At 44.5% G+C, this 258,346-nt stretch overlaps 18 protein-coding genes and 3 long non-coding RNA genes across 34 annotated transcripts; 14 read left to right on the top strand and 7 right to left on the bottom strand.

The window, feature by feature from the left end:
* The first annotated feature begins 4,182 nt into the window (after positions 1 to 4,182).
* Positions 4,183 to 25,353, top strand: ccbe1 (collagen and calcium binding EGF domains 1). Its single transcript, XM_086135033.1, has 11 exons — positions 4,183 to 4,313; positions 4,398 to 4,481; positions 15,217 to 15,269; positions 15,759 to 15,893; positions 16,591 to 16,728; positions 17,849 to 17,961; positions 18,955 to 19,051; positions 19,237 to 19,376; positions 20,718 to 20,753; positions 21,984 to 22,019; positions 22,710 to 25,353. Exons 1-11 carry the CDS (start codon positions 4,210 to 4,212, stop codon positions 22,962 to 22,964), a joined length of 1,191 nt encoding a protein of 396 aa, XP_085991159.1. The 5' UTR covers positions 4,183 to 4,209; the 3' UTR covers positions 22,965 to 25,353.
* A 5,928-nt stretch (positions 25,354 to 31,281) lies between these two features.
* On the top strand, positions 31,282 to 41,905 carry lman1 (lectin, mannose-binding, 1). Its single transcript, XM_086135519.1, has 13 exons — positions 31,282 to 31,604; positions 32,867 to 33,021; positions 34,516 to 34,623; positions 34,964 to 35,025; positions 36,093 to 36,192; positions 36,295 to 36,418; positions 37,117 to 37,175; positions 37,312 to 37,444; positions 37,868 to 38,055; positions 38,328 to 38,404; positions 41,096 to 41,261; positions 41,327 to 41,451; positions 41,538 to 41,905. The coding sequence occupies exons 1-13, from the start codon at positions 31,328 to 31,330 to the stop codon at positions 41,572 to 41,574; spliced, it is 1,611 nt and encodes a 536-aa protein (XP_085991645.1). The 5' UTR covers positions 31,282 to 31,327; the 3' UTR covers positions 41,575 to 41,905.
* Positions 41,906 to 46,169: 4,264 nt separating this feature from the next.
* On the top strand, positions 46,170 to 50,259 carry cplx4a (complexin 4a). Its single transcript, XM_086135800.1, has 3 exons — positions 46,170 to 46,524; positions 47,872 to 47,959; positions 49,331 to 50,259. Exons 1-3 carry the CDS (start codon positions 46,361 to 46,363, stop codon positions 49,556 to 49,558), a joined length of 480 nt encoding a protein of 159 aa, XP_085991926.1. The 5' UTR covers positions 46,170 to 46,360; the 3' UTR covers positions 49,559 to 50,259.
* Positions 50,260 to 51,422: 1,163 nt separating this feature from the next.
* Positions 51,423 to 59,118, bottom strand: LOC147191538 (uncharacterized). Its single transcript, XR_015103473.1, has 3 exons — positions 55,923 to 59,118; positions 55,679 to 55,819; positions 51,423 to 51,573 (listed from the first exon to the last, which is right to left on the bottom strand). It is a non-coding gene; the product is annotated as an uncharacterized LOC147191538 (long non-coding RNA).
* On the top strand, positions 52,399 to 56,957 carry rax (retina and anterior neural fold homeobox). Its single transcript, XM_086134702.1, has 3 exons — positions 52,399 to 52,750; positions 53,438 to 53,679; positions 54,443 to 56,957. The coding sequence occupies exons 1-3, from the start codon at positions 52,417 to 52,419 to the stop codon at positions 54,857 to 54,859; spliced, it is 993 nt and encodes a 330-aa protein (XP_085990828.1). The 5' UTR covers positions 52,399 to 52,416; the 3' UTR covers positions 54,860 to 56,957.
* Positions 59,119 to 59,424: 306 nt separating the features above from the next.
* Positions 59,425 to 68,412, top strand: znf532 (zinc finger protein 532). Of its 3 annotated transcripts, none has more exons than XM_086135395.1 (9): positions 59,425 to 59,559; positions 62,481 to 64,746; positions 65,000 to 65,181; positions 65,375 to 65,551; positions 65,811 to 65,973; positions 66,057 to 66,365; positions 66,467 to 66,579; positions 66,892 to 67,024; positions 67,100 to 68,412. In XM_086135395.1, exons 2-9 carry the CDS (start codon positions 62,512 to 62,514, stop codon positions 67,589 to 67,591), a joined length of 3,804 nt encoding a protein of 1,267 aa, XP_085991521.1. In that variant the 5' UTR covers positions 59,425 to 59,559; positions 62,481 to 62,511; the 3' UTR covers positions 67,592 to 68,412. The 3 variants fall into 3 exon arrangements, with proteins under 3 accessions (XP_085991521.1, XP_085991520.1, XP_085991522.1); XM_086135394.1 differs by having other exon boundaries at positions 59,483 to 60,939; XM_086135396.1 differs by lacking the exon at positions 59,425 to 59,559 and having other exon boundaries at positions 62,531 to 62,673; positions 62,822 to 64,746.
* Positions 68,413 to 69,178: 766 nt separating this feature from the next.
* Positions 69,179 to 73,440, top strand: oacyl (O-acyltransferase like). Its single transcript, XM_086134703.1, has 15 exons — positions 69,179 to 69,335; positions 69,499 to 69,632; positions 69,710 to 69,788; positions 69,859 to 69,994; positions 70,061 to 70,257; positions 70,330 to 70,542; positions 70,625 to 70,727; positions 70,990 to 71,091; positions 71,169 to 71,334; positions 71,414 to 71,493; positions 71,570 to 71,680; positions 72,270 to 72,408; positions 72,499 to 72,685; positions 72,988 to 73,130; positions 73,225 to 73,440. Exons 1-15 carry the CDS (start codon positions 69,179 to 69,181, stop codon positions 73,345 to 73,347), a joined length of 2,070 nt encoding a protein of 689 aa, XP_085990829.1. The 3' UTR covers positions 73,348 to 73,440.
* Positions 69,898 to 85,372, bottom strand: LOC147191534 (uncharacterized). 3 transcript variants are annotated; one of them, XR_015103470.1, is made up of 6 exons: positions 84,528 to 85,372; positions 82,121 to 84,391; positions 80,916 to 81,168; positions 72,473 to 72,677; positions 71,386 to 71,678; positions 69,898 to 71,313 (listed from the first exon to the last, which is right to left on the bottom strand). It is a non-coding gene; the product is annotated as an uncharacterized LOC147191534 (long non-coding RNA). The 3 variants fall into 3 exon arrangements; XR_015103472.1 differs by lacking the exons at positions 69,898 to 71,313; positions 71,386 to 71,678; positions 72,473 to 72,677 and adding an exon at positions 80,052 to 80,199; XR_015103471.1 differs by lacking the exons at positions 69,898 to 71,313; positions 71,386 to 71,678; positions 72,473 to 72,677 and adding an exon at positions 80,096 to 80,204.
* alpk2 (alpha-kinase 2) lies at positions 76,191 to 83,063 on the top strand. 2 transcript variants are annotated; one of them, XM_086134701.1, is made up of 10 exons: positions 76,191 to 77,465; positions 78,682 to 79,876; positions 80,077 to 80,224; positions 80,384 to 80,511; positions 80,827 to 80,868; positions 80,934 to 81,226; positions 81,577 to 81,665; positions 82,105 to 82,322; positions 82,589 to 82,637; positions 82,718 to 83,063. In XM_086134701.1, exons 1-10 carry the CDS (start codon positions 76,191 to 76,193, stop codon positions 82,926 to 82,928), a joined length of 3,648 nt encoding a protein of 1,215 aa, XP_085990827.1. In that variant the 3' UTR covers positions 82,929 to 83,063. The 2 variants fall into 2 exon arrangements, with proteins under 2 accessions (XP_085990827.1, XP_085990826.1); XM_086134700.1 differs by lacking the exon at positions 76,191 to 77,465 and adding an exon at positions 78,063 to 78,187.
* A 986-nt stretch (positions 85,373 to 86,358) lies between the features above and the next one.
* On the bottom strand, positions 86,359 to 108,701 carry LOC147191533 (E3 ubiquitin-protein ligase NEDD4-like). 5 transcript variants are annotated; one of them, XM_086134317.1, is made up of 28 exons: positions 105,578 to 108,701; positions 102,724 to 102,759; positions 102,127 to 102,177; positions 100,782 to 100,843; positions 100,504 to 100,606; positions 100,053 to 100,207; positions 99,826 to 99,964; positions 99,277 to 99,465; positions 98,779 to 98,856; positions 97,630 to 97,689; positions 96,757 to 96,894; positions 96,172 to 96,363; positions 94,519 to 94,716; positions 94,291 to 94,368; positions 92,170 to 92,224; positions 92,002 to 92,060; positions 91,628 to 91,693; positions 90,815 to 91,044; positions 89,743 to 89,864; positions 89,595 to 89,665; positions 89,430 to 89,525; positions 89,189 to 89,262; positions 89,047 to 89,107; positions 88,887 to 88,946; positions 88,699 to 88,806; positions 88,459 to 88,555; positions 88,261 to 88,333; positions 86,359 to 87,963 (listed from the first exon to the last, which is right to left on the bottom strand). In XM_086134317.1, exons 1-28 carry the CDS (start codon positions 106,646 to 106,648, stop codon positions 87,861 to 87,863), a joined length of 3,825 nt encoding a protein of 1,274 aa, XP_085990443.1. In that variant the 5' UTR covers positions 106,649 to 108,701; the 3' UTR covers positions 86,359 to 87,860. The 5 variants fall into 5 exon arrangements, with proteins under 5 accessions (XP_085990443.1, XP_085990439.1, XP_085990440.1 ...); XM_086134313.1 differs by lacking the exon at positions 102,724 to 102,759; XM_086134314.1 differs by lacking the exon at positions 102,724 to 102,759 and having other exon boundaries at positions 97,630 to 97,686.
* A 126-nt stretch (positions 108,702 to 108,827) lies between these two features.
* Positions 108,828 to 117,096, bottom strand: LOC147191532 (E3 ubiquitin-protein ligase NEDD4-like). Its single transcript, XM_086134318.1, has 6 exons — positions 116,792 to 117,096; positions 114,277 to 114,350; positions 111,488 to 111,569; positions 109,539 to 109,577; positions 109,067 to 109,120; positions 108,828 to 108,893 (listed from the first exon to the last, which is right to left on the bottom strand). The coding sequence occupies exons 1-6, from the start codon at positions 116,834 to 116,836 to the stop codon at positions 108,888 to 108,890; spliced, it is 300 nt and encodes a 99-aa protein (XP_085990444.1). The 5' UTR covers positions 116,837 to 117,096; the 3' UTR covers positions 108,828 to 108,887.
* A 1,620-nt stretch (positions 117,097 to 118,716) lies between these two features.
* prlra (prolactin receptor a) lies at positions 118,717 to 127,455 on the top strand. Of its 2 annotated transcripts, XM_086135510.1 has the most exons (10): positions 119,124 to 119,242; positions 121,066 to 121,262; positions 123,050 to 123,132; positions 123,242 to 123,377; positions 123,807 to 123,976; positions 124,159 to 124,325; positions 124,677 to 124,818; positions 124,975 to 125,071; positions 125,144 to 125,213; positions 125,840 to 127,455. In XM_086135510.1, the coding sequence occupies exons 3-10, from the start codon at positions 123,072 to 123,074 to the stop codon at positions 126,650 to 126,652; spliced, it is 1,656 nt and encodes a 551-aa protein (XP_085991636.1). In that variant the 5' UTR covers positions 119,124 to 119,242; positions 121,066 to 121,262; positions 123,050 to 123,071; the 3' UTR covers positions 126,653 to 127,455. The 2 variants fall into 2 exon arrangements, with proteins under 2 accessions (XP_085991634.1, XP_085991636.1); XM_086135508.1 differs by lacking the exon at positions 121,066 to 121,262 and having other exon boundaries at positions 118,717 to 119,242.
* A 323-nt stretch (positions 127,456 to 127,778) lies between these two features.
* Positions 127,779 to 134,591, top strand: agxt2 (alanine--glyoxylate aminotransferase 2). Of its 2 annotated transcripts, XM_086135755.1 has the most exons (14): positions 127,779 to 128,012; positions 129,045 to 129,133; positions 129,258 to 129,448; positions 129,536 to 129,659; positions 129,869 to 129,963; positions 130,222 to 130,315; positions 130,548 to 130,641; positions 131,587 to 131,687; positions 131,966 to 132,058; positions 132,310 to 132,442; positions 132,653 to 132,741; positions 132,947 to 133,096; positions 133,491 to 133,589; positions 134,222 to 134,591. In XM_086135755.1, exons 1-14 carry the CDS (start codon positions 127,949 to 127,951, stop codon positions 134,321 to 134,323), a joined length of 1,518 nt encoding a protein of 505 aa, XP_085991881.1. In that variant the 5' UTR covers positions 127,779 to 127,948; the 3' UTR covers positions 134,324 to 134,591. The 2 variants fall into 2 exon arrangements, with proteins under 2 accessions (XP_085991881.1, XP_085991882.1); XM_086135756.1 differs by lacking the exon at positions 127,779 to 128,012 and having other exon boundaries at positions 129,044 to 129,182.
* Positions 134,592 to 135,620: 1,029 nt separating this feature from the next.
* On the bottom strand, positions 135,621 to 139,627 carry dnajc21 (DnaJ heat shock protein family (Hsp40) member C21). The gene is made up of 12 exons (XM_086134985.1): positions 139,220 to 139,627; positions 139,052 to 139,145; positions 138,594 to 138,717; positions 138,363 to 138,497; positions 137,538 to 137,842; positions 137,291 to 137,448; positions 136,988 to 137,078; positions 136,705 to 136,866; positions 136,565 to 136,610; positions 136,284 to 136,447; positions 136,123 to 136,210; positions 135,621 to 135,999 (listed from the first exon to the last, which is right to left on the bottom strand). The coding sequence occupies exons 1-12, from the start codon at positions 139,314 to 139,316 to the stop codon at positions 135,835 to 135,837; spliced, it is 1,629 nt and encodes a 542-aa protein (XP_085991111.1). The 5' UTR covers positions 139,317 to 139,627; the 3' UTR covers positions 135,621 to 135,834.
* Positions 139,628 to 139,902: 275 nt separating this feature from the next.
* Positions 139,903 to 142,494, top strand: brix1 (biogenesis of ribosomes BRX1). The gene is made up of 10 exons (XM_086134988.1): positions 139,903 to 140,068; positions 140,235 to 140,346; positions 140,594 to 140,637; positions 140,776 to 140,846; positions 140,936 to 140,985; positions 141,063 to 141,136; positions 141,210 to 141,260; positions 141,578 to 141,679; positions 141,765 to 141,893; positions 142,187 to 142,494. The coding sequence occupies exons 1-10, from the start codon at positions 139,919 to 139,921 to the stop codon at positions 142,436 to 142,438; spliced, it is 1,035 nt and encodes a 344-aa protein (XP_085991114.1). The 5' UTR covers positions 139,903 to 139,918; the 3' UTR covers positions 142,439 to 142,494.
* A 796-nt stretch (positions 142,495 to 143,290) lies between these two features.
* On the bottom strand, positions 143,291 to 145,721 carry rad1 (RAD1 homolog (S. pombe)). Its single transcript, XM_086135675.1, has 7 exons — positions 145,627 to 145,721; positions 144,955 to 145,156; positions 144,779 to 144,887; positions 144,509 to 144,666; positions 144,124 to 144,224; positions 143,954 to 144,052; positions 143,291 to 143,849 (listed from the first exon to the last, which is right to left on the bottom strand). The coding sequence occupies exons 2-7, from the start codon at positions 145,147 to 145,149 to the stop codon at positions 143,672 to 143,674; spliced, it is 840 nt and encodes a 279-aa protein (XP_085991801.1). The 5' UTR covers positions 145,150 to 145,156; positions 145,627 to 145,721; the 3' UTR covers positions 143,291 to 143,671.
* Positions 145,722 to 145,738: 17 nt separating this feature from the next.
* Positions 145,739 to 146,688, top strand: c21h18orf32 (chromosome 21 C18orf32 homolog). Its single transcript, XM_086135676.1, has 3 exons — positions 145,739 to 145,829; positions 146,138 to 146,341; positions 146,430 to 146,688. Exons 2-3 carry the CDS (start codon positions 146,159 to 146,161, stop codon positions 146,493 to 146,495), a joined length of 249 nt encoding a protein of 82 aa, XP_085991802.1. The 5' UTR covers positions 145,739 to 145,829; positions 146,138 to 146,158; the 3' UTR covers positions 146,496 to 146,688.
* Positions 146,689 to 147,463: 775 nt separating this feature from the next.
* On the top strand, positions 147,464 to 181,986 carry dym (dymeclin). Its single transcript, XM_086134266.1, has 17 exons — positions 147,464 to 147,657; positions 148,467 to 148,657; positions 149,034 to 149,086; positions 149,197 to 149,290; positions 149,802 to 149,938; positions 151,106 to 151,178; positions 152,156 to 152,281; positions 152,971 to 153,110; positions 156,688 to 156,873; positions 157,314 to 157,489; positions 157,708 to 157,833; positions 157,918 to 158,031; positions 158,116 to 158,210; positions 160,469 to 160,568; positions 169,463 to 169,645; positions 172,769 to 172,882; positions 180,796 to 181,986. Exons 2-17 carry the CDS (start codon positions 148,518 to 148,520, stop codon positions 180,943 to 180,945), a joined length of 2,007 nt encoding a protein of 668 aa, XP_085990392.1. The 5' UTR covers positions 147,464 to 147,657; positions 148,467 to 148,517; the 3' UTR covers positions 180,946 to 181,986.
* A 119-nt stretch (positions 181,987 to 182,105) lies between these two features.
* Positions 182,106 to 205,407, top strand: smad7 (SMAD family member 7). 2 transcript variants are annotated; one of them, XM_086134268.1, is made up of 5 exons: positions 182,106 to 183,419; positions 186,433 to 186,562; positions 187,494 to 187,547; positions 192,673 to 192,744; positions 204,447 to 205,407. In XM_086134268.1, the coding sequence occupies exons 2-5, from the start codon at positions 186,541 to 186,543 to the stop codon at positions 204,983 to 204,985; spliced, it is 687 nt and encodes a 228-aa protein (XP_085990394.1). In that variant the 5' UTR covers positions 182,106 to 183,419; positions 186,433 to 186,540; the 3' UTR covers positions 204,986 to 205,407. The 2 variants fall into 2 exon arrangements, with proteins under 2 accessions (XP_085990394.1, XP_085990393.1); XM_086134267.1 differs by lacking the exon at positions 182,106 to 183,419 and having other exon boundaries at positions 184,284 to 186,562.
* A 16,171-nt stretch (positions 205,408 to 221,578) lies between these two features.
* On the bottom strand, positions 221,579 to 257,459 carry ctif (CBP80/20-dependent translation initiation factor). 2 transcript variants are annotated; one of them, XM_086134937.1, is made up of 14 exons: positions 257,260 to 257,459; positions 253,096 to 254,676; positions 252,772 to 253,006; positions 252,051 to 252,122; positions 251,783 to 251,905; positions 251,606 to 251,679; positions 251,406 to 251,510; positions 251,220 to 251,298; positions 244,792 to 244,868; positions 239,790 to 240,279; positions 239,014 to 239,307; positions 237,234 to 237,389; positions 224,659 to 224,712; positions 221,579 to 224,479 (listed from the first exon to the last, which is right to left on the bottom strand). In XM_086134937.1, exons 2-14 carry the CDS (start codon positions 253,155 to 253,157, stop codon positions 224,243 to 224,245), a joined length of 2,058 nt encoding a protein of 685 aa, XP_085991063.1. In that variant the 5' UTR covers positions 253,158 to 254,676; positions 257,260 to 257,459; the 3' UTR covers positions 221,579 to 224,242. The 2 variants fall into 2 exon arrangements, with proteins under 2 accessions (XP_085991063.1, XP_085991064.1); XM_086134938.1 differs by lacking the exon at positions 253,096 to 254,676.
* Positions 224,362 to 236,327, top strand: LOC147191523 (uncharacterized). Its single transcript, XR_015103495.1, has 3 exons — positions 224,362 to 224,510; positions 224,665 to 224,878; positions 235,098 to 236,327. It is a non-coding gene; the product is annotated as an uncharacterized LOC147191523 (long non-coding RNA).
* Positions 257,460 to 258,346: the final 887 nt, after the last annotated feature.

Here is a 258,346-nt window from a genome sequence, read left to right as displayed (position 1 = left end):
ATGTTAAATTGTCATCGGAAATTAAGTCGTAGGATTACGTTTTGCTTTTTTTCTGAGAAAAAGGTTTCAATATTATGTTCAAAGTCAGTGAATCCTATTTTTCGCCTTCATAACACAGCAACATCATTCTTATATTCTGACTTGATTTTCATAAAATTTTGAAATATTCACCCTTTTTTTTTTTTTTCTAGGACATTCCAAAACCAACCCTGGGGTTTCTGTTCTGTACGTGGTCACAAAAGCCTCAAAGGAATTCTTTCCTGTTCTCCGCATCTGATATGATACTGGAAGAGGAAGGATGATTTCAAAGGGTACGTTCGTACAAGTGTGTGGCCCAAAAAAAAAAAAAAAAGGGCGGGACGCAGTGATCCCAAGGACAGCGGGACGTTATTGATATTGATCAGAAGGCGTGTAGTTATGTGGAGGTGGTTTCCAATCTGCCGCTTGATGTCGCCTGCTGATAAACGGTTAAATCGGCTTAGGGATTTTCTTTTTTGTTCTTGTCGTCTGAACAATTGTGCTTCCATGTTCAACTTTAATGACGATCAAAGTACAATGTTAGCATCATAAAAGCTTTTTTTTTTTAACAGTCAAGGAAATGTCTTAAGTTACATCTGTTATAAAAAATATCTCTGTAGTATGTCATGAAATTGACATGCTACCGTTTGATCACGAGTGGTATGTGGTAGCAGTCTTGGTTTTTCTTTTTTTTTGGGGCATACAAGGATTTTTTGGGTTCACGTTGGGGGGAAAAAAAAGATATTTTGCAATTTATTGGTCATCACAAAACTTGAGTGTTAATAAAAAAACTTAAAATCTTCTAGTCCAACTAAAAAGAAAAAAGCATAATATTATGACAGTAAAGTTCAAATATTACAAAGATGAAATCATAAGTGTCTCTTTGGGCAGCAGATGAGTCGCCGGCTGCGCAGCTGATGCCAGTGAATTGAGAGACGGTATCTGCGTACGTGCTGCAGGGAAACCACTGAAGCGTTGAAATGACAGATTTTCTTGACTTAACCGCTGTCGAAGAACGAAGAAGCAAGAGTTTGTTGTCACAAAATGACACCTTCTGTCTTCTGTTAAGTTTGACTGCAACCTGATTTAAACGGCGGGCCGACCGTATTTCCACTCTGTTTGGAGTGCGTCGGCGAATTAAAACCATGCATATGCATGTGTTTGTTTTCACGCACCGCTAGTGGTTTTAATCTAAAAATCCATACTGATGGAAAGACTGAGCTAGCGTAGCACGCTGCGATTTTAAACTGCAGTAAGAGGATCATCAACAACGAGCGAGGACCGACGAGTGCACAGTTAGTCGAAGGTAATGAAAAAAGAATTAGTGGCTTTATTTGAGCAAAAAAAAAAAAAGAGAGAGAGACACACTAAACACGAGTTACAATGCTCCCGGCTGTGTCCTTTCTGCACTGAGCAGCTTGCTTTCAAAAAAAAAAAAAAACACACACACAAACCTAAGTGACCTCGATGCCGTAATGGTATCAAGATGAATAAATAATACAGAATGTCCCACACTTTTCACGTCCTCTCAGCTTGATGGCGATCTTAACGTGTTCGTGAGCGTGTGTGACGCCGAGACAAGTTAGATGAGTGTGGCAAGGTGACGCATGCTGTTTGCCGTCAGTCAGCTAGCAAACGGCCATACCGCTCTTGTCTGGGCACGTGCAGGTCGACGTTGCTGCAGCGCTGCAGACTGGCGTGCGGACGACAAAACTGCACAGAGCCCACGAGTCGTCACGAAAATCTACGAGACGCTTTACGTAGTATCCGCTCCAATTTTGCCATGCATGAACACAACGCCGTCACTCAAGAGTCTCGCTCATTGGTCAGTGTATTTGAAAAATCCGTCGTTTCATCCGGACTAAAATGTTTGTATTGCATTATTATTATCTTGATGTTTTGTATTTTGTAGAGGTGCACCGATTCATCGGCAGTTGCTTATCACATGAATTGATCATTTTTGAGAATCGGATAATCGTTTAGAGCCCTTGGTTAATTGATAAGTGTCACAATCCTTGTCATTTATCAGTCTTCAATAAATCGATTTATCGAAATAATCGTTGGTCGCAGCCCTAATCCCTTCAATAAATATATTTTTGCACCACTTACGTTATGACATCTACAGTAAGTAGAAGGATGCACTGGAGATTTCCTCATCCCAAAGTTAACAACAATGGTGGGTACACCACAACAAAAAATGTCAATGTCTCAGTTACTCGTCCTGTGCCCAAAAGACGTCTCATGCTTTATACAAGTCGACTTATTATCTGGTGTGAGACCCACTCTTCCCTGAAGGGCAGCCCCCCCCCCCCCCCAGGTCACTGAGGCTCTAGGGTGCAGAGTTTCAAGCCTCTACATGGCGACTCAACTGATCCCACAGGTTTTCAATAGGATTCAGGTTTGGCCATTCCATTTGAGGTACGCAAATTGGAATGGCCAGTTAAATAAACCCCAGACTGTATATCGCATAACATATACGGTACGTGCACAAGCGCGGTGATGATGTACATTTTAGAGTGGAAATGCTTGCTCCGTTGTCATCCGGGGGTTTTGCTAAGCAAGGCCACGGCGACCAATTGTGCCCCTTTACTCCGCTCTATTATATTTCAGCCTGTGAGGCTTCGCAGCGTCCCTCGTTATCGGCCAGCTCAGGTTGCTGAGGCATGGAAACAGGTGGAAGGTAAATGGCATTGCGTCGCCACTGCGGCCCGCCGGCATCGTGACGCACGCTGCTCGCACTAAAAGCTGTCATCCATTTTGTGGCCGCTGATGACGAGGTGCTGAAACAAGAAAGAGGGATGAAGGAGAGAGGAGGGATGCTGATCTCTTAGCTGAAAGTGCTATCTAGTGGAGGGAGGCGGTACTGCAGCTACATGCTCAAAACTTGCTTCTGCTGGCATTGATAGAGGCAGTTTGAGTGAGCGTTTATCAAATGTTCGTGATATACAGCTAATGGTCCAAATGCTAGTACACTGAAAGAATGTACTTGTTTTTTTAAAATGTTTTAATAGTGACGAAAAGGACCACAGTAGTACATGAGCCGTATCAACAATATCAAATCAGTGGTCAAACAGCTTCTCATAAACATTAGCTGCAAAATGACTCATTTAAAGTCAACAACAGCCCATCTTAGTTTTAATGATGAGTCACCTAATGAGCAACTCGGCTAAGCAACAAAGAAATGACTCAGAGGCTCCCTGGTGGCATCTGTAAAGCGATACTGCGCACCTCTGGTTTCACGCAGATATCCTTACAGGCCGCCGTGGAAGGCCACGCGTGGGTCAGCCTGGCCGGTGCCAGCGCTCGTGTTCGGAACCGCACTTGTGTCACCCAGAGGGCAAGGTTTTGTGTTTACTCAGTTGTGTCTGAGCTAGAAAATAAAAGCCAAGTCAGTCCTGCGGAGTCATTTACATGATTATAAAGGGAAGAACATTTAGCGGGCATTTATAGATGACATTTTGTGGACCATATCCTCTTACATCATGTTTACAAAACAACAGCGTAGTAAAATCAAAATTTTACACGCAAACAGCAATGCTGTCACAATCTGCAGATTCCGCAAACCTTTTTTTTTTTTGCATTGGCCTAGTTCGCTGTACAAATTTTGTCTACCCACAAATGCTGTGTGTAGAATTTTGAGCCCAGTATTTAGCTAAAAATGTCAACTATATCATTTTTTAATTTGAATCTGCAGGAAAATGGGAATATCCAGATGAAAATTAAGTTGAAATGAGACTAAAAAGGACTGGAAAAGTAACCCCCCCCCCCCCCCTCATTGACCTATTCCACAAATTCTGCCTGAAAATTAGTGCCGTGAAATACTATTTTCCCTTTTCTGGAATAGTGGCTCTCTTCTCGTCACAAAGGTGTCCTAATGAAGTAACCGATCGGGTTGTTCTGTTGTTGACCTTCCAACGATAACCGCTAGGTAGCAGCAGAGCTCAATTCCTGGAGGTCGCTGCACTTCCACCTGAAGCTAAAAAAAAAATGCGGTATTAAAGTCAAATAATGAACAATAATCACCATCAATCGCCACCGTAGAGCCTCGACCTCGGTTGACCGCAGCGTGTGCTTGTCGAGTGGGAGGGTCCGCGGCTGGCTGCGTGACAGGTTTTGTCCTACGCACGGCCCCGGCGCCGCCACCGCCGCCGCGCTCATTCCGCGAGCGGGTGGCTCGGTGACAGGAGCGTCATGATGCCCGGACACGCTCGCAACCTGCTCGCCGCCGTCACATGGCTGCTGCTCCTCTCCAGAGCCTCGCCGCGGTCACACCGGCAGGAGGACGCCCGCTTCGGGTAACGTTCGGCGGACGCTTTGACGCGACCGGTGTGTTACTTTCTAGGTGTGTTATAGTTAAACCACTTCAAATATTTTGACAGGGACAGTGAAGATTGCTCGGATAACATCTCCACCACCAGGTACTCCTGCGTCAAGTCCAGTGGGGAAATTGCAACATGTTACAGGTGAGTCCATTCTTGACTACACTAGTTTACAGCAAATTATCAGAGGAGGCTTTATCTGCCCCTAAACGTACTTTTGATGCTGAATAAAATTTTTTTTTTTTAAAGTCAAGTTATTTTTTGACAGCACATCAGATTTTCGAGAGAAATTTTGACCAACAGAACCTTCTACAGTATGGATGTTACTCTACATTATAATTTAAAGCTTTGACATTTCAGGGGGAAAAAATCCACCAGTTGTCTATTTCATAAAAATAACGAAATGTGTTATCATTATTATCAAAACAGGATGTGCTAAAATGTAATAATGGATATTTAATTGATTAAAATATTAATCTCAGCATTTCTACTTAATCGTTCAGTATTTTTCTTCAGTTCATGTTTCAAGTACAAAAAAAATCTCTTGCATGTTTCTGGGGAAACGCGGTTGCCACGGTTACAGTGTTTAACAGAACCAAACCATCAATGAACATGCTAATAGTGCAAATAATTTTACGTAATCCTGCCGTGATGAAACCTGTTATGTAATTTTCATTGACAATGTCAAAATATTAGCATTTTTAGATTTTTGTTTTTTAAACTTAAGTCGCCACAAAAATTGCTCTCGTAGGATTGCGAAACAACATGCTCGCCATGGCTGCAGTCATCGCTCACAACTGAAAAGTCTGCAAACTGAAAATACAATACATGCTGATTTATATAGCGCTTTCACAACAGCGGCAGCTGCAACAAAGCAGTTAACATAAAGTAAAATAATAAACACAACACATAACATAAAACTCGGACAGTCGTGCAGTCCTAACCACTTTTCCGTCACACGCTTTGTTGTTTGAAGAAAAGTTACAACAATCGAATCGAAACCAAATCAACCTCATGACTGCAAGTGAACAGCCGTCGCAATCACTCATGTCAGTCGCATACTGTTGCGCTTTTTTACTTTGTGCATTGTTGATATAAAGTGAATGGTGATGGATGCCATGCCATTTTGAGAAACACAACTTTGTACGCAATGCCTGCAAGTAGCACAAAAATAAATAAAATAAATGAGCAAACTTGTCAGACGTTTCACCTTTTACCCAAAAGTGTTCTTGACTTACAGTATGTCTGTCTATCTTACGCAAACTGCAAACAACTGACAGTGATTAAAAACACAGCTAGCTGCTCTTTTATGTAACAATGAACGTTTTTCAAAGACGCTGGAAATCCAAGTGGGAGTGAGCCTATGAATTCATGTCAGATTTGTCGTCTCGGCTGCTGAGTTTCGGCAATGTTACGGAACATCGTTCATCAAAGGTCCTCAGACGACCTCCCATCGATTGTTGACAGAAGTGAGCGTTACTATTTTGGTATTTTCTCTGGCTCCCGGGTTGATTAGAGGCTGTGAAGGGCCAGGGCAAGGCTTTTGCTCCATAACTGCTTCTAATTGCGGCATAAACGCTTTATTAGCGCAAATGGTGTGAACATTGTGTGCCAGTTTGGGCCTTGGTGTTGTTACTTTGCCACACATTGAGAAAATGAAGTCTTGGCCTCACGTTCTGCTTGTGATTATGATAAATTTTTTTGCTTGTTGATACAGTGGTTTTTATGGCAGTTGTAAAAGTTTTATTATTACTCGCGTACGTAGTTTTCTGTTTTCAGACCACAGTAGATATTAACTGTAGATAATCAACAGCCAATTTCTCGTCCTTCAGGAGGTAGTTAGTTAACTTTGGAGCCTGACAATATGCATAGCAAAGCAAATGCTGAAGAATGTTAACATGTTGCTCAATTATTGCCGGTAAAGGGTTCAAGATGGCCACAGTTTGACCTTGCGACTCTAATTCAATTATTTTTGAAATTGGTTGGAATCAAAGTCCGAACACATCTAAGGCATGTTAGGGGGTGTCCGTATTTTATTATAAAAATGCAACTTAATTCTTAGAAAGATTAGCACTATGTCTATTCTTACCGCTTCTGGCCATTTTTGTCATGTAACTACAACTATACTGGTCAATGGCAAATTCTGTATCCCCAAATGTATTTTTGATGCTGATTTTCTCTTGCCGTCGTGTCACGACATTTTCTATTCTGAAGCTAAACGTAATGCTCGAGCGTTAGCGTAGCATTGCAAAGGGCCGTGTACTCGCTGTTATAATCATCGGATTTCATCAGCCGCACTCACATTGTTGAAACCGTTTCAGCGTCACCGCGCTGGCCACGCCAAGAGACGAAGGCCAGATCCCGCCCGCGCTAAGCAACAATGGCGGGAACAAAACGAACACATTTATAATCTTTGTCTATAACTCCTCTTCAGTGGGGTCGCGCGTAAAGGATGATTGAGCTGATTTATTGCGTGCGCAATGTTGGCTTAGCCCGGCCTGTAAAAAGACTTCCCCATTAAAGACTCTTTCCACTCTACAACTGCAACATAATTGATGTGCGGCATGTGCAGTGGTTACAGTGTTATTTTTAAATATAAAGCTGCTGTTACGGAGATTTTTTTTTCAAGTTTTTTTCCGTGCGTGCACCCCCCTCCTCTTCAGCTGTAGTGAATGTATGCTAGCCATTGTCTCATGAACATTTCTGAACCTTGTGTGATGTAAAATCCATTTATTAAACTTCTTGTTAGCTGGTTATCCTTGCAAGTTAGCTGCAGCTGAAATTTTGAATCGTGCTTTTACAGCTGCATGGGAAAAGAAAAAAAATGGTGGATTAAATTGTCCAAAAAAAGCCACATCTGGAAGTATTACTCAGATATGTTTAACAACAGCATAATGAATTGTTAAAATATGGGTTTTTTTGGTGCTACTATTGTATCTAAGAAAGGATGATGGAGGGAGTCCAGGTTGTTTCTCAACAGCAGATGTAGACACAACAATCGTGCCAATCTGAGATGCCTGAAAATCATTTACGTACATCGGTTGGCAGCCTTCCTCGCCACCGTAATATTGAAGCGTAGCCTTGCCGAAGAAAACAACCACACATGAGAATTCAGTTGCAGTAAATCCCCACGATCTATTATGATCAAACATTGTAAAACTAACGTGCCTGCATTGTGTCAAAGCATATGAGGACTTTATTGTCTTAAAAGTGCAGCGATATTCCTGGAAAAAGTCTTGACTTTTCCCATCAATAATGTGGTTGTTATAAAATGTGACTATTTTCAACTTGTTACATTTTCACATACAGAGTTTTTTTCCTTGTAAAATTACTACTCAAAGTTTAACTTAGGTTAAAAAAAAAAGACAAATAGGAGAAAATTGTCACACTGACTTTCTCGTACGATCAAGTTTTTCCACGTAAAAGTGACTTTTTCTCTTGTAACCTTCAGTCTTTTTAAAAATATTTTTAAAATCATATTATTCCAGTACGGTACTCTTAAAAAATTACATTTTGTCCTCTTTTTTTTTTTTTCACAACGAATGCCCATGACATGTGGGGTCCCTCAAGGTTGAGTCCTTGGACCCCTTTTGTTCAGCCGGTGTACGCCAAATTTAGGTCAAATTTTTAAGAATGTCAAAGTTGGCTATCATGACTACCAAGGTTGCCTCTATAAATAAAGCTCGAAGTGGAATAAGTCTGCACCACTGTTGAAATACAATAAATCCTTCCGATCTGTAAACTAAAACGTGCCCCTACGTGTCTTAAGCAAGGAGGTAAACGTGTTTTCCATCGTGGCAAGCGCATGGGAAGCCTGTCAGGTGAACTCACGCAAAGTGTCGGGAAAATGACGGCTCCTGCAGAGCTGAAAGCTGAAAAGATCTGAACGGCTAACCACAAGGAAGAAGGATGAGAAAGCGGGTCGGGCTAGCTAACGATCCCCACTCCCCTTTCAAACACACACGTAATGATTAATTGGAATCATCACAATTAATCAGCAATAACAACACAGTAAATTGTCGGTGGTAGTTTTTGCGGTGTGATTAATTACAAGATGAGCAAAACACAACCTGAGAAATTAGATTTATGCTCGCACTCTGCGGCCTTTAATTGCGACGATCAATATTTCTTTTCTGGAACCCGAAGACATTGCTTGCAAAATTACAACTTCTTTCTCGGGGTGGTTGTGGGAGGGGGGAATCCAACTGTAGTCATTTCAAATTTGGGACTTTTCTTAAAATGACTTTCGACGTACGACACAACGTTATGCCAAAAAGCATTTCGATGTTTGACTCGAAAAGAAAAGTTTGACGGCTTTCGTGTAAAAATCCAACCATGACTCGACACAGTCATCACACGCCACTACGCCATTCACTTTTAGTGGTCTGACTGTATTGCAGCTTTTTAAATTGTACACATCAAATTTGATATTACAGGTGTTTCGATATGATTTGCAGTCATCGTTTTTCCACACAGACGGTGACCGCAGACGTGCGTAGTAATCATGGCAAGCCAGGAGGAAAGAGTGAGTAAAACACAAAAGAATGTTGAAAGTTTGGGATCATTTCAAAAATTTGAAAAAAAAAAAGAAGATAAAGTGCATCGTGTCTTCTGCTGAGCAGAACTGGCTTCCACAACGGTGCGTCTGCAGTCGAGAAAACATCATTAGGACTATTTCTCGTAATGCTACTACAAATACTACCCTGACATTTCTGTGACACCTTTTCCTCGCGAAAACCGGACTATAAAAAGCATTACTCTTTACTGTGACGGAAGTATTCTGGCAGCGTGATGATTTCTACTTTTTCCGATCACATTTTCCTGTCACAAGACGACGATAATTCTTGTCAAAGCGAAACTTATTCTCATCAAATGGCAACTCATTTTCGATACACTTCGCCTTGTTCCCTGAGAACTATGACTACTTATCATAGCTTATAAAAAAAAAAATTAAACATGAGTTTTAAAAAAAAGCCAAGTTTTAATCTTGTAAAAACGTTTTCTTGTAGATTTACGGTGTGTTATAAATTCTTCCCATAATTCTTCGTCTAGTCTCACAAGATTCACTTTTTTTTCTTTTTTCTTTCTGTATGTTTCATCACAGCACTGCGGCATCTATGCTGATGCATAACGATCTCTCTGATTTCTTGAATAATATTGTAATTCAGCCGCGAGTGGGAGATGCAGGCATGCCTCATTTGCATCCGTTGCTGCTCCCGCTGGGGATGGGTGGCAATCCAAATCCAGACTTGTATTTGCGAAAGTGAGGAAGATGCCGTAGGAGTGCAAGCCGTCACCATAGCGCAAAGGAGGACATGTTAGTGTTAAGCAGCATTCCTCAGTGACAGATGCGGACATCATGCAACGCCAAACATGCGGTTTGTTGCTTCATTGCCCCGCTTGAACACGAGTGACCGCCACGCAACATTCCTAACTGTGTTTTCCTTCGACGCACATAATCTGGACAATTCCGAGCGTGGCAGTGGAATTACCCTGCCTGCTTAAAAAAAAAGAAAAAAGAAAAGGACAAATGGCAACAATTGTAAGTTGTTAGACAGATTTAATGTTTTACAATGAACTCCAGTGCCTGATTAAAGTGCATTGGTTCGGAATTGCAAGCAGATCTCCACAATCAGATGTAAAGTTAGCCAGGGGAGGTCACAGATCTGTGAAGTGGGCACTTGCGGACTGCCTGGTGCCCCGATCGTAAGTCGTGTATGTTTTTGACACCGCAACTATCGTTAGAGCTTTGGGAATTGATCCTGCAGCACAAGACTGAGATCGCGGCCATTTGTCTCATTAATGGCAAAAGGCGGACTACACCCCGGATTGGTCACCAATCGCAGGCTGAGGCTGAGTGGACAGTTAACTGTGACGAAATCCAATTCCTTGACAGCTATTTAAACAACTCTCCTAATGGCCCTCGGGAGGTTTGGCTTCCAGTTTGACATATTCTTTGTCCTTGGTACTCCTCCGGATTTGTCTTCCCCAAACTTAAAGTTGGGAGCCAAAACAGATCCTGGGTCAGTTTTTATTTGCATGTCAGTCGACATCAGACAAAAAGCAGACGAATCTCGAGATTAATGGCCAGTAAGTGGGCCACTGAGTGTGAACCAATCCAACCGCAGCGCTCGCTGGATAACTTGTAGTTTGAGGTTCAATCCCTCAAACTTCCCGACTGGTCCGCTCCCAAGCTGACAGATTCTGCATCGGGTTTTATTTCAGTCACCAGCTGACTGATGACCTGCGACCTTTGGGATGCGTTTGTCTCACTGAAGCCAAACCGCACGGCGGGTTGCTTGCCATTCAAGTTTGCAGGGGGGGGGGGGGGGGGGTGAATGTGAATAGCTGCACTACCAGTGGTCTCCAAGAGGGGGATTGGCTCATGAAAGGCTAACCCATGCTGTGTCAACCACTTCCTAGCTCGAGTGGTGACAGTCAAAACTTTTAGCGAGGATGCCACCACTATTTTGGTCTCGAAATAATGTCGGGGGTTTTTTTTCAACCTAACTTCATTTCATTAGATTAAAAAAAGCAGAACAAATCGGAATCAGAGGGAAGAATACAGCTGATGTTTTCTCCCCCCCACTCCGTTTTTTTTTTTTGAATTTCAATTTAAAATTGATCACAAATACCGTTTGCTCATCGTCTACCTGCCAGTGACGTTGACAGCGACAGGCAGAGCAAGTTAAGTACTGATCCACAAGATGGAAATTCACTCATTTTTGTTTGGTCAACAGTGAGCTATCTTCCCCCCCACCCCCACCCCCCACCCATGCAGAAAATATGTGCAATGGCTCGAAAAAGACTGGGAGACTGCGGTTTTGGACAAAATCAGGAGCCCAAGTGATTTGGGATGTCTAACGCCAGACAGTTGCAGGACTAAAGTTAAATTTAAAGGTCATCTTTTTGGGTGCAAGTAGTCCACCGGAAGCAGCGTTTCGACAGCTCTTCAAACTGTCGAGCGTTATTCCTCCCAAGGCAAAGCGAGGAGCTGTCGTGACTTTGATTGATAGCTGAGATCAAAGGTCGATTAGGTTGCAGAGAGTTTTGCCGCTTGCAAAACTGCAGATATTTTGTGGCGTCATCAGGTTTGCGAAACGCGCCTTTAGCCTTTAGTCATCTAAAGTTCTCCAGCTGCCTTCTTCTCAGCAGAAAGATATCATCTGCTGGAAAAACACCATCCTTCAACATTGTTTTACCTTTTTTTTTTTTGGCATCTCAAAGGTAGCCTGCAATCTAATAATTCCAGGCAATAATGAGGACACGGCTGAAGGCACGTCAGAGGAATTTTACAGTAAGAGCAGGGGAAATCGCTTCTGTGGTATTTTTTAGCTGAACCGCTGACCTCTGTCTTTTCTTTTTTTTTTTCTTTCTTTTTTTTAATTCTGTACTGGGCATTCTTACCATGGACTCAGATTACTTTTGTATTCCCCCCCCCCCCCCCCATCAACCCTTTGTTCTAAGGTGTGCTTTGTGTATCAGGTCAAAACTTGCTGATCCTGATCTTCTTTAGCATCCAGGTAGGAGGACGTGAGTACATGTGGGGTTTTTTTTTTTGTTTTTTTTTACGAGAGCGCACCGCTCACAATACGGAGACGGTTTATGGTGAAAGTCTCGAATTTAATCTCCCATCACATCATCTTCCTTACCAGTCGTGTAGGAGGAAAACCCGTGACATGATGTAAACCCCCTTTAAGTGCAAACCAGGCAACGTGCACTTCATTTCACGTGTTTACGTTTTTACTCGACCGTGCTAAGATCTACTCGGACAATTTGGAGTGTCGACTTGATTTAATAACCCATCGCATCGTCTTCTTAACCAGGTTTAAATGTATAGACGTGCGCCCACTCCGATGCACAGTGAAAGGAGTGAGCTGCGCGTAAGTTAGCGAGAGAGTATTGTCTTGATTTAATGTTTCCTTGGAACATCTTCTCCTGTCACATCGGAGATTTACATGTGACACGATGGCGAAACTGCTCCAGTACAAACTCAACCGAGCGGGCTGCACTATCGTTCACGGGGTTGACGCTCAAGTCTTTGTTTCACAAGCAGGCCATGGAATTTCAAATCAAGGTCATGTCAACATATTAAAAATCAAATTTATCGCGATTTTTTTTTTCTGTCGAAAGAAAACAAAAAACCTTTGCACGTTTCCACACACCCGGAATTTATTCTCGCCGTTTTTGTGTCGTCGCGTCAACGCACGACGTGAGCACGTTAGGCACCTTTTTTTGTGGTTGATGGCGATGTGGCGGCTCATCGTTTGTTCGTCCGCGTTCCCCTCGAAGATCGACCTTTTTTCTTTTTTATTATTATTATTTTTCTAATGCGAGGTATAAAAAAGATTCATTCGTAGCAACGGACAGTTTTACGGTGCAGATGAAAAGGGGAGTGTTGATGGAGTGCGGACAGTACCATAGAGGTTTTAAATACTGTAGACGGAATACCTGCAGGATCCATAAAAAAAAAAAAAAAAAAAAAGATGAGTTGGATGAATTCGGCTTTATAGGTTTTGGCATGAATACGGACTTCTCGACAAGGCGAGCGAACATGAGGAAACGCAGCATAGCCAACGTCTAAAAAGTGAGGAATGGACACAGATCGCTTTCTTACAGTGTCAATCAAAGGCGAGTTTGTTTTATATTTTAAAAGGCCCGTTCTTTTTAATACTGTAATGGATCCCATTCGCAGAATAACAAACAACGCTGATGTTTGGAAAGAAAATGGAAGCCGTCATATTTGTGGAAATGATTTCATTATGGGTTGATTGGTTGTCTAACGTGTGTCACTTAGACCCACATTTTAAAGGGAGCTGGAGTCTTTTTTTTTTAAATTAAATATTGTGCGTCGCCAGTAGATTTTGAGTGCAAATAATCTGAAAATATGAGCGTTGCTCTCTTGCGTTTGTGAGATTTCAAAAATATCGCCATCCGCAAAGCACTTCACAGGACAAGTCTAGCATTTGGGCCATTTCCACGTGGCCTTAGGCCAACTCCAACTTGGGAATTCGCTAAATTGCTACCAAATTTCAACCGGGTATCCTTGACGGGTGACGTTGCTTTTGTGAAAATTGTGATTTTTAAATCTCAACACGATTTTGACCAACATTGGTGGACCTTTCACTTGAAATAATTGGATATATACTTTATATAAAATGTGTGTGTGGGTGTGGGTGTGTGTGTGGGTGTGTGTGTGTGTGTGTGTGTATACACACCGGCAACTCAAGGCTGCAACGACAAACTACCACATCGAGCATTTCTCTATGATGTGATGCGGCGTTCCGTCGCCACACCCTTGTAGCACATGCACATGCATAATGAATGGGTCAATGACGCCGCGCTGTGCCCTGGTAAATGCAATCTGCAAAATTTACACACACACACACTGACCTGCTTCTCCTTTCAACACTTTTGTTGTTTTAAACCTTCACGCGGGTCGAAACGTTCACAGCATGTGTCAAAAGCGGTCCACAAGAAATCATTTCAAACAGAATCATTCATGAAGGTGGAAAAGATCATCTTGTCGAGTTGTTTTGGATGTTTCCCAATCCCGCTTGGATTTTCCACAAGGGGCAACATGGAACGGTGTTGCAATCTGTGAACATTTTCCCTTAATGCTAATTCAATAAAAGATGCGCAGTCAAGGGAAAGTGAACACTGATATGGATCTGGTTTCTCTTGTGATGGCGGGGCGGGGGATGTTTGTTTTTACCGCCATCGTCCCACCGACTGTTTGCTTATTCTCCTTCGGGTCACACAGGAAGTCGTCCTCGCGTCAACTCTCTCAGGGTGTCCGCTTGTGATGTTCCCCTTCCCAGACTCTTTACAATACTTCATGCTATGAAAATATCATCCGAGCACACGTGAAGATTAGTCGCCAGGGGTTATGTGTACCGCACTAGTCCGATATGCTATTTGAGATCAGCAACGTGGCCTCGTGAGCGCCCCTATGTGGCGCGTCACTCGTCTGCGGTGAAGGTCAGGACAAATGTCATCAAATGCGATGGTCACGCTTTAACATTCATCCGCCCCCAGTGTGCCGAGAGAAGTCGTCGCGGTATCTGGCGAATATTCCTTACGATTGAGCCTATCTCGCGATGCACATCCGAAAGAAAACATACGTTAGAAGTACATTGTTGGAGCAAAATCATGTTTGCAACGTTGTGGTTTCCCCCTCACGTGGTCGACTTGACTTGTCAGTTTTTCTTCTAATGGCTTCCTGAAAAGAAATCCGTTTTTGCCAGAACCACTCCCATTCATAACGAAATGTCATTAAAAGCCTTCTCTTAACTGCAGCTATATTACCTTTGCGAAACTTCAGTTTTATTTGGTACTATTTGAATAATTTACCTTTTGCTAGCTTCAACAAATTGAGCCAGGATCCCGCTGTGCCGCCGTTTCTCGTCCTTTTGCCCACGTCACGACTCGCGAGTCGCTCTTGATGTGAAAACAAATTAATGACATCAGTGTGCCAAGCACAAAAGGGAGGCGGTGCCCCCAATGGCAGATGAATCGCTGCAAGAATTACGGGGTCATCTTCTCTGAGTGAGCACATTGTATCGCCGCGCTCACTTCATCGGGTAATTCAAATTATTATTTTTATTTTTTTGGTGTGTATCATTTCCTGTTAAAACAACAGCCACACCTGGAAGCACTTTTTACTTTTTGAGTGTGAGCCTGTGATGAATAATAATCGTAATGCTTTGGATCGGAACAGAGCGGTGTGAGGGAAGCGGTCCAAGACAGCGGGAAACTCGTGGGTCTGAGCTGCGGACAGCTGCGCTCGTTTACCTTTTATTAATACATGTCAGATGTAATGCGGCTTTAACAGACGTATTATACCCAACGTTATTTGCTTCCGTTTGGTATTTTTCAGAAAGCAGTGCTGCCGGGGCTTCAAGTTCGTGTTGGGCCAGTGCATTCCTGAAGGTAGGCAAGAGTTTAAGGTCTGATCACTCGTCCGTTATGCATTACACAGCTTTTCGCCTGCCAACACGGCGATGTACAGTCGTCCGCAGCAACATCCAGAAGCCATGTCAGCATATTTCGCGTAATTTTGCCCCGACAGAAAAAAGTCACATATTACGATTAGTCGGGGACCTCGTGTGTCTCTTGTTCTTGCTGGCGTGCTGCAACTCTTCCAATAGCACTCAGAGATTTCCAGCATGTCGCAGCCCAACGTGGCACTACGCTGAAGGCGCACGACTCTACGGTATTCTGTAATGGAAAAACAAGGGAGGCGGAAAGGAGTACTGGATATAGCTGTGCTACACGATATTTACAATTTAATGACATTTTTTCTAATTCCATTCATTCCGCACGATGGCAGCCACCAATCTTATGCGCGATTCCTTTTTTTCCCTTTTGTTGCCTCCGGATGAACGTAGTGACATTGCAAATTCCCTTTGTATTTTCAAGACTACGACGTGTGCGCCGGCGCTCCCTGCGAGCAGCAGTGTAGCGATCACTTTGGCCGCGTGGTGTGCACCTGTTACCCCGGCTACCGTTACCACCGCGAGAGACACCGGAACCGCCAGAAGCCCTACTGCCTGGGTGAGTCTTTCCAATTCGCAACAGCGTATGATTTCGTCTTTGGCCAATCGCGTGACGGGACGTGAACATATGTTTATTCTTAAGCAGCATCATTTATTGTGCCACAAAGTTAAATGTTTGATTGCGACTGGTCCTGGAGGTGGAACAAGTGGCTGGGGAGAGGGCAGTCTGGGCTTCCCTGCTAAAATTGTTGCCCCCGCGACGTGACCCCGGATAAGCGATAGAAAATGGATGGATGGGGGAATTCCTGTATTGTTGTTGTGTGTGGGGGGGGGGGTTGTTTTTTTTTGGGGGGGGGGTGTCATGTTATTCAATTCCTCTTGTTGGTTTTTAGTGTTAAAGTATAGCCTGTCCATCACAGGGTTTTAGATTATATTTTAACTCATTCTCTCCCAAAGACGTTTTTAAACGTCTTTTCAGACTTGTTCTAGAATTGGCTGGTACTGAATGAGTTTAAATGCCCCGCATATAACAAAAGCTGAGCTGGACATTTGCAACTTAATTGTTTTCATTTAGTATTTTTCTTTTGTTTTTTCAGAAATCCTTTTTCTCTCTCGCCATTGTTTCTTCAGAGTGTTATATTTTAGTATGGGGCGACAATTTAGGCAGTGCTTTGTAAATAAACCTTGACCCCCAACCATGTCTCCAGCACATGAAGCATACAATTATTCAGCCTAATTTTGTGTGCTTCTGACAGACATCAATGAATGCGGTGACACCAATACGACGGCGTGCTCCCAACTCTGCATCAACACGGTTGGGAGCTTCCGTTGCGAGTGCTATCCAGGCTTCTTCCTGGAGGAAGATGGGCGAACGTGCAGCAAAGAAAAGAGAGGTCAGTGGCTTGTTTGTGGGGCGCAACCCGAGGGCACCGCCCTACCGCCCAGCTGAGGCACATTGAAAGAGACAACATTTAAATGATGAAAAATGAAAAAAAAATGATCACCAGCCCCACTGCTGCGCAGAGTTTCAAAAGCAACTTTCTGGTGTGCCCAAACTGTATAAAATGCTCACAAACTGAGTTTAGCCTCTTTTGACATACGACTGCTCTGCATTACATAGAATACAAGTAGCGTTAGAAAGGAGATGTATTACTGATGGAGTGTGTTACCACAAACGGGAATGTGTGAATGTTGGGGTTATGTTGGGGCACTGTATGTCTTCGTCAGTGGGGGGGAGCGCGTGTGAGTCTGCACGCACCTGGTAGTCATTACATATGGCGCGTCAGAACAGTTTTTCCTCCCGAGCGTAAACTTTGAACCTTTCGACTCCGGGGCCCTTCCCTGCTTTGCCTTGATGCTCTTGAGGAAAACATCATAAAGGACTCGGAAGATGAAAAAAAAAATAAAAATAAAAAATTAGGATGTTCACACCCATTCCGTCGCCAATGAGGCGGTGTTTCCTCCCGGGGGGTGTCTCCTCGGTTTAGCAAAAGCAACGTGGTGCCCGACACTGTCAATCTGCCATTTAATGTATGCGCGTGGAAACAAAAGCGAGCTCTGTGCGCCGACCTTTTTTCATGATTGTTCCTCTGATTACCCAACCAGGGGAGTAAATGGGAACGACGGTGGAAAAATCCCGGCACACGGGTCCCCCTCAAAGGGCCGACCCATGATTGGCGGCCGGCTCGCGAGGTGTGATGTCACACGTCCAAACGTCGGCCGCACGGCACTGTGCGACTGCCTGCTTCTATCCTTGTCAATCAAACTCTAATCATACTCGTTTGTGTCGGAATGTTCGTCACCAATACAGCGGCGTGCGTTTCGATTATATCGTTCGATAGGGGAAACGAAAGTTTTTTTTTTTTTGTAGCCATGTTGTTTTTATTGAGCAAATATATGACCCATGGAAGTATGTGTCATAAACCAGTTGATCTGTTCTCTCATTTATAAAACGTGTCCTCTGAACATTCTAAAAAAAACAAATACAAATGATGGCAACGGTCTCGCTAACAGCGCTGCATCATGTCGTGGAGAAATCTGACAATGTGATGAACACGGGGACCTGCTCGGCCACGTGCGACGACTTCCAGCAGATCAAGGCCACCGTTTTGCAGCTGAAACAGAAGGTGAGCGAGCGCTCAAAGTGGAACTTGCAATCACTAACGCTCATCAATGTTATTCGTACTGCAGTTCATCGTTCACACATCCTACTACATCACAATGATGAATTTGGAATATATTACACATTGAAAGTAACTTGCCCAACACTGCAAAAAAAATATTTTAAAAAAGCGATGTAAGCACTCGCTTAAGTCTTCATTGTGGAGATCTGCAGAAACCATCTCCCGCCTTTATTTTTCCACACAGTTCTATCATAGCGGGAGTTGCACGTGAACAGCCCCCTGGAGGTGTAATACACTACTTTATTTATTTCATCCTTTATTCCCCCCCCCAAAAAAAAAAAAAAGCGCCTGGACACATTTCACTTCACTTGATGTCTTTCTCCAAGTGAGAATTAAACAGCATTAAGCCAACGGTGGACTTGCATTTCCCTCCAGGAATCCATCTGCCACTTGTGGCGCTCTGGGTCACATGATTAATTGCTTCCCGTCATGTGGTGGTACTTCAGCTCTATACACGCCTAATATTAGATACACCACACAAGACGATAATCCCCAGTTACCATCGACTTTTTGAAAGACGTCGTAATTCATCATATTGTGTGCTTGTTTTCTCTTACCTACCTTACCTTCTACCGAGCGTCAAATTTATGAAGCACGCCCGCGACCCTCGTGAGGAGAAGCGCTTTAGATCATGGATGGATGGATGGAAATTTGGGTACATTTTGAACTTTTGTGATGTGTGTGGAAGTTCTTATTTCACATAGGCTGCGAAAATGTTCGCAAGGTGTTGGATAAGCTCCGCCTGTGGGAGGGGCTAAAGGGGTCAGGTGCATCAAGAGCTGCCCAGGAAGGGTGCACGGTGATCATCTGCATTTGTGCATTTCTCATTCTTTTTGCCTCATCGCTTCATCTCAAAATGCCCACTTCATAAATAAATACAAGACCATTGTTGTTATTTACCCCCCCGCCCCCGCCCCACCCCTTTCTTGACACAAGATGCTGTCAAGCAGTCCTGATGTTGCAGAGCAGAGGACCGACGAGAAAATCCCAGCTGCCTTTTTAACGGGACCACCGGGTCTGCCTGGTCCACCAGGTAAACACGCATCTTATTAAACCATTCAAGCCTCATTAATTGGAAAAAGCGACAAACTTGACAGAACCACGCAGCCCGAGCGATTACTGAGTCTGATGGAATATTAAGATCGTTTTTTTCCCCCACAATTGATCTCCAGTGGTTTCAACAACGCGGCTGTGTTTATTTATTTACTTTTTGTTTAGGAGATCCAGGACCAGCAGGAGAGCCAGGACTTGTCGGACAGTCGGGGCCCCCGGGCCCTCCCGGACCAAGGGGCCTGATGGGTCCCCTGGGGCCCACACCAGACTTGTCCCACATCAAACGAGGCCCTCGCGGACCTGTGGTCAGTTGATACTGTGCAACACTTTATTCTTGGAAATGGACAACCGTGTTCTGGTGAACACTTTTTTATCGTAACTTGACCTCCTAATGTACATTTCATTTTCGTTGTCATCAGACAATTTTGATGTCATTTTTTTTCCCTTCCGCTCATGATTCCACAACTTCATTTCTCCCTTAAATCGATGATCGTTACACTGCAACGTTATATGACTCATTTGCAGTATGAGATCACATGCAAATATGCGGAGTTGATTTACGGTTATTAACACAACCTATTAAGGCCCGATACATTTCAGATAAGCCTGAAACGGCGCACGGTTGACCTTTTTGAGGGAAGAACGATGAAGGGTTAATCCGCTGACAAGCGGTTTTCTTTGGCCGGGTTACGTTCTTTGCCCGCGAGCGTCATCCTTTCATGTTGATTAGTGAAACCGGGACGCCGACCAAAAATGCGCAGGATGCGGTTTGTGCGTCGCCACGTTGATGAACGACACTATCAACACGCGTAATCAGACGAGCGAGCGGCGTTCACCGGGCCAAAACCTCACAAAGGCCTGCGGCGAGCGTTCGGAGGGTTTTAATTACATAGGTTCGTCTCCGAAAACCTCTTCGTCCTCATTAGCGCCGTGTCGATGTCGTTTGGGATACTGACAACAGTCCATGCGCACTGACAACGGTTAGCTTAAAAAGCTTGTCTCAGTTCAGAAGGCTTCAGGACTTTTTAACCATTAGGACTTTTTTTTTTTGTTATCACGTTGTCACGTCATATAACTTTCCCTGGTGATTCTCTGGCTTTACCAATCTCGTCATAATTGATTGTGACACGATATTTACTGTCGTACGACTAACTCCTGTTCTCTCAATGGTTTCTTTCTCACTTAAACAGGCACGTCGGGACTCTTTTTTTTCTTATATTCATTCTACACATGCTTTTACTTGATGCGAGGTTGTTCCTTTTTTTTTTTTTTTTTTTTTTTAGTTGTCTTGTCTATATATTTTTTAGTTGTCTATATTCATGCTTTATTTTACTCTCTAAAACTATAACTTGGTTTTTTTTTTGTTGTTTTGTTTTTAACTCATGATTTCAAAGTCATATAAACGTATTAACTCATTCAGTACCAGCCAATTCTGGACCAAGTCTGAAAAGACGTTTAGAAACGTCTTTGGGAGTGAATGAGTTAATTTGAGCTGACCTGAAATCAAATCAAATTCCACAACGCCAACCATAACAAGGACCAAACATAGTCAGTCAGTCAGTCATTAACCGAGCTCATCATCTTTACTGAACACAATTAAAATGCACAAGCTTGAACCAATATGAGGCACTGTCTTTCTCCAACAGGGGCCGCTGGGAGCGCCGGGAAAAGACGGACACCAGGTGAGATGACGTTTGGGAACAACTGCGGTTAATAGAGGTTCGGTGTCAGCTACACGGCGATGATTGCTAACAGTCGAAGTTGCCGAATCGGATTTAAGACGTACGGCTGATTGTTCGTGACGTCTGTGATCCACTCAAGTGCAAACATGTTTGGGATTTGTTTGCGTCGGGAAAATCAAAAGTGAGCCCGCGCGGGGGCTAACAATTTGGAGTTGTTCAAGTGGCCATTAAGTTTTTTTTCTCGATCGGTGTTAAGAAAATCCCGCGGGACCACTCGGCACGTCTGGGATATTTCAGGCTTTTTCTCTTGAAGGCTTCGTCAGAGAACTGGAATGGTTTGCTCTGCTCTGCTTCACCTCGACGGGAAACCAAAAGGCTTCAAGATGCGCCAAACTTCATATCGAGACGTCTGTTAACGTTTTGTCTTTTCTGCCTCGTTTCGGATTTTTTCTCAGACACGTGAAGGCTGGATTTGCGTTCCGTTCCAATTTAGGCGTAAGATACATACTGTAAAAATATTCATCAGATATATTAAGGTATTGCATTTTGTAAAAGAGTGCACGCATCACAGGGAACGTATCGGAACCTGATCGGTTAAATACACAATTATTTCCCAACCTTGATCAGGCCAAGGTACACATTTTACATTATGAAAAAAAAATCTCACGGTTCCCCCCCTCACCCAAAAGTATCATCCCGATTTTTTTTTTCACATCATATAAATCACAATTCAAATTGTTTCAAATGGTTTGTAACAATACTTCAGATCACAACGTAGCCAGAGACGACCCCTCTTGATTGAATTTTAATGAAGTTATGACATCTTTTGGAACTGTGCCACTTACCTTAGTACAGTTTTTTTACTCGGCTTTAGCGGCTCGCTGGTGCGGTCCAATTCAGGTGCCTTAGCCACAGGATACACAGAATCCTTCAATTTTCCCGCAACGGGGATGTTTGTGTGGATAGATTGGAGGGTGATGCTAATCTGTCTCTCCGAGTAACAAATCCAAACCATCTGCCAAAACACTCGCAGCCCCGACGTGACCCCCGCCGAACTACCTCAGCGGTCGGGCAAAAGAGCGCTACCGTAGATCAACAGTCATTCCTCACAGTTGCGCTTACACTCGTTAAAGGAGAGAAGAAAAAAAAAAGTACAATATTATGAATTCCTCTCATGTTCCCCTTTACTCAAATTCATCTAAACTAAATATTTGTTTCTTTACTCTCCAGGGTGAGCGAGGAGCACCCGGGCCTGTTGGACCTCCAGTAAGACAATTGCCACCTAAAAATCTGTTGCTTAAAAAAAAACTAGCGCTGTCGTTTCGGTGTCGCACGCAGACAAACGCAAAAATAAATGGCACTCTTGAGGAGGAGTAACAGTGGAACATATCAACTTGGACTAGATGATTGACTTTGGACTTATAAAAATTACAATCATATGTGGGTAAAAAAAAAAAATTAAAAAAGTATTATGCTTGTAACATTAAAATTAAAATGGTGCGCAAATCAGAATTTTTATTCATATTCATGAAATGATAACTTTATTCCAGTATGAAATGACATTTAACTCTTGTAAAGTTATATTTGTGGGGAAAAAAATGGTAGTCTTCAAGGAACTCAAAGTTCAATTCTATTCATGTAAACTAAAAATGTTACTCTGATTTTTTTTTAAAAATGGCAGTTTAATTCTCATAAAATCGCACTTGTATGATTGTATCTTGCCATGTTTGTCGAGCTAAAAATTTTAGGACCCAGAAAATATAATTTTTTTCTTTCCTAGTAAAATAACAACTTGTTCTCATAAAACGACATTTCTAGTCTCGTCAAATCATTTTATTCTCTTATAAATTAAGAACATATTCTTTATCTTAGCGCCATAGAAAACGGTTGACTGCATGTTCTAATCCGTTTTTATCACTGTTAGTTCCTTACGTCTTTGTTGTCGTCAACGTGTAGGGCCCTCCAGGCTCTTTTGACTTCCTGCTGCTGCTCATGGCCGACATCCGCAATGACATCGCCGACCTGCAGATCAAGGTGTACGGCCGAGCGCCCCTCTACCCGGGGGAGGAGCTCCCCGCGACGCCCGGCGCCTGGCGAGACGGCCAGGATGCGGGATCGGGTGAGGACTTTCGAGAGACTCTGCCGCCGCCGCCGCACTCCAAGAGGAAGAGGAAGCCACCGCGAGGCACAACCAACAGCAATGGATTCTAAATACTCAGTGTGAGGTGTACATTTTTTAATATTATTTAAATATTAACAGAACGTATCGTATGCCTTTTGGGTCACAGATATTTATTTTTCTATGACATATATATGCAAGATGATGGTTATTTTTGACGTCCTTCCCAGCACATTGAAATGAAAGAACTTTACTATACGTCATCTCGTTCGGGTTATTATTAGCAGTAACATTCTTTGCACTTGATTTATTTATCATTCTCTTATTATAGCATTGTTTGTTGAAGTCTCTTAACTCATTCAGTACCAGCCAATTCTAGACCAAGTCTTTAAAAGACGTTTAAAAACGTCTTTGGGAGTGAATGAGTTAATTTCTATTTCTTTTCCGCTTGTGAATGAACATTTTTAGTCTTTTTATCATAAAGTACATATCTCATAGAACCGCACTTTTTGTTTTGGGGGGTTTTGTTGGGTCAGCGTTTGTTCAACGTTGCAAAGACGTTCGGCAGACATTCCCAAACAGTTTTTCTTGTCACCATTGAATTTTGAACATTTCTTTGCGACGAGAAAAACAGTTTGGGACCATTGAAATTGTCGGCGAACGTCTTTGCGACAATTTGTGACATTGAATGACCCCTGACGAAAAAGCAACATTCCGTGGGTGCACACAAACCTGCAAACTTTCGCCGCTCAATGACATACAGCTTTCAATTATCGTACAAGAGTGCTCGCCTGCTGTGCGGGTGGATGGAGACCAAGCCCCGCCGTAAATAGCCAAAATCTGTGAATAATTGATTATTCTTGACCAAAACCAACATTTTTTTAGCTCTGCGAAGGCATCCCCGCGAATCAACTATTGATTTTATTTGTACTTTTGAACATGTATGAGAAAGCAGTCAAACAATTACGTCAAATCGTCTTCGAGATTGATGCCAGGTGTAAGATGAGTCCACTGTGATGCTTTGTCACCGTAGTAACAGCAAAACAACTGGCGGATGATAATGTAAATGTTTTTTGTTTTTTTTAAGGGTCGTTGACATGCTTCCCAGTGCTGCGGTAAATCTCCACTTCACACCGCTGATGTAATATCACACGTGTGAATCGTTTATGCACTTAAGACTCTTCGCGGTACAAATGATAACAACGTGACTAATGTCATATACACACAGAGGCGCGCACACACATTTCAGCTTGATAGCGTGACATGTAACAATTCAAAGTATTGTTATTCTTTGCTTTTGCTGCCTTTGTGTCTGTTTTTTTTCCTCCCCTTGTAAATGCACGACTTTATTCCCATGAACTGAAGATTTGATTGCATTATACTTTCTCAACCAAAAAAGGCGGTGTATGTTTCTAAAATCATCATTTTCAGAGGGGAAAAAAATTCTGGCAGGATTACATTTTTAGTTTTGTAATACAGTACATTCTTGTTGCATTGTTTTCCCTTCGAGGAAGACACTCACAAGGTCAAAGTGTTGAATTGGTCTGTTGATGGACCAATTCAACAAAAGTTAGGAAATCTAGTGGTACTTTGACTTATTGGTGTTCTCAATAGTACTAATACAGCGGTACTAGTACAGGGGTCTGCAACCTGCGGCTCTAGATCCACAGGTGGCTCGTTCATCGGTCCGCTGTGGGTTCCCCCCGAGACTTTGGAAAAAAAATATTTAATTTTATACTGTTGACTATTTTGTTTGGAAGGAAGCTTTAACCATGTGTCTTTTGTTTCGGGGTTCAAAATGTTTTTGTTACATGCAGGGATGTAATGTTTTTGCTCGTTCTAGCTTTTTTGATTTGACAGATACAACACATTGAAGTTTATCATACATGTTGAGATATATATATATATATATATATATATATACATAGAGAGAGAGAGAGAGAGAGAGAGAAAGAGAGGGAGAGATCCTTTTGCCATCTAAAATGAGGATAGCACTGTCTTTCTTTAGATGGCAAAAGGGTTTTGTGGCTCCTGGTGTTTTATTTTCTGTGGCCGACGGCCGCAATGTCTCTGACTGAGTTGCTGATTTTTTTTTTTCCTTTGGTTTGGTTTATAGCCAACCCCCATTTTGGTGAAAATCGCATATTGGAGGTTTACCGGGGGTGTTTTTGTCAATTATCGTCAATTTTGTCGATTACACACAAATTTTCGCTATTTACAGGCTGGAATGACCCCTGTCGCCCGAATAACGGGGGATCCACTGTATGTCAAATCAGTTGTTTTTCCATTCAAATAAACTGAAATTACATTTATCCCAGCACCCCCCCCATTCCCCCCCCCCCCCCAAAAAAAATTATGTGTTTGTAATAAAGAGAAAATGCACTGTAATTTGTCAGAAGTAATAAAACATTTTGAAGCAAGAGAATGTAAAGAAATGAAATGGTTTTCTAAAATAAATGCAATCGCTTTACGGTGGGACAAAAGTCACACCAAGTGTAGTGTTGAATTGGAATCGCTCTTGCAAGTGTTCTTATTTTCAATTTTTATTGTTTATGTTTATGGTGTAAACATTTGTTGCACTCGTAGCTATGTCGGTGCACTAGTAAATCAAAGTAATTTATATTCAAATATGATCACATTCACGAATTATATTTACTGCGACCAAAGTTCAAGAGGCTGCGCTGGGCCTCTTTTGGGCTTCCAGCTGCGTTTAAGTCATAAAATTTTGTTATTTGAACTCCCCCCCCCCCCCCTTGACCTAATCCACTTTTGGATGAAGAAAAATTCTAATCTTAGGTGCAACATGTCATTGTTGTTTTCTTGAAAAACAACCACAGACGTGGTAAGAAAACTGTGAAGTGCCCCGTTGGTATCGTTCATCATTTGTGCTTCTCTGCGTGTTTCCAAAATGGAGACTTTAGAAAATATTGGAAATAATCTGTGCAAGGGCCAAAATGTCGCCACCATAAAATTTTAAACTGTGACATCAAATGTAGTGCTTTGCTGCCATGTTATGACATCTTGGTCCAAAGGAGTTGTGTTGATGTGAGTTGGGGAGCTTCGATGAGACAAATGGGAGCATTTCACCAAATATTATAAACGTTTTTTTTTGTTTTTTTTTTGCAGTTCATATACACGAACTCACAACATAAGGCAGGAACTGGAACATTTTTTATTTTTAATTAAAACCCCACAATTCATTGGCTTCTTACGTAAACAATAATATGGCACCATGTCCATTCCTACACGCCAGTTCAAAATTATGACCTACTTGTGCTTTATTTTTCCAAATGCATATTTCTACTTTATGGCATGTTTCTGCAGGTTCTTATCGTCTCGGATGTTTCGCTGCATGAGCACGCTGATTTAAGAAGCGTAAACTTCATCCTTTGAGGTGACGTCCAACCTCTCTGTAGTTGTTCAGTTTACTGCCGCTTTGGCAACTAAATACACCACGTTCTGCTTTGGTTTCTTGCCGTGACGTCATGATATCGCAGCCCGGACGCCCCACTTGTATGGAGAGCCGCAGTACCACTGCTAACCACTAGGTCGCAGTCATGGTTCACAACAAACTGGACGCCGGCTTCTCGGCACCACTCAAAGCAATTTAAAGCACTTCCAAACTGGGGTCCAGAGACCCACAGGCGTCTGTCCTGGAGAGTCTTCAAAATAACTTGCAATAAATGATTGTCTTGTAGCTTTTTTAGTGCATACCTACAACGCCAATAAAAGAGAAAATGTACACATTTAAAAAAAAAAAAAGCCAATTAGTCCGCCCTACTTTAACTTTGGGCCAATTGGCCATTCTAATAGTTGGCTATGTGTGCAAAAAATAACCTTTTGTTTGTTGTTATAAGTTTTGGTCAGCTTCTCATCAGTAACCAGCTGTCATTAACGTGGCAATGGCATCAACATAATACTTAGCGCCATCTATAAAATTCCAACATTACTCAGGTAATAAGAAATCAGACGTTGTTCTCGAAATATTTGACAAGAATTTTCCTTGCGATATGACATTGCACAATGCATTATCTTTTTTCGTTGTTGAAATGAAGATTTTTCTCAAAAGATAACAATTAAATTTGTTTCACGACCTCGTTATCATTCCAATCATTTTTTTAAGTAGTCTTGAGTTGTTTTATTTCAACATAGTTTTTATGCAGTTGCACAACTCGGCAGCCCGCTCTCGGCTGTCAGCTGGCATTCTCGCCACAATGGCGTCAGCGTAATGATCAACAACACTATCCGCCTTTTCCAAGTTGTCTTTATTTGTGTGAACAAGCGACAAAACATGACCTCACTGTTTGCGCGTCGTGCCTTTGTGTCCGTAACGAGCCCATGTTCCGAGCATGCGTTTGATTAAAATGGCGGTCCACCCCAATTGAAGAACCCCCCCCCCCCCCCCCCCAACAAGCTTATCTTGTTAGAGGAAAGTTGGCACTTCATTTCCCTCTACCAAAATCTCTTGTGGAAGTAATTAATCGAGGGTAAGCCTTAAAAGATTCCAAATATTTACTGAAGTGGACCCTTGTCTCCTAATTATATCTTCCCCATCACCACCACCTCCCCCCTCGTTATTTAGCTCCAAAAGATGCACCCCTTGAATAGGAGAAAATTAGTGTTACCCAATTCATTAATGAATGCGTTTAGCGTGGGCGGCAAATTAATCGCCCCAAAAATCCTCCATTCAGCGAAGATTATGATGTAAAAGAAAAAAAGAAAAATACAATGTTGCGGCTAGGGGGACAGTGCAAATGCGCTTCTAATGAGGTGAAAGGCACCCCCTTAACATCCATCCAGCCCCCTCCTCTTGTTGAAGGAAGTATGGAGAGAGTGGACGCGGACAATAATAAGAGATTGCAAACAGGTAAAAGAGGATTGAATGGCTCTCTTTCTGGGACTCCTGGGGGGCCCTGGGGCCCTGCCAGCACAACAACACTTGGTCCCGGAGAGAAGCCACCCCCACCTCATGTTGTGAATGGCGAAGTTTTGGAACACGGGACTGACACACACACACTCACGCACGCTCTCTCTCTCTCTCTCTCTCTCTCTCTCTCTCATTGAGTTATCTTTACTCTGGCTTTGTCTCGGCTAATTGGAGCTGATGAGGCCCCTAATTGGTCGCTTTTTCACAAGGCCCGCCCACTTCAAGCCATTGCAAGCATGTGCGGAGTTAATGAGAGGCCTGAAGACTAAGAAAGAAATCCGTTGCAGCAAATGGAAGAAAGGAAACGTTGAGGGTATTTTTTTTTTTAAGACCAGGCGGGGCACCACTCCCACTACACTTGTGCGCATAAAAGGGTGCGGGGGCTGGTGGTTGTATGCTATTGTCGCCATTGCTTAAATAATGAGGAAGAAGGTCGCTTCTGAAATGAATGTGCCAAAGTCCGATGAGTGGCCTAACCCACTCCAGGCTGGACCACACTGGACCTCGTTGGAGCGAAGCCCCCCCGCCCCCCCCCCCCACAAAGGTGGGACCCTTGGGCATTGTGAGGACGGAGCATGTGCGGCACTCAGCCACTTTCAGGGGGCTAATCATTTTTGTGTTTTCTCTTTAGAAACACCGTAAAAATGAGAATTTCCTACTTACTGTACTGTATGTACTTGGTTCAACATTACGATACACAAAAAGCTGCATTGAGTTTGAAAGAAGGGAATAGCGGCGGAAATCGAAGAGTAACGCAACCATAAAATATGTCTTGGAAGATGTCGATAGTATCGTGATACGGCGCCTTCGATCTATTTGTATTGATTATGCAGGACATCATCTGCTGTCCACTGGTTTCAACTTTGGTCATGTGACATTTGCAAGGTGAGCCGTGATTGGTCGACACATCACCCGAACCTTAAAAAAAAACAATCAAGGGTGTTTTTATATATATATATTTGGTTCAAGTGTTTTTATATATATTGGTTCACACATGACACGTTGACAACAACGGCATATAATTGACTGGGCAAATATTTGCGCCGGTGACCGAGATGAGGTTTTCACAGGCAGCGCTGACCCGTTAACATCCAGCAGGTTGTCATTGTGCATGGCTAAATTGAGCTATTAGCATGGCTTTTGTCATTTTAAATCACATTTGCCCTCAAAGGAGTGCAGCTTTAACTCCCTAATGAGGACTTTGGTCACAAAGGCACAGAGGGCTCTTGTTTATTTTATTCTCTATATCCACTGAGCTTTTAAACTGTGCTTCCAAAAAACACGCGGCCTCCACAAAGTGTGTTGTGGTTGTAGTTTGCGGTGGTGTACAATTCCTTTTTGAACTACCTGACAGGGTCAAAACACAACCCTCCCCCCAAAAAAAGCTCTTATTTATTCTCTTTATTTTGAGTGGAATTTTTTTTTGCCAATAATACATCATAAAAAAGAATACATGTGAATTATGGTATATGTGGTAGCTAACAGTAAAAAAGAAATGCTTATTTTACATATTTAGTGATTCAGAATAATACTGAAAAATACATAATTAATACATAGAGGTATGTTATCTTCAATGGTGATTTTGCTTTCATTTTCAGAGTACACGTAAAAACTCAGAAAGAAATTTGTATTTTGAAACAAAAGTGTATTTTACCAAATATTCTACAATTTATGTCAATCTTAACTTATTTTATCTTAAATACGTAGCACACAAAGGATACAACCTACACTTTTAGTTTTCTTATTTTCAAAGACAAAGCTGAAGACAAGAAATGTTATTTAATGATTTAAAATAAATAAATAAATCAATCACATCTGCCATGCATGTTGATGGATTTCATGGATAAACAAAATCTTGCCGTTCAACATGAAATGACACCGGCAGAGTACATGAAACCTGATCAGTCTAAAGCCTTACAGATCACTTCTTGCCATTTGCTGATCAGCGCCAGCGCCACAAGAGTCAAAATCCCCAGATTAGCGTTGCCACAATAGCTCTGTTTTGTGCCGGGGCACGACAGGAGCTGGCCGGGCCGAGACCAAGGCCACTGGGGCCCCCTCTGTACACGGGGGCGGAACCAGTCAACGTCAACAGAAAGTCAATGGTGTCTCATTCGTGTCACCTTGCATCTCCCGCCGAGGCTTTCACAACCCAGTGCAGAGCCAAAGCTTACGACACAATCATTTTGACACAGAAATGAATTAGTTACTCATCTGTTTAAGTGATGCTAGATTTTGGCTGATCAATCTCATTGTCTTTCTAGGTTTTTGGGGGGAAACAATGCATCCACATGCCGGTCACCAGCGACAGAGGGTGGCCCTGGTAGAAATCTCGGGCTACTCAGTGCATTTGAAGTGCCGACAATCAATGTGTCCTTCTATTCATATTGTTCCATTGGTTAATATATGCTGTCTTGTCTTTTTACATACATCACAGAGGTTGTGTATTGTGGGCTTGACAGCCAATCATCTGTGTATTTCTTGAGAAGTGGTCACAATTGTCACCTCTATTAGGAAGCCACTCAGGTGCCTGAATTAAGTTGTCTGTATAGGGAATAATCCCAAAACATGAAAGTGGAGCACTTCCAAGCAACATGCCAAACAAACTTCAAAATACTACGCTGAATGGCTCTGAAAGACCATGACGACATGGAGGCACGTTTCATTCTGTGAATAAGATAAGATATCCTTTATTTGTCCCACACTGGGGAAATTTACAGCCTCCAGCAGCAAGAATGTAGGCAGAAAGAAGAAGAAAAAACAAACAAACACCGTTCAATTAAGTGCAATATAAATACAAAATGGATAAATCGCAGTGCTATTTACAGTTGTTTACAGTCATTTAATTATTATTTATATTATTGTTGCTATTTTTTATTCAGCAGCCTGACAGCAGTTGGTATGGAATTTTAGTGACATCTCTAATAATCCTTTTTTTCCCTCCATCAACGTCATCTGGTAGGCCAGATATATTTGGCCTTGGGCCAATTTTGGCCTGCGGGGCGCATGCTGCCCACCACTGCCCTATAGTAAGGATAATGATGGGAAAATGGATGGATGGAATATGTAAGAAACTTTTTTTTTCCTATTTCTGCAACAAGCACAATGTTTATATTCAAAATATTCCATTATGGTGGTACATAGAGCGCTGAAAAAAAGATGGAGAACCACTGTTGTAAAACATTAATGTCAAGTGCTATATGTTTGGCAACTAAATTAGATTTTTTTTTTCCTTTAGCTGGGGCTCTTCTGATTTTTTTTTTTTCTTCTTCTTTCGACTGCGGGCTATGGACATCTAAACTTGTCCTCCGTCCCACGATGTACTGACGTCGCGTTGGACCTGCACCCGCCGTGTTGGCTTTACTCAAATCGACGCGTGACGTGTCACATCCGGGGAGGCTCCCCGCAGCATGTTTGTGTGAGCAAGAGGTGTTGACCAATCAGAAGGCGCCCTGTTGGCTTCCCGGGCAATCCCGTCATGCTCCTGTGCTGCCGCATTGAACGCTACGTCAGCACTGACACGGAAACATGGCGGTGCCCGGAGGAGCAACACAGCGGCGGCGACGGCGGCACGCTTCGACCTCGGCGGCGGGGAGGATGTTCGTCGCCATTCTCGCAGGGCTGCTGTGTTACGGCGGCGTTGTGCAAGTGACGGCCGCCGACGACACCGCGACGGACGCCGTCGTCAAGACGCCGGATCCGGCGGACGCGGCTCCCCACCGCCGCTTCGAGTACAAGTATAGCTTTAAGTGGCCCCATCTGGTCCAGGCGAACGGCACGATCCCCTTCTGGATACACTTGGGCAGTAAGTGCAGATGTCAACGTCTTCCCGGGCGTGCAAAAGCCACAATAGCCGGACTAGCGGCGCTAACCGCCACGTTGAACCCAATCAAACCTTGCCAGTGAACGCGCATCTTTGACAGCTGTCAATGAATGAGATAAAAGTAGTAAGACATTCAACTTTAAAGTTGGATGTTGCGTCACGAGTTTAACGTGAGCATCTGGATTGGTGCTCAGTCAGCTGATAGTGGACTCGACTGTGCGGCCTCGATTCATCAAGTACCGCTAAGGTACAGTTAGATCTAGATACACGAAAGGCCAACAGTATTATAATAAGAGGCTCTGTTTTTATTGCTTTACTCATGTATTGATCCAATTGAAAACAGATTCCCATTTGCGATGCCGACCTGGCTGCAGACAATCGAGCAAAACATGTCAAAAGTAAATACAAATAAAGACATCGGACAAATTGTACAATATGATGTCCACAAAATAAAGCATAAAACATAAAAGCCCTCAAAATGAGACTGCTACTATCAGTCACAGTAAAACAGTCTTAAATGATGAGACAAACAGTCAAAATAACACTTATCGCTCCATTCACACGCATTCATAAACTGTTAATAGGCGAGAAAGAGCGTTCCAACGTAAGCTACCGTAGTGTTGTTTCCATTTTTGGAAATGACCATGTCAGGATATAAAGTATATGACCTGACACGAGAGACCGCGTTCAACCTTTGAAGGCTGCAGTCAAGTCCACCTTTATCAAATTTGAGTCGCAAAGGTCCAAGTCAAGTCAGAGTCCACAAGGTCCAAGTCCAGCAAAGGTCAAGAGTACACCAAATCTTAAAACCGAAAAAAAAAAAAAATCAAATTTCACAGCCAGAACATTTGAGAAATTTCACTATGCTAAACAGTCTTCCTGGATGGCACGGAACCTTTTGCTTTATTAACTGTGTGCAGATAAACAACCAAACAGTGTTGCTTTATCAACGTTGGTCAACCACTATTTCTTTCTGCTCGAACTGGAGTCATCCAGGTCTGTTAAATTGAGTGTCCACTGTGCCTTCCAGCAGAGACATTGAGGAGTCGATGAGTCAGGAGTCTCAAATGTTGGGGAACCGGGACGAGGGCTGCATTGATTACTCGGCTGCCTTTTTTTAATGAACTCGCCGAACAGCGATCGGATCCAAAATCCGAACCGTGTAAAGATCTTAGTAAATCCGTCCCTTTTCTGTATGTGCCAATCCCACGGTCTTAAGGTGTATCTCTCATTTCTGTGGTTAGATGCCATCCCCAGTGAGGAGCAGGTGCGCCTCGCGCCGTCCCTCAAGAGTCAGCGGGGGTCCGCGTGGTGCAAGAACAAGGCGTCCTTCAACAATTGGGAGGTCGAGATGATGTTCCGGGTGTCCGGAAGAGGCCGCATGGGAGCGGACGGCTTGGTAAGAAAAAGCTGACAGGAGCGCTTCCGAGTAATTTGATCTCATGTTGTCTGAGTGAGGAACGTTAACTTTATTCTAATGTCCTCCTTGGCTGTGTTTGCTTGTTTGTGTTTTACCCCGCCGGCTTCTATGCTGCCCTTTTGTTTCACTCACTTCGCTTTTTTTTTTTTTTGTTTTGTTAATGCAATGAAAGTTCCTAAGGGTGGGGATTTTTTTTTCCTTTTGTGTCATATCCAATTTCAACTCTCTAAATTGATCAATAACGTAATTGAACATCCTCGTTTCATCAAACCTTTTGGGTCTGCCTCTATATTTAGTTCATTGTTAGCTTATTCTAAAGGTTGAAAGCATCGTTAGTTATTTTGAAAAGCGCTCTACAAATTTAAATGCATTATTATTATTATTATTGTTATTATTATTATTATTCTCGTTATTGTAATCACTATCATTATCATATCAGGTTTAACGAGCCATTGGCAGTTTGTCTATTCAGGTCTGTGTGTATTTCATGGCTTTATCGATGAGAGACTCGACTCAACTGTATTGCTAGAGCATAAAAAAAAAAGCATACCACAGTTGCTGTACCTAAAGGTGAAAGTTCATTCTATCCATCCTCTGCACGACATATTCTCACGAGGATTGCAGGCAAACTGGAGCCTCTCCCAAAGGCGGGGGTGTGCCCCGAACTGGTGCCAGCCAATCACAGGGCACATTGAAACAAACCAACATTCATACATAGGGACAATTTAGAGCTTTCCATTAGCCTGCCACGCACGTTTTTGGAATGCTTGAGAGGAAACCGGAGCACCTGCAAATTTCACACACAGCCCAGATTTGAACCCACGACCTCAGAATTGCCAACTTTTTGTTCACTGCCAAGCCTCGCATTTCAATGCAAAAGGAAATTTGCTATTTTGCATCCGTTCTCCCTAGGCAGGGAGACAAAAAAAACAACAACCAACCACAGAAGCCAAAAAAAGACAAAACAAGTCTAATTAGAAAGCAAAGTCTTGTTGTAATTGTACGGTGCGGGTGCAAGGTTGGAATGGCGTTCAGCCGGCGGCGCGCCACGACGGCAGAACATCGAGCGCAATCCAACGCAGGAGTGGCGAGTTCAAATAGCCCAAAGGCAGCGGCTGCTTTTTTTTTCCCCGCCGGTTGCCTTACAGGTTGTGTGAGAAAACATCATTTGTCCTGACTGGTTGTCAACAAACAACAAGTCGAGCGTGTTTGCGCCTGCGATAATTGAGTCTTTGTGGTCGAGAGTTGATTGTGAATCGTCAATTTCGTGTCTTGGGCGTTTGTTATCCATTCCCGACTTGCTCTCCTAAAAATGATGGATACTGTGTTGAACGTGAGACCTCCACACGGGCCAAAAGCGTATTTGTTTTTCACTCGGGGGGGGGGGGCAAAATGATGGCATTTTGGTTTGGTACTGTTGTTTCAATCACAAGAAGCATTTCAATGTACTCTTGTCTGGTTTTGTAACGACAGGCCATCTGGTTCACTGACGCTCAAGGCTACCTGGGACCCGTGTACGGCTCCTCGGACAAGTGGAACGGGGTCGGAATTTTCTTCGACTCCTTCGACAACGATGGAAAGGTCGGTGTCCAGTCCGCCGATTCATTTCTGAGACGTGTCTTTGGAGTCGCCGAATAAAGAACGGCCAAGGCTAGGAGAGGCAAATTATTAGCATTGCAAGGTGGCCAATTTGAATTATTAGTCACTTGTACAACAAAAATGCTTAAAAGAAAATTCCTATTGCCAGTATTTTGATTTGATTGACAAAGATGGCGATGATTGACTTCTTTTTTTTTTTTTGCTTATTCCGCCATCGTGACAAGCAAATGGTCAAAAGGTCGCGCTTGATCACGTTTCGGTTAGCGATTTGTGCGTGAGTGCATATTTGTTCAGGATGAGCATGTTTTGTGTCCCCCTCCAGAAAAATAACCCGGCCGTCATCGTCGTGGGAAACAACGGCAAAAATATTTATGACCACAAGCAGTAAGTAAACACTTCCGTTGCTCTGACGTCGCCACCTCACATTTGAGCAATTTTAAAAGAAGATTAGGAAATATGATTATATTTGCTTGAAAGGAAATAATCCCCTATCTTTCCCTAATCTCCCGCAGACCAAGTGAAAGCTTAAAATGACTTTTCTTTTTTTCCCCCCACAGTGCCACAGTTTGTCTCGCAATCCGCACTGTTTACGCGAGCAGATACTTGTCGATGTTTTTCACATACAGTATTCAATCAACACAGGCTCAAAAAAATGTCATCTATTGTGCTATCGAGTTTCATTCTTCCGGTGGCGACGATTTGCTCGATTATGATCATGTATTGTGTTGTTGACAAAAAAAAGTGTGGATCAGATGGGGTATTTTTCCATTTGACTTTTTCAATCCTAATTTATTGTCTATGCTTTGTGGGCAAAACCATTTCGACAAGATTTCCCCAAAGCTGTGGTAGGAATCGCAGATGAACTCACAATCTAACGATATTTGTGGTAGGTGCATGATGACTTCCCGTCTTCATTTACATCGTAGCTATCCGAATCCAACCATGAAATCGGGAACAATCGCGTGATTTTTTTCTTCTTCAGCTGATCAGTATCATCTGAAAAAGATCGAATTCTTGAAATTTTTTTTTTGTTTCTCAAGTCAAGATTAAAATATTTGTTGACTTGATTTCAACCACTGCTGACTTAGAGCCGAATAAAAAGTTAGCATGCACATCTCGAATTTGTACGATATTTTACTTGCCGTCATCTCATAATTCAGTGGTTACATACAAATTGATCGAGTAGATTATTGATTGAAGAAAAAAAAAACAATACAGCAAACCTGTTACTGTTTATTAAAGTAAAAAAAAATATTGGGAATAAAATTAAAAGGCGAAAAATAAACGTGACGGTCTGCTGTAGACGCAGAAGAAAACCCCTTTGGCGGCAGGGCGCCATCCCTTTCGGTACACTGCAATGTTATTGTAAGTTTGTCAAAGGATCCGATAAAAAATAACGCTTCCCACACCGGCGGAGACCACCACAGTGATGCGGCAAATTGTGTTGGCAGAGACGGCAGCACACAAGCCTTGGGCACGTGTTTGCGAGACTTCCGCAACAAACCGTATCCCATCAGAGCCAAAGTGACCTACTACAAAAAGACGCTGACGGTACGTGGCGGCTATGCACTTTTTTTTGGGGGGGGGGGGGCATGCTTGGCCCATTTTCCGTCAATGTTTGGCTGTCGTGCCAATCCTCTGGTGCTTCCGCAGGTGATGATCAGCAACGGATTCACTGCCGACAAAGACGACTATGAGTTCTGCACCAAGGTGGACAACATGATCATTCCCGCTGAGGGCTTCTTCGGCCTCTCGGCTGCGACTGGCACAGTAGCAGGTAATCCCTGGGGGGCGCTGCTAGATTCAACTGATGGCTTCAAGATAGGGTTTTATTTTAGCACTTCGGATTTCAAGTCGGGTTTTCAAATTTTGATTTCAAAATGAGGGGCTCCGTCAGGGAAATGAACCGAGGCTAGACCTCACCTCATGAGTTTTCAAATAACACCCACGCGGGTGTTTTCAAGCAAGCGTTAGCTTTTCCAAACTTGGTCAAGGTTTTGCACGGGGGTTTCAAAAATGAGGGATTCTCATCGGGGTGAAGTGTCTTCAACTCGGGTTTGGGTTCTCAAACAAGGATTTCAAGTCAAATCGGAGTTTGGAATAAGATTTGAGTGTTTCAAATTCAGATTAGAAAGCAGGCTAATTGTTTCAAGATGAAGTGTAAAGTTTGGCTGAATGCAAAATTCCCCAAATAAATGTTATCTTATTTTGTCCAATGTAGCACCTTTTCCTCATCGAATGAAAGAACAGTTTTGTTTTGTTTGTTTACATCCATCCATTTCGAGTTGTGACATTGAGTTTAGCCGATTAATATTGTTTCATTGAGAACTCCAGGAAATTGGCCCTCGTTTGAGTTATTCCACATACCATTGGTGTTATTGTTTCCAATATCTTCCTATCCCAATACATGACCGTCATTTTAATGAACATCTCCCCCCCCCCCCCCCACACCCTCGTTACTCTTCTTCGTGCCAGATGACCACGACGTTTTTTCCTTCTTGTTATACCAACTCATGGAACCGAGCCAGGCACCGGTAAGTTGCATTTGCTAGAACCCCTCCTCCAAATGACTCGGCTTGTGTGCAAATGAATCGGTCCAAGCCTCTTGAATTCACTCAAGCTTTTCTATTTCTTCTTTTTTTTTTTTTGTCTGCGGCGGCCCTCTTGAAGCATCTACCAGAAGGAGAGATTCCTAAAGAAGACAAGGACAAGTACCAGGAGGAATTCCACAATTTCCAGCAAGAGATTGACAGGAAAAAAGAGGAGTTCCAGAAAGAGCACCCCGATGTCCAAGGAGAGCCAAGTTAGTGCACTTTTGGATCTTGTTCTATGTAACATTTTGAACAGATTTGCGATATCTCATTCGATTTTTCTTGTAATCGGACATTATTCTTACGTGACGATCTTGTAAAATATTCTCTCGTGACAATTTGGCGTGGTTCTTGTCATATGATTTGGATTAAAATTCCAACACTTTTGCTAATGGCGCAACGCTACAAAAACAACTTTTTGTAATATTATGATTTTCGGTTTTCTTTATTTTTTGCATCACATTCCAATTATTTTCTTGTGAATTTTGTTTTTGAAAATGTCCAATATCCTTTTTGTTCTTCTTTTTTTCCCCCCTGTCTGCGATGGGGGGTGTTTGAGTCTAAAAACGCAACAAATGAGATCATGAACGCTTTTGTTTATTTTCAGATTTTATTTTTTTTTTCCCCCTCCGCAGTCGACAATTTGTACGAGAGCGTGAACGATCGAGAGATCCGTCAGGTGTTTGAGGGTCAGAACCAAATCCACTTGGAGATCAAGCAGCTCAACCGGCAGCTGGCCATGATCCTGGACGAGCAGCGCCGTTACGTGACCGTCGTCACCGACGAGATCTCCAAGAGCGGAGCCAACGCCGGCTCGGCCCAGGTGGGTTTCAAATTGGAAAAAGTAGGCCTTTATTTTCGGAATTTTTGGGGGTTTTATGTAAATTACAGCTTTTTTTTTTTTTTTTGCCGGGGTTATAATTTGTTTTTAAGACTCATTTACCTCGTAATCTTGCAACTTGTTTTTGGTAAAATTAAGTGTTTTGTTTTTTTTTTATAATGAGATGACATTTTTTCAACAGTTGCAACAAAGTTGTTCATGGAATGTTATTTTCCCAATGTTAGCCCCTCCTACCATGCTGTTGTTTATTTTAGCTGGACGTGGCGACCCAGCAGCTGGGCACTATTGTTTCCTCCCAACACGATCTGCTCAGAAACCTCAATGAGTTGAGGTGAGTCTCTCTTGTTTTTTTTTCCCAACGTCCGCCAAAAACCAAAACAAAGGGAAAATCCCGGCATTTAAACCCCAGAAATCATATTTAATCTCGGGCTGCGCACATCTCAGGTGTCTGACTGGCTGCCCTCGGTAATCCCGTGATCATGCTTTCATGACATACATGAGAAAGTAAGTCTGTTTTTTAAAGGTACATGGACAAGGCATGATACGCGCCGTAATACTCGCCCGCTCATAATCTTCTTAAATTGAAGGGCTCTTATACTATGAAGAGAGGGAGAAAAAAAAACAACCCCCAAAAAGTGATTTTATTGCATTAGAGTGAAAGCCTATTCTCTCTCTCATCTACATTTTTTTTTTTATCCTCAAAAGATGGACTTTTATTTTGATATACTTGTTATGATTTTATCACCTTTTTGCATCTTTATTCTCGTCAAATTGCACATTTCTCATAACGTTATGCCTTTAATCTTGTTACACTTTTCTCTGTTAGCTCAAAAAGAACACAATTATGGGTCCACAAAAGGCACTGAACACGACTTGAGTCGGTTTGAAACAACCCCCACAAAACAAGCCCAAATATTGCATTGTTTTGTCCTCAGCCAGCCCACAAAAAAAGGGGGTCAAATTGACCCTAGTCACAGTTGGTCCCCTTTTTGACCCTTAAGTGCGTTATCTTTGACCCAACTCTTTCCAGAGTCCATTCTTCTTCTCAGTATTTCTCAGAAAACCGTATTCCAGCAACGTTTTTTTATTTTTTTTTTGCAATTTTATATTCTCGTAACCTTGGGATCATTTTTTTTCCCGCCTTGCTTTCAATTGATCCGACCCTTTCTTCCCCCTTCGGCGTGGCCCTAATACTTGGTGGGGGCCGTGCTGTTTTAACGATTAAAATAATGTCTCTCTTTTTTGTGTCCGTCACCATTTGATTGTGTCTTAATTTTCAGCGTGCCATCTGCATGACGAATTAATCACATCGATATTAAAGATTTCACATGATGTCACATTAATCTTTGTCATCATGTATCATAAAAAGAAGCAAGCTGTCCACGTGGCCTAAATCCCACATGCGGACATGATTTATTATTATTTATTTTTTTCATATTATTATTTTTTTTAATTCTTATAACGTTGACCCCCCCCAAGTCTCAGGTTGGAGGTGTCGCGCCGATCATCTGATTGACGGCAGTAAAAGGCCAACCCGGCCCGAAAGGTTCCAAATTGATTCACCGCTAGTGACTGGATTAGGAAATATCCCTAAATGGGTCACTAGATGAAGATTAGACGCCGGCTTTATTATCAAACGCTCACTTACTTACTCAAGGGAGATTTATTATTCTTATTATTATTATTGTATATGAAAACAAATTAGATTTTGTTGATGCGCCAAGAAAAGGCCACGTCTTAACGGCGTATCAGATTAGGCGTCTTCAAACACATCTGCCATACACGGACGGCCTCAACACAGTTTGCTCTACAAACGCCCCGCAGAACTTCCTTTCATTTGTGCTTTTTTTTTTTCCTCCCCCCCTCCTCATCTTTCATCCTAATCGTCTTAGACGTGTTTTAAGATGATAAGAGAAAGTTACTGCTTACTGCCTGCCTCTAATCAACTGGAAGAAATGTCATTTTCTTCTGATTTATTGTATGACCAAGGCGACCCGCTGAAAATGCAGGATTAAACCCTTTTCTTTCTTTTTAAAATTTTTTTTTATTAAAGTGCAGGGAAACAGCAAAGTCAATGAAATAACATTGTATGTGTGTGTGTAATATTTTGTCCATTTTTCTTCGACAGAAACAAATGCTCTTATTTTCATCGCTACTTTCTTTTCATAGTCTGACCGCATTTTTCTTGTAGCGTCAAAACGTTTGTGGAAAGGTTGCAAAGATATTTTTTGCAGCTTTGTGACTTTTCTTATAATTTTTCTTTTAATATTATAATTGGATTTTAATGTTGCGTTTAATATTATTGCAGCTACTTTTAATTTAGTCACTTTGTTTTTTATTGTAACATAACATTTCGCCCAACATAAAGGCAAACCTAGTAGAATGCCAACTTTTTTGCATCCGCTTTTTTTTCTTGTAGGGTAACACGTTTTTTTAATTGTCATTCACACGAACAAATGTCGCCGACATTTGCGTTCCAACATGCTAATTCTGTCTGTTAGGATCGCGGCTAGTCCTTTCCTTAACCCATGCGACCCTTGTAATCTGATGTTGGAACATGTTTTTAGAAGGGATTAATTTGGCAATCATGACCTGTTTTATCAGATGGTAATTTTGGGGTGTCCCAACTTTGGCTATCCAGATCCTCTGGTGAATAGGGATTAAAAAGATTACACAGGGGACAATTTGTACCACTGGTTAAAAAAATAAATAAAAAAAGTGTGATACGTACTGGGGGTAAAATCGTGTTTGCCAACATGAAAATCGGACTCCTCTGACTAATAATCAGATGAGTCCATCGGTTAGAGTAGAGTAGAATAGTTCAGAACTAAGGAATCCTTTCTTGCGTTGCAACTTTTCCTTCCAATGTTACGACTTTTCTTTAAATATCCCCCACCCACCCCCTCAACTTTCTCATAACATCACAATTTCTTTCCCTCACGATAATTAGATTTGACCTACTGATCGCTGTACCGGAAACCGTCCCCCAATTTGTTTCATATTACGGTCTTTATCTCGGCAGGAATACCTTCTACGAATCTCTGAAGCACATCGGCTCGGCCCAGCAGCTGCAGCAGGGTGGCGGCGGGGTGGCCACGTACGAGAGCATTCAGCATTTCAACGACATCAAAGAGCATCTACACTCAGTCAGACGCGACCTGGAACACCTGGTCCAGCGTGGCGCTCAGGTCAGAATGCAGAGTTTGCGTTCCCATAGTCCCATTGTGCGCACTAACATGAGAACCCCTTGCAGAATCCCGGTGAGAAGGTCCAAAAGTGCCCCGAGGCTCCCCCCTTCCCTTCCTGCTTGTCTACTGTCCATTTTGTCATCTTCATTGTGGTCCAGTCGGTTCTGTTCTTCTGTTATATCATGTACAAGTAAGTTCTTTTTTATTTTGTATTTCTTGAATGAATGCAAATTCAATGAACTGCTAATTTGTCTTTTTTTTTTTTCTCTCCCGTAGAAGCCAACAGGAAGCAGCAGCAAAGAAGTTCTTCTGATGCCCCACCATTGTCATCCAGTGTCAGGATATATTTTGGGTGATTTCCACCCCAGCCCTAACTCTGCACAAATTTAAGTTATTGTACCTGGAAGTAAAAGAATTAAACAGTTTTGAGATTCTTAATTTGATGCCGTTGACAAGTGACATGCAAAACTTTTTTTCTGACAGTATTTTTGCCTGGTCACACCTATTTGGGGATTTTTGTTGAAAAATAAGGGAAAAAAACCCTCTGCCTTCATTGTTCCCGGACTTTGCTGACAGCAAACCTGTGTCATTTTTTAAAATGTGTAATTTTGTATCAATAAAGATGAAAACATCTCTCACACAAACACCTCGACTGACATGTTTGGAGAACACAAACAGTTGACACCATCCATCCATTTTCTGATCCGGGGGCGTACGAGAGCCCAACCCGTCTGTCTTCCATCTGCGCTCGCACCGAGGGACAAGTGGGTGTTCCGTTAACCTGCCACGCATGTTTTTCGGAGGGGAGAACATGCAAACTCCACACAGGAAAGCCGGAACTGGGATCGAACCCTGCACCTCCACACTGGGAGTCCAACGCACTCACCAGCCGACCACGGGGCCGCTCCACCATAGTGAGGTTTAATGAAGAATAAATACACACAAACAGAAATGTGAAAATTCTTGACACTGAGATATTTAGCAGGTTATTATTAAAGTTGTGATGAAGTGGCACTGTGAAATGCAAATCTGACCGTGCCTATATTTTGTTTTGCTTTTTTGAGTGGCTCTCCACTGGAACAATATGTTCAAAAGGTGTTTTGTATAGTAAGGCGCTTTTAGTCGGAAAAAAAACGACCACGTATAAGGCGTTTTTAGCCCCAAAAAAACGACCATGTATAGTAAGGCGTTTTTAGCCGAAAAAAACGACCATTTTAGCCCCAAAAAAACGACCATGTATAGTAAGGCGTTTTTAGCCGAAAAAAACGACATAGTATAGTAAGGCGTTTTTGGTCCGAAAAAAACGACATAGTATAGTAAGGCGTTTTTAGCTGAAAAAAACGACATAGTATAGTAAGGCGTTTTTGGCCCGAAAAAAACGACATAGTATAGTAAGGCGTTTTTGGTCCGAAAAAAATGACATAGTATAGTAAGGCGTTTTTAGCCCCAAAAAAATGACTATGTATAGTAAGGCATTTTTAGCCGAAAAAAACGACCATGTATAATAAGGCGTTTCTAGCTGAAAAAAAACGACCATGTATAGTAAGGCATTTTTAGCCGAAAAAAACGACCATGTATAGTAAGGCGTTTTTAGCCGAAGAAAACGACCATGTATAGTAAGTCGTTTTTAGCCCCAAAAAAACGACCATGTATAGTAAAGCGTTTTTAGCCGAAAAAACCGACATAGTATAGTAAGGCGTTTTTAGCCCAAAAAAACGACATAGTATAGTAAGGCGTTTTTGGCCCGAAAAAAACGACCATGTATAGTAAGGCGTTTTTAGCCGAAAAAAACGACCATGTATAGTAAGGCGTTTTTAGCCCCAAAAAAATGACTATGTATAGTAAGGCATTTCTAGCCGAAAAAAACGACTATGTATGGTAAGGCGTTTTTGGCCCGAAAAAAAACGACATAGTATAGTAATGCGTTTTTGGCCCGAAAAAAAAAGGACCATGTATAGTAAGGCTTTTTTAGCCGAAAAAAACGACATAGTATAGTAAGGCGTTTTTGGCACGAAAAAAACGACATAGTATAGTAAGGCGTTTTTGGTCCGAAAAAAAACACATAGTATAGTAAGGCGTTTTTGCACGAAAAAAAACGACATAGTATAGTAAGGCGTTTTTGGAACGAAAAAGACGACATAGTATAGTAAGGCGTTTTTAGGCCGAAAAAAACGACATAGTATAGTAGGGCGTTTTTAGCCCGAAAAAAAAGACATAGTATAGTAAGGCGTTTTTGCACGAAAAAAAACGACATAGTATAGTAAGGCGTTTTTGGAACGAAAAAAACGACATAGTATAGTAAGGCGTTTTTAGCCCGAAAAAAACGACATAGTATAGTAAGGCGTTTTTGCACGAAAAAAAACGACCATGTATAGTAAGGCGTTTTTGGCATGAAAAAAACGACATAGTATAGTAAGGCGTTTTCGGCACGAAAAAAACGACATAGTATAGTAAGGCGTTTTTGGTCCGAAAAAAAACACATAGTATAGTAAGGCGTTTTTGGTCCGAAAAAAAGCGACATAGTATAGTAAGGCGTTTTTGGTCCGAAAAAAACGACATAGTATAGTAAGGCGTTTTTAGCCCAAAAAAAACGACATAGTATAGTAAGGCGTTTTTGGCACGAAAAAAACGACATAATATAGTAAGGCGTTTTTGGCACGAAAAAAACGACATAGTATATAGTAAGGCGTTTTTGGCACGAAAAAAAAGACATAGTATAGTAAGGCGTTTTTTGGTCCGAAAAAAACGACATAGTATAGTAAGGCGTTTTTGGCACAAAAAAACGACATAGTATAGTAAGGCGTTTTTGGTCCGAAAAAAACGACAGAGTATAGTAAGGCGTTTTTAGCCCGAAAAAAACGACATAGTAAGGCGTTTTTAGCCTGAAAAAAAACGACATAGTATAGTAAGGCGTTTTTGGCATGAAAAAAACAACATAGTATAGTAAGGCGTTTTCGGCACGAAAAAAAATGACCATGTATAGTAAGGCATTTTTAGCCGAAAAAAAAGACATAGTATAGTAAGGCGTTTTTGGCCCGAAAAAACCGACATAGTATAGTAAGGCGTTTTTGGCACGAAAAAAACGACCATGTATAGTAAGGCGTTTTTAGCCCAAAAAAAACGACATAGTATAGTAAGGCATTTTTGGCCCGAAAAAAACGACATTGTATAGTAAGGCGTTTTTAGCCCGAAAAAAACGACATAGTATAGTAAGGCGTTTTTGGCCCGAAAAAAACGACATAGTAAGGTGTTTTTGGTCCGAAAAAAAAGACATTGCATAGTAAGGCGTTTTTAGCCCGAAAAAAACGACATAGTATAGTAAGGCGTTTTTGGCACGAAAAAAACGACCATGTATAGTAAGGCGTTTTTAGCCCAAAAAAAACGACATAGTATAGTAAGGCGTTTTTGGCACGAAAAAACGACATAGTATAGTAAGGCCTTTTTGGTCCAAAAAAAACGACAGAGTATAATAAGGCGTTTTTTTTAGCCCGAAAAAAACGACATAGTATAGTAAGGCGTTTTTGGCCCGAAAAAAACGACATTGTATATAGTAAGGCGTTTTTAGCCCGAAAAAAAAGACAAAGTATAGTAAGGCGTTTTTAGCCGAAAAAAACGACATAGTATAGTAAGGTGTTTTTGGCCCGAAAAAAACGACATAGTATATAGTAAGGCGTTTTTGGCACGAAAAAAACGACATAGTATAGTAAGGCGGTTTTAGCCCGAAAAAAACGACAGTATAGTAAGGCGTTTTTGGCCCGAAAAAAACGACATAGTATAGTAAGGCGTTTTTGGTCCCAAAAAAACGACATAGTATAGTAAGGCGTTTTTGGCACGAAAAAAACGACATAGTATAGTAAGGCGTTTTTGGTCCGAAAAAAACGACATATTATAGTAAGGCGTTTTTGGTCCGAAAAGAACGACATAGTATAGTAAGGCGTTTTCGGCACGAAAAAAACGACCATGTATAGTAAGGCGTTTTTAGCCGAAAAAACGACATAGTATAGTAAGGCGTTTTCGGCACGAAAAAAACGACCATGTATAGTAAGGCGTTTTTGGCCCGAAAAAAACGACATAGTATAGTAAGGCGTTTTTGGTCCGAAAAAACACATAGTAAAGCGTTTTTGGCACGAAAAAAACGACATAGTTTAGTAAGGCGTTTTTAGCCTAAAAAAACGACATAAAAACGCCTTACTATCCATGCCATTTTTTTCGGCTAAAAACGCCTGACTATACATGGTCGTTTTTTTTCGGCTAAAAACGCCTTCCTATTATACGTGGTCGTTTTTTTCGGTCAAAAACGCCTTCTATACATGGTCGTTTTTTTTCGGTCAAAAACGCCTTACTATACATGGTCGTTTTTTTCGGCTAAAAATGCCTTCCTATGCATGGTCGTTGTTTTCTTAAAGTTTTGAAGTGGCACAGTGTTACACAAATCCAATAAATTAAACAGCATAAACGGCAAATGACCGAAATGTAGTTAGCCCTCTGTCGTTCTCAATGTGTCAAGATGATGATGATGATTGAGAAGTCACAAATGCTACCTCCCTCTCTCTCCCGCCTGTCAATCATCCTCTCCCCCTCAAACAACAGCACGGCATGGAGAAAGGCTCCAGCAGGGATAAACAAGACCCGTAATCCCGCTTGGCTCGCTACCGTAACGCTGATAGTATTCCGCCAATTCAATAAATCAACAATCTCGGGTTTCAACTCGAATTCTGTTTAAAAAAAAACAAACTTACTTTTTGGTGCACAATCAATAAAAAATAAATAAATATGCAAGCGGCCTGAAAGCCCCGTTTGATTTAAAAATAGATGTGGAAACAGGCCATCTGTCTCTTAGCATCGTGTCGCTGCGCAGGATTTAATCCAGATTATGGCAAAAGCACACAACCGAGTGTGTACGTGTGTGAGGGATTGTGTATGTTTGTTGCTGGTCATCAGTGCGTCCTTGGTTGCATAGACAGGCAGCAGGTTAGCTCGACAGCTACAGGGGAGCTAAAGGAACCGGAGCACGGAAAGCAACCCAAACCTTTTTCTTTGTTCTTCGCCCTCCACCACCTAAAAAGAAAAAGAAAAAAAAGAACAAGCGACAAGTCACCATGGCTTTCTTAATCAAGAGCATGATCGGGAACCCGCTTTCAGGAATGGGCCTGGGCGGTGGAGGAGACAAGGAGGAGGAGGCCACCCCCTCGGACCCGGCCAAGGCGGCGGGCATGACGCGCGAGGAATACGAGGAGTACCAGAAACAACTGGTGGAGGAGAAGTAAGTGAGGGCCTCCATTTTGGATTAGCGCGGGTTGACCTTGTCGAGCGCAATCTCACATTGATTTGCGTAAATACTGCACTCCTGCCATCCTACAGCAAGTCGTCACATCTAACGCGTCGAATATTTTATGTGGAAAACATTAACATTGTCCAGGCGACATGCTGCGTATTTTTGGATTTTCATTCATTGATTCCCCCCCCCCCCTCCTCAGTTCTGGATGACGTTTCACATTATAATTTGAGTAAGCAATCACAAAATGGATGGATTCAATTGATTTCAGTCAGTTGATGTTATTTATTTATTTATTTGGTTTTTTTTTTTAACAATGTCCAGGCTACATTGTTTCTAAATGCTCCATGTGGATCAATGCATTTCATGACATTTTCAGTGAAGAGACTTTTTTGGTAAACAATCACACACAATCAAATGAATTAATGTTAGTTATTAGCCAGAAAATTGAGGATTTTTTTTTTTTATATGATGTGAATATTTACTTTGTCCAAGCGTCATGTTGTGAATTAGGGCTGCACTACAATCAATCTATAAAATAAACACATGTAGCATTGTTGCATGAGCAGCACATTTGAGTGCAGGCATATTATTGGTTAGGAAAGTGTATTTTTTTCTTTTTTTTTAATCGTTTGTTAAGTTATTTCTTTTAACGTTTGAAACAATATTGGAACCATTTGGGTTTGCATAAACTCCTCCAAATGCCTAAATTTATGATAAAAATATAGACTCAATCAACTCTATATATATATATATACACTGTATATATATATTTTTTATGATCATCATAACATTTACTGTGCAGATGCAGATGACGTGTTTTTGTGGGATTTTTATAACATTTCCTCTGAAGTTTAGGGGGTATGTCCAATGTTTCAAGAAAAAACCCAAACAGCCTGTGGGCATATGTTTGTGTTTTATTGCTATTTTAAACGTGCTCCTCCCAGTCTGGTCTGATAATCCCAATCTTTAATTGGCTGAGAAATGAGTACTCACCTCAAAGAAATGTTGCACAAGAGTCAAACGCGGGACGAGAAAGTTTACTTTTCTAGCGGGGGAGGGTTAACCTAACAACGGCTCACTCGAGCAGTTATTGGGCATTAGAATGTGATTAATTAATCACGCGTACACGCATGTGATCACACAAATGCAATACACTACCATATCTAACGCCGTTGTTGGGTAACTCCCCACCCCCAAAAAACAAAAACAAAAAACTGCTCCTTCCTTCCTATTATGGCGCACCTGCAGAATGGGATGTGGTGGCACCCCTGTTGGTTATGAAGCCTACTCCCTGCAGGTTGGACCATAATTGAATGAATGAATGTGTTTCAGGATGGAGAGAGATGCGGATTTCTTGCACAAGAAGGCCGAGAGGGCGACGTTGAGGGTGTGCCTCAGGGAAAAGTACAGGTTGCCTAAGGTAAGCAAAGTCCTCATCGTCCTAAGACTACAATTACAATAAACGAGGCCGCCCTTTGGTTTAAAAGGTTGTCTTTGAATGATAAAAGTGGAATGGCACAGGGAATTCATCAAGCGCACCTTTATTTTGAAATCCTGGACGGATTTTCATGTCCCCCAAAATGCGGACTATTAATTGGAAGGCAGTATTTGGGTTCGTATAGTTGTTTAGAATCGAATGTATTTCGGCATAGATTTTTCTTGATCAAAGATTTTTTTTTTTTTAACGTTTTGTTGGTTTCTAAATGTTGTTACCTTTCGTAAAAGGCAAAAGTCCACTGAGCAGAGATCCCAGGATCACTCGCTATTGCATCAACCCATGTAATTGGACTTCCCCTACCGCGTAATATCCAAACAGAGAGAGAGAGAGAAAAAAAAGGACGAATATGGAACATTTAGTCGGCATGGGGGAGCACAAAAGGTATGTATGTCATTTATAATTCGAATACAGCTTCTAATGCACACAACAATAGGGAAACTCTATTTAAAAAGTGTGATTTTAATGCATGCGTGCGACCTTGTCCGCTATTGCGTGATGGAAAAAAAAAATGAAAAAAAAAACAATAGTCGCTCTGTGGCTTTTTTAAAGCACATCAATGTATAAATCTAATTATTCCGCTCGAATGATCTTTACATTGTATGTGCAACAACAGAGGCCGCAGTGTCTTTATTTAAAGCAAAATACATTTGCGGCATGGCGACAATAGTAAGAGGATACAATGGATTCATTATTGAAAGCAGGGGGGAAAGGTGGGGGGGGTTAAATGACGAGGTAAATACTTTCACTGACTAACAGGAAGTCGTCGGTCGTTTTATGGAATTAGCGTCTCGTGCGACTCGTGGACGTTATCTTTAGACCGCGGGCCGGGACTAATCCCCATCATTGGACCTTAGAGTCACATGACCCCCGCCTGTGCAGGCACGATCATCTCAAAAGAGATGAGTTCAACAAAATGGCAGATTTTATTTTGAAAAACCAGCACGACTTTTCACTTCCTCAAAAACATATTTTTGCATTTGGAATGATGTGGCATCCAATAAAGTGTCATACTTTTAATTGACAATATGCTATTCTCAGAGATGAACATCAAATGTGATGAGTCATCATTGAAAAGTTATGATTCAATTGTTGAATATAAGTGATTAATTTTTTTGTTTTATTATCACTTTATTATTATTATTTTTTGTCAAGGCCAAACGATTTTGTTATTTGGACTCTTTCATCATTTCCTGACAAATAGGGCGGGGCATGTCGGAAAATCTCGCATCATCACGCCAATACGTACGGATACCAACTTAAGCGCAAGCGTTTATTCACCGTTGTTTGCCGCAGAGCGAGCAGGACGAGAACATGATCGAGATGGCCGGCGACGACGTGGACGTGCCCGAGGAGCTGCTCAAGATGGTGGACGAGGACGCCACCGAGGAGGAGGGCAAGGACTCCCTCATGGGCCAGATTCAGAACTTGCAGAACATGGACATGGACCAGCTGAAGGAGAAGGCGTCGGCCACAGTCACCGAGCTCAAGACCAAAGCCGAGGAGAAGTGCGCCGTCATGTGAGGGAAACCTTCAAGCGAGGGGGGGGAGGAAGAAGCTGCTGTGCAAAAGCCACCGTTGGATTTCTTCTTGTAGCGATCGAAAGCAGCCAATCGGGAAGTAGCGCGACGACTTCCGCCAAGGCGAACTGTTAACAAAAAGATAAATAAGTAAAATGATTGTATTTGTTTTATCCATCCGTTTATTAACTAGCGCATTACTTCCTGGATCTCGAGCAGATCCGTGTGACCACTGCGAAAAACTTCCTGTTATTTGCACCTTAATCCCGAGCCTCACCAAAAAAGTAGAGTCAATTTTGTGGGATTTGTTTTTGTGGTTAACTTGATCCTGCTATCTGTCCGAAAATTCATGCGTTGCATCAAAGATGTTTTTTGTTTGTTTTTTTTTGTTTGTTTTGAGAAGAACAAAGCTAGTGGTGGTCCAAAGACCTTTGCATGGTATGATATATGTTTATTTTAAGAATCGGGAAGGCGGGGAAGCAAATTTCTTCCTTGATTGTAACACACCTAAAACAACCCACTTGGAAATATACTGAGATGGTATAAATAAAATATCGACAATAAAATCCTTAGAATTTTCTCACCTTGGTTTGCAATTCACAATGTGTACTAAATACGACTCTGCAACATCGCAGGACTGTACCATGCGAGTCCAACAAAATGACGTGAAGGTGTGGATGGAATAAAGACGTGTATGATGTAGTATTTCTGTGCGAGTTGGCTGCTTTCTGATTTCTCTTTGGAGAGACTTCTCGACGGGCAGGTCACAAAGAAAAATTGAGTCATTTTGTTGTACAGAACAACCCAGGAAGTTGGGTCATATGACCTTTTTGACCCCGATTGGGTTTTTTTTTTACCCACCTCTTTTGAGAGTGTTGCTTTAACAAATACGGACTAATAAGTATTGTGATATATTGCAGATGTGCCACCCCCCCCCACGATATTTCGATTCTCACCGAATCATGGGATTTGCATAAGTCAATTAAGGGAAGGCGAAACTATCGCATGATTGCATTTATGTTTGATTCAACATGACGGGATCACATTTCAAATCCTTAATTGGATTTTGAAATGCATTCAAGAAGCGGCTCCGCGCGGCCACTAAAGATGATCAAAATAAGAGCGATTAATACCTGGTTGGAGGGACGGTTTTAATGTAATTGGGCATTATCCAAACACTTGTCAACGAGGGGACGATTAGGGGTTAGTTGGGCTGGGGGGGAAGGTAGTTGGGGCCACGGGTGTGTGTGTGTTTGGAGTGGGGGGGGGGGGGGGTTTATACATTGAACAGTGTTTCACAGCAGCCCAAGTTTGAGCGGCTGCGGATTTGCAGTCTGAAGATTAACATCTAATAGGATCACACGGGCGCAGCTTGTCGGACGGCCCCTCCCACTCCATCCAGCCATCATCCGTGTGTGTTCATATTTTTGCTCAAAATGTGACCTGTGACTCCTCAAAGCTCTCCTTAGAAAGGCTTATGAAATGCTCATATTTTGATACACTTTTGATCTCCAGGCGCGAAATGAGGCGGCCAAATCATATATATATATATATATATATATATATATATCTGTATATACAGTATATATATATATATAAGCAATATTTTCTGATTGTTGGCGTTGACACTTGTAAGCCTTCATTTGTAGAGTGCCAATTCAGTCGTTTCAGAGTTATTTAATAATAAAGTGCTGATGGATGAACGAGACTTCATGACAACAATAGCCAATTAATAAATGGATTATTGAATCACTCAAATAAACAATTAGAGGTTGGCTTTGCTGAGTCTTCATCTCTTGGACAATTGAAGCTGAAAGTTTGGTGAAGGCACTTTTTTTGGGGGCCGGGGACGGGGAGCGGTGGCAGTGCATAAAGCAACGTCGGCAACAGCCTCCTTACAAACAGGGCAAACAAAGATTTAAAAAGCTTACCCAAAGTGTTCCAAAAACAGCGGGAGCTGTTACAGTCGTCATATTTTCTTCCGTGTTCACTCGCGTGTGTCACCAAATGTCTGTGACCCTGCAAAACAAGCCAAAAATGAACCAAAGCACAAAAAAGGAAGTTGTACATTGACCCTGTGGTGTTAATTAGCAACCCCCCCCCCCTCGTCCTATGACAAGCCCACAAAGGATGAGGTCACCTTGTGCAATTAGGAAAAGCTAAATAGTTTTAGCGGGTTTTAACTCTTTTGAGCAACAAAATGTAATCCCCCTTTAAGCGGGATTACCACACTCCTGTCAATCTTTGTTTGCTCCTAAATGGTTATCTCTAAAAATTGTCCTTATTGTATGATTCCCAGGGGGAGGGTCCACGCACTTACCGCAGTTGACGCCTCCCTCTAAAACGGTTTGTCCAACTTTATTTGGCCACACAGGCTACAAAACGGTGGCAAAAGGTCTGATTGAATTTCCTCAAGTAACTCCGATATAGTTGAACTGGATGGGCCAAAGCGATGGCATTTTGGCTTTTGGCAGTGGTTTTCGGGCTACAAATACCAATCACGCCCCGCCTAACTCAATTAATGAGACCTCCATTCAGTTTGGCAACCATTTGAGCGAACTATTAAGATAGCAATGCTGGCCAGAAATCTTGTAATTATGATTTTGTTGTACCTTAATCCTAATCTTCCTTCTTTCCTCGCTCTCAGACTGACATGAACATGACATCTGGAGGAGCAGAAAGATGGTTTGAAGATTGATGTAAGTAGGTTTTACACATGCTGCACATCCCTGCCCCCAACCCTGACCCCCCTCCCAGAATCCGGGACGTCCCCCCTTCTGTGACGTCGGAAGAGTGCAACAGGTGGGTGGGTGGGCCGGTGGGCGTTAGTTTAAAAGCCGGAGGCTGCTCCACGCAACTATCATGACATCTTTGTTAGTCCCCCCCCGCCGACCCATGTGGCTGATCGGACCGCCTTCCCAGAGGAGGAAGAGGATGATGACCATGATGATGATGGACGAGCGACTGCAGCAGTCCCCCTCCGCTCGCGCCCTCGCCCAACACCAACAGCAGCAGCAGCTACCGGGCAACCCGGCCAGGGTGCACAGCATCGAGGCCATCCTGGGCTTCAAGGAGGACCTCCTGTTCCACAGGTCGACCGCCTGCAGCTTGCCCGCCAAAGTCGGAGGCAAAGACGCGCAGGAGCAGCGGCGAGTTCGACAAAGTCACAAAAGTCACTTCGCAGAAAGTTTGGACGGTACGTTCGATCGAATTGGATTCGCCGGAACGTCGTTGGGTTTATTGTTTTTGCGTTGTTGGTTTGATGTTATTTTGGCTTTATGTTATCCAAAGTATGCTTTGCATTTTGTGTAATTATTTTCTCCCATTTTCAATCATTCCATGTTGTATTTCATTTTATCACTTCATTTGTTCTATTGACATGTTTTTGATTTCGTTCATTTCATTTTTGTTGCATAAATATTTTAGTTTTCATGTAGTTTATTTTGATCTATTAAAATGTTTTTATATTTTACTACGTAATTCAGTTTGATTACTTTTGAGGATTTTTTTTTGTTTATTTTAAATGTAATTTTACAAACGTGAATTACATTTCGTTTTTACTCCTTCAATTGCGGTTATACTCCCAACGTTCATTTTAGTTATGTATCAGACTTCGTTTTATTAAACCGTTTTACGCACAAAATTTCGTTCTCTTTTCATTTTCGTAAATATATTAATTTGCTCGGTGCAATTCGGCTTATTAGTTTTGATTATTTTGTTATAGTTCCGTGATTTATTTATTTTTTGGTTCGCTTTTTAATGTAGCCTATATGAATGAATTTCCCTCGTTTTAGGTCGACTTGAGACCCTTCCTTGACGATTTGATCCGCGTAGAAAATCCACCAAGGATAATAATGACTTGGAAGGGCATTTCTTGCTGCAGGCATGTGCTGCCCGAGCGCCGTCGGCGTCGGTGACGCGCCTTGTCCGGACTCGCCGGAGCGGGAAGGCTGCAAATTGTCGGACGACGAGAACCCGAAAAAGAAGCACCGCCGCAACCGGACCACCTTCACCACCTTCCAGCTGCACGAACTGGAGCGAGCCTTCGAGAAGTCCCACTACCCGGACGTGTACAGCCGAGAGGAGCTGGCCCTCAAAGTCAACCTGCCCGAGGTCCGAGTGCAGGTATGAGAAACGGCTGGAATTATTTTAGTCATTTATCAAATCAAATAAGCGCCGGTGTGGTTTCAACATCAAGTAAAAAAAAGTGGGCCAATAGAAAGCATCCCGAAAAACGCTCAGTAAACAGCATTGCTTTTCATGCCTTAACGTTGTTCTCGTATTGATGTCAACACCGCAAAAGCAGTCAGCAGGCCTCTTCTAAAAATAGCTTACTAGAGGTGTGGCATTGTCATTTTCTCGGACTGTGGCAGAGAGTTCAGTTCAGAAAAAAAAAAAAACACCGGCAGTTAGACAAACACAGAGTTGCATATTTAGAAGTCTTCTGTTTCCTAATTATCGCGAGAAAACACGAGGGTGAGTGTCTTCACATCAACGCATATGCTTAAGATTAACGACGTACATCCTGAAGGTATTTTGAGCAAAATGTGTTGGTGTGTATTCAAAAACGTTTGCAGACCAAAAACACACACACACACACACACACACACGCACGCACACGCACACAAAAGAAAGAAAGAAAGAAAGAAAAAGAGATTTTACTAAATCTATATTATTGAGGAAAGGTCTGGCAGGACTGCGTGGGGAAAATGTATATAAATAACAGTTATATCATAATTTTGGTTTGCAAAACTGCACGTACAACACATTGTTTTGCATAATAATAAAAACTTTTTTTTTCTTTTTAATTGTGTGGGCGCACAGAATGTTTTGGCAACTTTTTGGAGGATGAATACAGTTGCATTGAACTATCTGCGATGGCTCTCAGGTTTGGTTCCAGAACCGTCGGGCTAAGTGGCGTCGGCAGGAAAAGCTGGAAGTGAACTCCATCAAGCTCCCGGAGACCACCGCCCCCGCCTCCTTACTCTCTTTTGGCTGCGGTCCCGCCACGGGTTCTTTGGAACCCTGGTTGGCCTCGCCGATCGGGGCCTCGGCTACCCTGCAGTCACTCCCGGGCTTCATAGGAGGCGGCGGCGCCTACACTGCCTCGCCTCCCCCCTCGGCGCCGCCCTCCTTCCTCAACGCACCCACGCTGGGGTGCACCCCCCACCTGCCTCGGATGGGCTCCATGTGCCCGCCGCCGCTGTCGGCCTATCCGTGCTCGCCAGACCCGAGGAAATCCAGCATTGCCTCATTAAGGATGAAGGCCAAAGAACACATTCAATCTATTGGCAAGACGTGGTGAGGGGAAACGGCAGCTGCGTCTTTGGGAAGATGGATGGGATTGGAAGGCCGACGTTGTGAGGGCAACTTGACAGACACAAACTTTGCAAAACTTTCTATCGTGCTCAGATTTCGCTTCATTCCGTTTCATTCTTACCTATTGCAACAAGCATTGTCTATTTATTTTACACTTCTACATGGAAAGAAAATCCCTTTTTTTTTTGGAGAAGGTACGCATCTATAGCATTTAGCATAATCTGTTGGAATGAAGCCGGCTGACTTCAAGGCAAAGTTTTGTGGTTGTTTTAAATACAAACGTGATTCTCTTTTGTTTTATGTTTAGTTTGACAGTAAACTTTAGCTGGGAGTGGCAATAACCATCTTGGAGTCACTTTTGAAAATTGTCTGCTATCTGACTAATTGCTGCTTGTTATACATGAGTTGAGCCAACTCGCACCAAGCGGCGCTCATTCCACAAAATTTTGCTCACAAGTCAAAGCAAATAGGTCATACGTCAGGTCAGTCATATCTCAAGGCTCCACTGTAACTGTTTTTTTTATTTTTATAGTCACACACCTGCAAAGTTAACTACTGCTAATAAAACAAACCTCCTCCTCTTAACGCCTTGGTCAGGGTGCCCCCCCCCTTTTTTTTAATGGGAATAACCATCGCAAGAAAGCTAAAAGAAAAAGCTAATCACGTGCAGCATTTGCGTCTCAGTCGACATTGAGTGTTGCAAAAAAGCCACAAAGAAAGAGCAAAGGAAAAAGCAACACACACACACAGATGTTTCATAAAGTAAGTAATATTTCATAGTGAAAACAGTAACACATGAACTTACCTCGTAATATCCATCCATCCGCTTTTCACGAGGGTCGCGGGTGTGCTGGAGCCTTTCCCAGCTGACTTGGGGGGCGGTAGGTAGGGTACACCCTGAGCTGGTCGCCAGCCAATCGCAGGGCACACATAGACCAACAACCATCTGCACTGACACGTAGGGACAATTTAGAGCGTTCCATCAACGTACCGGTACGCGCATGTTTTTGGAATGTGGGAGGAAACCGGAATACCCGGAGAAAACCCACACAGGCACGGTGAGAACATGCAAAGTCCACACAGGAAAGCTGGAGTCCAACACGAACTCCATCACCTCTGCGCTATTCGACCACCGTGCTGCCCAATGAGTAGCCTGTGTATTCAAACAGAAGATAGCGGCGAAGTGTCCTCTAGCGGCCACGCACGATCATAATGAAAACAAAAGGCAACAATTGGAAGAAGATAAAAAGGATACAAATCATCATACAAGACAAGTTGTTGATGACTGGCGAAAGCATGGCACTCCATTTGGCCAAAAGAATTGGCCTTCAGCAAACGTGTTTTCCATCAACACAAAGTAAACGCCGAGGGTCTTTCTTACACTTAAAGCAGCTTAACTTGGCGGACTTCCTCCCGTGCCCTCGGAGAATGACTTGTTACCTCCTTATTAACTCCCCTAAACGTTATCTCATCAATCGGTGGGATTAGAAGCGTAATCATGGGGTGAAAGTGGCTTGTTGCCTCTTTGTTCACCAATCAGCCGTGAAACAAATGACGACTGAGGACACAAGAGGAAACTTTTGCTTTTGGCATTAAGAGGGAAAGTGTGTGCAACCAACTTGTTGCAATTAGCCCTCGCCATTGTCTGACAACCTTCACCGTCAATGTGTACCCTACTGGTTTATACATGCTGTGTGTTTAAGTGTGTGTGTGTGAGAGAGAAAGAGAGAGAGAGAGAAAGAGAGAGAACAAGAGAGAGTTGCTTTTAGCTGATGAGAAAGCATTCATATATAATGCCCCAAGTTGGGGTTTTTTTTCCGTTTTTGGTGTTTTTTCAGTAAACACGAGAAACTGCACCAAATGCATATTGCTTATAATTTCTATTCATGGGGAGAATTGAGTGATCTGTTTAAGTAAGGATGTTGCTGATTTTAGCAGAGGCGGACAGCATAGTGAGTTTCAATGGTCTTGCTATCTTGCTCCACTGTTCTATTTTATTTTATATTATAACCCTGGGTGATCATAGTGATTTTTTGTGCCCCCTTCCCCCCACTGAAATAAATCAGTTACTGTTCAACCTATCACATTCCTTGTACTCTCATAGTCATAGATCACAACATTAGGTACACCAGCACACTCTTATGAGATGCACGTCGACATTTGCCTTCACAAATATAACATTGCTTAGTTTTGATTGACATTTTGTGTTTTATGACGTTTGTTCTTTCATCGAGGTCACCTATGACAAGAAATAAGTATATAATTAAAGATAACTGGTTGCTTAATTGGCCAGTGCCCGATTCTGAGCTCTGTGGTTGTCAAACAAAATTTCAGAGCGATTTTGACCGCCCTCTGTTGGTTTAACTTTTGAGGACGCACAAAATGCATTCAGGGACCGACAACAAACCAGGACATTTCAAACACGACGAAAATACACGGACTGGATTAAACCTAACAACGCCACCGCAAAGATTCCACTAGATGACGCCAAACTGACAGTTTATTTCAACGCTCCGGTCGGAGTACAAACGCAACAAGGTTTTTCAGTGAATGCCGGAGGACAGGTTACAAAACCAAACCAAACAAAAATCGACAATCACAAATGTCCAACCGCAAATAAACAAGGCTTCAGGTCAAATGTACATTCTGCCCTATAGGGGAGGAGCATTTAATTCTTCTGCCTGTCACCATCCGTGATTGTTGATTAACAAAAATAAATATAGTCAATAAGAAAACACTTTTGGAGCAATCGTGGGAAATAATCTTTGCCACACACGTGCTGCTTTGTTTGCTTGTCATTTGCTCACCTGTACAGCAAGCCTTCCTCCCATTTACATTCTTATGACCAGTAAGAGAAGGCTCGTGGTTTGCTTTGACATATTTTTAGTCCTTCACCAAAAGAACCAAGGTGGACAAACCCATCAACTAATTTGGACCAGAGAATGCAAGTACCTGTGCGAGAGCAACTGGCAAAACACTTTACTAATCGGAATATCACTATGGGGGTTGTCTCCCCTTTAAGAAGCTCTAGCTTGTGGGCTTTTTTTTTTAGACATTATTAAAATGTGTGGCATAAAGTATGACTACATCTTACCTGGAGTTTCTGAAACACATAAGAGGAAAAGTAATTGATTGCACAGGGAGCAGCCCCTTTTGAGGATTACTTCACCCAGAATGCATATCGAGTCTGACGGTGTGCTCATGATAGACTAATCAAAGGGATGAAATGGGCGGCCAGAAAAGCATATGACTGCACGCTTTTCCTTTCATCTACCTGTATGTATGTGAGGAATCTGGCCCATAATGTATAAGGCGCAATTGACAGCTACATGTAAATACGGGCCAATACGTTGTAAGACTTGAGGAAACCAAGGTGCAAAAATCTGCTTGTACTATGTACAACAAAAGGAAGCCAGGGTGCAGAAATGGGCCAATAGCATAAGACAGCAGACGGGTATGGAAATAGAGGCTCAAGACAAAAGAAAAACGTGGAACACGAGAAAACCTTGATGCAAATCTTGGCATACACCGTGTCAGACAAAAGATGGATATCAGGAGGGCATCGTGTGTGTTGAGTGCTAGAGTGCAGCAGAATCAAATAATTGGGTAAATGCGTGCGAGGGTAGGATGCTAGCACTTCATTTTGTCTTCCTCCTCGCATCCAGGGGGAAAAATGACATCACATGACTGTGTCGGTGGGGGAGGGGAGGCTCGCTGCGCTCTCGCCTCCTGCAACTGAATGTGTCACACCGTCGAGGGGCAGGAAGCGCCACTCGGGCCTTTCAATGCACTTCCATGCACGTATCAGTCCCGCCTTGTGAACCGCGCAGATTTGTGTCTCCTCACAAATGAATCCATCACGGCCCCGTTCACGTCCTAAACGCTGGGAGTTGTGCAAGGCCGCCAGGTGTGTCGACGACCGCTAAGCAAGGCCCAATGAGGGACCGCCAGGTAGGTTAGCATCTTCACCGTTGACGAGTCGTAGCTTCTCCAATCTTCCAAATACGGACATGAGCGTGAAAATCACCAGTGATGCTTTTTTTTTTTTACTTTTTCCCTTGAACACAGAATTCACTGCCAGAAAATGATCCAGGCAGTCCCTTTTGGCTGTAGATTTGGTCCAAGATGGACTCACTTTGTGCTTACTGTTGACCTTACTTAATCCTACCTGATTATACGCGCAAGCATAAACGGGATGAAATGCAATGCTCAAGGTCCATGACATGAAAACAGAGCACACCCTTATCAGACGCCCCCCCCCGATTATTTCTTCCACTCCGTCTCCCCCACCTCCATCTGCCTCCCTCCTTCTCTCTCTCTCCTTACTCTGCAACAGCTGCTGCTCCAGAGCCAGAGTGGAGAGTCCCTTCACCACCACCCCCCCCCCACCCCCTCCAACGACAGAGACAAAAGGCCTGATTCGCCTGCTCAACCCCCCCCCCCCACCCCTTCCTCCACTTCTATCCTTCCCTTCATGAATGTCCACGAAGGTGGCGGCGGCGGCCAAAGGCGGAAAGGAGGCCCGGACTGGGAGTGAATGAGTGAAGCAGAGTGGGAGGGGGGGGGGGGGGTAGGAGGAAGAAGATGGAGGCTGGAATGGCCGGGGTAAGACACTAAGGCAGGTGCCGAGGCCTCGACAGGAAGACGTCCATTTTCCAGTGTGGGGGGAAAAAAAGATCTTACTGGGTATGCAATATTTAGTTCCATATTTGCATGTGCATGTTGATGTGTAGTGCATGCATCCGTGGGGATGGCATCCGTTTGGTAGCAATCCAGGCGAGATAGATGTCGTGTTTCCGCCATGCCACCTTTCCTTGGGGATCAAGCCGTTTAGCAGCAGTAGCTGGAGGGGTAGCCAATGTTTTTGCAAGGGCCAACATTTCCCTTGGAGATTCTTAAAGTTTGGTGGCCGTGGATAAGCAGTGTTTTCAATGCTTCTCGGCGATGAAGAGTTGAGGTGACAGGTCGATGCATTGGATACACAGAGTTGGACTGTGACACTATTTCTTGGGGAGTGGCAGTTGTCCTTTTGGAAACTCGAATGAAAAGAGCGGATGGGGATTCGGTGCTCAGAACAGACAACCGGCATGGAGGTATAACATAAGGACAAATGACCGAGTTGGTTGATTCATTTTGCCTTTTTTCCAGTCATTAGTCCAACATCCAGACCTGCAGTCATCACCCCTCATCTTGACTTCCTCAATATCCTCCACCTCACAAGACGTAAATATTGTCGTTTCCTTCCCCGTTGTGGTCCTTCATAAACACTCCCTCATATTTGATTCACCATCCAGAAAGGTGTCAGATCCCGCCTACGTCTATATGATCAGCGTTTTCTATCAGACAAAGGCAAAAAAATGGGAAGTGATGTCCCGGGAGGAGAGCATTCCGTCTCCTGCCTGTGCGCTCTTGAGGCCGCAATGCAGCGCTGGGCTTTATGGTGGGGCGAGCAGAACTAGCTGGAACCAGTTTGAGGCAGACTAGAGCGCTGACAGGAACAATGCCGTCTCTGTGCTCCTCCAGAGGTATCGGCGCTTTTCCACGCTAATTGGCCGTCCTTCGTCTCCCGGCCGCCGGCTACCGCGGAGCAAGCGTCGGCCCCGCGGCGGTTTGCTATGCGGCGGAGACTCACCGAAAAGAGAGCGGGAAGATTTGGGAAGGGACGAGGGCAGAGGGGGTGGGGGGGGGGGGTGCCTGGAAGTCTGCAGCCCTGACACACACACACACACACACACACACACACACACACACACACACACAGGGCTTGATCTATGTGTCTTGTTTGTCTGTCTGTGTGCTGCCAGTGCTTCAGAGAATGACAAAAGAGGATCCTTCCCAGGACCACCGGCACTTAGCACAAGCCTGGATGTAACCTGACCCTAACTTCTGGGCCTTTTGTGGCAAAGGCAGGATTTTTGTTGTTGTTGTCGTCGGTTCGGTCAGGGTGGGGCGCGTGGCTTTTTGAGGGTTAGCCGTGTCGTGAATATGTTTATTTCAGGATGGGCAAAAAAAGGAGAGGAGGAAGGTTTGAAACGTGGCTGCAGAGGGACGAGGCGAGGCGAGAGGGTGAGGAGTGGCTGATTTTCTTGCATGTTTCGATGACTAATCTTCATTTGACTGACATGGTGGCGATCTCGCAGTGTGTGGATGTGATTTGGCAGTGACGCGCGCGAGTCTGAAAGCGGTGCTCAGCGTTGATTATTTGTCAGATTTGTGTGTTTTTAACCTTGGTTTTCAGCATCAGACGTCTCTGGCTTGCTGTTCGCCACCAGGCCTCTCTCTCACTCTCTGCTGTTGCCAGCAGCCATTTTCACATCCTTTCCTTGCTCGTCAGCTCTTTTCCCTCGACCCCCTCTCTGCCATCACTGACCCCCCCCCCCTCATCTGCATTTAGACAGGCCTCTAAATATAACTAGGGCTAAAAAATAAAAAATCTGTGGATGCAGATTGTGGTTGCCAGTCATATGGCACAAAGAGTGTTGCTGGAACCCGGCCTGCCTCGCACCGATGCCTTTTGTCCCCAACAAGCAGAACACATTTTCATATTTCACTGCAGTAGCACCCGCTATGAAAAATGAAAGTTGGGGGAAAACAATACCACAATTAAAGTGGCAATTGAAATGCCCACATATGAGTGTAATACGTTGACTAATGAGAAGCATCTAGTGAGGAACCTCTAAGTTTGAACACAATTCGCTAGTGGATGCTCGGTAAACTGAGATTTGTTACCATGACACTGATTCCAAAACCAATCACACGGATTAGCAACACATTTTTACATTTTAGAACTACTCACTTACGATTATCTTCATAATCAAATTCTTTATTTTTCCATTGACGAATCAGAAAACATTCCATCACAATCTCCATGCCTTTACTATTCCCAAAAAGGAAATTATTTCAAATTGACAGCGCAGAAAATGTATACACATATAGTATGATTCAGTTACTGGTTTGGGCTATAACGTGTTAAGAAAGGGGGGCGCTACGCACAGACTGGTGTCTCGTTTGCCTCTGACTGCAATTTGGATACAATTATTGACCATATTTCACTCCATGTGCACACTTTCACATTGTACTGCAAGCATTCCATTGATTAAAAAAACAAAAACCGAATGAGACTAAAACAAGTCCAGTTGTCTGACCCATTCTTTTCAAAATTCCATGTCAAGAACAAGAAATACATTTATTTCAGCATGCTCACTGGTGATGCCTTGTTTTTAATTACAACAAATGTCGAGCAGTTAATCTGCTGAGCATCCAGCCATGAAAACGTCACGTCAACCCGCCCCCACGTAGATGGCTGCAGAAGATGTTGTTACCAGTGTACATACAGTTAGTGCTCATGCGACCATAATGACCATGAGACTGTTTCAAGATTGTGTTCGTCGTCACGGGTAGTTACGAAATGTCTCAGAGAAGGGCTCTTCTTTTTAATTGTGAAATCTAGTCCATAGCTGATGAACACTAGATTTCATCTTGCACAACCTCCAAAATAAGTGACCAGTAAACACAATATATGTCAAAAAATGAGCGACAGTGCGATGCTACATTGTGAAGTTCAATACATGAACTACAAGGACGATATCATTTTCTGCCACTGACAGGTGAGGTCCAAATTACAGCAGGGAAAGGAAGATGGGAGATATGAAGACACCGGACTTTGACGACCTCCTGGCGGCCTTCGACATCCCCGACATGGTGGATCCCAAAGCTGCAATTGAATCCGGCCAACAAGATGACCACGACGACAAAGTCAAGCAAGCCAAGTGTGGCTCAACCAACAATGAGGATGTGGGCGTAAGTGTCATTGTCAAGAACATTCGGAATGCAGACGCAAGTCAGCATGTTGGAACCCTGCTAGAAAAGGATTTGCAGTTCCATTCCCAACCTCATTCGATAAGAATTGGCAATCAACTTCAAAATGGCTTCTCGACTTCCACGACAGTGGGTGTGCATTGCACCAAAAATGGATGGAATCTTTCCGAGGCGGAAGGACACGCGGAATGTAAGCCATCGTCGCCTTGCAATCAGTTCAGTCCCATCTCCAGTGCGGAAGAGTTTGAGGAGGACAACACTGAAGGAAGGGATCCGACGATCAAGAATGCAGGACATTCACTTCACAAATCCACGACCACGAAAGAGAGACCGCTCTCGAAATACCCCGCATCCATGGAGAAAGTTTCCAAGTCCAAAAATAAGGACTTAAATCCGGACCATAATAATAATCAAAATATCAGTCTGGAAGGTTCTGCGTCCAATAACCCCACTCAACTGTCTTTGTTTCAAGATGAGCCCAAGGAAACTCCTCACTTTATACGTAACAAGGAGAATAATGGTCAAACATCCCAAATCCAGTCAAAGACGTCTGCAAAACTTTCCTCTTGTATTGCAGCCATTGCGGCTCTGAGCGCTAAAAAGGAACAAAATACAGACTTTATTCAAGATTCTCCGATGACACTGATGGACTCAAACCAAGACAATGAAAATTCCAGAACTCCGGGGAAGAAACGCGAGCCGGAATCAGCATTGGAGTTGGCAAAGCGCTTGCTATCAGGACCGCCAGATAGTCCCGCGAGTGTCAATAGTGAGAGTAGCGGTACGGACACCACACCGGTCATTCCTAAAGTCAGGATAAAAACAATCAAGACGTCATCTGGACAGATCAAGCACACAGTGACACGAGTCATTCCAGACTTGGATCTTGGCAGAGTGAACAAAGGAGACAACTTTGGAAATGGCTTAACGGTAAAGGCTACTACTGGTGCGCTTATTTCATCTCCCGCGACGACAGTCGTTGCAACCTGTGGAGGACCATCGATTGAAATCACGAAGCAGATGACCATCAAACCAGTAGCAACGGCCTTCCTGCCCGTCTCGGCTGTCAAGACGGCGGGTTCCCAGGTCATTAACCTGAAGCTGTCCAATAACACCACCGTCAAAGCAACCGTCATTCCGGCCGCCTCGGTACAAGGTGCCAGCGGTGCCATCCTTAAAGCGGCAAGCGTCATACAACAACAGACCGTCATGGTCCCCGCTTCCAGTCTGGCTAATGCCAAACTTGTACCAAAGGCAGTCCATTTTAGCAATCTCAATCTTCTCTCTAAGAATGTGTTCTCTGCTGCCAGCGAGCTCCAAAAAGGAACGTCGTCCTCCAGGCAATCCCAACAACAGCAGCAGCCCCTTCTCACCGGCCGGTCTTCGAAGAAGCTCTCCAGGGTTCAAGTCTTGAGCAGCTCTCAAAGCTCCGTCGTTGACGCTTTTAATAAGGTTTTGAGTAGCATAAATCCCATTCCGGTGTACGTCCCAAACCTCTCTCCGCCGACCTCCGCTTGCATTTCGCTTCCCACTCGGGGCTACAAGTGCCTAGAGTGCGGCGATTCTTTCGCTCTTGAAAAGAGCCTGACCCAACACTACGAACGTCGCAGCGTGCGGATTGAGGTGACCTGCAACCACTGCTCAAAAAGTCTCGTCTTTTACAACAAATGCAGTCTGCTCTCTCATGCTAGGGGCCACAAGGACAAAGGGGCGGTCATGCAGTGCTCACACCTAATCTTAAAACCGATCCCTGCAGACCAGATGATAACGGCATCGCCCTTTTCTGGACCTGCCACCCTCACAGACATCATCTCCTCCGCCCCTGACGCGCAAGCCTTACCCGTTCAAACCACGGGGAAAGGTCCGAGTGGCGTGTCACAAAGTGCAGTGAGTTCAATGGCCAACAGTTCTCCTCTCGAGGCAGCCGTGCCCTTCGAGGAGGACGCATCAAAGCTCTGCAGGCACAGCCTCAAGTGTTTGGAATGTCACGAAACGTTCCAGGACGACAGCTCACTCGCGACGCATTATCAACACCTTCTGGAGACCGGTGGGCAGGTATGGCAGATGCAGCAACCTCCATTTCTCACAAGGGATACATTCCAGTCCCACCATCGAGAATAAAGAGATGATAGAAACCTGTTTTTTTAAATATATCGTTTTACGACTCCCACAGTTTTAAACGCATTTAATCACAGAGCAGCAACACACATCAACAGAACAAACAAAATCACTAAACGGCATATATTCTCTACTTTGACAAAATTTGCAATATCCATCTTCTCCGTCTCCCTTCTGTCTGTTCTATCAGAAAACTTGCGCCGTCTGCCAAATGCTTCTCCCAAACCATTGCAGTTTTCTATCCCATCAACGAATCCACCAGCACAAGTCCCCATACGTTTGTCCAGAATGTGGCGCCAGCTGTCGTTCTGTCCACTTCCAGTCCCACGTCACAAAGAACTGCCTGCACTACGCCCGTAGAGTCGGATACCGGTTTGTCTCTTCCACTGCAATTTTAAGACTTTAAAATAGATCTTTTGTGTACATAAAGTCTTGGATGAATTCAACTCATGAAGAATAAGAGCAAATACACATCTCGAGTTAATACTTTTTTCCCTCCCCGAGTGTTCAAGTTTGACTTGAAGTAACTATTTTTTCTATTCTCTGTCCTGTCTCCAACCATTAGCTGCATCCACTGTAGTGTGATTTTTGCCGATGTCGCAACCCTGAAGTCGCACATCCAGACGACGCACTGTGAGATCTTCTATAAATGTCCACTTTGTCCCATGGCGTTCAAGTCGGCGCCAGCAACTCACTCGCATGGGTACACGCAGCATCCCGGACTGAAGGCGGGCGAGCCGAAGTGAGTGTTGATCGAGGCTACGTCGAGTCAAAAGTGCAATTAAATCTACACAGAGAACAGTGGCATCAAATTCACGTTGAAAAAAAACGACTGCAACCCGATACCCAGAACGAAATCACAGGAAAATCGCCCTTTCTGCCTCACCACTAGGATTTTAGACACGGTGGATTGACTGAATAGAACAACCGCTGACTTAAATAGGACCTCATCACCCAGCGCTCGCTTACATTAGGCACCTTGTCTTTCTTCTTTCCGACAGGCTTATATACAAGTGTTCCATGTGTGACACTGTGTTCACGCTGCAGTCTCTGCTCTGCTCACACTTTGACCAGCATGTTGCGAATCATAAAGTTCCAGTCTTCAAATGTCCCGACTGCTCCATGCACTATGCACAGAAACAGCTCATGATGGACCACATCAAGGTAGGACCTCAGTATTTTACACACAAATCGATTAAATAACGCAATCACGCCTCGGTTCAATTCAATAAATCAAACTTTGCAAGGCCATCCATGGAACTTTGAAGACCACTGACGCATCGCCAAATTTGGGGCTCAACTTCCCCCTCAGCACCAAGCCTACAAATTCAAACAACACCAACAACGGCCCCAGTAACAAAAACGACGGCGGAAAGGCCAATGGTCAAAGCAAGGGTGTAAATAAAGGTGCATCTTCATCACCAAAACCCCCCACCAAAAACAGCTCAGGCGAGCTTAAGAACCGCAATGGCTCAGCGTATACGTGCGGTGAATGCAACACCGTCATCACTTCCAGGGAGGTCTTTGTGGCTCACATGAAGCGAGAACACGGCAAGGTAAAAGTCTGAACCCGGGACGGAAATGTCTGGCATGTGCAGCTGAGCAACCCGGGAAAGGATAATACGTGACGACTCACGCTCTTCCGATCTCGCAATAGATATTGAAGAAGCACCCGTGCCGACAGTGCGAGAAATCCTTCAGTTCTCCGCACAGTCTTTGTCGACATGACCGCCTCAAACACAAGGGAGTGCGCAAAGTCTACACCTGTCCGTGAGTACTGGCGACACGTGATTTGGAAAGCAAAAAAAAAAAAAAAGGGATACCAGGCCATGAAATAAAAAAACGGGGTAATTTTTAGAGTGAAGTTAATGGATCCTCATAACCTGAACACAATCCGTTCCAGAAAGTTGTTCAGGCATTAGTCACCAATAGTCATTGTATGGTTAAAATGTCGACCAAGTAAGTTAGGGTACCACTTTTTAAATGGAAAAGTTGAGTCAAAGTGAGACCAAAACGGGCAGAGAAAGATCAAACCAGGCCAATGCAATTAAAATAGAACATGAACAACTTGCACTTTAACAGGCATTGCCCAACCCTCAGTCAGCCGTTCACGAAGAGAGTGCTGCTGGATCAGCACATTCAGTTGATGCATGGTCCCACAGAGGAGAAGAGGGCAACCTCCGATACCAGGGATGATTTGTCGGAGAAGAAACCGGTACGTAAATCAACGTTTATTTGTCCTTGCCGTTCGCGGACCACGGCTAAGATATCTTTCGGGTGTGCTTCACAGACTGGCAGCCCCAAGAGAAAGAATGAAGATGACGAGTCCCCGGGGTTGAACCCCAGGAGCGCGGATTCGCAGCCGTTGAAGAGGCTCAAGGTGAACATCCCCAAAGTTCACAGGTGCGCCGTCTGCGGCTTCACCACCGAGGACGTGGCCGCCTTCCACAAGCACGTCCCCCAGCACAAGTCGGACGGCTCGTCCTACCAGTGCCAGGAGTGCGGCCTGTGCTACACCTCGCCCCGCTCCAAGGCCCGGCACCTCTTCATCGTACATCGGCTAAAGGAGCAAGGTCTCCACCGATTCAGGGGTCAGGATGACGACGAGAGCCAGAGGGAGAACCAACTAAACGTTACGGCCGACGGCGACGACGGGACCTCAAACACCAAATGCAAAGTGTGCGGGAAACTGTTTGAGACGGAGGGGAAGCTGAACACCCACATGAGGACCCACGGCATGGCGTTCATCAAGGCCAAAAGACTCAGTTCGGCTGAGAAATGAGATGAGTCAAGTACAATTTGAACGTTTCAACGGACAGAGTCCTACTATATGTACAAAATACCGCAGTACACAGCACATGTAAAATACAGTATCTGAGAGTCATTCTTTGTTTTTAATAAAGCAACATAGTTTTTGTACTTCATGTTTCTAAAGACTTCATTTTTTTTTTTTTTTATAGAAGAGCATTTTATATGGTTTGCACTGTTGCACTACATAACCTATGGCTGTAGTCTGATTGCCATTGTGAAATTCTCCGCATCAACAGCAATTTTTTTTTTAAAGGTCATATTTTCTAAGCCTTTTGGCACATTGTCTACGGAAATGAGTTTTATGGAGAATTCAGTTTTTTGTAGCTTTTTTTTTGACTGGTCCCCTTTAAACAACACCGCCATTTTGCGCTGTTATTTTTACTGAACTTTATTCTACAAGAAAATACATTCAGTAACAATAACACCCCCTCTGTGCGTCAAAAATCGATTTTCTTTTTCAATAGGCCGACTTCTGTATGAGCGGACATTCAGTCATCATTACTCTTGGTCATTGGAGAATGTAAACGTGGCTGTTCGACTGAAAAAAAACAACAACAAAGTTTTGAATTGTCAACGTAACAGCCACACATCAATAAGCTGTAGGATAGAAGGGAAGCTACTTTTTGGACAAGATGACTTCAGTCTCTCGCTGTGAACCCGTATGTGAGAAGCGGTCTGTGAATTGTTCATTCGAATGTTGTCTTGGTACTGCTACTGTTGCTGCTGTTTTTTATTTGATTTGATTAGAAAGCTTATATGCTTGCACTGGTCTCAATAAAAGGTGAACGCAAAGTCAAAGATGATATTAATTCTATCAAGACGCTAGACGTCTGCCATTTCTCAATTGTCTTTTCTTTTTTAGATGGAAAAAAAAGACAGCAGGCCATTTGGGTTTCTGGGAACCAGCTCACCCCCTAGTGGTCAATGCTTCACAGTGTCTATTACTGTATTATTAATATTATCCATCCATCAACCCATATTTTAATCCACTTATCCACACGAAGGTCAGGGACCTACTGGAGCCTATCGCTGGTGTCTTTGGGAAGTAGGCATTTTGTTATTGTTATTATCAATATATGAAGAGGACAGAAATAATTTTCAAACTGAAACAAAATGATTGGGATTTTTTTTCCCATTTGTTGGACTTGTTTTTCTTTTTTTCCCCCCAAATTTATTTCATAATCATATAATTCCCTTGTATTTATTTAGATTATTATTATTATTATATTATTAAGTTACCAAATACAGTTCTTTATCCTGTAAAGGTCAAGCTAAAGGAAAAATGTTGCTAATTAAAAATGAATCAGTGGCATGCTTATTAAGACAGAATGGAAATGTTTAGGAAATCAAACACCTGAAGTGGCGCTCCTCTTTTGTGAAGCGAAGGTGCTAATCGCGTTGATCCGACAATGACGTAGCGACACTCCGGATCTTTTTTGTTACACCTAACGCGGAAAAGCAGGTGTGGACGAATCACAGCTGTCAAGGTAGCTCTGAGACGCCCCACGCCTCCCACTTTAAAAACCCACTGCTGTAAAAAGATGCAGGCACTTTTATAATGGCCCTTGCATGGGTGCAATTGTTTCTTCTAGCAGGATTACTTGCACTCCCAAAGACAACACGGTCGTTGAACATCTCTGAAAAATGTGTGATGGACACCGGCACTTTCCTACGGGAAATAAACCAGGGCAATCCAAAGGAATACGCTGTTCTCAGTAAGTACTGGATTGAATTTAAACAAATCCGTCTGCAGTTACTCTATGACCAATAGGGGGCGCCCACATTTAATTTTTTTTTTTTTTAAATGGGAAAACAGGGAGATGGATTCAAATTGAACTTCTGTAAAATGTAATGCAATGATTTGTTTTTCAATGACAGTGTATGACGCCTTTGGGAAGTTGGGTAGCAATGTCAAAGGAGGTAATACCAACCGGCCGGGCCTGCTGCAGCAGTGTCACTCTGCCCACGGTCCTTCCTTCTCTGGACAGTACTGCCAAGTGTTTCTCAAGCAGGTTAGGACAAACGATGCAAACTATAGATAATAAGCACGGGTCGATGACTATTTTACGTCATTTTATTTGGCTCACAGGGAGCCATTCAGTATTTTGTGGGTATCTGTGTCCCAGACTCTTGTGATGAAGAGGAAGTGCAAACCATGGTGCTATACGGTTAGTTTAACTGAATTTATTGTATTTGTATTCATTTCAATAACGCATTTATCTATTTCCGTGTTCACAGATAGATTTAAGCTTGGACACGCATCTCTTATACCTCCATTCCCTTCTATTCTGGTGAATGAGTCCACTCAGGAGATGTTTATGGCTCACTGCTTGTCAGACACCGTAGCCCCCGACGCATCGGATGTCACCTGCTTGTAAGAGGGCCTTATCATATATTCCACATCACCCTTCACCTTACGCTCACATCCTTTCTATCGCAGGTTTGTATGTTGCACAATGCTGGCGATTCCCCTTGCCGCCACCCTGTTCTCAGCTACAGTGAGGTGGCGTCAGAACCGGGACGTGATGCCAACAACGGAGTCTGCTTGTTTAAACGCCGGCCTCAACCAGTACGGCGCCGTGAAGACCAACGGGTCTACGGCTAGCGAAATAAATGGTAGTACAACAGAGTCGGATGGTAAGTACGATGCCCTGTACTGTCGAAGAATCTGAGCCCAGGCGCTACCTGACCGGGTCGTGTCTCCTGCAGACAGCGCCAGGCGTGGATCGCCACGTTTTCCCAAAAGCTGCGTCTCTCAGTACCTCCGGGCCTTCTCCCTTCAGGCGACTTGCCGGGGTATCTTCGGCACATCTTCCGGTTTCCCCGACGGCGGCTACTCCTCCTTGAACGGCATCCGCATCCTCAGCCTGTTGTGGATCATGTGCGGACATTCCGCACAGTTCCCAGTCATAAACAACCTTGGTACAATTCAGCTAGATCTTGCCTTAGGAGACATCAAGGTCCATTCTCAACCGGGTCGTTTAAATGACGATATCGTTCGCAGATAACTACAAAGACTGGAAGAAAACGGTAGAAAGAAGCCCTCTGTATGCGTTTTCTCTCAGTGGACCAGTTTTTATGGCTGTGGACACCTTCCTCCTGCTTGGGTGAGACGACAGCGACATTCCAGGACACTGAGAAATCGGACGTTGTGAGCTCAGATGAAGAAAAGTCAGAGTTCCTACTAGCGGTAGACATGGAGATTTAAAAATCTGACCTGATGCGAAAATGGCAGCGTTTGGTTGGTTGGTTGTCAGTTTGAGAAAATCCGAGTGGTATTTCTGACATCCGAGAAGTCTCGAACGCAACACAAAAAAGACGACAAGGTTGTTTTGATTTCTTCAGCATTTTTTTTTTTTTATGTTCCAGGGGTCTACTTAGCGCCAGGTCTCTACTGGTGTCCATCCAAAGAGCTGAAGACAAGCTGAGTGCGGGTCTCGTGGTGGGCTTCCTCTTCAGGAGGTTCAAAAGGTTCGCTTTCGGTGCTGTGCCGGAAACTCATCATGGAAACAGAACATGAGAATTGTCTTTGCCCCCCCCCGTGACAGGATCCAGCCGCTGCATATCTTTGTCATGTGTCTCACCGTTGGCCTTATCTCGCTGGTTCACTGGGGTCCTTACTGGTTTCCGTTCATAGACAACTTGATGGATTGTAAGGCATACTGGTGGGGGAACTTGCTGCTGATTAGCAACCTGCTCCCAGTCCATGAGATAGTAAGGTCAACCAGTAGCTACCAAAGATGACTATTTTTATCTTGAACTTGCCGTTTGTAAGAACTTGACGTCTGCGCAGTGTGTTCCTTGGACGTGGTACCTCTCTTTGGACTTCCAGTGTTACGCCACCACTCCGATACTGGTCTATTTCTACAGATTGTATGTCTCAACCGTTTTCATGTACAATTCAAAAGATCAAAAGGCCACTCAACTTATCTACTGCTTCCTCCGCCAGGAATAAAGCTGCCTTTGCAGCTATGGCAGGAGGCCTTCTGTTGATGACCACGTTGGCTGGTTCACTCGTCACGGGACTCCTGCGGTTGCCCGTCTTCCAACCGTCTACGCTGTGAGACCATATTTCGGTTTAACACATGACGTGAGAGGAGTTTAGCGACTGATGAAACGTAACTCGTGAAAAAGCGGGGGAATGATGAGGGAAAATAATCGTAAAATTACAAAAGTATATTTAGAATTTTACGATTATGACTGTAAATTGTAGTTTTGCAAGAATCAAGTCAGCAATCTTTGAGAATAATTCTGTGATACCAGAATGAAATTTTGGAGTACATAAAGTTGCAAGGTGAGAAAATGTTCGGATTTCACAAGGGAAAAAAACCCAGGTGAAATGCTACGAATAAAATTCTACTAACTGTTTAATAATACCAAAAATAAAATAAAAATTACTTTTTGGAAAATGCATTTCAAGGACAAAGTCAATTTGTTTTGAAACAGATTGTAATTTATCAAAAAGTAATAATTACACAAGATAAAGACAATTCTAATTTTTTTTTCCTGATAACATGTTAAAACAAGTTTTAAAAAGCCAACAACCGTGTAAGAACTCGCTAGGCTGACATCTCCAATTATGAGTTTCGTCTCCAACTTTTTTCTTCATAATATTGCTTTGTAATTTTTACCCATAAATATATTTGTAGTCATTTATTTTCCAGCACGTCAGAGAATTATGTCCTGTATTATTATGTGAAGCCCCACACCAGATATGGACCATTTTTGATTGGAATTTTGACCGGAATTTACCTGACGACTAAAAAGGAGCAACTTTTAAAGAACAAGGTAGGATTCGTCTTCTCCGACCCCAAATCATAATTGCTGTCACTGTCTCCGCTTTCACACTCACATGCTGCTCGGATGTCGTTGCTCCAGTGGCAGGCGGCGCTGGGTTGGTTGTGGTGTCTGTCAATCTTGGCGGCGTTGATGGGATTGGCCTACGCCCTCCAGGGGATCCCGGCGCACCCCTCCGTGCCGCATGCGCTTTACCAGGGGTTACACAGACCAATGTGGGCTCTGGCGATCGCCTGGATCATCCTGGCCTGCGAGGAGGGCTACGGAGGTACAAGAGGAAATCTTTCAATCAACAGGGTTATCATTGTTTGTTTTGTTTTTTTGTTTTTTTTTTAACCTCATTCAGTACCAGCCAATTCTGGACCATGTCTGAAAAGACGTTTTTAAACGTCTTTGGGAGTGAATGAGCTAATAAGATGACTGAGTTCTGGTTAATGACTTTTTTTTGGTTGTTAAAACTGACGACCTTTTTCCCCACTTTTGTTTTCCCCGTGAAAGTCAGAACATGTTTCTGATCTCTGACTGCCCATCTGCGATCCTGCTCTCCCAACGTGTCCCCTCCTTCCACAGGCTTCATCAATAGCCTCTTGTCATTCTCTCTGTGGGTTCCTCTGGCCAACATCAGTTTCGCTTGCTACATGATCCATCCCGTCTTCATCCTGGTCTACATCGGACTACAAGAGACCCCCATCCACTACACAGATGTCAACTTTGTGAGCTCTTGGCTTCTTCGTCGTCTGCTGTATGAGTGACTTGCGCAGTCGGACTGTACTCTCTCTCTCTCTGGATGTGTGTGGTCTTCTTTAGATGTACTTGTTCCTCGGCCATCTGGTGCTCACGCTGGGGACGAGCGTGGTCTTAAGCGTCCTGGTCGAGAAGCCCTACGTTCTCCTCAAGTGGAATCGTAAAGCCGGGCCAGTGCAACACTGATGAAAGCCCTTCATCAACTACCAACCGTGTTCCGTCAGTCCTGTAAGCTTTGAACATTTATGTCATCCCACGAATAATCAGAGAAGTTTTTTTTTTTGGTATCTTCTCCATATTGTGATGATTAAATTTTTTTGCTAAATTTTTTAAACGGTTGGTAATGTCTCAGTTCTGACACACGTTTTTTGTGGGTAATACATAAATCTAATAAATCTTTTTTTTTTTGCATAAAACTGACTTTCTTCTTGTAATTCGTCACCATCCTTGACTTCATCCTTGTAAAATGGTTGAAACGTTTGCCATTTGTTGCCTTTTTCTTGTAAATCCTTTCATTATAGCCTTAATAATGATTTTATTCTTGTAACATGGTGAGCTTTTTTTTTTTTAAATAAAACGATTACTCAATTTTCTGTCCTATAAAGAATTTCAGACCCGCCCACAATAGCTAAAAATATAAATGACACCACCTGCATTTTGAACTGATTAAAGCACACTTTCAAAGTATGCATCCCGTCATTCGCGCCTCTTCTCACTTTCTCGCTTGTGCCGTCTTCCAAATTAAGCTGTTTGTCACTTCCAGTTCAGTTTACTGTGAAACGTACTCTACACTGAAAGTAAAAGAGAATGAAACATTCTGCATTCCTAATAACATGACTGTACAGTCTCTCCCATGCAGCGTCATAACAACAAAATAAGTCAGTGACGCACATGTGCAGCGTCACCGGTACGAGCCCCCCGCCCCAACCTTTGGGCCCCCGGAGCCTGGGCAATGTGGGCAGACAGCAAGCTGTGCAACAACACGGTGTAAAAATACATCATGCTGTCGGAAGAGGACACTTGTCTCACTCTGTCTTCATTGAGTGCATGAGTCCTGTCCAACACGCATAGCGCGCAAGGTGTAACATGTCTGCACGAGCGCCGCGACAAAACTTTGAGCTTCTATTTTTGGTTAACATTTCCATTCATGCATTTGCCAGACACCACTAACTCATAATTTGCGTTTCTACACGTCCCTAGAATGTGGCAGACTTGCCAGAAAAACACATACATACTTTATCCGTTATCTGAAATGCTCTCGCTTGTACACCCATCTAAATAAAATGAGATTGTAGTAAAACTGACACAAAATAGAATTAAACATCACATATTTCAAGACCAAAATGACCAATCATACCGTGTAATTTTGACTAATTGTTGCAGTTTTAAACATGATGTGCAACGCCATAGACCAGCTAATGATATTAACATAGATTTTATGTTGCGGCTGATAATTTAAGACCTAGCATAATTTTCCTCAGTTTTGTGGGATCAATGATAATTATTGGAGATTAGTTGGGGACCTTCTCTGCCTCCTCTTATTGCTCTTAATGACATGCTGCAGCTCTTCCATGAAAGCTCAGTGCTGACAGGCATGTGGTGGCACACTGTGGGGCGACACTGACGGTGCGCAACTAATTTGGAACTTGCTTGTATATACAGTAATGTATACCATTAAAAAAAAAAACGCACCAAAAAATTGTACATGTTGGTGAAGAGGTCTCTACCAATTGCAATCATAGACAGCTCCAAAATGTATCCAAATTCGCACAAATGTAGACTTCAGTGGCACCTATTTCATAGTTCTGCAGAAAACGGCTAAAACTTTTCCCCCCATTTTTCTGCCGGCTGGAGAATCAAATAAACATTTCTTATTGACACCAGCAAATAGGCCATCGCTGGAAATATAGATAAGCCTTTAAATGTTGAGGATAGACACATGTCCGCACTATCAGGTAACTATTCGTTCGCGAGCAGTCGGCGATGGTGGGGATGATCCAAAAATAGCCCCCCCACCCCCAACCTCTCCTCACCCACTTGAAGGAGAGTTCATACTCAAGTGGCGCATCAAAGCTTTAAATCGTCAATCACGTCTATGGAAGAGGTACGTACTTTGCGGCCTATTCGTTTTTATTAGCCTTGAATCCGTTCCACAACCTCACTGGCTATTTTAGCCAGCAGATGATTTAACTTGCCGAACAAGCTTTTCCGATGGATTGATGTGACGCGCGCCGTTAAATAAACTTAGTACAACAGTCAAAAAAAATAGATCCGTCTGACAAAATCTTTTTTCAGAAATGGCTAAAGACAATCTAAATAAAATGCCTCTATTCATCATCTTCATCTTAAAAAAAACGAAGCTGTGAAAAATTGCCAAAATGTTGAAATGTATTACTTTAGAAAGTGAAATGGCAGCAGTGCATAAAGGAGAGGAACTGACACTAAAGTTGCTTTATCAATAACAAAACTGCTATCAAAGTTATCAATATTTGGATTGAATCATTTGTAAATTGTGTTTGAGGTGAGGGGTAAAGGACACTTTCGCAGGCACATGCACACAGGTTGCTTGGTTTCGTTTTTAGTCCTGTATATAGACGCAAAAGCTTCTATACGGCCCGGTACTAAAGAGTGTACATTGTGAGGAGGTGTGACTAAACATAATGAGTCCCTTTTTCTAGGTCATTGCATGCGTGTGTGTTTTTGTTTTCATGTGGCGTGTCTCAGGCGAGGTGCCCTTCACGGCGTATGTGACAAATGCAGGCCATGGGTGAAGATGTCCTGGTATTTTTCCAGCCTCTTTGCCACTAGCAAGGCCTTTGAGCACTCGTGTAAATCTGCAGAGCCGAATTCAACACCTCATATTCCCGCCGACGGCTACAGAACACTCACATGTAGGCTAGCGAGGCAGAACCGCAGCACAATTTCCAATTCATCATTTGGTAAGTACGTAATTTTTCTCATTTCTGCGCAGAAACTGGAGGAGGCTGCAGTTGACGGCAACGCAGCAGGTGTAAAAACGAGATGCATGGATGGACCCGACGCTGATCACCACCGACGAACGAAGACAGTCACCGTCTGTTCTCCCTGAGACTCAACTCAGTCAGGGTTCCGGCTATTTTTCTGTTTTGTGGGGCTTCTTGGACCAGTCGGAACCACTGCTACCTCCACTACCCCATCTATCTGGGGGCCTTACCGCACATCTGTCCGAGATTTACACTGAACCTGTCCGAATACCAGACACAAGAAAGCCGCTCAGGGTCGAGTCGCCCACTCTGGAGAGTTCCAAGGCCTCCGACCTCAGCTCCGAGCACCGTCAAACCGCCTATTTGATGTCATTGCCAGAAAGCTCAGAGAGTGACTCAGCCACGGGCCTGACGTCAGATTTGTACATCTTTGAAAATGAGACTCAGGACTTCATCCTGAGTTCAACTGCCTCGCAGAATAACCATGATGCCTCCCCTCTTGCGTGTTGTCATTCAGCCAAGAGAGTGACACATAGTACTGCCATGACTATGGACTGGGCGATGTTGGAGTCTGAGTCAGGGCTCACGCCACCTGCCGAGGTCACCCGAGTCAAGCCGCGAGGACCGAGGAGCCTCAGTCCCGCTGAACCGTGGGCGGATGCCTGCCAATATCTGGATAGGACGGATGTTTTGCCTACTTCCACTTCCAGCGATTTCTCTTTGGAAGAGATTTGGGTGTCGGGTTACGCCAGTGACGGGATTGGCTGGGACACAGATGACACCAGAGGTTGGGGTCCGCCAGTGGAGAGGTGGTCCTCGGTGGAGAGCTGGGCCAGCGTACTCTCAGACTGGAATGTCATCGGGACACCGAGACAGGAGCTCACAACCGCTTTCTCAGAGATAGGAGCCGAGATCGATGCCCTAACCGAAGCGCTAGCCGACATTAAGCCCTACAGCGAGACGGAAAAAGGGATGGGGGTTCACGATCAGCTAGTGGGACAAACCATCCAAGAGGAATCCGTCCCCTGTGGACGGGAATGCTTCTCTTTCCAACCACAGATTGGAGACAACGGCCAATCTCTTGGCGATTCAACAACCAACACCCAAAGTGAACCGGAAGAAATCGCTGTCATCAACTTTGTACATGAGAACCAATCTTTGGTTCCATCTGCCTGTGACTTGGACAGTCACATCCCTGTATGGACTCCCATTGAGGATGTGGACATTCCTCAATGTGTCCAGCATTCAGAGAGAGAAGACTTGAAAGAAGAGAAAAACGCATTGAACATAGTTGAGGACGCAGATGTGACAGGACAATCTTCTGAGTGGACAAATGAGCAGGTAGGATGATTTAAGGTGGATTTTTAACACAATCACCAGCCAAGAAATCGGCCAGACCATACCTTCAATATCTCATGCGACACGTGCCCACCTTGTAAAATGTTTTCTCAACTACAAAACATCAATTGTGTAGAAAATTCATGGCGTCACAGACACAAATAAAAAAAAAATAGACACCATGTGTCTATGGCAAACATGGTCGGCATGAACCGGCGGTCATACTCTGGAAAAAAAAAGAAAAAAGTTCTAGACGTTCTTGTCCCGCCGATTGCATCACACGGCGATCACGCAGGTGAGCACAATGTAAACTGGCTACAGAAATATTGTCACCCTCCCTTGCCAAGGTCCCTCACTCGGCTTCTGCGGGATGTGTCCTTTGGGCTCGTGCTGTGCGAGAGGGACAGGTGAAAGAAAACGAGGAGGGCAAGAGGCCAGCTTAATAATAGCGCAGGACAACGATGATAATCGCAGCCATTCCTGTTGTGCAAGGGCGGTGGGGTGAAGCACAGCTGCTGATTGTAATGCGACGCCCCTTTTCCCGTACACTCGTCACACTCCTCCCTCCCCCATTTGGAAAAGCGAGGAGCATGAAAGGGTCCCGCATTGGTTGCTGGTCAGTCCGTTCTAGACCAGAGTCACTTGCGTGCAGCACGCATGGCCTCCAGGCTCGGATTTAAACGCATGGCGTTCTGTATGGGTCGCCTTTGGGCATCGATAGGAAGGTATGTGATCATTTTTAATTAATTAGGTTTGAGAAAAATACAAAATCCATCCTTGGATCTTCAGTCTAACTTTGTTATGATACTATCAAAAGTTGCACAGCACCTCATCGGGTTGTCCTTCGGGGTAGACAAGTGGAGAAAGTATGCAGCCCGAGATACAAAAATGGAGGCGCAATGACTTAATGAGTAGCAAAAGGCGCATGTAATTTTTGCTGCAACTCATTTGCTGCCTTAAGCATGCAAACGTTGATGGATGGATACTTTATTTTCATACACAAGGGAAGTCAATAAGAATCCGTGTAGTACCAACTTAGTCGGTAATTAAAACAAAACAAACTCGCAATCGGGATTCCATTCATGGTAAGGAGAACTTTAAATTGTATGAGGTCAACGTTGTGTTTGCTTCCCAAACAGCCCGCAGAACAACTTAAAGCATGTGAAGGATCACAATAATGTCCTCTACTCATCATACCGCTTGTTTTGTTATTCCCCAGCTGTCGGCCGATGGGTTGTTTAAGGTGATAGAAGATCACAGAGTTTCCCAGCCCGAAATTTCCTCCAATCAGGGTGCAGATGCGAGCACAGGTCCATACATCATTGACTGTAACGGACGTGAAACCTCCGAAGAAGATACGATGAACCCCCGTGTACCAGTCTTTAATAACAGCGGACACACAGCACCTGACATTCTGACAGGCACCGGGGGAGGAACCCAGGTGCGCCTGCAGGCTGGATGTCCCACCTTTATTGTGCCCGTAGCCCCTCTTGAGATCAGGTCTGCCCTGGAGTATCGTCGGAGCAGCTTGGATGGAGATCCCACGAGGACTTTCAATGATGCCCATGTGCGAACCCGGACCCTTTGGCCGCTCTGCGACGAGCGGGGAACCGGCGAAGAGGTTCGTGGACTTTGTAAAGAACTTTCCAAATTGTCCGTCGTCCCTGAGAAGAACCACACCGATCGAGATGAGCCGCACGTTTCCAAGGCGGCAAAACAAAACAACCAAGCGGTAGCAGACAAGCCGAAACCGATTCATGTGTCATCAGGAAAGATGCCCCACAAGAGTGAGTGCAAACCCCGCTGCAAGAAGGACAAATCCGCCGTCCACCATCACAGCACCCCCGTGCTCAAGAAACAGGAGAACTCGGCTCACCTCGCAAACAGCAGACAAAAAGAAACCATGGAAAATCCGAGCAGTCACCTTGTCGAAGAGAAGACGATGGTAATTGAGACAGCCAAGCCGCATGGCAAGAAGAAGAAGAAACACCAACAAAACGCGACCGCGGAAAAGACGGCAGCAGACCCTCCGGCCGTGACGGAGATCGTCGCAAAAGCGAAGGGTGCGAAAGGACGGATCGAAATGTTTGAGGCCAAAATGAGCACCAAACACGGCAAAGCCCGCAAGCACGCAGGGACTTTGGAGGCTGCGGACAAAAAGCACCCAGACGCTTCGAAAGCCTCACAGGGAGAACACGTTCAGCATAAAACAGAACACAAACACGACCCGACTAACGACGCTGCCTTTAAAAAACTTCGCCTGTCCAAGGATAAGTTTGGAAAGCTTTTGGACTCAAAGCCAAGCGTTTCCCCTCCAATGAAGGTGGCAGAGGGACAAAAGACGGATGTCAGGGCGCCAAGTAAGAAGGCATCCAGCGAAGCGGTCAAACACAAAACAAGCGCACCCAAAGAAGGTAATAAATTTCAATTTACAGCATATAATTATTGCAAAATTATCAGTCGAACAAACATTTAACAATATTATGTTATCTATGATTCTACATAGGCTGCAGTGATACCTGTGCTAAAATGAATGCTTAAAAACAACAGGAATGTCTGGTGAGGGACGATTTAAAAAAAATTATAATAATAAAATCTGTGGCATAATTCACAGAGCCGAAGGTCACGCAACCCATCCATGCAGCGTCCGTGAGTGAGGACCCCCAAAGTCTTAGTCTGTGGTGTCACTTCGCTGCCATCTCGGGCGAGCACACCTTCACCTGGAGGCACGAGGGTGCTGTCCTGGCGGAGGTCAAGCAAAGGTAACCCCATTTGATCACTTCTGCAAAGGAAGCTCAAATGTTTGTTTCAATTCCGGTCTAAACAAACTAAAGGTTGGTGAAAATGTTTGAAGCCTAAATGGGCTTGCTAAGAATTTCAATGTCATAAAGTCCCTTGTGACACCATATTTATCTCTGAAGTGCAGGGGACGAGAGTCGTGCGTCCTTGACCATCCCCAAGGCCTCCCACAAAGACCTGGGGAAGTACCAGTGCTGCCTCCACAGCTCACAAGGCTCCATCACGCTGGACTACCTTCTTACTTATGAAGGTAGGACTAACCAAAACACTTGTGAACGGAAAAATCCACCCGTTAGGGGCGGCCATTTTGTAACTTGCTGTCAACTCAAAATGACATTTGTTGCATGACCGATCATGTCACATGACCAAACTGCGAAAACAGGTGACTTTATGGCCAGTTGTGAAAGCAGCTTAATGGTGCATTAGCGCCACCAACTGGCTTTGAGATTTATCCAACGTAAAAAATGAGCTTTGGTTCCCTAAGTGAGGAAACGCTGCCTAATTGTATACATGTGCACTCGGTCAGATCAAACTCGACTGTCTATTAACTGTCACTTCTTCACAGTGCTCCGTGAGATTGTCATCCAGCCATCTCCAAACGTCACATGTGAGTTGCCGTCGGTCATTGGAAAATCACCTACACTCCTTTCTTACCGTTTCCCTTTTCTCCAGCTGTCGAGGTGGGCTCCGAGGCAGAGGACGTGCAGTGTTCCCAGCTGCTGTTCAGAGACGACTTCCTGTCCGAGCAGTACTTCGGCGAAAACCAGCCCTTCAGCATCGTCACCGAGAAGGTCCACTTTGGGGAGGGCATGCACCGGCGGGCGTTTCGCACCAGGTTGCGCAGGGCTGGGGTGCCGCTCCTGCTGGCGGGGTCCTCGTGCGTGCTTAAGGTGCACACCGCCATCAGCTACGGGATCAAGAACAATGACGACCTTGTTAAAAGGAACTACTCCCTGGCTGTGGAAGTAAGCCCATTTGTATTTCACCAATTCACGTTTGTTCTGAATAACCAGAACGAGTAAAAAGAAAAATAATCAGGAACTAAACACTGACCAAAAGTGCAGAACAATATCAATTAAAACTTCACGTAGGCATAAAAAGGTTCGTATACGGTTGGTTGTGAAATTCACAGCAAACCCTAAATTTGGAAAATTGGATGGCACGTGCCATCCAATTGTAATATTCAATATCTTTTTTTCCTTTTGGCTTTTTCCTTCAGGGCTCACCACGGCGAATCAGTTGCCTCCATCTTTTAAAGTGTAAAATGTGATGTGATGCTTAGATTATTATTAGCATGTGTTAATGTGTCACGCAGGAGTGTCATGTTCAGAACACGGCTCGGGAGTACATCAAGGAGTACACTGCTGTCGCCCAGTCCGTCGACACCTTCGGGGAAGTCCCAGAGTGAGTGACAGCGCATTGCATTTTCAACCAAACTGCCCCATGCCACTGTGGACCCCTGATAAAAATTTGATTCGAAGGATAGTTCTTCCAATAAAATTAATTAGTGATCATTCATAGGCCTACTCTGAACTTATTGCAACAGTGTTGCATTACAAGAGAGGACTGGAGATGATGAACTCAACAATCCAAGTGATAAAACATGAAGTCGGATACTGAATACAGGTCATTTGGCACTTTGTGTCACTTGTGAATCACTTTGAGTTTTGTACTTGTACATGAAAAGTGCTTTATAAATAAAATTACTGCAGAGACATAATATAAAATACTACTCCAGGGTTAGGATTGTCGATGTCACTTACTCTTGGGAGCAACCTAGTGGTCATAGGCCATGCAAAGAAAGTGCTGAAACCTTTTATGCCTTCCCTTCTCCCACACACAGGATCATTCCCATCTACCTGGTTCACCGGCCGTCTCGCGACATCCCATACGCCACACTGGAGGAGGAGCTGATCGGTGACTTTGTCAAGTATTCGGTGAAGGACGGCAAGGAGATCAACCTAATGAGGCGGGACTCCGAAGCGGGGCGCAAGTGTTGCGCCTTCCAGCATTGGGTGTACCAACGGACGGAAGGAAACCTGCTGGTTACTGACATGCAAGGTGGGCAAAAAGTATATCATGTGGGCAAAACATTCTGAAGTTGAAGAAGCTTTTTCTGTAAAATAAATAAATGAATGAATAGCAGAAACATTGATATTTTTAAAGTAGATTATGAACATTTGTCACAATTTTTAAAAAGTTCCCAGGTGCAACTCAACAATGATTGCTGCGTACAGAAGACAACCTACGTGATGCCAGCTTTGTGTTGAGCGTCCATCCACTAAAAGTTGCAGTCATTACGAATAATGCATATTAATGTTTTGCAGGAGTCGGAATGAAGCTCACTGATGTGGGAATAGCCACCTGTAAGAAAGGGTAAGCTAAAAACACATTAAAAGATTTGGCATTTCAAAAGGTGAATGACAGATTCCGAATTTTCTTCACTTGGTTTGCAGCTACAAGGGCTTCAAAGGCAACTGTGCCACCTCATTCATCGACCAGTTCAAAGTGCTGCACCAGTGCAACACTTACTGCGAGATCCTGGGCCTGGACTCCCTGCAGCCCAAAGCAGCCAAGAAGGCTGTCTGCACTCACAGAAGCAAAGCACAGCCATTAGCAGGACCCAAAAAGAAAACATTTGGGTCCACTCTTAAGGCCAAGTCCTAAGAATGGGGAGTGCTTGGACTCGGATGGGAATTGGGGTGTTGAACTGTCATGTCTTACATTGATTTTCTTTCTTTTCTTTTTTTACTTGTGATGTTTCCAAGCACGTTGTGTTCATTAAATTAATGAACTGGTTAATTAGCTTATTGGAAGAAACACTGTTGACTATGAAACATAGAGCAGAGGACAAAACTGTATTGTTATTTATGGATTCAGTGTGAATGCTTTTATTTGTTAGAGGTTTATTTTCTTCCATTCATTTTCGATAAAGTGCTTGTCGGTATTCGAGCTGTGGGTGTGCTTGTGCCTATCCCAGCCAATTTGGGGCAAGAAGCAGGCTAGATCCTGAAAATAAATAATGGACCGCAAATACATATGAAGCATGTCCCGTAAGTCTCCGTGTCACCAGTAGTTAGTGTCCGACTGCGTTGCGTTTGAAGAATATTGACGACACACAGCGGGATTTCTTGGATTGGCTGCGTTTATTCGTCTTAATCACAATGACTGACGAAAACAGCAGAAATTATTCTCCCGTCAATTAGTGATACAGCGCGCGGCTCCCCGTGGACATCAAGAGAAAAATGGCCACAAGTAACACAACATACCTGACGACAAGAGCAGAAAACAATGTCCTCCCACTAATTACAGTGATGCAGCGTGCCCCCACACAAATTATATGGCACAGGAGTGTCTTAAAATACTTAAACTTGTAAATGAAAACCTAAGGGGTTTTTTTCAGGCGCTAAAAACGCTTTCCTCGCCGTAGACATCAAGACAAAAAGGGGAGAGTCAAAGGCGGGAGTTGGACTTCAAAGAGGCAGTGCCACATTAATTATTGAAGTAGGGGAACACATTTAAAAAAAAAAGTTCCACTCTTTGATAATACAGGATGAAGTAAAAGAACAGGTCAAGTGTTTATCATTTCACAGATTTTGTGGATTTATACAGTACAGTAAGTTTTTTATTTGCCGTTACATCCATACATACATCCAAAATAAACGCTTCTTGACATAAACCATTTTTATTTATATGTTATACTCTGTATGGATGATGTCAATTCATTGCTCTTTATTCAAATGCATTCTAAGGTTTATCTGATAAACAAATAAATGTTTCTTCATATTTGTGTGTTAAATGATCCCGTTTCATATACAGTATTTGATTTTTCATCATATTTTGATTTAAATAAAACAGAAACGTTTTTAAGGAAATACAAATATACCAAAAAAAAACATGACAAATCAATGTTTCTGTTGTCATTTAAAGAAAATTTACCTCAAATCTGGAAAGAAAAAGAATAAAATCCAAGGATGTTTTTTTTCCAACCTGTAGCTATTTAGTGTGATGATGGCGTTTGATTGACAGGACACAAACACCATTGTCACACTCCACAGCTCCCGAGGACGCATGGCAGATGGATGAGTCAGGAATTCTGGGATCGGCCATAAACATCTGTCATCAGGCAACTGGGAAAACAGACACAGAAAATAAGCAGGAAAAATGACCATTCTTCTGGTGGGATGTGCACAGCATGCGATAACATCTGTGGTATTCCCAGACATTTTTCCTGCGAATCAAAATTTGCGCTCCTTTCCACCTCACCTCCGTTTCTAGTGGATGGCTGTCGTTCACTGACTCCCGTTCCACCACGTCCCACCCTCTTCATATACCTTCCAGCATCTTTCCAAAACGGTAAAAGTCCAGAAGCTGACAGGGCAGGCAGGCAGCCGAGGGAGGTCTGTGCCCGGTCCAAGTCTTTATGTAGACAAACAGCTGGTTGCACATTAGTGATAAGCTACGGGGCAAGTATCGATCGACCCTGACCGGAGCTAAGAGAGGGTTAGTTGAGGTGGGACACACACACACACACACACACACACACACGCACGCACACACACACACTCACACATGGTCTTTTTCCCCACAGGTCAGTCTGCCCAATATCCTCTTTTAAAATATAATTTTAGATCCATATACAATATGTGCATTGGATATAAAAAGTCTACACACCCCCGTTTAAATAACTTTTAGTGAGTAAAACAAGAAAAATGACCCAAAAAAATATTTAAAATCAGCATTAAGCAGGGAAAATACAGCAAAACAGTGACATTCTCAAGAGAAAAGACTACTACAAGATACTAAAAACAGGTGGGTTAAAAATAATCCTGTTGGTTCATTTGGAGTTAGAGAAATAGACTCTTGTTCTAGTACACTCACCTGTTATTACTTTTTACTCACAAAATATCATACTTACCAATGACGTGTCTGTGCACCTCTAAGAACAATATGAACACCTTCTTTAGTGCTGTGTGTAAACCTCTAAAGTACAAGTCTATTTTGACATTATATATAAAAGTCCCCACAGCATTAATGAGCCATTCTACAAACGAATTTCATGGTGTGTGTCCACCTAAAATGGCAATTTTTGGCTTGCTGACTTGTTTGTAAGCCTTTGGGCTTTGATCAAATGTCCCCGCACTGGCAGGCTGGCTTTTATTTGCTCGTCCTTGGCGCTGATAACTTGGAGATTGTGTGTGTGAATGAACCCACGTCTCTTCACCGGAACACGTGCACTGCATTAACCAACAATTCGAAAGAACATTCTCTCAAGTTACTAAATCACCAGAAATGCACTTTTGTTTTGAACTTGTAATATAGCACTAATGAGAATACCATGTCTAGTATAGTATAGAAAGAGTTACATTAGTTACATGAAACCTATGTGTGTGTGTGTGTGTGTGCGTGCGTACACACGTAATGTGTGTTAAGTCACAGGGGCTACACAAATTTGTGGTGGGGCATTGGCACCCCCTAGCCTCAGTCATATTTTCTCATACCTGTTGTTCTTTGTTTCACTTGATCAAGTCTCTTCTTACATTTCATATTTCAAAATAAAAGCATATATCACTCCTGCTGACACCATATCGGACGGTACTCTAGGCTGCAATATCGGTATTACATCGGTAGTGAACAAGTTGGATCAGGACATCCGTCATACTTTTTAATTCTGATGTCCAGATTTTAATGCCCTAATGTTTATGGAATGCATTAATACTCATATTTGTCTGGTGTCACATCAGTTTGTGCTCGCACATTTAGTCTAGTATACTAGCTTATACTATTTCATGTAACGTTGGTTGAGTTGGATGGTTTGCCTGCCGAATGATTATGTACATGCTGGAAGCGAGATGCCTCCTCAGAATTTTTTGCCATCTTTTTATGTTACCCACACACAACTAGAAACACCTTTTGGGGATTGTCAAATTCTGTCTACGTAAAACTGCTCACTTATTTAAGGCAACACATAATTATTCAGATACGTTCACCTGTAATGCCAGTTACATTATGTTGCAGTAAGTGCAACTTCCCATTCTGATGTTTATCGTCACACTGTGAAAAAGCCACTCCTGGTGAGAACAAGACAACAGAAGAGTTGAAATAGGTTTCACTTTTATTGGACTGAAGCTAAATGAACCACAAAGAGCTGAGAGCGGAGGCATCTTTAAACAAAGAAATATATATACACACACACACACACATCTATATATACTTATATAGACTGTATGTCTATATGTATACACATGACTGTCACCCTTTTTATAAAAACTAAACAAGCATATACATTAAAAAAGATAAATGACAAGGAGGGTGGCGGCAATAGCAGAAAGTGGAAATAAAGTATTTTTTTTTAATGTGGTTGGTTTAGCAGCTTAACCACATTAGTCTGGGTTCTATTGCACCGGCTAAGCCTTGCTTATGTAGATGTAGAATCACATTCAAAAGTTGACGACACAGGTGACCTCAGTGATGTATAAAGTGCCCTTTAGGTTCCATGGTGTTAGAAAAAAGTTCTATTAATTTAATTTTTTGTATGAAACGTGCTGCTTAATATTCAAGAGTTTTAAATCACAGCTTGTCTCTTTGCTCTCGCTCTCACACACACACGCACGCACTCACACACACTTCATTTTTAGTGTTGATCAGTAATACTTATTAAATGTAAAGAATACATACATTTATATACTGTCAAAAAAGACCAATATACAGCATTATGAACAAGCCAGGACTATTCTTGATAGTCTCACAGGAAACTAGACCCAAATCTCCGAATCAAGAGCCAACGCAACATCCATTTTGTCGTTTTCATGTTGCTTTTCGGTGCACTTTGATATTTAGAGTGGCTATAACAGTAAAATAAAATAAAAAAAGAAGAAACATTTAATTTTTAAACATGTTTGCTATTAATCACCGTAGAAAGAAAAAAAGTCCGCCTCCTTTCATTTCAACTTCACTTTGCATGATCTTTGAGAATTGTCCAAAATAGTAAACATCAGTACAAAGACATCATATTTCCTGAAGGAATCATATCGCGGATTTAAAAAAAACAAAACAAAAAAAAAGGAAAACAAAACAACAACTGCATATGTAATAAAAAAGAAATCATCAATCGACAAAAAGGCTCGGGTGCCAACATAGGAGGGGGCATAGCAGATTTCCTGAAGTGAGATTGGCTAGTTGGATTGCTAAAGTAATCCGATGTTGGGAGCCACGTTACGGCCTTGGCTGCTGTGCTAGCTAGAATAATAAAATGTTAGTAGGTTAGTCGTAGTGCTTCCACAGGGTGTAGTGGTGATGGGATGGTATTTCATGCTCATGCATTAAATACTCTCTCTCCTCCCCGCTGGGATCACGAGGGGGCTGTGCCTTAACATAGAACCACATCCCCCCCAGCCCTCCGTTGAAAGACAGTCGGCCTGTCGACTCGCTGTACAGTTGGGTATGGCTAACGGTCCGGCGTTTGCTAACCACATGCTACGACGCCGATTTGGACGCTTTGGAGTTGTATTTCCCGTTTGTCAATTCCGATAAATCGGATGTTGCTTCGGATGTGGGGTTTTTTTTTGTCCCCCTCACGGAGGCCCCCCCCCCCCCTCTTTAGTCAACTCCTTCGAAGCCCTGCGCGTTTTCCACAGCCATAAGCAACTTCTCCCGCAGGTCCTCAAATGAGTCATAGGTGGGAAGGTCCAAACGGTTGAAACTGGAAAAAGAATATTCTGTTAAAAACATTTCATGTGTTATTGTGTGCCAGTGATGCTTTTTTGTTGTTGATGGAAAGAGGAAGTTGCCTATCGCTATCTTTCAACGTTTTCCAATTCATCTATTTATTTATTTATTTATTGCACATATGTTACATGTATCTGATTTTTATCATGCGGTGATTTCGATTTTTTTTCAAACGTGATTATTCCATAAGTGTAGAGGACAACTGTATTTTCTCTCAATTCAAACGTCAAACATTTCAAATAAATAAATAAATGGTGTAAATCTGACATACCACGTATGGGCTCTGGGCAGCTTATCCGCCGTTCCCCATTGCTCAATAGTGAACAGCTGAGGACCGTTTGAGCCTGCAACATGAACATTTTAGCACTCTTAGCATTTACAACATCACATTTAGTTGAAAACAATTCATTTTGGAGCTCTAGTTTTGCATATGGTTGCGGTCTATCAAAAAGGAGCAAGAATGGCGAACCATAAAGCTCAGCGAAGCCGTTCATGGGCACCCGCGATGTTCCCGTAACAAACTGTAGAAGTCGGATCCTCTTTTCGGCATCCATTAAGAGGACAACCTGAAGGAGGCAAATAATAATACACACTTTACACTGCACAATCAAAAGGTAACAACAGACATTGATCCAATGGCACGTGTTGGTGTCACCCCAAGGAAAAAAAAAAGGTGGCATGAGTATACATACACAGGCAAGAGACTGACCTTCCAGAACCACTGGATGACCGGGTGGTTGGGACAGTAGCCGTTCTTGTAAACTGTATGCTGTCGCCAGTCGTTGACGTCGACGTCGCCCAGGCCGCACATGAGCAACTGCACCAACAGAGCAAGGCAATCAGCTGCGAGTGTTCAAATGTTCATTTTGGTTCATAAAAGTGACATCAAATGCATACCTCCAGTTCATTTTCATCAAAGATCTTGATCAGATCTATTTGGATGAGCTCGGTGAAGCCCTGAAAACAAGAAAACGGTGATTTCCACACGTCTGGGTGGTTCGACCAGTTTGGGGTTACATTGCCCCTTAGTGGTGACGAGGCAGCGGTGCAAAAATACCTCCAGGAAGGCATTCATCTGCTTCTGCACCCGATTCACAAACCTCCACTGGATGACCAGACTGTCGGGAGACAAAGTGTGTCACAACCATAATCAACGTGTTGCCTTTACACATGAATAGTTACAGCACTGAGGATCTCACTCAATGTATTCCTTCTTGTTGTCATTGGTGACCACCATGTCCGAGCCGCTGGGCTTCAGGTCCACCTGGTATGTCTGGAGGGGAGAATAAATAAATAAAACATAAAAAAAATTAAAGATGAAAGTGCCCCTGTCCCATTGTTGATACATTAGACAGTCGTATTTAAGAAAAAAATTGCAGTGACAAAAGCAACAGTCATTCATCTTTTAATCTCACGCACGAATCATGCAACGTTGCATACCTGTCCGAAGTTGTCCTCGTCGATGCAAAACCGCAGGTCCAGCTCAGTGGGATCGTTTTCCAGGATCCACTTGAGAGAGTTGTAGTATTCACTATCCTACAAGGAAAATGGCAACACTTAAAACCGATACACCGACTCAGGGGTCTCGGGACTGCGATGGCTCACCACAGACTCCATGTCCTTCAGGGAGATCTGTTTACCCAGCATCATCTTGTAGAATGGTCGTATGAAGAAGCCTGCAGGGGGCGCAAGTGAGCTGTGTGTGAATACAAGAACCTGAGGTGTGCTTGTCAACAAGAGTTCAGACACGCACCGTCGAGTAGCTTTCCATGAAAGACGGCCATTCCCGCCACGCGTCCGATGAACTTGAAATAAGAAAGGTGGTCCTCATTGCACAGGCCAGAGTTTGGGTTGATCTGGAGGGTGTAGTTGTCTCTGCACATACGTCACACCAACAATCAATGGCTTCAGTGGACCTTTTGAGGGCCACCTCCAACAAATGCTCGACCTTTCCATCACTGAGGCTGGATTGACACGGCGTAGTTTCACTGAGAATTAATATTCCTTGCTCTTGAGCGACACAATTTGGATATGTGACACGACATCGTCAGCGGCACAAAAGGGGGCACTCACTTACCGCTACATACTGTTTCACATTTGTTTCACACTTTGAGCGGAGAAGTATTTTTATATAAATATTAACTCTGATTTTGACTTACATACTGTAGGTTAGTGATAGACTACACGAGTATTTGGATTTGGCTGTCGTAGGAACGGAACTTAGTCTTGAACAAAGAAACATATCCTCTTGTAAAATTACGGCCTTCAATTTGAGAAATCTCATGAAAGACTAAACATCCGTGGACACCCTGGTATGTAAAACTGCGCATTGATCGGGCGGGTGGTCGGTTGTAGAATTGCGTGTCGTCACTCTCTTGCTAAACAGAGCAGACAAACACAAGATCACCTGCGGTTGCTAAGGAACAGCTTGAGCACAAGGTTTTTCTTTTGTACTACTTTTAGACCCAAGAACTCAAAAGCAACAGCTCTATTGTCTACTCAAGGGCTTGATCACATGACAGTTTTGTTTGTGCTACCTTTGCTCTACATTGCAAAAAAAAAAAAAAAACAAGTAAATAAATAAATGGACGTAATTGCTGGCGCCAACAAAAGCAGACAATCAGGAACCGTCCATTATATTCCCTTGTTTTGAATATGGGAAACAGTTTGCATCAGGATGGATTTTTGAATGAGAGGAAGAGTAAGTCCAAGTGAAAGGACGTTTTAACAAGTCCCACTGGGAAACAACACCTCGGCCAAACGGAGGCGGCATTTATTTATTTATTTTTCTATTTCAAGTGGGCAGAACTATTTCTTGGACTTACGTGGCAGAGTATTCAAAGAGACCGTAGTAGGGGTTGAACATCTCCTTGGACAAGAGGAAGAACCACTCTCGGGCCACGCCCCCGTAGTCCAGGCCCTTCTCCGACTCAAACTCGATCCACAGGCGTGCTTTTAAGACGTCGGGCTTTTTGAGCGACATGATCCGACGGTACGACTCCTCAAAGATGTTGCCGCGATGGAGCTTCATCTCGAAGCGGTTGGGGATGTCAGCCTGAAATTGCACCGATTAAAAAAAGTCTGGTAAAAAACATAAAACCCAAAACATCTTTATTTTTATGGATAGTGTCACCTTTAACATTACCGCTATCTGGATATATTTTACATATGAGCAATTTAACCAAACATCCTGACAATTTCTCCAACGTCAAACAAATTTTATTTTATTGAACGGCATTAACCTAAGGTACCTTCATTGCAACATTGGCTGCACTTTAAACTGTTTTTTGTTGGGAAAGCAGTTTTGGATTACTACAACTTGAAAGACAACCAGCATCACTGAAAATAAAACTAACATTCTTCCTTGTGTCAGTTCCACTACTTTATGAATCACGTTATTGACCTTTAACATTCTCCAGCAAATGCTCACCTAAAAATGATGAACACTCAACAGTAAGACCCCATCAGCAGAAAATAACATGAAACAATGATTTGAAGTGTTGATTACGGAAAAAAAAAAAAAAACAGAACCAATACAGCCATGAATACTCAATGAGCTCCAAAGACGACGGGAGGCCTCTGCAATCAAGCATCTCCATGGAATTTTGGGAGGTTTTCCATTGCAATCATATACTTACCGGTTTCTTTAGCTTCTTCCGAAAGTAGTCATACTTTTGCTTGAACTCTCGGGAATATGGAACAGCCTGCGCAAGAGACAAAAAAAGCAGCTTCAAAACCCCACCAGCATCCTTATGAATGAATGAGTGCGGACAATTTAACAGTGGTACTCTTGCCAACATTTGGCACTGGAATCACCAAAAAACTGTATACCAAACTGTACTGCTTGGTGGAAACATGGTTCAAAGTGCCAACATGAGAGAAATGACCCTCAGGCGTAGGAATGCTAAGTGACTTAAGTGACAGACTGACAGCAGGAGGGCAAAAGTGTGGAGAGGAGTGTGTGTCAATTCCAACGCATGGAAAACATCAGCACCGAGTGGAAACTACTCACGGGTCCAGTGATAGCAGGACTCTGAAGGCGAGGGTCCTCCCACTGTGTGTTCTTTGTGTCTAGATGAGACAAAACAAACATTGGAAATTCAGAAATACATTACAAGATTAGTAAGCGCCACAAGGCCCATTGAGGGATGGAAAATATGATTCTCAAGTGTCGTCTTACTGTGGTCAATGTAGAAGGTGCGTCCATCTGTGTGAACTCGCTCTTCCCACCCGGGCTACAAAGATAAAACAAAATGGAGGATGACAAGGGTGGAAAAAACAAAACAAAAACAAGCACAACCACCATTTAAAACAGGCCATGCTCAAATAGTCATTCAAATCCGTTCTTTATTTCAGGCTTGATTGAACTCTCCCCAAAAGAAAACGTCAATAGCAAAGCTCAATCAAACACACCAAAAGACAGTTGATGTTTGCTTTTCAAATGATCGCTCCTATTTGAGTCGGGACTGCAAAGACACAACAGATACCACCACACATGACACAGAGAGGGCTCATCACCACGAGTATCACCACCGGCTTCCGGTTCATACCGTAGAGCTATCACTTAAGAGCTTAACAGTCACAGGCCACACACGCTCTCACCCAGCACCGGAGGTCAGGCAATTCAAGTCAGGATATAAAGGGGAGAGTGTTATTTATTTATTTTAATTGGTTTAATTGGGAGTGGGAAGGGGTTGGGGTGGGGGGGTCCTTAAAAAAGGCCAAGTCTACATTCTCAGCGAACACATGCAGTTCCAACGTTTGGTTTGAAGTTTGCCTCCCTGTAAAACTGCCATCCTACATATAATATGCATGCCTAACTGACATTTGTACTCTGGAAAGAATTATTCCACAAATAAATACCGTAATCTCAATATTTTTGTTTTTTGTTTTTTTCAGTGAGTCAATTTGGACGCCCACCGTCAAGGCACCACTGAACATTCGTCACCCTTCTTGCTAAAAACTGCACGGGGTGCTTTTGTCCCCTCAGTGATACAGTTACACAGACATGGCGTAATCTTAGAGGCCCCCGGGAGAGAGCCAAACGGGAGGGGTGCTGGTGCAGATGCCGTGCGAAGAAAGAAAGCTGGAGGGGGATGAAAAATTAGGAAGAGGTCAAACCCATTCATGCTGGTCAGAAGAGAGAACGAGAAATACAATGAAAACAGAGAAAAGAAAGCGTAGTGCTGTCCGCAGGCATGACGTGACCACAGCGTGGCAGACCAGACAGGTAGGTAGGCAGGCAGAGGGAGGGAGCCGACCAACCTCCTCTGGTAGGTGCTGCCAAACACACACGGCCCCGGGGGGGGGGGTTGGGGAGTGCGGAGGAAGTAGTGGACATTATTAGATCCACCCGAACAGAAGAGAGCAATAAGAGAACATACACACGCATGCGCACGCCAACCACGCACACTGTGAATAGTCACATTGTGGCGCTCCTGTAATGCTAGCTCCCTTTTCACATCAATCCCATTTCCGGACCACACACACACCCGGTGTTGCTTCTTTTCTCACAGCACTAAAAAAGGAAATGCCTTGCACAGCCTGATGGTGAGACAGCACCTTAATCACGGGCCTCGAGACATCAAACGCCGATAAAGTCATACAGTTGGAAAAAACATGACGCAACGCAAGGTTGAACAAAATCAATTTATATCATACCGAAGCTAATCTTGCTCGGTGAGGATCTACATAATTAGCTTTGTCTTTTAGTGATGCCACTACAAGACACTACCGGTGATGGCAAAGAGGACGAGGAAGTTATTGTGATGTAGCGGTTGACAAAAGCAATATACTCATGTTCTGGCGACTCAGTACAATATAGTCAAGTCAGTGAGGAGAATAATATTTAGGGACGGGCAAGTACCAAGACCAAGCATCAAGTTGGGTCGATACCTTGGAGTACAGTACAACTGTATCAAGTAGTGGTTGTATCTGTGATTTGCTGAATGCGCATGGCCAGAAGTCATGAGTATGAGTCATAGATAAGAAAGTCTGAGTCATATTTTGAATTAGAGATTTTATGAAAATAAAATATTTTGGGGACTTTTTAACAGTCTAAAATAATAATAATAAAATAATGAAAATAAAAGTACCCAATTATTTTGTGATTAGATGGTCGAGGGCTCGAAGGCAGAACTTGCGCCTCCCAGCACATTCATCGATGAGAATAATGATGAATTAACTTGATAACTGATTAATCGTTGCGCAGCTCATGTACAACTATACTTGTAAAAGATGGTTTCTAAAGACTTTGTTTGAGGTTCCATTGTAAACGTCACGAGCAACAACATGTACTTACAGGAAGCGGGCCGAGTTCACCAGGCTCCATGGAGTTCTTATTTCTCATATGGACCGGATACTTTAACCTGGGATCCTCCTAGTTTGTGGTGTGAGAGTAGGGAAGGGAGAAGGGAATGAGCAGAGAAATATTTTCGATTGTAGTTCATTCATTTTTATTTCAAGTTGAAATTTAAAAGACAAATTAAGAGAAAAGGTCATGCCGAATTGAAGAAGCAGTGTTACCCACCCAGGTGGTGGTTCTGCTGTTGTGGTCGATGAAGAAAGGCCGTCCGTTGGGGGCTATCCTCATCTCCCAGCCCGGCGGTAGGAAGCTCTGCTGGGCCTTGTGTTGAGACTTGGGTGAGCTGTAGGGCGACGGCTCCGGGGACTGAGGGTTGGAGAAGGTGTCTTTCACTGCCCGCCGCGCCTGGATGTTGTTGGCCCCCTGAATGAAAAAAATTATAAAGAGCAAGCAACAACATCAGTCCCAACAGTCCAAGATAAGACTTTTAAATACAATCGAAGCTGGTATGGTCTGTACGGACTAATTTAAGTTTAATACTCCACAAACAAGAGTATAATCATGTTCTTGAGAAGGCTTGAAGAGAATCATTCGTAGCAATAGATGAGTGTGCTGATTGAAATCAGAAATGATTCCAGTACACAACAAGAAGTTTGTGATTATTTGCAACAACAACAAGAAACAAAAATCAATTCTCACCATGCAGCAGAAGAAGAGGTTTTCTCTTTCGGCCAAATTGTGCAAATGTTATTTGGCTGTCCCATCGGGAGGGAAACCAAGTGAGCCCCCCCGGTTGAAAATATCACGCCACAGTGAGTAAAACTTTACCTAGCCAACCTCACAAAAAAATAATGAAAACAACATTTTCCCGAAAAGCTGATTTTTGTACTTACCGGACAATTAGCAATGTTAAGAATGGCTATGATTCGCTGCATTTAGCTTCCCATCACTTTTAATGAAGACAGTTAGACATTTTCACTAAAAGCTGATATTTGCACTCACAGGACAATTAGCAAGACTAACAATGGCACCGAGTGACTGCATTTGACTTCCCATCACTTTTAATGAAGAGAGTCATTGCTAAAAGTCATACTGACTTTGCCAGGCAGTTAACTTCTTGTGCTTCTATTCGTTTTTTTATAAAGCACATGAGCCACACAAAGACTAATTAGTGTTCAATCATCACGAAGGAATCCCTCATGATTACACGCCGATCTGCACTTGACATGAGAAAACGTGTTAATTAACACAACACAGTCTAATCTGAATGTTCTAATTATGTTCCTGTTTTTTTTTTCACTCTGACTTTGACAGCGCCTTTTTATCACACAAACTTTCACACACCTTAATTAAATCTCCACCAGGTCAGCTCTCTTGGTAGTTTGCCAGTCAGTGACAAAGACCCAATACCATCTTAATTGGCCACATTTCTGTGATGCATTTACCATCGCAAGGCAAGATTCAATCGAAATAGCAAGTGTTCCTTTGACCACCTCAAGAGTACAGAAAAAATAAACGCTGCCTTTGATTTACTGGCAAACGCATTCTCCAGAGCGAAGATTGTTATTACACAACAGTGGAAGTGAGGAGAACTAGTTTAAGCAGGGGACACACAACCTTGAAAAACTAAGATAACTGAATAAAAGAGGTGAGGATTATGGGTCATTTTATTAGACAAAGGGTGGAGAACCTTGATTTTCTAATTTAATTCTTCGATATGATGCTACAGTTGATGACTTGCTTGTTATTATATAATATGAACATTAAAACAGTTCCTCTTAGGTTATGCATTCGGCAACATATGGCCCGCAGGCTGCAGATTCCCCACCCCTGTTCTAAAGGGGTTGCGGTGGACTGGGATGGGGGACTACATCTCACCTCCAAGGGGGTAGAGAGGGTGACAGTGGGGGAGCTGAGGCTACGTGGTCGTCTGACTTGGGGCTCATGGAGGTGGTTGTTGGAGGCATTAGAGGAGGCATTGGAAGAGGGGGAGGGGGCAGGTGTCAGGGCAGAGGTCGCTCCCGACGGTGACGCCGCGCCCGCTGAGGTGCTGGGTCCATCTTCAGTCAGCTGCCGGGGAGAAAAGCACTTTTGAGGTTAAGACGGGTTGGAAACTAACGTGACACATGCCGCTTTCCCACTCAACGGTCGAGTGCGGCAGGAAACTGCAAAAAAACAGATGCACAGACACAAACAATACCACCAGGATAAAGAGAGATATTAGACATCCATCGCTGACGAGACTCGACAGAAAACCATGGGGGAAAGAAACGCAGGAATGAGAAGACACGGCTCTGATCGGGAGTGTCAGAAAACACTTGACAAGAGAAGACCCAGAGGTGTGCACATGAAGAAAAAAAAAGAAACAGGCTGCACACAAGGCTGAGAACAAGAGGATAAAGAGAATCAAGGCCATGACGATGTCGACGAAAGTTCAGCTCCCGCCTCCTTGACCTGCTGTACCTGCACAATTGGCCTAGTCCAGGTAGTGGTGCGGTTGTTATGGTTGACGTAATAAGTTCTCGCCTTGCCGTCCTTCCGCTCCTCCCATCCAGGGGGTAGGCCCGGGGTGGTCAGGTTGAACACGGCCGCTGTGGGAGACTGGCCCCGCCCGGCGTGGAGAGAGAGCAAAAATAAACGTGTCAGAGAAGATTGGAAGGTGAGGCCTCCAGGAGGGAAATGTAATCTGTTCGAATAGCAACGCAGAGGCACGGAAGGGACAGCCCTATGTCAGTTGAGGGGTACTGCAAAATATCATGATGGTGGTCACTTTTGACATCTACAGTTTTTTATGTTTCATTCCATTTGTTTGGAGATAAATGCTTTTTGAACAGACAGCAATGAGCCAGTGTTTCATCCAACCATCATTATGGAATTTCGGGTATTGAAAAAAAATATTTCAAAAAAGACTATGCATGCACAAAGTGTACATTGTTTTGGTAAGTTACACAGATCTTGTGATCTACACATAGTTTTTTCCCCTGACAATTGCATAATATGATGTCCTACTACTACAATTCCCACCCCTACAATATGCTGACCGTAAAAATGTCCATGGTAAAGACAGGAACAACACAAGAAAAAAAAATTCATAAATACATTATCTGTAGTCAGTGGGCAGATGCACAAATAAACTGACATACAAAAAACAAGAGACAACATTACTACAATGCAACAGTTTCAGCGTGGCCTTCTTTTCGTGTATACGGTATTTGAGTCAAAGTCGAGGCAAATATTTTTCACGTTGTTTCTAAAGACTGTCCGAGATGGAATGCTTATCTGAAAGTATGAAATAAAAGGTGCAGAGTTTGTATTGTACATAAACTGAGACATTACCGTGGTATCCTCACCACCTGAGACAGTTTGAGCTCTGGTTCTTCTGGAATGGGAACGCTGCTGGTGGCAGACAACAGTATTGTCAGGAGGGGGCATTAATAAAGTGGGCAAAGGAGGGTCTTTATGGTGGGGGCAGTGTATTTGAGGAGACACTGAAGAGACAAAGGGTGGCGACAGAAAGTGATTGTGCTTGGGAAGGGATCTGACTTTTTGGGTAAGGGAGAAAAATAAATAGTTGAGGGAATTTTGGATATTGATTGTGAAGTGGATCAAAGGTACTGCAGTTGTGATTGGTTGATTCCGATTATGGAAAGAAAGGGTACAGAGAAAAACAACATTTACAAGTATGTCACAATTTATGTCAAGTGAAAGTGAAGTTAAAAAAAAAAAAAGAACATCACTGGAAAAATTGAGGTGTTTCTTTTCCTATTTGTGATTGCGGAATTAGGTGCGGAAATACGCTCTAGAGGTATCATCGACTGTATTTCATGCAGGGTCATTTTACAGCAGTGTTAGCGAGATGTACTGTACATGTTTGTATATTTCAACGTTTTTTCCCCCCAAAATTACTCTATTATACATGTGCAGCAAATGCCTACTAAACCTGAACAACATTGCAGTGGTGGTAGCCCGGCTGAGGATAGCAAATATCTGCCTGATTACACCACCCACTAATGGCTCGTCATTGTTGCTGACATCAGCACTTGTAGTACTCCTTTGTTTAACAGCTCTGTGACTCAGCTGTGCGACAGCTTCAAAAATCATGTGACTGTCGGATTTGGAGCCTGTGACTCATGACTTAGATCATGTCAGAGTTTCAAATTGGAATGGTCAGAGTGGTGAAGATGAAGTATTTCCTTCAAAGTCAGCAATAAAGACAGGAAGGAAGCGGTAAGGTAATCCTAGTGAGGCAAGAAGGAAGAATGGTACAATAAGAGGGAAAAGTGAAGAGTTAGCAGGTGAAAGTGGGATTCATGTGTTGTTCACCCACAGCACCGACAATGGAGATGTGAAGGAAAAGCCTAAAGAAAAAAAAAAGCCCTCAGGGGACAATGAGAGTGCTCAACAGTCACGGAACACAGAAAGGGAGGAAGTGGCACAAGAGAGGCGCCGGGACGGACGGAAATGCGAGCGTTGGGAAATATTTACCGCAAGAGGAGGAGGTTGGGCCTGATCGCTAACGCCATCAGTCATACTGGAGGAGCGCAGTCGGTTTGATAGCTGGGTCTGTCGAGATGAAGACATTTGAAAATCTTTCACAAGTAGCTACAAGAAGCAGTTTACTCCTGTTTGCCGCAGGGGGGTTCCAGACTCACTCTTGAGTGACAGTGTTTATGTTTTATTGTTTTCCCAGTTATCAATAAATGTAAAAAAAATGCACAGGTGACATTTTCCAATGTGTAAGGGCCTTATAAGTAAGTACACCGTGAAAACCCACAGAAAACGAAAAAAACCCCGATATATCGGGAGATGTGAATGATGAACTGAAAATATGTCGAAGGAACACTCCTCATGGGAAACGGCTCATTTTTTTGGAAAAAGTCAGTGAAAAAGCTAAACACCTAACTGAGAAGTTTTTGACCCACTGCCATTCAACTTTAAAGATAGCCCTTTAAAAAAATAACGTGAGGTGGTTTGAGTTCTCACCAGAACAGAGCTGGGCCCAGGCACTTCGCCATTGGTGTCGGGGGTGAAAGACAGCCTCAGGCTCAAATCGTCAGAGAACTCCTGGGGGACGGGCGTCGGCGGGGGCTGTGGGGTCATCATGGATGACGTGCCCGGATGGGACTGGGCCAGGCTGTCATTAGGTTCTTCCTCTGTAATTAGCTCCCAGGACTACAGGCGGAAAGTAAGAGATTCAAGCATAACAGAAGAAATAATAACACTACTGATTAGAATGACTTTTAAGATTATGGGATGAACTCAAATTAAAATGTGAATTTTAGGTACACTTTCCAATTGAATGAATTTAGGGACATTTAGCTCCTGGTGGGAGGATTTTTGATGCAAAAAGCAAAAGAAAAACATGTCCAGAGTTGGCTGAACCGATGTCGTGTGAGGTTCACAGATGCCTTCAGTGATGTGATGCATGAGCAGCAGTTAAAACTGTGAATTTCAATTCTCACTTTTGTTGCTGATGGTGTCCCTCTAATACGTTCTCATTTCTGTGCTTGTGTGTGTAGAATCCGTTCTCACATTGTCAATAACATCCCGCGGCTCCATGTGCTCGTTCTCCAGGTCCTCGCTGATGTGGCGTCTTGAACGGAACACACGATGTGCCTCCTGGTGGATCTGACGCTGGCGATTGTCACTCTCAGTTTCTGAAATCACGTCCCTTAACATGGGATTGAAAGTTAATTTTAAAAAAAATCATGCTGGTGAAGGTTACGCAAAGCACACATGAAGAAGGAGAGGAAGAGTACATGTTGGAGGGCCGTTTCCACTGCGTGGAGCGATTGTTGTGGTTGACATAGTAGGTGCGTCCAAGGTTGTCCACCTTCTCTTCCCAGCCTGGCGGCAATGGTGGCAACAGCTGTTGGGGTCGCTGCGAACCTGAATCCGCAGGCTCATCCCATCCCTGAAATGAAATAGTCATTCATTTTTGGACATATGGCAAAATGGACTCGGTCAAATTTATGAACCTCACGGAGACCAATTTCTGGTAGTTGAAAAACTTAAATGGATGGAATATCAAATGACGCTAAAGCTACTAGCTCATAAAACATTGAGAGCTCAGTTGAGAGCCCAGAATGCTGATTTTAATCTTTTTGCTTCGTGGAGGGGAATCCCCTAGCTTAAATATCAATTTGCAAGGATGACTGCGTTAAAGCCAAGTCAATAATAACAATAAATAAACTCCATGCCTGAGTTTACCTCTGCCTCCTCCCTCATGTCCCCAGCTTCCTCTTCATGTCCTCCTTGTTTGGGCAGATAGGCCATCTTCAGACGCAGGTAACCCTTCACTCTAGATTTGTGACTTGTATATAACAATAAACAGGAATAAGTAGATAAGATAAAATGGCCTATCAATTAGAATAAGGTGAACAGCATGTTCCAAAAAAACCCCCAAAACAAATCAATAAACCCATCACATCTATTTTCACCCCTTTGTTGACACATTCTGTTTGTTGTCTCATCCGGATGATACCAACCTCCTGGGTCGTAACAGGAAGTCCTTAAATGTGTAGGGGCGCTCCAAAGCAGGGTCCTCCGTCTGCAAATCGGGAGTATTTTTTAATTTTATTTGTTTCTTTTGGGATGGGCATAATAATCAAGAGTCGCGGCTCTGGATTACGTGGCTCTGAGCGTCACACTGGAATGAGGTCGTGTAATGCCTCTCTGGTTACACATTGGAAAAACAGAAACGCTACTTTGCGATTCTCAGCAGTCTGCCAAACGGCTTTCAGTCGATGCAAATACTCTGCAACTTTTCAGAGGTGTGACAAAGAAATGATGCATACATTTAACACCCGTGCCTTGTGAATGAGTGTGTCGGTTTAAATGGAAAATCCACATACAGTCTTGTTAAAATATGATCCTATCCTAAAATGAATCCAAATTAAGAGTTTATTTTAGATCCAATGGAATCAAATGTAGTCAGATTAAATTTCACAGCGGTATAAACATATGAGGATTGAACAGATTACGACTATACGGGAAAAATAAAGATGGGCATCAATAGATAAATCAAAGATTAAGAATTAGCATTGCAGATTTAATTAATCAATTGATCATCCCTTGTAAAGTGACAAAAAATAATAATAACCAACCGAAACCAACCACATTCACATATGCAAACTTTAAATATTCTCTGATCTCTGTGCGTGTGTGTACACATTAAAACCCGCTGTGTCTCTGGTTTTAGAACCAGTTATATCACCAAAGTCTGCATTTTCCCACTGAGATGATGTAAATTCGACTGAGGTGTTTTTTTTCCCATGCGGTCCAAGTCAGGGACAGTCGCCGTATTGTTTACATTCTAGACATCTCCCTGTCTTGCCAAACAGGGAGCACCGCTCGACTATTAAAGCAACAACAAGAAGCTACTTGCGTGAGCAATTTCCTAACACCAGAGACACTCCCGGCTCAACAGAAGCAGAACTGAATGAAAAAGATAAAGAGTACCTGAGCATCTAACAAAGGTCTAACGGCCCCAATCTGATGTAATGCCCCAATCCTGTGATTTGAATTTTTGTCTATTTTAACATGTACCTTTAAGGTGAGCCCGAAAACAACTCATGTGCAAAAGGTGTCAACACAGGGCAGCAACAACATTATGGTCAATAATACCTGGGAAAGTTGGGAGAGCTAGCAGACAATGGACTGGACGTACGTATACGTATATATATAGTATACCAAGGTTGAAGGAAATTTTGAGGAGGAAGGGGAACCAAATGGTTTTGCTGTTAACACTGCACTGATGCATAATTAGCTAAATTGTGTGACTTGAACGGTGTAGTGCAAATACAGCTAAAGAGAAACACACACAGAACTCACCGGCAAATGACTAAGAGGAACGTCCACTTGTCCCAAGAAATCATCTCTGGTCTAGAAAAAGAACAAAAAGAAGGTCAGGAGGAACAGCAACTTTTTGAGGTCTAACAACAATTCCAACAAGGGAAGAGAAAGGAAAACCACAGTGAGTGTTGAGGTTTTGCGAGATTGCCAAGGAGATTGAAAACAAAAAACAAAACACAGCAACAATTTGCCAAAGAGAAAGTTATTGATTGCAAGGATCTCCCAAAATAACCTCTGGCTCTTTTTTATGAGCATCTGCTATCGATGCAAAACAGCAAATTTGCTTGGAAAAACATCTATGTAGGCCTTTGGTATCAGAAACCCCATAAACCCAGAGAGGAACATCCAACTGCAACACGGAAGCCGCATTAGCCAGACAGAGGAAGAAGAGGGTTGTTGCCATGACAACACCAGGAATAAAACCAGGGAAGAAGGCTTGAGGCAAATAAAAGGAAACCTGTAGATTTGTCCATCCCTTTGCTGTAATTAACGCAGACTGGAAAGAGGGGAAGAAAAGGGGGGAGGAAATGATGGCGAATGATTGCGCTGCACAACAGTTGCCCCTTCAAAGATTACCTGTCCGATGTGGAAAAGCCCATTCTTGGTAGAGGCCTGTATGTGGGACATAACTGATTTAGATGGCAGACGTCACAGACATGCGTGTGAAGAGATCGATTTTGGAGCATCGAAGCGCATTGAAAGTTTCGCCGCTCGATAGTCAACCTTTGTAGTACTATTCAAACTTCAGGAGGTAAACGGGTGGCGAGTGCCGTATTTGTTGTCGGACTCATTTATGCTCAACCGAGGTATAAAAATAAATGCCTGCTTTTAAAATGGTGTGAAGTCAACCCAAATTATCCCGAGATAAAAAGAAAAGGATTTCTCATGGAGGTTACATTTGAGGCTGAGAAGCAGACGGCAGGTGGTCTGTCACAACATTTACCAAAACGCTTTCTGCTGGCACTGCAACCCCGTGGTCCGTATTCTTTATGGTTCCAGCACCTACACCTTCATTCTGGCAGATAATCGCGTCCGAGCGGGCCCCGAGTACTGCCTGAAATTGTTGAGAGGGAAGAGTGGGCAGGCGTACCCAGCCTTATCATCCTCCTCGAGTGTGGCATAACGTTCTTAACAGACCAGGAATCCAATGGTGAAAGGTGAGTCACACGGCAATGCTTGTTGGCTATGATAGCATAAATACGTCAACAACAGATGAGTGACTCTCACACATCTAAACACACAAACGTTTGAGCAGTTTTTCAGATGTGGAAAAGAAAAAAGCCACAGTATCACAGTATCTGCTTTCATTTCCTAAACCAAATGGAAAATCTACTAAGTGACTGCCAAACTCCCCAAACGGTGACTCATAAACCCCATCTTAACTAGAAGTAATGTGTCACGTGTCCGTTCTGTCATTCACCTCACACTTTGTTTTGAAAAGCAACCTATGAATAAAACTTAAGTGAATAATGCTTTCAGCGCTGCCGGGGTGGCTGGATTTAACGTCAACACGGCCATCCCTCGAGCTTGCTCGAAAAGTAACACATTAAAACTGGGCGTTTCGTGACGTCAATAAACAGCCCGCACAACGGCACCCTGGGGAGACGCGGCTGTTTTTTGTGTCCTTTAACGCAGGAGAGCATTTTAAGCTGCGGGTATGTGTATGTGGTGGGCTATAATTGCAGAGTCATCAAAGGGTCACAGTTGAGCCATGCAGCTGCCTCCCTGGGCCAGGTTACACTCAGGGTTGGGAGGGTGTCGCCAATGATCAACAGCATGAGGGATGGGGGCCAAAAGGGGCAGCCAGCATATGGAGTGTTATGGACTAGGACACGTCGATCAGCCTTTCCCAAACATCCCGATACTGTTTGTCCCACCCCCCGCTTCTTTTGCGAGTGGGCTTTTTTTCCCCCCAGTTACGAGAAAGGAAAAAAAAGTGCAGAGAAAATGCTCTCTTTTTATTCTGTGAAAAGAAATGCTGACGGGTAATTATTCTACCAGACCATCATTCCATTACTTTGGAGACGGCCAACAAAATGGGAGTCCAATTTCCTTGATGCCGTTGATTTCAGAACACTGTTGGATGCACTTGTTGATCGCACCACCGGGAAATATTAGTCCATGACAAATATCTTTTTGAGATATTCATTACTTTGGTCTAAAAGCACCACGTTTCACCTGAATCGCTCAACAGCAGGTCCTCGAAAAAAAAATTGCTCTTTATTTTTCAGTTGGCAAATATTTTATGATCCATCTTTTACTCAACGTGTGCAAATTTTAGGGAAGCCTCTTTTCTATTCCTTTATGAATGTGGACAATACTTTTCCGAGCAAATGGGAAATCCACAGTTACCGGATTCTAAATTACAGAAACATACCTTTCACAGAATCATCCAGTAAGCCCAAAAATGTGCACCTGGGGTTTCAGGTGCAACTTGTAGTCCATAGCTGTAAGATTCTGGGAAACCGGGCAGTTGTTAACAGAGTTCTTTGTGAATGGCCACCAAAGAAAGAGAGTGGTCCCGGCAGGGAATGGTGGGCATTCTGAACTTGGCACACACAAACACATGCGGGCTTTCGGGGTCTTTAAAATGGCCCACTTGGGGATTTGGGGAAGACCTGCCATAGCTGTCTATTTGAGGACTGTTGGAGGAGAAATTAACTGCCCCGGCCGGCGTGGCAGCATTTACTAGTGACAGCAATATGGTTTAAAAGTTGGAACGTTGCTTGACAATATTACCTGAACAAAAATAACAATGAACTGACAGCTTTTTTTTTTTATCTCAATTGTCCTATCCAACATCCTATCGCCATGAAAGCAGATAATAAAATCCAGCAGCATACTAGCGGAGAGCCGGAGAAGACAGACGGCCTGCCTGCTCTCCAAATCACCAAGCACACTTGAGGCGGTCTAAAGATAGAAACAACCAAGGAACACCGGTCTAGGTGGAGGTTACAAGCAAGTTTCAAGATCTCGGAAAATCCAACAACTGTGTCCAGAGAAATTAACCATCCACTCATTAGTGCTGGCTGAACTGGGCAATGTGCATGAAATTTCCAACTCTCTTGCAGCCGTCAAGTGTAAAAAAAAATGTGTGCTGGCTCCCAAGATTGTCATCGCCATCCGTCTGCACCACGCAGCTCTCTCCTCATCTTAGTTGGTCGGGATAAATCAAAGCGAAACACCAGCTGCTTCCCATACTACACGGAAAATAATAAATTCATCCCCCAAGATTTGCGCACCGCATGAAAAAAATTCAACGCAATTTTTCAATGAGTCCAAAGTCAAACTAGATGCATCGTCTATGCATATTCAAAATACATTCAAGTTATATTTGGTAGCCAACATTTACTATGCGTAAACCTCAACACCAAAAACCAAACGTTGTCATTTTGTAGTAACAATCAACAGATTTCCCAGTATTGTTTACCTTGGAATTAGTTGTTGAGTCATTGCCAAGGATCACATCCTGATCTCCAGCTCCACCTGAGTTGAAGTAAATCTTGAGATGGGGCTGCCTTGGCGGGGGATCTCCACTGATTGTAAAAGTACAACCATTGGATTGTGTGTCCTTTCTCAGATTTTCCTCGATTGGTTGATTATCCTGCCCAGCTGTCTGGCTATCTGTTACGTTGTTGGGTGCGTTCTCCACCAAAAGTGGAGACGAACCTCTTTGCAGTCTAATTCTGGGGTAACGGACAATACGGCCACTGCTTGACCTTACAAGATCTACGTTGGTGTGCTTCTCCTGGGGTGAATCCGATTGATTCCTGCACTGGTTCAGATCTTGGTTCTGGTTTTGCTGGAGCTGAAACACAAGACGTTGTGGTCCACTATTCGAAGCAGGGGACTGCTGCTGCATAGTCCATCCAGAACTACCATAAGGTAAAATTCGAAGATGGCGTATGTCGGAACCATCGGTTGAGTTCCTCCGAATACGAATGCCACCGACACTGATACCTTGTTGTCCTCGGTTGTACACATTATGACCGTTTGAACCAATGCTGAAGACCCTGCGCTTTGGAAAGTTTGGCTCTGTCACAAATATTTGCGAGTTAGAAAGATCTGGGCTGCAGTAAGGAGGAGGCGGTTGTCGCGGAACGTCTGCTTGATCCGACGCTTCGGTGTATGTAGGCGCCGGTCCCGGAGGAGTATAGCAGGGTGGCGGGACATCATCAGCGTGGCCACTGGAATCCTCATTACTAAAACCATCAGAGCGCTGAAGTGAGATGAGCATGGAGGAGCTTTTTGTGGGCCGCGGCTCGGCATAGGCTGCAAGTTGGGGTATGAACATCGAAGAACTGCGTTTGAGCAGCGGTTCAGGACGCGAACCAAACGCCCGTGGCGGAACTGGCAGCTCCACGGCCTCCTGAGAAGGTGGTTGAGTGTTGAGCGCCGTGGCGACATCAGTGTCTCCATTCTGTTCGTCTGCCTCTCCTTCCAGTATCTCCGGGGCGGTGTTGCTGCGGTTGGAGCCAAAATACAGACGCAGACGTGCCATTTCTTACGTCCCGTCCGACAGCCTCGGTTCCCTCCAAAGGGCTGTGCGGTTGTCCCGTCCTCCAAGAGTCGCGCACGTCGTTCTTTTGGCCGGCCAGAGGACTGATCCCCGTTTTTCCTCCTCTCACTCTAGCCCCGCTCCCATTAGGTCCCACCCACCTCGAGTCCCTTCCACAACTTTCCTTCCAGAAGTAAATATGACAGGAGGGGAGCGGGGGGAGAACATCACACCGCAAAAACAAGAGCCGCAAACCAAACGACACTTGAAGGGGGGGATGGAAAAGAATGAGTAAAAAAGGGTCTGTGTTCCCCAGGTTCTCAGCACTACCAAGCACTGGCGACAGACAGCAGAAATAGCCTGAGCCTAGTGACAGCCAGCATTCCTGACATGATCGGATAAGGACGGCGGGCGCTTCTGGTTTCCAGGGTGATAGCGGGGTTGCCTGTCAGTCACGTGACTACAAATGACCCCCGCCCCCCAGTCAACATGAGTCATTACGATGCAATGCTACCCCCAAGTGCCAGCTGGGTAGCGGGTTACCCAAGAAGTGACACGCTAACCCGGTCACACAGTGATCTTTTCTTATTTTCTGGACCGCCCACTAACACTATTAAAATGACAACCAGGTTACGAAAACAACAACAGCATTTATGCCTCTGATTTATGGTGGCTTGGGGAAGAGGAGGCAAGGTACTGTATGGCTCAAAATAAACTGAGAAAGGCAGCAGGACAGTGAGAAGCAAACAATCTGAGAGATCTGACAGTTAGAAGAGGAACCGATGCGGTGAGGCAGATTTTCTCGGCTTCTCCGATTCTCAAGGCTTCTCAAGTTACAGCAAATCTTTTGATGCTATTTTGGTCCAAAATGCTGAAATCAGGTGTGCATGTCTCAGCACTGCCAACTGATAACCAGCAACAATGGTGTATCTGCAAAAGCAATTGGAGGATTGAAGCTACTTTGCCCTTAGAGTAAAATTGAGAGGGGTGAGGTTTTCTGGCACGAAGGCAAAGAATCGACAGGGCTGCTTTGTCACTGTGGATAAAAATCTGCTTGATCGTTTTGGCCAGTGCTTCAGCCCAAAGTGTGTGAGCATTTCAAAAAAGGAAAGCAGACAACCAAGACAGCGACAGTGAGGGGAACCCCCCCCAAAAAAACCAAGTTCCAACTTGTGGGCCAAAGAGCATCATGAGATGGGAAATACTGAGGCAGAGAAACAGAGGGGAAGAGTGTCAAGCATAGCAAGACACTCTCCACCGTGTTGGGCACTGTCAATACATGTTTGTGTGCGAGAAATGTTCACACAGAACGTGGATAAAAGAAATGCCACAAAGCCGAACTTGGTGATGACCAGTCTAGTTCAAACAAAATACAACACAATTGCAAAGACATCCTTCAAAATAAAGTGCAGTGGTGTTTGGGGAAAGGCCCTTGCATGCACCATGAGATGGAAAAGCCCTCCTCAGACATATAAGGAGCGAAAGAGTCTGGAGGCTGCCTCAGCGCCACTTTCATGTGTCATCCACTGCCACTGCAACACAACACTTGCGTTGGGGAAAATACGACCTGCCCTTTTCTTGAAAGGCTACGTGCCAGCAACACCAACATGACGTTCACGGCGCAATACTGATAGATAGACGCATGGATTATAAACGCAAGATTTATATGACCCTGCAAAGACCACGTCAGTATTTGATGTTCATCAGCTCACCAAAAAAAAAAATCTCTGCAAGGCCTTATAAGAAGGGCTTATCCAGTCAGAGCCATGAATTGTATCCTGGGAAGCATCCACTAATGGTTGTACCAAACATCATTGGAATGACCTTCGTCGAGCTAAAGTTACAGAGAAATCATCACAAAAGTCCAACACCTGCTTCACGGAGAGTCTTTCTATAGAAACCCACTTGGCTTATCTCTATCTCGTGTCAAGATTGCTTCGAAATCAAAGCTAATGAACAGATGTGAAATAGCGGATTCATCACCAAGACCCATTTTTAATTGCTGTAACCCCTTGACATTTTATGCAGCCTTTATGGTGATCACATACTCAGCTTCACAAGTCAAACAAACATGCACAGGAGTGACATTGTTACTGCGCAACCGTCTTCATTCAGTTCAATAAAAGTGGCGTTTCTTTCTGCATGAAAATCCAAAATCGCTATGTGAGAATGCAGTCAAGGGTCATTGGCAACATCAGTTTTATTATCATCACATTACATTTGAAAGATATGAATCCATAAATCAGTACTGGCAACAAAAAAAAAAGGGGAAGAAAGAAAAAAAATATGACACGGCATAATGAGTTTAGCGGTTGAAACAAAATATACAGACTGATAATCTAAGGTGTAAAATGGCAAGACGTGAAGAAGGAAACAGATGTCGGGGAGGTGGGAGGCAGGGGGGTGGGGGGTGACACTTACCAATCTGTTTTCATCGAACACCTCAAACAGGAGCCGGTGATTCTGTGGACACACCTGCATAGGTGACAAAAGCAATCGTGTTAAGAATGTATAGTAGAGAGATAGATGTACATGAACGCAACATTATCAAAGCTCATTTGACCTGCCTTAGCCTTTTACACATTGTTCAGCAAAGTCGGATAGTGACGCACTTTCACGACGACGACGTGGCAGCCCACAGTCAGATAATTTGATGACAGTGGCGGCATCTGATGTGACATATAAAATATTTGATGGACTAAACTTTACACCTCGGTTCTGGCATTTCTTTCTATCTGTTAATACAGAAGAGCGACTTAAAACAAATGCCAGCTTTTTACAACCTGGGTACGTAAGAAAGACTTAAGTGCAAAAGGCTATTGTAAACATAGAACACTGGGAAACGTGACATGAAAAGCAAAAAATAAATACATCGAAAGAAAGTGATGCTCACCCTGAAGTAGAATTCCTCGTTCCATTTAGGATTGAGCGTCTAGCACAACAAGAAAACCAACGGTTAGTCTGGCGATGAAATATGATGCACGTAGCTTCGAGAGAAAAATTTGACCACAAGCCAAACTTTTATGTCCATAACTTTGCTGCTGTGAATTGGGAATTTCTCCATTGCGAGACTAATTCATGTTATCTTATCTTATCTTATCTTATGAAAGAGACCACGAAAAGGTGTTGCACTTAAACAGATACATAAAGACCATGGAGGAAGCTTCTTTTTTCTGCTCCACATAGCAGTGTATTGTAAGCTATTTATATCCTTGGCCACTGGCAGTATAGGTTTGCCTCTGTGTGTGTGTGTGTGTGTGTGTGTGTGTGTGTGTGTGTGTGTGTGTGTGTGTGTGTGTGTGTGTGTGTGTGTGTGTGTGTGTGTGTGTGTGTGTCGGGGGGGGGCTGCTAGCTAGTCTGCCTGCTTTCTCGGCTGGTGGCTGCAGCATCGTGTTGGCTAGTGGAAAGCTACTGGTAGCTAGCGCTCGCTCAGAAGAACACAGAAAGTGACCCACGATAGGGCTTAAAGTCGGTTTTCTGAGACATGAATGAGAGTCTACAACAAGGCTTTATTTGTACAAACAATTTTTTGGACTATTATTAAACAACACTAGCATAAACCGCTACACAATTTGCCATGACGGAGAAAATACGTAAACACTACAAGAAATGGGGCAGGCTAGGTATATATTTTGTAGCTTTTTGTAAATTCTGGGGATGTGTGTGCTAAGGCTAGCTTCTGGAAACGACTGTCCCTAGATCAGAAATTAGATGCTCCTTTATCACTCCTGTGCTGCCATGAAAGGCAGATTTGCATCATATAAATTATTTTAGGGTGTAATGAGCACTAACTGTGAGACTCTGCTGCTAACGCCGGTTAGCCATGACACTAGGCACAGTGCTTTTGTTTCCGGATGATCCCAGTTTACCACGACTGCGCATGTGGGTCACACACGGGCGTGCGGCTAGAAGTAACAGTGGGAGACGAAGCAGTTTGAAGTGTAAAAACAAAACTGCAAAAATAATGCTGCATACTATTAAACTAGCTATCAACCGCTGTCGCGACTTTAGAGTTATTTTCAAGATCCTCTTATTTGTTTCATCTCTGAATAATCTCGCGCCACTTTACCTGAGCTCATCCGCCCCTACACACCTGCCCGGCGCCTCAGGTCTGTGGACCAGACTTTATTAGAAGTACCAAGAACTAAACTGAGGCTCAGAGGGGATCGAGCCTTTTCTGTTGCTGGTCCCTCTCTCTGGAATGACCTCCCACTGAACATTCGGCAAGCCTCCTCGCTGCCCATCTTCAAAACCCTCCTCAAAACTCACTTGTATTCTTTGGCATTCGACTCAGCATGACTTAGATTTGTTCTTGGTTTTACTGTTTGGTGCTTTCTACCGCCTTTATTACCGATTTGTCTTACTGTTTATTGTGCATGTTAAATTGCTCCATGTACAGCACTTTGTATGCAGCGATGGCTGTTTGAAAGTGCTCTATAAATACTGTTGACTTGACTTGACTTGACGACTAGTTTCCATAAGTACTGCTGCTTTCGATGGCAATGGTGTTCAATTGATAAAAGACAGTTGTCAGTTGGAGGGGGGCATTTATTTGCTTAAAGTGTCTTGCAGTATCTAATTGGGGAACGGTGTCTATTGAAAGGGATTGTCACCATTTGAGGAAGTAAGTAGCATTAGCCTCGACTAACACATTTCCTGAAGGATGAGGGCAGGAAACAGCAGCGTGAGTGGAGACAAACGTAAGCAGCAGGACAGTAATTGTGCGGGAGGACATGATTAGATCAGGCGTGGCTAATCTGATGAAGTCAAAGCAAATTAGGGCTCACGCAAACTCGAGCAGGGGGAAAAGGAGAAGCGGCACAATGTCAGCTCGATACTTACCTTTTTGATCGTTTTTGTCTGCACCAGGGCAAGCTCTCGCGTTTCGTCGGTGACATAGAGGGAGAGTTTAACGTAGGGGTCACTGGAGACAGACACAAAAAATATATACATGTATATCAGAATTTTGAAGCAAAAAATAAAGTCCAGGGTGCTGTTCAACATTTAATTTTGTCATATTTCGAATCCCCAAATAGACATAACTCCATCAGAGCAATCTAGTCCACAAATGACAGGTCTAAACGAGCTCGACGTTCCTGTCCTTCATTCTTAACAAACTGGGTAAAAAAAAACAAATCAATTTGCGGGAAGTGCTTTGTCACACTGAGAGCCATCTGTAAAAATTGCAGTCTACCCAGATAAAAACTGCTTGCCTTTGGAAATTCTGAAATAAGGGCTATAATAGCTTATTGATGTTGTTGCAGGGCTAAAAATGGGAAGAGCATTTAAAATGGGAAGAGCATTTCCAGATAAGTAGCTGTATTGATTTAAATTTTTTTTAAAAAGGTGGCATGGGGGCATCCAGCTGATTTTGAAGAATAGGGCGCTGCAGGAAAGATCTGGATAAAATCTCACCTATTCACCAGGAAGTCTCACTTCTGAACAAAAGTGAAAGGAAACTGCAAAGCCGCATTTGTGTTTGCCTGCATCTTAGCAAGCTACTGTGTTGTTAATCACGGTACGACACAGCATGTCAAGCTAGGACCAAGTTTTTTTTTTTAATTTTTAAGTCAAACTGCTCCCACTCTCATTGAAATTACAGCCTGCGTTTGAACTTTTTAGTCCTCTTTCCTCCACGACCAGAAGAGCTCAACTTGATTGCTGATTATTATGATTATTGCTACTTGGGACCCCCGCTGCCTCTAAGTGTGTGTTTGTGAGCTTGTGTGCGCTGACTGAACAGATACAATTGGACCGCTGTGTTGTCAATTCGCTGACAACTCACTTGTCTTTGTCGGTTGACGGCCAAAAATAAATAAAAAATAAGAACCCGCCAAGTCGAAGGCCTCCTTCAGTGTAAATACTTGGGAGGAGAGGCTCAAAGCATTCAAACGGGCACTTGGTCAACATTTTGGTCAGCAGTTGAACATATATGATGTGAACACACTTGTTGAAATCACAAGTGAGGGCCCAATCGAAACAAAGAACCTCTATACAGTTATATAGCACAACAGCCAGCCCCAGAAAGTTGAGAATTATGGTTACTCTGAGTCATTCGTTACAACTGATTTGCTTCACTTGAATCACTGTTGTGTTTTCCCATCCTGTGTTGGAGAAGGTTCCCTTTGGGGTGCACCAAAAATTCGGTCACCCCAAAATTGTGCCAAAAGACTTTTTTCGTCACAGAAATAAAGGCTGAAACACAATGCAGAATTACAGCCAAATCTCGATGAAAACATTTGCATTAACCATGCGAGGCAAGATCGCAGGTTACGCATTGACTGATGGTGCGGTGATGCATTAATAATTAATCGGTGTTTTTGCAAAGCGGCGGCAGAAAACAGAAATTGAGGACAGCCCAAATGTAATAGCTTTGCAGTGCAGAGCAGGACACCAGCGGGACTGAAATTACATGACTTCGACACAAAGGCCATGATGAGGCCAGCAAGAAAGACAAAAAATGAGTCAAGAACTTGAAATTATTTCCCAGGTTCGACACAACAGACGATTTCTATAATGTAACTCCTGAGGTTATACAAATAAGACTGGAAGTGCGATTTGCTTTTTCTTTGGCTTGTTAGTTTTTTTTATAATGCATCTATAAAGTTATTATTATTTTATCGGGAAAAAAATGCTGATTCAAAAGGCGTGTCCAGAAGCAGATTGTGGTTGAAACGAGCGGTTCCGCCGTACCGCAGTACAAGATTTTATATGGCAAACGTGTAACAGAGGTCGGTTATAAATAGGAGAGATACAAGGGCAATCATTTATTCAAATGGGAGGTAAAGGTCTTTAACGCTGTGAAAAATAATGAAAGTTCACACAAATGGGCTGACCGCTCCACAAATCTTTTACAAACATCAATGAGCGGGGGGAAAGTCACAGCATGTTCAACTAAATGCTGGCCTGGCACATGACTTTAAAAGGATCTTGTAAATATTTCTGTTCTTTTTATTGTTTGTATGAAAACACTTGGGTCTCTCGGGTCAAGTGGGAAATGAAACAAGCAAGCAACTTTCAAGCCACAGCCAAACCATTTGACACGATGTCCAAGGGTAAGCTGAGCTGCAGTGTTATCACAGAAAAACAGTGTGTAGCAGTGTAACAGCCGAACCTCTTTTCAACATACCCCGTTGGCGTTTCTAACCTGATAACGTTCACATTTGAAAGTCCCAATTTCACGTGAGACATTTTCCATTTGCCAATTCCTGTTTACAACGAACACGTTTATAACGTAAACTTCACCATAACGACCAGATTTGACAACGAACCGTGGGAAGCTGACCGCCGCCGCGAACTTGCTTATGAACAAAATGTACAGCGTGGGATTATTCCCCTCTGTTGCTTAGCAACGTTACATATCGACTCGTACATTGTTGCACTTCCGGAGGCACCGCGCAGATGGTCTCAGAACAGGTCTGGTAAACGGAAGCTGATGTTGTTACCGTACGCTAGCTTAGTTGTCAGTGTGTGGCGTATGAGGGTACATGTGTTTGGCGAGGTCATCTGGCGCATTGTTTCAGTGATTGACAACCGTAATTCGGTAGTTTGGTGGATAAATGCTGCATCCAAGAGTGACCTATAAAAACCGAACCACATATGTCTGATGAATGATAGCCAGTGAACCTCACCTGGCTCCGATGATGTCTTTCTTGGCCAGATCGATTCCCGCGATGACCTTAACACGCAGCACTCTGGTTTCATTCTGCGTGGGAAAAAAAGGCAACAGAAAAATGAGCCATTTTGAGTGCCATTGGCGACTCTCACTAGGCATTCCTTTCATGCAATAATAACCCTGACCCAGATAGTACATGTAGTTGAAATAAAGATCTCTTCACTGCACAGTGACGGCGTGATGGTGAGTCATAATGGGGGATGAATGACACATTTAAAAGACAGACACAATCAACAGTTTTGTTTTGTTTTAATAGCCTGAGTTGACACAAGAACCATTTCGGTATTCACCAAAACAAAGAAAAACACTTGATCATCCCAATACGCTTCAGAATCAGATGAACATGTGTTCGACTTGAAAGAATTGTTCAGTAACACAAAACACAAACATTTCTTGAACATGGTTTCACCTATGAACAACTTGCCACTACTTTTAACATCCTACGACATGCTTTTTTCAAAACATTCTTGCCAAACATTTCAAATAAATGTAGCCTGTAATACAAGGCATTTTAGTTCTAAAATAAAACTGCGGCAGGCCAACCGAAGTGCTACATTATCACACCATAATTTACTTCTCTGGGCTTTGTTCTGGGAAAAAAAAAGTGTGTGGCAGTTTTATCATCACACATTTCCCTTTTTGCCTCCAAAAAGTCAAGTCAAGTCAAGCCAAAGTCAAAAAGGCCCAACATGATTCAGCTTTTACTTGCAACCGGTGTCACGTTACTGAACCGGCGGAGAAGGATTTTACGGCCTCTGGCGTCTTGGGACAATTTGTCGTGTTGTGGTTACGGCGCACTGAATGACTGAAGGGGAGCCAAGCCTTGCTAGAGTTCACTATGCGGTAGAATGAATGGCACGCCTACGTCCTGCTACTTTCTCATAATGACTGACAGAAGAAGGTCAACGCTGAGCTTGTAAAATACGACTTCAACAATTGAGTCCTGTGAGCTTTCAAAATCCAGTTCAATAAATAGAGTAGATGATATGAATGATATTCAAGTAGGTGAATTCATTGAAGACAACCTTTGCACATCTAACATCTCAATAATATAAATCCCATTACACTGTCAATCAAAACTTAATTATTCTCATCAATTATTATCATAGTACAGCAGATAATAGGGTCATGAGAAAGTGTTGCTGTAAGGGGCGCGCATCTGGCACACACAAAGCGGTAGCCTTTTTATTCATTTCAATGTTGATGATTATGGCTAATATTATAAGCGGAAGAAATGTGTTGTTGGACAGTCTGCGGCTGGAGGGATGCATGGCTTGAGGAGCCGACGATGAGAAGAAAGGAGCGTCAGCATAGAGCGCCGATGCGTATGTGGAACTGGGAGTTGCAGCTTGGAATTTATGCGGATTTACATGGGACAGGAGATGACAGCCAATCTCTTTTTCGTTAATGGGCGCTACAGCTTCTTGTTGCTTTCAAACCTAGCTTGTAGCAGACGTGTGCACATTTTCAGCATGGCGTCTGTGTTCCACTGGTGAAAAGGACATTTTGATTCAATCCTCTTTCATCTATCACTGTTTCAAAACAACAAGGCGTATGCAGGAAAAATGTGGTTCAGATTGCACGACTGTCTGTCTTATGTGTTGTGTTGGATTTTTTTGTCATTTTATGTTAATTGTTCTTTTGATGGCGGCGCGAGCGCCCGCAGCGGCTCCTCTTGTTGTCTGGTTGAGAGGGAAGACATTTTTATCTGTGCTGTATGTTGGCACATTTGACAATAAAGTTGTACTTAGCTTCACTTGACTTGAAAATGGATGGATGGATGGATGGATGGATGGATGGATGGATGGATGGATAGATGGTCGGTCTAGAAAACGTAGGAATCTCAATTTCTTATATTTGACCTATGCAGTCCATCTAAAATATTTTCTCTGGGTTCTTAGACTGATTGTATTTTGTCCGGATATAGGAATTGATATCGTGTGCCTTTGTACTTAGTTCTCACATTGTTTACTAACTGCACTGATGGTACCAATGGGCAAATACAGCTCAGCACCTGTCCCAAAGCGTCTAGCGGCGAGCCTGTTGATTCAGCGTTGGGGCAGCTCCCATTGGGGTTACGCGTCAACATTGTGTTTGAACTTCACATTTGAAGACATATGTATTTCTTCAGTGATTGTTTACCAAAACGGTTGTTCTCCTACATACCCCATGTAAACAACAAGGTCTCATCTGTGTGCACTTATATTGTATTACCGAGTGGAGGAGAGAGAGAGACTCATTAATTGAACCGAAAGAATTAGTTTGCTGTTATTATTATGATTGTTTTTTAAAGTGTTTAGGTGCACTAATAGACGCGGAAGCGGAGGAAAAGGAACGAGGAGGGTTTTCGGGGAAACAAGACAGCTGCCTCAACATTACTATGGTATTTGGTTAAGGGCTGCTTAGCTTGGCCGCCGTTAGCATCGGCAGCATCCGTGCGGCTGTCTCGCTGCACGAGGGACAAGGCTTACCTCATCTTCTGACAGTCCGTAGATCGGCTCGTAATTCGTAGCCATATAGTCCGGCGGTGCCAACAAATCGCCGTTTAAAGGAGGCGAGGCAGAGCTAGCTAGCTAGCCTCGAACAATTAAATCCCACTTTTTGCTCTCCTGGCTCTCGTGTCGCGACGTGGTGTTTAATTCCGCTCTTGAGATATGATTAGACTGAGCTTCCAAGACCCCACTACAATTTCCACAACACGGCCTAGCGTTGTGTATGTTCCCACTGTCCAAAAATGTTTCGTCAGGGACAAGATCGCTTTTGTCAAACGCTCACATCCCCTCCTCTCGAAAACGCTGTGACACTTGACTTTGAAGCGACGTGGCCAATCACCTGCCGGGTATGTATGATTGTTGGCGGAGTCAACCAATCGGTGGCGCCGTCGCGTTTTTTCCCCATTACAGCTGGCCTGTTAAAATGTAAAGAGGGGCGTGGAGCTGGAATAGATTCCGATTTGTGACTTGCAACGTATCTTACTTGAACACCACATATAACATCTTACGTGTACAAATAATGAAATATTCGAATACGAGGAGTTTGCTATTATATGCCATCGAAGTGCACAGCTCGTGGGCGGGGCTTAAAACACCTGGCCAACGGGATCCGACATTTAATGTAGGTGGGTGAAATATGGCAGAAGTTCAAGTCGGCGTGGGACCCTGAACAAAAGTTCTGCAGTCCAGTACTTCTAAATTCTGTTAAAGATGGGAGCAATAATAAGTGTAACTTATGTTTATTATAAGTCGTTTCATGAAGTACCTTTGTTTACCTGGCTTGTTCAGTTACATTCTCACGTGCCAATTCATGTCTACATGTTTTGATTTCTAACTCGGCGGATATCTATAAGAATAAACACGTCCATCACGTTTCGTATACTTGCTTTATATGACATGTTTTATCATTAGTAATTAAATGGATCTCGTCAAAAGTGGAGTGGGCTCACCCACTTCCGTTATGTTTGCATTTTGTCAATAAAGTTTGTGCCTTATGAGGATGCTGTTTTTCGAACGGTGTAGTGACTGCATTTAATGTTAAATTGTAGTCATCTAATCTTTCGCTGTTTTGTCCTACTAGATTTTATGTAAATACATACATTATTTTACTGTCTAATATTGGTTTGCATATGCTGTATTTCTTTAAATGTAAATTCCACGTTGAATGTGTTGTACCTACAAAATTATGGCAGTGCGTAAAGGGCCACAAACAAGCCGCGTTTCCCTCAACCAATCCGGTGCATTTTATAAAAACATATCCTCGGCCACACAGCATAACTTTGCACGTCATTTTTCGATATTTTTGGAAAACAAGAAAAAAAAACATTTTTCTAAAAACTTGGGGGGGGGGTTTGTCCTTTTCACAAAATATTGAACATTTATTTAGGTGTGGCTGACGACATGTGAAAAATGTGTCATGTAAAAAAAGAATGAAATGATGGGACTGCCGTGGTTGACCCTGCTGTCTTTTCAATTACTAATTTGGCCGCTAGATGTCAATATGTCACCACGAAGTTAATATGCAGGTTCTGCGCAAAACTATCACTATTGAAAAATATATCACGAAAAGCATGCGAAAATGAAGATCATCGCAACCCCTTTCTTTTCCCTCAACGAAAACTAATAATCACCAGGCGTAGTCTTACAATATTTATTAACACTGTTGTAATGTGACACAATTAACGCCGAGTAACCTGTCAAAACATGTCAGGCCCAGGGAGGAAATGGAATGGAAACTATTGACATCCATCCATCCATCCAGGAAACCAGTGGGGCTTTGCAGTGGCATCCATCCTGCTATTTACTTTTATATGGACGGAGGGGAGAGCAGATGGCATTATTATATAACACTGTTGCTTATAACCATAGCTGAACCACAGCGATTGCCACAAGGCCATCGCTCAGTGGTTGAAAAGCTCCCTTAGAGTAGTTTTTTTTTTTTTTGGGCTGGTTTTGGTATATACAGTATATATATATACACGTATACACACGCACACACGCCATATCCCATCAGCTTTACAGATACCACGACCAAGGGCAAACACCTTTGATTTGTTTCCTAGAGGGATAAAGAAAAGTCTATTTGAAGTGTATACTTGACTACTTCAAAAACAATTGTCATTTATTTGTTGTGGCCTTATTTCCATTCAGCAGCAGTGTTATACTGTACTATACAAACAATTGTTGTAAATTGTTGTTTTTCAGCTCCGAGTATTGGCTGTGACAAGGGCACTCTCCTTCCCACCCCTCCCTTACTGGGAGGTGAACGGATGTTGCGATGATTCCTCCCACACCAAGGGCTGAACCAACCGCGCGGTTCTACCCCTCATGTCCGCCTCGCCTTCGGTCAGATTTAGTTGGACCAATCTGCTTTTGTGTGGAGTGCCATCACCGGCTTACAAAAACACATGCTGAGACATTGACTGACTGGTAAGTTCATTTTAAAATTTGATTTATTTACATCTTTTAAATATATTCTACAGGACTAACGAATGGGCTGCTACCCGGCTGTCAAAGGTGCATGCATCTGTCCGCTGAAATGCAATATTGTTAAGTGAATGTAAAGCTTTTTTTGGAGTGTAGTTGAAAAAAATATTTATGTATACATTTAGAAATGTATATATTACTAATGTATGCATTATTTAATATAAACTATATGTAAAATATAGTGCACACATATTTTTAAAGCTATAATTAATGAAATATTATTGCAAAAAATAGCTCACAAGAGGAATATTAAAAAATATATATAAATATGAATTTGAAATTAAATATAGTGAATCAAATATTTAAAGAAAATATTGTTCATCAAATATAAACTCCCAAAAGGCAGTAGAATATTTAACGGATATTATTAATTGAAAAAAAACTGTGTTAAACAAATGGTTCTCTAACAGTGTCACTCAAAAGTGAGAATTATAATCTTTAGTAAATGCTGAATTGTCATTTAATATGTTTGAAAGCCTTCCAACAGATCCCGTAATGGGATTTCCGTGGACGTGATCTGCGTGTCCGCTGGCGTTTGCTTGAGTCTGTTTCAAGCGGGTTCAGGGTGAGACAGTCTTGGCTGTCATAGCAACAAGCCGATCAAGTCCATAATGGATTACTTTAGAAAACATTTTCATTGTTACTACAACGGGCTTGATATACGTTCAGTAAATGGCGTACATTTGAGCCATGCTTGTCATTGTTAGGTCCCGCAGGCAGAGCATTGTCAATAGCACAGCATAGAATGTTTAATAAGTCATAACTTGGGTTTTTGTACAGGCAAATGGCAACTGTCATGCAAGTGTGAATGTTAGTTTAATCAAATTCTATTTAATTTATTTAGTTTGTTTTTCAATTAGCTGTATTTTACCATCATCATTGCATTTTTTTTTTCACATGCCATCACCGGTACCTGTCTGTATCGATCTGGCGTTTTAACTTTTTTTTTGGACCGTATACATGTGATTTTATTTTTTCTTACATTACAAGAAAAACTATAGTTTTAACTTATGATTGATACAGCTTGCAAGTTATAAGATAAGATAAGAGATGTCTCATGGCCGATGTCTTTTTTTCTTTACTTGCAAACATAAATTTGAGTTACAAGCACTCTTGTGGCGTTGAACTTTAAAACAAGCAGAAGTTGGATATTTGAACACAGGTGGTGCAGCAACAAATGTAGAGAGACAATATAACAATACTCACAGGCGTCCATTCTTTATCCTCTGCAAAAAAAACTAAACAAAACAAATTACTGCAGCTTACTGAGCAGTTCTTATTACTTCTCTGTTACGTCTTCTTCGTGTATCTACATATCAGTGGCGTGCGGTCAGGGCCTTCAAGCCATTCTCGGCTGGCCTAAACACTATTAGAAGCATTGACCTCTATTTACAACTGACATAAAATTACATGAATTTATTTCTTCTCATAGCTTGACCTTGACCTTGATGTTTTAGCTGCCCAATTTGCACCAGTGTTACATTTTTATTTTTTCTAATCAGATTTCAGCTCCTTTGTGTTGCTATGTGAATGGAATCTGCCCAGGACCTTCAATGGTGTAAATGCCTGTTTACACCTTTATGGAGGAGGACAAATGTCGCATATGATTAAAACTTCTTTTTCTAGAGGAAATATTGCTCTTTCTTTTATAATTGAAATGAATTTTCACTGAGTGGTAATGGCCAAATGTACCGGTAATACAAAGATGGCTTAGAACTGTCTTTGTTCATGACTGACAATAATAATTTTTGTAATTTTTCTTTTAGTGTGACTTATGGGCTGCTGATCATTGCACTCCATAGTGCTTGTTTGGGGGCTTGTACTGCTATGGCTTTACAAGGCTGCGACTCAAAGAAAGGGGCATTCAGCTGCCTTCCCCATTCATTGATTATAAGCCGATGCACAAATCTACAACCGTCTAAAAGCGAGCTTCTCGAGGAGAAAAAAAACAGGAGGGAAGGAAGTAAGAAACCTAAATGCTTGCCTTTTAACTATGTATAGAAGCACTTGAGTTGTAGCTGTGGTTACACGAGTCTTTTATTGCGCAGGGCGAAGGAAGTCCATTTCAGCACACTTACGGGCAGTAATGTTGCAAAGAGGATTTCATTCAATCAATTACGCCAATATGCTGTTGATTGCAAATAGTGGCTGGAATGTTTGTGTTGTGGTCTGGGTCCATCATTGTCAGTCCGAACCGAACTGTAATCATCAGTCGGTCAGTCCGTCATAGTGTTTTAACAACGTTTCCGTCAGTAAACTTGAAGACATTGAAATCCAAAAGATGAAAAATTCATCCATCCATTTTCAACAGCGCTTATCCTGAACAGGGTGGCGGCAGGGTGCTGGAGCCTATCCCAGCTGACTTTGGACGAAAGGTGGACTACACCCTGAACTGGTCGGCAGTCAGGTCTCAGGGCACATATGGAGACAAACAACCATTCACACCCACATTAACACCCTCATGACTGCGAACCGATCCCATCCTGAACGCACACAATTCAGGCGAGTCCATCTATGCTGCATGTCATACGTAAGCATATCTGACAATAAAGATGACCTTGACCTTGACCTTGAGTGTACCATTCCACCACACAAGAAAAATCCAAATCCAGTTTGAAATGTATATTTAACGGTAGCCTACAATTAGCCCTGATTTCACTCGGGATATACTTCAGAGTGAAAATTAGGTCACTTATGTAGCGGCGTTACATTTAACACGGCGCAACACGTCCCTGAACAGCATTGAAAGGCTTCACAGTTGACTGTTTCATGGCAGTCTCCTGTCTTCTTAGCAGCTTATTGGGTGCGGGCCCTCCCGTTACGTAAGCACCTCTATATACAGCAGGACGCTAATCCGGTGGCGTGACCTTAATGCCAATTACCAGATCATGGCGACGTTGTCGAGACACCACCAGGGAAGAGCGTTTAAGCGGTGTTCTAGGTGAGCTCAACAGGTATGATAGCATCAGACAAGCAGGGCCGTGTTGTGATTGCGACCCGCTTCACAAAACATGGTTGGCATTCAGTGGGTTTAGGCACGTGTTCCGCCGTGTCGCCAGATGTGCTTCTTCTAGTTAGCGAGATATTTTACGGGTCAGCCTCTCGGCGGGTTCAGAGATGAAAAGGGTCACGCTGTGTACTAGCAATGCTAAGAGATTGCCGCCCGCTTATGCAATGGCTTAGACCGCATGTGCCAGCTGGTAGAGGTAGACAGACTCCAGAGGATTGTATTTATTTTCATTTTTAATCCTTGGCGTAACCCCTGACGAAGAGGGAAATACAGCATATATGATGAATATGATGATCATTCTGCTCTGTTTCATTGGAAGGATAACATTCTGCTCAGTTTGTTAAAAATTGCCTGTACATGCAACAAGATGGTGGCAAAGTACAACTTTTGTCAAAGAGAAGCTCCTCATGTTATGTCAACATAGCTTCTTGGCACCAAGTATGGCAGAAAAGTAATTTTTTTTGCTTTGGCCAGAGCACAAAAATGAAAAATATGTAAGATTTTCAGTCAATAATGAATGATAGGACCCCCCAAAAATATACTATGTGAATTTGCGCATCTTACAGGGAGTCATTGGAGATGAGATGCCAGACAGCCCAGTGCATTGCAGACATGCAGGCAGGCAGTTGGTGGCAGTAAAGCATTACTACTAAGGCTTGCCTAAGGCTTTTCGTTATGCAAAGTAAATCTTTATTCTCAAAATATGACCATTTTTTTCTCTTAATCCACCCTTCCTGCAGCCCTCACGTGTGTCGTGCCGCAATGAGAAACGTTCAGGGGTTGACCTGGCTGCTCCTGCTGGTTCTCACACCACACACTAAAGGTACATTCCATAACCAAAGACGCCTGGTTAGACACTTGACCATGAGGAAAAATAGATGTCGTTGGTTGGTGCCACTGATTCTAAAACGTCCTCCCTGTCGGACTCTAAGGTGATCTCAGTCGGCCGGGGAAGCCCACGCTGACCAGCTGTCGCTCTCCGGAGAAAGAAACCTTCACGTGCTGGTGGCAGCCTGCTTCTGATGGAGGACTGCCAACCACGTACGCGCTGTACTACCGCAAGGAAAAGTCAGTACAGTACTTCCCATTTTTTCCTATTGTCTAGTCAATAAAGTCAATGGGGAAAGTATTGAGTTGTCTGCTGCCTGAAGATAATGTGATAACAATTAGCCCCCCTTCCACCCTTTGACTCTGGCTTTAAACGACCAACATAAAAGATCGCACATAAATGGACTTCAGAAATGACGCTGCTATTATTCTGAGGCAAATGGATTCTTTAGTGCTTTACCAACTACTTTGTGCTTTTCAATGGCTTTGGGCAATTTGCACATACTGGATGTTTTCCTCCAGCAACTGAATCTTGAGCCCCTTATTATATGTGCTTATTTGTTCATTTTCAGGGACTGCAGCATTTACCCCCCAGGCCCCATACTTGTAATCAGTCATCATTAATCGGTTACCCGGTGCTCCCTTCCCACCCACTCCTCCTGTCTCCAGCTCCGAAATCATGTACGAGTGTCCCGACTACTTCACGGGCGGGGAGAACTCGTGCTTCTTCAACAAGAACAACACGTCCATCTGGGTTAACTACAACATCACCGTGGTGGCCACCAACCGACTGGGCAGCACCTTCTCCGACCCCGTGGATGTCGACGTGGTCTATATCGGTAAGGAGTCGTGTCCTTGGGGCCGCTTAACCTCAAATGGGTCTTTAGGCCCAATCTTCTCAATCGCCGACATTATCGTTGACTATGACGAATTGAAACAACAAAACGCGCCACCCGGAGCGTACACCCTGGACATGTTTTGATGCCGTACATTTCGGGGTGGGTGTTCTATTCCTCTGCAGTGCAGCCCAACCCTCCGGAGAACGTGTCGCTGAGCGTCATGGAGGACAAAGGCTGGCCCTTCCTGCGAGTGGCGTGGGCGCCGCCCCGCAAGGCCGACACTCGCTCCGGCTGGATCACACTCATCTACGAGCTTCGCATCCGGTCGGAGGCGGAAAACGAATGGGAGGTACATACAGGGAACCTTTTGTCCACGTTATTGCAACCTGTGGCGTCGATTGGCGTGGAGTCGACCGTTCCGAGGGGAGTTTCCAAGGCAGCGGCCAATGCGTGAAACCTGAGCTCCAACGTGTCAGTCCGAATGCCAGCTGGTCCCTCGGATTAGGACACTGTATAAAATCCCTGCTTTGTGTTGTATGTGCTTTTATCTCGGATCTTTACCGGCGCCAAGCGCAAAAAGCACAAATAGGGGTGGAGGTATTGTTTTGATTTGGATGTTCGCGGGATGATGCAAAAATGACAAGTTTCGTTTTGAATCTAATCTGAATGCATTTTAAAAAGCTGTGTTGCGTGTGTTCAGACTCACGTGGCTGGCCAGCAGAAGCTGTTCAACATTTTCAGCCTGCGCTCCGGCAGCTTGTACCTTGCGCAGGTGCGCTGCAAACCCGACCACGGCTTTTGGAGCGACTGGAGCTCGCCGTCGCAAATCCGTTTTCCTGAATGTAAGATATCACATACACACGTACCACTGCGGCAATCATATAGATTTTTTCTTCTTTTTTTTTGTAACCTGGATTTCATGTACAATATAGTGTAGAGTCCAAAAAAGGCAACAAATCAGTGAGAGACAGGAGTTTTCTTTTGAATTGTACATCCAGATTTCCATCAGGAAAAGTCAGCGTGGATTGTCACCACTGCTGTTTGTGCCTTCATCTTCCTCATCATCACGTGGTTGCTGCACATGAACCATGGCAGGTAAAAGGAAAAAAAACCCCAAAACATCCATCCATTGTTGTGATTCTGATGTTTCTCTCTTTATTTTTGAAGCTTGAAACACTGCCTCCTACCACCGGTCCCTGGTCCTAAAATAAAAGGATTCGATGAGCAGCTACTAAAGGTAACAGCCGCTTTTCTCTTTCAACACAATGCACGTTACACAGAGATCCTACAACATCTACAGGTATACATCAGGGCCATAGCAGAATACTTGACCTGCCTTTACCTTCTACACAGTGAGCGTAGATATGACTTGGGTCGACAACCCCCCCGACCACTCCAATACCACCCACCTGAGACACACACAGACGCTTTGGTAAAAAAATATATATGTACAGTATATATTAAAAAAGCAAAATGAGGGCAGAACAACGGCAGCTTTTATACATGCAGTGTTAAAGTGCTTTTGTGAATACTTTTAATGACTTAACGCGAAAGCCTTAAAATTGCAGTCGACTTTCTCCCCCATTCCGTGTCGACGTGGAACAAAGCTGGAGAATTGTTTTCTTTTGCGGACAGTGACTTTATTCGTAGGTAACCACCACCCCCCCCCCCCCGCCCCCACCCGACATCTCCCCGCAACTGCCATCACTGCCGCCTCTGTGTCCACTTTGTCCACCCATTGTCAGTGCCTTTTAGTGTACCCCGATATCTGGTCAACGCCAGTTATGTGAAAAAGGGACAAGGGGTGAAAAAGGTGAAAATTGCCAGCTTTTGCATAACGGAGAATTGATTCTTCCCATGCAGAAAGGAAAATCCGAAGACATCTTCAACGCGCTAGTGGTGTCAGACTTTCCCATGTCGTGGTCGTCGTTGTCCAACAGCGAGGACCTGCTGCTAGAGTTACTGGAGGTTTACATCCCGGAAGAAAGGGAGACCATGTTGGGGGTGAGCAAGGACCTCGGTGGCGGCAGCTTCAAGTTGGAGAGCTCGACGTCTGACAGCGACTCGGGCCGGGGTAGCTGCGACAGTCGCACACTGCTGATTGAGAAGTGCGGCCGGCCCAAAGAGCACGAAGACAGCGCAGAGGAGCGGGTCGAACGGGAAGACTGGGAAGATGCTCGAGAAGACACGGGAGGTAGGACGTGGCCTTCTGTGTTTCCCGGCCTGCCGGACCGGCCTCAGCGCAGCCTCTCAGATGGCCTCTCTCAAGTTCTGGAGCCCTCGGAGGGGCAAGTGTGCAAGCAAATCAAGGCCCGCAGCGACATCGATATCGCCGTGTCCGGTCACAAAGTGTCACCCGCTCACTGGCCCGTGGAGTACGTGGGCGTGCAGGCGGTTGTGAATGACGACATGGTCATCCTGCAGCCATGGGGCAGCAGGGAGGGCTGCACCCCGCCGCACTCCTTACAGGAGCGGGACTACAGCCAGGTGAAGCAGGTGGGCAGCGACGACACTCTGCTACTGCTCCAGAAAGTGTCAGAGGGAACGGCAGATGGGCGCGAGGCTGGAACAAGTTTTGGCAATATGAGCCAGAAGAGCGCCACCTGTATGAACTCCACCACGGCAACGGGTGGCTACGTCGACGCAGCTGCTGTTTTCCCAATGACAACGTACTGAGCGTCCTTTTCGGCGATGGGAATTCAAGGTCATCTCGTAATTGTTATTTTTATCATCTTCAACGGGATGGGATTGATGGGAATGTTGTGAACCCCTTTTTCCATGTACCGGTACTTGAGACCCACAATTTTTAATACACAAAAAAAATATATATTGTATATACTGTATATATTTTAGAGTATCATAACTCTTTTACAAAATGGTCTTTTTTTTTAAACTTTTTAACAAAAATGTATTTTTTCTCCATGTTAAGACTTTATGTACCATTATGACTTTTTCTCCATAACATTCAGATTTTTTTTCTTTCTCAAAGACTTTACAAAGGTCACATGAGGAATTTGTTGCAATAAAATTGTTGCAAAAAATGATGGAATCATTTTCGAGGTTGTGTGTCATGGCATGTTCATGAATCCTTTTGCATAGTGGAACCTCCAAGGCTTTTTCTTAGTTTTATTTGTGTATTTTGTGATGCGGAAAGGAAAAAAAAAACATTGATAACCATCGAACAAACATTTATCGGGAAGCGTACAAATTTGATGTATGTGGCCACAGTAGGAATGAAGCAGTTTTGTATACCGAGGACTGTCAGTAAAATTATGTGTTCAAAGAAATGTGTTTGAAGAAATGTCTTGCTCAGTTTTTCCATGGGTAGATTATTTTTGTACAGAAGTAACGTGTATGTCACAATGTAAAGTTTATTTTGATATTTCAGGGTTCCCATGTGTCCTGAAAAATGATTGACCAATTTTCAATTCATGACAAAGACATGGAAAATGACAAAAAGTAAAATATCCTGGAAAAGCTTCATTCGTTCTGGAAAGTTCTTCCTCCGTCAGCTTCTCCCTACCTTGCGGGTGAACGCAAACGGGTTAAATGTAAAGTACGTGCAGTCTGTTTTCAGCTCCCTTCAACGGGCAACATTGAGCCGTGGCGTTATTCTGCTTTCATGTGAGAATGCTGATTTTCAAGTCAGCAGTTTCACCTCATGAGCGAAAGTGAGTGTTTTGCAAAAACTTGTTTTATTTATTTCTATTGGCCCCAATGCTCTTCCGTAGAAAAGAACCTGTTTGCATGAAGTAATTGGACTTCTTTCCTGATGACGCAACGAACCCTAATTGGTCGAGACGGGGCACTTGCTGCCATCCTCCTTCCGCGGGTCAATGGCCGAGGTCCGTTCAGCTTCTGCCTACCACAACACCCCTACAAAACTTTTACTCTCTTGAAGAACTGGTAGACTGTCCAGAGACGATTTGTGACGCTCATCCGAAACTCGTTGAACTCAGGCGCTGTGAAAAAATGCTCACGGCTTTGCGTCATCATGTGCCATTGAGCCGCATGATTAAATTCCACACAGCAAGAGGTGAGTTAATTGCTATGGCGAGCTTGTTTTTTTCTTTAATTCTTATTTGAGTTTAGATTATTTGCGCAACCACTGAACTGAGTGCACCTATTAAACTTTATATTTGTCTGAGAAGCTGCTGAACAACATATTTGTAGTAGAAACCCAACAAGATTTCATTTAGCTGTTTAACTACCAAGCCTGTTTTAATACAGAACGAATTACAAGCTGTGACTCAGCACATTTGTTCATACAATAGATAGTTTTCGATCACAGTATCAGTATTTGCTTGTCTGCCATGTTGGAGGGCCAGATCATCATTTTGTCATTCACTGAGGTAGGGAAAAAAAATGTTTTGGTGACGTGTCATCAGTGAAAAGACATCATAAAAATACATATGCAAGTAGAGCCTGGAAATTCTACTTGTGTGCAGTTTCAAAGCAGTTGTTATTTGTTACTTCCCACCACTCCATCCAGCATACGGTGCTGTCCACCTGTGCGCAACTCTAATCAGGGACGAATGTTCATGTCCTTGTTTGAATATATAAACCTTTAAAACCAGAGTTAGGCAATCAAGTAACCATAGTTACTGTATAACTGGACAGGTGAACCATTGCATACTGTTGGTCACGAAAATTAAAAACACACTGTAAACCGTATATACAGTATTTCCTCTTGTCTAAAAGGTTTATTGAATAACTTAGTAGTTAATGTTGGAACTTTGTCTGGAGCAAATTGGAATACTCCATCCATCCATCCATCCATCCATCCATTTCTTATCCTCAACAATGGTCACTGAAGCCTATCCCAGCTGTCTTTGGGCAGTAGGTGGCGGTACACCCTGAACCGGTTGCCAGCCAATCGCAGGGCACACATAGACAAGCACCCATTCGCGCTCAGAATCACACCTAGGGACAATTTAGATTATTCCATTAACCTGCCAAGGAAACCGGAGTACCCAGAGAGGTACCCACACAGACACAGGGAGATCAAATGGTATCACTTCCAATGCATTTTGAATGAACAACGTCAATGACCTCCGTTTGTCCGCAGGGCTGTTGTGTCCGAAATCTGCCTTGAAAACCGCTCCTGCAGACCTGTTAGAGATGCCTCCATGCAGCTTCACACCACAAGAATACAAGGTGACAACAAGCAGTCTGCTAGCACGGAGCCCATCTCAACTCACTTTGGGTGAGAGGTTGTGGGTTCATGGTGAACCCTTGGCCAGCCAAATGTAATTATGGCATTTCATTGGGGAAAATTCAGGGGATGTCCAAAGAGCGTATGATGGAGATCCGTCGGACAAACTGCCATCCCATGACCATGAAGGTGACCTACTATAAGAAGCCGGTCTACATCCATCAGGGTCACATGCAGTGGCTATGGGACGTAGATGGGAAGCGCTATCTGGATCTCTTTGCCGGCGTGGCCACCGTCAGCGTGGGCCACTGCCACCCGTAAGATGAATTTATTTATTTTTTCCGCTCCACACTTTTGCTGTTTTTTGTTTGACGGTTAAACCGGCTGACTTGTGGCGGGCGCAGAAAAGTGACGGCGGCCGCAGAGCGGCAGCTGAGGACTCTGGTCCACACCACCAACATCTATGTTTATCCTCCCATCCACGAGTACTGCGAAAAGCTCGCGTCCAACTTGCCTGATCCTCTCAAGGTACTGCAAAGACTTTTCTTTGGAGAGAAATGTCGAATCAGAAAAACAACCAGAATGGCTTTCAGTTAAGTACAGACCATCGCGAAGCGTAAACAAACTCAAACATGTACGCAAATTTTGATACAGTCAAGCTCACAAAGCAGTGACATATTGTCACTCACGAGCCAATGACTATAATCTCTGGTGATGAGCTACATTTCACCCTGCAGGTAATCTACCTAACCAATAGCGGCTCAGAGGCCAATGACCTGGCCATGTGTATGGCCCGACTCTACACTCGCAACTTTGACATCATCACTTTCAGGTATCTGCCCTCTTGTTGGATTTTAATATCTTCATAGATTGTGCGTATGAACCTAAGGAGGTGGTCCTTGAGTGGAACAATTTTCCAATGCGTGATAAGGTTTTCAATATTTTTACTATTTTTCATTTTCCTTGGGTTGCGAATTTCATGCTGATGTAAAAAAAAACACATTCGTTTTAGGGATTCAAAGGGGCATTCAAGGCGCATCAAATGTTGAACAACCTTGTCGTGAATTTTGAATGACATTTTCACTTGCAGGGGGTCGTACCACGGAGGTAGCCCGCAGACCATGGGTCTGACTGCACAACAAGCTTACAAATACCCTGTCGCCATTGGCTTAGGCTGCACAAACGTACGTACGACTAACTTCCTTTCAACACCACGATATGAAAACAATACGTTATTTTTCTTCTACAATTTGATTGACATTTATGAGGGAGTTTTCTGTGTGGTTCTAATACTTAGATGTGTGTAAAGGCGCACATTGCTTTATTCGATTTCATGACTCCTTAACTCACATGTGACTGTGTACAGTGCACGCTGTGGACCCTGCTGATTTGCTTTCTGCCCTAAAAACCAAATAGACCATGTGTCCTGATGTGTTCAGAGGTCCCTGGGGGGGAAGCCACTGCAGGGACTCTCCTGTGCAGACCACCAGAAAATGTAACTGTGCCCAAGGTAGACATGACGCTCACACTACACTGCTTTTAATTCAAGCTTAAATGAGCAATATATCCTCTTCAATCAAGCATACTGAGTAACATTTATATTGTTTTCAAACCACTGCATTATAAGAGTTCCCATATGTCCTGGAAAACCTGGAAAATAACCGACCCATTTTTCTAGTCTTGGAAGACGCATAGAAAACAAGAAACAGAAGTGAAATGTCCTGGAAAAGCTGGAGTTGTCCTGCAGAATTGTTTTTCCCTCTGCTTCTCCTGCCTTTTGGATAAGTACAAACAGGTTAAACAGACATGTATTGTTTGTTTTCAGTTGCCGTCAATGGGCAACATTGAGCTGTAGAGCTTTTCTGCTTTTAGCCAGCACAGCGCCCCCATGTGACGCTACCAACCAATCAAATTGCTTATTCCCCTACAACACTTGGGCCGCCCAATGTTTCCATGTGACTTTGTTGCTAGATATAGAGTACTGTACTGACCCAAGGGAAGGTTTATTTTCCCCAAAGAAGTGCCAAAACTAGCAACTTTCAGCTCAAGCGTGTTGCTATCGCTCTGTATATCGAGTGTGAGGTTTTTCGCCCCCTCTCTGGCTCCTCTGTTGAGTGACAGGGAGCTGTAAGCGGGCGTGCCGTCACTTTTGGCCTGGGGATGGAATTTATTTGTGTATGTTGTGATAACTTGACTCGTACTGTAGCAGATGGAAAAAAGTCCTGGAAAATAATTTCAAGGAAAGAGTGGCAACCCTGATTATTGCTGAATGTCAATTTGTTCAATTCAAAACCCGTCTCGCAATCTGCGTAAAGGTCATTTTTACCACCGCAATTGGACAACACAAGAGACGCTCAAGGTCTCCTTCTGTCAATCATCTCCCACTGTCAATCATTTACCTCATTTTCAGAAACGGGAGAATGACATACCTTGACGTTTTGCTTGTGTTCCACAGGCTCCTGCGTGGCAAATGAACACTACATTGAACAACTCAAAGAGACGTTTCTCACCAGCGTCCCGAGTCGAATTGCTGCTTTCTTTGCTGAGCCTATTCAGGTGTTCCTTTTACGCGCACACACACACAAATTAGTCAATTGATATCTTGTAATATTTAAGTCAACAAGCACTGCCCCTGGACTGGAACCGGAAGTCACAAAGTCAAGAACAGCTCTAGACCTTGAACAGAAACAGGAAGTTAGATGGCCATGTACCTGTACCTAAACATGACAAACACACACAAAAGAAACCAGCAGCAGTTGGAGGATTGAAAACTTATTTAAAGAAACGAATTAAACTAAAGCACTGACTGCTGTTTTTTTTAATTTTTTTGGCAGGGGGTTGGTGGCGCCGTGCAATACCCAAAACACTTCCTGAAGGAGGCGTACAAACTTGTGAGAGAGCGAGGCGGCCTCTGCATCGCTGATGAGGTTTGAAGCTACATTGTTAGCGCAACTTATGAGTTTTTTTATGTATGACAAAAAGGCCATTTTCATAAGCACAAAATATTGTGTATATGTCAGTTGTTTTTTTTTAATTGAACCAATGTCCCAAAGAGTATCTTAAGAAAAAAGGTCATGCTCGAAAAACGAGTCTCAGCCCTAACGGTCTTATCGCAGGCAATTTTCACGACACATTGCGGCATTTATTGAGATCAAGTGTAGCAATAATGCGCTTATAGGTACAGACGGGATTTGGCCGAACGGGGAGCCACTTCTGGGGATTTCAAGGTCACGACGTCCTTCCTGATATCGTGACCCTGGCAAAGGGCATCGGGAACGGCTTCCCAATGGGAGCGGTGGTTACAACACGGGGTGAGATGACGCCACATGCCGACTTTTAACAGTGTTCGTTTCGCCGATGCACAGTAAAGACTAAAGCCCCTTTTCGCACTGCACTCGCTTCCGTTCAATTCAGCTCAGCTCCTGAGCATTTACACCAAATTTCGACAGAAATTATGTTCTCTCGACAATTTTTTTTTCCCCCTTGTGTAACTGTTGTCCTGTTATGACTTTTTTTTATAGAAATCGCAGACACGTTTGCACAGGGCGTTCATTTCAACACCTTTGGAGGAAACCCATTGGCTTGTTCCATCGCCTCATCTGTCATTGACGTAAGAATATTCTATTCCTTGTAACTCAAGCATGAGAATCAAGCAATTTCAGGAAGCTGGGCCAGGTTGAAATTGTTCTTTTATACTGTATTTATTAAATGTGCAATGATATAACGTGCACGATAGTCTCCTCCCTAACACCGCAAAAACAAACATATTTTACAGTGAACACAATCTAACGTGATGTGACCACTCGCTTGTCCAGACCATCAAAGAAGAAGGACTGCAGCAGAACAGTCTGGAGGTGGGCACCTACCTGATGATGGAACTCGCCAAGCTCAGAGACAAGTATGACATCATCGGGGACGTCCGTGGCAAGGGACTGCAAATCGGCGTGGAAATGGTCCGAGACAAGGTAGCAGTCCTGTTCGTTTTGCAACCTTTTCTGCATTTTGGAGTGGTGTTGGAGCCATAAAAGAAGCGAGACAGCACCCATTTTGATGCTAAATCTATAATTCCCCCCCCCCCCCCTTTTTTTTTCTTTACTTCTGCTTTTACGAAGGTGACTCTGCAATATTGTTCTGGATGTTACTTTGCTGTATTATTGTTTAGTGGTCCATGTTTCATGTTTACCCACCCATTAAGCTCAATCCTTTTGCAGAAGCAATCATTTTAGCAGGCAGCTGCTAAGTGCCTTGATGGACTATAGCTCCATCGTGCGTTACCGTGGTGACCACCCCACACATTTCGGCCGTGAGCCCATCACAGAGCTCCACTGTAATGTTCACCCGCTTGTGTCATGTCCCCAGGCCAGCAGAGTGCCGCTTCCACCTGAGGACATGTCCGCCATCTTTGAGGACATCAAAGACATGGGCATCCTCGTCGGGAAGGGAGGACTTTATGGACAGGTACTGTCACCTTTCGCATTTTGGACTTGAATTGAGTCTAAATTATAAATAAATCCCAATAAGTGTTTCATATGTTTGCAAAAATTTGTATTAAGGATTTTTGAATTAATCCAATCAGAAAATGAATGTGAAAATGGTTTTATTTCCGTAATAATTGGCATTTTGATGAAAGGACTCGATACACGCAGCATTTCCGCATTTGGTGTGCAGCGCCGTGCTAACTTCCAGTCGCTAGTCGAATGCAAAGCAATAACATTGAGAGCGTCAAACTCTTTATCATGTCAATTTCAATCAGAGATGGCTTTATGTGTCCCTAAACATACTTTTGATGTAAAAGCTTGCACAATATGGATTTTACCATGTGTTATTTACAGCTAGGACTTTTCAGGTAAAAGAAATTCCACCTGTTGCTGAATCGAACCTTTAATTTGCAGTTATTACTAAATACAATATATTACACATTGTTTTTATTAGTAGTATGAAAACCTGGTGTGCGAGATTCAGAATCAGCACAGAAAATGTATCGAATATATACATACTTGCGTCTCAGATTTATTTTTATTTTGACCAGTGTAATTGTTTGTTTCAATGTCACGGTGTGTGATTTGCCGAGTTATTTTTGCTCACCGCAGACCTTCCGCATCAAACCTCCCATGTGCATCACGATGGCAGACGCAGCCTTCTTCTTGTCCGTTTTTAACAAGTCCATCCAGCGCTTCATGGAGAAAAGATGAGCCCAGTCAAGAACAAAGTGCAATTATCATTGTCGACTTTCTTCCAGTCTTCACTTTAAAACCTCATCTGGGTTTTTTTTTTGCATCACCATGACAACAATTCTTCAAGCTGCGGTTGCTCAGGCAAAAACACATTAACCATGACGTATAGCTGACAACAAATCTTGTCAATTACCTGCACATGATTTCATAGCAATTTGTGATGACTTTGTTACTAAAATGACTTTGTTACTAAATGTAAATGCAATAAAAAATTGGTGCCGTGTAATATTGTCGAACACTTCAAGACGAGCTAGCATTGATTGGAATCACCCTCACCCAAAGCTCGTGAGGGTCACCGTTCTTCTCATCCACCAGCAGCTTGTTTTCATATCAGACCTGTGTAGATGTACAGTTTGAAGACTTGTCTCCTTATTGAGGGGTTGTCACATTACAGTCAGCGACGACAGTAGACGAGATGTTCGAAAGTCCGCTAAAGATTGGGACAACTGGAAGACGGGATGCCCCAAAACAAACATTTATGATGAGTTGACAATACAGAGTAGCAAAGTTGTTGGGTTTTTTTGGGCTACTTTTACAAAATTCTTAGCACGCTTTTTGGCCTTTCTATGGCTGTGCATTTCCGTGAATGCTTAACAATTCATAAAAGCTTGATTTAAGTATGTATTGGTTTTAATGTGCAGTCACAAAAAAAAAAAATCAACTGTGAATACTGTCTGAGGGATATTTTGTTGTTTGCAATCCAACGCTGTGTGGCACAAATTGATTTTGAAGCACATCAGCAAGAAAAGTGGTGATCGTGGCAGCAGGATAGTACAGTAGTTTCGGTTTGTTACTCCGAGTGATTGCAAGTAACAATCAGTTGGGATTCCATCTCACACAATCTCTGATTGGCTGATTTCAGTCACACCGAAAAAAGAAGCTGAGCAACTCGTAAGTAATTTCAGGCAAATGCAAGAACCCTGGGCTCGAAAAGAAATAGCGCAGACAGGCAATTTCTTTTTTGGGTTGCATTTTTCTTTTTATCAAAAGCTCTTCTGCACTCAAGCTTCCTTCACTTGCAGCTAAGTACGTGTGACGATGGGAGCTGCAATGGCTAATGAGGCCATTTGGCAGAGCGGCTTTTGTTACCCGAAAACCAACACATGAAGTACATACGGCAAGTACTCGTAGAGGACCTTGAAGACCAAGTTGAACTGAACTTATACCCCCCCTCCTTTTTTTTTTTTTTTGTAAAGCAAAAGTGCTTACAAATGTGCTGGCAAAGTGTCAGTTTGTATAAATATGTAGAAAGACGACTTGTAAAAACTATTTATTGTAATTGGAGGGCGGGGGGAGCAGTCAGATGACAAAAAAGAGGAAGAATGTATGACATGATGATGTCCACCAAAGTTTCCTAAGGAATGGCTACTTTGCACAAAAGGTCACTAGTTCCGCCCGGCAAGTGGTGGGACGGCTTCCTTGCCTCACTTAAGGCAGTCCAATTCCATTTGAGTCCACCCAAAGTGTTGTCATCTGTTCTTTCGTTTGTCTTTCTTGCTTCGACTGGCGGAGACGGTCGGAGCGGGATTGGACGAGAGCGCAGTGGCGTGGCCGCTGGATTTGAGGTGGTCGAAGAGTTTGTTCCTGGTGGAGAACTCACCATTACATGTCGCGCAGCTCAGCTTGATGGGCTTCTGAGAGGGGGGGGAAAAAAAATCCCAGAGACAACGGAAGTTCGCATACGACTTATAATTGCGTTACCACCACCCACAAGACCGGAGTCAAACTGCATCACGCGACTGTATTTCTGTACCAACCTCAGGAAACTGCTCTCCTCCTGAATGTGCCTTGACATTCTTTGGTTTGTCTTTACCGTCTGCCTTTTTGACTTTGGGCTTCATGGAGCTGGCCAAAACATACGCATTGTTCAAGACAACTTGTTATCTCAAGGGAGAAAAGAGCAAATGAAAAGGCTCACCTCTTGGGCTCAGGGAGAGGAAGCTGATCTTCCTTCTCGGTTTCCGTGGGGCTCGATGACACCTCGGGAGCATCTCCTGGAACTTCTTCGTGGAGATTTTCGGGAGAGTCTTCAGAACAGTTCCCAACATCTGTAGGTGAAGTCTGATCCTCCGCTGTAGTGCTCTACATGAGAGGCCGGGGACAAGAATTATAGAATATTCAGATATTCATTCAACATTGCCTTGAAAATGAGCAAAAGAAAAAGTTACTAAATGTCCTTGTGTGTAGGATGTAACTCACATTGGCTGCTTTCTGCTGCCTTTTCTTCTTCTGCTTCTTGGAAAGTCTGTGTCAATTGTAGTACAGTATAGAGAATGTGGTTAAAATGTGAAATAAATAAAACAACTGTGGCGGCGTTCACGTGTCTCACAAAGACCCACTTCAGTCTTGATTGATCTTCCTCTCCTTCCTCATCTTGGTCTGTCATGTGTTTGTTCTGCTCAGTGTCCAGGGCCAGAGCAAGTGAGTCATCATCTTGAAGTTGTTGCCGTAGCAACGCGACCATCTCTCTGTGTTTCCGAGACTTCTCGTGGTTGCTCATACTTGAAAAGGTAGACATTGGAAAATGAATGGAATGCAATCTTCATGTTGGGCAGCATAGCATTTAGCTGATGAAGGAAGGCATCACGAATAACTCGTTCTGGTCAGAAAGAGGAGACTCACGCTTTGTCTGATTTGAAGGATTTGTCGCAGGCCGGACAGTAGAGGTCATCATAGTAATCAAAGTTGATGTCGTCTGCGTCTCCATCTGGACCTGTTCAATGAAATGCGTGCCCACACAAGTCATTACCGAATACCTTATGGACCGAATCCTGCCGCAAATGGCGAAAACGTACGAGTAATTAACGCTCTCCGCAAAGAAGCAGTTGGCACCAAGAAGTCACAAATGCAGGCAAAGCAATTCTTTTATCATAGTGCCTTGACCTGAGCACAAAAATTGATGTTTGCGTGTTTCTCTCAACACACCTAATGGTTGCTCGACGGGCTTCTGTGTTTCCAGCTCATCGTCTTCGCTTTCGGACGCATCTCCAAACTCCTCCTCGTACTGAGCCTCCATTTGCTGCAGCTCCTTCTCCAGCTCCGACATGGCCGCCCAGCTCTGCTCCTTGTACTCCTCCGCCAGCCTTGGAACACGTGTGACATGAAGGTTAACGAGGTCTCCATTCACTTCCTTAATAGCGCCGGTCCTCGCGCTGCCATGAGTAACATTTACTTGGCCTGACTGAGCTTCTGCTTGCGCCTGAGCTCCTGCACCTTCTTGCTCTTCTCTGCGTTACGCTCCTCCACCTCCTTGCGGTGCGCCTGCACGCGGCGATCGCGTTTGCGTATGAAGGCCACCAGCTGGCGCACCAGCTCGTTGCGCTCCTTGCGTGCCTTGTCCCGGGTCTTCTTGTTCTCCTTCTCCATAGCGCGTTTCTCCCAACGGTTGGACGCTTGCCGAGTGTCGTACTCCTCCTTCCAGGCAAAGTTCTTACACGTGCAGAAGCTCTGCCAGTAACCGTAGAAGATGTGGACCACCTGGCAGGCGGGAATACCAGAAGATTTATTTTTATTCCAATTTTTGCGGGAATACCAGGAGATTTCATTTAAATTTATTTCCATTTTTATTGGACATATATTATAAGTGCTTTATCAAAAAAAAAAATTCTGACGTTCTTATTTTTATTAGAAAATGAATGATGACATTTAAAAAATAATAATAATCATTTTTCCATCCAACCGTTTTCGATAGTGCTTGTGGTCCAATTACAAGTCAAGGACTTCCTTGTATTTGGAATATTTAGTTTTCAACCCCTTCACCCACAAAACAACAACAATGAAATAGAGTGCCCTTATTACAATGTCTGTAAAAGTTGGGAATTTTCCATTTTCCGCCTTTCTAGGAAACAGGCATCCATCTATAATATGCCAGGCAAAGTGAAAATCACTTGCCATATAATTTGACACAAAATGGCATAAAAAAAAAAAAGATAAATGGTCACTGGCGAGCGCAGCGTGTTATCACCTGGCCTCCAATTGCACGAAAGTACCTACTTACTGTATCGTAGTCGCTCCGAGAATCCCCAAAGGGCGGAAACTCCTCCTCCTCCTCCTCATCATCTTCCACTTTTCCATGCTCCATCTCCTCCTTGACGATAGACTCAAAGAGATTTCTGTAGACTGCGTAGAAGCCCTAAAGAGGAGAATAACAAGAACACCACATTTTATCAGCTGTCAGGTTTTCAAGGGGCCAGTTTTATCTTTTTTCCCCCCGTTTAGCATCACCAACCTTGTCGTCGTCCCCATAGCCTGAGTAACAGGTGACAGTAAAGAACTGCAGCAGATCGATACTGTCGTCCTCGTAGTCGCCGCTGAGGCCACCTTTCAGCAGAGCCTCCCTGTGATTGTCGTACCTGACAAACAGCACTTGTGTGACATTCCCATAAGAACTCACACTGATTTCTCCTTGAAGGAAAATGATGTGGGGTGTAAAACAGACCAAGTGGACTACATGGAACACATTGTGGAGGTTTGTTACATGTATCATTCAGTCAAATGTGAAGCCATCAGCACTTAACAGCTTAGGATTTGTTGAAAAAGACACTGTCAATTATCGCCGTACGTACTGCTGTCTTTCATCAGATAGCTTTAAACTTATGACATTGAGTTTTTTTCCGCACAAATATGTTATAATTTTGATGTTGCTACGGTACGATGATTGCAATCAATGAACAATGCAGTAGTTACCATGCTCGCTCCTGCGGATCACTCAGAACATCATAGGCTGCCTGAATCAGCTTGAAGTGCTCGGCTGCTTCCTCGGCTTTATCCAAGTTCTTATCTGAAATTTTTGATGACAATAATTAGGACTATTTAAAGTAAGAATTGACGTTTTGTGAGCAGTCTGTCACTTACCAGGATGCCATTTCAGGGCTAATTTACGATAGGCTTTCTTCAAATCGTCGTCGTCCGCGTCCCGTTTGACTCCCAGGATTTCGTAATGGCACTTCATTGTTGTTCTTATATTAACGGACTAAATGTACACTCCCGTTCACCTTGTACCTTCATTAACATTTAGCTTGTAGCAGCACGCCGAGTACCGGTTCGAGTGTCGGCCAACGTCAAATAGTCCCGACTTTTAGGAGGAAGTATTTAACTTTTGCAAGTCTCAGACTCCAAACAAGATCCACGTTGTGTACATTTTGACACGTTTTCCATCCGATCACTGAAAACAAGACAGTTTGATCAGGAACACGGCAACTGGCAAGTCTTTCATTTGTGCAGCTTTCTCACACGAGAATATCTCTTTCTCGGCTCACTTTTCCGCACGATGAAAATTCGTTGCTGCCTCCTTTGGCGCAAGGCTGAATTATCAACTATCTTCTACACTTTAAAAGCCGTTTGCCTCAAATATGACATCCATTCATATAAATCAGAAATATTGTAATTATTTTTATGGTGTTATTAATTGTGAATGCTGTAGTTGTTATCGTCAAATAAAAACAAAAATGTCAGTCCAGTTACAACTTACAACCCTACAGGCCTACAATTGGACGGTCGCTCTCGTCCCATTGCACGTGGGTTGCAGTCACGCGAGAGTTGCTCTGAAGAAACATGTCGACCCTCAAGCGAAAACGTGGAGGACGGTTACCCGGTGGAAAAAAAGCAAAGAAAGTAAAAACTCTCGCAGATGCAGGCGAACCTGCCACTGACAACCAACAGGAGAAGAAAGATGAATTCACCATTCCACCGCCAGTTTCTATGGTACGTGACTGAGCTTGTTATGGGTAGCGCAGGGTGTTAGCTTGCTAGCAAGGAGGTAACCAATTCATAAAGTTTAGTCCTCTGAGTCTGAGTATTAGGTTACCCTGAGCGAAATTTAGAATGGCGTTTGAGTGTTTTAACTGATGTTGATTTTAATTGTGTTCAGGGCAAATGGACCAACAAGGAAAGGGTTCTCATATTCTCCTCGAGAGGCACTGACTTCAGAACGAGACATTTGATGCAAGACCTGCGGAGCATAATGCCACATTCGAAATCAGGTCAGTGTTGCTTACATCTGGGAGAGTCTCAACAAAAGACAAAACAGTAATTACTATTTAGCTAGTACCGACTACCCATCCATCCATTTTCTAATCCACTAATCTTCACGGGGGTCGCGGGCGTGCTGGACCCTATGCCAGCTGTCTTCGGGCAGTGGATGGAGCACACCCTGAACTGGCAGTTTTTCTGAAGAAATTATAATTTATTAAAACTATAATGAAAACATTTTATTTGAATTCCCACTAGATACCAAAATGGACAGAAAGGACAAGCTATTTGTTATTAACGAGGTGAGTGTTCTTTGTATACGATTTATCTTGGAAATTGTTCATAAATGTATTTACATACTTGAATGAGGACAAGCACTACAAAAAATAAATAGGTGGTACGATAGAAATGTATATTTATGACCTGTTTTGTCCTTGTAGGTGTGCGAGATGAAAAACTGCAACAAATGCCTCTTTTTTGAAGCCAAGAAGAAACAGGATCTGTATATGTGGTAAGAGTCCCACTTTCTACTCCTTAGCATGTAAAACATACCTCGGTCCTGAAACTCCATGAAAGATGATCACTTTTGTTGTCACGCAGGATATCAAATAGCCCTCATGGACCATCTGCAAAATTTCTAATTCAGAATAGTGAGTGACCACCAATCCAATACTTGAATATAATTCCTACGATGACTGAAAATATAAACAATGTTAACTCCTTACAGTTCATACACTAGCTGAGCTCAAGATGACAGGGAACTGCCTGAAAGGATCGAGGCCGCTCTTGTCGTTCGATCCCGTGAGTATAGCCATAAACAAGATCAAGGGCATATTAAGGTTTGCTTTCACGTCTTTTGATGTTTCCCCTGCAGACATTTGACAAGCAGCCCCACTATGCTTTGCTGAAAGAACTATTCATTCAGGTGAGTGCTACCTCGCCGGATAGACTATTTTTAAGGGAATGCCTTTCATTTTACAGAAACCGAATGCATTCGTTCATTACATTATCCACACATTGCCTTTGAACGCTGTGTTGGCAGCATAACAGATGCCTCCTCTCCTACGTAGCCTGTATGTGTTGTGCAGGTCTTTTAGAGAAAGGGTTGCCTTTCTGAGGCGATAAGTTAAATCTTGATCTTTCTGTGAATGCATTCTAACATGATCTTTATTCAGATGTGGCTAATAAATGGGAGAGAAAGTTGTCAAAGTAAACGGTCGTTATTAAGATGTCTTTTTGCAGACGTTTTCCACGCCGCGTTACCACCCAAAGAGTCAACCCTTTGTGGACCATGTCTTCACCTTCACGGTTGTAGACAACAGGATTTGGTTCAGGAACTACCAAGTAATTTTTTTCCCATGTCATACATAAATAAATAACACACACACCACGTCAAATTTGACTTTTCTTTGTTTTTGGTTGTCCACAGATCATCGAGGAGGATGCAGCGCTTGTGGAAATTGGACCTCGCTTCGTCCTCAACCTCATCAAGATGTTCCAAGGGAGCTTTGGGGGGCCCACCCTCTATGAAAATGCACACTTCAAGTCACCTAATATGGTAACATCAACATTACGCTTGTGACCAGCAGTTGAACCTGGAAGATTTCAATCGCAACTCTCGGTTGTAATTGGCTCGAAAGTCCAAAACCGTTATTAACCGTGCAGCCAATGTTTTGATATTGTATAGGATGGGAATTCGATGTTTCACATTTAATCCTTTTTTATTCTTCTTCAAACAAGATTCCAATTGCATCCACCTGTCTTGTTCACAAATGTTACAAGCACACGGCCATGAACCGCCGCCGCTGTTTTGGGACATACAGTTAACACGATGCTATCCTATTCACTCAGCACCGGCGTGAGCTGCGTCTGGCGGCGGCGGCCCGTGTGCGTGAGAGGCAGATGGTGAAGGAGTTGCAGAGGGTGAAGAAAGCCCAACTCAAGCCGGAGATTTCCAGTGATGTGACGGAGGGAGTCTTCGATACACCGGTGCCGGAGAAACCCGTGACCATTGAAACGGAGCCACCAGAGCCAAAAGAGAAGAAGAAGAAGAAGAAAGGCAAATTGTTCAAAAGGAACAGGATGCAGATGGGGCGCAGGTAACGAGATGGACTGATCGATGAAAAGGAAGGAGTAGGAAATACATGTATTCCTTGAAATTGTGTTTTTTTTTTGTGAATGCACCATATTAAAGTTGCCACCTGTCAAGTTTGGAAGTGACAGACAAAAATGGCATCTCTTTCTTCCATTTATAAACCTTTTCATACAAAAAGTTAACTGTGATGTCTGACAAATATTGGGGATGATTTCTGCTTGGGAGGTGAGTGTCTTGACTCAACACAGTTGACTTTTGTACTTCTATTCGACTTTAGTTATGGCTAGAGATGGGTGGCTGAAGCTTCATGAAGCATTGAAGCTTTCCTTCAAATTGTGCCAAAACGGATTTAGAGCTTTGGTGCGTCAGTGAATGCAACACTAGCGACATCTAGTGGAAGAGAGGATTTAAAGCAACTTGTGTCATTAAAGAGGGAAACAGTCAATTACTCTACGCTTCAAACGTCAGACGTCATGTGATATTTGCAGACCGACACAAGCTCCAAAGCATTATTTTGAAGCAGTGCGATTCAATTCTGAAACCAGCTTTGAGGTCGTGGTTGCATTTGACCATCACTCAAACCAATGAGCCAACTTGCACTGAGCAGCCAGGATTTAGTTTCATGTGCCGATGAGGTTGCTAGGCTACAATTAAATGATACAACGGTTATGCTTTCTCTCTCCTTGATTGAGCTTGGTTTGCCGTTGTCCTGCTCGACCAACATTTCCATAAAATTGTGTTGGTCTCGATTAGCAGGGTGCCCACAAAGTCTATTACAAATGTACAAACCATAAGTTGATGCAAATAAAGATTTCTATACATGTCCACTTGTTAAAGTTCAACGAGAGATAAGACTAATGTGTGGTGTATAAAGTTTATTGTATTGTGTGAAAAACAAAACATTTATTGACAATAATACAGATAAACGTAGCAGCTTGTGACTTCTACTGGCCTTCACTATGTAAAGATGACTATGGACACTCGAACTTTAGCAATTGAGTGCTTTTTTTTAATGCTTTCTATCAGGTCGATTTTCATTATTATCGAATGGAGACACGCTTAGAAAAAAATGCTGCCTGTTATAATACACCCAAGTCTAGAAGTATATCCACAAAGAGAGCAAAAAATATGAAAGTGCTGGAATGAGCAGCAAGTTCAATCATTTTGAACCCATTTTGTCCACAATTTACTTGTACCAAACTCTTGTTGAAAGCTGCCTTGCCACATTTTTGGGGGAACAATCACTCGTCATCCACTTCCTCATCGGGACAGCAGTAGTAATCCACAAAGCAGATTTGTCCGTCGTCGTTGCGCACCAGGTACTGCAGCGACAGGACCCCCCTGCTGTCGGTCCTCACGGACACTTTGCTCGACAACGCCAGCGCCTTGGTGGACGGCTTCAGTAGCGACATTTTGTACCTGGTTGGACAGAGCGCTAAATGTAAGCTGAATTTCCTGGAAAAACCTTTAGGTTTCTTCAGATTTTGACTTGTAACACAAAGTATTAAAACACACACACTCACTTGTTAGTTTGCGTTGTGGTGCAATCGAACAGCTCCATCATGTCAGAATCTTTGGGGTAATCGTAATGCGCGCTTCCGGCATTGCCAAAGGTTGACAGCCTGTAGTGAGGTGAACGCATCAAAAGTAAAATCATTAAATGCCTTCAGTAAAAAGGTTGGGAGGGGCTTACCGAAAGTAAGGCTGGCTAAGGGACATGGTGATCTGCAGCACCTCGCTGGTCATGTCCAGTTCAGAAAAAGCCTCCTTTAAACTCTCAGACAGCAGGATCACCTTTAGGAAAAAACACAGAAATAATCATTAGGGGTACCGTAACAAATCATTTTGGTTTCAAGTTATCCTCACACTTTTTCCCATCACTGGTACCCTTTCTGTGCACTCACACACACTGAGTAAGCTATAATGTACGCAGCAGCCACAACTCTAACCACTTCCATCACTATGCTACTGCTGCACTGTAGTTCATTATTTCAGGTTTTTATTGTTATCACAATACTTTTCCATCACAACTACCCTTCTGCCGTGACAGCAGACGTTCCGCTAGCTTTGACCTCCACCTTGTTTGTGACGTTACTACTGCAGAACTCAAAGTCAATCGGCTCCTCTGGCTCCTGCGTGTTGATCTTGCAAACGGTCACCACACCACCCTCCTCCAGGAACAGGGTCAGGGGGTGACCATAGCCTCTGTAGCACAGTCGCAGGGCGGTTGACATGCCTGAGGCATATACAGAAGACACTGTTCATATGCATGATAGATCCTACAGTATAGCTACCGTAGATACATAGAGACTTGTAATAAGACATATTTGGAGCTTACAACTCCCCACCTGGTACTGTGCTTCCTCCAAAAATACTGAGACAATCCAGCAGAACTGTGAGGTTGATCTGCAATCCCACCAGATCTTCCTTGATGGTGAACTCCTGGAAGATTGCAGCCTACAAAATACAACTCAATATTACTATTACAATCAGAATTCAACAAGCCCAACAAAGAATAACAAACCTGGATGAAGGCATTGGCCTGAAGACATTTAGAGTCCTCTACTGTGACTCTGAGGCCGTTGGGTGTGGCGGTGAAGAGGGCGTGGTCTTTGAAGGCTATGGCTTTTAGGATGTTGGACAAATTGCGTGCATTGTCCAAGGTGGCCACCAGCACGTATTGGTCATCGTCGCTCTGCGACTGCATCAAAAGTGGCATTGTGGCGCTGGAGAGGGGAGGGGCGATGTATTAAAAAATAAGGTCAAATTGTGACCTCACAATGGTGTTTGGTGTGGCCAGTGGTGGTGATTTGTCTGCAGCATGCACCGCAAGATCATATCCGCTACACGAATAAACAAATGTTGTACATCATCTTGGTGATGAAGTGCTATCTCCATGGGTGAAAATACAATCGATGTTGGCAGTCTTGGTGCGCTCGTCCCCCCCCCAACTTCCAAACATTCAAAATGTAATTACGACAAGTCTGAAATAAATTGTTGATGTCGATCATACTAATTCCGGATAATCAAACGTGACTTTGAAAAGTTGAATCCGCTTGCCATTGTTACATGACTTTTTACATAGCTAACTTCACGTCGTTTATTTTAACATTAGACATTTAAAAAATATGTACCACTTAATATTAGATCTGACTTAATAAACAAGCAAACAGAAAAGCGTAAAAGTCACTCACACAGTTACAGTTCAGATATCCATTTAGTTGTTTTGTTTGTTTGTTTGTTTTTAGTCAGGCGGCTGCGATGCCACTACATCCGCCTCCTGCTTGACGCTTTGCAGCGGAAGTAGATTATGCGCGTGCGCATTGGCTTCCGCCTTCTCGATTGTTCGGTTTCTATGACAGGAGCGCAGTGAGAGTTTCTGCTTTTCATCTATAAAAGGTGAGCCTTGTGATGGAAACCCGTGATTATTTGTACTATTTAACGGTGTAACTTAATTTATCACCAGAATGTCTGACAGAAAGTCAGCGTTAGTCACGTAGCTCGTCATATGACGCAATAGTCGTTAAATAAACAAAACCTCAAGAATATATGATGGTGGCATTTGGTGGATTGTATTAATAAATTGTGTAATCTTTTGTATTAAATGGGTCAATAAATTTGTATTTTTGCCACTAACTTACAACTGTCTTTCACAACATCACTACACGAATAACAATGTAGTATTAACATCTGTTTCTGTGTTGTAGGCTCGTAACTTGGCTGCAGCCATGGTGTGCATACCCTGCATTGTCATCCCAGTTCTGTTGTGGGTCTACAAGAGGTTTCTGGAGCCCATTCTCTACCCTTTCATCTCGCCCATCATCAATACATTCTGGACCAAAAAAGCAGTGCAGGAATCCGCCACAGGTGACACAGCTGTCGGTGAGAATTGTAACGGGACATCCAAGGAGGTAAGATGAAAGCCAAAAAATAATAATCAGAGTATAATAAAATCAAATAATTCAAAAAAATGATCCACTCATTCTTTCTTTGTTCCAGCTCAACCACAATGGAGACATCACTGCCAATGGATCCACTGTAGCAGGCGATAAGAAGACAGACTGATCATTCTGACTGGTTGTAAATTGTTCTACAGCAAAACTAATAAAACTGTAAATATTTTTAGATGTTGCATTCAAAATGTTCCAGATGACATGTAGTTTATTGACCTTGTCACAGTATTGTTAAATATTGCAGCTCTTTTTCTTTTGACCACATCCACCCTGATGGTGAAATTATTAAAAAATACTTATAGAAAGACTGTTTGATATGTATTAATTATAACTATTTGAGACTTGTGAAAGGAAATCATTCTACTCTTGGACTATTCTTAATAATTGTACAGCATGTACTTTGTATGCAGCGATGGCTGTTTGTAAGTGCTCTATAAATACAGTTCAGTTAAGATAATTTAAAAAAAATCGAGATTTAATTTTGGGGGAAATAAATACTATATATAATTTGAACAAGGCAGTATGCTGTCATGGTGGTTACCGCGTCTCTCAGTTCTGAGATTTGGGTTTTGTATCTAAACTGTTCATAGGTGTGAATGTGAGTGTGAATGGCACCATAAACACTCTCATACACGCCACCTTTTTAATACATCGCCGAAATGCTCTAACACAGTACTGAGCACATATTTCAGAATAACGGATTTCAGTGCGATGAGTATGAGTGTTTCAGTTGGTTTGAAGGTAACTGGAATTTTGTCCCTAACGACTCCTAAGAAAGCACTCACAGTTCCCTTTATTTCACTTTATTGTTTTATATTTATGGCCTAGAACTGTTCATTTAATTGACTTTTTAACAATTGCGGACTCGTTTGTGTTACGTTGGCAAGGTAAAAACACACCTCCCTTGTAAACCGAGTTTTTTTTCCCAACAAACAGGAAATATATACAGTACTAACAATTAGACATTCCAGTCTAGGTATGTCATCATAAAGCAGATTTTTAAAGAGAATTCTAAATCGAGGACAGACATGTGACGTCACAACGCATATGACCCTCCCCTTACCAGACGTCATCACGCAAGGCCGCGACGTGTTCAACATGGAGGCGAAGGAGTGTGTAGCAAAACTTCTCTCTTCTCTGGAATGACTCAAATTTGACGCTTGCACATTTTAACCTTACACCTGGATAACATTAAGTGACGCAACACGGGGTGCATTTATTTAGCAGTCCTACTGGTAACGAGAGGAGGGAGCGGCGAGAAGCGTTTGTGACAGGTAAGCTCAGCGGTCAGCTGATGGCGAACTCGCGGCTAACGTTAGCTGTTATAGCAACAACCTCAACTTTCTCTAGTTATTCAAGCGTAATTAAATGGTCGCCGTCATGTCGCAGTCACAACGATAGCAGCATCACGTCATCAAGATTCGAAATTGTCCAGGGGTGCGAACGCTTGTTTGTTTGTGCTCTGCAACTGGTTGATGTCTAGTTAATGGTTTAATCTGCTTCTCTCGCCATAAGGCACCTCTAACGAAGGATTAACGAGTGTGAATGATTGTCTACATATAAACTGCAATTTGCCGGCGACCAATTAAGGGTGTACCCCTCCTGCCCCCCATTGCCCAAAAGCTGCTAAAGCTATCTGTACATCAGAGTCCTTTGGGAAGATTTGGAAAAGACCCTTAGAAAAACATCATCTCACACCTGCCCACATTTAAATACAAATTATAGTTTTTAGTTACAGCCTCGTCGCGGACTGAGATTTTACAAAGACGATGAATTTTGCTGGGTCACTATTTACAAGACTACATTCTTTCTGCACCCCCCCCGTCCCTCCTGCATCCGAATTTTTCCCATCATGCTCTTGGGAGAGTGTCCGGTTTTGTTAGAGCTCATCTGTCAGTTGTTGGTTGTGTTTCATCACTGCAAAGATTGAAAGATTTGTGATGATATCAAACATGTTTGAAGTTGTAAGGCCAAGATGAGGAAAAGGGTGATCACAGTTGCCTATTTCAGTATTCGGTATGTGTGTAGTATTTCAAACATATGACTGACCGTTGTTACATTTCAAGTACTTTCATGTGTGCAGGTCTTGGCATATGCCCAGCAAACAAGCAGTGAGGCAGCATTGAGTCTGGAGATGGGAGCCAACACCAGCCAGCTCAGTGACCTGCCCAACAATCCCAGCCTCAAGGTTCTGGTGGGCACCGAGTCCATATCGGAGAATGACCCCTTCTGGAATCAGCTCATCTCCTTTACCGTCATCAGTCCCACCAGCAGGTACTTGGCGCAGAAGTCTAGTCACATGTCTGAAGCGGTTAAGTCCCACCCAGGATCCTCCAGTATTCCAGGATGTTTGCAAAGCCGACTGTCACTTGAGTAATGATTCATCATGTTTTTTTCGTCCTGGTTGAGCATAAAGGGATTGACTAGTTAGTGATTTGTTCCTGTGAAAGCAGTGTTAGGCTGCATAGTTCCAGTGACATAATTTAAAAAATGTTTTGTTTTTTTTTCCTCTCAAGGGGCACAATTGATAAGTGGCATGGCAGTGTGAAGCGGATAAAAAAAATAGGTGTTTCTATCAATGGATAAGCAAAAAAATTGTAGTGAACATTGTGTGATGAATGTGGATTTTTGTTTATCTCTTTCTCTTCAGTGGAGACTCCAAGTTACTGGAAGAGGCTGTGTTACCACTGGCCAAGCTCCTCAGTATGGCAACTTTCTTAATTGATAAATTGATCAATACTGCAGTCAGGCACATGGAAAGTTGCATTGCATGCTGCACCTTGTGTGATGTTTTTCTTCCACCCTGTTTTCAGTTGAAAACAATCCCAGAACAGGAAACCTTGGCGCTCTGGTTAGAATCTTCCTGGGACGGACAAAGGAGCTCAAAATCTCCACAGAATGCCAAGAGTGAGTGTGGGAAGCTTTTTGTGTTCGTCATCAGTGTTCCTTGTTAATGTGTCTAAGATGGCAGAGTTAATCAAAAGCAGGACGGGCGAGGTTGCCGTCATCAATTCTATTGGAAAAGCAATGTCACTTAGAGTTATTATATTTGGATTCAAGTGTTGCCAAACTTTTCTACTTCAGTTGCCTTCCATTTTTTTCCAGATTTGGAAACCCAAGTGTAGAAAAGACCTTAACCGCTTTAGTATTGAAAACTATAGTGAGCGACAAAGGTGTTAGGCAAAAGTATCATACGTTTGACTTTCATTTTTCTTGAACAGTCATTCACGGGATGAGAAAGATTTAACTCAACATTCATGTTTTTGCTTTTTGTTTTTTTGTAATGAAAGTTGCAATTATGACACTTATAATAACAAATAGCCACTGCTTTTAAATACAATTTTACCATTCTTATCTGTCATTCCAGTTAACCTGCATCCAAAATGTGTTATAATGTGATATCTACTCTCCTCTGCAGTCAGCTATTCATCTGGCAGGCCCACAACGCCCTCTTCATGATCCGCTGCCTGCTCAAGGTGTTCATCCGCGAGATGAGTGAGCAGGAGCTTCATTTGCAGTTCAGTTACCAGGAGAGGGCGCCAGGCTCCTGTGGAGGTGAGCCATGTCAGCCAGTCTCATGCCAACACGCATCTCAGCACGGAGGTGGTCAAGGCCAGGAAGTTGTGGTCAGAGAGGGCATGGAAACTGACAAACAATCCCATATAATTAAGTGACTTGTGCTGCGTTCAAGAAAGCTGGGAAAGTCGTGTACCTTTATTGATGGATGTGCTTATGGGGTCCTTCCGTGATATGAACTCATAATGTTTTGACTATTTTCCTTCCTTATTCAAATTCCATTCACCTTGGAACCCGGCACCACTCTCCCATAAAGGTTGAATGGGGAATAAGCCACGCCCACAATACTTCGACACCACACTGACGTCACACTCAAGGGAAAATGAGACCAGCAACTATCTGAAGGCCCATCCCGCCTTGGGGCATAGAAGCCAGTTTGAGCCAAGATGGAGCCGAGGTGCCGTCGTATTCCCAGCAACCTCGGCACAAGGCACCACTCTCCCATTAAGAATGAATGGGGAATAAGCCACACCCACAAGTCTTCGGCACCACACTGACGTCACACACAAGGGAAAATGAGACCAGCAACTATCTGAAGGCTCATCCCCCCCCTTGGGGGGACTGAGGGGAGGCATAGAAGCCAGCGTGAGCCAAGAAGGAGCCGAGGTGCCGTAGTATCACCCAGTATCTCAGCACCCAGCACCATTCTCCCATTAAGAATGAATGGGGGAATAAACCACGCCCACAAGAGTTCTGCACTACAGTGACATCACACACAAGGGAAAATGAGACGAGCAACTATCTGAAGGCCCATCCCCCCTTTAGGCGTGCAAGCCAGGGTGAGCCAAGATGGAGCTGAGGTGCTGGGTTATACCATGGCACCTTTGGCTCCATCTTGGCTCTTTGACATCTCCTTCGCCTCTCCATCCTCATTGGTGCATATAGAACAGTCACACAGGGTGGAACAAGGCAGTCTAACATTTTATTTTCCAGACAGTGTAAAATGGACTACGTACGGCACCGATCTTCCTCTGTTTCGTCTCTGAAACTGCCTTGAAAGCTGGAAAATTGCCAGGTCAACTTAGTCCCTCCATTCTCTGTCTGTGGCCTTCATACAGAATCACAGCACGGAACAATGGTGCAAAATGTCAAGATTTTACAGGCAGCATAAAAAGGGCTTTTAACATCTCTCTTTGTCTCCTCTAGGAGCGAGCCATGAGGACCTCCTTGAAGAGCTGTTATCCAACCTTGTGCACCTGATCGTTGAAGTACCGCTGCTGTAAGCACTTTCTGCGTGTGTGTGCGCGCGTGCGCACGAATCATGAACGTCACTTGTGCACATTTCAAAAAAGGTCAAGATGTGCTCAGACTATTGGGGAAAAAAAGGCACTTACGGTGACCGGGATGATCACAATGCCCCAACTGTTCCCACACGGCAATTTAATAATGCAACTTGTCTGACATTTTGCATAGGCGACTTAAAAGAAAAAAACAATGAAATTGTGGTGACCTATATACAGTTTGTCACTCCCTCTCATCATCTTTTTCATTTGTAGTCATTGTATACATATGGGAAACTGATAAAGATCATCCTTTCCACTATGCTCCACGCACACGCCTTGACGAGAATTCAGAAGTGTCCTTGCAATTGTCATCTGTGTGTCTGTTTCACATGCAGGATTCAGTTTGAAAAATATTTCACCCTGATAAATGTCTTGTGTTTGAAGGACCCATGGCAATGGGTAAAACCTCCAAATGTCAGACTTGCTGTCTCCATTTTTCGATCGCGCCAGTCGGTCACAGGGCATCTACTCCAGACAAACAACCATTCAGACTCACATTCTTCGATGAACCTGACATTTGTGTTTTGGGAATGTGGGAGGAAGCTGGAGAAAACCCACTCAAGCACCGGGGAGAACATGCAACCTCCACGCGGCCAAGATTCCAACCCACAACTTCTTGACCGTGTGGCAGGTGCAGTGACCACGAGGCCCCGTTGCGGCCTGGCAAGGACACAGTTGTTGGAAATGTCTTGGTTAGGTGAAAAAGTGGGGAGGGGCCTTGAGAATTGATTGATTGATTGAAGCATGTCTGGCTCACAGTCAAAAGGTGTCTTGACTGATCCATTTCTATCATAGGCCCCGATATATAATCCAGCGTTGCCACAACAGCAATAGAGATGACGTTCACTCAGTGACAAGCTATTAATTGATGCTACGACTTTAATGTCCACACCGACGTCTTGTGTCCCTGCAGTGACATCACCTACAGCATCCTGTTTGAAGCCGTCACCACGCTGCTGGTGTTCTTTTCCTACCAGCTGTTCTGCAAAGACATCCTCAGAGATGGGTTGATCTACCGCCATGTCATGAATGGACGATGGTGAGCCAACACACAAATGCACACATTTTCTGGAATGGTGGTCGACACGTGATTTATTCTTTTTTTTCCCTCCATGAGAGGTAATGGAAAAGAAAAAGAAAAAAAAATGTTGCAGTCAATCCACGAACATTTGTACTGCTGTCACACATCACAAGAGTTTCTGGTTCTTTGGTTGTCATCGCACCTTTCCTCAAGCCAGAGTTGCAAAGTGTCTCCTCAAAGTTGTACAAACGCTTTGTTCCCGTAGCGGGCCGTCCACATTCTGTCGATGACACAAAGCGTTTTGGATCTCCTCCAGTCTGTCGTGGGACCGTCGCAGGCCTCTGTCTGCTTCTCTGCGCTGCCAGACAGTTTCATCACAAACAATGTCCTCATGTGTTATTCCGCTACGGTCTTAAAAACAGGGAAACGTCCAAGTGGCCATCGCCCCGCCGTTTCCCCCGTGACCCTTCGCTTGCCGTCTGGGACGCGAGCGCCAAGTCTGAATTTTAAGTGATGACCTGCATTCCATGGGTTTCCGACCCAAATTCCTGCTTCTTTCCTGTCCGAAATACTCCTGCTCCCAAGTTATATGAGCAAAAGTCACTCCCAGCACCCGTTGTCGTGCAGAATATCAGTGGACTGTTGTCAATATTTCTATATCGTTAAGCAAAGAGGGAAAACATGTACTTTTTTTCCCCCGCCCCCAGTTTGTCACTGACAAGTCGCCTGGTGAAGACGCTGCTCTATAACTTCATCAGGCAGGAAAAATGTCCGCCGCCAGCAACACACATCTTTGAGCCCAAAGCGGAGGGCGGCCTGCTCTACGGCCTGGCATCTGGCGTGGCAAGTAAGACCACACACACACAAATAGCCTGCTTGAACCTGAATAGCGAGTAGCGTGACCTACACCAAATTGATAGACACCGAGGGTTGGGCATCGTTGGACAATTCCGATTCAGATTTGGGTCCTTGATTCGATTCTGGTTCCTAACGATTCTCAATGCAGATTCTTGAAAAACAAATTACAAAAAAAACAAAAACGAAAAAAACAAAAACTCTGTGGGTTTTTTTTTTCCCCAATGAACTTTTTACTATTTGTGAACTTTACTATGAATTTCTCAAAGTGTTGTTTTTCAACAAGGATATGTATTGCCAATTATGTACATCATTTATTGGGCCTCGAATCTTTGCACAGGTATTTCATTCATTCTCGTGATCAGCGCGTTAGCCGTTTTTAAATTGCTCTGCAACATCTTTAGTTTGCAAAAATATTTTTAAGGGAATTGTCACAGCAAAGCAATCAATGTATTGCCCTGAAAAAGTACAAACGTGTCGCCAGTTTTTCCCCCTTCTCTTGTCTTTTGTTTCATACCCGAGCCATAAATGATTAGAGGAATGAATGTGTATGCCGTCCGGGCATACAAAGCTGCATCGATGAAAGTGATGGGTCAAAAATGAGCATCGCGGCTTGTGTGCGTGTGAACTGGCCCCGTTGTTGCATTCTGGACCTATGTCTGTCTTGTTTGAATGCTTGTTAGCACGGATGTGCGCCCACGAGCTTCCCCTGCAGAAAAGCTTTCTTTGTGGTGCGATGGTGGCAGAGCACATCCACTGAGGCATCGGCATTCACTGCCGTGTGTGTGTGTGTGTGTGTGTGTGTGTGTGTGTCAACGGCCACAGACGGGCCTGATGATGAGTTATGGTGCCCTGTCCTCTTCTGTAATCCCCCAGAGCCTGTCTGTCTGCAGCCGCCTCCCTTGTACACACACGCACTTCAACAAAGACACAGGGCGACTCATATGGTCGCCGCACGGCGACAGCGCTTGCTTTATTTCTCCCGTCTCGTGAAGCGTGCACATTCCATTTCCATGTGGAAAATGTTGTTTGCAATTCAAACAACAGAACTCATGTGAAGCAAGAACTCCGAAAGGAGAATTTTTACACGTTTAGGTCTTGTTTTATTCTCTGAGCCGCTGGAGGAACCTTTTTTTTTTATTTCTGCGCTGTTTTGTATGCGTCATGGGAAAATGTGTGCTTTTGAACATACAATGTGCTGATATGTGTGAGGTTATCAGAACAGTGTTGTCATCTTGTCTGACTCTGTACAGCCCCAGAAACATCCCGAGTGTCTCGTCTGTCTTCTTTCATCTTTGATGAGGCACACTAATCTCTAAACAGACCCAATACACAAGCTGTTCGAAAAATGTTTCCCTTTTATGAATATAACAACGCTCAGTTTTGATCACAATGTACATTTAATTTGTTGCCTCGGCTGTGGTTTCCTTGGAGTACAGTGCCTCCTCTTCTGGTCCATCGATGGCCACTTTGCAGCACATGACCTAAAGCCTTGCTGTGAGTCTGTTGAGCAGTGGTGTCTTCATCTTCGACAGCGATGGGCATCTTAAATAATTGAGCTAGCCACAATCTTTTATTGGCACTAGTACAATTTTTACTCTGTATTTAAAAGAATTTACGCTCGGAACAGACGTCACTTCTGTTGGAAGCTGATTCCATTTGTGTGCAGCATAACGGTTAAATGCAGCGTCACCATGTTTATGACCCAAGTCTACAACTCTCGGTGCATTGACCTCTGTGTACGTGTGTGACCTTTTCCATCCCTTGCTTTTTCCTTCCCCTGTCTCCTTGTCACCTCTCTACTCCTCCTCCCCCCAACTGAGCGACTGGCCACAGGCGAAGCAGTCACAGTAGTTATTTAGAGGTTAAAAAAAAAATTGCTGCTGCTGCTCAGGTAGAATAAAGCTCAGTCAATGTGTGTGAGTGCAGGAAATGTGGCAGCCATACTGGCTTCAGTGACACAGTTGGGCCAGTCACTGTGGTGCCAGTGATGCTTGGAGCAAGGCTGTGTCACAGGTTGGCGCCGTCCGTCTCTCTTAAGATCTTGTTTTCTCTCAGTGCGTATGTGTGTGTGAATGTGAGAAGTTTGGCTCTGTAGTGAAGTCATGTTTCTCCTCCCTCACTGGAGTTACACACCCACAATCACTGACCACTTCAATTTTTGGACCACAATTCCAAAACTACATTAAGAGGAAGAAAAGAAGAATTTCAAGATTTACTGCTGTAAACAACAGAACATTACAGTCAATCTAAAAGGGCACATGCTTGTTAAAATACACCTTCCCAAAAGGACATTAAGGCGAAAGCTCACCCAGTGTCAATTTTAGGGTTCCATAAGCAAATTATGTGATATAGTCAGATGAAGAATTACCCTGCCCTTTTAAGCTTCACCACTAGATGGCAACATGTAGACTTGGCTCTACCTGTCAGGCTGGAAGACTGCCCATCAGAACCCCCACCCGGCCCCAAGCTTGCATCATCACAGCTACCCTGTGGCTAGACGTCCAGGAGCCAGAGGGCGGTCATCCGTGTGCCTCGATGCTCATGCTTCTCATGACGCCTGAGCGCGCCCGCACTTCACTCGAGAAACTCAACACATATACACCACCACCAGCAAGAACACGCACACACACACACACATACACACGCACACACACAAAAGAAAAAGGAATAAAAGGAAAGACTAGAGTGGCTTCAGCAGTTTTTGTTCTGTGGCGCCTCCTATGTTGTTTGATTGCGAGCGCTGCAAAGGGTCAGCTATGATTCCATTGTGCCCATTCTGGTCTTGATTACATCAAGTCTGGCGTCTCATTTCCTCTTGCATTCATTCTCGAATGAATCATAATTCAGCCTGACTTTATTATACAACAAGTTTGGCACTTGTGATCTATAGATTAGAGAGATATGACAGAATATTAAGTGCACCTTTAATTTATAGCTCAGTGGCACTGTGATTTATAACCTGTTGACGAATGCCACTTGAACAATGAAGCTAAGGTGGCATACCTAATAAAGCGTCCCTCCCACGAGCGCCGCGCCACGGTTGACCACAATTCAACCAACACATCTTTATTTCAACGCTACGAGTTTTTATAAGAACATTGTCCGTTTGGCTTATAAGAACTATTGCGTTCCTAGAATAACGTCTTGGGCGTGCCGTGCTGAACATAGCTGATGGGAACCAAGTTAAGCGGCACAAACTTACTGTCAAACAGGCCAAATTTTGAGTGGCAACAATTTTACTTCCTTGCGATCATAGTCAGCAAACGCCCGGTTGTCGGATGCCGCTGAAGGATTATCCTGAGTGATTATCATGTGGTGTCTAATGTGTTTAGTCTGATCTTTCCCCCTGCTCTGCAATCTGCTCACAGTTAGCTTAGCCTTTAGCTTTTTTAGATTTCATTTTCTATTACCGTTTATGCATTTTCATTTTCCAGCAGTCTGGATACACCAGGGTGGTGTGTGCAGCGGTTCATTTGAAGGCATTCCCCACCTAAGCCACTTGCATGCTTGTGATCAAAAACTGGAGGTTCCACACTATTTGTAACATCACATGTTTATGTCTTGAGGTGGTTTATGGAGCGTCTTCACCTTGGGCGGAGCTGGCAGCAAAGTTGGGGTGGATCTGGAACACAACCCCTTACCGTTGTCCAATCAGAGCCTCCTTTTACTGCTGGTCCTGGCCAACTTGACTGATGGGCCCGACTGGCCCAACCCCTACCGCCAGGCAATTTCTTGCTTCAGAAACACACAAGGTAATGGGGTCCGGGGCGGTACTTTTAGCCACCATTTTGTTTTGTAATGTGGGTTTCCTCAGTAAAATGCAAGTCAAGGTACCACTGTATATGATTTTTAGATTTTATTATGGATTATTGTGTATTATTGTCATTTTGCATCGTGACAGACAGACTATTCATCATCTGAAATTAAATTATTATAGCGCCCCCTGTTGTTTTTGTATTTCTGCATTGCATTTTATATTTTTTTACACAACTATTGTGGATTTAAAAAAAACAAAAGAAAACATGTTTACGTGCGGACAAAGAGCAACAATGGCGGACATCCTGCATTTGTGGTGGAAGGTTGCCAAAAAGCAGGACACTATGGCTCCATTATATAATTTAGTATCCTTCATCCAAGAAGGTGACATTACAATTTTCTCACTTGAACATACGGTTGTCTGTGGCCCTTATAGACACGTCCATTGCCGTGGAGCAGGCACACGCATTCCAGATCAATTTCAACAGCTTGTACACTGCGCTGTGCGAGCAGCAGTGCTCTGACCAGGCCACGTTGCTGCTCTACACATTGCTCCACCAGAACGCCAACATGAGAACCTACATGCTGTCCAGAACAGACATGGACAATCTGGTGGGTACCGAGATGGCCAAATCTTTCGACAAATAGTCGCTGGCTGCCTTTAGTTACTCAACTGCAGATGGGGTTAGGCATCTGGCAAGGCATGAACAGTTACCCATGATGAGAAGCTAGAGTTTAAAACTTCGTAAAATGAACAGACGTGGAGGAAGATTGGGTAGCTTCCCGGTAACCGAGCATAAACAACACAACATGCTTTTACGTTTCCTTAGGTGTTGCCCATCCTGGAGATCCTTTACCACGTGGAGGAAAGGAACTCGCACCATGTCTACATGGCCCTCATCATCCTCCTCATCCTCACGGAAGATGACGCCTTCAACCGCTCTGTCCACGAAGTGGTGAGTCGGCCGCGTCGTTGCATGAGCCCACGAAGCACGTGCTAGTTCACCGCATTTCTTTTCTACGCAATCCCGTCATCGCAGGTCTTGAAGAACGTCACGTGGTACTCTGAGAGGTCATTGACCGAGATCTCCCTCGGCAGTTTGCTCATCCTGGTGGTGATACGCACCATCCAGTTCAACATGACACGCACAAGGGTAAAGCCGCAGTTCTGTCACCAAAGAAGTGTCCCAAGTACTGATGATAAAGTTTGATAGCATCACGGTACCTCCTTCGTCTAGGATAAATACCTCCACACCAACTGTCTGGCTGCGCTTGCCAACATGTCCGCCCAGTTCCGATGTCTCCACCAGTACGCTGCCCAGCGTATCATCAGGTAGTAATATTTTCTTGTTTTCTCCATTTACGAAACACCTTTCATATAGAATACACAACAAATGAATAAAAAACAAATACAAATACTATGAAACACAAATACCCAACCCAGCCATGTCATTTTTATAATTTATGTCGAATCAGCACAAAAACATCGGATGCCACTGTGAATTTGCAGTGTGCGTGTGCGCGTGTGTGCAGAGCAAGTACAAAATATAAAATATTGAGTGTGCGCTGCAGTTGCTTTCAGAGGATAACATTATGCAACATCCAGGGAAGATTTGTGAGGACACACACACACGCACACACGCACGCACACGCACACGCACGCGCCTGTGCACACACACTTCGAGCCATTCACTTCAGATTGTCAACTTCTGACCGCGCAGGAAAGAGCGTTTCCTCCCCTCGCTGACACATACACACGCACGTGTCATCATGCACGCACCAGCATCCTCTTATCTGTCCTGCTGCATATCTGGGACTGCTCTTTTGGGGAGGAAGAAACCATCCGCGAACGTTGTCAGTCCCGCCACGGCGTCCAGTGAGCTGCCACAGTGATAACCACCATGAACCAAATGGACTGTCGAGCTAGAAAAAAGGGGATTTCCTGGCCGGAATTTCCAAACGTCCAGACAGACAGTCAGACCGTTGACCCCGGCCGGCCGCCTTTAAATGGAGTCCCAGACAAGCACCATGACGGCCATTGTTTGTTTACACGCCAGCGCTTCAATTTCCTGCCGCCAGCACACCCAGCGCCATCATTTCCTATTATTTACTGTTCATCTTCTTGGGCCACAGATAACACGTTCTCTCATTACGGAGTCCCTCGCCGCATGAAATCACTTCCCACAGTCTCTCCCTTTCTGTCTCTCGGTACAGTCATTCACTTGGTGCTCTCTTGGCTTCGCATTTAAGTTGTGAGTCATCAATGCGCCCAACAGCACATTTCCATCCACCATAAAAATTGCCTTGTTGGGATTCATGGCGGAAATTGATCTCTCCCAACAGGCTGGTGAAAACATGTTTTCCGAACCTGCCTCGGTGGACGGCATTTTAAATTCCATCTGTATTTGTGTTGAAGGAAAATTTAAGAGCAACTGGGTCGAGCGCGCATCTCCACTGAGGCCAAGCAATCCTGATTTGGATGTGTAACACGATAGAAATCAACCTCACGCATACAGAATGCTTCAAGTTTGTCACTGGAGCTCGTATTTACTCATATTTACCTGGCAATTTTTACTTTGGCGCTACAATAATATCACAGAGGCAAAAGAACCCCATAAGCTCATGTTGAAGGACATTTTCGCGATAATTATAGTTAGTTTTGGTTTCGTTTTATTACCGTGAACTGTAATCTTAGGTGGTAGTTTTTAATTTATATTTATTTCAGCGTTCTGGTTTTTATTTGATTTCATTCACGAAAACGGATTTTCAATTTTACTACAATAACCTCACGAGGCGGCGGTATTTTCTGTACCTTTATATCGAACTGCACCAAACACAACAGGAAGCCTGTTGAGATGCGGACACATTGAAGAGTGAGGCGGTCTGTCGTCACTTTTGCCCCCATGACTGATCGGCACCACGGAGCGGCCACGTGGAAGAAGTTCACCCGTTTCGCTTGTTTCCATGCCAGCCGCGCTCGCACAAGTGTGTTATTGTGTGCCAGGGTCCCAGCTGGAGCTTGAACATCCTAAAAGTATAACAAGCCAGACTGGTTTAACAGACGTTCGGACAAAGCTGCTCAAATATCCCGTGAGTCTTTTTTTTTATATATTTTTTTTGGTGGTCCTTGTGCTGACAGATGAACAGGTGTAGCTGTTAAAGGCCATTGAGCAGTTCAATTGATCCCTTAGTAGATCTTTCATTTAGTTTTTATTTTACAGTGCTCCCTGGATTTATGAGTAAGGGTCTGTATCACTCCACAAAAGACGATTTGATGTCGTTTTCTATTGGGGTGCGAAATGTTTCAAGGACGGTTTGATTTAAAAAGTGAATTGATTCGCTTCGGAATGACTCAGTGGGATGATGATTTGATTTGATCTGGTCGGGCTCAGTTCGAGAGGACATGATGCAATGACTTTCTTGTTGACATTTTACATCCATACATTTACACACATTTAAATGACCTTGTCATTTCTATAAATCTCTCCAAAAAAAAGATGATTTAAGACATGTCTCGTGAAAGGTATTTGTCAGCACAGCACTCAAGCCTCCTGCTTCCTCTGTGTGCGCTTGTTTGTGTCTCTCCTGCAGTCTATTTGCTTTGCTTTCCAAGAAGCACAACAAGGTGCTGGAACAGGCAACGCAGAGTCTGAGAGGCAGACAGAGCGACAGCACAGTCCTGCCCGACTATGTGAGTATTACGCACGCGAACACCACACGGGCGCACATGCTTTGGCGTGTTTGCTCAAGCAGGATCTACATGTACCGATTTTGAGAATGTTAGAGACTTCCACACCCCCACATCACGAAGAAAAGGATGAACAAGTTTGTGCTTAATGCTGTGATATCGCGTACTGTACTCAAGGTAACCAACACAGATTCCTGCGTTTGATCACGTGACATGACAATGGGCACTTCGACATCCATTTCAGTCGACAGCAGGGGGCGGTGCCGAATAAAAAGGGTCAACCTCCTTTGAGGCTGTAAACACGCGACTCATTCTGCTTCATTCTTACCCCGCAAATGGATTATTCATCATAATACCATGTTTGGACTACTGGGGACACGCTGTTGTATAAATGGGCCCTAACTGCTGATTCAGAGGGGGTGGCTTCAGACAATATTTACTGTGCCTCTTAACAGCAACCCGACCAATGGGCGTGCTTTGTATAAATGTATCAATCATCATATACCTCTGCCTTCAGGTTTGCCAGTCGAAGTCTTGAGTCTGGCTGTCACATTAGATTTTTGCAGTTCCTCTCCTAAGTGTGTTTGTATGAGGGGGCGCGACATGTATGAGGATGCCCTCGGGCGTTGGGGGAAACATGAGTGCATGTGAGTGCTCCTTCAAGCATGCAGCGGCTGTCTGATGAGACCCCTTTTGCAAACACATCAATGCGCGCATAAAGATTATATAAAAAATGCAATTATCCTGATATGTTTTCAGGCTTGCTTCCTTTCCTTCAGGGGCTCTGTTCTCTCTCTCTCTCTCTCTCTCTCTCTCTCTTTCTGTGTATATATCTAGATGTGTGTGTATATAGATAAACATTTATGTATGTGTATGGATCGAAGTATATATGTATACACAAGTAGACCTTTTACTCTGCCATGTCAGATCAAGCGGCGTGCTCCCATGCTGACACTAATAGCGGCGACGACAACAAATAACAAGCGGCACACAGCGGAAGGTCAGAGTGTTAACATCGGCGCACCACAGCTTATTATCCAGTCGGTCTGTTGCTCAAGGGCACCCGGATGATCTTTCCTCTATGGTCTTTCATGGGAATCTTACCACAAGGGTTTTTTTTTTCCCTTCTCCTCCTTGAATAGCGTGTGACATCCAGTCTGGGTCAGAGAACTGGTCAGCGTCTGTGATAGCACTGTTGTGCTTGACTTTAGACTATACTAACTCAATGTGACATTGGTTCCCATGTCTGCCAGAGCTCTAAAAGTCACATTTTGCTCTTAATGTTTGCAGATGAAAAGGGAATGTGATGTATTGTTTGCACACACAGGCACGCACGCACACATACATGCCCTTAGCCTTTATCTGGTCTTTGGTGGTAAAGAAGTTGAGTCCAGGTGTGTTGTGCCAGAGGGAAATGGGGCCTTACACACTGGCATGCACTTGTGGCAAAGTTGTATTGTGGAAACTTTTTTTGTGAATGATGGTATGAAAAAAAAAAAAAAGAAGTACTTTGGTAGTTTGCTGTCAGACACGATATTAAACCACGTTTTTTTGAGTACCGGTTTAAAGAGGGGGGGGAAAAAGAGGGAAAGAGACAACGCTCTTCAACTCTACGTCTAAAGTTGGCAGCACATTTTTGTGCATGTGGAGAAATAGAGACAAGATCATCCCATCGCACGCTGAAATTATTTTGCCTAGATGGCCGACAGACACGACAACGGCTATCTGCCAGAAAGCTAGCATGAAGGGAATGTTGCTGAACGGCACCATGAATTGTATTACAAATTCAAAGAGCGAAAGCTTAGCATGTGCCACATTTCAGGCCACCTGTCAAATCAAACAAGTATGAATTATTTTGTGGTCATCAATCTTGTTCCAGGGCTGGTTAGATTTGACGAGGCAATTCATAAATGCTGTTTGTAGCAGAGTAGAGCACACAGCCCCCAGCTGTGCGCTTGCATTGAGTCATTAGCAATTAAATGAAGACACTGGCTTGCAAATAACGGCGTAAATGTGTTGTTTACTATGGAAGGAAGAAATCAAATGCGATCAAATAGAAGAATACCGCAAATGTAAAATGTCAGCCAAAGTGTCTGTTCGCTCACAGGTCGAGCTGCGCCATGTCACTTCCTTTCCACACCGAGGTGTACATTGAATGTCGAGTTTTAAACTTCCCATTTTGATAGTTTGTTTGAAGCCGGAAAATTCCACGCTCTCTACATTTTTGCTTTGCCGCCTGATTGTACTTTCCTCAGCTGATGATTGGGGGGGGGGCAACAACAACACATTTACGCTGCCGTGTCGCATGCCACAGTCTCCACTCTGCCGCAACACGTCAGTTTGTTTTCTCCCCGGCCTTTCATATAGAACGTCTCATTTTCCCACTTTCTCCGTCGTCGTTTTGTTCTTTCCCACTGATGCTTTTAAGCACAGCACCTCTGCATGCAGGGGATGCGGATATGAACAGGTGTGTTTTATTTGAGTCATTTCTTGCCATCTAATGCATACTGCACTATGTAGTGGGAAAGCATCCATATAGAGAGGAGAAATACGCTGGAGGAGTGGGTATTGCAGTAGCGGGGAGGGGGGAGAAGGAAGGAGGGTTGTGGTGAGGGGCTGATGGAGACAGGGCATCTGGAAACAATGTCATTTGGCGGAGTCTGGCCCTGCAGAGAGAACTAATGTTTGTTTAATGTGGGATTGCCTGGACATGTAATAGCTTTCTTTACAAGGGAGCGATTTTAAGGGGGGGAGGTTATGAGACAAAAAAAAAATAGTGGAGTGCAAACATCTGTCCTTTTCCTCTGTCGTCAGTCTTTTCCCCCCGCGTTTTTTATTTCTCTTGATGTTGTCTCCTTTGCCACGCCACAACCCCCTCGATTCTCCATCTCCTCAACCCCGAACGTGTTGTTTACGCTGCTGTGTCTGGTTAGCGTCAGGCAGGGCAAGAGTGACGGGCGATGGGCCCCTTGAAGCCCCCGGGGACGGCCAAAGGCTCTCCGGTCTGGCTGTGTCTCCCCACCCCCGCTCTCAGGGGAACGCGGCTGCGGTTGAATTATACACGGTGACGTGCCGCAAACGGTAAAAGATGTGATTGTGTGCGCTGTGTTGTGTGTCACTGTTTACCCTCCCAGCCAGTGGTTGTGCTAATGGTGCTTCTGCCTGTTGGTCTGTTTACTGTTGTTATTACTGCCTTTCTGGGAAAAGACACACATAGACACTCTTATGAAGGAGCACGCAGCGAGCTAGCAGCTTGCAGGACCACCCTGTCAGTGTTTATGCGCGGCAGTTGAGTCACAAACTGTGATCTCTTTTTAATAGCCTAGACTCAAGACATTCATTGGCTTTGTAGCGCCGCTCGTCACGTCGAGGGTAACAGTCCAGCCCAAGGACACATCAGGTAATAAACAAACGCCTCCCATTCCTTGTCACGTCTCCCAGCAATTTGGCACTTGATTGACTCTCGTGTCTTTGCTACCCGTGCTGCGATAGCTCCGAGTCATTTGTAATTGCCAAAAAAGAAATTACTCGGAGCACAGTTGCTATATCCTTGTTCCATTAACTGTCAGCAAAATCTTCAGCCAATGTTCCTCCAACTTTTCACCACCACCATTCCTAAAGCAAGGCCTCGCTTGATACTCCACCCGTCATACCTGACGCATCATGTATTGTACGACGGTTGAGCACACTACTGTCCAGAACGTTTCACGTTGTGATTTGTTCATACGGGGGGTCCTCAGTTTACAAAGCTCCCGACATTCATTATTTCAAGTTATGAATGGCCAGCAATCAACTACAGCAGCGGAAGATTACGTGGTCACGAAGCACACGTTCAGTTATTGCCTCACAAACGTGTTTTTCATTTGATTTGTTTTTATATTGGGCCTAAAAGGGATTTATTTCATTCAAATATTTTGACATTTGTAATTATGACCACTGGGTATGCGTAGGTTAGTGACTACAGCACATTCCGACTTGTGTCCAAATTTGGGTTATGTCGCCACCGTAGGAACGGAACTCTTTCTGAAATCCCTGACATCTTCTGAAGTGCTACCGTGGTATAGGTAATGTTCGCTCTTGTCATGCAAGTGTCAAAAGAAGTCATCTAAACCACAACTCGCCTAGGTGTCTTACTTAAATCATTTAATTGACTCATCTTTTTTTATAATAATAATAATAATAATATAATTGTGGTTATTCTAATTGACCCAAAATAAGACGAGTTTAGTCTGTTTCCATGTTAGCCAACGCTAAAATGCTACAATGAGGTTCTACATCTTGCCATGCACGACTGGAGTTCTGATTCCCAAGATTATTGGTGTCTCTCCAGGGGTATTTTACCCCAAAATGTGCTTCCAATGCTCCGAATTGTAATTTACCATTTCAACCTTGAAAGAAGACATCGTCTCCTCCCGTTTCATTCAGCTTTATTACTTCAGGCAACGTGAAACCGAGAGGAATGATTTCTCCAAGGAAACCTTCCGCGGGATTCCACAGTTAGCGCGTCGTCCCCTACATTTGCCGTCCCTTCATTTCCTCGTACAAAATGAGCAGGCTCGCTCATCTTCCTCAGGGGACTAAATCAATCAAACTTTCATTGTGCGATAATGCGGCAACGTAGTGCGATATGTACCCAGCGTCACAAATTGAAATGAACACTTTCTGTCTTACGTCAGCCTCTCTGGGTTTTTATTTTATTTTATTTTTTTGTACTTTGGTCCATTAACCTGCTGAGGAGAGAACTGTGTGTGCATGTGTAGGTACTGTGAGTGTGTGCGTGTCTGTCCACCCATCTGTCTAGCTATCTAATTACCTAGCTAGCTAGCCAGCTAGCTTTCTCATCTTTAAGGGATTTTTTTCCCCATATTCACCTAGTTAGCAAACCCAAGCAGTTCAAACAGGCTACCTCCGTATAAGCCACCCTGTCATCCCTGACTCTCAAGTGTCCTCTCAGCGGGAGGAGCAGAGGGTGCTACTGCGCCCTAATCACTTCCTTCCAGCAAGTCATCATTAGGGCTAACTACATACAGTGAAGCTTTCCTTCATACAGTGGGCCGATATTGCAATCTGCCTGTTTTGACCGTCAGTCGTCTTCAAAGTATGAGTAGTTTTACTGTATTTTTGTTTTATTACACAGTGGTTCGCTTTCCTACACCCTTGTTGAACAAGTTAAAATGTCAGCCTGCCTGTGTAGTGATGGCGGCAGTTTTTATCTGATGAATTCACATTCCATTTTTCACGATGGGAAAGTCATGAATGTTTCCATCTATGTTTTTCCAAAACAAACCCCGGGCAGGGACCTTCTGTGTGAGAATGTCGCCTGGCAAAAATGGCGCCATTATGATGCGGCCGCAGCGGCATAAATGCAGGTCAGCCAATGACCTATTTTAAAAAGTCCCCAAAGACACGACAGGCAGGCTGCCGATAGGGCTGCTAAGTCATTCTGACCTACGCTCATGTGTGTCCGCTTGCCGTGTGTTTTTTTTCTGCTCCATTTCCAGCATCCATCATTTTTTAAATAGTTTTCCCTCCTGCCATTCACACACAATATGCATCTCCCCCATGGTCATGTGACAAGAAGAGCAAATCACGCTGACCCTTATTTTTCCCTCTCATTCCAATCTGTTTTTCGAGCAGGGATGCATCAAATTTGCCGGCCCTCTGTCCATGTTTACGTTTTGCCTACTAGATCTCAACATGGACCAAGAATGTTTTCCATTATGTTGACATTTTTTGCGGTCATTTGCATGCATTTCCTGTGTCTATTTGACTTCCTGTTCAATCAGGTCATCGTCACACAGCTTCACAGTTACCATCATCCGTGACATCACACGAGCTCAAGCATAACATTGACTTTTGTCAAGGGTTTTGCCTTTTTCTGTGCGTGTTTTTGTTTTTTAATGCATTCTTACAACACTAACTCTGAAAGCCCTCAACAATGAAAGCCCTGACATCATATGGAAATTACTTCACCTTCCAGGGAAGATAGACCTGTGCACCCAAGGTCACAGTTTGTGGTCTGGGTGTTTTTGGTTTCCATTTGTCATTGTTGATTATTTTGCAGAAGAAGGACCAGCTTCACTTGTGCTTCTGGGGCATAAAATTCAAAAATTGATCAAAAGGTTCAAGGCAAGATAGTCCTCTAAAACTACACAGAACATTATTGTTCATGGGCAGGTGTTTTGCTTTTATTTCTATACATATACACATTGATTCATTCAAAACGCCCTGGAAAAATATGCCAATCTGCACATGCGGATAAAAATCAGCTTTTTAAGTGAGTTAAGTTGAGACTGTCGCCCTGCCCTTGTCTTTGTCAGTGCCGCTTCCCGATAGGACCGTCTGCTTTGTCTGCCTTGCAAGAGCCTGCGGTGAGCAGCCAGGGAAATCGCTAAGCTACTGGTTTAATGATGCGGGCACCTACTTTAGCAGGGAGTTACACGCCTGCTGCCTCTTAGCGCTCCCATGTTCCACACTCTCATGCTTGCAAAAAAAAGAAGTAAAATCAACACGAGTAACGGCGTTTAGTCGCGTTGCACGACTCGTGATCGGACTTGTTAGACGTATTGCAGAGGTCATACTCACCTGCAGACAGACACACACACACATGTGCTCAGCGGGGAGACGGGGAGCAAGCTTCCTGTCATTTTTGTGCAAACGACTGTAAAATTGGGCAGAATAATGATACAGCTCACGTCCCAGGCCTGTTTTCCGGGGTGTGGGGAGGCATTAAATAGCAGGAGTGGTTTGTGATTCAACATCGTGGGGAGGCTGGAAACAGAAGGCGAGGAAACAAAATGGCACATAAACACACACAGCAGCCATGTGTGAGGTGGTTTTTTTTCTCTTTTTTTTTTATTTTTTTTTAGCTGTCTGGGGGATTCAAATTTGAGGGAAAACAAGCACAAAAGCGAGGCGCAAGAAGAAATGAGGAGTTAAGATATTTAAATCCTGTCTGGGTTTCAAGTAGACCTCTTAATCTCATCCACTTGACACACACGCACCCACGTACACATACACACATGGGGCCAGGCAGACGTCTAGCTAGCCTATTTTCCTCTGACCTGAATTCCCTAGCGTGGCATTTTTTTTCCCCTGCCAGGCCAATCTCATTAAGCCGCAGCAAGAGAACAAAACACTCGCCACCTCAATCCTACCGTTCATCTACTTCTCCGTTTTTTAGTTCTCTCTACCTCCTCATCCTACTCGACGGTCTCCCGTTTCAGCTCCCCATCGGTTCTTTCTAATGATGGCTCCGCAGTAGCGGACCTAAGCCAGGCGGTGTAGTCAAGCCCCAAGCGCTTCCTTCTTTGCTTCCAGACGCACGATCAATCCTCATTATCTCTGACTGCCCTTGTGTTCCGCTCACCTCCTCGCGTCTCCCAGTTAACGCTGCTGCGCCTGCCCTGCACCTCCTCGTGATCCAGCCTGCTGGAAATCAATGCATCATGGATTGTGCACTCTATAGATATTCAACATTTTCCCAGTCTGCTTTTGTCTTCTTCCCGCAACATTATTTCTCCGATAAGAGCCCCGACATGCAGTTCTGTTTAAGATGATTCGCCCAGATTTGATGTCCAATCTCGCTTCCCAATCAGCTTGCCGTCTTGCCGCGCTCCCGCTTTAAGACCGGTCTCAGGTGGTAGCAGCAAATTCTTGTTCCAAACAGGTCATCGTCATCACAAGAATCACAAAGATGTTTGTCACGGACATCTGGTGGCATTGAACAAAATTGCTTGTATCGACTGCAAATCGATCATGTAGGACAGAGAAAAAGGTTTACATTGAAGAGAAGCGTTTGCTTAAAATGTCTGAAGGGCTTCAAATCTTGGGTCAGACATTCCTCCCACATTCCAAAAACATGCGTGACAGACAAAAAAAAAAAAGAGCCAATATAAAATCACAGGGATGTGAAAAGATTCAATGCCGGTTATAGAACAGTGAGTTGTTGCTACTGATTCAGATTCTGATTCTGAGAGTGGCCCAACCAGTTAGAGAGGGGGCAGGTACTTTTTCACACGGGGCCTGGTAAGTCACCATTTAAAAACGATGGTTTACTTCCAGCATCTTTGTCCAATATATGCAGTGGTTTGATGAGCCTAAACATTAAAGTAGGGAAAGTAGGCAAAAAGGTAAGAATTTGGGAAGAGGTCAAATACTTTTTCAACCCCGATGCACATAATGCAGTTTGTTTTCATGAATACGGAGCGTGGGAACCAATCACTTCATGGTGGCATCTTAATCTACAATGCTCTCATCGCACCGTTGAATCGCTGCGCACGCAGACGGCCATTGTTATCTCCCCTTAGCGGCGGCAGTCTTCCGGGGCGTTGACGCGTGATGAATCCGAGTGGATGAACAGAAGAACAAATATGTTCCCTTATGAAAAGCAGAAGGATTGATTTAATATGTATGTACTATTTTGATGATCAAAGTCCAAGTCTGAAAGAATAATGTGATGGTACTTTTTGTACAGCGCAGCCTGCAAAACCTTTTTTCTCTTCCAATTAAGCGATGTCTGCCTCAGGCTGACTTAGGCTGGGCTTTACACATAAAATATCACGTTAACCAAGAAAGAATTAATAGTACGAACCCAAAAAATCGACTGCAGCAGGTGGCGAGGCCGTTATTTGTACAGAGGCGTTTTTGGAATATTCAACTATTTTGCGGTATATTACAGTTTTTGTTAAAGCGACAGTTGGCTTGGCAAATGAAATCATTTTTCGATGTTCCATTTTGCCTTTTGTCTTCTTTTCCTCTTCGACCTGCAAAGTACAGCCATTAATCTCTCTGGAAGAAATAATTTACAAACACCATTATACGTGGAACCAGTGTTGTGGGAAGCCAATTAACCTTTTATGTCCTCCTCCTCCTCTTCCTCCGTCTTCCCCCCTCAGGCTCAGGACTTGAATGTGATTGAGGAAGTGATCCGCATGATGTTGGAGATTATCAACTCTTGCCTCTGCAACTCATTGCACCACAATCCTAACCTGGTGTACGCGCTACTCTACAAGCGGGAGCTCTTTGAGCAGTTCAGGACGCACCCGTCCTTCCAGGACATCATGCAAAACCTGGACACGGTAAGTAACCCGCATGAAACCCGCAACCGCCTCAAGGTCGCCTCATTTTAGCCACGATCATTTCTTGCCAACGACTCATGCTATCATACACTGACATGACGCCAAGTTAGTTCATTGACTGACACTTGGGGGGGGGTTTAACTAAAATGACAAGCGCGTTTGACTGAGACATGACAGACACATCAGAGCGAGAACAGTAGCTTCTCTGGGTATTTCTGTCAACGGAAAATGACATCACAGTTGCTTTGGGCTCAAGTAACAACCAATCATGGCTCAGCTTCAAAAAAGAGGGGAGCCGTCATTGGTCGTTACCTGAGCGCTTAGCAACTGTGATGGCAAAATGGCCGCCCCCTGAGATGGTTCATCATAATTTAAAAAATAAATTCAAAAAAGCCCTTCCACACAGGAAAGGCTAGCACCGAATACCACTTAATCCTCCTGTTGTTATTCTCCATCTTTTCTAGGGCTATCATCTTTTTTTGTCCAGGCCTGGTTCATTTGTTTTTTGTGTTGTTTTTTTTTTTTTTTTGTAGTACTGTATTGATCAATTCATCAATCCTGCCCTTGTGTGCATAAGATCAGTGTCAACTATTTTTGATTCGCACTTATGTTGGCGGCAGGCAGCTGTCACTCACGACTTTATTAGTTGAGTAGAAAAAAGCCAAAGGAAGCCAAGCAGTCGTGTTCATGTGAGTCTGTGCACGTGTTTGTGTTTGTGCAGGGGGGTGGGACGTGGGGTGGGGGGTTGTTGCGGCATAGCACATCGCCATAGACACCGCTGTTATCCATAAGTATGAGGAAGCCTGCTTGCTGGAATCCCTCGGTTAAGTCCGCTTCCCCGAGGCGATTCTCCAAAGTCTTCCCCCTCTCTGGCTGCAAATTCGCGTGCATATGAGATGCTGGATTGAAGGAACTGCTCCTCTAAATTAACCCCATATGGGAGGCCTTCAGAACTGATGAGGAGATTAGTATTTTGCTGTAGACGCACAGAATGCTCTTGCGGGTTTCGGTTTGAAGAGAAGAAACGCTGCATGTGGATGTGTTTTGCGCTGTCGGTTGGACAAATATATATTTCGGGGCGATTGGTAGGGGGAGCATGAAAAGGATTCAGTAAAACAGAGATTTTTAATTATCAAATATTATACATATCTCCGGGGTAGAATGTAGCGCAGCGGTGCAAACATCAAGAACAGCGTGTGCTTGATCCCATGTTTGGGCTGAAACCCACCAGGCAACATATCACAGAGGGAATAGTTGGTGAGTCTGAAATCAGAAATGACAGAATCATTGATACTTGAGCTCATGATGTGCAAACAATAAGGGTGTTCCGATCAGGGTTTTATGCTGCCGTTTCCGATTATACGTGAGTGAGATTTGCCGATACGTTTTTCTGTTTTTCAATTTAGAGCTACTCAATAAGGAAATGAAAGGTCTTGATCGATCCAAGAATTTTTTTTTTCCCCCTCGCGGCGGGACTTGACCGAGACATTAGGCTGGCTGAGAAAAATAATGTATACATATGTTTTAAAATATCCAATAAAATACTTGAGGGGCTTTACTGGCCTACACCGATTTCTGATGGGGCTATTGTACCGGTGTAGTGCCCTTCCCTGAATTTAAATGTCAGGTGACGTCAGCTCAGCTTGTCAGAAGCTGAGCTGCGCTGTTTGGTCACAGACAGTTTACGAAATGTTGGATCGTTTCAGCAATAATTGGCTTTTAGATAGCTGTCAATTTTGGGGGACACAGTGTATAGTATCACAATGCAATGTATTTATCAATTTAGAGTAAAAATTGCCGTTTGGGACACCCCAAAAGTGGTACATTTTAATTTTAAAACTTGAAGGTGATTGATTTTTGGTGAGGGGGGGGGGGGTAGGGTTTGGCTGCTGAGCAGTTGTATATATAAAACATCTGCGACTTTATCCGAGCAATCCACATAAGACGCCACTCGATGACAGTGGCCACGTCCTTCTCCGAGACACTGTATGTCTGTCAGACATCTTCAAAGGGTGAATAGTTGGACTTTATTCGGATCGTATTTCATTTTACTAAATGCTGTTTATGTTCTGTCTATACTTTTGACAGTAATGGTTTAATGGTATTTCAAATATTGCCCGTGCAATTAATAAATCTGTCATGGTGACGTTTTTCGCCCTGCAACCAATTTTCCAGGGGGGAAAATTGGAGGTGCCACATTCAGCATTCAAAAAGTAACTCACTCGACATCATTGCACTATGACTATTTTCTTCCACACTAACAAGCAATTGCACCGATGTTTATCCAGCCTTTGTGCATCTGCCTCAATGATGATCGCCGTCTTGCTGTTAAAGCGCCATCAGCTCACACCCAACACATACACTATAGGGAAAAGACCGCTTTGTTGTGTGGCGCTATAAGTCTCATTAAAGCTCCATATTGCACTGGGTGTCATCATATAGGGGCGCTCCCGTCGCGGGCCTGACGCGGCGATGCTGGGATTAGACCAAGTTGAGGGGCTGGCAATAATTGATATTAAGCTTCAGTGAGATAAGCGTGAAGCGAGTGCCTGTGTGTCTCAAAGAAAAGCAAAGAGCTTTTTTGTGCCTGTGAAAGGCACCGGCCGTGTTCATTATCCGGCAGGCTTTTCGCTTTTGCCTATGCAAACGCACGTCACACGTTCCACGTCAGCTCACACCACACGGGTGCGAGCACATCTCATTGGCCGTTTACATCCTGAAATCTGTGTTGTTTTGCTTTTGGACTCTGACACGACCTCCGAAGGCGAAATTCATCGCAGGGATTATTTTCTGTGAAGTTACTGGCGGGTACTTAGCGGTAATCCTTGTCATGAGTCTGGTTTCATTTTTTTGACCCAAAAGTGTTTTTCATATCAACATTTCTTGGAGCTCAGACTTAACGACCGCATTGGTTAGTCGTCGACAAAAGCACGCTCCGACTTTCGTACAGATGCGCGTTATGTCGCCACCACCGGAACAAAACCCAGGACCACCTGTAACCGTAACCCGTTTGACAGAGATCATTTTGACAATGTCGTCTCTTCAGTTCATGAAAGGTTCCTTTCCTAGTCGATTAAACACACTTGAGTTCCTTTTTTATAATCTCCTTTGCAACCTTTCTAGGTGATCGCCTTCTTCAGCCAGCGTCTGGAGCAGGCCGGAAGCGATCTGTCCGTGGAGATGGTCCAGGAGGTGATCATGAAAGGAGCCCAGGCCCTGCCTACAGACAGGCTGAAGGTAACGCAGGCGCCCGGAGCAGCCCATAATCACGATTCATGCGTTGGGACCGCGGCGGTGACTTGGCACCATAAAGTTGCGCGAACAGGTGGGAAAGGCATTACGGTAGAGGAGAACTGGGAGAGAGATGGAAAGAGCCATTGGGACATGTGACAAAAGGCCAAACCCCAGTCTCATTAGCCATAACGCCCATCTCCCTTCCGTCCCTACTGGCCCGCTCCATGCGAACATATAATGAAATTTCAAGGAGATGGGATGGGGCCGGGGGGCACTTTGTTACGGGCACATACGATCGGGCGGGGGGGAGGTTGAGGGCTAGGGGGTGGTGTGCGGATATAAATCTGCCACAATGCCTCGTTACCCAACACTCCCACCACTCCTGCTGGGTTTGCGAACCCCGGCCCCTCCCAGAGCTCTGCCATTAATCAGCGAGGAAATATGTATCCAGCCCCCCCCGCGCTCGGCTCCACACCGCCGCTGAAGCTCTTAATTGCGTGTTTCATCATTCGTTCCGTGTTTTATACCCGCCGCGGGGGCATTTGTCTCGCTGGCGTTTGGAAGAGGGATGGCACGCGGTGCTTGCCATCGCCACCTACGCTCAAGGTGACGTAGCCCTCGGTGAGCCGTGTGGACAGCTCCGCTGTGTCCTTCAAGCATGTGGAGAAGCCTGCTGTGTCTCTCAGCCACGTCGCTCTAAAATAGACGACACGGATACCGACAATCAAACATTGCACCCTTTCCCTCCTTTGAAATCAATTCAATAAAAACCTGACTGTCATTCAGTGAAAAATGTCCACCAAAAAAAAAAAAAAAACTATTAGGAAAGTAATACAGGAATCCCGCCCTGTGAATTTTGTTTAGAAGCAAGGTAGCGGTGGCAGTTATCTCCCCCCGTTTCCCAATTTTCCCTCATCATATGTGGGGTCTCTCGCATAACGCGCAGCCAACAGCGCTATCCTCGTAGGTCCACATATATCCTTCATATACTTTGTTTTTACGTCCGCACGTGCGCTTCGCCCTCACGTCTAAGTCCTTTTGTACCTCTAGAGGGCGCCGTGAAGTGAAGAGACAATTTGGCCAATATCTCCTCCGGGAGACACGGGCCACGATTTGATGGTGCCATCGCTCAAACAAACAGCTGTCTCTCTCCACACCTCACGCGCGCCTTCGTCTGATGAGCTCATTCGGCCACTCGGGCCCCCAGTGTGAAAATCCATAGGCTGGATGAATGTCGTGTGGAATCATCAATGAATCGGTAATTACTGCTAAAAGCTCTTGGCAGCGAACGCGCACAGAATGATGACAAAATAGCGGCGAAGGATAATCGTTAAATTGGGTCCGAGATCGTTTGACTTTGAGGCTTGCTCACTTTTCCCTGAATTTGTTCGGGCTTCTTTGCCAGTTTTTGGCGTTTGTCCTTCACGACCCTTTTAAGCAGCAAGCGCGACAAGTTATGTTCCACCCAACCCGACGCCTTCATCATCATAACTCTTGATTTCTCTGGCAAAATATCGGAAAATCACGTTAGCTTCACGATTCTTTAACTGCAACCTTTTCTTTAGGTTAGATTGATTTACAGATCATAACATTGACAAAAAGACGACTTTTATCCCTCTTGGAGGAATTTATGAAGGTCTCCGTGCCAGTTTTGCTTTTGCATAACTGATGACTAATCATCACTTTGTCATAAGCATTCTGAGTCATCTTGGGAATGTCTGCGGCACCCCGCACCACTTTTTTTTTTTTTTCTTTCTGCCCATTGAATGATTAGACAGAAGTGCATTTTTCGACAGGAAACGACCTTAAAAGCATTGGAGTTTCAACACCGACTTGTCACAGTGTTCCCAAAGGCATTTCTGTGACGTTAATAGTTTTTGTCCAGATCGCTAACTGACAAAACAAACTGTTGTTTGCGGTCGGGGGGGGGGGGGGGGCAAACTGTTGACAGAAGACTACAAGACGCCTGTTAGTTTAAGGCACGCAACAAAAAAAAGCACAAGTTTGTCCAAACTGAAAGAAAGTATTAAAAGGCGACCACCTCGGCGACGACCCTCCCTCAGTCTCGTTGTTTGTGGATGTGTGTTGTTTCAGTGACTCTCATGGGCCGCGGCTGTGGAATGTGTTGTTTAGACCAACTGAAATCTGCCTTATTGAGCAGCGATAACCGACAGACTCTCTGGCTCCTGAGGATGGGCTGAGGGGGGGACTAGTTTGTCGGCTTTGCTCAGTACCTGCTCCTCTGTCAAACCAATGTGGACGGCGACTTTCGCACATCAGTGGCAATGGGCCACATATGAAGTCTCGCTCCCAAATCTCTTTTATGGACTCAAACATGATTAGCCAATCAGGCATAATGAACCGTCACTCTAAGACAGGCTCTACGAAACTTTGGGTCTGCAATTTTTTATTTTATTTTTTTAAATTAGGTTGCCGACTGTCAGTGCACAACTTTGCTTATTTGTTGATCGTCCAGCTGCAGCCCAATTTCAACAGGGCCACATAAGACAAACAAACGCCTCACTTTTCCCATCTGGAAAAAGCTGTTCGAAACAATAATTATTTCAGTTACAGTTAACTGCTGAGCTCATTTCAATTCTGTTGCTAACCAAAATAGCAGCACACACTGAAACACGTTCACAGTCTCACGGACGTATTAAAGAGCGGAGTCTTGTTTTTTCTTCTCTATACCGGGTGTCAGCATGTGGGTTTAAAATTTAACACACGTCTGTTGGACACAGTCGCGCTCCTGCCAATGTACACTTTATTTTTTGGGGGCGGGAGGGGGAAGTATTTTTAGCCAGGTAGAAAATGCTGCAAGGCATCGCCATAAACACAATTGTCATGGAAACGAGCAGCCAGGACATCACTATTTTGGAGTGAATGTTTTTTTATTTTATTTTGAAGACGCTTTCGCTGGTTACAAAAGGCTTGATCTAACAGACTAACGGGGTGCCAGTGAGAACATCGTCCCTGCAGTCACTCTGCCTTCATTTGAGTTGAAATTACACAAGTTGCATGACTTCAGCACGTTAGGCAATCTGTTCACAGACACAAAAAGCCTGCCAAAGAAGTCAAAGTGACCTTTTGTCATTATGAAATGATCTCACACAAATACACAAATGATCGCAAGGTAAATTAGTAAGACACATTCAGCCCTCCAGCACTGTCGGAAAGGAATAGATGATTAAGATGTTAAGATAATAATAAAAACAAAGATGTTAGTTAACGGCACAGATTGCCTGACAAAAGAAAAAAAAAGTCAAATCTCCTTTTTGCCTGACAACTACGACATGCTATGATGCTTGGCTAAGTGAGACGACTTCTTAAAGTTTTTGTTGATTGGCCGTTCGCACTGAGCGTAATGTTGAGCGGAACCAGAAAACAAATTCGAGGATTAAGCAAAATGAGCGTTTTGTATTGCATCCATTTTCGCTACGAGACAAACACAAAGCAGATGGTAAAACATTGTCATGGCAGTCCGTCCTGAAGCAGCCATGAATCTATTAGTCCTTCCGATGCGGTTTGAACACAGAATCCAGTTCCTCGTGACCGTGAGCCTTGCAAGATTAGTAATAGACGGGCTTGTTTTGGACAGATCACCGTGCTCTACTTGTGGGTAGTTTGTTTTTGACAGATTGCGCTTGCCTGTGTGTGTGTGTGTGTGTTTGAGGGTGTTTCACGCTTGCTCCACAGCTCGCATTCTTCTCTGTCTAGCCCAGGTCTTGATAGCACAGCACAGGGGAAGGGAAGGGAACACGGCGTCCCTGAGTGAAGACATGAGGCCAGCCGGTCTGTGTCCAGAGGCGAGGGCACGCAACGAACAGAAAGTAGCACAGGCCAAGTGGGCCTAGACAAACTCGCGGGAGCGCCAGGAGAGACGGGACGGTACAGACATATTCCGAGGGGAAGGCGCTACGCAGACAGAGTCGAGGCACCGGAAGAGTGTCGGGATCCTGCATGTGGCCGGACCACATTGACACACGGTGAAAGGAACTATTTATCGGAGTAGATGGTGGGCAAAGGGAAAGTCAGTCATGGTTCGATATCACCATATTTTGCCCGCAGTGACAGTTTTGTGATACGGCGACGATCAGTCAATATTCTCGAGGACAAACATCGACGTTTGTCTGATGAATAGCCGAGACCACTTCTAATGGTTTTACAAGCATGAAAATAACGAAGAATGAATGGAATTCTTTTCACTTTGCTCAGATGTTTGTATCCGCGATGAACTCTCAGTGTGATACGATCGTGATCATTTTGCCAATGATAACACCTCAAAGCAATGGTCCATCCCGCGGTGCCGCTTCTGCTCACCCAAAATTACCCACGCGACGGGCATCTTCTCCATTTCAAGTTGGACACTAGGGTGGGATTGTTTTGCCCTTAAGGCCTCAAGTTGTTGGCTCATGACCGCGTCAAAGCCAAGTAGCGAGGATGGGCTTTTGTCTTGACCGCGTTCTGACTCATCAGTCTTTGTTGAAACAAAATGAACGTAAAAATTATTTTGTTACTAAATAGTGTTGACTGGATATCGGTACTAAGACATGCATTGAATAGAAATAATTAAGGGGTAGCTAATACTGTACTGTAAAAGATAACGTAACCGGTATGTTGCTAGCATTCTCATTGCTATTTGTTCTTCCTGCGGGAGCTGAAGTCATAAAGCTCTCATTTTGCTAAGACGTTCGTTTTGGTGGCCTAAAGCGCATCTTTTCTGCTCCCATTTCTCTCTCATGACAGCTTTGGAGATTAACCGCTGGCCCGCCGTCATGACGGGACGCCACGCTTACAGCTTGTTATCATTTTGGGAAATGGGCTTGGCCAGACATCGGAAGCGCTGATTTGTTCCATCTGTTCCTAAAAAACACGAGTGGCGTCCCGATGATGAGGCGCTCGTTTTCACTGTCGAGACACTCGGATGATTGAAAGCAGATCAAATTCAAGTATTTGAATTAGCGCAAAGGCTTGAAATGCAACATATGTTGGATGTCTACCGAAATCATCTTCTGGAAGCAAATCCCCGGCGACATGAAAATGCTCAGCAATCAGCGTTGGTAGCTGCTCGAGGTGCAATGATTAATCGACAAGCAACCGATTGTCAGATTAATCGTTTACGGACCTTGTTTGAGTTAAAATTATCCATATACTGAGAATTTCAGCCGCTCAACTGCGAATGTTATCAGGTTTCTGTCGTCCTCCATGAAAGCAGACAGATTATCTTTGTATTGAATCGAAATAAAACATTTGCAAGCAAAAAAAAAAAAAAAAAGCAAATAGAATTTCTCGCAGACATTTTTTCCCCCCCACTTTGAAAATTACAATAAATTTTGACAATTTTATTACCTTTGGTATGTGGATATCGAGCAAGGCTAATCCAAATTAGCTTCACACACACACACACACACACACAACGTATCCCATCGTCAATCTTTTTTATTGTATTTATTTTTTGGTCCCATCTTCTGAGAGTTGCAATTTTTCCCCAAATTGGAGGAAGCCATTATGGGCGCATGTGAGAGTACGACAGACAAAGTCATTGTGACCTAAATTCACATTGCAGCAATGTCAGCCACAAACTAAATCCAATATATCTTGGTCCATTCATGATACACTTCATACTGGATGGCCTCTGCCAAGCATGCCGGCAGAAAAACGCAAGGGCCACCTTGCAGGCCAAACGCGGCACACAGCAGGTAGGCGCAAGTAGGGCATCAATAATACACAAGCGCCTGATTATATTCTGCTGCCTACACTTGCATACAGTATAAAGGAGCATGCCGGTCATCAGCTGTGGTGAAAGACGCGCTCTATTGAGTTCTGCCTATCCCTATTCGCCGCGACACTATCGCTATCATAATGACCCAGACACCGGGTCTACTGGGGTCACAGGCCATATGCCAGAAAACCTGCGCACATACACACACACACACATTGTGCAGTGTTGACAATGCAGGGGCGCTATTATCCGACCGCTGTTTGTGCACAGACGGCTGTCTCGTAGACACCAGCTCATCAAATGTTCCACATCAGTCGCTCTATACGTTTCATCGCCGAAAACCGTATTGTGGTGACATTTTTGTTTTTTTACTTTCAGTTGAGTTTTTTTTTTTTGGGGGGGGGGATTGGAATCTCGGGCATAATCACCACGTTACAGACGACCTCACCAGTTACACGAGGTCACAGAGATAATTGAAGCGGTATCGAGAATAGCGCTCAGTCGACTGCAGGACCCCGCCAGAGGGGCTCAAACCATCCCAATTTGGATCATCACCAAATGGCGCAACTTGTGTGGATGCGTCAGAGTTTTCGTTAGTAAGATTCATGCATTATTCAGTAAGAAATGAATGGTGAATGGTGAAACTTTGCTTCTTGGCAATTGAGAGGGCAAAATATGAGGCACAGAAATTCCATTGGTTCCGCCTCAGTCTGTCTCACCAATTCTAGCGCGAACAGGATGAGTGTATTTTTTTCCCCACAGAATTATTGACTGGAATGAATAGATGAGCGCTATATGAGCGTCGGTTAGTGAGAAGGCTACAACGGTGCCGTAGGAACTCCAACACAAACAGAACTCCCATCTATCTATGTAATATAATTTCGTTGCTTTAAGGATTCCCAAGCCTGATATCTAACTCAATTTCCGTCTCTTTATTGACACCCGAGCCAGTGTTGTTTGTCGTCTGGACTGCAGTGTAAATAGTGCAACAATGCGTGTATGTGTGTCTACGAACAAGTGTGGTCCACACCGAGCCAGACCAGTGGGAGTCTGACTGCTATTAGCGAGTAATCATGTAACTCGGCACCTCGCCGCCGCGGGCGCAAACAATAAGGTCAAACTGTTGTGCAAAATGACACCGCTCTGTGTTGGGTTTCATTTTATTACACCCCCCTCCCCCATCCCCGATGCGTTTACCTGTTTATGAACACGGGTCAGACACATCGAGTGAAGTTATTTCCTCTTTATTTCCCCCGTGGATGAGCCACGCGTCGCCGCTTTTATTTGGCCGACGGTTACCGTCGAGCGCGCCCGCCCGGGTCAGAAGGCGGCGCGGGCGCATTAGTTAAGAGGTCAGTCGTCGGACCCCAGAGTTGATCCGTGTCCCGCGGGAAGCTGTAAGCAATTTAACCTCCGAGTCAGGTGGAATTGCATCTGCCGCGACTGTAGTAGCTCATGAAGAGTGATCACTGAGAAGCCGCCGGCTGAAAATCTACCTGGGGTGGGCAGCCAGACAGGCAATACAATGCAAGGCAATTCTGTACAAATTTATAGTCTTGGTCTGTCAATACATGTGGGTGTTATTTTTATTATTTTTGATGTTAAAAAAAAAGCTACTAGCTTTATTATGAATGTCCCATTAATTAAAAATAGCTTTCATCGCTCAGTGTAAGTTACTTGAACTTTGGCTAGGCACATTTAGCCAATTACAGATGCAGGCAGCCGTGTCGTTTGCGCAAACAGGGAAATAGCTCCGTTGTTTACAAGACGGACTCAACTTTGGCTAAGGATATACTGCGGTCATACCGAACGATAACGTTTGCGTGGATAGGTTTGGATATGTACAGCTGCGCTGGCGCCAAATGGCTTTAAGAATGCGCTTACTACGTCACACACTTGCCACATACATGTGCCAATCCTGTGCAGGTAAAAAGTGGACAAATAATGCCGGACAAATTAATCATTGCGGTCTGTGCTTGCCGTCGCTGGTTAAGTACGTGCATGGACTGGTTTACAAGTGTTGCACCAAGTTTTGCAAGTTTTTCCTCAAAGTCACCGCCAGGATTTTTATGGTTTCTATTGAAACGCCGAGACGCGAGACCTTGGAAAAGGAAGATTTCCGACTTTTTTCCCAATGGGCCATCCCACTGCGCGCACCCTAATCACTTTCCCTCACATCCCTCTCATTGTCTAGAAGTTTCCAGAGCTGAAATTCAAATATGTGGAGGAGGATCAGCCTGAGGACTTCTTCATCCCGTACGTGTGGTCGCTGGTCTTCAATTCGGGAGTGGGTCTCCACTGGACGCCGCAAGGCATCGAGCTCTTCAGCATGGACTCCGGCTGAGGCTGGGTGTGTTTTGTCCCAGTACAGACTGACACTTTGTACTAGCGCGTGAGTGTGTTAGTGTGTGTCGCTTTTTATAGGACGCCGCTTTGGAAGTGCCTCAACCTTGTGCTACAGCGGTGTCGCGGCGCAACCTCATTATGTCGTAAACCAAAACAATCCTTCTGGCTTCACCGCTGGGAATCAACCCGGGGAGGGAAGGGGGGGGGGGGCGGCATGACCTGTTTCCACAGCGCATGTCATGCTAAAGCTTCCCATCGGTGGGCTGCGTTACGGAGACCAGCGACCGATAATAATCCTGGTTGTTGTTTCTCATTTAAAAAAAACAAACAAAAAAAGGTCAATTAAAACACATGCAAAGAGGACTTCATGCGTAGAATAACTTATTTACAGATGCACTGGATTTGCAACAATATATGCATTTCGTGAATATGCAGTAAAATACTCACTTTTATAATGAATTAGCTTTTTTTTGTGTGCGCGCTTGGCTGTTGTAGGAGCTTTAGGTCCACACTGAACAAAAAAAAATATATATAGAAATGCAAGGAAGATTTCAAAATCAGTTGGAAAAACAAAGTTTTACGATAAATGGAGGAGCAACTTTTTTTTCCGGGACTCCGCTGTTCCCCTCTCTGCACGAGGAATAAGTCCGACCGAGCCCTTTTACTGTTTGTTTGGGTTTTTTTTCACTTTTTTTTTTACTGTTCAGTGTGCCCCTAATCCTCCTTCGCACCGTTTGAAAGCATTTGGTCTGTTAAAATGAAGAATTTAACAACCCACCCAAAGTCAAGTTTTTCAGTTGCAGTATGGCAGGGCAAGTGTTTCAACCTCTTATCTTATTGTTTGTCTCTTTATATGCATGTTTAGCATTTGCATTTAATTATTTATTGTCTTTTTGTTTACTTTTTAATAAGTGGGCCCTTCGACATGTATGAACAACAAAATACTTATTACTCAATATACATACTTGATAAAAGCATATCAACATGTGAATTTTACTTTTCCAGATGGGGCTTGAATAAAGACATAAGTATCAAATCAGCAGAGCCTTAGTGTCACATGTTGAACAAAGTGAAACACAGTTTGGCTCAATGAAACTCGAATTCATCTATTCCTGGATCTAGCTATATATCCATCCATCCATTTTCCGAACCGCTTAATCCTCACTAGGGTCGCGGGGGGTGCTGGAGCCTATCCCAGCCGTCTTCGGGCAGTAGGCGGGGGACACCCTGAACCAGTTGCCAGCCAATCGCAGGGCACACAGAGACGAACAACCATGCACGCGCACACTCACACCGAGGGACAATTTAGAGTGTTCAATCAGCCTGCCATGCATGTTTTTGGAATGTGGGAGGAACCCGGAGCACCCGGAGAAAACCCACGCAGGCCCGGGGAGAACATGCAAACTCCACACAGGGAGGCCGGAGCTGGAATCGAACCCGGTACCTCTGCACTGTGAAGCCGACGTGCTAACCACTGGACGACCGGGCCGCCCTCTAGCTATATAACCATCCTAAAATCGATTGTAATATTTGTTTTTTAAAATCCTTTGACGCTCACTGAACTGGTGTCTCATAAACTTTTCCAACACTTTGCGTGATGTTCTTCTTGCCGACTGAGGCTGCAGCCAAGGAGGAGGAAAGAAAAGAAACCATCGGCGAGGGAGGTAAAAAGGCCACAATGGCCGCCACTTCCCTAGAGAATTGAATGCCATTGTATGGATTTTTCTTTTTTTTTTTTCAACATGGTCAAGGACAATCCTAATGCTTCTCTCTCCAGAGTGGCCCGCTCTCACCTGCTCGCAGCTTCATTACGCGGGAGGGGGATTTATGCTGGCAGATGGCTGAATGGAGGTGCTTCCAAAGTGACATGGCCGCCTTGCGCCGCCTCGCCGCCGGGGTCACCTTACCGACGGCTCCCGTTTCATGTGACGGCAGCAAGATGGATGAAGCCGCCCCTCGGTTTGGTTTGGTTTCCTCCCTCAAGGTGGATGTGAAAAGCCGTAGCTACATAGGACAAAATAGAGCAGGGAAAAGTCAGCTCAATGGGGATTCTTTGCCATTCTTGCGTGATGTCCGGCTTCAGTTGTTCAATGGTTCGGGGACTGCTTTGCAGTATTTTACGCTTCATGGTGTGCCACGCATGTTCAGTGGGAGACAGGTCTGGACTGCAGGCAGGCCAGTCTAGTACCTGCACTCTTTTACGACAAAGCCACGCTGTTGTAACACGTACAGAATGTGGTCGGGCATTTTCTTGCTGAAATAAGCATGGGCGTCCATGAAAACGATGTTTCTTGGATGGTAGCATAGGTTTGTCCAAAATCTGCAAGCACCTTTCAGTATAATGGTGCCTTCACAGATGTGTAAATTATCCAATTAAATTATTCAGCTGTTTTTTTTTTTTTTTAGACACGTCACAAGGAAGCAGTGACAACTCAGACGAAGGCTGAAGTGACAGGCGAAACTCTCAGCTCGGTAAGAGTTCTTTTTTTCTTCTAAAAAAGACCCACGTTTGCTAAAAAATAAACCGTAAACCTATTTCAACTAAAAAGAAGAACAAGATCAACGTCATAGCGTTTGCCATCACCATGTTTTTCTCCAATTTAAAAACCTCAGCGACAGCATCAGTGCCTCCAGCAGAAAAGTTTCCGAGTGAACCTAAAACCTGTAAGAGTCAAGTGAGAGCTCTCCTGCTATACGCCACCAACATACGCCTCTTCTCTCTCATAAGGCAATGTCGAGGAATGTTAATTACTGTATAAGGTTTTATAATTAAAGGTTTAAGTAAATGTGTGTAGTGTTGTAATCTTTGTTTCACATATATAAAGTATAAATACTCTTTACATATTTTAAACATGCTGGTACCCACATAGACGAATATTCGTGGGTGGGGGAGGCGCAAATGCTAAATTGCGGGTTTTCACCTTTCGCACGCAGGGGGGAGTGGGGGGGGGGGGGGTTCTGGTCACCATTAACTGTGCAAAACGTGGGATCACTGCGTGTGCGTGTGTATATTAGGGTAGAAATAGTGTGTTGTTGAAATAAACTTGACTTGCTTCGTGCATTGCCAGCATTCCAAGAGTAGACTAAAGAGGAAGGACAACATGGAGTCACTTCCACAGAGCTTTCCCCCTGGTGACTGATTACTTCCAGACATGTTGCCCCAACCCCGTTCCGCTTCCTCCTGCTCGGCAATTTTAAACGGCGCCACTGACGGAGCATGGGACAATAGGGATGGACAATTGACTCCAACACTCCCCCCACTCGCCCCCCCCCCCTCCCCCAACATCTTAGCACGCACACACAAACACACGTCATGACGATCATGCGCTCATGCGACCCCCACCCCCCCAGTTTGCCCTGGAGCCTTACCGGCACGTTGACAAAGTGACGCCTGCATTCAAATTCTCCCTGTCTGCCTACGAGGCAGTAACATACATGAATGCAAATTCGGCTCAATCGCTGTCTAGACTCTTGCCCCGCGACTAAGCACAAATAGCGACGTACTAATACCAATAATCTTACTTACAAACCAAAAACACTAAGATTTGTAATTTTATGGGGAAAAAGGCACCTTGTGAGAAGAATCAGTGCGGTACACACACATATATTCTCTCATAACTCCACTGTTAGTTTCTTGTACTATTAAGAAAAATTCGCGCAACTTTAACACCCCCCCCCCCACACACACACAAAATGTAATGATTTTCCTCAAGCATTTGACTCTTTCTGCATTGTCCGTATTACTTCTTCATACTTAGAAACAAGCACATGTAAACGTTCAATGTGATGTCATCATTACTTGTGAATGTGCTTTATGATTTCTTTCCGTATAAATACAACCTTCATTGTAACATTTTATATCAGGCTTGACAAATGAAACGAAATAAATCTGATTGGCTCATTTACACAGTCGAGCTGCGTAACAAACCACTGACTGCGTCATCTTGTACCCATGACCGGAAGTGAGTGCTCTCCATCGTTTTCGTAAGCGTCCAGCAGGGGCCAACCGCGAGCAAGCAGGGCAAAATCAAAGTAGTGGAACTCGCCTTTGCCCTCGACTTGTTCTCACAGGCACACAAAACTAATTCCCAACTTTTGTTGAAAAGATCAAAAAGACTGCTTAGAGAGCCAAGTACAAACATTAACAAATCCGCAAGACAATTTAAGAATCAAAACAGGAGCGAGGGTGTGGCGCCTTGCATTAATAAAAATCGGGGAGGATATAATCATTTGATGGGGGAAACTAATTAAAATGACAAAACCTCTGAAATAAATGTCCCATTTTAATGTTAAACAACAACAACGCTTCACCGCAATCCACTTTTATTTCATACACATCCACTTTATTAACTCGAAGACACTTTTTATCGCCTAAACCACGTCAACATTTTTTACGTTGGCGTGCCCGTGCCCGCATGTGCTTGCGCCCTCTGGTTGATAATGCGCGTTTGGTGTTTGCGCAACAACACAATCCCATTTCATGTCAAGCGACAGGCTGTCTAGACGCCCATGTGACCGGGCGCGTCAATGCGCACTGTGGAGAGGACACACACACACACACACACACACACACACACACACACACGCACAAACACTCCACGAACCAATCCGCGTCACACACACGCACACACTCCGCTCGCAGAGAGCACACACTCACACACGTCTGCTTGCTTCGGTGCCACGCACAGACTCGCAGTGTGCAAGCAGAGAAAGGCTGCTGCAGGATTCCACGCCGAAGGATATCACGGAGTTTAAAAAAACACGAGCTTTTTTGGGGGGGATTCTTAGTGGTCGTGGATTAAAAGCTCTTTCGGGCCATTTTTGCCGCTTCACGTCACGCTGCTTTGTTGTAGCGCGATCGAAGCCCGCTGGATGTTGTCAGCGGGGAGCCACTGAGCGAGCGAGCCGAGCACCGGCGGCGGCCCAGCGCAGCAGACTCCAGCGTGTGGCCGGGCTACGGGCTCCCGTCTCCGGCGTCGCGCTGCTGCAGCCCCGCCGCTCCGCTCCTCCGGCTCGCCGCCTTTCTGCCCCCTTCCTCATCCCCTCCTCCGCCGCCTCCTCCGGACTCGGACTCGTACCCGGCAATCTTCATGGTTTGCGGACACCATGCCCGTTGTTTAGCCGGGGAACCCTCATCTCGTCCCGCATGTTCAGGACCAAACGATCGGGGCTCGTCCGGCGACTGTGGCGCAGCCGCGCGCCCGTGGAGGGCGACGGGGAGGTGGACAGAGGGACGCATGGCCCCGGGGGTTGCTGCATGGGCAAAGCGGCCAAGGTGGCGGCCAAGTCCCACGGCGGGTCGGAGGCCGAATTGAAGGCGCTTACCCACTCTGTGCTCAAGAAGATTAAAGAGAAACAATTGGAGGTGCTTTTGCAGGCGGTGGAGTCAAAGGGGGGCGCCCGCAGCCCCTGCTTGCTGCTGCCGGGCAAAGTGGACGCCAAAGTGGGTCAAGTGTCTTACTCCCTCCCCATGCTGCTCTACAAGGTGTTCAGGTGGCCCGACCTCAGGCATTCCTCGGAGCTCAAGAGGCTGTCGTGCTGTGAATCCTACGGGAAAGTCAACCCGGAGCTCGTCTGCTGCAATCCGCACCACATGAGCCGCCTCTGTGAACTCGGTAAGGAGACTTCTTGTTCAAAAAATAAACCGAAAGAACGAACCACACATGCATTTGATCGGCAAACAAGTCCATGTTATGAATATTTAAATAATTATGGTTGTATTTTTGGGTTGCATTGTTGCCATTGCACTCATTTATGTGTTTAAAATGGAAAACTTAAATGTTTTTTCTTTTTTTAAAATTATATTGTCATTTAAGTTTACAAAAGTTTTGGTTGCACTAGTGTCATTGCACCAAAATTCTAGGTGTTGTGAATGTATATATATACAGTATTTACAATTTTAAAACGATATTTTTGTGTAATTTTTGTAGCCTTGTTTGTATTGGTGGCATTGCACTGCTTAGTTTCCGTTTTATTCACTTGATCAAGATACTTGCATGTTTTTTAAGAAATAAAAATATAAAATTGTAATTATTTTGGGGGAGGACTGCTCTGGTTGGTGCTGTCGTGTGCCTTGAAAATGCTTCATTTTAATCAATTCATCAAGGCACACGCATGTTTTCTCCTTGAGTCTATTAGAATGACTTTTCTAAAAGTGCGCAGGGAAGTTTTCAGGCATTTGTGTATGTGTGTGAGAAAGAGAGTGAGAGACACGGAGGCCCCTATCTGAGTTTGTCCTAGACGCTGATAGTGGCCCTCCTGGCGCCAGGCGGCCCCCTTGTTTATCTGGCAGTCAGTGAAAGGCAATAGCCAGCCCTCGGGGCCTCTCTCGCTTGCTCATGAAGTCGTCCAAGGGTGTGCCAAACCTATGGGAAATATATTATGTTAATTATGAGGTATGATAAGTGTTTTGGCTTTCATTTGTTTTTTTAGCATTGCATGGCGGGCTTGATAAAAATGATCTCATGGGCCCCCTCTGGCCCATGTGCCTTGGGTTTATCACCTGTGAGATATTTTCTAATGCGTTTTTCTCCTCTCTCCATGCAGAGTCTCCTCCTCCTCCCTATTCCCGCTATCCCATGGATTATCTTAAACCACCAGGTGAGCTCACGCACATTCATATTTAAATGAGATTGATTTTAATTAAACGGCAATAAAATTTATCGACTACGTCCGAATTAAAACACAAGTGGAGAACTTAAAAAAAAAATTATACATAAGATCCAGAATACTCTTCAAATAATGGGAACTTTTGTAATGTGCATGCCAGGCCACTAGTTGGCGATGGGGAAACAAATGCCTGGTGTTTTCTGAAAGTTTGGATCACATTTGGGAGTCTTTTGCACATTTTGGCAATGAGGCATGTAATTGACCGTGATGATGTTGCTGTCATTTTGAACAAATGTCGCACTCTGATTTACATTTTTACATCAACCAAATGAGGGAACCATTTGTTTTGCAGCACGCTACACTTTGAGACCCAATTTCTATTTTTTGGGTTAAATGAGTGAGCAAAATGTCGCACTTTTACATACTTGTTTTTATTCGCGCTTGTCTGCACTGAATGCGTTTCCTTGATTTTCGTTGATCAAGTTGGTTAAAAAAAAAAAACATGCACTTCGATACCTGTTTTCAAAAAGAAAAATCGCTCTGTTTGCAAGCATTCACACGCATACATAAGAGCTTCAAGCAAGTGAGCAAAACAAAAAATGTCTGTTTTCGCATGCATACACTTAATGCACATCTTTCATTTTTGGACTTTAGCCGCTAATGACAGTGATGTCACGATAAAGAAATGTCGCATATTTTCAAATTCAGAGCGGGAACACCAAAATGACACAATTTTGCCATTTTCATTGTAAGGTTTGGCAATTGATCCCGTTTTTGCTCCAAACGGTGTCACGTAAACCCCCCCTCCCCTTGACTGTAAAGACACTTCTGATTTGAACATCTTCATAAAAGTGCAGTCTCTGCCTCATCTGTGTGTGCGCATACATGTTGGTGCGCATAGGAAGCAGCTCCGTGTTTCGCTGTGATTTATGGCAACAGTGCAGAGGCACCGAGGCTGGCTGTGCACTTGGAGCGTGGCTGGCGGCCAGCTGGCTTTCGCGGCGGCCTACGAGCATGTTTGCTTGCCAGTCCGTCTTCATGGAGCCATGCGCACTTATTCACACTTCAGTCCTGGTCGCGGGACACGTCTCCGGCGTTGGATGCCTTTAATGTTAGCGCGTGGGCCGATTTTAGCATCTTTGCTTGTTTACCCCGCGGCGGCCGAGTCTTCACTTGTTTGTTTGTTTGTCGGCCCCCACGACGGTCTGAGCCAGACGACGATTGTCACCACGGTGCCAGAGAGGCGCAGCGGGTTATGTCATCGTCGCCCTGTGAAGCGTGTTACATTTCAAGCACGGCGCGTCGCCTCAAAGCCGAGCTTGGACGGCGTGATCGTGCACCAGACCTTCTTTTATTGCACATTGTTTGCAAAATTGTTTCCCGATCGATAGAACTACTTGGTGGCATCAAAAGCCTTTCCCCCTCAGATGCTGTGATTACCCGCGTGACTCCAGCCAAACCCCTCACTCCCCCTAAAAGAAAGATAACCAATCACAGATCCCATTTATTTATTTTATTCACAGTGGTGCATTGTATCTTCCACATATGACCTGTTCATTTAAATAGTCAATATGCCAGATTTTGAGCCATTGGCTACTTTCCATCTGCAGTCCCTTGGAAGGTTGCAACGTTCTACGTATACTTATGTACTGTTGACATGAGCATCACAGAAGTATCCTCAAGCATTTTTTTGGGCTGATTTTTAGCACTCTTTGCAATGGCACAAAGAAGGAAAGTAGATCAGATCTGTGCAAAGTCGAACAGTAACCGTCCGTTGACCGTGCGACTCGAGCAGGACTACAAAAGCGACACATCTAATCCAATAGCTCAGAAGTATTAAGATGAGAGAATGTAGTATATTTTGCATCAAGCGGGAAGAGAAAATCAAAGCGAGACTCTCAACAGTCCGCTATCTCAGGCACATTCAAGAAAGCGGTGATACTGATGGTAACCATGCCAATCGAAAATCGATACAACGGGCGCTCTTTCGAGGGCAACCGTGACTGTTCCCGCTTAAGAACTTTGACAATCATTTGCACTCAAACCTAAAAAAAATAAAATAAAAAATCACATGATGGCAGTGACGCGTTTCTTCTTTGGCGCGCACACAGCAAAGTTTCACCTTGTCGCCTTTCTCTGATACTGTTGTGTCCTTGAACGAGAACGCAAGGCTCAACCCGCCCGCTGTCATAGAAATAGTGCCGATACAGATACAAGACTGTATCCTTACACGGCGTGTGTATAGAATCGAAACAGTGGTCTCACGTCATTTCAACTATGCGTTCGCGTCGCTTCTGACTTGACAATAACCGTCCAACTGGTCCGCTGGCTACGCATGCAAAGACAAGGATGATTCTGAGAGCGACTGTGTGGCTCGAGCGCGCAAAGAGAAAATGGAAACAAGTCATTGTGGTGCGCGTCACATCCCAAAGCCACTTTTTGGGTCTTTCAACTTTGGGACTGCACACGCTCCATTAAACTGGGAAATGTGAAAGAAAAAAAAGAATGATGATTCGAATGGAAAAGCAACTGACTGCCATGCTAACAACCGCCACACATGGCTTGAGCGTGAATAGAAAATCTCAATGGTGTGCCGCATCATTCGAAACTGAAATCAAGCTACGAAGTATTCAAGAAAAATAATGCCGAGTCTGATGGTCGTCATGCTCCTCAAGCACAAGAGGAAATCAAAACAGGGAACATATGTCATTATTTCAAAGAAACATCTATATCTACTCACATTCCGCAAAACATTCCGCTAGCCAAAATAATTTAAAGAAAGTCAGTGATGATTCGAATGAGGACCACGATGGAACCATGCTGCTCGAGCACAAGGAAAAAAAAAATCCAAACAATGTGCCTTTTAAATCAAAATCAGTTGTTGTCCTTTCCCACTTGAGACCGCAAACGGTCCATTAGCTTCGAAGTCTAAAGCTAGAGAATGAATGGAATTTAGACGGAAAACCGCTCAGCAAACGCTCAGCTCGAGTGGGAAGAGAAAACTGGAACGATAAGCAAGTTCCCTGTCTTTCCCTGGTCCAGTATTAAAAATCACAGTGAGGCCCTGACGTATGAAAGCGCGTCAAACAAACAATCTTTTGTAACCAATCAACAGACGGCCTTACGTCTAGCTCCGCCCCTCTGATACCGTACCGCTGCAATTGAACTGACACTCGGGGTTATATAGTGCTCAGTGCTGGAGATGAGCCCACGTAGACCGGTTGGGGGTCCGGTATGCAGGGGTCGTCTCCCTTCCCCCCCCTCGCGGGCTGCTCATTTACGGGCGTGTGTCAGTGGCGGAAAAGAAAGCTAAGGGGGCCAGACAATGACCCCTGCCAGACGAGCAGCTGGCTCGGGGGTCCGCCAGCCGAAAAGGGAGAAAGTGGCTTTCAGTGAGTGGAAACAATAGGAAGTCATTGCAGCTGCAGCTGTGGCTTCATAGTACACCCCCCCCCCCACCCCCACCCACTCACTCCATTCCGCACCTGCCCCTGCTCTCCCTCCCCGTCTGCTTATCAACCATTATTTATTCAGCGTCTCACTAAAGACGAGAATCAGCGCTGTCAGTCATGCTAACAACCAGCATCCCGCAGGCTGAAGTAAATAGGAAGCCTCGTACGGAGACAGGAAGCGATTATGCAACCGAAAAAAGACCCTGGACTTGGTGTGGGAGCGTCACGGGAGAACCAGGAAATTAGCAGCTAGCCTAGCCTCTAAATCATCTGTCACGCTTTTTTCCGCCGTTTGTCATGACCCAGCGGGCGCAGCTGCTATGGCCATCACGACCGCGGAGAGAGACTCTGCGGAGATGTATTAATAGGACAATAGGATGTAGACGGTCCCCCACCCTCCACCCCCGCCACAAGCCTGCGGCAGCTGTCAGTCAGCCCATTGCACGATACCTTCCTGTGGTTTAGCATGAATGTTAACATTACACGAAAACAAGAAAATGGCTTGAATCCACTTTCAAATTTTTGGACTGAGATGTGTTCGCCCGGTGGGCCAGTGGTTAGCGCGTCGACCTCACAGTGCAGAGGTACCGGGTTCGATTCCAGCTCCGGCCTCCCCGTGTGGAGTTTGCATGTTCTCCCCGAGCCCGCGTGGGTTTTCTCCAGGTACTCCGGTTTCCTCCCACATTCCAAAAACATGCGTGGCAGGCTGATCGAACACTCAAAATTGTCCGTAGGTGTGAGTGTGAGCGTGGATGGTTGTTCAGCTCTGTGTGCCCTGCGATTGGCTGGCAACCGATTCGGGACTTAGTACTAGTACACATTGTAATTGTTGTTCTGGTGACTCCTGTACTCGAAATTCTATGTGTTGTACTTGTAGTTCTTGTGGACCGACGACCCAAAAAGCTCCATATTGTCCACCGTGATCGTGTTACTGTCTTCTACAATGTCCACAGAGTTGCAAATTAATGATATCTTGAACGTATGTAATCTAAAGAAGGCCGCCCCCTGTCGTAAAATCAGACACTAGTCGGCTTCCTGTGATTTATATATTTTTTATTTTTACTATTTTTTTTACGACGACTCAAATGAATGGTTCTCATGAACAGGAAGTGGATGTCATCCGCGTTGCCGGCGCCGGCATTAGTCCATATGAAAGCCGCCCTGATGTAAATCGCCACCTTGTTTCAGATCTGGTGGGATATAATCCACACAGTGTTTACCCCTTTTTCGCCTCCCACTCCCTTCCTCCATCCTGCGGTCAGCTGTGAACTGTTGCCCTGGCGACCAGGGCAAGGCCGCTGGCAGCCAATGAAAGTGCGGGCAAGGCCGACTTGGCCAAGAAGGGGCTGTTTGCCTGCGCCGCTCGTTAGCACGACCGCGGTGGGAGCGAGGCCTCGCCAGTAAAACCTCTGTCCCCCGAATACCTCATACTGTGATGCTTTTTGATTGCGGATTCGCCAATCGAGCCGCGAGAATACGGCTTCCTTTCAACTCAGGCCTACCGATTCTCCCGATGTCGTGGATTAATGGGAGATGATCATGGCTCCGGTTTTTTCGTCAACGTCTTCATCGGGCATGAATTTCAGCTTGGTGATTGACTGCTCGGCAGCGGCTTCTTCGCCGTCTCCCCCCTCACTAATTCCGAGTCTGTGTCTCTGCTCCAGATTCCCCGGACTCAGGACCATCATCCAGTGAGACCAGGGGAACAACCTACTCGGCCCCTGTGGGGCTTTCAGGTAAATATCTTCATTGCGTCCTCCATAATTGTTCCGCAATTGTAAGACAAGGAGAAGATGATGGAGGGTGGTGTTTGGAACGGTCTCTGTGTTCTTTTCATGTGCAAATCCAAAGTTCTCTTTTTTCCAGGCCCTAGTTTGGGGCTTCCTCGGCTTTCCTTTCCCATAATCCTCTTTGGCCGCCTTCCCAAACCGGCGCCGCGTCCGCGGGCAGAGTTGTTCTCTCTGGGCCTTCAGATGGTTCTCATTACAGGGCCCTTTTAAAGCCTGTTTTATGTCAGTTGGTGTTTGCTGCCCATATTCCAGCCGCACCACCCCCCCGCCCTCCCTCACACACACACACTTACTCCACAGAGCCACCACCGCCCTCAACCCGCCTTTGTTTGGTGGCGACAGAGACCCAGAATCGGTCTCATTCTGGACATTAAAGTCGTCCTAGCGCGTGTTAGCTTGACAGATTTTACTTTAAACCGTGAAATCCTAGAACCGAGGTACTAGGGAGGAGGGGTGAGGGCGCCCCCACCCCGCCCCCTCCACTACTTATTGCCGCCGCTTGTTCTTGAACGGGGTGTGCCCTCCTCCCCTGGTTTCCTTCCTGGCAGCAACCAGCTCTGTGAATGGGCCTCCTCAGCAAAGATGGCAGAAAAGCGGTGCCCTCATGGTTTTCCCTGGCAACCCGCTCTACCCCCCCCCCCCCCCCCCAGTTCCTCTCACCTCCCCTGCGCCCTCCCTCTGGGGCCCTGACAAAAGAAACATGGCTCTCCCAGAAGGCCTGCTGCTGACCTTCCAGTTCCCTCAATCACCCCTTTTTTTATGTTCCCCTCCAGACAGAGGAAGAAGGGAGGCGGGGCAGCAAGGGAAGTTTTTTTTTTTCTTTCAGAGGGTGTGTGGGGGTGCATATGAGTCGAATATTCATTAGTTGTGGTGCACGACCCACAAACTTGAGGAAAAGAGCGATGCGGGTGAGAAGGAGTTAAACAAGCTGCCGCCACGGTGACAAGCGCAAATGCAAAGTGGGCTGCCTGCCAGGCTAGTGGCTCTGTAGTGGCCTCTCGCCGCCTCGCGTCATCCGCTTGGAACACGGCACAGAACAGGGAGGGACAGTTGGGGAAGTGAAAGAGGGGTGGGGTGGGGGGGGGGAGCACTTGATTGAGCGGGTTTCAGTTGACCACAAAAACTGATGAGAGGGATCACCGAGTGTTTTGTGAATGGAGAGCGGCAGGGACTTCAGTACCGCCGCCAAGGAGGTTTTTGCTGCAGTTTGTTGCACAAAAACGATTTGCTTCGAGGACTTATTGTCATCCAGATGCATATAATAGTTTCAGGATGGTTTTGTTTACATTGCTAGAAATGTGTTAGCATTAGCATTCTCCACATGAATTCTCCAGAAAATCTTTTGTTTGTTGGTTTGTGTATATTGCTAGCCTCATTAGCATAGTGTTTTCCCAACATTAATCCTCTCCGAAACGTTTTTTTAGTTTGTAGAACTGCGCAAAAATCTACCTAATCATGTCGCGTGAGGGCTTGGAAACCACTTTTTTAGTACAGCTACATAGATAATATTATTGTTTCTAAATTATTTGTTTCCATCGCTAGCATGGTTAGCATAGCATTTTCAGACATTAACTCTACCTGGGAAAATTGTTAGTTTCCTGAATTTTGCTCCTAACAACAAATTATTACGATAGGTTGGGGGATAGTAGTAAATTCTTCGAAATAATCAGTTTTTTAAAAAAATTATAGCTGTGTTTAGCTTTGTTAGCAAAGCATTTTCCCAGTTGTTTGTTTAGTGAATTATGCACAACTTGCACAAAACGACTTTTGAGTATAGATGCATGCATTGTGATTGCTTGTTGACATCATAGCATTTTCCAAGACAAGAAAACGGTTGCTTCAGGGGAACCACCATAGAATTGATATGTTAGTACCAAGGTTGCTTTTGTTCACATTTGGTAGCTTTATCAGCATAGCATTTCACCTAATTTCTCAGTGCATAACACACCAGTCCCAATGACACAAGTGGGGCCGCCGGAAAATCAACGTCTGCGTCTAATCTGATCCAAGTTAGGATTGTCTGGCCTTCCTTGGCAGAGGTCCGTGCTAGATTTAGCATCCGTGCCGGCTTTTTCTCCACTCCCTACGTGGGTTCCTGTGCACAGAACCCGCGCCCACGTCTGCTTCTGTTTTTAACGAGAATTGATGAGAGGGCTGTTGAAATTCTGGCAATGGGCCCGAATGCCCGGCGTGACGCAGGCGTGGGCCGCCCCATATGCGTGTGTATGCGTTGAGGTGCGCTGTCTGAAATGTTCGTCTTTGGGGAAGAGAGTCTTCAACTGGACATTTTGGGTTTGTTTTTTGTGCTCCTGGATTCAGGCAATGTTTTTATTTGGACCCTGTTAACTTCTTATCGGTGTGCCAGTGGCATGCCTGCTGGTGCCACCCGGGACCGACCGGGATCCAGTCAGGCTGCGATGTCTCACACACACACACACACACACACACACACACACACACACACACACACACACACACACACACACACACACACACACACACACACACACACACACACATGCACAAGGATAAAATGACCATGGTGCAACACCTTGGCATGCTGCCCACTGTCACACAGGCGCTTCTCCCCAAAGCTTTTTTAAATGTAGCTACATGTTATTTATTTATTTTTTAATTTTTGTCACCTCATTCGGCAAGCTCCTCTCCGGGAAATATGATAATTGCTCTTTTTTTTTGTTTAGTTTACTGTGTTTTTTTAAACTTATTTTTACACTTCACATATTTTTGCCCAAATAATTATGTTCATAATAAACACGTGATGTCACATCATTTTTCTCATCCATTTTTTTTGTTTTTTTTTGTTATGTAGCTTAAGTTCCTCTTGGCGTTGCTTTTTGTCCCGATACTTTTGTCCATTGTCACTGTGCCCCTTGGCACATATAGAATGACGCCGGCACTTTTTAAAAATTCCATCCTGCTTTCCACATCCCCGTCACAACGTCAATTAGTCGCGGGCTCAATCCGCTGGAGGTGTGAGCTCCATCATCGTCTCCAGCGAGGAGAATTAAATTTAGTCCAAGCTCATTAAATCAAACCCGCTGTCATGACAACTGCCCTATTTTATTTTTTTCTTTATATAGTCATTAATGACTGGAAGTAAAGTGTCACCCTCATAACCCAGTCATTTTTTTTCTTTTTTCTTTTTTTTTTTAAAATCCGGAAACTTACTTCCAACTCGACTGCAGAACAGAGCGCCCTCAGTGTTCCTCCGTGTTCCAGCTACTGCGCTCTCGGCATTCCCGCCTTGTTTGGGTTAGCGGCGAGAGGAAAGGGCTGCGCAGGATATGACCTCATGTCTTTGAGCCGGCGGGGAAAAGGACTCGCATAAAATAAAAACACACGCACACGCACACACAAGAGAAGCCGAAAGAAAGAACAACGGAATCTTTTTGTCAGCGTGACTTGCCAGAGCTCAGTTCAGCGAGCGCCGGACGATCACGTTTCCGTTTTTTACTTTTTCTTTCGTTTTTTTAACCCTCCATTACTTGTTTTATAAGAATCAGTGGAAGTCAGGAAGTTCTTTGTGGTCGGTCATAAAACTTTAGTATTAGCATACAAGTGGTCGCAGTTACTCCAAGTAGACAAAAAGTGTCAAATGTGGTGTTCCAATGCTTTTGTCCAGCCTCCTACACTTCAGCTATATACAATTTGCTAACATTGATACATCATCTTGTGTTGACCATGGTACACCTTGCACTTTAGTTTCTGTGACGGATAACGGAATGCTGTAATATGGAAAAATAACCCTTGCGAAGCTTCAAGGCATTGACATTTTGCCGTGACCTTTTTATGTAATCTGATGAATCGTTGGAGCCCAACTTACTTTTACACTTGCATGACCTGTGTAGTTTTTGACCCTGGAGCAGATCATTTCTGTTTCCATAATTTACGATGGGCAAGTATTGACGTCTGAATGTGAGCGAATGGAAGTCAGTGCCCCCCCCCCTCTCGCATCCCCCCAGTCCCCATGCAATCCCAATGCCCCGTGTTCCCTTCAAGGAGGCAAGATGGCGTCTTTTGGGCGGAGGCCTTCCACACCTCCTCTGTAATTTTCAGCGGCGTGCGCGAGCGAGCGGAGGTGCCGGCCGGGGGCCCTCGCTCCCGAGTCGGGCCGTGGCCGGCGTCTCTCATTACTTCCCCACTTCCTCTCTTTGCGAGGCCGCCAAAGCCGCCTCTTGGCAAGGGGCGACTCCATTTTGGTTTTTGGCCGTCCTCTGTTTTCTCCACCCTGTGTCATTACACCGCGCAAATCGAAAAAACAGTGAGGTTAGGAGGAGGAGGAAGGGGAACGGAATGTGGGCCCGGAGCCGCTTGGGTTGACTCAGTCTTCTCCCGTTTTGGGGTGTTTATGGTTACCTTTAAGGAGAGGAGCGGGGAGCATTTTTGGAGGTGAGCCCAGAACAAGTTGGACATTGTTACCTTGGAAGCGCATTCTGACACGACAGAGGCATGAAAGCGGAAATATGTTCATGTATATGTTTGATTCCTGTGAGGCGCTCCCTCTCAGCCCAGCATCCCGTTCATTTGTGTATATAGCCCACTGTACCGGCCCTTTTTTTTTTTTTTTTTTCAATAGTCACGAGAAACCGGATTGTAATGACAACAGTGTATTGCATAATCATGCATGCACAAAAGGTGTAGCGGTGTTTATTAAAAACACAACAAAAGGCCAGACTCGCTCTGCTGGTTGTCCTTTTTCCCACGCCACCCGAACGCCACAGGGGGGTAAAAAAACGATGGAGATGCATGTCAAAATTATTTTATTCCGACTTTATTAAAGAAACATTTCAGCATTTTGAAGAAAGTGACTTTTGAGGTCTTGATCTCCTAACAAAAATACTTTTTTTGAAGGGGTGTCTTTTTTTTCACTTTAGTGAATAAAATATGACTTCATTCTTATTTGTTTCTTGTCATATTACATTTTGTGCACACCATAACGTTTTGTAAACAAACATGACTAACTTTTGGATTTTTTTTCTTGTAATATCAAGACTTTTGTGACCAAAGTATGGCTTTTTAACTTTTGTTGTCATATTCCTTTTTGTAATATAACTTAAAATATAACTTTTAATGAAAAAAAAATACAATCTCTTAACTTGAAGTACTACTTCGTTGTGACTTTTCTCTTCAGATTATTTTGTTTGTAAAATATGACTTATGCCCTTTTCTTATATTGTCATGACTTTTTCACTTTTTTTTCTGATGTCAAATGTTTTCCTGTGTCTTTTTTCACCATTCATTTTTCCTACCCACTGGATTCATGTTTGCATCTATCTCACAAATTGTACATTATAATGCATAGCATAAAGCATCACAGACGCACACGCACACACACACACACACACACGCAGTCTAAAGCGTCTCTGCGGGTTGTCTGCATTTTTCCCCCACCACGGCGCCTGAGCTCTATAGCGAAAGAAGTGGGCGTGTCCTCTTGTCCACTTGTGTGAGTCAGCGTGGTATATAATCTTCTCGGGAGTCCGTGATGACATCATCAGGACTTGCCTGGCACCCCACGCTCTGCGATGTGGTGTTTATTTGTGCTGTCAGCCTAGGAAATCTGGGCATCGGGGATGATGATGATGATGATGATGATGATTTTGTGTGTGTGTGTGTGTGTGGTCAGCGTGAGATGAAGTGTTGCAATAATAATAAGTCAGTCAGCATGAGGAGGAAGGAGGCGTTCCATGGGAACAGAATGTTCTTCTGAGGATGATGATAATGTTTCTTCTTCATGTCTTGTGGCGGTCCAGACGTGGAGATCATGTGATTATGGCAGCCAAACATTCCACTCCTTATCTCCCACCCCGGATGCTTCTGGGAAGAAATAGCATGTCTGCGAGTCGTTGTCCAAGATGTGCAGATAACAAAAGTGGGCCACTCCCATGCCAGGCTTTTCCTGCCATCAGGGTTCTCTCTGCTTCTTTTCTCTGTTGAGTTAGCTCAAATGCACTTTTTTGGTTTACTAATGGTTACTAAGACTCAACATCCCCCTGTTATGGGAACCAGTGGTTGGAAATTGTCTACTTAGATGGACTGAATGTTCTGAACCACTGTTTCCGTGCTCACACAATAGTTTTTTTTTTTTAAATGAGCATAACATTTGCTTTTTATTTTATGTTTTCCATGGCATGAACAAAATATTTCTTGCAATATTATGACTTGTCTCACTTTGTCTTTTTCGTATTTGTTCATAGTAAGTACTATTAAAAATGATACGGTTGCAGGTTGCGGCAGCTTTTCAAACATAAGGGGGGTGAGAACATAACTTTGGGGTACTCCACTGCAGAGAAAAACCATTGACTGTACCACTTTTTTGACAAAAGCCTGAAAATGTATCATCAAACACAATTATTAGTTGCGTATCGATTTGTTTCACATGCCACCGCCGTTCCCGTGGGGACCAGCGGTTTACATTTGTGCGTGTGCGTACGTGTGTGAGAGCGACGAGTGAGACGTCTGCCTTGGAACAAAACAAAAGGAATGCCTCCGCAGCGTGACCCTTGAACTTTTGGAATAGTCCCCATCACCACCTCACCCCCCGCCCCACCGCCTACACCCTGTTAGCTCAGGAGAGGGTGTTGACTTAGAAAATAAGGCGCCGCCGCCAAGAGTCCATTTCCTTCACGTCTTCCCCATTCCTGCTTTCAGCTGCTATTTGTGTTCGTGCGCGCGTGCGTGCGTGTGTATGTGTGTGTCTGCGCGGAGACAGACTTAGGTAATGATTAACCTTTTTAGACAGCGAGGACACAGTCAGCCGACAACCAACATCCACCTCCTACCCGCTTTTGTCCAGTTGTCTCGGCTAGCTTAGCATCAATGCTAGTAAAGCTCCCCGGTCCACAACCTTGTCTCCCAAACAACAGATTGTTAATGAACACGTGTGTTTGTATCGTAGACCATACGGTTGTTGTCCGCTTTAAATTACGACACGATACCAATGTGCGCTTAAACGGCTCACCTATGCCCTCCCGCCGGCTGCCATTTTGTTTAAAGTGCACAAAATGCTCAGTTGTCGTCTGTATCATAACGATGCGTGACGCTCACGCAATCTGCTGCTTTAGCAGCGCGCTAACACCGTTTGCAGCCTTTGCGTCCCCGTCCAAGTTTTTTTTTTTTTATGTTAGCAGATGGCGCTGGTTTGAAGAAAATTCATATGTATAAATACATCTCGTCTCTATTATTACAATGTTTAGTGTCCTTGAGAGTTTTGATGATTATCATAAATTGTGGGTGAAAAAAACGACACTACACCGGGGCTGTGGGGAGGCTTTAGCCCCATCAGAAATCCGAATAGCCCCAGTTAAGCCTCTCCAACATTTGATTTGATGTGCGATTTCAACCATGTGGCATCCTAACATTACAACTTTTTCCTGAACAAAATGAAACTTGGTGTGAAGTTACATAACTCCACCCCATTGTTGCAGTATTTGCTTTTTTTTTCTGGGAACCCCCCCCCCAACTCTGACTTTGTCCTTTTTGTGACTTTGTTCATGCTACTTTGACACTTGCGATATAACTGCTTTTCCTGGACAAAATACAACTATTGTACTCTTACTTAGTATTACTTTATGGCCCATTTGGCATTGTTACTTTGTTTTTTTTTTGGTTGTTTTTTTTAAACAAAATGTGACCTTTTTGACTTGACCTCTTTTGAGTTGTTACATAACTTTTTGTGTGTGTGATTACAAGGCTATTCTTGTAACTTTGGAACTGTTTTGTCATGACTACTTTTTGTGAAATTTTTTATCTGTTCTTGTAACTGACATTTTTTGGGGGACTTTGATAAATGACCTTTCTTGTCATTTATTGAGGATTTCCCCTGCATTACTCATGTTTGGGAACAAAATCTGACATTATTCTTGAACGTCAAATTTTTCTTGTTATATTACAACTTTCATCGTCATGTCGTGAGTTGCACTGTATTTCCATCACGTTCTTGTAAACCGTGCCTGTGGTGGGCAGGTCTGCCTAGCAACAAGTGACCAGTAAAAAACAAATACTGCCGGTTGACCGTGATGTGTCAACGTTCTATTACAAATGACGTCAACGACATTTGTTTTAGGGCCTCAGATGCGAGGTAAAGTAACCATCGCGTTCCTGTCAACTCCGCCACATTTCCCGCATCTTCCAGGGTCAATTATTTTGCCCACCACTCCCCTTATGTCCGAGGCTCCGGGCCAGAATGACGCAACCGGCCGATGGGCGCAAAAAAAGACAGATGGCCTCGAGACTGCCGTCTAGCCAGATTATCCTCAGCGAGAAGAAGCCCCGAGAGCAGGTGGAGCGTCCGACAGAATGACAGACAGACGGACGGACTAATGCCTTTGCAGGCAGACATCCAGACAGATGTACGTACGGAAGAAGTGTCTCGCCTGGCCCGCCAAGAACGGAGGCGCAGGCAGACAGCACCTTTGGTGGGCGCCGTAAATAGCGTCAGACTGTAAGGCGAGGAGAGGAGGCTGTCCAAAATCCGGCACCTAGATGTGCACTCCCCCCCCCCCCCCCCCCCTCCCCGTGTGTGTGTGTGTGTGTGTTGAGTATGAAGTCGTAGCCCTTGTGCTGTCCGGACAAGCTGTGAACAAGCTCCTGACATGGCCAACAAGCGCCTGTATCACTTTCACCCAGCTAATAAATGCCTCTGAGGCTCCGGGTACCTGTGCCCGAACCCCCCCCCCCCACCCCCCCTTTCTCTTGCCTAAAAATGTTGTTTGCGCTCCTTGTGAGCAGCATATCTTTTCTTGAACGGTCTTCTTCTGACTTTTTCTTGCCATCTTTCTTCGATTTGGACTCCAACATCTTTCATGTTCTTACTATTCTTTCTTGACAATGACTTTACAACTTTTTTTTTCCTCAAATGACTGCTTTTGTACTTTCGCTATAAAGTTTCGAAATACTGCATGTTTTTCTGAACAAAATGCGACCTGCTAAAATGTGCTTTTGCTTACATTGTACCCGCATCCCACTACTGTGGCCCAAAATGTCTGTGCGGTCTCCCGGTTTTGTTCATTTTATCTTATTTTGCCAGTTGACGTGTTTATCCGCCCCCATGTTCTTATCTTCGATCTTTCTGGCATTTAATGCGTCTTCCTGCTTGGGGCTATGGCAAGAGGGTGAGGGAGGGGGGGGGGGCCAGCGGGCCCGGCCGGTGTCGTCATGAAGAGCGGGGTGTTTTCTGACATGCTCAGACAGGCAGCCCGGCTCTAATGACCTCTGACGCCAGGCCCCGTCTCTCTCAGCAATAACAAACAGATACTCTCCAGGTCTGTGCCCCCCCCCCCCCAGCTCCCACCCCCATCCACTCATTGCAGGTGACTGCCACCACCAGGCTGTCAGCGGGGTCAGAGACGTTTTCCGTCTCTTATCTGGAAGATAAATGCCTTTTCCCCCCTCTTGCGTTTAGTCTAAGGTAGATAGTCAGGTACTTTGGTGGCCCACCCTCCCCTGCGCCCCCACCAGGGTGGATTTACGATAAACTACCCCTGAGGCCCGGCTCTGACCGACTTCAAAGAACACAGCTCTGCTTGTTTTATGGAAGGCTTTAAGTCACCACCTACCACCCTGCCCCCACCACCTCTTGCCTAAAAGTCCCCCCCCCCCTCCTCCCATCTCTCTGATTCCGTCCGCCAGTGTTGTCTAATGAAGGCTAATGACAGGCCGCGGCGAGGCTCACTCGGACCGCCACATATCCTGCCGCATTAGCGTCGCAGTTTGTCTGCGGCGAGACCTTCCAAATGACTGCTTACATGAGGGGGCTAGTGCGAGATGAAACGGAAGAAGGGGGGGGGGAGTCCGGTGGGCCTCAGAGATGGGGCGAGGGGCTCCTTTTGCTCTCGGAAGTAAACACACGTCCAATAGAGGACACCGCAATTAGTCAAGGACGCAAAAGTTGCAGTCCAACTATGTGCTCCCCCACTCAGACACCCCCCCCCCTCCCCCCCTGCCTTCCCCTCACCCTGAGCTTCCTCGTGTTTCACTGGCTCCCACCTTTTGAGGGGTGGGGGGTGGCGGCTTGTGAGTCGCTGGAAGCCACTGCTGCGGAATAGAGATTTGAGGAGGGAGGGGGCTGGAAATTGGATTGCCGCCAACGCTGTGCTTCTTTTTTACGCTCAGAGAAACTTTAGACCGACGAGGCCTCGTCGCTCGTCTCCACCATTCCTCGCTCGGACCACACGTGTGTGTGTGTGTGCTCTCCCAACCGAGGAGGCTGGAGGAGGGTTTATGTTTATGGAAGCGTCGGTCGCTCAACTCAACGCCCCCCCCCCCCCCCCCCCCCACACCCCACACTTCTCTTCCGTGCCCCTCTTTTGCCGAACGATTTCCTGCGGCACGCGGCGGGATGATTGCGGTGACGTCAGCACATTGTTGGCCCGCACCGCTAACGAAAACACGGCGAGCCAGACAGAAGATAAGCGCTTTTAATGCCTCGGCAAATAATGTCGTGCGTGTGGACACTTGCCCACCAAGCGTCTCCCGGTTGCCGCTTCGGCCTCCAGGAATTCCAACGCGGCTGCTTGCCGCGTGGCAGAAAGTAGGGCGGAGAGCGCCGTTATGCGGTATAATCAAGGAATTTGGTGGACTTTGTTTTCTTTTAAAGACATGCGGTCATCCTCTGGTTTTCCTTGCCTCAAGGCAGCATACAACTTAGATACTTTTTTTAAGCCAGTTTTAAGCAAATAAAGAAGAGTTGAGCTGAGTTTCTGTTCTAACAAGAACATACTTTTGTCTGCAATGCTTGAAAACGGAGGCAAACAGAAGCTCATCTTCGTGGAGAACATTGTTTGGCGATTTTCAACATCTCATAGCGACGTGGTTTGCTTTTGTAATTCGGTCTCAAATGCTTCTGGATGGCGGTTGCATCGTGCTAATTTCATCGTGAGCAAACGCCTGGGGCGATGCGTTCAAGGGGTGTCTGAAATCGGAGTGCTTTTGCTACAGAGGTCAGGTATTGTTGTGGTCGCGAGAGATCAGCTAACGATATCGCTGGAGAACAGCTAACGATATGGGGATGCACCAACTCAAATTTCTGTGGGGTTGCCTTTCTGGTCTGAGGTTTTAATGCTTTGCTCAAGGGCACTCGCTCAAGCAAGCGATCCCGATCTCTTTCGGGTTGGCTCTCCGGTCTGAAGAAACAAGTCATTACAAATCACGCTTCTGCTTCTTCGAGTGATCATCGTATCGTGCTGTTGCTATCGCGAAGAAGAGTAGGGGGGAAATCAACAGCGGGGTTAGAGCAAGTGCTGCTGGCAACTCGATAAATGAGAGTCGTCGTACATTGTTCGAGTAAACGCTGACCTCTGGTTCAATTTCAGCGACTGGCAGTGAGGCTTGGTAGTTGCCGCGCAACCCGTTCTGTAAATGCACACTGCACCGCACTGGCAAAGCCGCCGGAGAATTGTGGTTTTAGTTGCTGCAGGAGTTGTGCAGCCACCCCCGCAGTCATCTGGCGTTCAGTAAATTGCCCAAGACTCCTTTCTCCACCAGCGATCCGTTGTTTCATCCGTCCAAAAACAAAGACCAACCAAAGTAGACTTTACAGAGTGAGCTTCAATGATTCACGTTTTGTGCGAGTTATTGTCATTTTGGTGAAAGTTTCAAGCGCTTCGTTCCTTCTGTTCCCTTTCCAGATTCCCTGGCCATGCCGGAGTCAGGGGAGCGGTCCCATTGGTGTGTTGTGGCCTACTGGGAAGAGAAAACCCGCGTGGGGCGCCTCTACTCGGTCCAGGAGTCCTCTCTGGACATCTTCTACGATCTACCTCAGGGCAACGGCTTCTGCCTGGGCCAGCTCTGCTCGGACAACAAGTCGCAGCTGGTGCAGATGGTGCGCGCCAAGATCGGCTACGGCATCCAGCTGACCCGCGAGCCCGATGGCGTGTGGGTGTACAACCGAAGCTGCTACCCCATTTTCATCAAGTCGGCCACACTGGACAACCCGGACTCGCGCACGTTGCTGGTGCACAAGGTGTTCCCCGGGTTCTCCATCAAGGCGTTCGACTACGACAAGGCCAGCAGTCTACGGAGGCCCAACGACCACGAGTTCACGCAGCAACCGCGCACGGGCTTCACGGTGCAGATCAGCTTCGTGAAAGGTTGGGGACAGTGCTACACGCGACAGTTCATCAGCAGCTGCCCCTGCTGGCTGGAGGTCATCTTCAACACCCGATAGCGGTGGCCTCCCCCTGCTCCTTTCCTCCTCAGACACTACCCGCCCCCCGCCCAACCCTCATCGTCCTTTTTTGTTCCAGAGGTTCAAAACAAAGTTATAGTAGAAGAAACACATGACCTTCTTCACAAAAAGTGACTCAAAGACTTAACGAAAAATAAAGAGGCGAGAAATGTATTTTATGTTTCATATATATATATATATATGTATATATATATATATATATATATATATTTATATATATATATATATATATATATATATATTTATATATATATATGATTGTAAATATGAAGACGTTTTATATGCATCATTATTTATGTATTGTGCAATGTGTTGATGAGAAAAAAGAAAATAAGATGCACTTTGCTTAATATAAATGCAAAACAAAGAAATGCCAAAATTAAAAAATATATATATACAAATGTCTCCTGCTTCATGTTGGTTTGTGTATGTGTGAATGATCAATCGAAATTTATATCGTGATTTCGATAAAGAAAAGCGATGAACGTGCAGAACCACTCGGCGAGTTTACAAGTTCCCAACATTGTGAAAGGATCCTGAATGCACCACGTTGCATGCATAGCAAACGTGTATTGTTTGAGATTCTGCCAGCAGTGAGAGTGGGTTTAAAGTGATTGATAACACCCGAGTTGGAGTTGCAGTAGAATTGATTGCACAACTAAACCCGCTGCAAAAGTAATTTCACACATTGCAGGTTTAAATACAAAACATGCTTCGTTAAACACAAAAGTCAACGGAGGATCCCATTCAAATGCTAACGACTGTTAGCATCCTAAAAACAAGTTCACTCCAACGCTGTGGAAACACAAACACAGGTAAGATAAGACTACTCAAATGCACAAATTATTCCAAATCTGTGGAAAACGAGTTATTTTAATTGCGTTCAATGACAATTTCGGTTCTGTGTGTACTGCATCCATGCACGGTACTACATTGCTCGGGCGAGGTATTTGTTTTTATTTTTTCAATTTTATTGTAGCATGTTCAAATACAATCCGCGACATCCCAAGTTAGCCCAGTTAAGTCCCAAGACTTGTGACAATAACATAAAATGGAAATAATTCATGACAAAGAAGTAAGGGTAATGCTCATTCAAGGCATCAAGTATGTATGTAGCAGAATGAAAATGCAAGAAGCTTGAATTTCTAATGCTATTTGCAATGCCGTTTTGTTTGCACTTTGCACAAGAGTTTTCAAGAATAGTGTTCAACGTGCAGGGATGAATGGACATGAGGCTCCTTTTTAAAAAAAAAAAGGGTCTCCTTCCTTGGGCTATTTTAGTGCGGGTGTCCTTGATGAGTGATGACATCACAGGCAGGAAGCAGTGATGCACATGAGGAAGCCAGGAAGTCAACAGAGGTCTTCCTCCTTGTCACCGAATGAACACATGGAATTGAACAAAGAATTTGTGGGTGACACGCCTGTGGAAATGAGCAATATGCCGGATTGTGACCCACACGAGACAAACTATGAGTGTGTGTGTGTGTGTGTGTGTGTGTGTGTGTGTGTGTGTGTGTGTGTGTATGTGTATGCGCGCACACGCCAGTCTGGGCCTCGACCTGTCAGATGGGTGTCTGTGAAGCGGATTACGACTGTAAGCCTGCTTTACCCACTTCCACTGTCTCAAAGACCTACATTTGCGAGGCCTACTTTACTCGACGCACAACAACACCGCGCACGACGTTGCATTCGTGAAAGTGCAAACATTTAAGGCAAAGGGAGACAACGTCACAACGACTGGGAATAATAAACGCCCCCGCAGCCTGTCAGAATATCGAGACAGTCAGTCGGCATGAATATTCACGAGTCCGATCGAACAGCCCGAGGGTTGGAATGTGAGGCGGTCGCATGACAAGACCTCATTCCTTGAAGTCACCAACCTCATAATGGACGACATGCCCGCGCAGCGCTAATCCTTAACCTCGCTAATACAGTAGCGTACAACCAAACCGGCTCCGAGTTTGTGCGTGTGTGCGTGTTGGCATGCCAATGACTACCCTCGGAAAGGATCACCCCATGACCCCGCCCTGCAATGAAGCCATGAAAAGTGTTTTTTTTTTTTTTTTTGCAGCCTGGCAGCTCACCACATCCCATTACGGCGCCAAGTAGCAACAGGCTACTCCATTACATTTACTTAAGTAAACGTTTATGCGTGGTAGCCTGCTGAATATCGTTGGCGAAGCTGCAAAGTGGTTTTGAATCGCAGTTTAGTTAGTTTAGTTTTTGATAGCGGCGCGGGCACCCGCGGCGGCTCCTCTTGTTTTATCTTGAGAGGGAAGAAATTTCATCTGTGCTGCACGTTCCACATACAGTACATTTGACAATAAAGTTTATCCAATCCAATTTAGTCACACGCTCTGCAGTGTGAAGAACGTAGCCGTGGCCACACGGTGGCCCAGGTTCGAAACTCACTGTATTGCATGTCATTAAACTATATATATATGTATATACATGTATTTGTCGAGAGATTTTTCTAACAAAAAAAGTAAATACAGGATATGTTCATTTCTTTATATTACGATTTTTATTTTTTTTATTTTGAGGAGACTTTATTGCACTGGGGTCATGTGGTGTTAATGGGGGAGATTCCTTCGGTGCGCGCACATGCGACTTCCAGGCCGATCTAAACATCCTCTCGATTGTTTGAATGTGGAATGTGAGCCATTCCTTAAAAGTCGATTTTTTTTTTTGTTGTTGTTTGGTTTTGTTTGAGGTGCACATGCTATTTATAGATCAAGCTCTCTCTCTCTCTCTCTCGCCGCCGCTTTGCATGGGCCTGCTGTGTGTCATACGTGTATACACAGAATGTGTTTACGTGCGTGCGTGTGTGTGTCTATGAGTTCCTGCGCACGTGCCTGCTTGCATGAATGCATGCTCGGACTTCTGTGCCAATAGACTCAAATGGAAGAAGGGGACATCGGGGGCAGGGCGGGTAGAATGAAAAGTTTTAATATTAGAAGATTCACATTTGTGTCTGATAGAAATGCAACTCGATTTTCATCATGCACCTTTTGCATCATCGTCATTTTTTTCTCGGATTCTGATTACAATTTCATCTCGTCATGTTATGTCGCGATGCATCAAAACACATTTTAGATGGATATTGCGCCATAAAATGTCATTCTTCCTGGGTGGGGGGATGACTGTCTTTTTTTTATATTATTTTCATAAAAAGAAATGTGATTTTAATCCCATCACAAAAGCAAGACGTCTTTCTCAGATTCCGACTTTGAAATGAGATTGAGTTTAAATCAAATGGATCCATGTTTTATTCACAATGAAAGCTGTTCTGTGAGTGGATTGGAAAAAGAAAAATCACCACAAAGTGTTCCTTCAATGATTTTACGGGCTTAAAGTTCAGTCGGAGGCTTTCGACCCCCCAGGGTCGTTTTGATGCACAGACGACTTCTATCATAATTCCGATGATATATTCCATGGTCGTTGGCGTCAAGTCGCATTACCATCGCCGCCTTTCCTGCGTACATTCCTATAGGTTGCATGCGTGTGCGGCATTATGAGGTGGATAATTCACGGGAAATGTCAGTGAACACGGCCTACCAAATGATTGGCAGCTGCAATATCGCCAGCAGACAGCCGACAATATCCTTTTTCGATAACACCGTGCGAGGCGAAGACATTTTCCCTCGACGTCCCCTCGCTGACTGACAGCCGACTTCAATAATGCGGCGATGTCATGGAAAAGACGATTGGTCGCCCAGCTCGCCGGTGAGAGTGAGGCGAAGGCTCAGCCCTTCACAGTTTTTACGCGAGGTGACTGACGTGTACGTGCGGATGACACCAGTTTACCGGTCGCGCCACAACGCCAACAACAAACCCAACCGCGGGACAAATGTTCACGGGAGCGTTATGCCAGCCCGCCGTTGGCATGCTGAAAACAAGGAACTGGACAGATTGTTTACTTTTTTTTTTCATTTTCCCCCTGCGTTGTCCCATGAAAAGATATTAAAAAAAAATAATATATATATATATATATATATATACATATCACGAGGTGAGCGGTGGAATCGCTTTTGAAAAATATTTCCTGTTTCCTACGAGTACACAAATATTCCCGTTCTTCCGACATCGTGTTTTCCGCACGGGCAATTTTGAGGGCAACTTTTAAGAGCGGGGGCGTCCAACTTTTGGCAAATAAAAGTCGGGCGAGCGTTTCGCCGTCTGGATTTGCGCGCGCGGCGGTGCTGCTTTCCGTCGCGCTGACTTGGCTGGATGTGTGTGCAGATCGCAGTGAACGGGGAGCCGAGGAATGCGAGCGCCGGGCTAATCATGGCGGCCCTTCGAGGAGTAACCAGATAGCAGCCGGCAGACTTCAGAGGAGTGGGGAAAAAGCCTCCGCGCAGACGCAGCGCCTTTCCAAGGAGACGCTTTGGCTGGACCCCCCCACCCCCCACTCCCCTCCAAACCCCGCCCACTCCTCTGAACCCCCCCATCCTGAATGACCCAGACGTGGCCCCTGAGTGCCCAGCTTACAATCAAAGGTTTGTATTGTGTATTCACAAGCCACTGATGCTGCTCGACATATCATCATCATCATCAAAATGAGGAAAGCGGTAAACGGAGTTTGTAGTCGCGACCCTTGTCAGGATGAGCGACTCGGCTCATGGATGGATGGAGATAAATAGATAGGTCGAAGGGTTTTCCCCGAAATACAAATTTACTCAATGAAGGCATTTTTTTTTTTAACATTTCCCACAGGCGCACTTTCCAACAACCACCGCTGTATACAAAGTGCAGTACAAAAATAACTTCATCAGATAAAAACAAAAAATGAATAGCCAAAACGGTACAAAGCAACAAAAACCGCCAATCAACAATGACGAGAGACGCTGCCGAGAGGGCGAGCCGCCTGCAGCCACGACCCGCAGTTTAGTATCAGCGCTTTTTTGTGCCAATTAAACACGATGCAGAAATGGCAAGGCGAGATCTTCTCCTGCTCGATCGGAGAACGCTTTCCAGAACCCCCCCCCCCACCCCCCCCCCAAAAAAACCCTCATGAAAAATGAATCCCCTGAGGCCAAATTTTGTGTCTGACATACTTTGTAAGTAAGACGGCAATCAGCGTATATTTTCCGCGTGTACACACGTGTTAGTGGGCACACATACACACTAGCAGGCCCGCGCACACGCGAGCACAATTAGGGTTTGGGTACTTTTTCGCTTCGTCAGACCCGGGGGGCCTTATTACGCGAGGAGCTCCATCAAAGCGGCCGGAAAGCGATAAGCGGAGAAAGGCAAGACGCCGACTTTGACTTTAATTATCTTCCTTTCTATCCTTGGAAAGCGGCTGGAAATTAAAAAAAAAAAGAAAAACAAAACGAAAGGGGGGGGGGGGGAATAATAGTTTATTCCAAGTGAGTGAGCAAAATCTCGCTGAAGACGTGAATTCTCCGATTGTTTTTCTTTCCTCGATGACTTTATTCACTCCGTCCTTTACTTGGATTGCGTCTGGAAAGCATTGTTGAGATACTTGAGGTCTCACAAAATGCCCCCCCCCCCAAAAAAAAATAGCATCAAAGCATGGATGGTTGTTTGTCCATGTGTGGCCTGCGATTGGCTGGCGACCAGTTCAGGGTGTCCCCCACCTACTGCCCGAAGACGACCGGGAGAGGCTCCGGCACGCCCGCTACCCTCGCGAGAATAAAAATGAGAGCATTCGCCGCCTACCTCGCAGCGCTAAAAATCGACCGTGAGACTATTGCGCATCTGTCTAATAATTGACCAGATCGATAGCGATACATTCCTGTGCACCGAGTGATCAATATTGTGTACGGACACGTCGTGGCCTTTCGTGCCTGTTTAACTTTTGAAGGGCGGAGTCAAAAGAGGAATAATATGCAAAAATGTCAAAGAAAAAAAAAAGTGGATATGGCCCTGCTGTTGCTAGGCAACTGCATGCCTCCAAGTCTGTGGAATTTAAGCCGTGGAAGAGATCCAGTTTTCCCGGGGACCCATTTCAACATTGCACCAGACTGAGAGGTGTGTGTGTGTGTGTGTGTGTGTGTGTGTGTGTGTGTGTGTGTGTGTGTGTGTGTGTGTGTGTGTGCGCGTGTGTGCGCGTGTGTGTGTGTGCAGGGTAAACACAAGCGAGAGAGAAGTGATTCTGACCATATAAGAGGAAGAGAGAAGCCAAACGATTGTGTGCGCGATTGTGTTGGAGTCTACCTGGCGAGATTTGGACACGCGCTTCGTGACCTTGTCGCAGCGACAAGAAAGCGACATCGTCATTTTGTAGAAAAGAGCGGGAAGCAGTTTTAGATGGAAAAAGAACTTTTTTTTTTCCCCACTTCTGTAGGTTCACCCGCGCCAATACTTTTGTCCATGCTGATGACGCACGCACACAACCCCCCCCCCCCCCCACACACAATTTGTATCATTTGACTGCCACAATGTCAGCCATCTTGGGATTTCCCCCCAGTGAAATGCCGTTAACGAATCCCGCAATTTAAAAAAGACGTACTTCAAACTACGATCGTCGTTTAAAATGTTTTATGGATACAAACCGCCTCAAAAGCTCTAACAGAGCAAAATGTAAAAAAAAAAAAGAATAGACTGCAACCGTACAAATCAATGATGGTAAATTAAACAAGGCGCTGTTAACAGAGAAAATTCTTTGATGCCCAATAGCATTTCAAAAAATAAAAAATAAAATCCCAATCAATTAGAATCCAATCGGTGACCCATTTTTTCGTGTTTTGTTCTTTCTCGCGAGTCACTTTTGACTCCGCGTGGATTCCAAGGGCGTTTCTCGTGCATCAAAGATCGATTTCTCTGCCCGGCAACGTCTTTTGTTTACCTGCGTTGGGATTTGCCCCGCGAGTGTTTGGGTGTGAGTGAGCATTAGCGGGGCAGATTTCAAGAAGATTAAGAGAGGAGAGGAAAAGCCGCCTTTGTGGATTTTTTCCGCCAGCCAGCTGCTTGCATTAACGCCACTCTCTCTTTCGCTCTCTCTCTCTCTCGTGGTTGGCTAATTGGCAAAAGTGGTGCTAAACCGGTTAGTTGCATGCAGTGACGGTGACCAATCAGACGCGGGAGGGTTCTTGTTCGCGCGCGGACCTCGTGGGACAGAATAGGACACCTGGAACAATTGATTGCGTCGATACTATCGTGGAACCGGGATGTGATGTGCGCACCTTTGGGAAAAGTGAAGCTCTCCCTTTTTTCGCCTTTTCCTCAACTGACTTTCTTCAGAATTCTGATTGCCGGCTACGGCCTTAGAGGCCTTGTCAATCGATTTTAGGGCCGTTTTTTTTTTTTTAAACAACACGTGTATTGTACAAATGTGGCCTTACCGCGAGATGCGTCGCTTTTCGCATCAGAACGAGACGGGACATCGCGTGTATCTGTGCCGCGTTAGGGCGACTCTTGGCACATCAAACGAGCGGCGGGCACGAGAGCGACGGAAAGTGACAACTTGCCACACGGGCCCGCGAGCAGCGGCGGCTGACCGATTCCCCAACGGGCTCCGTCCGTCCCTTTATGACCGTTCTCACGTTCGTCGAGGCGCCGTATGAAAGTGACGGGGGGGGGGGGGGGGGGGGGGGGGGGGGGGGGGGGGGGGTGTGGTGGGGGGGGGGGGGGCTGTTCATGTGATTTGAGCGGGCCGTCCGTGGGAGGGCCTGTGCCGGTCTTTATTTAGATCGGCTTCATGTCTGCCTGCGCGGAGGCTGCGATTCAAATCGCTGAACCTCTTTCTGCCCAAATTTCAGAAAATGGCAGCCAACGCTGCTCTTCAGAGCCCATACACGACGAGTCTTTCCTATATTCTGACGATGAATCCACGTATAGTATTTGTTTCGGTTTTTGAGTACAGCAACGCCGTTAATGCGCACGCTCGGTAAAACGGCAACATTGTCGTCAAAACGTGGCAGGCCGCGTCGACCACGCGGCGCTTCCTCTCGCGTCGGGTGCGAAAGCTCCTCCCGAAATAGGCAAAAACAGATCTCCAAGTGAGTCAACAGTTAAGAGTCAAACAGAGAATACTGTAACATGGCGGCGCGCCGGCTCACCTGCCAATGAACCCTGACTGTGACACGCACGCACGCACGCACGCAAACGGTGCGAGGCAGAGAGGAGGTGTGACTGCCTCTGAAAAAAAGAAAAAAAAATGCCAGATCAGATATTAGGTGGTTTGTGTCGCTTGGTGTGTGTGTGTGTGGTTTGTCACCTCCTCTTTCTGCATCACTACCTGAGTGTGACAGCCCGCCAGACAACAACAGGAAGCACAAGAGACTGTCTGTGTGCGTGTCACGATCAATATTTAGCGTCTCTAACGGCAAGGTTTCAACAATTTTAGGAACTAAGAAACACTTGAGTGCCTTTTTTCAAAATAATAAGATGCACCGATGTTGATTGCGAAAAAAAAAAAGAAAAAGCTGGCCGCACATTCAAGTGGAACTGTAATGGTCAGGAGGAAAAATAGATATGGTGCGTCAACGGGTTCTTCGACCATCTTGCTGCAAAAGCTGCGTGGAATTATTTCTTGATGTCTTTATTTGTAAATCCTACCATGTTGATGAAGAAATCCATATTTTGGAGTCTTCACGATCCAGTAACAGCACAGCATGCTCACAGGAACTGCCCATCATTTTCTTTTCATGCACAGATGAGTGTAGACATGACCTTTAACAGCCCCTCTGGGCGCTGACACTTTGATGCTAAGTGCTAGGCCGCTCCTCAGTAGGATTTCCAGATTTTAATAAATAAATAAAGCATCACCGTGAGTCACGCTGTTTACCGGCGGCACCTCGCATGAGCGCACATAAACGCGTGCGTGAGTCCAGGTGGTAGCCGCTTTGAACCGTTTCACTTTGAGTTGCTCTACTTCAATGAGAGAGTCTATTTTCACTTGGGCGCTGCGTACCAGGAATCAGGCTGCGAAAATTGTTCTTTTTATTTTTTTTTTTCCACGCTTTTGTCACATATTGACAATGAAATTAAGGGCTTTGTGGACACATCGCATGTAATCAAGAATTAGCGTAAAACCTTGCCGCAAGGGATGTCCCGTGTGAGACAAATGTGCCAACCCATCCCCTCCACCATGCAACTAGCAGCTAACTGGAAGCTAATTGTTTAAGCTAGCTGCTAGCTTAAACAATTAGCTTCCGAAAATATCTAAACACGAGTCATTTTACGGTGATGAGACTAGCCTGCGTCGACGCACGGAAAGTAATTGTCAGCTTGAATGAAATCATTTAAGAAAGAAAAATGACAAGATCATGTGCTAGCATGCTAACTGGACAACAACTCCCACTTCACTTGATACCGATCGTTGGGCTGCATAAATCCCAATTTCTCCAAAAGTTATTCACGGTAGCTGTAATTTCTAAGCGCTTGTTTTGAAAGCAGTTACAATGTTACTAAAAGGTCTACGTGTTCGTTAAGGAGCAAATGTTTGCTATTCAAATCACGCTCCTTGTTTTCCCTTTTCCTTTGCTTCAGGGGTGGGAAAGTAAACACTGTTCAACACGGGCAAAAATGCTTGAGAATACCTTTGTTGATAGTCCGCAAACAGTACAGAATTATGTAGCCCCCCCCCCCCCGCCCAAAAAAAGTTTTTTCGATATTTACACCACCCCGTGATTGCATTTTTCTTGTATCCGTATAGCTTTTACAATTGTTATCTAGAGTACGTGATGAATTTGACAATCCGAGCATGAGGTTATTCCTCAGGGGCCAAACTGTATTTCTTTGAGCACACACGCTGGGATCCCAGTTAAATATTTAACAAAATATGTATTTAGAAGCTGCGTTAGTTTTTTTTGTTTTGTTTTTTTGTTTGTTTTTAAGCCATTTTCTTTCAACGGGAGGCACGGAAGGAGGCGACGAACATCTCACTGACTGACACGTTGTTGACAGCGCGCAGTGGACAAAATCTCTTGCAAAAGCATTTTGTTCACATGCGCAAGATAACGAGGACGGCGTTCACTCAGACTGCATACCTTATCAAAAGCTCTTCTCATCAAAAGGAAACTTACATTAGATTCACCTATAGCGTAGAACAGCCCCCCTCCCCCCGGCCCCCCAATCCCCAAGGGAGCAGATGGCGCATACAGTACAGCAGCTGCATTGAAATCGCAGCGCACGACTCTCATTGAGGGGGGGGGGGGGGTGCGCTTTTGTATTTTCACTTGTGTCAGAAATTTCAAGTCAGTATGACTTGGTGGGGAAGGGTTCAGAATTTTGTAACTTTCGGGCTCAAGAACAGACTTTCCAAATGGCAAAATTCCTTATTTTTTGTTGCTCTTGTAGGGAACATTAAGCTAGAATTCTGTGAGAAATTTCAAGTCAAGTCAATCAAGCTTTTATTTTGGTGAGGGATGCTAATTTTGTAACTTCTGAGTTACAAAATTATTATCAGAATTTTTTTGGGGGGGGGGGGGTCTCATGCGATTGCGCAGGCGTACCAAAAAATGGCATTGAAATGTATTCAAACAATGTGTGGCGTGCAGACAACGGCGATTCTGTATTCATGACAGCACACACAGCTGGCAGCCAAGGCTTGGCGCTGGCGCTGGCGCTGGCGCGTGCGCGCGCATCTGTGTCCGCTTGTGCGCATACACGTGGTGGCTGCATCTAAAGTAGTCCCCGTTGTACATTCATGGCATCATGATTCAATTATATATAGCCAGTACTTTGCCTGAATATTAATCTGGGAAGCCCCCCCCCCCCCCCCCCGCCCCAAACTAAATTTGTCTGGCTTTGTGGAGGGAAGGGGGGGGTGGGGTGGGCAAGCCCATCTGGCAACATGGTAACTGTCTGCGTGTGTAGGTGAGGGGTGTTCGCTGCCCGGTGTGAGACACACAGATGAACACGTCACTTGCTCTGAGGAAAGTCATTTTCTAACAGGCGCTCACTAAGTATACCGCACACCAGGTACAGGTACTGTGTAACAAACGCACATTTGATTTGATTTGTTGATTCGTAAAAAAGAATGACAGTGCGCGGGCGTTGTAAATTCCCACGGGCTCCAAATGCGTCATCATCTCATTGCCTCGTCCTTGTCACGTCGCCTCGAGACCCCTTCGGGGGTGAAGATGGCAGCCTCTCCTTGACCTCCCCTTTATGAGTCTGTGCGACCTTCCCGTGAAGTGAAAGGTTAACTTTTTGTGCGCGGGGGGAGACGGAGTCAAAGGCAATATCGGGGGGGGGGGGGTCTGTGTGTGGATGTGTGTGCGTGCGTGTGTAGGAAATTAGCAGGTCACACTGCGCGTCTCGCACTTTAGTCATGTTGTTCTTGTTCATCACCATCAATGCCGCAGGGGCGAGGCGGGATGTGGGCAGGGGCGGGGGGGGGGGTCTGATAATGCAAGGCGACAGACATGCAAACCTACGCACACACGTCTGACACTCTTTGCACGTTCGTAAGTGTGTGCCCGAAGCGAAACGAAAGGTGGAGAGAAAAAAAATCGGTCATGATGAAATGCCTCGATCTATCCATCTATCCGTCCAATTTTCTTTGTTTCAGTTTTGCTTTTGCCACTTGTCGGGAAGAATTGCTGTCGTTTGCTGCAACCATATAGACCCCCCGCCCCCCCAAAAAAACAAACAAACATGTAAGTCAGGATACAGCTGTATTGACTTTAATTGCCGCACTGGGTGTCGTGAGTCTGTGCAGGGGTACCTAATGTTGTGTCTGACCGGTGTATTTTAAGAAAACAGTGTGGTCAGAACTTGTATTTCCTCTCGGGTCAGCTGTCAGTCAATGCTCTTTAAAAGGCTGTCTTTTTTTTGTTTTTAATGTATTTGTACAAATACTCAAGCACACTGTTCTGTTTCCTTTCGGAGGGCGCGTTGACACAAAAATAAACATGGCCGACGAGGCCACTCTGGGCGGGTTGGTTACACCTGCGCGCTCAATCTCACACCCGGCCGGCTGTTTGGATTGAGGCAAACGGCCGTTTTGATCATGGCCACGTCGCGGACGAAAAGTGCAACGTTTTTGAAAGCGCGCCGGGGTCATCTTGCGACTAATTTGCCTCCTCGGCCGTCGCCGACGTGAAAGTCAAAGTAAGGATTGAGCCGTCGTAAAAGAGGCAGAACACACACGGCGGGCCAGCCGTAATTGGGGGATCGATAACATAATCAATCGGTCCCGGACAGGCGTGAAAATTATGACGAGCCCGATAACCTCGGCAGTCACAAATCAGTTTCAGGAGGAAAATCAATGGGCTTGATCGGATTGTCTAACAGGTTTGTCAATAAGATGATTGGACGCTTGGATGATTACATCGCTCAATTCAAGACGTTGCCAAACCAATTAGCAACTAATTAGCTCTAGACATCATCTTGCGAAATAAAGTCCAAATACTGGAGTCAAAGCATGACCGTGAAATATTGGGTCAATCACATTTAGAATAAAATTGCAATTTTCAGAGACTACGGTAAAAAAAAATATAGGACCAGAATAAAAGTGAAATATTCACAGAATAAACTCAGAATTTTATTAGGATAAAATAAAAAAATATGACTGGATTAAAATGTTAATTTTATGACAGCCAAGGAAAAATATTTCAAGTCGCAAGACTAAGAAAAATCCACCCAAATAGGAAAATAAAGTTGAAACTATTCCAAGGATGAATTCAGCAATACTATGAAAGTCAAAATGAAATATTCGAGGCCAAATTTTGACAAAAGTAAACACAATAAAATAAAAACAACCCCTTTACTACACCGCAGCGTCCACACGCGTCCGAGAAAACGAAAATTGCCTCTAAACCGCCGTCGCTATCCGCCCCAGCGGCTAAGCGGCCCCTTTTTGTGTTGGCATGCTTAATATTCCGAGCCGGAGGCGCAATCCCGAGGCGCTGACATCAAACAATATGGCCATTGTTGCCGCCATCGCCGCCGCGGCCTCGGGGTGACCGCGACAGCGCCTCAATGCTCCTTTGTCTGCTGACCCGGCGCGTCTCGACCGCGGCCGCACGACACGCAGACATGACATGTCACGGGGAGGAGGGTGGGGGGGGGGGGATAGATGTAATGAAAGGACTCTAAAGAGGTGCGAGTCGCTCCCAGCCCACACACACCATCATTACCATATATATGATATTAGCGCTCAACCCGCAGCGAAATAGAAAAAAAGAAAATTAAATACAAGCACATCGTGTTGTACGTACGCGTGCGCGGAACAGACTTGATATCATTAAGCTTGTTATTGCTGTCGTGAAGGCGCACGGGGTGGCCGCCACATCATGAAAATTCAACGCTTCAGCAGAAGAAGCGAAGCAAAGTTGATGCAGGACGACATTTGCCCAAGATTGCAGGGAGTGCGAAATGTTTTCTCACGCGAGCGAGTTCGATGGTCATATAAATGTTGCACGGAAAAGAGGACCCCCCCCCCAAAAAAAACAATTGGGATGAACCAGGCCAAGAGAAAATAGCAGAAGAGCAAAATGACTGATGATGATGATGATGATGATATGCAGGCGCCGTGGTGGGCGGGTGGTTTGCATCTTCCTCTCTTGTTTTCTTGTATTTTAAAGCCGGTTTCAAGACCAGGAGGACAGCACAGGAGGGCTGAAAAGAGTCCTCGAGTAATTTGGGTACCTTGAAAAAAAAAAAAAAGTGCTCGTGCAAGACGTTGAGCCATTTCTTAAAGTTAAAAGTCAGACCCTTTGGAGGAAAAACAAAATGGCAGCAGATCGTTTGAAGTGAAACAAATGCGGGGTTCTCGCTAATGACGACAACGTTCATTTATCGACGTTTATTTTCGATGCCACTGCGTCAAAATAGATCTCGATGCGAAACCGGTCCGCGGCATGAAAAGCCATCATTTAGAATGCAAATATCGCTTCGAATTCCGACTTAACTTCGGCGTTAGCATAAGTTACGGATAAACTCGTTACGGCGCCGCCGTAGCACGCGAGCTTTGTTGTCAACCGAAGAAGAAGTTGGGCAGCGTTTGTGAAGTCGTGTAGAGGGTGTGGAATCTCCCCGGACAAAGTAGAACCTTGTCCGCGAGGCCATGCGATCCGCCGGCCGACCTCTTTGAAGCCTGTTGATCCACGGGGGGTGGGGGGGGGGGACACGCCTTTGAGCCACTGGGCCCGTTAAAAGTGGACGAACGCATCCAGATGTTTTCATAACGACGCCGTTCAAAGCCTCCCTGCGGGGCTTCGCTCTTGTTTCCTGACTTCATTTTTAGCATGTTGAGGAAGGGAAAAAAAAAAAAAGCCGAGCGGCGCGGCGCGGGTTGCCTGGCAACAGGGTCGAGCCTGACACTCGCTTCGCGGGAGCCTGGCAACAAAGACGTCCGTGGACGTTTGCGGCCACCTCCCCGCACAACAGCCGCTTTCCCGTGGCTCATTATAGGGCAGGTGCTAATTTCCGCTTGACGGATGAGTTGACTTTCGCAAGGCCACACACACACACGCACACACACACACACACTTCAACATCTCCTGGCCTGGAGTCGGAAAGCAAAGGAATTCCCAAGCTCTTCCCGTTTCCTCATTCCTTGCGTTCTTGCCCTCTCCTCACTCGGTGCCACATTCCATCTGTCGGCGTTGGCAGCGTCCGCGTGGAAAAAGCAGCAGCCGGCCAAGCGAACGCCGGGGCGCGCTCGCGCGCTGGTGACCGATAGACGGCAACGGCTCATGTTTGTGATTTGAAGTCCACCTAAGAGATGAACGTTGCCATGAGTTGTAATAACCAGATGGCCATTTTGCACGTTCTTTGTGTCACTGCTTCCAAAATGGAGCAAGGCTGCTGCTACTCCGCTTCCCTCGCCGAGCGACGCCAAGCTCATTTCGGGCACGAAGAGCCCAAATGATTTGGACTTTGGAGAGTCGACGTTCAGCTGCCGCTCTTGAAAGGCCTCCGCCAAGCGAGCGCGAGCGTTTTGGCTCCATTTAAAACTTGATTTACTGACTCAGGAGTTCCCGCGCCCCAAAAGGGCCGCCGAGACACTTCATTCAGGAAGCGTAAAGGTCGTGATATCATTTCCTGCACTGCCAGTCCAGGAAGCGGCGACACGGCTTTCCAGTTTCCGCTTGGGTTGATTTCAGCTTCTAAAAGTTTCACCTGAGCGACGTTTGGATCGTTGCCTCACAACGATTTGTTTTGGCTCACCCCCACCCTGCCCACCCCGCCCCCCTCCCACTCCTCTGCCATGTCATCTTTGACAAGAGTTGCGTTTGCTTGCATTTACTTGAGAGGCTCGAGAAACGCGGGTGTGATTCACACAAAATAATGTTTTGTCATCTCTCTCTGCGTGTCTTTTACTTCCCGCTCGTACCCAGCGAACAGATTTTAGCGTTTTGCGAGAAAGCCACGATCATAACGATCTTGACGGCGGGTTTGCGAATCGCGCACCGTTGCGACAATATCCCGCCGGCCAGGCTTTGCGTGCGTAGAATACGCAGGTGGGTAACTTGTGGATGTTCCAAGTAACGCGGCGGTCCAGAGGTCGAGCTGGAAGCGGCCGGGAGCCCACGGTTATTGATTTCTTTCCGAGAAGAGTGTTTTTCTTTTTTCTTTCTTTTTTCCGCTGCAGGAGCATCTGGGGAGAAGATTCTTTGGCTTTTTAACTCGACTTTGTCTTCCGCAATGTGTGGCCTCCGCGACCTCCACGCAAGCAAACTGAGTTGTTTTTTTTTTCTTTCTTTCTCCACGCAGCGCACCGACTTGCACGCCTGAACCGGAGCGTGAGGGCCTCAAGACCGCAGAACACCTTCCCAATCAATAAGGTTCTCGCACCGCCGAATCATCCGGAAGGAAACACGAGGTAATGAAATCGATTGGATTCTTTCAACCCTACAAAGGAGATTATTGAACGATCGGAAATCGCCGCTGCATTCGAACGGAGGGTGCCGTTAAGGGTTTTTTTCGCCGTGCCCCTTTGCGCGTCGTATCCCGTATCCCCTTAAAACCCAAGAAGGATTTTGCTTGGATAAGATAATCCCTCATGTTTGAAGCTTTTGGAAGCTCGAGCGAAGCCCGGAGTCCTATCTGCTGTCATCCAGCCTTTGATCTCATTAACCTGCACATCATCAATCCGATAAGGATCTTGTTGGACGCGGCACGATAGTCTCGTGAAGTTTGAAGGAGCTGCTTTGAATGCCGACCTCCCGTCCCGTCTCCACTTCGAATCGTCTCCCTTACCTGTGAGCTTCTTTGATCTCGCCAACCGACCGATGTCTTTTGCAGCTTTCATTGACAGGAAACAAACATTTTCTTGGATGCGAGAGAGCACCACCCAGAATCAAAGGCACGCTTCCGGACTAGCCCAGCGTAATAAAATCCGGGGGCGCACGCGTTACCGCTCCAAAGTTGTCGTGCGCCGAATGCGCGAGGCCGTAACGGCCACGGCATATGTAAATGAGGCTCGCATTGTGAGCGCAACGGCCCCACCGCCGTGCCACCTTTGTCGCTAGCGACCCTGGAAACAATCTTGAGCGTCTGCCTTTTCGTCTTCGTTGAACCACAAAAAGAAAAACAACTTTTCTTTTTCTTCCCTGCAAAACATCTTTTTGTTCGGTTGTCTTTATCCCCCCCGCCCCCACACACACACACAACTTCCAGAAGAAAAAGCAAAACAAACAGACATCTGAGTGGAGCCTCACCCCAATTAAGTTTTAATATTCATGACAATATGCAAAACAGGCTAGCGGGGGTCGAGGGGCTCTAACGGGCACAGACAAGGGGGGGGACTGAGCTGCCCCCCCCTTTTTTTTTTTGCATAAAAATTCACATTGGTAATTTACCACAGTAATCCCACCATCTACTAACATGCCTGCAAGGCAAGGTCAGGATTACATCTGTTTCACAAGTCTTCACCCCCCCCCATATATATATATATATATATATATATATATATATATATATATATAAAATGATCTTAACTTAAATAGAAAGCTAGAAATAAAACAAAATGGGAAAATAACGAGTTACAATCATCATGACATCATCATCCAAGCGATGATGTTTCTATGACACACGTTCTGAGTTCTTGATGCAAGACAGAGGAATTAATACCAAAAAAAAAAAAAAAAAGTGCGCTGTTTGTCAGCACAAGCATGTCCACTGTGTTTGAGGGGTGCAAGGGTACTTGACGTCACATGCTAAGCTATGGGCTAAATCTAGCTATAAGGCCGGATTGATTTGGCTTTCGGGCAACTCGTCAAGTCTTCACGGTGCTTTAAGGCACTAAAAATAATGTTAAAAAAAAAAAAAAAAAGAATAGGTCATTTGTCGGCCTCAAGTGGCGCAGAACTGCGACGCCTTCGTACCGTTACACCCCTTGAGCGTCACCGTGTCCTCGTTCCGGCCTGACATCATTCGAAGGACAAACGCATTGCAAAAAAAAAAAAAAAAAGATAAACAAAGCTAAAATGTAGCGGCACCAATGTAAGTTTGGGGTTGTCATGCACAATGTATTCATTCTTCTTCTGACCTTGTTGAAAATACGTGTCGCTAGTAATGCTAAATTGTAGCCGCCCGTAACGTAAGACGGTGGCCGCGACCGCAGCATTTCACAAAGACAGGTCCTTCGACGGATGCAATCCCTGAATTGTGTTTGTGTATTTTCAAACACCCCCCCCCCCCCCCAAAAAAAAACAACCCAACAAGCTAAATCCTGCTGGAAATCTTTTGGGCGTTTTCCCACATTTCTTTTGCTAACATCAACTGTTTGTTTTTTCTTTCTTTTAAATACTTGCAAATAGACTGAACGCAGATTACAGAGAGCTCATTCACAGATGCTACATGACCGATCGCAGCGTACATTAGCGTCACATATACATCGAGAGGTTTTTTTTTTCTTCTTCTTCTTTTTGGGGCTATGTGGTCTTCATAATACAGAGGCGAATAAATGTCATTATTCCTCAAACATAATAAAATGATCAAATAGTGTCAATGTTGAACACGCACCAGTTCACGGCAAAGGAGTAAAAATGTGAGCTACACTTCACATTTGCATTACACTTCCATTATTTCCTATTTTTTTTTTCTCTATTTAGCTCAACAAAAACTTCCTCTCACTGCAGCAACATTTTTTTTCTGTCCATCAGTTTTGTTTGTTGAAAGCAAACCAACTCGCAACAATGCAATCGACTCCCAACGTGTGCAAGAAAGCCCAATGCGGGATCGCGTCCGTACATGGCGAAAATCCGCAAAACAAGTTTTTAGTGCCACACTGAAAAAAAGAGGAACATTTTTTTGAAAAGGATTATAAGAGAATACTCGATGCTGATCTCAAACACACCTGTGTCAATTTTCACTGGTTTTAAGGAAGCTTTTTTTTTTTTAAACCTGCCAGCTTTATTGACACAACTACAGTCCTATGATGACATTTTCCTCACAAACTCCTTCTCCGATGACAATTTCATTCCCCTAAAATGATTACTTTTGTAATTGACAACTGCGTAGCTTTTTTTTTTTTTTTAATTCACGTAAGTTTAAGACTTCAGTGGACCTTTCTCGTAACATTACTGTCGCTATCGTGACTCAACATGTCGTTCTTTTGAGTCTCCGATTTCCTGTCATATTAAAACTTGACAGTGTGGCACTAATATTCCTTGTGAGAATAAGATATTAAAATCATATGTCATAAATACAGATTAAAAATAAATGTGGCTCGGGGGACCAAAACAGGAGGTTGAACAGCAATATGTGCTTCTTTTTTTTTAAATAATGAACCTCTAATGCTGATGACCCCCTTGTTTCCTCTTTTCTATTATATCGGAGAGCGGGATACAGGGTTGCTGCGTGTGTTTATGGAAGTGTGTGTTGTGTGTGTGTGTGTGTCTCACGAGGGCTCAAGCCGCCATCTGCCACCCTACTCGAGCCAGCCTGATCCTTATCCCGAGTCCAGGCGGGCCCAGCAGGCCCGCTGTCTCGTCCCTACAAAAAAGGCTTCCTGCTAAGGGAAGGAGACAAAGGGTGGGGTGGGGGGTTATGGGGGGCGGGGGGGCTGCTGTAGGCGTGCTGGAGTCCCATGGCGAGACCTCCTGACCCGGTGGGGGGGGGTCCCTGCGGAGAGGAGGGCAGACGGTGCAAACAACCCGCCGTGTCTGCTCCCTGCCTCCATTTTCTGTCCGTTATCAGCCACGAGGGCGAGAGGATGCAACGGGAGGAGGAGGGGACATATGACAATGAAGACAGCCCCCCCCACCATACATGTCTCTATTCCCATGGATAAGCTACTGCCGTACGACACTGCCCCCAGTGGCCCAAACGCCATCGTCTGCGCCCAGAGTCCGGGGAAGATACGGCGCGTTAGGCCGTGGCTGCGGCGGCGGCGGCGGTGAGTTTATGGATGGTGCGGTCGTAGTACTGCGTGGCGGGAGCTTCCAGGGGACTCCAGCAATGCGCGTGGAGCTCCACCACCTCCATGAGGAGCGAGCGAGTCAGCGGCGACTCGGCCGGGCTCAGCATCTTGTCGCGCACGGCCACAAGCAGCTCCGTCATCATCTCGGGCAGCTGCTCCTCCAAGAGGTGCCCGGCGCTCTGCAGCTGCACGGGAGAAAGACAAGAAAAAATGCGGGTAAAGAAAATACTGCCTGTATGCTACATTATAAGCTACTCTTAACGCCTGGCGGGACGGTGTGGAAAAAACCCAAATCCTCCCCTGGACCCAAAGAGAACCCTGGTTCATCGTGTACTATGTAACCGAGTGCGTATTTGTCTGTTACCTCCAGGGAGCAGCACAGCACGGCGTCGTCCTTCACGTCTTTGGACTGCAGCAGCTACAGTGGGACAAGAAGGGAAGCGGTGCCAATTTAGACCGAGGCAGATGCAAGCACGGCGACGTCCGGCGTAGTGACGAAGACGAGGAGGGAAGGAGGCGAGATGCGATTTTACAGCATCGTATATACAAAAAAAAAAACATTAAAAACCGAGATCAATTTCAAGGTAGTTTTACGTTTCTAGCAGTCCATGTCTATAAATCAAAATAGAGTGAAAAAACGTTATTTCGGTTGATCGATGGAAAAAGCGAAACCTCGATCAGACAAATTCATGAAAGACAAACCGAGCCGATTTCTGTCTTAAAAAAAGCATTTATTTGTTCCTCACTCTGAGCGTGATGTCATCGATCAGTTGCCCAAAATTTGCAGTTTATTTGTGCTTCTTTCCCGAAAGCACTGACTTGTCCATTTCACGTCTGTCGGACTGGTTTTGGAAACTGTCCATATACAAACCGTTTTGAGCCATTTTCCGCCGAAAGACGTAGAAATGTTCAGAATAAGAGTAACACAATACCACGGACGTACTTCTATCACTAACCGTGACAGCGAACGTCCCGACAACGGGACACTCACGCTTCAATTTATGCGGACATGTCAACTTATGCCCATTGCGAACTTTGCAAATATTCAAATGCGAGACAAACGGCATAAGCAGAGACATCCACATCAATTTGGATGAAATTTGACAGGAGTATTTTCTCCATGTCATGTCTGGGAACACTTTTAAACTGGGGGGGGGGGGGGGGAACAAAAAAACAACACCTTGAAAAGAAAGAAAGAAAAAAGCTAATTATATGGTAAGCGCAACGACATCTTGACTGTCGTTGCCTTTCGACGTCACCTTCTCCGCACGCGCGGATGGACACCGTGACAGCGTGACGATCCCACGCGGGCGGGATCATCGCCTAATGAGTTCTCTGGGGGAATCTTGCGCAGACGTTCAACTCAAATCGTCATTGATCACAGATTCGTCTGTGAAACATTCCGAATGCCGTTCATTTGGTTGGCGGTTGGGATAACAAACCCAAGTTTCACAGCATCTTCTGACAAGCTGGGAGCCGTGCGCCTCCTCATTTGTTATATAACCAAGCAGGGAAAACCTCGGGAATCTCTTGTGGTTCCCGTTTAGTTTGTTATTTTTGTCTCCCGACCCACCCCCACCCAAATCCACCCCCTTGCATTTGATCAGAAAAATGAAAAGAGGACAAACGCACGTTTGACGAACAAATAACATGTCACGGATGGCTTTTGTCAAAGAATGCGGCGATTTCCAGCTGAGACGCAAACGTTTCAGCGTTCCACTAACAACGCGCGCGCGTGCACGCGCACGGAACGCCGCGCGTTGGAAGACTTCAAATGGGCTTGCAATGGTTGCATAGCAACACTATTTCTGGCAATGGTAGCAGCGGTCCCGCCTCTTTCATCAAGTATTAGTCTACTCAAGCGTACCAAACTAAAAACGCACAATGGACACTTCATTAGGGACACAGCCACGCCACATAACGCCGTTCCTTCAATGGGCCAAGGCTCAGCCCTGTTCCGCCTGTCACTAGACTCTGCGATTAGAGATGGAGGAAGAAAGATATACTGTATCTTGTGATTCTTGTGATTACAAATATATTTGTAATCAATATATTTACGACCAATTTGGTTAAATTGGATCATTTCTCACGTTTAGTGCGTAAGAAGGGCAAGAGGCCAATTTGTGGCGACTGCAACAGAACGCCTTTAACGAGTACATTTAAAAAAAAAAAAAAACGCGGGGAGTAGACTCGGTCACTTGTTTTTTTTTCTCATGAATTCACTGGATTTGTTATCAAAGATTTTAGAGGACAGGTGTTAAACTCAAGGCCCGGGGCGCCACGTGGTTTTTTTTTGTGGCCCACAAAAACAAATCATACATGTCAATTTCCTTGACCCTTGCTAAAATCTGTACCCAAATGTCAAATTGTCGAGTGACAATGATGCGTCGATGGGGTATCTGCCCGATACCGGGAGGCCACTCAAAATAGCACCTGGGCACTGACTGATGTATTTATTTATTTATTGCCACTGGAAAAGTTTCAGGAACAAGTAAAGTCACGGAAAAGGCCTCGCTGGTGTACAGATATTTCACTGGGCTCCATGCACAACACCGGCAACAATAAAAGATGAGTTTTCTAAAGAAACAAGTTTCCCACGACAGGATATGCATCTAAAAAAGTAAAACAAATCAATTGTATGTTTTGTCCCCCCCGCACACATCTCGCCTGCACAACAACAGGCTATTCATCAATTAATCAAGCTTGTATTTAAACCGACCGCAAGAGGAAGTCGTTTCTGTGCCATGTTTTTGCTGCGGCAACACGCTGATACTTGATGAATAATTCAGAGACAAATATCCCTTTTCTCAGTCATGTTCTCCTGTTTACCCTCCGAGGAAAAATGTACACAATTTAGCTGGGAAAAGTATCGCTTGGCTTTTCTTCAAACGTCAACCCAAAACTGACGATTCATCTTCTGAAGGCCGCATTTACACAAGACTCGAGTCAAATGACGAGCATGGTTTGCGGGGATTGCCATTGTGTGTTAACCGGCATTTGGCGTTTTGGATGGGGTGGCATTTTATAGCCGTAAGCAGTAACCAGTACAAGAGTGGCATTTCATTTATCTCCACTGCCCCCAGTAGCATCTTCCTGCAGGTGCCGCCGCGAATCAAAAAGCATCAACGAAGCCGGTGTGCGGCACCTGCACTAAATTGACTTTTTTTGGGGGCTAAAAGTGCCCTAAAATGCATGGTCGTTAATTGGGGCTAAAAATGCCTTTCTATACATGGTCGTTTTTTTCGGCTAAAAACGCCTTGTGATACATGGTAGTTTTTTTCGGGTAAATACGCCCTACTATACATGGTCGTTTTTTTTGGCTAAAAACGCCTTATTATACACGGTCGTTTTTTTCGAAGGCGTTTTTAGCCGAAAAAAATGACCATGTATTGTAAGGCGTTTTTAGCCGCAAAAACGACAATGTATAGTAGGGCGTTTTTAGCCGAAAAAAACCGACAATGTATAGTAGGGCGTTTTTAGCCGAAAAAAACGACAGTATAGTAAGGCGTTTTTGGCCGAAAAAAACAACCATGTATAGTAAGGCGTTTTTGGACGAAATTTTTAGCCGAAAAAAACGACCATGTATAGTAAGGCGTTTTTAGCCCAAAAAAATGACCATGTATTGTAAGGCATTTTTAGCAGAAAATACCCCCGACAATGTATAGTAAGGCGTTTTTAGCCGAAAAAACCGACCATGTATAGTAAGGCGTTTTTGGACGAAATCTTTAGCCGAAAAAAAATGACCATGTATAGTAAGGCGTTTTTAGCCCGAAAAAAACAACCATGTATAGTAAGGCGTTTTGGGACGAAGTTTTTAGCCCAAAAAAACGACCATGTATAGTAAGCCGTTTTTAGCCGAAAAAAACAACATAGTATAGTAAGGCGTTTTTGGCACGAAAAAAACCCGACATAGTCTAGTAAGGCGTTTTTGGCCCGAAAAAACCCCACATAGTATAGTAAGGCGTTTTTGGCCCGGAAAAAACGACATAGTATAGTAAGGCGTTTTTAGCCCGTAAAAAAACAACCATGTATAGTAAGGCGTTTTGGGACGAAATTTTTAGCCGAAAAAAACGACCATGTATAGTATGGGGTTTTTAGCCGAAAAAAAAGACCATGTATAGTAAGGCGTTTTTGGCCCGGAAAAAACGATATAGTAAGGCGTTTTTGGACGAAATTTTTAGCCGAAAAAAAACGACCATGTATAGTATGGGGTTTTTAGCCGAAAAAAAAGACCATGTATCGTAAGGCGTTTTTAGCTGAAAAAAACAATGTAACGGTTAGCCGAAAGAAACGACCATGACTAATAAAAAAACACAACTCCACTGTACTATGTGGTGCTTTGGTTCTGTGGTAGAGTGATGGAGTGCCACACCAGAGGTTGAGTGTTCAATCCCTGGTTGTTGCAACAATAACTACTCTTTAACCACCATATACAACTTATTTGAGGAAAAACACAAAACAACCCAAAGGTTCATTGCGGTTAATTAGCTCAGTGGTAGAAAGCTGAAGCCCCAAATCCAGCGGTCGGGTGTTCGATTCCGAGTGTTTGCAACAAGGTCACATCTTTAACCACCATTTGCAGCTTTATTGAAGAAAACACAAATCAAACTAGAAGTTATGTGGTGGTGTGGCTCAGGGGTAGAGAAACCATGTCCCAAACTAGCGGTTGGGTGTTCAATCCCCAGAGGTTCCAACCATATCCATTCTTTCCTTGACCAACATGATAAGTAAGGCTTATTGAAGTCGTTTTTTTGTATCGTAAGGCGTTTTTCGCCGAAAAAAACCTACCATGTATAAAGGCGTTTTTGGATGAAATTTTTAGCCCCAAAAAATGACCATGTATAGTCAGACGTTTTTAGCCGAAAAAAACGACCATGCATAGCAAGGCGTTTTTAGCCGAAAAAAAACGACCATGTATAGTAAGGTGTTTTTAGCTGAAAAAAACGACCATGTATATATAGTACGGCGTTTTTAGCCGAAAAAAACGACATAGTATAGTAAGGCGTTTTTGGCCCCGAAAAAAACGACATAGTATATATAGTAAGGCGTTTTTGGCCCGGAAAAAACGACATAGTATAGTACGGCGTATTTAGCCCGAAAAAAACCACATAGTATAGTAAGGCGTTTTTAGTCCGAAAAAAAAAACGACCATGTATAGTAAGGCGTTTTGGGACGAAATTTTTAGCCGAAAAATACGACCATGTATATAGTAAGGCGTTTTTGGCCCGAAAAAAACGACATAGCATAGTATGGCGTTTTTGGCCCGAAAAAAATGACATAGTATAGTAAGGCGTTTTTAGCCCGAAAAACCCCCACATAGTATAGTAAGGCGTTTTTGGTCCGAAAAAAACGACAAGAGTATAGTAAGGCGTTTTTGGACGAAATTTTTAGCCGAAAAAAACGACCATGTATAGTATGGGGTTTTTAGCCGAAAAAAACGACCATGTATAGTAAGGCGTTTTTAGCCGAAAAAAACGACCATGTATAGTAAGGCGTTTTGGCCCGAAAAAAACGACATAGTATATATAGTAAGGCGTTTTTAGACCGAAAAAAAACGACAGTATAGTAAGGCGATTTGGCCCGAAAAAAAACGACATAGTATAGTAAGGCGTTTTTGGCCCGAAAAAAACGACATAGTATAGTAAGGCGTTTTTAGCCCGAAAAAAACGACATAGTATAGTAAGGCGTTTTTGGCCCGAAAAAACCCCACATGGTATAGTAAGGCGTTTTTGGCCCGAAAAAAATGACATAGTATAGTAAGGCGTTTTTAGCCCGAAAAAAACCGACATAGTATAGTAAGGCGTTTTTGGCCCGAAAAAAATGACATAGTATAGTAAGGCGTTTTTAGCCCGAAAAAAAACGACATAGTATAGTAAGGCGTTTTTGGCCCGAAAAAAATGACATAGTATAGTAAGGCGTTTTTGGCCCGAAAAAACCCCACATGGTATAGTAAGGCGTTTTTGGCCCGAAAAAAATGACATAGTATAGTAAGGCGTTTTTAGCCCGAAAAAAACCGACATAGTATAGTAAGGCGTTTTTGGCCCGGAAAAAACGATATAGTAAGGCGTTTTTGGACGAAATTTTTAGCCGAAAAAAAACGACCATGTATAGTATGGGGTTTTTAGCCGAAAAAAAAGACCATGTATCGTAAGGCGTTTTTAGCTGAAAAAAACAATGTAACGGTTAGCCGAAAGAAACGACCATGACTAATAAAAAAACACAACTCCACTGTACTATGTGGTGCTTTGGCTCAGTGGTAGAGTGATGGAGTGCCACACCAGAGGTTGAGTGTTCAATCCCTGGTTGTTGCAACAATAACTACTCTTTAACCACCATATACAACTTATTTGAGGAAAAACACAAAACAACCCAAAGGTTCATTGCGGTTAATTAGCTCAGTGGTAGAAAGCTGAAGCCCCAAATCCAGCGGTCGGGTGTTCGATTCCGAGTGTTTGCAACAAGGTCACATCTTTAACCACCATTTGCAGCTTTATTGAAGAAAACACAAATCAAACTAGAAGTTATGTGGTGGTGTGGCTCAGGGGTAGAGAAACCATGTCCCAAACTAGCGGTTGGGTGTTCAATCCCCAGAGGTTCCAACCATATCCATTCTTTCCTTGACCAACATGATAAGTAAGGCTTATTGAAGTCGTTTTTTTGTATCGTAAGGCGTTTTTCGCCGAAAAAAACCTACCATGTATAAAGGCGTTTTTGGATGAAATTTTTAGCCCCAAAAAATGACCATGTATAGTCAGACGTTTTTAGCCGAAAAAAACGACCATGCATAGCAAGGCGTTTTTAGCCGAAAAAAAACGACCATGTATAGTAAGGTGTTTTTAGCTGAAAAAAACGACCATGTATATATAGTACGGCGTTTTTAGCCGAAAAAAACGACATAGTATAGTAAGGCGTTTTTGGCCCCGAAAAAAACGACATAGTATATATAGTAAGGCGTTTTTGGCCCGGAAAAAACGACATAGTATAGTACGGCGTATTTAGCCCGAAAAAAACCACATAGTATAGTAAGGCGTTTTTAGTCCGAAAAAAAAAACGACCATGTATAGTAAGGCGTTTTGGGACGAAATTTTTAGCCGAAAAATACGACCATGTATATAGTAAGGCGTTTTTGGCCCGAAAAAAACGACATAGCATAGTATGGCGTTTTTGGCCCGAAAAAAATGACATAGTATAGTAAGGCGTTTTTAGCCCGAAAAACCCCCACATAGTATAGTAAGGCGTTTTTGGTCCGAAAAAAACGACAAGAGTATAGTAAGGCGTTTTTGGACGAAATTTTTAGCCGAAAAAAACGACCATGTATAGTATGGGGTTTTTAGCCGAAAAAAACGACCATGTATAGTAAGGCGTTTTTAGCCGAAAAAAACGACCATGTATAGTAAGGCGTTTTGGCCCGAAAAAAACGACATAGTATATATAGTAAGGCGTTTTTAGACCGAAAAAAAACGACAGTATAGTAAGGCGATTTGGCCCGAAAAAAAACGACATAGTATAGTAAGGCGTTTTTGGCCCGAAAAAAACGACATAGTATAGTAAGGCGTTTTTAGCCCGAAAAAAACGACATAGTATAGTAAGGCGTTTTTGGCCCGAAAAAACCCCACATGGTATAGTAAGGCGTTTTTGGCCCGAAAAAAATGACATAGTATAGTAAGGCGTTTTTAGCCCGAAAAAAACCGACATAGTATAGTAAGGCGTTTTTGGCCCGAAAAAAATGACATAGTATAGTAAGGCGTTTTTAGCCCGAAAAAAAACGACATAGTATAGTAAGGCGTTTTTGGCCCGAAAAAAATGACATAGTATAGTAAGGCGTTTTTGGCCCGAAAAAACCCCACATGGTATAGTAAGGCGTTTTTGGCCCGAAAAAAATGACATAGTATAGTAAGGCGTTTTTAGCCCGAAAAAAACCGACATAGTATAGTAAGGCGTTTTTGGCCCGGAAAAAACGATATAGTAAGGCGTTTTTGGACGAAATTTTTAGCCGAAAAAAAACGACCATGTATAGTATGGGGTTTTTAGCCGAAAAAAAAGACCATGTATCGTAAGGCGTTTTTAGCTGAAAAAAACAATGTAACGGTTAGCCGAAAGAAACGACCATGACTAATAAAAAAACACAACTCCACTGTACTATGTGGTGCTTTGGCTCAGTGGTAGAGTGATGGAGTGCCACACCAGAGGTTGAGTGTTCAATCCCTGGTTGTTGCAACAATAACTACTCTTTAACCACCATATACAACTTATTTGAGGAAAAACACAAAACAACCCAAAGGTTCATTGCGGTTAATTAGCTCAGTGGTAGAAAGCTGAAGCCCCAAATCCAGCGGTCGGGTGTTCGATTCCGAGTGTTTGCAACAAGGTCACATCTTTAACCACCATTTGCAGCTTTATTGAAGAAAACACAAATCAAACTAGAAGTTATGTGGTGGTGTGGCTCAGGGGTAGAGAAACCATGTCCCAAACTAGCGGTTGGGTGTTCAATCCCCAGAGGTTCCAACCATATCCATTCTTTCCTTGACCAACATGATAAGTAAGGCTTATTGAAGTCGTTTTTTTGTATCGTAAGGCGTTTTTCGCCGAAAAAAACCTACCATGTATAAAGGCGTTTTTGGATGAAATTTTTAGCCCCAAAAAATGACCATGTATAGTCAGACGTTTTTAGCCGAAAAAAACGACCATGCATAGCAAGGCGTTTTTAGCCGAAAAAAAACGACCATGTATAGTAAGGTGTTTTTAGCTGAAAAAAACGACCATGTATATATAGTACGGCGTTTTTAGCCGAAAAAAACGACATAGTATAGTAAGGCGTTTTTGGCCCCGAAAAAAACGACATAGTATATATAGTAAGGCGTTTTTGGCCCGGAAAAAACGACATAGTATAGTACGGCGTATTTAGCCCGAAAAAAACCACATAGTATAGTAAGGCGTTTTTAGTCCGAAAAAAAAAACGACCATGTATAGTAAGGCGTTTTGGGACGAAATTTTTAGCCGAAAAATACGACCATGTATATAGTAAGGCGTTTTTGGCCCGAAAAAAACGACATAGCATAGTATGGCGTTTTTGGCCCGAAAAAAATGACATAGTATAGTAAGGCGTTTTTAGCCCGAAAAACCCCCACATAGTATAGTAAGGCGTTTTTGGTCCGAAAAAAACGACAAGAGTATAGTAAGGCGTTTTTGGACGAAATTTTTAGCCGAAAAAAACGACCATGTATAGTATGGGGTTTTTAGCCGAAAAAAACGACCATGTATAGTAAGGCGTTTTTAGCCGAAAAAAACGACCATGTATAGTAAGGCGTTTTGGCCCGAAAAAAACGACATAGTATATATAGTAAGGCGTTTTTAGACCGAAAAAAAACGACAGTATAGTAAGGCGATTTGGCCCGAAAAAAAACGACATAGTATAGTAAGGCGTTTTTGGCCCGAAAAAAACGACATAGTATAGTAAGGCGTTTTTAGCCCGAAAAAAACGACATAGTATAGTAAGGCGTTTTTGGCCCGAAAAAACCCCACATGGTATAGTAAGGCGTTTTTGGCCCGAAAAAAATGACATAGTATAGTAAGGCGTTTTTAGCCCGAAAAAAACCGACATAGTATAGTAAGGCGTTTTTGGCCCGAAAAAAATGACATAGTATAGTAAGGCGTTTTTAGCCCGAAAAAAAACGACATAGTATAGTAAGGCGTTTTTGGCCCGAAAAAAATGACATAGTATAGTAAGGCGTTTTTGGCCCGAAAAAACCCCACATGGTATAGTAAGGCGTTTTTGGCCCGAAAAAAATGACATAGTATAGTAAGGCGTTTTTAGCCCGAAAAAAACCGACATAGTATAGTAAGGCGTTTTTGGCCCGGAAAAAACGACATAGTATAGTAAGGCGTTTTTGGTCCCAAAAAAACGACAAGAGTATAGTAAGGCGTTTTTGGACGAAATTTTTAGCCGAAAAAAACGACCATGTATAGTATGGGGTTTTTAGCCGAAAAAAACGACCATGTATAGTAAGGCGTTTTTAGCCGAAAAAAACGACCATGTATAGTAAGGCGTTTTGGCCCGAAAAAAACGACAGAGTATAGTATGGCGTTTTTGCCCCGAAAAAAACGACATAGTATATATAGTAAGGCGTTTTTAGACCGAAAAAAAACGACATAGTATAGTAAGGCGATTTGGCCCGAAAAAAACGACATAGTATAGTAAGGCGTTTTTAGCCCGAAAAAAACGACATAGTATAGTAAGGCGTTTTTGGCCCGAAAAAAACGACATAGTATAGTAAGGCGTTTTTGGCCCGAAAAAAACGACATAGTATAGTAAGGCGTTTTTAGCCCGAAAAAAACGACATAGTATAGTAAGGCGTTTTTGGCCCGAAAAAAACAACATAGACAAACGTTTTTCGCCTAAAAACGCCTTACTATACGTGGTCGTTTGTTTCGGCTAAAAACGCCTTACTATACATAGTCGTTTTTTCGATTAAAAATTTCGTTTAAAAAACGCCTTACTATGCGTGGTCGTTTTTTTCGGCTAAAAACGCCTTACTATACATGGTCGTTTTTTTTCGGCTAAAAACGCCTTACTATACATGGTCGGTTTTTTTCCGGCTAAAAACGCCTTACTATACATGGTCGGGGGTTTTTTTCGGTTAAAAATTTCGTTTAAAAACGCCTTACTATACATGTTTTTTTTCGGCTAAAAACGCCTTAGGTTTTTGTGTGAAATGGTTTTTCTGTGTGACATTACGAGTCATTTGAATGCAATGAACTTCCAGCTGCAGGGTGATCGTGTCATTTCTGATATGTCCTTTTCAGTTAAGGCATTTCAAACCAATCGATTCTGTGGGAGGCACCAATGCGGGAAGAAAACTTGGGACACTTTCCTAGCTGCCAGACAATGAAAGAGAAGCTCCATACCTGTGTGTTCCCGAAGGCACAGTTTGCTGATAACATTAGTCTGCTCGCCGCTGACCTCCGACGCAGATTTGCTGACTTTGAAGCACAAAAAATCCATTTGCCATTGACTTGGAAAGCTCACTACCAAACCTCCAAATGAAGTTGATAGACATCCAACGCAATGATGCACTGAGGGCAAAACATGCCGCAGTGGGAGCTGCGGAGTTTGCCCGTTTCCTCCCCGACACAATGGCCCAGCCGCACATCCAGGCTGCTCAAACGTTGTCGATGTTTGTCAGCACATACTAGTGTGAACAACTATTTTCTTTGATCAAGCTGAACAAAACATCACACAGAGGTTGGCGTACTGCTGACCACCTTCACTCAATTTTGAGGATTTCCTCAGCTCAGAGCCTGACCCCAAATATTGATGAACTTGTAGAAAAGATGAAACACCACACCAAGTATCAGGCTCAGCCTCAAAGAACAGAATATTACTGTGCAATCACATATGAAGAGTTTTTACTCAGTTCAAGTTTAAAAATTAAAGTTAATATTTGTTTTCACTGCATGTTGCTTCTCCTTGAAGAAAGTGTTGTTTTTGGTTAATAAATTTTTACACTTTATTGGATTGTATTTCAATCCAATAAAGTGCATGTTTTTAAAATATTTTATTGGTGTGAATGTTCGAAAATTGCTATTATTTTTTTTCTTCTTTGAAATACATTTAGCCTACTTTTGTTCAAAGAGAAAATGTGGGCTCTCTATGGTGCCTTGAATAATACCGGCTTCTTTTATTCAATGTTTTGTGTTTTTGTACCTGTTTTTTACTGACAGTTTACTGACAGAGCCCTAAGAAAATGTTGCTTTATTTATCTGATCATATTGGAATGTATTTGTTAGGTTTTCAGGAGGTTCAATTTGGTTCACTAAACGATATGCAGTCATTTTAACATTTTGAACATTCGATCAGTACGGCCCTCGGCTTGGAGCAAAATTTTTTATTTGGTCCTCCGTCCATTTGACTTTGACACCCCTGCTATACATGGTCGTTTTTTTCCGTCAAAAAACGCCTGACTATACATGGTCGGGGTTTTTTTTGGCTAAAAACACCTTTCTATGCATGGTCGTCACTTGGCTCCATAGAGAACACCAGCATCAATAAAAGAGAAGTTTTTCTGAAGAAACAAGTTTCCCGCGACAGGATATGCATCTAAAAAAGCAAAACAAATCCATTGTATGCCCCCCCTCATCTCGCCTGCACAACAACAGGCTATTCATCAATTAATCAAGCTTGTATTTAAACCGACCGCAAGAGGAAGTCGTTTCTGTGCCGACGCTGATACTTGATGAATACTTCCGAGACAAATATCCCTTTTCTCACTCATGTTCTCTTGTTTACCTTCCGAGGAAAAATGTACACAATTTAGCTGGGAAAAATTTGCTTGGCTTTTCTTCAAACGTCAACCCAAAAGTGACGATTCATCTTCTGAAGGCCGCATTCACACGAGACACAAGTCAAATGACGCGATTGCCATTGTGCGTTAAGCGGCATTTGGCGTTTCGGGAGGGACGATGGCATTTCATCGCCATAAGATGCAACTAGTACAAGAGTGGAATTCCATTTATTCCCATTGCTCCCGCTAGTCTCTTCCTGCAGGTGCCGCCGCTAATGAAGAAGCATCAACAAAGCCGGTGTGCGGCACCTGCACTCAATGGATGAGCGCTTGCCACCAGCTTGGTGGTCATGGTGGAGCACTTAGTGGCCACTAAGCGGATATTTCCCCCGGGAGTGACAACGAAACAGGGGCGGGGGGGGGGGGGGTAACACTCACAACACTTTTGCTCATTCGACTTTGTATGTCGGCTGGTTGGCTTTTTTTTTTTTTTTTTTTTTTTGGGAGGCCATTGCAAAAGGAAACAACTGGTAAAAAGCAATGAAGGGGTAGTGCCAACCACAGAAGCGGAGGCGTAACTTCCTGTAATGTGGAACGCTTTTACACACGTCGCAGTCGTGGTTAATTTGTACAATATTGTCATGCTAACAATACACACCTCTCGCAGGCAAGTGTAGATGGGACACACCAAGACCCGAAACGGCTCCCCGGAACTGCTCCTCATGATGCCAAACACCTCACACAGGAAGGTGATGAAGCCCAACCACACCTCCACGTCCGACCGCCGCAGTTCCTCGCGGCGGGCAAAGTCTTTCTGTAGATTGATCATGGCAAGGGGAGAGGGATGAGTGACAGCTCTCCATGTCCAAACGAATTTTCTTGATATGCAAAGACGCAAACTATAAGTAAAATAGTGGCCAGCTCGCTGTTCAGAATGCTCAGCAACGGTAAAAGCAATCTGTGATTTTTTTTTTTTTGTAGGTCGCGTATGCATTAACCTTACAGCCTTCCAGCTAAAAACCTGAAACAAATGTCATGAATTTTGAATACTAATGCACCGTAAAAGTGGCGGCCGCTGTACCATAAGCGTGTGAGAGTTCATTCTGGTTGAAGAGCAATTATGCAGATGTTGCGCCAGGAGTAAAACTTTTAATTCTACCCCCCCCCCCCCCCCCCCCCGCCCACCACTATGACATATGACATTTTCCTCAAGTAAGTCACATGCATTCGGTCAAGCGGAGGTGAGCGACGAAATTGGGTGGAAAAGGCCAAGCGCCGTTCAAGATGGCGCGAGACGATGGATGTCTTGACTACTAATGAGCGCAGTGGACACGCAATAATTGTCGCCCGTATTGACACGCGGGCGAGCCTTGAAATAATCCGATTAAGCGGGGCCTTGGCGAATCCACGTGTGACATTTACGGTGTCTTCAAGCAAAATGTCAGGAACAAAAGGGGAATGAGGAGGACAAGAAAAGGAAAGGAAGAATAGAAGTGTGGGACGGTATTTGCATTTTTTTTTACACTCCCCCACCCCTCACTATTTGATGAAAAACTCACCAGTACGCTTTTACTGTGCTCTTCCTGTAACACCCCAAATGCCGCCAGTGGTGAAGTGATACGTTTCGTTTGCCACCCCCAGCTAACTTCATGCAAAAAGGCAGACCACACCCTGGACCGGTCACGCGCCAATCACAGAAATGATTACATTTCTGGGGGGTGACAGTAGCAAAGTCGCATGGACACAAATGTAATGGACGTGCACATTTGCTCCCGTGAGGAATCTTCAGTTGCCACTGATCTGCATTTTAGGTGCCAATGTCCTGCCTCCGCCCTCACCATCGCCGCGCTTCCTCATGCGATTGTCTCTCCTCACCCACGACGCCACGGGCCACTGCCATCCGACTCCCACCCTCGGCCTCTGCAACCCATCTGCGCTCTCCTCGCTCAGCCCCAGCGAGCCGGACGACTCACCCGGGGCAGAAAAGTGTCCCGAAGTGGTCAACTGAGACGAACACGTCCACGCTGTCTTCATGCGACATCGAAAGGGCCAAATGTTATCCCGCGTCCACGCTAAGTTGCCCTCCACTTACTCCACTGCAGCTTCTCTATTTATTTATTTATTTGTTTATGGGGGCGACGGGTTAAACTGAACCATGCAAAGATGTTGAGGTCTTAGTGACAATCCAAGAAAGCACAGGTCATGCTTTTATGCTTTTTCAAGCGATGTCCTTTTGAAGTTAGGAATTTGGTTAATTGTGTAAAATTGATCGGTGATCAAGCGTGTCTTGAAATCCTGCCAGATGGCCTTTTTTTTGGTCAGTTATTGTTGCCCCCACTACAATGTTTGGGGCATCAAAACCGGTCGCCCGCCCTGTGCCTCAACTGTCCTTCGCACGCCCCCGACTTGACTTCTGTGACAAAGCATTTGAGAATTACCTGCAGCAGATTGAGAAGCAAGGACCGGAACTTGGTCCCGTCCACCATAAAGAGCGCCATCTTGTTGCACAGCTTGGCGGCAGTGGCGGCGAAACTGCGGTCCGACACGGCCTTGTCGTAGATGGTGTCCACGACTTGGTTCAGGGTTTCCTCGGAGCGCGCCGAGCTCTGTGCCTCCTCCATGAAGGAGGCCAGCTGCTCTTCCACGCCGCCGCTGTTGCTCCTCATGCTGTTGAGCAGCCTGAGCAGGCGGTCCATGCCGGGTGCGCCCAACACCTCCGTCAGTGCCTCCTCCTGGGGGAGCATAAGAGTTGGAGTAACTTCTGGTAACTGCCCTCAGGACTGAATGGTGAGAGGCATTCATAACATTCATATTTTTGGAATATGGCAGGTAGCCTTAAGACCTGGAGAAAAACCACGGGAAGTTCAGGGAGTACATGCAAACTCCACGAAGGAAGACCTGAGCCAAGGCATGAACCGAGAACCTTACAACATTGAGGCAGACGTGCAAACCACCATTTCACCGTGTTGCCCTTCTTTCGGCTGATGAAGAAAACATGATTCAACTCTAAATTGAGTCAAGCGGGAGGTAGCTCAAGATGCGTCACTTAAGATGAATGTTCATGAATTGTGGCATTACTGTCAGCTCTGAGCAGCCAAGCAGCAAAGAACAAATTTGAGTCAAGCAAATAAAGATGAAAGTGGCCTGCAAACTCATGCACACCGTCTTGATTGGCTTAATAGGGAAGGAGAGGAAGTAAGCAGCTTTGCCGTACCTTGTCCTTTAGTCTCCTCTCCAGCCGCTCCTTGGACGACCGCAGCAAGCTGATTTGGGGCTCCCTGGACACGCTCTGGCCCGACGAGCCGGGGCTTTCTTTGCCGGCCGCCACGTGTGACAAAACGTTTGCGTCCGGCGCCGACTCAGCCTTGGAAGAGTCGCGAGGCTCCTCCATCTGCCGCGTGTGCTTGTCACTTGTCACTTTTACAGTCTCGATCTCTTTGGTTGCTCTCAGAGGTAGTCCTCTGTCGGGACCGGTGGGGTTCTGTTGTCCCGGAGCTTTCTGATTCGGGTGCCAGCGTCGGTTCTGGCTGCATCCGTGCGGGTGCCCGCCCTGACGTTGCCCATGTCCGCCTTGATACTGGCGAGGCGAGCGGCCGTTGTTTCTGCTGTCGCCCGTTTCCGTCGGGCTGGGTGACTGCTGATCCCAATGGTGCTGCGGTGATGGAGATTGGTTCTTACCTCCTCCCTGAGCCCGTTGTTGTTTCCTATAGTGGGAAATACTGTCATGATTAGCTTAGCTGTGACGTAGCACCATGACATGTCAACTACCCCTCGACGACCGACGCCCCAACATTTAAGTCACGCCGCTTACATGTGGATGCATGGTGAGATTTCTTGTCCCGCTTAGGTCTGTCCTACTGCTCTGTGTGTGCTTGACAAGTCACTGACATATGGTCCCGGAGATTAACCACGCCGGGACCGAGAAGCCGATCTATTATCTGGCTCAGCCTAAGCATGAGCAAACACAAGCGGCCATTTGCTTTTGCTGCGCCACCTCCGTTTGAATTTTTCATCGGCGATAACTGCATTTCAACTCGTCTTACTTTTGGGTTACACTCGTCTGAAAAGATTCAAAGCTGCTCCCAGAAATGACTTGAAAAGAGACGACGACGCAACCTTGTGGGAGGCTGCACTGACGAGCCATACGGAAGGCTGTGAAACTTGACACGAGTTGGCACAAGATCAGCGACTCCACCATCGGTTCGTCGTTCCTCACAAGAGCCTGACCCCTTAAGCCTTGACTGAAAGGACCACAGCTCTCAGTACATGGTCAAAAAACGCGGCCAAAAAGGAAAACAAAAAGGTGAATGGAAGCTAGACTCGCCGTGGAAGCTGTATTTATCTGTGGGAACAATATGGCGTACAGGAGGTGATGAGCTACGACTGCCTCGACGAGGTTTCAAGTTTACGAACGGCGTTTAAGGAACTACAGTAGTTTACGCAGCAGCCAAACATGACTTAGCTACGTAGCACAAGTAGGCAGACTTACCGTCACACAAAACTTTGCTGTAATTATTATACCGGTTGCCTGAGCGCGAGTTAGTTAGCGCATAGCGACCCCGTGCACTCTGGAAGTTGTTAACTGAAAAGCCTGAAGTCTACAAAGGTAAGGGGGGGGGGGGGGGGGGACTATTCAAAGGGGAGACTAAGTTCCTTATCGGACTTCAAACGGTCTTGTGTTTCAGAAATGTGCTTACTTTAAAAGTATTTCTCCTCTTGCATAAAAGCGCCAGCCCAAGTAAATGCAAATGCATTTTATTTATAAGCCGCTTTGTGTGCGTTCATCGGGTGTGCGTCCTTTCTGGCGCCACTCTCGCGGGGAGGTTGGGAGACAGTTCATCCGGTGGGGAGCAAACAACCGCCTCAAATATTCAGCATCTTTCCGAGACGGATATTCGTTAAGACGAGCGGAGGGGCGGCCGCGCTTTTCTTCACCTCCTTCAACAAAGTGACGGGCTACAAAGCCGTTTTTCAAGGCCGCGATATTTCCACCGTTTTTTTTTTTTTTTTTGACGGGACTCAACGCAATCGCTCTTAATGCTGAGCGACAGAAATGATGAAATTGCGTTGAACGGGACTAAAGAGGTCAAGGGATTAGAATCTATCGCGGGGCCGCGTGCCGCTCGTAAGGAGGCGACGTGAAAGTTGAGCAGGACAATATCTCGCTCACGCTAATGATTAATTTGATCTTTACGACAGCTGTTAGTGCAGGCTCACGTCTCGTAAACCTTTCCCCAAAGCGCCACAGGCGAGGGGGTGAGAATGAGACGGTAATAAAACGGTAATCATATTTAATGACGGCTGAGCTCGGCGGCGGCAGCGATGCTCGCGCCGGCCGTCTATCAGTCACGTCGCTGCCGAGGAGTTGCCGATGAAAACGTTCACACCCGCGGCGGCTGATGAGCTTTCAAAGTCGCCCGCCGCGCAAACTCGGTTGTCTCTGAAGCCATCAACTCATTAAATAGAAGAGTAGTTTCGGCATAATGTGTTTTGTGCCATCCGTGTAGTCATCATAATTAACTTGTTTGATCTTGTCTAAGCTGATGGGCTTTTTTTTTTTCTTTCTTGTAGATGCTCATCGACACACACAAAAAAAAAGCCTCCTCTCAGCCTCACAACAATCCTAAATTGAATCGGTACCAACCTGGAAACTCAAACGCGTGAATGTGATTTCAAATTTATGCATCGCAGAGGTAACGGCTAAAGTTTTATTTTTTTTAAATTTTATTTTATTTTGATGGTGATGCCAATGTTTGGATCTACAGTATGCCGATTGGTGATCGATTAGGGTTGCCCCTATTGGTTCCCTTTGCTTGATCGAGACGAATCGGCCCAAGCAGGCAGGATGGGGGCGGGGACGGGGGCGGAGCCTTTTTAAACACGGTCGTAGCTTCACACTGACCACGACACGGTGTGCTTTGAACAAGGGATCGCCTTAAGCCTCCGCGGTACGGCCTCAACATCCATCCATTTTCCGAACCGCTTGATCCTCACTAGGGTCGCGGGGGGTGCTGGAGCCTATCCCAGCTGTCTTCGGGCAGTAGGCGGGGAACACCCTGAATCGGTTGCCAGCCAATCGCAGGGCCTCAACAATATTTGAGAATTTTAGGTTGGATGATGAAGATGACCATGCCCAAAACTACAAAAAATCAGCTGGACAACCGCAATTTGTTTACAACTCTGCATGTTGAAAGTACCATGAACGCCGTCAGCCTATTCCACACTGCCTGTAAAAGCACACATTTTCCGCTTTTTGTCTGTCTCACTACGATGCAGGAATGGCACCGAGACAGAAAAGGGGGTGACGATGTCAACATCGAGCCGTAAAGCCGCCCATGTGTCGAACCCATCGAGCCATTCAATGAAACGGCACTGACACAGAATGGGATTGACTTTTAAATTTCCACTTTAAACGCCAGTTAAAGCGGGCGATCTTTTTTTCTGTCTCTCCCCCCCCCCCCCCCCCCTCTCCGTCACTGTCTTATGTAAATGGAGCAGACACAGAATTAGGGGATGAGTCGAAATTTTCCACCTTTGGAGGTACGTCGTATCAGAGCTGTAAAGATGTCCAGACAACATTTAATTGTTAAGCCCCTTTCCCACTGCCTGTAAAAGACGAACATTTTTCCACCTTACGCCATGTGTAAACGACGCTTCTGTTAGAGGATCTTAACGCAATTAAAAACTTCTACATGCAAGGGCCCCCCCCAAAAAAATGTGTTAAGGAGGAGTACAGATGTGGACAGGCAACAGAACGAAGAGATATATTTAAAAATTGAGACGTACTTTGCCCCGTGTCTGCAAGCGGGACATTCCAGTAAATCACAACTAATTTCAGCCGTGCCTGACGTGCCTCCTAAAGTCGAAACACATGGGAGTGCCTCCTCCTTGCACGCTTTTTACTCGACAGCGCTGCGCCTTCTGGAGCACCACACGTAGCGTATCAGATGGTACGCTCGCGATGAAGGATTGGTAACTATACATACTAAAAATATATATATATATACAGTATATACTGTATATATTTTTTTTAATGGATGCTCACCACTTTGACAGTGCACATGTAGGGAGAGTAATTCACGCTTGCATTGCCGCTAGTGACCCGCAGGGGAAAAATAGCTGACAAAAGAGTGAGGCCTCCAAGTTGTTGCTGAGGATTGGCAAATTGATTTGTTTGGATTCGGACGACATTTTCCACAAAAGAGGAAACTGTGGAAATACAAAGTGCCCGTGCCAGGGTCAAACGGCCACCATCATAAAAACTTTATTGACTAGAGAGGCAACGTTTGAAGTCAAATTGAACATTGCTATCTGCCATGCAAGTGGAAAGCTCTACTCCGGCTCCTTTTTTTTTTTTTCCCTCTTCGTCATCACTCATAATTTCCTGTGATATCATCAGAAAAAGGCAAAGGAAAATGATCAAGAGATTTGCTCATGCCTGTTGTGACGTGTGTGATTTTCAAAGCGGTTGGTTCAATTCCAAATTGCGGGCATTCTACTTCTGAGGTTACGCTGTAGTTTCTCCACGGTATTTTTTTCCCCTTGCGATGACTCAAAACGTGCAGAAAAGACTTTGCTCGTGTGTGGTTTAAGCACTCTCTGACAGAGTCAAATTAGCCGGGAATGCTTTGACACAAGCCTGCAGAACATTGCGGTCTGACTCTTATTTGGCCAAGATGCGGTCGATCCCTCTGACATAAAAGTGCAAATCCCTTGCTGTGACCAAAATAGCTCTGAACAGTGGCAATTAATTCATGTGCTTTGCAATGTCCGTTTGGTAGTTAGCTGAATTTCATTTGTCCATACCAAACATACAAGACAAATATTTTCCCTTTCCCGGTTGCTTAGCAACCCAAGAACAATTTTCCAATGTCATCGGGGCAGTCAGTGAGAGAATCGGGTTCCCATCGGCCCATCCTCCCCCTCTCAAGAAGCTGCTTTCAATGAAGTTGCAAATCTGTTTTCATTGCAAAAAACTCAATCAAAACAAAGCATGTTTTTAATGTTTAAAAAAAAAAAAAACATTGAATGTGTCTATTTTATTATTTGTCTACAGTCTGCATTCCTGCGCCGATATTATTTGGCAGGCGCTAAGAATTGGCTGCCTGACATCTGACTTCATTGCACTAAAACCTTCCCAGGAGTTTGCATGTGTGTGTGTGTGTGTGTGTGTGTGTGTGTGTGTTTGTGTGGGCGGAGCTTCCGTGCGTCATTACCGTCGGTCGTTCCTCTTGCGTCGGAAGAGCTTTTTGGTGCGCGCGATCTCAGCCTCATTAGGAAGGGGTGGGAAGACCTGTTCGGCATAAATCATACAGACGGCTGACGTCAAGACCAGCAATCCCGGCGTGGACAATTTCTATACAAGTCAAAGTGCATCGCAAACACGCTCGTTCTATATATATGACATAATCCAAGACCTTTTTTCCCGAAGGGCTGCTTTCAATCGAAAAGGAAGTACTTGATTTATTTGCCCCCTCAGAAAAAGGTCGGACAGTTCACTTTGGTACAATGCACAGTTTGCAATTCCATCTGCAAACGTTGTCACGGGTGCCAAAAGAAGCACTGCTAAATGACCAATTAAGTGTAGTTCGGCACGCTTTTTTTTTTTTTAAAGCCATTGTAAAACTGAGGTAGCAATCATCGTCCTGCCGATTTATTTATTTAGTCACTGCTCCTGTAATCATTGGGCTGTCTCTGAGCTGTGTTAATTGAGTTGTATCGATTGGTGGAAACGTGTCTTCGGCGGACCCGGCCGGGAGCACGACAGGTTAAGGAACAGGAACACAAAAACGGCTCTTGCTACGGTTAATCTCATCACATAGTTGCGTTCGGTTCTTCGCAAATGCACTTTGGAACAATCATCCGGCTCTTTCGTCGGCGACACGTCGGCGTTGCAAGTCAAACGGTGCGCTCCCAGCAACGCTTTTGCAACTATGCGTGGAGTTGCCGCGGTGACACATCATCCTGTAACTAGCGCGGACAACCGGAGCCCTTCCGCAGACAGTCCCGGTGGCCGATTCAGCAATTTGACTGAGGGGGGGGGGTGAAAAAAAAAACTCAATCAAGTTGTCGGTCTTGTCCTTGTCCCTTGGCCAACGTGGTGGATTAGATCATCAAGCCGTATCTTAGCCCCGGACTTTATTGGACTGCCTCGACCTTGTCACCTTTCCGGTGGCGGCTCTCAAAAGCAACGGTCAACGGCGGGATGCTATTTTTCTGGAGGTCAAACACGGCTGCCGCATCATCATTGTCATTCAGAGAGCCTTGATGAGTGCGGCGAGTGCCGAGTCAGCGCGTTCTGGCCTCTGGAGGCGCAGCAGAGATGCAGCTCAGATACTTTGTTAGCCATCTAATTAACATCCATTGTATGGAAAAAAAAAAGGTTAAATGTAGTATCAACAAAGAGGTATTCAATTAGCAAAACGCAGGCGACGAACCGTATGCGCTGTATAACGTGCGGGCAAGGCGTGTCAATGAGAGGATGTTGACCTGGCCGCATGAATTCCTAGAAAAAAAAAACAGACAGCGTCGCTAATGCTAGCAGGACGCCGCATCTCGTGCGGCCACATAGCGCAAAGGAAACGATGTACAGTAGATAACATAACGGCTGTATTGAAATCTCCCGGGCGTACGGCGAAAGGTCATGATCTCATTACTGTTGTTGATGGTTTCGTCAGAATGGACGCTGCTTCGCCGAAGGAGGTACGAAAGATGAGGAAGGAAGCGGGGAACGCGAAGGGGAGTCAGACTGAAGCGCTACACAGGACTTTCTCGCAATGGCGCAAAGAGTGAAGCGCATTGTCTTTGCCGCGCCTTCAAGTGGAACAACAATTCTGGCATCATTTCGGAGAACTCCATTGTTTCACACACTCTCTCTCTTTCAGCTTATTTATGTTGGCGGGGAAGGCGACCAAAAGCGATAAATTTACAAGTGCCCCAGGAGTGGCATTACAGGACAGGTTGTTGAGCGCACAGAGGGTTGGGGAGAGAAGTGGCGCAGCAATGGCAACATGAGAGATTGTAAATTTATGGCTGCGAGCGCATAAAAGCTTGAGGGAGGGACACTCAAGTACAACATTTTTCCCCACATTCCCACATGGATGAATGAGACTTCTTTCAATCTATAAATCAGCTGCACCCAACAAAATCACATCTACATGCATAAAGGTGCATTTAAAAAATAAAAAATAAAAATCATTAATGTGGTGCTCAAATAAATGTACACGTGTTGATAGTTTTCAATGTTGACTTTGTGCTTGCGGTGGAAAACCAAAATTGACCCTCGTCACAGAATACTTGCTGCCTTGCCGGCTACTCTTTCGGAAAGTTGACAAATTATCAAGTGGTCTTTCAAGATTTATTTTCGGTTGAGTGGCATACATTCAAGAAATAAAAATCCGATAATGAAATGATGAAACATATTTTGGGTATGGAAAAAAGTCATCAGTCTTAATCCTATGAAAGTTGCAAAATGAATCAATTTTTCGCAATGGCATTTTTTTAAAGGCCATTTTTTCCACCAGAAAATTTTAATTGTAGAAGTGACAGAGAATAAAATCAGATTTTTGGGTGAAGTAAAATATGGATATCAGTGTAGCCGTTTGTTGCTGGCGTAAACAAGAGCAATGCAAAGGATCTCAAGCTACAGCCTACTATAGTGCTGCGACTACCAGAGAATACCTGGGAATTTTTTTATTTTTTTAATCATCTCAGAAAATATACCTTTTGATCTCCAAAACCTTTAATCGTGTCCCCCCCCCCCCCCCAACCTTTTCCAGCACGGCCCCAATCCCTTGGGCATAGCTATAGCTTCAATCACTCATTTTTGCGTGGTATGCGAAATGCCATTCAAAATTATGAATTGATCAAAGACAACCTGACGAGCGGGACTTCAAGCGCAATCGGAAAATCGGCGCTGACAAGTCGACCACTGTTGCCGTCAACGCGAACTCAAACTCACACCTTAGGTTTCATGTCAATGCGGAGAATTTCTCCCGTGTTTTCGAGGGAAAAAAAAATCCCTGTAGTATTAGATACCCCGCAGTGCTGGATTTGCTTGGTGTTTGATGATCGCTACTTGGGGGGGAGAGGGGGGGGGGGTGGGGGCTTTTGATCTAACTTTGTAAATGACGCTCGCCTGCAGTAAAGAAAGGGGAGATTTGCAGCCATCACCGTCAGTTACAGTGGCTGTGATCAATGTGGAGGCGAAAAGATGCGAGGTCCTGACATCCACATGTCATTACATGGACGTGATCTGAGGCCGCCGACAGACCCGCGGTAACACCAAAGCAGCCCGGTGGTCTGGATGCAGGAGGAGATGGGGGGTGGCATTGTGGGATCAAAGTGTCGGGTAGGGTGGGGGACTGCGGGCCCCTATAGAAATGGAATCATGCGACACCCACTGCTACAGCGGCGGGTTGCGCGCGCTCAACCCTCTGTTCTTGTTCAGCACTCCCAGTGAGACTTCAATCAAGACGCGCGCTCGGAGTTATACGGTACAGCGTTACATCGACGGCCAGCTCATCATCTCGGATCAATCAAAGCTCGATTGCTAGTGTGCTCGTTTACATTAATGGGGCACTTCGGTGAAAGCAACAAGAAGTCAAAACGGTGTGAAAAATAGCTCCACCATCAGGAGTGTGAGTCGAGTTAAGCCCCGCCTGTTTGTGGCTCGCTATTTACAAATTCACCAAGTCGTGCTGTCCTCGTGTATTTGCTCAGAAGCTCACCAATTTGCATTCCCGGGAGCTCTTCTGTAACGCCCTAAAATGCCGCAGGACGGCACCAAAGACCGCCTCATAGGTTAAGTAGCAATTGGCGTCAAAGAGTGAGTGTTGCGCTTCAGCGTTTAAGCACCAAAGGAGCAAAATCGTAAATGTCTTATTGATATTCGAGAATCAGTCGTCGTCTTTTTTTGGGGAGCTATATCTTCGAAGGAGATGCTGGGGCGATCCAGCATTCACCAGGAAAAAGTCAATGATATCAAAGCAGATGGCTGTAAATGTCTTGATCAAGATTCATTAATAAACAGTCTGCTTTCATAGAAGAGAGAGAATAATCAGAGACATTTTAGGGCGCCAAATGATTAATCTACTATGAAAAACAATTTCGGATCAACTCAAACAAAATTAGGAGATGCCGACGTTTCATCGGCTAGCGACGAGATGCAAAGCTTTGGCGGTGCCAAAGGTGGGAAAAGACCAAAGGGTCGTACTGCAGAAGTGACCAGCGCATAGTTAACAGTACAGGATCCAGAGCAGGGACAATGGCAGGAAGAGACCACAGGGTGGTGTGTGTGTGTGTGTGGGGGGGGGGGGGGGGGGGGGGGGGCTACCGGTCACCGCGACCCCCCCCACCCCTCCCTGTATGTTGTTCCACTGCCCACCAACATTTGAAGGATGTGGGGAACCGCGAAGGATGTCAAGTGGAGCGCAGGGAGGGAGGATGAGAGGCACGGAGTCGGAGGAGATGTCAAATATCAAGCGCGATAGGAGATGAAGTCAGATTGGCGGGTGGGAGGAGGAACATGAAAGAAAGCGTCTCAGGTAAAGGCTGTGTGTGAGTGCAACGCAGTTGACAGCTGGCAGACACCCTGACGCAAAGAGTCCGGGCCAAGCGCCCTCCCCTCGCCCCCCTCCCGAGGTCCATTTCCCGGCCCAAGTCCTGCTCGGCTGCACGTACGCGTCCAGGCAGAGGGGCCGGCCAGTCTGCGACACGTCTCGGCTCCGGGATGCCGCTTTGTTCCCTGGCCAGCGAGCGGATATGTCCTCAGTGACTGCTCTCACCTAACCTTCCCTTTCTGCTGCCTTTCATTCTTTCAGGACATCGTAATCTCCGACAGAGACGTACAACAACAACAACGCTCAATTCCTTCAGCCTGTCAATTGATTTGATCAATCGGTTAGTTGTCGATCGATCGGTTGATCGTTCTACCTCTCCGGGTAACAATGTCTCAGAGCACATAACGAGAATTTTGGTTTAATGACAATAACGGATGGAGTCAATTGCGTATCTTGCGTAACTTTTAGTATGAAACCGTTTTGATTCATGGGTGGTAGCGAAAAGTGTTTGTAACTATAGACGACATCGACTCCCAGGGTCTCCTCGGCACACGTGAGGTGAAGCCCAGCCCTTCACGTCGTTCCTACATGAATAACTGGAAACGGCGCTCTTGGCTTCTCGGCATCTATACAATGAGGAAGTTGTCCTTAACAGCGCAAGCAGTCCAATCTTGGCTCAAAGCGCCGCCACGGCGCATCAAGGTAGCGATGGCACAGAGGTCGGGAGGGGAAGGAAAGGGGGAAAGGGGAGCGAGTAGAAGACGTTTTGGCTCAGACAGAAGGGAAGGAAGAGAGGGTGACATTTGTGAACGGAGGCTAGCGCCTGACACCGCAGCTAAACACAAATCACCTATGGAAAACACAATGCGAGCTGTAAGATGAACACATCTGCAAAAGCAGTTTTAAAGGTTGTTTGGGTTTTGTTTTGTTTTTTTCGGACACTATCTTCAGGAAGACATCTTTAAAATCACTGACAGGAATACACAACATGGTCAAAGGGGCTGGGTCAACAAACTCAGTTTCTCCGGTTTAGCTCATGATATGTTTGGTTTGGTTCTATAAACTACTGGCAACATAATTCCAAATACAATTTGGAATGGAGGACTTATGGAGGATTCATTTAAAGAATTAATTTGAAGAAAATGGTCAAAATGCCAAGAAAAAGGCCCAGGGTTTGGTGGGTCTTTAGATTTTTTTTCCCCCAGCAGCTTCCATGTTTATTTAAAGGGGACATATTATGGAGAGCGGCCCGGTAGTCCAGTGGTTAGCACGTCGGCTTCACAGTGCAGAGGTACCAGGTTCAATTCCAGCTCCGGCCTCCCTGTGTGGAGTTTGCATGTTCTCCCCGGGCCTGCGTGGGTTTTCTCCGGGTGCTCCGGTTTCCTCCCACATTCCAAAAACATGCATGGCAGGCTGATTGGATGCTCTGAAATTGTCCCTAGGTGTGAGTGTGGGCGTGAATGGTTGTTCGTCTCTGTGTGCCCTGCGATTGGCTGGCAACTGATTCAGGGTGTCCCCGCCTACTGCCCGAAGACGGCTGGGATAGGCTCCAGCACCCCCCGCGACCCTAGTGGGGATCAAGCGGTTCGGAAAATGGATGGATGGATGGATGGATATTATGGAGAGGGGTTGGCCTGCCCACCCATCAAGTGCGAAATTAAAGAAACCAAGTCAATGCAGAGCTGCCAACCACTTCCATAACAATTTGTTTGTATTTAAAAACGGTGTTGCAATTCTTTGTTTTTGGGGTACTGAAATGAATGAAGTCATGTCACAGGTATGTAGTTCAAAAAAATTGAGCTCCATTAGTGTTGTACACACATTACACCACCAGGAGGCAGTGGTGCAATTTGGAGCGCTGTACACCGCAGTTAAGCGAGGAGCCACCAGGTGTCGCCACAGGTTTGTTTATAGTCAGCCTCTTTTCAACTGGAGATGTATTTCTCCCCCCTACCTCAATAGTCAGCCAGAAGATAGTGTCAAGAAACATGTCACGGTTTCCTGCCTGTGAACCGCTGTATGCAGTGTTATGAAAGTAATGTTTATATATCTTCTAACAAAAAAAAAAGGGGTGTGTAACTCACAGAGCACAGATGGGGCAGAAACTTCTCTATGTCATTTAAGTATACACCATCGTCTTCCTCAAACTTGTTTTTGCTCATTCTGAAACAGAAAAAAAAAATTGGTCAACATCAGGGAAAGGCATCAAGGAGCAAATGGCAATATGTATCATAATCGACCACATTTTGAGCACAAAAGGCATATCGTACCCCTCTCGGTCGATGTGCGGCAGGTGCTTTGGCATTACTCGTGTGTGTTTCCTGTGGAGGTGACTAAAGTCGAGCTTCTCTGGCTGCACATCCCAACCTGTACCCCTGTGCATCCCACAGAAAAACATCACATCATGTGAAAAAGATATACAGTACATATACACCCTCTCCTCCCTGAGGATCAGGAGCAAACAACGTACCCGCGCGAGTCCATTGTGTTGGCCGCCCATATGTCTGTGCCAAGGATGTCAAAGGAGACATCTTTGTTTCCATTCTACAACAACGCAATCAACAGAAAAGGAAAAACATATGAACAAGACTCATCGGCAGCATGTGAGACATTGTATAATGTCACGAGGTGTCATTAGAGCTGGCACCTTGGCGGAGCCTCTGAACTGGTTGTTCCGCCCCCTACTGCCAGATCGGGAGCCAGAACCCGGTCTGGACCCAGAACTGGGCCTGGAACCCGAGCTGCCGTTACTGCTGTGCTCCCACTCATCCTGCACACAGGTGAAAAGGGGGGGTCTGTTTCATCCTGTTGCAAGAGAGGGCCAACTCTCTACTCCCTACAGAACACACACACACACACACACACACACACACACACACACACACACACACACACACACACACACACACACTTACTGGCTTTGAGGAGCTTCTCCCCTGAGATGATGTCCAGCTGCCATCTTTGTAGTCGTTGCAATCGTCTGTCCACTGGAAGAGGAAAAACAACAGCATAAAGGATGCGCTCGTTATCGGGATAAGAACAATTACCCAACCACTGGTTTGTGACTGTATCTAAAAATTATACCACTTACGGGAATAAAAAAAATAAAAAATGCTCAGAGCTGCGCCTGTCATAAAATAAGTTGGTGCGACACTCACTCCGTTTTTTAAAGTTATGTAATTACAGTAGTCTTGGCGTAACTACAAGCAAAGAGTTTAAGAGTTTAGGAGGAAACTCTTTGATTGTTGTTTTTGTTTTTTGCAGGTGCTTATGTAAGCCCGTTATGGCTCACCGGCATTAAGGTGTAGCAACTTCATCCAATATGTATTTGTGTTCTAATGTATGTTTGGGGTCATTTATCTATTTGAAGAATTGTTATTTGATTAACTACAAAAATTAAAATAAAATAAATGCATTTATGTTGATACTTTAACTTATTCTTATGATTCATGGTAATGTACATAAATACAAAAAAAGTCATTGTTATTTTTTAAATAAAATAAACGTGAACTGTTTTTTTGTGTGTGTGTGTGTGTGTGGTTAAAATATACAAATGACTTGGTCCGCCTGTCCATTTTAAAAATCAGAGTACAACCGTTGCATGCCAGTCATCTATGAAAAAAAAAATGCCCTAACCTGTGGCACCTTCCCACCATTGTCCATGTCCAGGTCGTCGTCCACCTTGTCTCCCAGCAGCCCTTGCACCTGGTACTCCAGGACGTAGCTGTCGATGAAACGCTCCAGCTCCTCGATCTCCTGCGAGCGCGTGCTGCCGGCCTCGGATGACGCCGAAGCCACTGACGAGCTCTCCATGGCGACCGAGAAGGCGGCAGGTGGGAAGCGAAGAGGGGAAGCGGCGGAGGAAAGTGACCTACGCGGGGGGGAAAAGATTGTCAGAGCGGAGTCGGCAGCGGCAGGAGATCGTCTTTCCCATCGACGCATCGTAACGACGGCTCTCACCTCATGATCTGAAAGCAACACATCGCGTTACGGCTGTCCACCAGCATCCATACATGCACCATCTTTTCACAACAGCCTCGACGGGTCTGACCTTTTAACTACATCAAAACCCTCACACACACACACACACACACCCTCCGCTACTGTCAACATCCTCACTGGGCTGTTCTGTTTGTTTTTCCACCTCATTTCCCCACCACTTCGCCCACCCTCCTGTCGGGGCTGTGTGTGATCACCTGACCCTCCAGCCCTGGCTCTTAAGCTCCTTTACATCACAGCTTTGATCGGCGGCCATGCAAAGAGGATTTATCCCCAACGAAGCACGCGGAGCGCTCTCGACCGATGCCTGGCGAGTCGCCGGGGAGTGCTCGGCATCAGTCTGGCTATACCTGGTTAGCCATTGAGGAGTAGAAGTTTGACAACACTTCCAAGCTAGTGGCAGCGTTTTCATTAAAAACGGAGCAAGGTCTATGGACTATGTGGCTGACTTCTGCATTGGCAAAAAAAACAATCTGAAGTCTGGTGGCCCAAAAGGGCGGGGTCACTTCCAGGTTATGATGGAATTTTGAAAATAAAAAATTAGACAAGGTGGCAATCACCAAGACTGTGCCCGCTGGTCGCATTTTAAGGGGGCGTGGCTTCATTGAGTGATGTCAGTGACCGGTTATTTTCTGTGTCTGGACAAGAGTTATTGGCTTACCGTAGCGACTTGCAAGTGTTGGCCGTCACTCAAAAATCACATCGAGGGGGGGACATCAGTCAAGGGACCACCGTGTATTATCCAATTGTCACATGATTAGTCGAGTTTTGCCATTTTACAGCCCATCAACGCGGTTGGTGCGCCGCCACATTATTTCATATTCAACCCACGGCTGAAAAGTAAACCGATTTATCAACGCACAATGACAGGCCTGGTCATTCCCATTGTGTCATTACTTTTAGCCTAGTGAGATGTCCTTGACACGCAGGCTACATTAACTGCCTCCAATGGATATTGACCCATCCAAATCAATCCCGATGAGCACTATTGATCACAAACGCTGTGGTTTTCTTTTAGCCTTTGAGATGCGTTAGATGCCCGCCGCGGTTACACAACCAGTAGACATAAAAAAGCATAAGCCCGGAGATCAAACAGTGGGAATGCAAGTCAGGGTTCCCACCACACACACTAATGCATCTAATCTGCTCTACTACAGACTGGCTCTCTTAATCATCTCACACAGCGGGTTCACAACGAATTTGGCGTATTCCGTTTCCGAGAGCAAGGTCACGACGAGGATCGCGCGCTGTTTATAGAACAAACTGTAGCCACTAGAATTGGCAAACGAAGATACCGAAAGAAGCTTTTGAAGTTGATTTCTTGCTTGAGCGAGTCGAGTTTAAAAAGGACACGGGTGTCGCGGCAATTACGTTGATCCACATTCGTCCGCATCACTTGCCAAGCGTCTTGGTGGGTTGACCATCTCAATGTTGTTTTTTGGTCTTCCGCCGTTTCTCTCCAGCGTGGGAATCGAAGCCGGGTCCGTTTTAGAGCGGACCAAAAAAGGCGCACGTAGGAATACCTCATATCCATCTCGTGTTCTGCAACCCAAATGTCACAACAAAAACGTGGGAATTAACCTTACCATTCCAAATATTTCAGAGGGGAACGAATTTGCGCAGCGGCGCACGAATGTAATAGCCATGTAGCACAAGGACGGAACGCCCAGTTACTACATTCATTTTCTCACTGATTCTGATATTTATTGCCTGGAATTGTCTTGTCTTACGCGATTACCGATAGACTACGGCGAGTTAAGACTTGGGTGCAATTTCAGGTTACGTTCTTGCCGGAAAAGTTAACGTAGGCGGTGTGTGTGTGTGTGTGTGTGTGTGTGTGTGTGTGTGTGTGTGTGTGTGTGTGTGTGTGTGTGTGTGTGTGCGTGTGTGCATGCATAAAGTGAGACACAGGGATGAAGTTACAATGAACGGTTGAAACTCTCAGGTAACGATGACCAGTAACACCTCTTTAAGGTGTTTCAACGAGAGTCGAGTGAGCAGAACATGTGAAGGGGTAAAGCGCAGCCTGCCAATAACGCCACAGACAAAAGCTAAGCGCCAATAAGACCACAACAATGAGCATGGAGCTACGCTAAGCTAAAGGCATCGTTGTTTTTCAGCGCAAGGCCTCCGTGCGGGCTCACTGACCTCGGTCACACACACACACACAAAAAAACAAAAACACGTTAGAGCTGCGACAGGAACATGGCGTTTATCCGCCTTTGCATTTCGCACAGAATGCGGCGAGGCTAGATATTGCCGCAAGCGAGCGACCTTTCCGACAGCGACACAACAGCCTTCAATCAGAATCAAAAGTATTTGACTGACTGACACAACAAGATGGGATAAGTGAGTGCCGGGGTGTTAAACTTCACACCCTGGTCACACCTTTTTGGTCTTCCCTTGCACAGAGGCTCCATTACGACAGTGTTACAACTTGAATACTACCTCCCAGAACTTTATAAATTGCTTAAAATTGCTAAAACAGTCATCATGGCCTCACGAAATACACGTGTCAAACATACGAGTCACCGGAATTGCTAACATTCTCTCATTCCCAGTCACTCTGACCTCTGAGGATGGACTGAGTCAATTGGTCAATAAACAGCAGCACTCAACCCAGGCCCAAAGGCCACGAGCTGACAGATAGACTTTATTAAGTGCAACGACAGCAGAATCCTGAAAGCTGAAGACAACGGCAAACATTTTGGTCTCATAGGGACCCATGAAAATAGAATAAATCTGTTTCAAGGTCAAACAGTTGACAACATGTGAAGAAAACCCCCCAAAACAGATTCAACCTTAACTCACAGAATGCACACTGTGTACATTGAAATGTGTGGGGGTGAGTTCAATTTATTATGAGTTTCAATGTGATGGATTAATTCTGAACACAGCCATAATCTATTAAAAAAGTGTCCTCAACAACTTTCCTGCTCGATAATTTTTTTCCCCCTATTATATTGTGCAGGTTATTGATTGTACGAAGGTCGCACAACACTTTGAAATGATTCCTCTTGGTCTCATCCCACCATTTGAACAGTGGGGAGAGGACTTGTTCTGTCCTCTGTATAGAAGGCAGAGAATAAACAATATGTGAAGTGTTGACAAAGCAGTCAATGAACCTGAATGGCATGCAAACAAACAAAATGTAGCAGCATCTCGAAGCCGCAGGGCGTGGGATCGTACATGATTCAAACAGTTTAGACTAAACTCATCGAAAAAGATTTCAAGCCGTACACTGTATTTCGAATTGTTCTAAACGTGTGGTTCCATTTCAAGTGACACATATCCTATACGGCTGTGTTTACACTTACGGACATATGAAATCATATTTCAGGCATCTTCGATGCCCAATTGCGCCACACAAAATAAGAGTAATTGTGTCACTTTGAACCATGCAGTGGACATCCAGCCTTGGATGCGGAGGCTTGCATTCCATTTGCCTGCTAAAGTCATTCCGTTGGGACAAGAATGCAAGGAATGTTCCGAGCGTGAAAAGTCATACAATTAGCTACTGTAGATTTTAGGCAGATGATGGGATCATTTCTTCAGGTTGTGTTGTGTAACGGATTGGGAGCACACCGCTGGATCTTTCGGATTGTCAGTCCAGTACATGTTCAATAAAGTCACGAAAGCAAAGAGAAGAAAATGACGCCCATCAAAACAAACCCCGTCGGTGTCCTCGTCTCTTACTCGACCATAACCACGCCCATATTGCACGAGAAGCTACACCCATTAGCCACAAGCTTTAGCATCCCACAACACATCTTCATCACCAAAAAAAAAAAAAAAAAAAAAAGCACCGTAATGTGAACAACAATGCCAGTGTCCACACATGGAGGTAAAAGTCACGCCCAAGCGAGTCATCCCAAAGCGAGTCGCCCAACGATGCTGACCCGACGCCAACTTTGCGGCTAACCGGCTGGCTAACGCTAACAAACGCAAGACAACAAGAGCGCACATTATGGACTGACAACCACATTATTACCCTAAAGGAAAACGTAGCAACATAAAGGTACTCCAGGAAGAGGACATTTAACACGTCAACCTTGTTATGTGTGCTTTTAGCACTGAGAACAACACACACACACAGACATGGCTTGTAATGAGATTAATGCTCACCCGAATTGAGAATGTGTCTCGAAAACCCGGGTTCACCTCCTGCTCGGATCAAACCTGCCGCGTCATGACTGTTACTGTGTTTGTTTAAAAATATAAATAAATAAAATGGAAAGAAATGAATAAAGGGGGTTAGCTATGGAGGTAACGACAACGTAGAAAAAAGCGGAGGGGAAAGAGGGAATGCAAGAATGTGACGTCTAGTCCGGTTTGCTGGTAGGGTTGACACGTGCAAACTGGAGATGGTGCATCATGGGAAATGTAGTCAATGGACAACGCCCGGGAATAATAATCATAATACAGTAATAATAATAATATAAAAATTTCTACACATTTCATGAAAATGATTGAGAATTAATGAAGATAAGCTGGAAAATAAAAATAAAAGAATGATTACATTATACCATTATTTTAATTATTATTATTTGTACAATACTGTATTGTATAGTTCTAATTCTGGATAGAGCTCTTTGGATTGTGGCAGTGTACCAAAATGAACTGGTATGTCAAGCATAAGAGAAAAAAATGATAGACACCAGAGTTTAGAAACCCCTGAAGAAAATATGTAGTCATGCCGCCTAGTGGACGCTATGAAAAGTGGAGCTTGCTCAAAAGAACCGATGATGCTGCAAATAGGCACTTTGTTAAGTGTAATAATGAGTCAGTGCCGCTAAACATAAACACAATGATAATGCGGTAAATCCTTGGCGAATGTTCACTCCTGCATGTACTTGGGAGGCGAGTCTTTTCACATTAAGACCAAACTAATTTTCTGTACTTTTGTAACTGTGCCACCGCTGCCATCGCAATAGCTTCTCTATCTGGTTTTATGGCTGTCAGCACGTGAGCCGTCTTTGTCATGAATGGTAACATTGCATGTGATGATCTTTTGAAAAGTCAAAGAAAAAGCAAAAACATTTAATTGTTTTTTTAACTGTCATACAAGTTTATAAAGATTCAAACCTCCAACCTCAGAGGCGGATGTGCTAACCACTAGTGCCGCCCTTCATAGTCAACGTACACCGTCGAAAGAACACGTGCGTGAAATAGAAAAAGCTGTTTTTCATTGCCCCTCAGGCTGAGGAATGGG

This window comes from Hippocampus guttulatus, chromosome 17 (assembly GCF_054856545.1).
Source record: "Hippocampus guttulatus isolate MCC_2025c chromosome 17, RoL_Hgut_1.0, whole genome shotgun sequence".
Classification (NCBI taxonomy): Eukaryota; Metazoa; Chordata; class Actinopteri; order Syngnathiformes; family Syngnathidae; genus Hippocampus; species Hippocampus guttulatus.
Note: the sequence above shows the minus strand (reverse complement) of the source record. Positions and strands in the feature narration are given on the sequence as shown.

Excerpts from the sequence above, each read along its gene's own strand:
- ccbe1 (XM_086135033.1), top strand. The coding sequence starts at position 4,210 with ATGATGCCCGGACACGCTCGCAACCTGCTCGCCGCCGTCACATGGCTG. Across the intron at positions 17,962-18,954 it reads TTTTGCAGCTGAAACAGAAG|ATGCTGTCAAGCAGTCCTGA; the intron begins GTGAGCGAGCGC and ends TCTTGACACAAG. Across the intron at positions 20,754-21,983 it reads CGGGAAAAGACGGACACCAG|GGTGAGCGAGGAGCACCCGG; the intron begins GTGAGATGACGT and ends TTTACTCTCCAG.
- lman1 (XM_086135519.1), top strand. The coding sequence starts at position 31,328 with ATGGCGGTGCCCGGAGGAGCAACACAGCGGCGGCGACGGCGGCACGCT. Across the intron at positions 33,022-34,515 it reads GCATGGGAGCGGACGGCTTG|GCCATCTGGTTCACTGACGC; the intron begins GTAAGAAAAAGC and ends TTGTAACGACAG. Across the intron at positions 37,445-37,867 it reads CGATGTCCAAGGAGAGCCAA|TCGACAATTTGTACGAGAGC; the intron begins GTTAGTGCACTT and ends CCCCCTCCGCAG.
- cplx4a (XM_086135800.1), top strand. The coding sequence starts at position 46,361 with ATGGCTTTCTTAATCAAGAGCATGATCGGGAACCCGCTTTCAGGAATG. Across the intron at positions 46,525-47,871 it reads AAACAACTGGTGGAGGAGAA|GATGGAGAGAGATGCGGATT; the intron begins GTAAGTGAGGGC and ends AATGTGTTTCAG. Across the intron at positions 47,960-49,330 it reads AAAAGTACAGGTTGCCTAAG|AGCGAGCAGGACGAGAACAT; the intron begins GTAAGCAAAGTC and ends TGTTTGCCGCAG.
- rax (XM_086134702.1), top strand. The coding sequence starts at position 52,417 with ATGACATCTTTGTTAGTCCCCCCCCGCCGACCCATGTGGCTGATCGGA. Across the intron at positions 52,751-53,437 it reads CTTCGCAGAAAGTTTGGACG|GCATGTGCTGCCCGAGCGCC; the intron begins GTACGTTCGATC and ends TTCTTGCTGCAG. Across the intron at positions 53,680-54,442 it reads TGCCCGAGGTCCGAGTGCAG|GTTTGGTTCCAGAACCGTCG; the intron begins GTATGAGAAACG and ends GATGGCTCTCAG.
- znf532 (XM_086135395.1), top strand. The coding sequence starts at position 62,512 with ATGGGAGATATGAAGACACCGGACTTTGACGACCTCCTGGCGGCCTTC. Across the intron at positions 64,747-64,999 it reads TTCTGGAGACCGGTGGGCAG|AAAACTTGCGCCGTCTGCCA; the intron begins GTATGGCAGATG and ends CTGTTCTATCAG. Across the intron at positions 65,552-65,810 it reads CTGAAGGCGGGCGAGCCGAA|GCTTATATACAAGTGTTCCA; the intron begins GTGAGTGTTGAT and ends TCTTTCCGACAG.
- oacyl (XM_086134703.1), top strand. The coding sequence starts at position 69,179 with ATGGCCCTTGCATGGGTGCAATTGTTTCTTCTAGCAGGATTACTTGCA. Across the intron at positions 71,335-71,413 it reads TGCTCCCAGTCCATGAGATA|TGTGTTCCTTGGACGTGGTA; the intron begins GTAAGGTCAACC and ends ACGTCTGCGCAG. Across the intron at positions 71,494-71,569 it reads CTGGTCTATTTCTACAGATT|GAATAAAGCTGCCTTTGCAG; the intron begins GTATGTCTCAAC and ends TTCCTCCGCCAG.
- alpk2 (XM_086134701.1), top strand. The coding sequence starts at position 76,191 with ATGGACCCGACGCTGATCACCACCGACGAACGAAGACAGTCACCGTCT. Across the intron at positions 80,869-80,933 it reads GCCATCTCCAAACGTCACAT|CTGTCGAGGTGGGCTCCGAG; the intron begins GTGAGTTGCCGT and ends CCTTTTCTCCAG. Across the intron at positions 81,666-82,104 it reads ACCTTCGGGGAAGTCCCAGA|GATCATTCCCATCTACCTGG; the intron begins GTGAGTGACAGC and ends TCCCACACACAG.
- LOC147191533 (XM_086134317.1), bottom strand. The coding sequence starts at position 106,648 with ATGGCACGTCTGCGTCTGTATTTTGGCTCCAACCGCAGCAACACCGCC. Across the intron at positions 99,965-100,052 it reads TGGAAACGGCCCTCCAACAT|GGACGTGATTTCAGAAACTG; the intron begins GTACTCTTCCTC and ends TCCCATGTTAAG. Across the intron at positions 87,964-88,260 it reads CTGCCCAGAGCCCATACGTG|TTTCAACCGTTTGGACCTTC; the intron begins GTATGTCAGATT and ends TTCTTTTTCCAG.
- LOC147191532 (XM_086134318.1), bottom strand. The coding sequence starts at position 116,836 with ATGGCTACGAATTACGAGCCGATCTACGGACTGTCAGAAGATGAG. Across the intron at positions 114,351-116,791 it reads ACGGACTGTCAGAAGATGAG|AATGAAACCAGAGTGCTGCG; the intron begins GTAAGCCTTGTC and ends TTTCCCACGCAG. Across the intron at positions 109,578-111,487 it reads AGACAAAAACGATCAAAAAG|ACGCTCAATCCTAAATGGAA; the intron begins GTAAGTATCGAG and ends TTGTTGTGCTAG.
- prlra (XM_086135508.1), top strand. The coding sequence starts at position 119,091 with ATGATTCCTCCCACACCAAGGGCTGAACCAACCGCGCGGTTCTACCCC. Across the intron at positions 123,378-123,806 it reads CTGTACTACCGCAAGGAAAA|CTCCGAAATCATGTACGAGT; the intron begins GTCAGTACAGTA and ends TCCTGTCTCCAG. Across the intron at positions 124,819-124,974 it reads GCAAATCCGTTTTCCTGAAT|ATTTCCATCAGGAAAAGTCA; the intron begins GTAAGATATCAC and ends TTGTACATCCAG.
- agxt2 (XM_086135755.1), top strand. The coding sequence starts at position 127,949 with ATGCTCACGGCTTTGCGTCATCATGTGCCATTGAGCCGCATGATTAAA. Across the intron at positions 132,443-132,652 it reads AGCGGTGGTTACAACACGGG|AAATCGCAGACACGTTTGCA; the intron begins GTGAGATGACGC and ends TTTTTTTTATAG. Across the intron at positions 132,742-132,946 it reads TCGCCTCATCTGTCATTGAC|ACCATCAAAGAAGAAGGACT; the intron begins GTAAGAATATTC and ends TCGCTTGTCCAG.
- dnajc21 (XM_086134985.1), bottom strand. The coding sequence starts at position 139,316 with ATGAAGTGCCATTACGAAATCCTGGGAGTCAAACGGGACGCGGACGAC. Across the intron at positions 138,718-139,051 it reads GATCCGCAGGAGCGAGCATG|GTACGACAATCACAGGGAGG; the intron begins GTAACTACTGCA and ends GCTGTTTGTCAG. Across the intron at positions 136,211-136,283 it reads CCTCTCCCTGAGCCCAAGAG|CTCCATGAAGCCCAAAGTCA; the intron begins GTGAGCCTTTTC and ends TGTTTTGGCCAG.
- brix1 (XM_086134988.1), top strand. The coding sequence starts at position 139,919 with ATGTCGACCCTCAAGCGAAAACGTGGAGGACGGTTACCCGGTGGAAAA. Across the intron at positions 140,638-140,775 it reads AGCTATTTGTTATTAACGAG|GTGTGCGAGATGAAAAACTG; the intron begins GTGAGTGTTCTT and ends TTGTCCTTGTAG. Across the intron at positions 141,894-142,186 it reads ACTTCAAGTCACCTAATATG|CACCGGCGTGAGCTGCGTCT; the intron begins GTAACATCAACA and ends CTATTCACTCAG.
- rad1 (XM_086135675.1), bottom strand. The coding sequence starts at position 145,149 with ATGCCACTTTTGATGCAGTCGCAGAGCGACGATGACCAATACGTGCTG. Across the intron at positions 144,888-144,954 it reads AGGCCAATGCCTTCATCCAG|GCTGCAATCTTCCAGGAGTT; the intron begins GTTTGTTATTCT and ends TGTATTTTGTAG. Across the intron at positions 144,667-144,778 it reads TGGAGGAAGCACAGTACCAG|GCATGTCAACCGCCCTGCGA; the intron begins GTGGGGAGTTGT and ends TATATGCCTCAG.
- c21h18orf32 (XM_086135676.1), top strand. The coding sequence starts at position 146,159 with ATGGTGTGCATACCCTGCATTGTCATCCCAGTTCTGTTGTGGGTCTAC. Across the intron at positions 146,342-146,429 it reads GTAACGGGACATCCAAGGAG|CTCAACCACAATGGAGACAT; the intron begins GTAAGATGAAAG and ends TCTTTGTTCCAG.
- dym (XM_086134266.1), top strand. The coding sequence starts at position 148,518 with ATGGGAGCCAACACCAGCCAGCTCAGTGACCTGCCCAACAATCCCAGC. Across the intron at positions 148,658-149,033 it reads GTCATCAGTCCCACCAGCAG|TGGAGACTCCAAGTTACTGG; the intron begins GTACTTGGCGCA and ends CTTTCTCTTCAG. Across the intron at positions 153,111-156,687 it reads CCTGGCATCTGGCGTGGCAA|GTGGTTTATGGAGCGTCTTC; the intron begins GTAAGACCACAC and ends TTATGTCTTGAG.
- smad7 (XM_086134267.1), top strand. The coding sequence starts at position 185,428 with ATGTCAAGCGACAGGCTGTCTAGACGCCCATGTGACCGGGCGCGTCAA. Across the intron at positions 187,548-192,672 it reads GGATTATCTTAAACCACCAG|ATTCCCCGGACTCAGGACCA; the intron begins GTGAGCTCACGC and ends TCTCTGCTCCAG. Across the intron at positions 192,745-204,446 it reads GGCCCCTGTGGGGCTTTCAG|ATTCCCTGGCCATGCCGGAG; the intron begins GTAAATATCTTC and ends TTCCCTTTCCAG.
- ctif (XM_086134937.1), bottom strand. The coding sequence starts at position 253,157 with ATGGTGCATGTATGGATGCTGGTGGACAGCCGTAACGCGATGTGTTGC. Across the intron at positions 240,280-244,791 it reads CGCAAGAGGAACGACCGACG|GAAACAACAACGGGCTCAGG; the intron begins GTAATGACGCAC and ends TTCCCACTATAG. Across the intron at positions 224,480-224,658 it reads TGCTGTGCTGCTCCCTGGAG|CTGCAGAGCGCCGGGCACCT; the intron begins GTAACAGACAAA and ends TCTCCCGTGCAG.